At 33.6% G+C, this 288,358-nt stretch overlaps 1 protein-coding gene, 2 long non-coding RNA genes and 3 other non-coding genes across 6 annotated transcripts; all 6 read right to left on the bottom strand.

Annotated features, from left to right (window-relative positions):
* Positions 1-35,773: 35,773 nt before the first annotated feature.
* Positions 35,774-204,758, bottom strand: Arl4 (ADP ribosylation factor-like 4). Its single transcript, XM_089633844.1, has 4 exons — positions 204,105-204,758; positions 154,488-154,540; positions 99,308-99,378; positions 35,774-39,502 (listed from the first exon to the last, which is right to left on the bottom strand). The coding sequence occupies exon 4, from the start codon at positions 39,294-39,296 to the stop codon at positions 38,661-38,663; it is 636 nt and encodes a 211-aa protein (XP_089489970.1). The 5' UTR covers positions 39,297-39,502; positions 99,308-99,378; positions 154,488-154,540; positions 204,105-204,758; the 3' UTR covers positions 35,774-38,660.
* On the bottom strand, positions 120,317-122,689 carry LOC149422512 (uncharacterized). Its single transcript, XR_016302423.1, has 4 exons — positions 122,066-122,689; positions 121,148-121,274; positions 120,756-120,902; positions 120,317-120,571 (listed from the first exon to the last, which is right to left on the bottom strand). It is a non-coding gene; the product is annotated as an uncharacterized LOC149422512 (long non-coding RNA).
* Positions 204,759-248,231: 43,473 nt separating the features above from the next.
* Positions 248,232-252,227, bottom strand: LOC149422513 (uncharacterized). Its single transcript, XR_016302424.1, has 9 exons — positions 252,103-252,227; positions 251,622-251,807; positions 250,914-250,980; positions 250,536-250,604; positions 250,219-250,261; positions 249,913-250,023; positions 248,801-248,862; positions 248,536-248,612; positions 248,232-248,332 (listed from the first exon to the last, which is right to left on the bottom strand). It is a non-coding gene; the product is annotated as an uncharacterized LOC149422513 (long non-coding RNA).
* On the bottom strand, positions 250,332-250,404 carry LOC149422514 (small nucleolar RNA SNORD31). Its single transcript, XR_016302482.1, has one exon. It is a non-coding gene; the product is annotated as a small nucleolar RNA SNORD31 (small nucleolar RNA).
* LOC149422515 (small nucleolar RNA SNORD31) lies at positions 250,677-250,750 on the bottom strand. Its single transcript, XR_016302483.1, has one exon. It is a non-coding gene; the product is annotated as a small nucleolar RNA SNORD31 (small nucleolar RNA).
* LOC149422516 (small nucleolar RNA SNORD31) lies at positions 251,051-251,124 on the bottom strand. The gene has a single exon (XR_016302481.1). It is a non-coding gene; the product is annotated as a small nucleolar RNA SNORD31 (small nucleolar RNA).
* Positions 252,228-288,358: the final 36,131 nt, after the last annotated feature.

The raw sequence follows: 288,358 nt of genomic DNA on the forward strand, positions 1-288,358 counted from the left end.
ATGGTAATATTTTTATAGTCTGAGAATGCCAAATTCTTTTTATTTCATTTCCTAAATCTGTGTATTTTCTTATTTTTTCACTAACAGATTTTTGAATATTACAGGAATTTGGAATAGCAACATCAATGATATAAGTTATTTTTTTAATTTTGTCATGTAAAACTATATCGGGTCTATTATGACTAATCGCTCGGTCTGTTAGTATAGTTTTATCATAATATATTTTATAAAATTCGTTTTCTAAAAATGAATTTGGTTCGTATTCATAATATGGTACTACATTACGGCAGTCAATCAAGTTATGTTTAATTACCAAATTTTGGTGAATTATTTTTAAAACTTGATTGTGCCTAAATGTATACTCGGACGGTGCTAATATAGAACATCCCGATATAATATGTTCTATAGTTTCCGGAAAAGCCAAACATTTTCTACACAAATCATCAATTTGATTTGTATCTTTGATTATATGCTTTCTATAATTTTTAGTATTAATGACTCTATCCTGAATTGCAAGCATAAATCCTTCTATTTCTGCGCTCAACTCTCCAATACTCAACCATTTGTTTGACGAAATTTTGTCAACATACGTTTGGTTGAGATAATTGAAGTGTTTTGCGTGTAAAATTTTATTTGACCAGGAATCTAATAATTCCTGGTTGGGATTTATAAAAATGTTGGCATTCTCATCGTATAAATTTAAAGGTGTAATATTTCTATCTGCCTTGCAAATTATTTTGTGCATTTCTGAGCTATGAGCTTTCCTATGGAAAAAAGTTCTTAGCATTTCTACCTGATTATGTTTCAAAGAAGTTATTTTTACTATACCTCTACCTCCTAAATTTCTAGGTAAATTAACTCGTTCTATAGCTGAATTTGGATGATGGCAATTAAACTTTGTTAGCGTAGTTCTAATTAATCTTTCTAAGTTATCTAAATCTGTATTAGACCATTTAATTATGCCAAATGAGTACGTTAATAGAGGTATTGCCCAAGTATTTATTGCTTTTACTAAATTTTTAGCAGATAGATTGCATTTTAAAATTTTCCTTATCCTAGTTTGAAATTTAATCCTAATATCATTTTTAATACTACTATGGTCTAATCTATTTGATTGTGGGTATCCTAAATACTTATAAACCTCATCCCTTTTCATACTAGTAATTTGGAAATTTCTAAATATACTCTCGTCCCCATCTACAATTTTGCCTTTCTCTATATGGATCGTTCTACATTTATCTAAACCAAATGTCATTTTGATATCATCTGAAAAGTTTTTAACTACCTCGATCATTTTCTCTAAATTTTGTTCAGAATTCGAAAATAATTTTATATCATCCATAAATAATAAATGCGAAATTGTACTACTCTCCCTTGTATTACCCTTAACTTTTATTCCAAACTTGCTTTTAATTAACATTTTAGATAGAGGATTCAATGCTAAGCAAAACCAAAGAGGACTCAATGAGTCTCCTTGAAAAATCCCTCTTTTAATTGAAATGCCCGGTATTACTATTTTCTTACCTTTTAAATTGATAAGTAAATTGGTATTCCAAAAGGACATAATATTTTCCAAAAAGCTAATAATAATGGGGTTAATTTTATATATTTTTAATACTTTGATCAGCCACGAGTGCGGGACACTATCGAAAGCCTTTTGGTAGTCTATATAGCAAGTATGTAAATTACGTTTTCGAGTTTGAATCTGTTTTAGAATTACAGAATCGATAACTAATTGTTCTTTACATCCCATATGTTTTCTGCGACAACCTTTTTGTTGTTCAGATAAAATATTTTTTTCATCTAAATGAGTATATATTAAATCTGTTAAACAAGAGGTTAAAATTTTGTATATTGTCGGTAAACATGTAATGGGTCTGTACTGAGAAGGATTATTAATATTTTCGCTTTTGGGTAACATATAAGTAATACCCTTAGTTAGAAAATTTGGAAAATTTTGAGGTTGACTGACAAATTTTGAAAGATTTTTTGCCAAAAGAGGATGTAAAGTAGTTAGACGTTTGTACCAAAAATTATGTATCCAATCGCAACCCGTGGCTTTCCAATTATGAGTATTTTTAATAATTTTGGTTAACAATTCAACCGATATATTAGAAAAACTCATTTGTTCAATACCTGAAAAATTGAGTTCTTCATTTTCTATCCATGGAGTTGACTCGTTATGTTTTATATCTTTACTCCAAATTTTAGTCCAAAAATCGCGCATATCTGATTCAGATGGTAACGGAATATTATTATTCGAAATAATATTTTGTTTATCGTCAAGTTTGGAATAAAATATTTTTTCATTTTTCTGAAATAATCTATTATTATTTTTTTTATTATACGTATAATTATATCTTTTTAATCTACTAGCTTTTACGCCTAATTTTTGTTTTAATAAATCCAATAAATCATTGATTATATTTTCATTATTATGACTATCAATGTTATAACCAAATTTTCTACCAATTTCATCTACATGTCTCAAAATTTTCCTACTTCTATTTCCATTTTTATATTCTATTACTCTAGCTATGTTACTTCTTAAAAATACTACATCATTTTCTAATCTGATCTGCCATTCTGGTTTACTATAACTATATGATCTATCGTCAGAGGATGATAATTTAATTCCTAACTTATTACAAACAGTAATCGCACTAGCGTATACTATTGTATGAAGATCTAAAAAACTAATTTCGTCAAATATGATTTTTGGTAAAATTATGTTATTTAATTCAAAAATTAATTTAGATAATTTCTTTGACGTATGCAATTTCGGTAATTTTGGTCTAACTGTTGGCTCTACATCTATATATCTGTTTATATTATTATGAAGTAAGTTAGCTAATTCTACTACATTTTCATCAACAAAGTTTAAATTTGCAATGTTGATTTCCCTAATATTATAAATAACGGCTAAGTTATTTGAATCTACTGTAATATCATTGGACATTTCGACTAGAATATTATCCAAACTATCTACATTCAATGCATCTGATATGACATTGTTACTTGTGTTAATTTGTTCTAAATTATTTCCCCTTTGCAATCTATCTGCTACTTCTCTTTTAATCTGTTCTAATGTGACTACAGAAATTAAATTATTTTTGAAAATAGCTCGCTTTTGGTCTGCTAATCTTTGTTCGCTTACTTGGGCAATCGTATAATTTTGTGAGAAAAGTAAATGTAATTTTTTCCTATATAACAACATATCTGTTTCTACTTTGGTTACATAAAAATATGAACAAACAATGAACATATTGACATCGTTCGTCCATTTCATACGCTGTCTAGGAATACCTGCTTTTGTTTTTTGGGGTCTTAGACTATCCATGTTCATCTGTACAGATGACATAATAATCCCCTGTTCATCTACGTTGGTTGCAAATGACATTGTTGTCATTTTACAAAACAACTTGGAGATGATTGTATCTTTACTACTACATTCCAGTAACCAAATCAATAAATAATTTTCAATGTGACCAAATTAAATATTCTAATCAAACTACCTTTCGACATAACAAATCTATAATTTCTAATTCAACTACCTTTCAACATTACGAATCTATGATATATTATATTCCAGAAAAACGTTATCAACATAAAAATATATTTTTATTTTTTCAAATGAATGTCAAATATTGTTGTTTACCTTGGTTACTGGGGTCCTCAAATAATTTTTTTTTTAAATCCTATTTATTTACCTAAATATCCTATGGCTTACTGGCAGTTTATTTAATGCGTTATCTGATATACTCTTCTTTAAATATTTATATTTTTTGGGATCAAAGCTAATTCTTTTCTATCTGATATTACAAAAAATAATCAGAGAGCAAATGCAAAGTATATGCCTAAACTAGCGTTGCTAAGCAATTTTTCTGATTATAATTATCGTACTAACCGTGTCTAATTTTCTTTTTTTTTTCATCAATATTGATTTAAATTTTTTTTTTTTTTTAATTTAATTTAGATTAAATTTGATAATATTATTATTAAGTTCTGCAAGTGTTTTAGTTTTTTATTATTGTGACAGCTGTTTCGGCTTACAAGGCCATTTTCAAACTGTGGTTAGTCCACATTAAGACGACGTATTTATACTATTTCAAATGTAAATTTTGAAGGTGCATACATTGATTTATTACTGGTTAAACCGATGACATGATCTATTGTTGGTTAAACCAATCTATGTTTTCCCCTCAGTAAATGGTAATGAGTTCTTAATTATTTACTAATGACTTTATTGCTATGAATTATTTGGGTGCATTATACTGCTTGGGTTTTGTGAAAATACTGGTCTGTATGTCTGGTAAGACGGCCGTGGCCAACGTCGCGCGTCGCCCGGCGTGACGTCAACGCTGCTGAATTCTCGAATACAATCGAACACGTCGATTTGGCGGCAAATCGAAAATGTCACATTTTAAAACGTTGTAGAAAATTTATCAGCCGACAGAAAAATTAAATTAATATAACTTCATTTTCGTATTTTTTTTCGACAGTATCTAAAGAAAAACAGTGACAAAACCCTATTATCTCAATCCAAGATTAGAACTTATCCGCAAACGTCTATGTGAGGTGTCAGCGCTTTATTAGCAGCAGACACATACCTGGACGGATGACGAACCTCGTGCTGGCACTGTTGGTGGACTCTCTCGCTGCAGCAGCTGGTCCAGTTTCTTCACGACCTAGGATTCTTGCTGCAGAGTCTCCGTCCTATCTTCGTGTCACCTGTTCCTGTACTTCATTTTACTTACCTTAACTTCACTTTATTTTTGTAATATATATATTTTTGTAATACCTGCATCAACTGTAAAGCGCCTCTGAGGCGATATCTCACAAAACGGGGCGATACAAATTGTCCAATAAATAAATAATAAATAAATGTCTACGATTATTCTTATTCCATGAAAGCAGAGTTATTTCTAAAGAAAGGTCACTTATGACATTACCCCCTAGACATTCCACATTTCGTCATAAAATACATTTGGGATTTAGTTGAGTGTGATAAGTACGATTCCTTTTCGCAAATGGGTAATAGTTACCAGGAGCAGATGAGTGGGAGGATCTATTCATTATGGACAGCTTAATCTAAAGTGATCTGTTCGGGTATTGATTGGACGGGGATCGTATAAAGAAAAACTCGACAGTTGTAGAACTTTCATGCTGAGAGTTATGTAAAGAATAAAATAATATTTATGTAATGCGTAGCTGTAACTGAGAATACTGAAAGACGCTGAAATTTTATTTAATCAAATTATAGCGAGTTTTAATTTATAAAATATAGGCCATTATTAGGCAATTAAAAAAAAATATCCTGCCCAACCAATCGCGTTATTTTTATAATGAAATATAAAAATGCTTTTTTCCAAATAAATACTAAAAACAAAAAAGCATATATCATAATATTTTCATAAATTGTACCAAGTATCTACATTTTAAAAATAATTTCATTAATTAAATCATGAAAAGGCGAAATAATTCTCCCTTTGGCCTATTTCATAATTTAAAAATATGAAATAAAATACGACACTTGCTATAACTTTTAATTTAAAAAAATTTCAGTCTGGTAGTGTTTTTTTTTCTAAAATCCAAATTTAAGTTTTGTATGAAAAAGGCTGTTGCAGCCGTTATTCTTACGAACGGATTTTTTAAGTGTGATTATATACAAGATTTCCAATTGGTATTTATTATCTGTCCGTATCTAGTGGAACCATGACATCCCCAATTCAACAATTTTATGAGGCTGAAGGAAGAGCGGAGGAGAAGGAGATGGACAAGAGAAAGGTTGGAAAGTACCTGGCCATTCAGATCTTAAATTCGTAACGACTGAGCTCAAACAAACTAATTTTATAGAATATACTTGCACCTTTGGTATCACCAAGTCGTTAATGATTACGTGATGACGAAAAGAAACTTCATGTAATATCCTTGATGCATCAGGTGAAGTAATTAATTTATGACTTGTATTTGTAACTGAACACTTTGTTGTTAACTTAATAGACGACAAACACCAGACTTGTCACTCATAACCCTAAATTAGCAATGGAATTTTTAAACTTGCATTCATTCTCTCATTCTTGCATCACCTATCTCAGTCATCCATACTCACGTGTACTACACAAAAAATAAATAATTCGTCGTGTCTAAATTCTAAATCCCATACGGAAATATCTTAAGCTCGTTGAACAGCGTGGGCAATGACTTAATGACTGTATAATTTATATAATTTTTGACCCGTTGATCCTCTGCGCCACACAGAATACTGTTATAACTTATAACTAAGCACGTAGGTTTAATAGATGAATAATCACTTGCCATAAAAATCTGAGTCCGCATTACGTGCATAAAAAGCTGTGAGTTGTGAGTCCGCATTATATGCATGCATGGTGTCCGGAAACTCATCTACATCACATTATTCTTCTTATTTCGTGTGATGGGGGTTAGAGGGAAACATCTTGGTCTGCGAGTCTAGGACCTTAGGAGACGCCCTGTGGCATTCGTTGACAACACGTATGGTGTTCTGCACCACACCGAATTCACACTCTCTGATATCAAATATTGCTAATTTATTTAAAATCTCTTCAAGTTATCCGTATTCCTGTTAAAAACGGGACTGCAGGCCTTTAACCAAATGAATTGACAGATTTCCTAAAAAATTCAGATGACAGATTTTCAGTAAAACCCGTGTTGATAAAAATTCTATTATTTTCGCATTTCTGCATTATATAATAACAGTATAAACGCAGTTGCATGAACCACGTTCTGTAATGTGTTCCGAAATATTATGAAAGTACTAATAGTTTATTAGGAAATGGACTGCTATCACCTTTTTGACAGGATAATAAATAATAGTTAATAAATCAATAATATCCATCTTTCTCCGTGTGTGGGCACAGCAGCTGTGGGAGTACATTATACTATCGATGGCGGACAAGAGTTTATAAGGCAGTGAGAACTAAGGCTGTCTATCAGTGGGATCGTGTACGAGATGGGCATTTTTCACGAATGCCGATTTTTTATTGTTTTTTTTTTACTTTAAAATTTTTAACCTCACTAGGACAAGCCTGTGTTTAGGTTAATAATTTTACAAAATAATAAAAATAACACAAAAATTATATATTAAGAGAACAATTTTGTTACATTCACGTTTCTACGAATTGGGTATTAATCTAATTCCAGCCAATTACATTATATGGTAAACATGTAAGTTGATATTTGATTGCAAAAAAATATAATGATGAATAAATATACATATTAAACATATTACGCCATAATTTAAAAGGAGAAAGATGAAAATATTGTCACTCGAGTTTCCACCTATCTTCTTGAGTGGGGACTTTCCCGTGGAGCCACCCTCCTTCCATCTAGAAGGCTTTTTAGGGACTTTTATCACATAGATTTGGTGCTCTTTCGTCTTCGAGTAATTCGAGTTTGAAGTTGAAATTTCTTGTTTCATATTAAAAATATTCAGTCGCTATGGGGTTACTATTTGCTGTTGGCTGTTTTTTTGTCTTTTTCGTAGACCCGGCTCCAATAGCTTTTTTAACCTTAAATAATTTTAAAATCTAAATGCTCAGAGCGAAAAATAAGTTTTTAGGGTTCTTCACATGATATAGTTTCCCGCTTGCACCACTGGTTTAAGGACACCGTGTAATAAACCAATGAATCTGAACATGCATACAGAGCTGCGAGTCCGTATTATATGAGCGCACTCTGAGCCGAGGTCTGGTGGACCAGTTAGTTTACTAGTGCCGGTGAATCCAATATAGGTCAGACTGATGTTGGATCATTTGGCAAATGAATCATCCGCTCGCCCCAGTTGCCTACTCGAAAATCACTACAGGTAATTGGCAATCTCTATTCAAATCGATGTTTTAATTGGATCGATTGGCTGAGATCATTGTTCATGTTGGAGAGGTTTCAAGTGTTGTGACAGTTTTTTTTTTGTATTTGTATTCTCATAATGTGTAAACCTAACCTAACGTAACCTATCCAGTTTTTACCTGAAAGAATTTGTACTCGTTATAAACCTCGCGTCCACAAAAGGGTTTTTATAATTGTCTCTTATTGAATTAATTTATAAGAACAAAAACAAAATATTTCAAAATTAAAGAAAGATAGTTTTTATTTATTAATCAAAACTATAAAAATAAAAATAAAAAACAAAACTAGAAGTGCCTTCCATACAAATTTGAATGGAAACAAAATTTCTATTTAACCCTTTTAGCACGCGCTTTGTCTCACTTCGTTAATGTCTCACACTCGCCTGACATTAAAGATCTCCATCCCATTTGAATTTCGTAATCATGGTGAAACACAGTCTTAATTTAGGGTCCGATTGGCCAAATACACGAAATACGTCCACAAGGCATTTTTGGGTTCTTCTTTATTCTACCACCAAAACCGAAATTTCATTTGAAATCAAATGATTTGTAAGTAGGTAATTAAATTCCCACCCACTTAATTGAATATCGTATATTTTATGTAACTTTTTTTTTCAAATAGGGAATTATACAATTTACCCAAAGAAACCTCACTATCTCAATGGAAATTTATTTTCTCAACTTTTTTCAGCAGGTAGGTAATACTGAGAGAACCATAATATTGAGAAAAAAATGCGAATAATAAAATCACAAACAAATTTACATTCAGACAAATGCAAAACGGTGTCAATAATTATATTTACTTACTAATTATTTTTTAACCTTTTACTAGATTGCGGTGCAATAGTCAGTGGGACTATGGTATCCCCAATTTCGGGGAGTGTTGAGAAGCTGTAACGTAGGGAAGTAGATAGGGAAGAGGAAGGTTGGGAAGTTCCAAGCTGTTCAGATCTAGTCAATAAATACGGCTAAAGCAACTTTAAGCATCATTTCGGAACAGTCATATAAAACACAAATCCTCCTTACTAATAAACGTGTTTTATTTTACACAGCCGATAAACAACCAATTACGTTACATTAATAATTGTTTGTCGGTTGTGTAAAATTTTAAACAAGTTTATTAGTAAGGCCCTTTGTTTTTTTTTTAAACTTCCGATTTTATTGTCCGGGTTAAATCTTCCCCATAGGAAAAAATAAACCCTTCCACACACTTTTCCACAAATGATCATCTAGTCAATCAACATTATGTAATTGTATTATACACGGTGTCCGGAAACTCGTAGTACAAGCGGGAAACTGGAGAATCTACACCACATGTCCACATGGGGAACCCAAAAAAACATAAAGTTTTTTGATTTGAGCATTTTCAAAAAAAAAAAAATATATATATATATATTTTTCGGCTATTTTAGGGTTAAAGTTTTTTCTGGTGTTTAGGGTTGAATAACAGATGTTTTAACCCTGCAGAGCAGAAATATTTTATGATTACACCGGGTTAAATGAAGGGTGATTTCAAAATAATGCTTCAAATCAGAGTTTCTTCATTTGTTTTACTTTCAAATAGTTTTAATTAGTTGGGAACTTTGATCTTCAGTAATAATTTATAAGAATTTGATTAAAAAAAATTAAAAAAAAAAAAAAAAAAAATCAACTTCAAACTCGATTTACTCGATAACGAAAGCTCAAATAAAAAAAAAAATATACTTCAAAATCGACTCCAAATGTGATGTAGATTCACCAGTTTCCCGCTTGTACTACGAGTTTCCGGACACCCTGTATAAACAAAATAAATACAAAACAATACAAGAACAACACGTCAACTCACCAGAGATCAAATGGGAAAATAATTCACCGACTCCAGATATTTTCATATCAGAGGTTTCGGCTCGGTAGAACTTCTAACGGGGCCTATAAATCCTACTGATCCCTAAACATAAATATTTAAAAAATCTTTTGTTATCCTACATGTATTCAAAATGACCGACTTTAATCCACCTATTTTGAAAGAGGTTAGTTTATAAGTGCCTAACAAGTACACTTGTGGAAGATTCCATGAACTTTTCGCATGGTTATTTATTATGCAAAAAAAATTATTACAATAATTATAATTATTCTTCTTCCTGTGCCTTTCCTACTGGAAGTTGGATGCCATTGCGAAAATATTAATAAAGAAGCAGTCACTCCGTACAACAACGATGTCTTTTTTATAATGTCGGTATTGTAAGTACGTTTTTCAAAGTTTCTTCAGTAGGTAAAGTTATATGACGGCCACAGTAAAACTAAAGGCAGAAAACTAATTGAAAAAAGACGATTAGCACTTGCAATACGCTATCACTTCACTTCTACACACATAAACACACAATCTACACAACTCACAACTGCCCTGACGATGGACTCTGTGACGCTGTCCGAAACGATGTCTAAAAAAACCCAAAAATTATTCACGTAACTTAATAGATCCCTTTGGCCGTGAAAATCGCATATTTTCTTAGCACCGGCTACCAGCAAATCGTTTTTTCTGTCGTTTTACCAGCTCTGTGTAGGTATTTTCCCCAATAACAATTAATTATTTATTAATTTTATTTATTTATTTCGCCATGTTCTCCATAAAGCGGTTATACGCCAATATATTACGGAGAAGATTCGTAATGGAAAAGATTACAAATTGTAGGTACCTGTAAGAATAAAAAGATTTTGGGGGCAGTTTTACTATTTTGCGACATTAGTCAAAAGATAGTTACTATAAACTGTCTGTAAGTGATGTTCAAAGTGTCAAATACTGTCTGTAAGTGATGTTCAAAGTGTGGTTAATGCAGAATCGTTAAGCAGTTGAGTTGCTCGGCTGATTGGCGCGTAACCATGCGAAAAGTCCATGGAACTTCCACAAGTGTACTTGTTAGGCACTTATAAACTAACCTCTTTCAAAATAGGTGGATTAAGTCGGGTTGTTTCAGAGAATATGAACAATTCATACAATTTCACAGTTCATTTTCAAGGACTGTGAAAGTTTTATTCAAGTTTTATTATTATTTCAGTTCTGTGAAGCAACTGGCCCATGTTGATATAAAAACAGAACTTCAATATGACTTTCACAAAACTTTAAAATTAAGTTTTTTTAATTTGATGAGTTGTTGAAATTTTCAGATACAACACGTCCTAAGTGTAGTTCTAGAGATTAAACGAATAACTTAAAAATATTTTTCGGTTGGCCTCTATGATTTTATATCAAAAAGGTTCCGCATTCCGATTTCTACCAATTTATAACATATTTATTTTAACTCTGTAAATTTTTGAGTTCCTAAAAAATATATGTTATTTTTTAAGAAAATATCTATACATTTGTAAAGCCAAAACGGCAATTATATGAAATTCCCTCGATAGAAAAAAAATCGTAAAGTAAGCTCCAAAAATTATTAAAAACACGTTTTGTTCTGTTATTAAATAGGTTATAGGCATGAAAAAATTCACAGTGTATCTTTAAATGCAACTTAATCGTTTTTCACGAGATTTTTGCTCTATTTCAAATGAGTTATGTTTTATTAAGCATTTTCAACATTCTCGCTTAATTATTATGTTTTTTTTTGTATTTAAATTTTTCCCTTTCAAATCATGTTTGAACGATTAGTTAGTCCAAATTTAATCTTTTTTGGTGAGTTTAGTTTTTTTTATGACTTTATATCAGTTTTAAATAGTTTTATGTTTTGCCGCACAGAATATTACAAATAAATAAATTACTTCAACCTGAGTACCTACCCATATTACTGTAACCTCAATGTATGGGACCGTAGGAAAGTCATCGTATATGGAATCTGTAATAGAATAAAATTAAGTTTAACACAGTGTTTGATCCATTCAAAATTAACTGAATCAATCAAGTACTTTCTAGAAATATGTTTTTCAATTATGCACATCACCAATGTGAAAGCATGCCGAATTAATAGCAACAAAAAATCACTACATCTCAAACTGCGTACAGGAAACCCATATTAGGCCAAACATTCGTCGTATTTGGTTCTTGCGAATAATATATGCACTGACATTTAATTTTAGTCTCGGCGCTGCATTAGATTCACCTCATTAATCTGTAGCAGTTCATCTTAGACATTTATAAATGTTCTCCATTTCATTGATCCAACGTTGCATCGTCTAACTTTCTTTAGAATGTTGCGAAGGTGGTGTGCATGTACCGATGTACCTGTTGGTAGGTATTTACAAGTTACCTGTCGAGCACACCTGTGCAGTTCTGTGTGTTGTTGTTCTCGGTAACTTGGATCGCGCTTTCTCCAGCGTGAACCTTCGCCTTAAATCACGTGGAAGAGCATCTCTCCGGAAGATGGAAGACACCTTCCTCGTCAGCATGTAAGTGTGTTGTGTGAATGCAGTGCTTTCTAAAGTTGCAAGTGAATTATTACAGTTCAGGCTATAACCTCAATAGGAAATAACAACGATTAATTCAAATCACTATAAGCAAGTACTTACTCGCATCTTGAGAGCTGAGATTTAATTAGAAATAGAAATATTTGACCATAGGATCACTATTTTATACGTCTTTTGGCGCACCTTGGGGGGAAAACGGACTTTTTTGTAGCAAGCGTGGCAAGAGAGGACGACGGTCTTTTGGCCAGACTCGTGACTTGTCGGCTCTTTCCGACCGGCCGCCAAAACTCTGTGCGGTATATTTCCTTCTATTCATACTAAAATTGGCAATGGATCTATTCTAAATGTTGATGAATTTTTAATTTGTAATATACGTATTTTAATAATATTAAAATAATGTTTTTTTTCAATTTTTTCGATGTTTCACGTCTTCCTGTGACTGCTATTTTTTGTTTGTTTTGTAATTCCATCATTATAAGCGGAAAATATTGTTTGAGCAATGATGGAGCATGTAGCCAACATAAAATTGAACCCGCAACGCCTGGGCGGGACACAGCGCATTTGTTCACTCTGCTGCTAACCCAGTTACATTTAATTACATATACCCATATTTACAATTATGTTTAGAAGGTCACACACAACATTAAGTTTAAATTAGTTCGAAATGTCGCCTAAAATCAAAGAGCTATTCCTAAAGTGGGTATGGTATATGTATTTATAATTATCTATGAAGGGCATTCTTCCGAAAACTTTTGTGGGTGGTAATTTATAAACTTGTTACTTGTTGTTTATGAAAAGTTATTCGCTATTAATTAATTAATGTGACAACATAATATATCTACATATATAAATAGCACCGTATTGAGTTGTTTTATAGTATAACCAACTGGTTTATATTAAAAATATTAACTTAACCAAACAGTAGACAAACATTATGCGCTTCCTGAATGTTGACCTTGTTTTTGAGTTGAAAATATTTTTTATTTCATATTTTTATAGTGGAATTACTTATTGAGTAAAACCTCAAATTAAACATTTTTAATTAGTAAACTTTCATTAATCTTGTTTATTGCCGCGTTCATGTTTATAATATAAATAAATCATGTAAAACACGCGGGTTCAAGTATAAGAGCTATATACAGGGTGTCCGGAAACTCGTAGTACAAGCGGGAAAATGGTGAATCTACATCACATTTGGAATCGATTTTGTAGTATATTTTTTTTTTATTTGAGCTTTCGTTATCGAGTAAATCGAGTTTGAAGTTGATTTTTTTTTTTTTTTTTAATCAAATTCTTATAAATTATTACTGAAGATCAAAGTACCCAACTAATTAAAACTATTTGAAAGTAAAACAAATGAAGAAACTCGGATTTGAAGCATTATTTTGAAATCACCCTTCATTTAACCCGGTGTAATCATAAAATATTTCTGCTCTGCAGGGTTAAAACATCTGTTATTCAACCCTAAACACCAGAAAAAACTTTAACCCTAAAATAGCCGAAAAATATTTTTTTTTGGTTTTTTTTTTTTTGAAAATGCTCAAATCAAAAAACTTTATGTTTTTTTGGGTTCCCCATGTGGTGTAGATTCTCCAGTTTCCCGCTTGTACTACGAGTTTCCGGACACCGTGTATTTAATTATAACTAAAATAGAAAAATGTGATCGATTAATTTTCATGTCGATAAAACAAAAAATGTATAATTGCAATATTTATCAACTTGTCATTTTCATGACAACTAATTTATTTTTCGCGTTTGTACGTACATTATTATTTAGTCATTGGTTGTTACCAGGGAATTAGATATACATAAATATATTATTAATGTGTACATTTTCAAGAATATTTCAACATTAAAATTTTTGTATACATCCCTGGTTCGTAGTCAAGTCGAATATAACTCCTCGATCTGGTCCCCCCACTACAAATTACATTCAGATTCAATCGAAAAAATTCAACATAAATTCCTAAGACACATTAATTTTAAACTCGGTATTCCCATTGAAAATATAAATTATAATTACTTGATGAAAAATCTAAATTTATTAAAACTCTCAGATCGAAGAATTATATCCGACTTAATATTTATGTTCAAAATTGTAAATGGTAGTATAGACAGTCCTGATTTAATTAACCTCATTGAATTTCATATACCCACGAGAGCTACTCGTTCTAAAATTTTGTTTAAATGCAACAATATCAGGACTGAGTATTCCAAACACTCGCTTGTACCTAGGTTGCATGAAGTTAGTAATAGATACGCAGATGTGGCAGATCTATTTAACTGCACGCAAGGTAGGTACAAGAGGGCTATGCTATCAAATATTTTCAATCAATATTAATTAAATCTAATTCTACCTTATTTGCACTATAGAAACTTATGTACTTGTATCTCTTGTTTACTTACTCTCTAATGTCATTTCACATTCAAATGCCACATATATTTGTAATTCTTTTTTAAAAATATTTCTACGATTTTAACTGTGACATGTTATCATTGTTTATGGTATATTTATACCGTTGATATTAAATAAATAAATTTAAAAGTCCCAACTATTCCCAACCGTTTGGAGCCAATGAGACTATGGCATCCCTAATATGGGTGTGTTGTGAGGCTGAAGATTGTGGGGATGGAAAGGAAATGGGGAAGAGGGAGGTCGGGAAGTATCTGACTATTCAGATCTGGTCGTCAAACAGCCAAAGCCATTTCCAGTTACATTTCATTTCTGAATGGTAGTATTACACCAGGGCGATACTGAGAGTATCTTCCACTGTGAAACGTGCTTCATATGGACTATATATTATTTTTCACACCACAGCCGGGATTTGAACCCACGACCTTCAGCTTGATAGTCGAGAGCCTTACCCCTCGACCACGGAGGCCCTGCATATTAGGTAAGTGTATTTTTGTTTGCGGTTTGTGTTCATTTATTTTTTCAGCCCCACAAAATATCTCAAATTGGGGTGGGCTGTTGTCATAGTGGCTTTCTGTTTTTGTTGTTATTTTAGCCCTTTGTAGGTTTACAAATATCTATTTTGTTATTATTTACATATCACATTTTCTTTTTATTGATATGGCTCCTACAATCCAGCTTGAATCTACCAATTGGTGCAGACTTTATGGTTTCCGGCAGCTCGTTAAAATATTGTATTCCTTTGTATATTACATTATGTTGTGTATTGGCTTTGTCCTTTTTTGGTATTTTTTAATGAAAAGTACTTCGAGGTTGTTAATTATTTTATGTATAAATATCAACGTGTTTGTTCCTTTGACTGCAACTTTTATTTATTTATGCGTTGTAAACCATCTTTATAAATTCATATTTAACTGTGGTAGGGAGGTTATATCATTGACGAATAGAACGACGGCATTTAAAATTGAAGTCCAAAATAAAACATAAAAATTATAACAATTTAATATTGTATTAAAGTTCCATTAAATTGCTATTACTTAAAGTTACAAAAAGAGTAATTATGAAATACTATCTACGTTTACAACAACTATATATGGCTAATTATGAAATACTATCGAGGTTTACGACATCTATATACGAATATTTATGAAATATTATCTAGGTTTACAATAACTATATGTGACTAATTATTAAATACACCTAGGTTAACAGCAACCCTCTAGGACTAATTATAAAATTCTATCTAGGTTTACAACACCTATATATGATTATTTATCTAATACTATCTAGGCATAAATTTAAACATAATAACAATAAGATAAAGTGAATTTATTCAATTCAAACTACTGAAAGAATTAAAGGAAGGAACGAGGATGATAAAATAAAATAACGTGCTAAATTTTCTATTGCTACATAATATATTCGATCTAATTTTTTTAAGATTATGAATAATCTATTGTATAGAGCTACAGCTTCTTCGTACAAATACATTTTTAAGATAATTAGTGTTGATCTTTGAAATGTAAAATGGATCCTGAAATGAATATAACTGTTGAGTTTACACATGACGCAACCTTTCCCAAAACATTCCTCGCGACAACACGAGTTAGCCCAGAGTTGACCCCCTCCCAAGGAATAAAACAGCCTTGAACTATATCCGCTGTGAACTTTGACCGGAACCTTGTTTCACGGCCAGAACGGGATATTTATTCAATTATTATTGTAAATTGACCTTTTGACGTTTGCGGCAGATTTCAGTGAGGTTTGAGTAATGATCACACCGTTGTATTCTAATCGTTCTAATAAACAAATAAAATATTATATTATGTACAGAAATCGACAATTGGCAAACAAATCGTTTTTTTTCAATTTAACGATATATTTCATTAGAAACTGAACGTTAATGGAACACATAACGCGAACATATTTTCATTACTATTATGCAATACATACACTATCAGACACACTCACTGACCAATAGGATGCATGATCTGGGCAACAAGTATAAGGGTATTATTGATTTATTTATTGACTCCATTTATAGAATTAAGCATAATCTGTACCGACATTTTGTCGAATCCTACAAATTAGAGTAGCGTTGGTAAATTAGTTTTAATGATTTGTCTTATATGTAGTGTTGTTGTAATTTCTTTTTTACTTTATGTTACTCTTACATTTTACTAATATTGCTTCATATTTAGTTTTCTTTTTTTTTAATCATTTCTTAATATTTTTTCATTATACTTGTAATCACAATTTTACAACTGTGTATTTGTACCTACTTTACAATGGATTTCATCGATTTACTGTCAGTATCTCCTGTATAATACATATATTCTCCTATGTACACTGCATCATGTTCCACTTTAATTTAAAAGCCTTTTTAGGCGTATATATACATAAATAAAATTAAAAAATTGTTGGTTAAAATGATCTTTGTACTTGGGGTTATTTCTAACTGAAATAAATAACTTGGTCCAGATACATATTGTACCGTTTTTTCTACTTCTCCCGCCTAATAATGCGATTGCATAAGTTTATTTGATTTTTTTTTAAATATGACAACCGCGCAAAAGACCGACCTGTCCGGAGGCAGAAAGAGGAGAGATGAGCTATAGCATCCCTAATTATTGGGGTATGTTGTGAGTCTGAAGGGAATGGGAAGAAGAAGGTTGGGAAGTATCATTGGCCACCAGGGCTCTACAATTCTGAAAAAAAAACTTTTTTTATGTATAACTCTCGGAATCGCAATATCGTATGCGAATCAATTTGTGGTTCCATTGTGGACTGCAATCAATATTTATTTTATTTTATTTATTTATTTATTAATCTTAAGTTAGCTCACATCTTCGTGTGTGCTAATAGTTTTATAAACATATAAACATGTACATTGTTTGGCAAACATAATCTTTCTTTAAATATTTCAATAAAGTCACAAAAAAGAAACATTAATAATTGAGATAGACATATTTTCTTAATTCATTTTGAACTTATTAATATTTTCTATCACAGCAATTTCCTTCGGGATTTTGTTATAGAGTTGAACGGCCTGGTACATCAGAGATTTTTGAGTGCTTGTTTTTTTTCTTGTTGGCAATCTAATTTGCTTAGAATTTCTCGTCCCGTGTCCGTGTATCTCGTTATTGTAATTTATTTTTCTTTTCAGTTCCTTAGACATCATCCCTATGTTAATTTTATGTATAAAAATAAGTACATTAAAATACACAGTTTGCTTCACCGTCAAAATATTCAGCTCCTTTAACATGTCTCTTATCCGTGTGTATATGTTGCGCTTAAGTATTATTCGCATTGCTTTATTTTGCAGTATTTGCATTTTTTTTTCATTTTCTCTTTATTGCAGAGAAAAAGAATACTTGAACAGTAATTAAAGTGTGGTGATATAATTGTATTGTATATTATCTGGCATGTTTCTTTATTTACTTTGTTTCTGATTCTACCAAGAAATGATATTTTTTTTGCAATTTTTTTAATTGTATAGTCTGCATTTTTTGAGAAGTTCAATTTTGAGTCTATAATAACACCTAGATATTTAATTTCTTCCACTTTTTTTATGATTTCTCCATTTATAGAAACCTTTGGTTCCTCATGCGTATTTGTTCTGCCTATATGCATGTATTTTGTCTTATTTACATTTAGTTTTAATTTATTTAGTTTGAGCCATTTTGACAATGTTTCTAAGTCACTATTTATCTTTTTGATTGCTTTCTCATAATTATCTTCTGCAATATAAATTAGTGCGTCGTCTGCAAACAGTCTTATTTTGCAATGTTTTAATATGTTTACCATATCATTTATGTAGAGTATAAACAATATCGGACCCAATACAGATCCTTGCGGTACACCCAGCTTATTTTCAATCGGATTTGATATATTGTTTCTTATCTTTGTTGTTTGTTGTCTGTTGCTTAAGTAGTTTTTAAACCATTCCAGTTCTTTCCCTTTTATTCCATATTTTTTTAATTTTTTTAATGACTCTTTTTCTATCTATTGTTTCAAAAGCTCTCTGAAAATCTAAAAACACCGCAACAATATGCAAGTTTTTATCTATATCTTCCTTCTAATCATCAATTACTAAATTTAACGCTGTTTCACATGAATTATTGACATAACTATTGGGGCAGCTGTGGCTAACAGTTAGCATTGGAAAGGATTCTGACTTACAATTAGTCTTTTCGATGTATATCATGGACGTGAGGGACACTACTTGGTCATCACTGCACCGGTATTCTTAACAGACTGGTAATGTTTAATACATTGTTGCAAATGTTACTGATGTAAGTACTCCACACTGTCCGACAGGGACAAGTAATTGGATAACATGTTGGGTGGAGGATTGCAGGAACATATGTTAGAGGTAGATGCATATAGATGCGTCAACACCTCCATTAAGATGTCATAACAGTTTCCTTCCATAAACTTATACGTATTATATTAAGTGATAATAAATAATAAATGTACCTACAACGTTTATTATGAAATTTGAATGCCCAAAAAGTTTATTTATTAAAATAGGCAATTATAATGTTATATACGAAAGTATGTTTTTTTTTAATAAAAATACAATAACACAAAAAAGAAAAGACCCATTCACAAACCAGACAAAAGTATAAACATGAACACAGCAAATCCTTTGACCTATTTCGCACGCCTGTTAGCTGTCAAACGAGCCCATGTCAAGTGGGGTCACTGCGACCACAAATAAATTTTGACTTTCGGTTAGAATTTAATACTGTTTATTTTTTTATATTCTACAACTCACAACCTCTCGTATGTGCACACCGAGAGTGACATTTTAAATTTGAATAACCGCACAAGTGTCCCAACAATCCATGAGACTTTGGCATCTCTGCTGGAGTTAGTGGGGAGGGGAAGGAGATGGGAAGGGGAATTTAAGGAAGTACCTCGCTTTTCAGATCTGGTCACAAACACGAACAGTTACGAATAAACTGACAACATATGAATTCGCCTTACTCCCATCATCAAAATCGGAATTAGTTGCTTGTGCAATGATGGGGACTTAATTGAGCAGAGGAGAACTATGCCATTAGGAGGGTAAAATAAAACGCCACTTATTAAAAAATACAAATTTACAACTATATTTTCCTTTGCTTATAAAGACATTATTAATAATACGAAATTATACAATGGAAAAAATCAAACAAAAAAATAACGGAAATGATTATATTTAAAACAAAAGTAAAAACATGTCTGAGAGAACAAAGTGATATTCAACTTACAACAATTATTAAGACGATGTAAAGACAACTTGAAACTAAATACAAAAGTTTAAAAACTACAGGCTGCCTCAGAACAGGAAACCCTAGTGAGGAGGACTGTGGAAAAAAATTATACTTTATACCTGCATCATGTAGCAACTTTGCAATTGCAACTATTAAAAAAGAAGGAATAGAACAAACAACTATGAGAGCTGTATGTCTTTTTTAATACTATATATATTTTTTTTTTCAGGTTACTTTTATTTACACAATATTAATATAATATTTTTAAATGTGTTAATTTTAGCGACATCCTGCCATTACGAATTGACAGATTCGACTTCTGTACTTCCCGTTGAAAGAAGAAAAAAACAACAATTGATAAAATCATTTGTAAGTAATCTTTCGCAAGAGATCCAATGTAAAAAAGCTTAAGAATTTATTTCTTTCTCAAAATGACTCCCATACCTTAGAATCAAATAAAACATTGATAGGAAGCGAAGGCTTACTTAAGACATTGTTTAACAAAAAAATGGTTTCACAGGTATTTTTTATATCAATTCTACCATCAGCATAATTACAGCAAACCAAAATAATAAAATTATCGTATGTACCTTCACTGTACACCTGTACTGGAATCGTGCCAAAAATGCGCGTCCATAGCACGAATTAAAGTAAAAAATCTCATAAAACAAACTCCATCGCACGTTATTCCCAAGCCTTATAATTGTTAACTCTTCCGCGGGTCATTTAAATTTAACCTGAATACACACTTCACTTAACTGAGAATAAGATTCGCAAGGTTGTTCTTGTTTACTTGTGACCTTACAGCATGGAGTTATCGTCCTGCGACACTTTCATCTCGGAACAGAGGGCACAGGTGCGAAGCATCACTATTGAGATAACGGTGAATGGAAGTTGCAACATTGGTCCATATATTTATAATGGATCGATACATAAGTCTTCGTTAGACTGTCATCAGTAGCACAACGAATACCCATGCTGTCTGAGCCATCTCTTGGGGTCCAAGCCACGAAGCCAGCTTCAAAATCTTTTATAGGATTGAATTCAACTACTGGTGCATTTATGTGTATTTTTGCTTTCCATAAAGTTTTCTTCTTTTTGTCTGTTTGTTGTTAAAAAAATATTATCATTATTGGATAATACATAATTAAATTACGCATTTTTGTTGAAAGCTAACATTCGTGTGACAAGCATTTATTAAAATTTCTAATACAATAGGTAGAAATCATTAAATAAATCACGGAGAAGTACAACCACAATAATTCTTCCATTTCACATGATTTTGAAGTTATTTAACACAACATAATCCAGTTTTTTAGCTGCGGTATTACGCGTCACCTGTCAAGTCTCAAGGAATCTCGAATCGAACAGTAGTGGACGCATTATTTGCTTGGATACTTCAAAACATTGTTTGCAATACGAAATATCAAGTTTTTCGCATTGCCTGGGGGCATGGGAATTGGTTAATACGCCACTGAATGTGTTACAAGTAGATCACATTGTCTAGTACAGTGAATAGATGGCTACTAGTGTTACTGTTTTTGTTCCACAAGAGGATAGTGCCTTCAAATTAGTGACTATACTAAATACTTCCATTAGGTAAATTTAGCCAACTTATCTCCTTCCAATACAAATTTATACTCGTGAAGATTGCGAAATTATTCCATTTGACTCATCTTAAATAATTTTGCATAACTTGTAGTAGACCTATGCGCGCTTTTATCTTTTTGCTAGGAGATAGCTGTTTCATTACCGGTAGAAGAGACAGAAGAAACATTCGGTCATCATCTCCATTTGTATCATTCCGATCAGAGAGTAACTCCATCATTATATTATCTGGATTAAATAATGACTGTTTGGTTACATTTTGAATAATTTCGGGGTCTTCACTAATGGCATGTTTTCTTTTTGAAGTCTTCTTCTTTGAGGAACTTGTTTGGGGTTCGAGTGGATTAGTGGTTTCATCGTATCCTGAGTTTTGAAGGACAACTACTTCGAAGGACGAGCTGGCTCTTGAAGCGGAACTATTTAAAGTTGGCAACAGGAATGACAGATTGTCGTAATGCCTGTATTTGCCCTTCTTCTCATTGTCGTCTGGCAGATTATGCTCCTTCACGAAACGATCTCTGAGGTTCTTCCATCGCTTCTGAAACTCCTTTACTGAAAAATTAACAAAAAATATTAATAAATAATTTCAATGAACAATATTATGAGCATCGATAATAATATTTAGAAAAGGGAGAACAATATCCATCCGTAAATATACAGAAAATAGGGAAACGGTTAATTCTCACTTTTAATAGAAATTTTTTTTAAAGATAATAATGAGTATTAGGTATTTCGAAATTAAAAATAATGATTTGTAAAAGTTATTTTTAAAAGTTTTTTGATAAAATAAATTTTTCACATAGCGTCCATTGGTATCAATGTTAAATTATTAATACAAAATATGATCCTAAAATAGGTTCTTAGTTTGGGTTTAATTAAAAAATAAATAGAATAAATATATTACTATGTCAAAACATAGCGTGAAGAAAAGACGTTAAAGTATTCGATTTTTAACGAAACAGCTTTTAAAATGCATTATTTTCCATTCCCGGAAACCGAAATACATATTTACTTCTCAATGTTTTTTTTTCTATTAAAAGTGTCCATATTTTCTGTAATTCAAAAGCTTGGTCGATAAATATATAATATAAAATAGGAACAGTAGATAATCATTGTATTAGAACAATATTTAAAAAAAAAAACATTATTACGCGACCGGGATTTGATTCAGTTATTCGGATATAACACGTGACCCTACCTGAAAGTTATGTATTACCGACTTGCTCGCCGTTTGCATAATGACTAGTCGACTTTCCGATTAATATCACTTTGAACGTCTTTGCTATAAATCCAGTCATTGAAGCATCAATAAATAATTAGTTAATTTATAAATGGGTTGGGGTAAAGTTTTGAGGTTGTGAATTCTAGAGTCCCTACAACTGGGTGCATTTTTAATACTAAATATTATTGTATTCTAATAAGTATTTGTTTCACTTGATCGTGCCATGTCTTCCTCTACACCTTCGACCATTCACTTCCAAGTCATACATTCTCCTTACACCTCTTTCTTCGCTCGGCAGGGTAGGCAGAGAGGACTGACCGCCAAACAACTCGGTCGTTCACACACTCTTTGCCTCATAAACATTCATACATCGTATCATAAATGCTCTTCTATTAATCTGGTTCAGAGATAATGCGTTAAGACTTTCTCGGGCGTCTCTTACTTATTATACCATTTAAACCATTCTCTAAGCACTAATAAGAACAAACTTTGAAATTTTCAGTTAAATCGGATGAATGGTGTAGGAACGCGTACGGGGCAAACTATAGACACGAGAAAACGGAAACAAAGAAACTTTAATTTTTATATATAGGTAAGGAAGATTAAATAAACTCTGTAATTTCATACATTATTTAGAATGTCGATTTAGCCGCGGATAAATGAAACACGATTCGTGTCACTGCAAAAGAGAAGTGCGTCGCTTGAAACCTGCAGTTTATCTAAAGGTCATGTTACCTGTAGTGGCTGCAGTACCTGTACTTTGAAGGTGGGTACATTTAGTGTGAGTGCATTGAATGTTCCCATCTTCAAGTAGATTGTATCTCTTTAAGGCTTGTAGCATTGGGTCCTAGGAGCAATACTTGAATTATATACAATATTAAACATAATCTATTATTTTGGCTGTCGGTGTATGCACGAATGATGTGAAATATTCCCGCGTAATGCGTAAAATAATTTTCTTGAGGAAGCTACAAGCAAAAAATGTGTACATTCTTTGTATACCCTATATCGTAGGTAATAGGCATTCAAATCTCTTGACAAACGGAGTCTAGAAACGATCGATTTCAAGCAAAAAACTGGTTTTTATTTATTTTGTAAATAATTTTATGAGAAAGCAAAAAAGTTTATCAAGTTAAACTGTCACAGATAACCTAAGCTGTAATACTGCATTTTTTAAAAGTTGTTTCCTTTATGCGTTCATACATTTCTATCGAAAAAAAATTTTTTTAGTAGTTTGCATTTATATTTTTTATTGAGTAAATCATTAATTTATCTAAAGCATATTTTTGGTTCCTGTGAATTTTCACGGATTTATGCTTATTATTATATAATGCTATATGAAAGTATGATTTAAGATTTTCACGGCCAAAAGTATTTCGGTTATTGTTTTTGGGGTGTTATTTGCCGAATTGCGCTAACTCCTTATTTAGCCAACGTTTCGGACAACGTTACAGTGTCCATCATCAGGGCAGCTGTGCACATTTGCCCTGATCTTAGCGCAATACGGCATAACACCCCAAAAACAAATAACAAAAATATATGAAAGTACTTTTTTCTAAATATTTCTAGGAAACTAAACGAAATTTACGTAAATGAGATAAACTGACGGGTCAACCGAGTCCAGCGTCAAATGCTAATACGTAGGTACCTTACTTATTACTGTCAGTGACGGTCCGTGACTTTTCCTTTGAGATTGAAAATACGACATAATCGATGTTGTTCTAGATGAAAAAAACTTTTTTTTATTTAAATTTTTAGTGGGAAGATTTTCAGTTTAGGGATGCTACGCTTCTCCAAACTGAAAGGATCCTGAAAATCTTCGTATGCAAAATAATGTCGTATTTTTCAATCTTACCACTGCTGCCTATGTTTATGAGTGTTATGAGTGTATCTGTTAAAATACGACAATTTATATTCTTGAAGTAAAAATATCCAAGATAGAAAAGGTTAGAAACATAATCAATTATTGCATATTAAATACCTACCTATTATAAAAAACAATATCAAAAATATTAAAATTATATCCAAACAAAATAAAATTATAGATATATGTACTAAAACTATATTTATTTAATTTAATTTATAATAATTATAATTTTACTGGTCTTCCATTAAAAGCCTTAGCTTGTGGATGGAAGAAGAGTTAACATTTCACATATTATGTACAAATAAAGTCACGTGTACAGTTAATACAATGCAGTTGATACAGTTAATACATTTCATATAATTACAATTACTATTTACTATAATCATGTATTTCAATATATATGTATGTGTAGGTAATATAGACACATGGCAATCAGACCCGTTAACTAAAATATGTAAACATATATGTATTCAGTAAGAAGAAAAACAAGTAAGATTTTTAGTGTGACATTCTCTAAAATACTTTTTGATGGAGTTCAACAATTGAATTTTGTTCCTAATGCTTCTGATTTCTATTGGTAGGTTATTGAAAAAGAATTTTCCTTGGTGAGTATAATGGTGTTGTGCAAAAGAAGTGTTTAATTTGGGGCACACAAATACATGTTTAAGTCTAGTACGATTTTCAGTTATGAATGCGTATTTATCTTTTTCTTTTATAATTTGTATAATTGAATTTTTTATAAATAAGTTTTTAAATGTTGGAACTTTGAATTCTTCGAATATGCTGTCAGTTGGGAAGTCTGGAGGTTTTTTTAGTATAATTTTTATTATTAGTTTTTGAACAATTTCTATGGGGGTCAGATTAGTTTTGTAAGCTGCTCCCCAACTGATAATGGCATACTGAAGAATAGACTGTACTAATGCGTAGTATATTGAGTATAGGTTTTTCGTTGATAAAAAGTTTCGTATCCGTAAGAATATATGAATTAACTTCCTAACTCTTTTTAGTGTATGGTCGATGTGATCTTTCCATTTTAGGTTTTTATCTATGATTATTCCAAGATATGTAATTTTATCCGCTATTTTCAGAAGTGAACATTTTTGTTGGCAGTGATTAGTATTATTAGAAGTATTAAATTATGTATGCTTATTCAAACGATAAGAATTTAATTTGAACTATCTGATAGTATTAATACGCTTGCGTCTGGACGATGTAGGTCCTCTGATTGGTCAAATTAAAATTGTGTGATTCTGATAAATTCTGCATAGGGGGTCTGCAGGCAAAAAAATACCAATCTGCCCCTCAATTTTAAGCGACCGTAAGGTTCATTTCGGTTTGCAGGCGACTGGATACAAAAAAAATAAGACATTAAAAATTAAGACACGATTTCATACTGAAAAAGAATCGCCACATGTAATACGATATTTCTTCAAAAATATCGTTTCTGCTCATACAATTTTTGGATAATATCGAAGAAAATATGTTTTAGAAAGTTCATAATCCATTGGATTATGAAAAAAAAAAAACATTACAGTGAAAATTATCCACAATTACGTGATTACGTTTGACGTTTGACGAAAAACGCACGCGTTCATTCAATATGGCCGCGACAATAGCTGGCCGACAGAGCGCACCTCTGGCGGTGTAAGAACTAACCAAATAACTGGCGCGAATATTTAAATATGCAAAAATACTTGAACATTAAGCGTTTCATAAGAAGATTTCTTCTGGAAGTTTATTTAAACTTTGCAATGGCATTTTTTATTATTATTTATAATTTTTTTTTGCTTATTAATTATATCTGATTGTATATTGACATGTTTTCTAATTTCTAAAATTTAAAAATTATTTATTTGCGATGCTTTAATCCTGATTGTTTATTTATATCTTAAGAAATAGGGTAAAAATACCGTTTGAAGAGAATATGTTTAATTTTTTTATTTAGTATTTCAACTATCAATTTATTAGAATAACCGTTATTAAATGTTATTTGTCTTATGAATATATTGTTTTATGGTTACATGCTATTTTTTTCAGGTCTTAAAATACTTCACACAGGATATAAAGCATCGCAAATAAATAATTTAGAAATTTTAGAAATAAGAGAACATGTTTATAAAAGCAGATATAATTAACGAGAATTTTATTTAAAAAATATCTTTTAAATATTTTCCCACTTAACTGGTCTTTCATATTATAATTCCTAATTCTTATAAACCCAGCCTACTCTTACCCCTCCCCTCCTCCTTTCAATTATTTTTTCCAATTGTAATCTATATTTAATTTTTGACTTCGGTGTATACTTCGTTCATGAAACATGTATTGGTTGTATATAATAAAGTGATTTTAAAAAAGTTATTTGTTTTTTAATAAAATAAAGTTTAATCGGATAAAATTATTTTATCTATTTCCGTTGTATATCAATGCGTACGTACATAATAAAATGTAAACATTATATTTATTTATTAATCGGACAATTTTCATAGCGACGCTTTTGTGAGATATCACCTCAGGGGTCCTATATTGTAATAGTCTACCTTTATATATATAGATTTTTACTCTCCTGATGAAGGTGTGTATATAATCTAACTTTAAACTTTATTAGATACAGTAACAGTTGTAGGTAAAGAATTACCACCAGTTGGAGTAAAATTTACACCTTTTAATTAAACCGCCTGCTAATCTCATCGCACAATTAATCTACTTTTATTCATAAACACGGGTACAATTAATCAATATGTAATAATCTATTATTTAAGTCAACTTTGTTATAACTATCTTTAATTGTGACAAACTAAATGATATTGATTCAACTTATAGACATTGACGGTTGTAACACATATTTAAGCACTGCAAGTCTCCTATGAGCTAATTATATTAGGTACGGTAACAGTTAATAATATCAGTTGTAGACATGTAGTCAATAATAGTGTTTCATTTGAAATAATTGATCACAAATACGTAAAATTTCATTTATTCAAACAACTTTCAGTCTTATTATGCGTAAATTTAGCATGTTATTATTAATTAACTCCTTCCTGTTCCGTGTTTTAACTATATATACCGACCCTCTCTCTGTGAATGACCTGATATCTATCTATTATGTAACTGTTGTTAATATCACTTAAAATACGCGAACTCTATGCAAGTGCCGCCCGCAGGGCCTAGCAGAAAAAAACCCGCGGAGCGGGTTTTTAACTGCTAGTTATAATGATTAGTAAATATGCTGAAAATATGGACACGCATTAGCAATTTTTTATTAAAAACAAAACACTTAGATATATTAGAATAGTTAGATAATAATGAGAAGTAAATATTTCAGTTTCCAGAAATTAAACGCAAATGGAAAATAATGCATTAAAATAATTATATCGTTAAAATTAAAATCGATTCTTCAGTTGGCGGCCACTATTATCGATGCGAACGTTTTAAGGTTAGTTTTTTTCTTCTTTTTTTAATCCAAAACATGAATCTACGATTTCAAAATAGGTTCTTAGTTAGCGATTAATTAAGAAAAAAGTACTAAAAACTTTTTAAATATTATTATCTCAAAACATGGCGTGAATACAAGGCGTCAAATTATACGTTTTTAAAAAAGAAATAGCTTCTAAAATGCATTACTTTTCATTTCTGGAAACTGAAATAAATTAAAAATATAATTAAAAATAAAAACCTACCAACTACACGCATTAAGCGCGTCCCTATTTTCTGAAAATTTATCATTTAATCCCTGGTATGCCCTTTTATTGCATTCAAAAGAAGAAATTTATATTCAAACAATAAAACTAAGTTAGTTCACAATCAAAACAACATTAGCAAAAGTGGGTAGTACCTACCGACCTACCTGCACAATGACTAAATAAAATACCTAATAGTAGGTAACTGCCGCCAAAAAAGTTTACAAAGTGGCAAGCCGGTTTGACAACAACAAACTGAGCTTTGCGGATTCCGTACGCCGCCAAACAAACGCTTCACAAAAACCTGTGTTTATAAACTCGTACTTAGTCCATAAAAGAATTTAAAACTACAAAATAAACCCAATAATAACTATAAACGAGATAGTTAATTGCAATAATAAGTTAAGTGTGTAATACTAACCTCTTTCCAACCTAACATTGAGCGGTATTGCATCCCAATGCGGCACAAGCGTAGCTCCAATATCATGCCAATCACGATTTTTCGTATCTCTATCTTTATACGATTCGCAGTAGATATTCCATAAAGACGGTCGATTGGCAACCTCCAGAATTAACAACTCTGGGTTAATCATGAACATTAACATAGCCATCAGAATAATAATGTAATTATATTGCAGAATAAACGATAAACAAGAACTTAGTGCTCAAAATTCTAACACACAAGAATCAAGATGGCCGTTGTGCCGCCAGAACGCGCGGTTCACTGCTCGGTCAATGGCAGACTAGGAATTCGGCGTGCGGTGCTGCCGCGCCGCCAAACCGCGCCTCCCTGCGGCAACACGGCGCGCCGCGCGCTTCGAGCGGTTTTATTTCAAACTATGCATGTAGGCAGGTACCTACCTATTAATAATAATATTTGGATGATTTGTGTAGCGCCGTTTTTGTTCAAATTCATTCATTTCTTAAGGGCGCTATACAAATTGGGTAAATGTTGCGTTTATTGTCGATTATTTGTGACAACCGCGAAGAAAAAATTGTTAAATCCATTCATTGTATTGATTAAAACTGCAGAATTTGTAAGCTTTTTTAGGTGAATTCATAAAAATTCTCCTGTCTTTTAAAATAATTATCAACTCTACTTTGTCACTAATCTTCTTAAAATGAGATTTCAATAGTAATGAAGGTTAAAATATCAAATTTAAAATCTTGTTATGTCCCGTGTTTTTACTATAGTGTCGAAGTGCGAAGTTGTAAACTTAACAAAGGGTGTTTATCTGAAGAGACCAGGTAAGTATGTTTTTTCTGTATTTGTTTTTAAATAACAAAATTGAATAAAGCCTAGTTACTCAAATTAAATTGTACAGCGCCCTTGAGATGATTTTTCACAAAAACTGCACTATACAAACAATTATTATTATTTTTATTATTGTTAACAGATAAAAATGCGTAGACTTCCAGGGCATTACCAATAAACGCATTCCAAATTTTACACACCTGTTAAACAGCCATTAATGTATTGTTACTGGTTGTTTATCAGCTGTGAAAATTTTAAAACACGTTTATCAGTAAGGCTCTTAGTAGGTGCTTAACCAACGGATCTTTGAATTCATCTGACGGCCGGCATAGTCCAGTGGTAACGCATTGGACTGCCATTCCGAAGGTCGCGGGTTCGAACCCGGCGTGCGCAAATAAATTTTATGTGATTAATTTGTGTTATTTCACAATTAATTAATTAAAAATTAATTAAAATAATATATAGTATATTTGCGGCACGTTCCAGAGTGGAAGATACTACCAGTATCGCCCTGGTGTAAGACCACCATTCAGAATTGAAACGTTGCTCCAAATGGCTTTAGCCGTGTTTAGTGACTAGATCTGAATAGCCAGGTACTTCCCCACCTTCCTCTTTCCCTTCCCCACTTACCTTCAGCCTCACAACATCCCCCAATTGGGGATGCCATAGTCTCACTGGCTCCAGACGGGAGCAGTTGGGACTCTTGTGAGGTATTCACTATAAAAAAAAAAACTTTTTAAAGTAAGACAAACATTTCAGGGATACGAATAACGTAATATTATTTGAAAAACTGCTACTAAATACCAACATTATAAGCGGAAAATGTTACCTGTGTAATGATGGAGGACTTAGCTATCAGAGGAATTGAACCCACGACGCCTGGCTGGGAACACGACAACTTTGTCCAATCAGCCATTAACCGATCTTTACTATTCTCTAGTGAACTATCGACAAACGGCTACGAATTAATGCCCCATAGTAATCGTTGTAAAATGGTTTTAAAGAGGATATTTAAATATGATGTTAAAGAGAGCGCGCAAATATTAAAAAAAAACTATAATAATCAAGAGAAAATATTTAATAAAACACGACTCGTTTGAAACAGAGCAAAAATCTCTCTACGAATAATTTAGTTGCATTTAAAGCTTCACTGTGAATTATTTATGCGTATAACATATTTAATAACAGAACAAAACGTGTTTTAATATTATTTTCGGAGCTTACTTTGCGTTTTTTTTCTATGGAGGGAATTTCATATAATTAACGTTTCGGCTTAACAAATGTTTAGATATTATCTTAAAAAATAACATTTTTTTGGAATTAAAAACTTAAAGAGTTCACGAGAAACTTGTTATAAATCGGTGGAAATCGGTTATGCGGGGGCTTAAAGTCAATTGATAATAAGTTCTGAAATATTGTAATTTTATGTATTCTTTTTAGTTTGATATAAAACAAAGTATAATGTTTCTTCGAGAGGGATGTTTTCGGTCAACGAAGTTATCCTTAGCCACGACTGCATGCAAACAATACTGCAATAAGGGGGCTCGAATAGCATTGTATGTACATTGTACAATGCACATTGTACTGGTAGGTAGGTACTTGTAGTTTGTAGGATAAAACAATTGCTTTTATTCGGTAGAATGTATGGGAAAATAAAATGAACATTTCTATTTAGTGCCTACTAATTAGTTTTGAAGTGGAAAACTGTTCGGACCAGAGATTTTTATAAATTACTTTAGTTTTTTTTATCTGCACGTAGTTATTTTGTAAATTTACAATACAGTCTGTTAGTACTGTAAGTAAGTACCTACATATACGTAGGTGTTTAGTTCCTAATTTATTTTATTAAATTAAACCTTAACTTATTAAAATCTGTGCGTATGAATCAGAAATAAAACTCTAAAAATGAACGTTGGTATCATGAAGGATTTCAAGATTATGTATTTTTGGTTTCTAAATAGACGCGTAGTTGCATTTCCACTCGAGCGATTGGTGTCATATACGAGTACACACAGGATGTTAAGATAAGTACTTGACTTAATTTAACCAGTGATTCCCGACATTATTTGGAGTAAAAAATGTAAATTAAATTTTGGTCTCCGGTGACTTTTAGGTGTTTATTTTAAGTAGCCGAGTAACCGCCCAGCCTGACATGTACCCTAGTTGTCCAATTCCTATTGATTTTTTAAGTTTTTGTAAAAAAAAATGTCACTGGAGATGAAAAGTTCATTACAATTTTTACTCAAAATAACATCAGAAATCACTGGTAAGTAAGTAAGTCAAGTACGTTCCTTAACATCCTGTATACATTTATCATATTATTTAATCAATATCATTCCTCAAAATGTTCAGTGCATGAAAGCCAATGAATCTAGATTTCAACTCTTTTCCCATATTTTTAGATTGTATAAATTTGGCACATTATGGCACGCGATCGCTTCTGTTTTTGCAAACTTGTCATATTATGCAGAAAATCGCTTGAGTGGATGTCCTAATACTGTCCTTACATTATATATTTAAATATATAAAATTATTGTTATTCTTAATATAATTGATAAATTCTTTTTATTAATCACATATTTTCGAAATTAAAATTTTAATTTGTTTATATTTTCATCCAATTTAATTTCCTCTGGTAATTCGCCAAACGTCTTCATTGGTCCGACATCGACTTTTGACAATGGTTTTTTTTTTCTAAAATGGAGTCTAGGCAAATATGGTGAGATCGCATGTCTTTCAACATGTGCTATGGAGCTTTAAATCCTTTTGAATGTCAAATGTATGACAAGACTCTACATATTGTTTATTCCACTCGTTAAAAATTTATGAAATTTCTGTGATTCAAGATGATACCTTGGTGAATTCAAAATTAACGATATATACCTAGCGACTGTGTTATGGCAAAACCTTGTATTTTTAATGTTACTTTTCAGTGGTTTTTAGAATAGTCGTCATAGTACAACATGGTAAAGTAATTATTGCTGATTAAGGCATTTTTAGTATTTAAAATGAAATATTTAGGTTATTATGAGAAAACCGAAGATGAAAATACTCAATACTTGATTCTCAAATCTTTCATATTTATAAATAAAAACCACAATATTTTACAAAAAAAAATTGAACATCAAATAACCACTTTTATATTATAAACTTCAACATTTTAAAATCGTTTTACTAATTTGTAAATGTTCGTTTTTGTTGACTCCTGTAAAGTTTTAATTTTGTTGTTTGAAGCGTTTTACCATACCACAGTGTATTTGACACATTCAGGACGCCAAAGCTTACCGTTTAAAATTTTTTGCTACTCCAAACAAACGGATTCATCTTTACTTCTTACATCTTGAAATATTTCATTCGTTGGTAGGTACCCTAAAGTTCATCACTATATCGATACGTATTGAGATCATTATTTTATTGATTCATGCGATTTTTTAAAAATTATATTTTTATAATATACAGGGTTTTCCAATAAGAGGTGTTATTTTGAATAGCCCGCTATTTCGGTAGATGTTAATTTTGAAGCAGTCATTTTTTGACATTCGACAAGTAGAAACTACGCCATTAATAAAAATGGAACGATACACGCTTCAACAACGCATTGAAATTATTAAAATTCACTTGAGTGAATCAAATGCAAATCATCTTGAGTGATGAGGCCCATTTCCACCTCGGTGGCTTCGTCAACAAGAAAAATTGTCGCATCTGGGGCTCGGAAAACCCAAGAGTTATTGTTGAAAAGCTTCTCTATCCTCAACGTATGACTGTTTGGTGCGGTTTATGGTCCGGCGGAGTCATTGGACCTTACTTTTTTCAAAAATGAGGCTGGAGAAACAGTTACGGTGAATGGATTGCGCTATCGAGAGATGATTAATGATTTTTTATGGCCGGAATTGGATGGTATTGATCTGGACAACGTTTACTTTAAACAAGAAGGCGCTACGTGCCATACAAGCAACGAAACCATTGATCTTTTGCGATTGAATATCAAAATAACACCTCTTATTGGAAAACCCTGTACTTCTAGTCCTTGGAAGAGAGCTCAACGCCCCATCTAAATCTCCTGCAAAAGCACTTTAATTTCCATTAGAGAAAGCAGCATTAATGAATGAAAAGCCATGAAGGATATATCATAGGCAGTTGCATTCCCTACAACAGCCTTCATATAGTGTACTAACACGAACGGGAATAAGAACTCGACACCGGAAGCCCCCTGTCCAGTGTCCGTGTCCGGTGACTGGTGGTCGTGTGTCGTGGCACGCGCGCCCACTGACTAGAACCGCCCCCAGTCCCGGCACGGTACAGTGCGCGATCAGTCGATAAAGCCACTCTACCAACTACTTGAAGATTGGATGATGATACATGCAATTTTAGTAGGGTTTTTAGGTAACAAATTTTTTCCCTACCGAGAAAATACAAGGCCTCTAAGTCTATAGAAGCCAGGTAATATTTGAATAAACCCATATGAGGTAAAAATTGTGAGGCGCATATGACGCCGTTCTATTTGTATAAAGAACATTAACTTTAAATTCAGTAAATTTAAATGATTCACCACTTCATGGAATATAAGAATCTAGAAAATGAAAAAAAAAAAAAAAACTACTTGAAGATTGCTACATGCCACATAATAATAATGTACTTACGGCAGAAAATCAGGAAAATTAAGCGTTATTATACTACGTTTACAACCTTGTAATGAGTCATTTCACTTCAATAATAATTTATGGAAATTTGACATACCTACAAATCATTGAAGTTGATCGAAGCCTATAAATACTATAATTATTTAAGTTTCCAGTTATTTTTTTCTAGCCATATTATTGATATACTGCACACTGAGGGGGTTTTTCACCATCCTCTTGATAGTTTGTTTATCCATTGGATAAGGTATAATACATAAACAAGTGAATACTTGTATTGTCCGAAATATAGCCACTATTCGTACGTTAGAATACCGAATACTAAAATAAGTATTCGTTACACTATGGATAAGCTATCAAGAGAATGGTGAAATACCCCCTGAATATCTTATTAAGGTAAACATTGATTATTATCATCGTATTTACACAGTAGGTAGACTAAGTAGGACAATTTAAAAAAAAAATGTCATCGACTTAATAATAGTTGCCTTTAAAGGCAACGAAAAAACTTTAATGGCCAATATGTTAGGTATAATTTAAAACACAAATAAATAAACCTCTAATTTGATTAATTTAATAGCATACTGTCTTCCTGAGGCGTCCCTGACTGCTTTTCCATCCACTTGTGCGTGATACGCTTTGACACGGTTATCCCTCCACTTACTCTAGATGTACGAAGTACTTTCTTAAGCTTGATTTATTTTCAAATTGTTATAAACAATTGACATGCTTTGGTTCTGTTTGCAGGTGAAGTAAAATATCAAAGAGGGGTTCAAACATTGCGTAATTGAAAGATTTACTTGAAAAATGAAACATTTATTTAATGACAGGTTCAATCATATAATAATAAAAACAATTAGGTATAATAATTACAGGTATGTTTGGTAAGATTGGTTTTAAATATACACATTTATTTACACAACGGTTTACAACTAAGGGACAGAAATATTATATTTAAAGGCGAAAATCTATGAAAAACAATAACACAGGTTCACTCTTCTTTTTGCCTATATAAATTCGCATCCACACTTAAATATTTAATAATATACAATAAGATTTCATTAAAAAAATCTCGGCGAAACTGGCTATGTATCTATTCAACTTGAAAAAAAATGCTTTCGAATTAGATTTTATGATGCACATTTAACACGCTGAAATATTTAATAGTTTGGTAACAAAGAATTTCGAAACATTTCATTAGTTGTTTATATTAGTTTATCAAACTAAGATAAAACGTATTGTTTTTTTCTTATTTTCAATAAAACAAAGCAACGTAATACACCTTATAGGCAGAATTCTACATATTGTATTATATATGTATGTATATTTAAAAAAAGGCAATAAATATCAGTTTTTCATTTTAGACATAACTTCCACTAAAATGCATAAGTTTATTAAAATTATTTAGCTAGTTTAATCATTGTTATTGAATGGGTATAACGCATTACAATTGATTGATTTAATTACACATAACTTCAGTCACTTAAAAAAGCTATTTATTAACTGCATACATTATTTTAAATTGTACAATTTGTCTGGGGTTTCTTTGAACGTTTTCTTTTACAAGTGCCTTGTAAAAGCTTCTAAAGCAATCAATGCAATAAAATTTTAACAAACACATTTCTTAGCCGCAAAATTACTTAAAATATTAAGAGCTTTTGAATTAGGACACTCAATAAAACAGAAATAAATATATTATGTCTTATTTTGAAACCGTTAATAAAATTTATGGTGGAATTCAATTTTAATGTGACTTTTTAATAAATTAAAGTACATACACAACTTCATTCCGCTTGTTTTTTATACTTAACAAGCGGAAGAATGTTTGAAAGCAGAATGTTTAATACAAAAAAACTTTAAAATATTACGTTTTTTAAATGGTTAAAATAAAGTTTTAGTTCAATTTAATTTAGGCCACAAGAAGAAAACTGTTTCTATTTTTAAGTGTCGACCAATATTAATGATACTTCAATGTGGCTTTCTTTTAGTCTCAGATCGTTATTAAATGAAATTATTTATCCATGTGCATTCTTCAAATCCCAGACATAATAACGCAATTCCCTTTTATAAATCAATTTTTGTAAGGACCTTCATACAAAATGTGAACAAAAACTGTAAAATTAAATCTACCTATATTTTACTATTTTAAAATAACATGTACTATTATTTTTTCAAATTCTATAAATTAATAACTATGAGTTCGTAGAAATTTTGACCTATGTTGATAATATTGGCAAAAAAAAGTTGATTTCGGAAATTTAAGCAAAATAAAACATTATTTTATTACAAACTCGTTACAAAATGGTCATTTTTAATTCCGATTTACGATTCGTTAAAGCCATCGAATTTATTCTAAATTGGTGTGTCCTCTTAGAATCTAGCTTCTTTAAATTGCCTTACAAGTTATTATAATAAGTGGACGCAAATACCGAATGTGAGAATAATAATATATTCAACGTTTTTTTTGGAATTTGTTGAATAATCAGAACTCATCTTGACCAACATTGGCAATTTGTAAAACTATAGTCCTGTTTAAGAAGTCGAATTTTGAGTTTTTTTTTAAAAACCCTACTGAACGGACTATAGTATTTGGGCAATATATAATTATTTATTTAATATGTAAGGCGTAAAATCACCAACTGAAATCTGGTGGTAGGCTTTTGGAAATTAAATTAATATCTACAAATATTGCACATTGTTTTAAGCTTAGTTAATCCCACAAACATAGAATAGGAAAGAAAAATAGTCAATAAAAATGTCAAAAATTGATTTACGAATGAATGATGGATTATATTTTGATTTAATACATTTTTAAAAACGAATTAAAAAGTTTTTCGAAATACAAAAATGATGCGGGTTAGGTACCCATCGAAAACTAAATTGCAAAATTTTCTCGTATAATTTATTAGTGGGTCAACATAAATAATATATATTTTTAATAAATTTTAAATGTTACCACTAATAATTTACAGCCGTTAAATAAAAATTGTATGATTTTGAATGACGTTAAAATAATATGTTCTACAAAGTAACAACAATTCAATACACATGTTAAAATATTTTTATACGGCAAAGAACAATTTTCCATTCTAATAAGGAACATCTATATTCAACAATAAAGCCGCATTCAGACGCGAGTAATATAATAAAAAAGCAGCCGTTACCAGGCTGATTTATCACTCCCGTCTGAATCCTGCTCGAACATCTGTTTGCAGGTAATCTACATAATAATATTATAACGCAATAATAATTTATAATGATATAAATAATTAATTTAATACCAACGAATGACAAATTGCTATCGATTTGAGAAAAAAAGTCATTTTGAGGAGTACCTGTAAAACTTGGGTGCTTTGAAATATAGTGTAGCTTTATGTTTCCGATCGAAAAATGAATGCTGAAAGTAATTAATTTTCAAAGCAATCAATTCGGTGATAACTATTATTTTATAAAAAAAATAATAAGAGGGAAGAGATGAATACTATTCATATAAAAAAATCGTTATAATTGTGACAAAGTACCTTTGAAAGATATGACATTAAAAATCAACATACAATTCCCACATTCAGTAATAAAATATTATCTGTAAACCGTTTTCAATATAGATTATGGACACTCAACTATATATCATTTACAATCATAAAGTTCATTCGATTAAAATATCACATTCATAATGGATAATTTAAAAATGCATGGGATATTTCATATTTACATTGCAGGCAAAATCAACAGTTAGTGCTTTACTACATTTGAGTACACTGACGGAGATACTAAAGCAAACAAATAATATATTTCACTACGTCAGCTGACTATGCATACGAAATAATATTTTGTGGAAGGTACTACTTAAAACAAAAACAAAATAATCAGTACCTATTCTCACTGCTAAATATTTAAGCCTCATGCACCAAAGTCTTTAAACGCGAAGAAATTTTCGCCAGCAAAAATGCGTACATCGTTTTTCTGTAGTTGGTATCTACAGACAGAATATGCAGCTAAATGATTCAACTTCAATGATTCTTCTAAATCAAATTTCATCTGTAATCAACAGCTAACACGGAACTGCAAATTAACAACTTATTGATAGCAGCACGGTTGTGGCAGAAAAAACTCCTGAAACTCGAAGCGTCAAAAAGCCTCGGCGCCGAAAAAGTAACTTCCATGTGAATGAGGCTTTGAATAAAAAGGGTTGCATTACGAATAGAAGCATTGAAAACTTTTTTGTGCATGAAATTGCGTTTTTAAAGTACGAGGACTTCAAGTGCATCGAACAAATTTAATAACAAAAAACGCCTTCTCAAAATGTCAAAATGAATAACAATCACAAAATCACTGATTTATACTAATATAATTATGACGACGATGGCAAAACAATGTCCTCTCAAACCGATAATTTAACAAGCAATTTTGACTGTTGTGGAAAAGCGCGCAATATAATGAAAAGAGTATTGATTGATTTATCTAATCTTTTTCTTGTTCATTTTGGCTAGCTTTCGTCTTTTCTGGATCATGTCGTATAGAGCTTCCATGCCTTCGTGGAGACCGTCCCCGGTGATGGCACACGCTGGCTGCACGTGCCAGCAGTGGGCGGTTCCTTCTTTAGACCCGTGGGCACCCCCTCCGAGCTCATGCAGCCCTAGCAGCTTCTCCAGCTCTTTGGGTTCCCTAGCATCAGGGAGGTCTTGTTTATTAGCCAAAACCAAAATGGGTACCCCAGAATTATCAGGAGATTTTGCTGTTCTAATCAGCTCCATTTTGGCTTCTTCCATTCTTTCCACGTCGACGGAATCCAGTACAAAAACTATACCATCTGTACATCTCGTGTAAGACTTCCATAAAGGTCTTAGTTTCTCTTGTCCCCCCACATCCCACACGAGGAAATTGATACCTTTCGCTTTCCCTACAGTTCCCTTGATCTTCTCGCAGTTGAAGCCTATGGTGGGTACCGTGTTCAGGTACTGATCAAACTTGAGTCTGTAAAGCGCGGTGGTTTTGCCGGCTGAATCTAGGCCCAGCATGACGATGTGGAGCGTGCCCTGCGTGGAAGGCAGGGCGTCGAGCAAACTGGAGTTTTTGCCCATGTTAGCACCCATTATTTAACAGTTTGCCACTGTCCTGACCTCGCACTGACACTAGCACTAGCGTGGATAGTTCCGGTTCAGCTGCACTTCATGTCGAGGATACTTCACCCGAGTATAGCGGGGAGAAGCACTCTATCGGATGTTGCCCATCTGTTTGCACTTGTCTCTGGACCGGCGGAGCGCTGGTTCCGGCAGTCGAACAGAAGGGAGCCACATATCTGAAACAAAAATACATGCTTTATTATTTTTGCGTATTTTCTAATAACGGTGAGACTTTGGTAAAACTAAGACAGAATACAAAACGGGCTCAGCAAGAAGTGAAGATCAAATATCTGCAAATAATAATTACATTATAATCACTAACGAGTTAAATATAACTATAGCCAACTATGCGTTGCCCAGGATTTGCAATTAGTTTTTCGAAATCTAATGTAGACAGTGATCTCCCTCTTGTTTTGAAGGTCAAGTGCGAAAAAATTCATCAGTCTCGGAATAAAACTATAGATCTACGCCGCCCACCCGTTGTCCGCCCGCTACAGACACTCTTCGTTACATCAGATTCCCGGTACAACGCTTTGTTTTCCCACACACTATTATATGTCCCCTGTGTTATTTCACCTTCAAAACCTAACGATAACTTTTTTTAATTAGCTCAACTTTTATCCTGACGAAAGGAAGATTTCTCCTAGAACCGGTGCACAGTTTATAAATTAGGGTTTTTTTATTGAACCTAATTATAGCAAGCCACAATACAACTATATGCGCAGATGATTCAATGGCAGTTATAAAGTCTCTTAGTACCCTTAAAAGGCATACAAAATGGTCATATCTACAATTACTTTTATCCCATGACCTCAGACGAATGATTTGTGAGCTTTAGATCATCAAGGGCAATATCAAGAGCAGCTATTCATGGCTTGCGTGTTGATGCTCACAAATAATTACATAAGATTTAACCTTGAGGCGCCCAGAATCGGGATGCTTCGGCCAAGTCATAATCATCATAATGATAGAGACATCACGTATTGTCCTACCGACGAGAAGTCCGTTGTAACCTCCCTTTTTTTACCCGCCTCGTTTATGAGAGAGGGGGAGAGGTTACGAGGTAGCTATCAGCTGTATGCCTTTATCATCTCTTCTAATAATACAGATGTGTGACGAAGAGTGTTGACAAAAAGTGTTCGGACCTATATTTAAGATTAATTTAATAAATTGAGGATATGATCCATTGTTCTAAGTGAGAGTAAACGTCAGAACTACACGGGGAGAAAACAAAATACACGGAGATATAATAGTCCAGTCAGTGGGGAGTTTTACCTTGCAAAAGGTTAGGTAGTAGCGATTTTGATATATGTTGTTAAGATTGGGACTCTAAGGAAAAAAAAAAAGTTTTCGACCTTGGGAGGGTCGAGCTCGACCCGCCATCTTGGATTGAAGGTGCCAAAATTTGTTTTTTTCAAAATGATTGTGAAGTGGTCGTTTTTACAACCAAATTGTTGAAGGCAAACTTAAAGACAACTAAATTACCTACATTTTTTGTAGGAAGTTTTTTTTTGTAAGTCTAATAGATAACGAGTTACAGTGGCGGAAATGTGAATATTTTTCTAAAAAATGATGAAATTCCCAACTTTGTAATTTTTTCGGGTTATTCATTACTTAATTATTTTTTTTCAATTCAATTCAATTTGTTTATTCCTTTAAAAACATTACAAAATTACATTTTATTTCGTTTTTAAGTACATTTGTAAAATGGTATTACATAATAGTTAGCGGTGTATAAACTATACCAGCATCAATAGAGCTTGCTTTTTAAAGGCAGCTTCACCGATGCTAAATATGTCGATATCCGAATTAATTCTGTTCAACAGCAAGACTGCTCTCCCCACCGGCATGACCATTGGCAAGTTAGTCCTGCAGGCCGGGAGATGGCACAGTCTATGCTGTCGGTGACGGAGATAACCATCAGGAACATAGAGACTAATACTCTCCATGATAGTCGGATTTTCAAACCATCCACGATTCAGTTTGAAGAAGTGTGATACAATATGCACATCTCTTCTGACCCGTAGATGGTTCATACCGAGCATGCCCAAGAGAAAGTCAGTAGGATAGAGCCACGGGTAGTAGCCATACTCCCTCAGGTATTATAATAATTTTGTTAACTCATTTCCACACCACCATGAGGTAGAGAACATTTATTGTGGTATCCCCAGTAGGTCTACTCCACAGATATACCAGCGATGGAAGATTTCGAAATTATGTTACATTACTATGAATTATGTTACTATAAATTATGTAACTTAATAACAGTCTTCGTCATCAATGTCATCATCTAACTCATTGCCTGTGATACTGAGATTCTGGGCTTCCATTGACAAAATCTCTTCTTCTTCGTCCTCGACATCGATGTGAACCTCTGGCGAATTTCGGCATGTTTGACCATTACAGCACCCACATACAATAGAACACTTCAATCCAGCTTTCCTGCAGCTACATGCAACGCCGCATCCTTTTTTACAACTGCATGAAATAAATTTTAATAAAGTCTCGGGTGCTGTTTTTTTGTTATTTGTTTTTGGGGTGTTATGCCGTGTTGCGCTAACTCCTTCTTTAGCCAACGTTTCGGACAGCATTGCAGTGTCCATCATCAGGGCAGATGTGTATCTGCCCTTCCACACATCTGCCCTGATGATGGACACTGCAATGCTGTCCGAAACGTTGGCTAAAGAAGGAGTTAGCGCAACACGGCATAACACCCCAAAAACAAATAACAAAAATACTTTTGGCCGTGAAAATCTTAAATCATATTTCTCGGGTGCTGGTTTCTTTTTCATTCTTACTGGAACCCCGTTGGTGTCACGTTTCCAGCCCCAGTTTTCTGGATTTTTTTGGATTCCATACCTTTTTGATCTTGATGGTACGTTCTAAATGCATGGTACCGTGCAGCGTCGTTCGTTGGTGGCAAAGAGGCAAGATTGAATTTGCTTTTTGTTGTCGACTTTGCGAAACGTTTGTAGCGGACTTCTTCCAAGGTTTCCTTATCCATGTCACCCCCGTACAAAGCAACAAGAAAGCGTGTTCTTGCAACTGCTATGTCTTCTGGTGTTGCATCATGTTGTTTGAAGATTCCTATCATGGCATTGAGTCTTGTGTCGTTTTGCACAAGCGAACAAAATTTTGTTTTTCCTTGGTTGAAGAAGGACGATGTTGTATCGCAGCCGCTAAAGGCATGAAGAAACAGAATATTCTCAGCCGCCTCTTTGTATTTCACACTATTCGCGAAACACAGTCTTTCAAAAGTTTAGCCTCTCCCGGGTTTGCGAAGATATATACTACTTTTGGGTGGTGCTAATGCTGTCAGCAGAACTAGGAGATCAACGTCTTCGCCAATAATGAAAACAGCGTCATATGATGAACACAAGGAAATCTCAGTATTGACAATCAACTCATCAGCATCTTCTTCAGCCTGCTTAAGGCGATGCACTACGTCGTGTAATATTTTAAATTGAGCCGCTATCAATAACAACCCTTACGTAGATGGCGATAAGGTTTAAATTCGCGCTTAACACCATCCGCCTGTTTTGATTTATGCAAGAAAAAAACATGGCCAAAAAGTGCCTTTTATTTTATTTTGTGGATGTTCAGGCATAAATATTTAATTTTTTTTCGATCATTTTATAAATAATTTAATTTTCCACATTATACAATAAAATCATAACCTAAAATGGGTTCGTAAGTAGGAGATTTTGAACTTTAAAGCAGTTTTCATAGTATACATTATTTTTTCTTTAAGCTTATAAAAAGACTTATCTAAAAAATACTCGATTATTTCAAAGGCCAAGATGTATTCTATTCGCAGTATTTAATTCAAGCATCTGAAACATTTCTAGGCGACCAAATTTTCAAACCAAAAAAACATGATTTTGCATTACTACGTATGGCATCGCCTTAACTGTAAAATCATCCTGTATAAATTGCTTTGTAAGCATCGAAATCAGACGGATTTTGTTATTTTCATTGGATAAAAATCGTTCTTGTGAAACTTGAACTGGCATTGTTTCATCGAAAAGAACATCTGCAGACATGAGCATCCAGGCAACGTCCTGTAACCAGGACTCAATCAGTGTTGCCAAGTCAGCTGTAGACTAGGATCCCACTACAACAAATCAACGTCATCGAGCACACGGATGATGCTATATAAGTATATTGTAACGTAGAAATACGTTAAAATGATATTTTGTAATATGTTCATACAAAATTTATCAAAAAAACTGGAATTTTACAATTTTTTGTCAAAATTTTCTTCTTTCAACCGCTGTAACTCATTACCTATAAGACTTACAAAAAAAAACTATCTACAAAAAATGTAGGTAATTTAGTTGTATTTAAGTTTGCCTTCAACAATTTGGTTATAAAATCAACCACTTCATAATTATTTTGAAAAAACCAAATTTTGGCACCTTCAATCCAAGATGGCGGATCGAGCTCGACCCCCCCAAGGTCGAAAACTTTTTTTTTTCTTTAGAGTCCCAATCTTAACAACATATGTGAAAATCGCTACTACCTAACCTTTTGCAAGGTGGAGCCCTTTTTTATCCCCCACTGACTGGACTATAAAATGGTTGTGACGTTTTTAGAAAACGGATACCACGATCCAAAGTACCTGTCTGCCTGTCTAAAAGCTTTTAAGGAGCCTTTAAGGGGGTGTCTAAAGGTTGTATTCAGGGTTCACAAGCTATCAGTGATATAAGACCTGTTGAGAAATGGTACTAAGGAATGTCAGCAAAAGGTATTGGGTAATAATCAGAGTACAAGTGAAAACAATGATTCACAACTTTATAATTTTAAAATATCTATATGTGTATATACAAATTTATAATCCAGAATAATAAAAAAAAACAAAGCAATATCTTGCAAGATTATCATAAAACTTAATTTAAATGGTCGCGATTCCCGCCCGAAACTACGTAACTTTACTAAACTAAAGTTATTAAACAAACAGTTCAGTATTATTTGACACGAGGGGGATTTAACGGGCTGTGTCCTCGCGGTATTTGAAATTCACATACGAGTGCGTAAAGCAGTTTCGATGATTGTTTACGATCGAGAAAGAAACGCAAAAAAATGTACCCAAATTCCTAAAGGGACATCTCGGATTATCCCCGACCTGCGCACAAGGTTCCGCGCACTGAGGAATGCATGAAATGTATCTGACGATTTATCTGGGACATACCATCCCTGAGTTCTTCAGCTTCAAGACTTACTGTCTTCAGTCTACTTTTGACCATCCCCCTGTCAGTTCCACGTCTCACTTCAATATACAAGTGCTGGTATCAAAACTCAATTGATTCTGGTAGCTTCCTTTGTTAACTTTTTGCCAAGCGACTACATAAATCAGTCTTCCACTAATTGAATTTCCCGGAATACCCTTCTTTTCAACATCCTGATCAACCCTCCCGTCTCTCGCGAACACACTTCCTAAGCAAACAAACTCATTAACTTGCTGTAAGCATTTTGTATGTTGACTGGTAGTCAAATATTTCCAAAACAAATTTACATATTATATACATCTATCTAATAACTGCTTTCTTAAGAACCATCGATAAAAAAATTGAAGTAAAACAAAAGTAGCAATATATAATCTAAATCAAATTTTGTACAATCAAAAATGTTAAAAAATCAGGTAAAGAGGTCGATAAGCCCACGATCTTCGCCAAAGCATTAAAACATTATAGAAAAACTAAAAAAGTTTTCTTTAAAATTTGGTACAGTACTAATTACAGGGTAACCTCCTTTTTAATTACACAATGCGTTAAAGGTTAACAGATTAACACCGTTAACCACAAGTTGTGATACTAAACATATAAATATCTGTGTATTGTGTTAATCACCTCATAATAGTTCGTCGTAATATCTAATATCTTTCTGTACAAAAAATTAAGTTGGTTTAAAATACACAAGGTTGGTTTACCGGGGAAAAAGTAACTTTGTGATCGGTAACGTTGTTTAGATAAGCCATTATTTGTTTCATGCCTATTTGAAAGTGTTATAAAACTGGTAACTCTGTTGAAACTGATGTACGTGCTACAAGAAGTAATTCGATACAAAACACGGTTTAAAGGGTTTAATAATGTATTATAACTTTACAACATATTTATACATACATTAATATTTTACATATTTCAACATACTTTCTGCGTATTCATCAAACTAAGTCAAATCACAATGACACAAAAAATATTACAGGTCATAAAACCACATTCGGACAAAGAAATTATATTTATTTTGCGACGAAACTCTACAACATCCTTCCCCCTGATATAAAGTGAATAGAAAATTTGAATACTTAAAAATCAAGAGTAAAAATCTGGCTGGAAGAGATTAATGAAAAAACATTAAAAACGACAAAGAAAACAAATAAAAATTGAAATGAATAACTTTAGTTCGCCCCAGCACAGGTCACCCTAGTGAGAAGGACTAAGAAATACAATTTACTATACATATATTTTATATCATATTTTGTATGTACAATGTTTAAATAGTCGCTATAATAAAAAAAATAAAAAATAAAAAAAACGTACATAACTTTTCATTTATTTGTGTCAAAAAGCACAACGGTGGTTCAAATACCATTCAATTCAGTAATATATTGATTATTTTAAGTATCGAAGTATTATGATTCTCAATAGAGTGAACTACAATCAGTTGAATTACCCGAGTAATTCAGGAATTATTTAAAAAAAATAACCAATTCAATTAAAATATATATATTACATATTTACATCCTACAAATAATATTTGTCGAAATAATTGAATTATGATTTTCCTAATCGAATGTATCTTTTGGATACGATACTACCGATACACTTGTGACTAGTAACTGTCAGCATAGCTTTTTTATTACAGAAACAAAACAAAAATGTAACAACAAAACATTTATGTATTTTTTCATTGTTCGACGTCCATTGTATTTATTTATTTATTTGAGGAACATAAACAGTCTTAGTAATACAATATACATAAGAGGATAACTAAAAAACAGACCAATTATTAATGTTCACAGATATATATTCAGAAACATAAAACTAACCTGTAAACGATAAACCTATAATATGCCTACCATAAACAGCAATAAATAAAAGTGATTATAACTATACTTAAATAGACTTGGGTTGGAACTGGAAAGGGGAGGAGAGGGATAAGGAAAAGTTGCCACGCAAGTAATATTAAAATATTAGGTACAATCAATTCAACAGTCGTTAATATGAGTTAGAATGTGATACAATGAAATTCTGTAGTGATAGTAACTAGCAGTGAATATGTCAGCACGTGTGTCTATATTTGCAAATTTATTATTATAGTAGTTACATGTCCTTGGCATAAATTCATTTTGGTTGGAATTGGTATTGCATCTATCAATGTAGAAAAGGGTATTTTGTCTGTATTTATTGTATTTATTTATTGTATAACTAACTAACCATCGTGCCGTTTCCCCGCAGGGGTGGGCAGAGAGGACGGACCGCCAAACAACTCGGTCTTGGCAGACACTTCTTGCCTCATTCACATTCATACATCGTATCATACATACTCTTCTCGAAACGTCATCCGATTATTGAAAAAGCTGAATTTAGATTATGCCAAAAGCTCTCCTGTTGTATTTTATATCTATGACCATTGCCATTATGGCATGCATCGGGCCAAAGAGCTATTTCATCATGGCGTATTTTTTATAAGTTTGCCGGAATGATTGAGCGCTGTTTAATCACGATAGAAATGTAATTAACGCCTCGTTTCTGGCACATAAATTAGCTTTACTGCAATGGAGCATATCTACCTAATAACAGGCTACAGGGGGAGCTCAGAGAAGCTTTGATGAACTCCGTTGAGTAAATATTTATTGAATGAGGAATGAATCGGACAGTTTTCAACGTCAAATAATATAAACGTAAAATATATTCACAAAAAGGTTTTGATCGATTCACTTTTTTTATTTTATTAATTTAAAATGCAAATTTGCAGAAAAATTAAAAAAACAAAACAATATTAATATTAGACCTACAACAAATTCACATTATATACGAAATGAGATTGTCGCATAAATCATTACAAATAGAAGAAAGATTCTAGAGAGTGAAAAATACCTGGGCCTACATATTGACAAACATCTAACCTTTGAACAGCACATAGAAAAATGATTTCACTAATAATTGGAGTATTGGTGTAATAACAGAGTAAAGTATTCAATCGAAACCCAGTTATCCCCACGAAAACACTACACAAAGAATTTATAGAACTTATTGAAAATTAAAAAATGTACGAATATAGGTAATTTTATAAATGTCCACGAACACTATACAAGACAGCATAATCAATTGTACACTAATACAGACAAAAGGAATTTCAAGCAAAATTAAGTTTCTGTATTGTGGCCTCTCATCAGGACGATACTAAGAACATCTTCTACTCTGAGATTTTGAATGTCATCTTTTTAAAAATGTTTGAAAGGGGGATTGGAATCTGGGGTCAGTGTGTCCTGGAGTGACGTATGAATCCATCCCTCCCACTGCGGTGCAAGGCGATGGGCCGATGGTTCGGCTGGAGAGGTCAAAGGGTCTCCCTCAATTAGCCTTTCCCGATCCGGTCCGCCACAGATGGGCAGATGCATCCGCCAAATGCATGGACAAATCACACTCCATGAACACGGGCACCCGTGCTAAGTCACCAAACGTAGTGAAGTAAGCAGAGGTGTTAACAATCAAATGAATGGTTCCCGGGTCGGAAGTAACCATACCCACATCCCAAATCGAAACGTAAAAAAACATTTGAAGGTTGATCTATCTATGGGTCGTGTTGGAATGATCTTTTTAATACCTTCTTGGGATATATTTAATTGAAGTTCGTAGAAGTTCTGACGTCCGAATGTATTTTATCGAGAACTTCGATCGGAGTACTATCACGCGAGCATCGCACTCATTCGGCGAAACATATTGTGGAATTCATGCTATGCGATAGCCCGAGGGCTAAACTAACTGTATGTCTTATATTGTATTATGTAGGTTCACCTGTGAAGTACCTGTGGCACTACTGTACGCGAGGAATGTATGGAGCGACCCCGAAACAACAAGTCAAGCGAAAGCTCGCCACTATAACAGAGACACGATGTAGAAAATGATGCAGAAAGACCAAGCAATGATTTTAAGTCGGTTTAAATGATGTGTACTTTTAATGAATTGTTTAGGAATATCGCCCGAGGGGAGGTCGAAAGACTAGGTCATCCATTGAAGCGCAATTCAGAAAATTATAAGATATTTATCAACGTTTTCGGCACGTAATAAAAAAATCTCAACGACCCTGATGTGAATTTTGATGCTGAAGGGATAGAAACAATCCTTTTGGAGAGACTTTTAAGATGTTTTTGAGAAAAAACGTTGGACCCGATTTATTAAATAACTGACCTAAAAACCTTGTTTTATTACGCAACGGAAGAAATTAATAAAGCCTTATTGAAGGAATTACAAAACTTCGAGACTATTAATCAATTTGGTGAAAAATGTAGGCACTTCTATAATATTGTTATTGGGAATGCTGCGGTCGATGGTAAATTATAATTAATTATTAAAGTAAAGGGGAAAATAGGCGGTGTTGTGCTTTGAACAGTCTTGCATCACTTCCTTGAAGCTGCCAGTGTTGGGAGTGAACCCTTGACCTGCGATTAAGCAAAGGAAAATTCTAACCAATCAGCCACATTCAATGCTGTTGAAGAACACAAAGAAAGTATAATGTTTAGTGTATTTATGATCACTAATCACCGCTTGAAGAAGATAAAACCATGTTTGACAATATTGAGAGCAAATTAAATTAAGATTTCTCTCAGAAAACAGTTCACGCCATAAAAGGGCAAAAATATGCTTTTTTGACTTTTTCACCCTTTTCAAGTATGAAAATATATTACAATCTTTTGAATCGAAATACTATTATCTATAACACGAGGATTGATATCGGACAAAAGGTAAAAAAAATGTCCGGTAAAAAGAATATTCGAGTTATTTTAATAAATTCATTTACCGGAAAACCTTATTATTACGCCTATTCTTGTGTGGTGTATACATTTTCCTAAAATAATACAACAAATAAGGCTAAATTATATGTAATCAAAGAAGTTCCTACCTAAATTGCCCTTTTAATTTAACTTTTCTTCAAATCAACATCTAAATAGTTATAAGTTGACTGAGCGTTTTAACTCAACCGTTTTGCATTTCGTCTGTCTATAAAATTGTTTATGCGCTTCGTTTAAGTTTGATAATGATTAAGTAAAGATATTTTTCAAATGTGAAATCGTCATGTTTGTTCGGACTTCCTTATTCGCAATTACTCAACATTATGGTACCTTCCCACCCGAAGAAAGTTAGAAAAAAGAATTGTCATTGAGATAGTGACGATTCTTTGGACAGATTGTATAATTCACCAAATGAAATTTAAAAAAAAGTTACATAAAATACCTATTTGGTGCATAATTAAGCAGGTAGGTATTTAAGTACCTACTTACAAAGCATTATAAATTTTGGTTTTGATTGATTAAATAAGAGAAAATAAGAAACATCCTTTGTTTGGATTAAACTCATTATTCATTACTTGAAATCAGTTATTACGAAGACTTTATAATTATTACACATTTATGGAAACTGGTATGTTTAAATGTGGCCTGTACTGACGTACCTACAATCACGTATCAAGACGTACCTACGTAGTCTTTTTTATTTAAAGATAACACAGAAACATGCTTAATTTTACAGGATATTACAAGTTAATACTTAGTTTTAAATTGTATTTATCTGACACACAACAATGTAGCTTGAAGCATTAAATATTGACCCTAATTACTCGAGAGAGGAATGCAGCCGATTATTCACACAACAGAATTCTCGAAGTGTCCACTGCCAGACTTGAATTCCTAGTTCCCACCTCCGCCGGCTGAGGTCCATTGTGCGCAGGAGTGGAGTCGGCAATTACCGTTGCATTATTGATTACCCGCTAGGAAGGTGATTACCTCTCCAGAGTCCTGAAGCCGATTCTAATTACTTATTACTGGCCGGCGTTGGGCAATGCTCGAACTGTGTTGTTCTGTTAGCGAGGCCACGGCATTCGACGATATATCTCGATGAATTAGTCACACTGTCATAGGTTAAAGAATAATACATACAACTACTATGGAAGTGTATTATGTAATTATGTTTTTTGAAGGGGTGACTGACAAGAGAATAGATGAATGATCTGAGTAGTTAATATACGAAATACTATTTTGTAAGAACATATTATATTATATTATGTACCTTTCTTCTACGGTCACTGAAATAGTAATTGGATAATTTGTATCTCGCCATTTTTGTGAAAAATCACATTAAGGGCTCTGTAAAGCTGTGTTTCAATCGCTCTTTTTGTTATTATACCTATCTTATAATAATAACAATCTTTTTTGAAATATTCTTTACACCAATAATTTAATAAATGTAGGAATAATTTATAATCTATATAAATACAATGTTAATGTTTCTTTTGTTCAAAATCTTAAAGTTCTTCACGGATTGCTTTGAAATTTTGACTCAACGTTGCATTCGAATACGCGTGTGTTTGTACATACCCATATTATATAGATGTCACCTGTGACAGGTAAAAACATGTTTTATTTTTCACAAAACGCGATCTGTTGGACAAAAGTTGGTAAAGATTGTATAAGATAATATAAAAAATGATAAAATTAACAATTAATCAGTAAATTATTATTGGAGGTTTTGCATTGCAATTTGTATACTAAAAATTAATTATGTCTATATGCACCGTTTATGGGTAAGTTAAGGAGAGCTTACAAAGAATCCATCAGTGGTAGGTATGCTTTTACTTCGGAGTGATGGTAGCTACTCTTTGTCTCATAGAAGAACAAACTAACTGTGCCATCGGGAATTCGTATATTACGGCAACTTCCATACTGTTGTTGTAAAATGATAAAAAAATTAAATCACCAAAAGTGAAAGACACTCTAAACCATTCTGCTATTTTAATACTGTTTATTTAAGTTTTTTTTTTAATTCACTCACAAGCATTACATTTATATTTGAAAATATGACGCGTAAATGTCTTTTTTTTTGTAAAATCACTTTAACGGTTCTTTACTTGCAGTCCTAATTCATTCGAATGAATATTAATGGATTTTAAAAGTTTCTAATTGCGAAATCAACATCTCCATAATATTCATCACAACATACCTACTGCATTGTAAATTTGATGATGAGACAATTACATTTAATAACCAAAGATCATAATGTGTTATGACATAATGCACTTTTATTAGCGTCTGTGTGTGGTCAATACTCTGTGTATTCTGAGAATTCAATTGATATGCTTTATCGTCAAATAACAAATTAATGGCGCAACATCTCGAGGAGAATATTAATGTAAGATAATTATAATTGAAGTATTTTTTTTTTTGAAATCTACAATTAGCATACATCTTTTCATGTCTTGAGGCCACTTGGGGTAAATGCGTCATGTGGCGCAATTGCGTCAATTTACGCTCCTTTGTTGATTAAAAAAATTCAACACAGTATATGGAAGGTAGAACCCTTTACAATTATTTTAAAGGTTGAATGAAGGAGTTTGATATTGACGCACATGCCCCATGGAAGGTATTTACCCCAATTGACGTTGTCGTTTTCAGCATACATAAAAAACATTATATACACATTGGACAGATAGGTAGTTACTCTACGTAATGCCTTGGTTAGATAGACCATTCAGAATAGAAATGTTGCTTGAAATGGCGATAGCCGTATACGAGTATAATGGTGACCCATCGATATATAATAACAACAGATTAGCCCTCTTATGGCCAATTTCAATCTAAAAATAACACAACCTAAGAGTAATTTCAAAATTAATTAATAATGTCTCGCTTCAAAAGACTAGATATAAATGCAAGTTCCCTGCAATATAAAACAGAGCACGAAGATGTCACTCAGATCCCATGATATAATTTGTTTATTTATCGGCCAATAGCCAGCCTGAAAAGCACCGCATCGCAAGATGCAAAGATGAACTTAACAACCCAACACGATGAAAACTTGTTTTACTAAAATTAATTATGAAACAACCTAATATTACAGAACTTACTTCTTCTGCTGGCGCTAGTAAAATTGGAAAGAGTATTTATCGATGTTTTTTTAAAATGTAAGTATGTTAGTTGTAAGTTTCTACATATGTAAATATGGTGACACAATGATAATTCATCACATCTTTAAAAAGTTATATAAAGTCATGAAAAGTGATGAAACAAAAACTTTATTAACTGGGTTAAGTAGGTTAAAATTTTTTTTTCATCGTTTCTAATGACTTTATATCACTTTTTAAAGGTGTGTTGAATTGTCACTGTGTTGAGTTATCATGGAACCGTAAACATACAGGTGTATCGGCACGTACCCGACAAACTTTAACCAGCTTTTCCTTAGCACATTTGGAGTAAAAAATGTTATGGGCACTTTGCTGTCCGGTAACATTTTTTTAAAATTAAAAACAAAAAATTATAAAAAAATCCACACTCCGTCACTGTCACTTTGCATTGTTTCTCGTGTTCAACAGCTTTTATTAGCAAGTGTATCAAAAAGCATCTTCGCTCTTTCATACACACTAAATAATAATAGTTAAAAATGAGACGAATGGTGCCATACCATTTCGTTGTGATTGTAAAAGCGCGCCAATGTAGGTACGTACGTACATTATTCAACGAAACTCGAATAAAATATTGCCAGATGGGTTTTCAAACTTTGACAAGGGATAAAACAGTGGTGACATGTGGTGAAAATATGAATGAAAAAAATTTTATTAAAAAAAATGTTACCGGACAGCAAAGTGCCCACAACATTTTTTACTCCAAATGTGCTAAGGAATAGCTGGTTAAAGTTTGTCGGGTACGTGCCGATACACCCTGTATACGTCATTAATCAGTAGTTATAGGCCTTAGACGCAAGTCACTAGAAATAAGTCTTAGATATATAAGTCACTAGTTATTATGAATCCTAGTCAGCTGTATTTATTATTTAATAAATATATTTGTACAGCGCCCACAGGGTGATTTTTCACGAAATTTTTTCGGTGCAATATAGATCTGAATAGCCATGTAGGTACTTCCCAAATTTACTGTACACTATTTATATCCCTCCCCACTTCCTTCATTCTCACAATATATTCCAAATCGGAGATGCCACACCTGGTTGTTTTTTCTGTCAGGAGTTTTCTCAAATCTTCGCATTATATCAAGAATATGAAATGATTTTAGTTTGTGTAGTTTTCGAAAACTACATTCATCGTCAAGAATGTGAAATATTTTCTGTGTTTCAGTTTATGTACGAGTATTTTGCACGAACCTTCACGAATACGAAATGTTCTGAAATTAAAGGTCCGGCTTGTTTCAAAAGATCTACATAAAAAAATATTGCTTAATTTGGAAACACGTCACGTATCTGGCCTAGCATGACGGATAAATTGCTAGTTTTTGCAATGTGACTGCACCATGTTATTTTAGTGAGAAAGGTCACATTTGACTTCTGAGAATTTTTAATTTTTATTTACAATTCTTAGCGCCGAACAGTGATAAAGCTGTGGACGGCGAGTCATTAATCTCGAAATAAGGATGATGGCATTTATTTTATTAAAAACTCTGTTTGATTTCATTCACGGAAGGTTGTTTTGAAACGTAGTATTCCATTAATAAATGCTTATCGAAACATTAAGTGCTGAACGATGCGATGCATATTTAATAGTACCTACCTACCTACCTACCTATAATTTCGAAATTGTGTTATCATGTCCATGAACGAGTTACAGGAACAAATGTCAAGCTTCTACAGACAAAATTTAAATTTTGTAAAAATATTTGCAATGAAAAAAAAGCTGGGTAACTAATTACTTATTCTCGATTTAACCAATTTTACGCAAGAAAGTATTAAAAATAAAAATATTTTTTTTTTGTTTTATTATACTATCCTTAAGAAGGTTGAGCTAAGTAAAAAAAATTGAACTGGTTGACAAAATGTATAAATTTTAATAAAGTGATTAAAAACTAAATTAATTTTTATTTATTTTTTAAACACTACGTTTAATCAAAAATATTCAGAAAAGCATAATCAATTTTTACCAATATATAAGTGGGTAAGTATCTTCTTGTAAGTTCCTATCTTGGCTTTGTGCTTATGTGTATACCTGTATGTTTCCTTTTTTATTTCTTCTTGTTTGTTCTACTTAACCTCCCTTTTTATACTGTTTGTATGTGAAACTTATACTTTCGATTATTTTTCTATTTTTGTACTGTTTTCTATGTGAAACTTACAACTTATAATTTTGATATAAAAATGTACCTATTAACTCCCACATATGTATTGTAAGTTTCTCTCATCCTACAATGAGTTTTGTAACTCATCGGTATGCTCTAGCAAGAAATAAATATAATAATAAATACATATTATTTTGTAACTCGTTTGAAAAACTTAAATTGTGTCTAATCTATTGATAAGAATTACCTTCTGTTTATTTACCTTTGACATGAATCTATTATTTCGGTCGATGTTTATTCGTGAAATCTTTAACTTTTTCGAATTCTGTACCAAAATGGAGACATATTTCAATGTACTATTTACTAAGTAACATATACTAAAAGATTGCCCTGGAGCCAGTGAGTACATCACTGCGTCACTGAACATGAACCCATATAGTAATGATTATAACAGCGGATGTATCAGCTAATTTCAATATAAACGTTTTCCTCTCATTAACCTCATATTTTTAGTGTTTTAACAAACGTTTTATCTAATCTCGGTTACGCCTGTACTATCAACTAGCCTCGGACTGCGGGTAGATACAGTTACGTTTGAGTTTAATACTTCATAATTAATTACAATAATGGATATTGAAGAAATCATGTTCAAAATGTAAAATTTCTATCCTCTCATTATTATGTAAAATAATATATTATAATTTTATGGTCAGATATCACGAGTTAAGAAGCTCCTTTGTCACAATGTTTTGTCGTGAGATATTAATTAATATTGACATTAAAGTAATTGATTCTGTGAGAACAGAGTTGGTCGGGAACGGTTGGTTCATTGGCATTAATGAGACTGTCAAAAGCAATAAAGTGATCGGTCTTTGTTAAGGACGCATGTGGCAGAAACATACATAACTAGGAGATAAAGAAAACAAGTCAACGAAAATGTGATGATAATCGTCAATAACCAGAAGCAATAAGACTGTTATACGAAATAATAAAAAGGCTTTTACGGTGCTTTGGAAAAAGGACCAAAAGTAATTTTATAAATGGTCATGGTTCGAAGGCCCCCGAAAACGCTACAACTAGGTCAGTTACATAGGTATGTCTGGAATTTTAGAAGTGTGTGTATTTTACGACGAGCACAGGAAATGTTATTTCGTTCATAAGATCTAGGCAATGCATTAAATAACGTTAAGAGGAACGGCTGCGCGGCCTTTTTCATGCAAAATTTAATTTTGGATTGTCGCCAAAGTAGCCTCTAGAATCATGAAAATAGGAATTATTTAATGGCCTATATTGTATAATTTAAAATGAAAATAAATACTCGCAGTCGTACAAGTTATTTGTTGTTATTATATTTAAATTTAATTTGGTTGTTTTAGCCTCAAATATAAATTTAATTTTTGTAAGAAAAATGCCGCGCAGACTTTCCTTTTAAAATATGGCAGTTTCCTTTCCAAAAACTAATTTAGGTGTTTGCAACCAAAATGCTTTTTATGAGAGACTTTGTCTACTAATAGAGATAATATGCTACGATCAAGAGAACCAAACCGGTTAGTGGCTGAGTGATCTTTTGCGTCGGGTTCCCATCCCGGCGTGTTGGGTTCAATTCCTCTGCATGCTCAAGCAACACTTTCCGCTTATAATGACGGTAGTTCGATAAATTCAAATACTGTCAGGTTATTCGTAACTCTTTGGAAGTTTTGTCTTTCTTTAAAAATAAAATCCATGAAATTAACAATAACATTTCTTATATATTAATTTTAGCACTGGCATCGAAATATTTCCTAGATCAAATCAGAGATACATATAATACATTTCAGTTAATTCTTCAGAGTAGGTACTGTGAACATTGTAACAATGTTCTAACGGAGCCAACAATCATCTTAAATCTAAACAAGGCTGATATTTTGAATAAAAGTGTGTCATAGACCGTCAATATCGAATAGATATCTGTTATTAATTCCTGTGCAGATAATTCAAGACAGTAATAACATCTTTGCTGCAATATTTTCTGATTTATTCTCCTAAGACAATAAAGTATTAATGTGGTTATCTCAGGCTTGCGGCGAACTTTCTATAATATTTAAAAATCTTAGATTATTATTCATGTGCAATAAGACAATGACGCAAATTACCGTCAGTTTTTGACTGGAATCTACAATCTATAGTGTTATGGCTTCACGAGACTGAGATTAATAGATTACCATCCATCAATTTCCTTAGCAAGAGAAACTCGCAAGATCAATAATTTATACTATTTCTTGCCATTATTTCCGAACCTAGTAGTAAACTTAAATTAGTAGTACGAGTAATTGGTCAATTTCTAAGGTACAAAAAGGTATGTCTAAGGTTAATCAAAGTCTGGTAAACATCTGATAGGCAAGGTTGGTAGTAAAGTGAACATTGTGTTAATACAGATCAGTGGCTGAGTGGGCATCGCGTTTGGTTTCCACCCAAGCGTCGTGTGTTCAACTTCTCGGCTGGCTAAGCCCTCCATCACAACACAAGCAACATTTTCCGCTTAGCTCGATGGTAGTAGGAGATTTTAAAATATTGTCATTCGTTTTTATTCACAACCCGGGAATGTTATCTTAACTATCTTTAAAAAAATAATAATAACAAAAAATATATATCATTTTGGGGGAAAGACATCAAAGCATCCGTTACAGAGGTGAAAGAATTTTACAGAATTGTAACATCATGGTCCATCATTTTATTCTATCGTAGAGAGAATCTAGCAATAACGCGCAATATAAAAATACAGGTAAAAATATTATGTTCAACCTGGGGATACAACAACCCTTTTCAGTTTCCTTATTTCAGAAATATGAGCTTCAAGAACGATCTTATTACGTTGTATTTTTAGATACATGAGTCCAGGAACGTTCTTCTTACGTCGACTTTTACATAATATAAGAGATTCATTAACATTTTTACTGAGTAGCGTTTTAGATCAGGTAGATTCAAGTTTCTGAATACGTCATGTTTTTAAACATGCAGAAATATTCTTATTACAGGAACGTAATAATATAACGTAATAATGATATAACTGTGTTGTTTCAGATACCTGAATTAAGATCGTAAAGGTTCTGGAACTGATCAAAATCTGACCCAACTGACAGTAATTTCATGGATAAAGAGAATCCTGACATATACAATACCATAACCAAAGTTCCGGCCCGTGTAATCACACGGTTCTTTGTATAATTACAGCCCATTGTCGAACTGCAATGCTCTTTAATTTTCTATAAACGAATCGTGGTAGTTGCAAAACCGTTTTGTTGGTCTGCCCAAGGCCAGTGCTAGCAGTAATATCGACAATTTGAAAACAAATTATAACCGCGCAAAAACACTTTACAGAGCGATGATTGTGGATAATGAATGTTAAAGGTTCGATATAAACGCTAATTGGATTTGTTAATTGGTTTGAGAAAATTGTTTTGGTTTTCATTTATTTCTTAACTACCTCACGTGTACCCGGTGTTACTCGACTTTTCTCTACTTTCTATAAATATAATATTCCTGTATTATATATATAAACCTTCCGGAAGAAATTATCTAAATGATAGTGTAAACCCTATCAAAATCCGTTGCGTAGTTTAGAATAACTAAGCGCACAAACAGAAAGACGCGGGTAGCGACTTTGGTGTGTTTTTATACTATTTTGAGATTAAAAGTATTAAAACAATACATTACATTATATTTTAAATGTGTTAATTCTATCGTTATGATTGTGGGTAACATAAGGTGATAAAAACTTGTAACATAGCATAAAGCAAGTGTATGTTAACCCTTCGGATCCGACCAACTACAATAGCAGTTCAGCGAAATCATGACTAACTTCAGGTGCACTGCAATGTATAGTGTGTATATTATTATTATTTATTTTATTTAAGTTTTAATCCAGCAGGACTGGGAGGATAGTGCAATCCCAGCCTGCCATATTACATGAAATGCAGTAAAACAGGGAAACAATAAAATAAAGTAAAACAATTATAAAAATGGAAATAAGATAAAACAAAGAGGAATAAAAATATTAGGCAGGTAATACAATAAAAAAATTAGATTAAATTAAATCGTCCATCAGGGAGGTCGCCGCATCATCTGCATCCATCGCTCATTGAGTGGGGAACTGAGCCACTCGGATGCAGCCACAACGATGATGTTGGTTGACTTCCGAGTCCTACCCCAGAAGCTGGCTAGTCGGTGGCGAAGTAAGTATGGCTAAGTTTTAGAAGTTTTGCACGCATTTCAATACTGTCCATGAAAATTCCTAAGTAAAACCTTTGACATTGTAGTCTCACTTATTTCAATTATAATTTTTATATTATATTTGGCTTTGAGATATTTACAAAATATTACCCGTATTCTTAGGGTTAAGCAGTAATGTGTGTAACGGCGTCACACATTTGCTCGATTATCTGTAGCCTTATCTGAGAGTTTTCTTATCGGCCATGTCAATGTTTAACTCCGATATGACGCATGGCTATTCCAAGCAGAAATATACAAATAATACTTGATAGCGATATAAGGCTGGTAAAAATAAACAAAATATTAAATATTCGTCATCTTCATATTAAGATTTTCAGAAGAAAAAACGATCCGTACCAGTCTGAAGATGGAAGTGACAGATTGAAACCGGTACAGACTAATAATTAAAGGCGGATAAAAGTTGAATTTTATTTGTTTTAACGAAATTATAACAATGGATTTCTACCAGGAATTAAATAGTTTCAAAATAGATAGTAATATTAATAACGTAAACAACTAACTATACAGCAGATAATCTGTGTGATTGCTCTCGAACGGTGAGCTCTGGTGTCATGAAAATTGAACACCTTTTCATGAATTGAATTTCTAGCCCAGCGCAAAATATCCATCATTGACGGCCTCCGTGGTCGAGGGGTAAGGCTCTAACAAGTGGGAGGTCGCGGGTTCAAATACCGGCGTGAGCAGTAAAATGATTTATATGATTATTTTGTGTCATTTCATAATTTACTCATTTTAAATAAGATACAGTAAATTTGCGACACGTTCCAGTGTGGAAGATACTTTCAGTACCGCCCTTGTAGTAAGAACACCATTCAGAATTGAAACGTTGCTTGAAATGGATTTGGCCGTGTTTGTTAACCATATGTGAATAGCTTGGTACTTCTCACTACCTTCAGCCTCACAACGTACCCTAATTGAGTATGCCATAGTCTCACTGGCTACAGACGGTTGGAAGCAGTTAGGACTCTTGTGCGGTTTCACATGAAAAAACCTATGATATATGATATTACAAAAGTTCTGGAGCTTTGAAATATCTATTAATTTGTTGGCTATAAGAAAACACGTCATATTTTTTTTTTATATTATTCAATTTAGTGTGTTGAATCACCGGCGAATCGGGAAATAGCTAATCTATAAGAAAAACAAACAATAAATTCTTAAAAGTAGCTACCTAATAAGTTTACGATTTAAATGGAATTAAACAGATTATAATAAAAATGCACCCATTTAGTAAAAACATAATCAGTTTAATTAGAATAAATTCTTTACTTATCTTTCACTGTAATATACGAATGCATTAAAAATAATGACGAAATACAAAAAAAAGGCATTGTCAAAATCCCAATCAAAATAATCAGATAATTCTGTAGCTTTTGTATTTCTTGCGATGAATGAATTCCGAGTTTGAAATCCAATCATATTTCATTGATTAGAATCGTGTTGCAATACTATTCTTACCTTAACAATACTTATTATACCTTTAAAAAGTAGGTAACTACTTACAGTGATACAACTCTTGAAGTTGTCTCTGTAAATATTGCAACAGTCCTACTGTTAAGATTAAAAGCCACCCTGAGGTGAAGTCTGGAAGCTCAAAATTATGTGGGTAATCAGTGTGAATGCTTTGTTGGTTCTACGAGTATTTCAGTGAAAGGTGCCCCGAAAACTAGCAGCATTGATCTCCTTGGAACCGCTTCGCAAGCGGGAGGGAAAACAAAAGCGAGATGTGCTTTATTTCAGACAAAATTTTGATTATTTCTAAATCAGGGAAAACGGCGTGGTTAAAGTTTTATCTATATCTATCTATAGAGGAACAGCGATAATAAAGTTTACTTTGTTTGATAAAAAGATAAAAATAGCAGTACAAATATTTGCGAAGTTATAGAACGGAAACCTAAATAAAAAATACTACAGATGTCTACGAAATACAAGAAAATAAGAAAGACACCATTCAAAAGTTACCTATTATTCAACACAAACAAAACGTTCAAAAACGTTAATAATTATGTATGGTAGTGTTCCCGAAATCCTTCCATGTTTACAACTCAATAATCCCTCCCTAAACACGAGTTATTCTCAATTAGGGGGGTATTAATGGATATCAAGAAACATATAGGTATTATATAAAAAAAACATTGGTTGAAAATAAATAAATTAAGCGAAAATTGTGAAAACATTTAATAAAACACGACTCGTTTAAAATGAAACAAAAATCTCTCGACAAATGCCTAAGTTGTATTTAAAGATACACTGATTATTTTCATACCTACAACATGTTAAATAACCGACCAAAGTGTGTTTTTAATTTCATATAAATACCGTTTCGGCTCTACACATGTTCAAAAACAACATAAATTTTTTTAGGAACTTAAAAATATAAAGTTGTTTGAGAAATATATAATAAATCGTTAGAAATTCGTAATGCGGGGGCTTAACGCAAATTCATATTACGGTTCACAAACCAAATATTTACAACACCATAAAACAGATTTTTTTAAATTCGTCCAAACCAACTGAGTAGAACGTAATACGATACGAGCAGGTAAAATTATTTTAAAAGGATAAATAAAATTGAAAAGTATAAGTTCTACCCGAAGCACGAAGGAGACGCATGCCTCCTAATTGCTGGGGCGAAATATTAGAGTGAAATTGAGACGGACACGCTTGCCTCAGTCCAGTTCCTTTGTAGCTAGAATATTCATAATTACAGACACGCGAGGGCTCGCTTTTCAGAAAGACGCATCATTATACCTAGGAGCTTTCCTGCTCTCCTGGCAAAGAGGCATTTATTTTGTGACAAAGCGAACAAATTATTTAAAGTATAAGGGAAACAGCCTCCGTGAAGGACGCTTAGCTCCCTGGTTCCGGACTTTAGAGGCAGCAGGAATAAAAAAAATTGTTGAAGATACTTTTAGTAGCACTGCCGATAAACCACCATTCAGAATCAAAACGTTGCATTGTTTTAAATGGTTCTTTATGAGTTCAGATCAGAAAGATGAGGTACTTCCCAGCCTTTTCTTCATCTTCTCCTTATCTTCCCAAAAAATTAAGCTAGTAAATAGTCTTGCAGTTTTTCGAGGGTTATGGTCTCAGTGTCGTGAAATCCTAATTTTAGTAGGTCCATGAGATATATATTTCTGTGGTAGGTTTTTAAAAAATCATCCCGTAATAAAAACAAAGATTTTTTTTACTATAATACAATTACTAATTCTAATTTTTGGACCATCTCTTGGACCGTCTAGTAGCCAATTTCAGAGAAATATATGTGTGTATGTGAGGGCCATTAATCGTATAAAATGTATCGCCATCAACAACGAGTCTATCTGTCGAGTTTCAGCTCGATCGGATGTCGGGAAGTTAGTTAATTTCCGCTACTAAGATTTGCATCCATTCATTACCGAAAACAAAAGTGAAAATTATTTATGATAAGTATTTTAAAAAGTAAAAAAAGGCAACGATCAAAATTAGTACAACCGCCTATTAACAAACGTAAATAAAAAAAAAATGTATAAAAAACGTAACAACTACTTCCGACACCTGGTTCAAACAACTTGTTTAGGTCATCTCTACTAAACAGTTGTTTGAACTAATTGAAGTCTCGTTCACTGAAGCGAAGCATGTCCTTAAATAAACAAGGAAATTTAATCAAGTCGCTGATTAAAAAACTGACCTAGGGCGGAAATTCCGACAGCTGCCGGTCGGAGATTCAATTAAAAGCTGCAGAGAGCAAAACTACCGCGTTAATAAATGGTAAATATAATATGTAGTTACTCCTGGTAGGCCGAACCAAATTTTTGAGACAGAAATCTCGGAATATAAATAAATCTTATCTTATTATTCTTATGTTATTGTTTTTACCAACCTAGGCGCTAGGTGGCTGAATTCTTTGCGAACTTCTTGGTTATTAGATATTGCAGTCAGTTCAATATAGTTGATAACACCTAACCTATCATTAAACATATTCATTTAGACTGTGGTGTGCGTTTTTCCCACGTGAAATTAACTTAAATTTGTTTCAATTTAAGTGTCATTTTTTTTAAATTGAACCTGCTTGTGTGAAGAATAATTCGGACAAGCGATAAAGTAGGTACCATAAAAAATTCTAATTTCAGTTATGTGTCGGTCTTGCGTAACTCTGGTTCAATGAACTCTAAAACTCGGATTTGCTGTGAATTCGAGTGTCATTTTCAAAATTGGAACTGTTTGTTTGAAAAATTTAGACAATAAAAGTACCTACCTACAATATTTTTAACAGAAAATAATTTTAATTGCAATTAAAAAAAAATTGTCGAGAATTCAGACTATCCCGTGATTTTCACGGGTTTGCGCTAGTTATTTAATATTTTAGTTGTCTTTTTAAAAACTGTTATCATAATATCCCATGATTATTCACGGATCTGCGCTAGTTCTTCGATAAATGAAAGTTGTAATTTGCATGAAAGGAAAATGATTTTACAAGGAGCGACGAAAGATGTTTTAAATGGAAATCTAGCTTGTAAATTATAACACAGGTGTGTAAAAACCTGTTTACTTATTTAAGGGTCTGTTTCAATTATTTTAGGCACCAGTCGTGGCCTTGCCCGGTTTACTGCCGAATTTTAAAGCTTAAAGCTCGGGTCAAACTATCCAAAGTTCCAAGTTCGTAGGGTCAACCGCACCAATCAAGCAAATGGATTGGACTTTCGAGAAGCCTCAACGAATGAAAAGTTTTCCAGTTAACCATCTAAGATACTAAGCAATATACTTACCCACTAAATAGCGTTTTTAGCTGACGAGGATGATAGGGACTACCGCATGAATAGGTAAGACTTAATAGTGCAAAGATAACAATTTAAAATAATGAGAATTCTCCTTGTATAACACAATAGCCGCCACGCGACGTCTGGCAGACGTGAAGCATTGAAATTGATTTATATTGAAGAAAGTTAGCATGAAAGTAAACAAGACTACATATATATTTTTTTGTATTATTATCAAAATATAACCCAATAAACATATTACAAATTTAAAATATGCATACAGTGCGGTTAAGTTGTTTCGTAAATGTAACATTTTGCAATAAAGAAATAGCACAGTTAGTTCAAGAAAATATTTATTATTTTGTAGAAAACATTAATATTTAAGAAAGTCAAACAACAAACTTTACATGAATTAATTGAATGAAGAAAATTGATTGAGATTAGCTCCAAGACAATAAAACATCCAGGCCGGGCGAAAAGCCGACGAGTCACGAGGCTGGTCGAATGAAAAGTCGTACCATGCAAAAGCGTCGTCCCATCTTGCCACGCAAGAGTCGGTTTTATACCCCTAGGCCCGTCAAAACATGATTTGAAAAGACACCATAACATTTGGGAGGATTGTAATTCTCTGTTAACATAAATTTGGGAAAAATCTTAACAAGAAGAAATTGGTTTGTCTACAGCTGTTAAGATGGTGATCTCTGGCCACATGAAATTTGCACACTTTTCTCTCTGGAATTTCACAACAACTATTTGTAACTACCAACGTTATTTTCACCGTGAATTATGGAGCTTTGAAAGATCAAATAAATGGTAAAAAAAGAAGACAAAATGTCATATTTTTGATACATTATATAAAAAAAATCAATAATCAAATAATCTCAGGCGAAACCGGGTTGGAAAGGTTATAAGCAATAACGTAACATTCTTTAGAGCTAGAGTTACTCTAAACTGGAATCTGACCAGTGAACTAATTAAGACCACCAAATAATTAAGCCGTCAAAGGGGGCAAAAATAAGTGTATGAAATCATTTGTGATGACTACAATAATATATTATGGCCTGTACATTAATGTACTAATGCGTAATACTTCGTACTTTTGTGGCTAATGCGTCGCACGCCCCTCGGAATCTGGACTACTCTAATAATAATAATATCTAATCAAGGGCGCTGTAGAAGTATATTTATTAAATAATAAATACAGCTGGCTTACAACTAAGATTCATAATAACTAGTGACTTACATATAAGACTTATATATAGTGACTTGCGACTAAGGCCTAATAAATAATCTTTTAAATAATATTAGATATCCTTTTTTCTGCTTTCTTCTTTTTTTCTCTCCTCCTTTTTTCTATTATTTCTATTAACAATTGTGTTACTTTACTCTTTCTGATATTAAAAAAAAAAACAACTTTGTAATATGTATACATTATAACTGTACCTATTTAAACCAATAAAGAGAAGAAAAAAAAATACATTTAAAAATACATCGATAAATACTCTTTCTAATTTTACTAGCGTCAGAAGAGGAAGGAAGTTCTATAATATTAGGGTGTCATAATTAATTTTCGAACACGGGTTCCAAATGCGCCCAACGACTGTATTTATAGAAAAGTATACATATATATCTTAGATTAATGAAATGAAGGAATGAAATTACCGCTCTCTTTACCGCTTTTAGATGATTCATCTGCCCACAATTAAACCGGACGAGGCTTTACGTTCCCGCTGATATTATCCATTAGTAAGAAAATGCAAGAAAAAGCGCCAAATCCTCGATTATTATTATTATCACATAGTTCCACTAAAAAAGATTGCATAAAAATATTTATTTTCTCGGGAGAGAATAATAAAACGCGGGCTTAAAAATAAAGCTTGCATTTTAAGGGTGTTTTAAAACCGAAGCAACAAAAGAAGATGTCTTTTCAACAATCTTTTGTTTGGCTGTTGCTTTTTAAGTGGAATCTGTTGTGGTCGGGAAGGCATAATGGGTTTCCATGGTGACGCGGGGGTGGTGGGTGGAGATGGAATCGTTAAGGGCACCTCCACCACCCCGAGTCAACAAAGTTTCAGAGCTGTCACGTCCCCGACATTAAAATGAATAAGCGCGCGGCTTAGGTGTCCTTGGGTTCAATTCCCAAAGGACGAACTAAATGTATTCTTCATTCAGAATATGTGCTGAAATGTGTTATGCTTTATTATAAGTTGTACATTTATTTTTTATCTCACATAGTTAAAAGTGTTAAAGCTCATTTATATGAAAGATATTACTATCAATTAATTTTTTTCTTTCTTAAAATGAATTATTATTTACAATAATCTCAATGTAATATTTATATAATTAGAACCTTTATATCACATCTAAAGGTTGAGGAAAGCAAAGTGCACTAAGATAAAATAGTACAGCTTGGAATAAGCTTCCAAAAGAATATTTACTCGTAAAATTTTAAAACTTATTTACAAACAATCTATATAAATTCATAATTCCATAAAATATGATTTACTTTCTATTTGCCCTATTGGGGAAATTTCGAAATTCAGTTTCTTATTATTTTCCATTCTTGACAGTAGTTTATCTCATAAATCTGAACTCTTTCACATCCCACGACTCTGTAAATAACTAAAATTACGAACTGTAGAGATTTTTCCCGTGGGAGTAAAAATAGGGAATAAAATTGCTTTGCAGACTCCTTGATTCATACGCATTGTTATAACACAAAACTAGACATAACCCATCCCAAGTATTTGATTCACTTGATCGAGATTTCAACAAACAAAAACAAAACATAAAAACTCAGTCGATAAACACAAGCTTTGGACAGACACCTTAAATACCAGGCAATAAAAACATTCAACAATCTGACACTCGACACAAAAATGAGAGAAACAAAAAACATTTCACAAAGGACAAAAAAGGCTATATAACAAAATAAATTTATCTTAAAAGAATAAAAAATATACCTACATATACTATATATTTCTTAGTTTTTATAACTGCCTTAATTATTTTATTTTTATTACGTTACCTTTTACCGTTTTATTTTACTACTTTTAGTTTTTAATATTTCATTTAAATTCATTTAACTAGCATAATTTCAAAAAAGTATATTTTTATTATCGTACATAATTTGTCACATAAAATTTTACAATGGGGGCCTCAGCACGGGTAAAGCACCCAGTGTGACTCACATTACCAAATCATAAAAACAAAAGCAGCTGCTTTATTAGGAGAGTGATTGAATTATTGGTGTTTATATTGTTATTAAATTGTAACCTTGTTTATACGATTCAATAAAAAAAATAAAAAAAATATATTTAATTAAAAAAAAATTATAATATATTGATAAAAATTAAATTAATAATAAAAAAAACGATAAAAAGAGACCCAACTGTACGGAGCCAGTGGGACTATGGCATCCTCGACTCGGGTATGCTGTGAGGCTGAAGAGAGTGGGGAAGAGACAGAGGAAGTTTTGTAAATATTTAGCTATTCGGATCAGGTCACCACGTCGTATCAAGCAACGTTTGAATTCCTTGAGAGGTACCTATCTAGTATCTACCACTGTACATATTATATCATCGTATTTTAAAGTTTTGTAAAGCAACCCTGTTTTACGTGCCAAAATATGTCTCTTCATGGATTTTCTTATTTTGATCTTTACCACAGACAGTTTGACGAATTATCTACAATAAACGTTGTTATATGGATAATAACTACAACGTTTTTACATAAAATCCACAACAAAATGACAGAATACTTGCATAAACACGCCATGGTAATAAAACAACGTGTAAGCATATAAATCATAAAAAGGAAAATCAACCTCGAATAAAACAGTAAATAAAATGAGGTGGGAACATGAAATCAAATGGCTTCTGTCAATCAGTTCAGAGATGGATCAAAAGACGACAATTGTGTTTTGGTAGAATAAATGTGCGTCAAGTGTGGGAACTTGAAGGGTGTTATGTACGATTTGGAAACCGATTTCAACGGGATCAAGTTATTTGAAGCGAGAAGGAATGTAAGGTTGATAACATAGAATAAAGACGAAAACTAGAAGTGCCTTCCATATAAATTTGAAAGGAAAAAAATGTGCAACTGACCTAGTTGTATATCGCTGAAATTCATAACGCCATCCCCTTTAAATTTCGCAATCATAGTGTTTTTAAAGAGTCTGCTCAGAAAATTCTCATTTCTGAGCACAAACTGCCTCCTGTTTTATATTATTTTTTAGTTTTAATATTCTTGTTTTGTCCTGTCTTGCTGTTATTGTCTAAGTTGTTATTTTTTAATTCAATTTGCTGTTATTTGTTCTAAGTTTTGTCATCACTTTGTATAAACAGTGTATTTAGTGTTATAATATTAGATCTGTATTGGGTAAGGCACACTGTATGAATAATTTTAAGAACCACTAATACTGAATTACAATTTTTTTAAGTTTGTTATACGAGTAGTTAAGCGCATTTGAAGTGAAATGACACTAAACTGCGCTATATAAATGCCATGTTATTATATTATTATTATTAAGCACAGTTTTGAATGGAAATATAGACATAACCTGGGCTTATAATTGAATAACGAAACACGCCCACAAGGCGATTCTTCTATTATTCTTCATTCTATGGTTGATACCAACAACAAAATCACACCGCCAAATGTCATTTTGTTCACAAGTTGGTACCGCTTTGTTTTTAAAATTTGTAAAACATCATAAAACGCTTAAAATAATAATGTCTCATTTGGGGGAACTAGAAAATACTTAAACATCATATAACCGTGCTATTATTTAACGTAACATGTAGCCTCTTTCTAAGAGCAAGATAAATAAATTAGGTTAAAAAATAATGAAGCTCGAAAAAAATTTCAGCATTTTTAACAAAATATGATAAAACAATAACGTTAAATAAATCAAAGTTAAAAAATAATCCTTTTTGAAATTAGAAGTAATAAATTTTCGACTTTCAAAAACACACAGTATCAACATTAAATTGCTGCGAAATATTTTCTATTTTTGCACTAGCCAAAAAAACTTGTGTTGGCGTGCGTTAAAAAATGAAAACAGAACACAATAAAATTATTTTTCATTGCTCATAAAAACCGATGTAGAAACTACTAGCAAAAACCATTTCAAACAGCATCTTTTATATTTTGTTCTCAATTCCGATCGTGTTATAAACGAGGTCTGTAGCATACTTTACTTTTTTAACTGATTGCATAAAATTGATTAGAATCTTCAGTTGAACACCTCAGTCGCAGAACGGTAAGATCCTTGGTTCTGGACCAAAATGTGGTTCATTTGTTCTACGTGGGATAGCAACGTACACAACAGTCATGTAGTTTGAGAATACCGCCTAAGAGTTTCAACTACCCGGAGTTAGTGGGATCCCCAGCAGCAGGAAGGTTAGGATACCTAAACTAGGCTATTCGGATCTGGCCACTACATAAGACAAACGTCATTACAAGCAGCGAAATTATAAATAAAACTAGACGAATAATCGATAGGAGGTACTTCCATATTGACACAAAAATATTTTATTTTTGACACGTTAAATATTGGTTGGTTGAAAATTAACTATCTAGAATTTCAAAATAAGATTTATTCAATACAGCGTGGTTTCCACCATTCTTAGTCCAGCATGGATTGATTTTGAATCATCATAAAAATCAGCAGGCAAAAGCCTGATAATATTAAAAATTCGAATAGGCCACCAAACTGAAGTAAATATGCCTTTAGAAGCCATATTTAAATGCAAATCCACCACGAATTAAACGTTTCAAAATAACAATCAGCAGATAGTTGATAAAAATGTGTAAGGTACAAAACGTGGGAAACATTTAAAAAAAATCAACTCGCAAAAGCTTCATCATAGGTGTAAAAATCTAACTAGGCAACCAACCTGTAGTCAACAGATGTGCAAAGTACAAGACGTATAGTGCAAAGTACGTGTAGCGACTCCACAAGTGACAGATTGTCGACAAGACCGCCACTCCGGCCTTCCGACTGACAGTGACAGAGGACTGGGGACAGAGCCGATAGCGCGGGAGATGAACTATCACAGATTACCTCCTAGATCTGATGACTATTTGATGATGCCGGACCGGTTCGAGGAACGCGGAATTCCTACGGAACCGGTTCGCAAACGGCAACCGGCGGTAACGGTGCGGCGACCCACTGCGCTAGCATAGTTCCGAGGAGATTTTTTGCGCCATTCAGAAGGCCGGTGAAAAACAAACCATCCGTCATGGGTGATTATTCTGATTATTGACTTGAACGGTGCGAAGGTGAAGTCTATTGATTAAAAAAATGCTGGACGAGGACAAGTATTATAGCAGTTGCCATAGATTTTGTTCATATAATGTCTAAGATTTTTGATTGGCGACTATCATAATATAGATATAGGCTCATTTGCCCTTGACAAAGGCCCAAAGGTAGCAGGTTGAAAGCCCGGTGAGCATATCAAAATTTATAAAATTATACAGTTTTTCACACAAATGTAAAAAAATGTATATTTATGCACTCGTTTCAGAGTGTAAGAAACTCTTGGAAATGTTTTGGTGAGAATTCAGAATCGACATGTCGGTTATTTGAAATGGATTTAGCTAGTCAGTGGCCAGCTCTGAATAGCCAAGTAGGTGCTTCTTAAAGATCTTCCCATCTTCACCTCGTTTCCCACCATATTCAGTCTCAAAATAATATCAAAAATACCTACCATAGTTTCAGGCATTTTCAACAAAATTGCAAGAGATATGAAGGATGAACGGCAAAATTCTTTCTGAGGCACATTGTGAATAAAAATACTAATTTTGATTGTGGTTTAATGAACTCAAGAACCTTTAAAAAACATAATTTCGTTGGCAGGTAAAAAGTCCACTATAAAGACATTAAATAAGAATATAGTTTTATTACTTGCACAAAAGACTGGCGCTGTTTTTGTGCAGAAGTGCAATAAGTGATTGGCGAAGTTTGAAATGAAAAGTGCATGCTGAGCACCGCGCATTATTTGTGCAACCGTAACGTCATTCAAACAATGATTTGTTTTTATACTTTCGCAATGTAATTGCACAAAAATTTTTTTTTAACGCATTCAATAAAACTGCTGCGACTTGCGAAACATTAAACCAGAGATTCATAAACTTTTCAGGTTCACCGCCTCCTTCATAAAGAAAGTTTACTCCCCAATTCAGAAAAAAAATGTCGCTTTTACTCATTGGAAATTAAATTTAAAATTTAATTTTTAGGGGCGATGTCGTCCACTTTATGAATCACTGCACTAAACGACAAAATAAAAACTGATAAAAATATTCACTTTTACAAATCAAGAAAAATCTCGCTTTTTCGCATTGGAAATAAAATTTATAATAAATTATTAATTTTCTAATATGTAGGTATATCCCGGCGAAGAAACAATTTGAAACATGTCGATTATTTTGATTAAATAGTGGTGAATACAAAGTTATTTATTTAATTTAAATTAAAATGACGCCATAAAGTGAATCGAATTATTGATTATTAAGGACGGGTTGTTTCGGAGAATTTGAACAATTCATCAAATTTCAACGTTCATTTTCGGGTTCTATGAAAGACTTATTCAAGTTCTGTTTTTATATCATTGTAGGCTAGTTGCTTGACAAAACTGAAATAAAAACAGAACTTGAAAAAATCTTTCACAGAACTTGAAAATGAACGTTGAAATTTGATGAATTGTTCAGATTCTCCGAAACAACCCGTCCTAAGTGTTGACGCAAGTATATGCATCTCGCTTTAACATAATTATTCCTGCATTTCTCCACACAATTACCTGTCCCTGTCTGACAGTGTGGAGTACATATCTTCATCAGTGACATTGCAACAATTTATTATACATTACCCGACTGTTAAGAAAACCTGTGCAGTGAACATATTTCCTCAGTGCGTTTAATTCGAGTCTATTACGGATTTTTGTGTAGTGATCAATCACCCTCAGGCCATAATATCGATTCACAACATGACATATACCAAAGACCAGGGGGAAGTCAGAATCCCTTTCAAATTTCCTAACCTAACCTAACCTAACCGTCATCACAGATACCCCAATAGTTTTGTCAAATAATATTTACAGTCCACAATAAAAACCACAAATTCATTCGCACACACGATAATTATATTTTTAAGAGCGTTTTCGCCCACTTTGAGAATAATTGCACTAAACGAGAAAATAAAAACTGAAAAAATATTCACTTCTACAAACAATAAGAAAGAATAATGAAATACTTTTAACCGTGCGAAATATTTATACAGTCATTCACTACGTAATGCAATACTGAATATAATAATATTCGAATTAATTCTTTATGGACTTGGCCCATTATAATAGTAATGTGTTCAAAACATATGGCGGCCAGACAGTATGACGCTGGTGCAATGTTCAGTTCACGCTGGGATAAGAATGAGCAAGATGGTCCAATTACGAAATAAAATTATTGGTATAAGGAAGCGGATATCTTGTAAAGAGTGAGCAAAAAATAATCTGTTAGTTCTATGTAAATCAATTAATATTAAAGCGTTCTGACATCATTTAAATTAACTGTTAGTGATATATGGTTCCAGTTTTTAATTTACAGCAGATTTTTTTAAACGTTTTTCAATGTGTAACGCTGAAGTACTACATTCTAAGGTTTACCAAAATATCCAAAGAGTTAATAAATATAACATTTTATTTAAGTCTAGAAATAATTGAAATTATTAACTTCGGTTGTGTCTGTAACTCCGGTTAAATGAACTCCATATCTTGGAATTGCTTCGATTTTCAACATTAATTATTCAAAATTACAAAACTGATTCAGTAGTTATACGAAACAATATTCGGACAGGCGATGTAAGTAACACAAACATTTAATTATTATAAGCAATTAGCCAGGAATTTTCTTCCGAGAAAAAATAAATGCTGCCGACGGGAATTGAACCCACACCTTCTGATTGCCGGTCAGGTGCACGGAACCACTGTGCTACGCCGGCTTATTTGTAGCCGCCAAATAATTCAATTAATATTTCTGTTTCAGGCTTTGCATAAAAACCTTGTCTTGTAAAAATATAATTTTACCTTTAGTATAAAAAAAAACATTTTATTTTAATTAAATATTTTTATTATTTTCTATGGCAAACTTTGTATGGGATGTAATTATAAGCATAATACAGGCACAATTTTTATACGGTTTCCTGTTCTGAATTAGTAATTCTATTTCTAAAGTTCTTTTAGTTTACTAATAGTGTTCATTCTAAAGGTCGATAAATTTCTGAACGTCTATAAAAATGAAAATATGTATTTTAAGACCCGAGTCCTGAGGTAAATATATTTTTATAAATACTTTCAGCTTCACAAGTTCTACAATTTTAATAGCTTGTCTTTTTTAATAAAATAAAAGCCCAGATATGAGTGTAAGTCTGGATTTTTGGTAAGCTAATATAATAAAATACTAAATAAATTAATATATTGTAACCTGTTCGTTCTGAAGAATTTAAATAGCTAGAAAAATTCTGATGGTTGTAAGGGTCAATACTAATAGGAATAAAGTTTTGTTTTGAATAAATGTATCGAGAATATATGAAATGTAAGTAGGAGGAAGAACTTAAGCAGATAACGCAAGGAACCTGTATTAGGAAAGATTTGTGTGGCGTACAATCCTCATTGCATACTCTTGGTGAAAATTGCGTGATGTTAGCTCTACCACTACTTAAACGAAGACGGTAAGCATCGACCATTGTCGTCTGAAAAGAAGCCTATATAACTGTAACTATACTACCCATCGTTGTAATATAATAACTCGGTTGATGATACTACCCCATTTTACATTGTATTGTCAGATAACTGGTAATCCAGAAATGCCAGTAATGTTAGTAATTTACCTATCGTCAATCAATCAATCCCACGCTATCGATCAACTTCTAACTAACTTCAACAAAAGGGCTGCGACTACCAAACGAGGCATATAGACCGGAAACTTCAAGAAGTGGTGTCTCTCTCCATGTCACCGGACCAGTTAACTGTCAACAGTGAAGCCGGTTCCACCATTAACCATTATCCATAAACCATTACCTATTGCAGTCACCATCGGCGATCAATGGAAAATGATAAGGCCGACGTTTTGCCTATTATGGGGAGCGACCGACACAACAAGTAATGATTATATTACAGTTAAAGACAACTTTGATCGCGGGGTACTTGATAGGTTTTCCTGTAACGACACTATCAGCACCTCGTTTACTGCAAAATTGTTCACCGCACGGTTGGTGGATGAATTATGCGTACATCGATAAAGAGAAACGAAATTGATGACAGGGAAATGAAATGAAATGAAATTTTGAGATATTTGCCTATTACCTAAATACTAAAGATTTCCCAAGTAAAGGTTTTTAGTACAATATGTCGTACACTTATTAATACATCGATCTTGTTAAAAAGAATCAATACTAAACGCTCGAGATCGGCTCTGATGTCATAGATAACTTCCTGGGGTGCGGTACACGATTTTTTTGTAATTATCTAAAACTATACAGGTTGTAACAGCACTTACCCGAAGGATTTTAACTAGCAATTCGATTTTGGGGTTAACGTAGATGTCATTCTGCTGTTCGATATATCTTTTTCAATTAAAACAAAAAAAATATTTTTTTCCATCACACCTCGCCACTGGGTAGTTGGGTACAGACTAGCGGGTCACGTGATACGTACTACGTCTCGTTCCAGCAGCACGGTAGCGGACGAGACGGGTGTATATCACGTGATCTGTTGCGACGTGCGATAGAAAAATATATTTTACATCACACCTCGCCACTGGGTAGTTGGGTACAGACTAGCGGGTCAAAATATATTTTTGGTTAATAATTAAAAAATATATATCTATCATCGGACAGCATTACTCAATCTACATATTTTAACTCCAAATATGCTCAGGAATATCTGATTAAAATCCTTCGGGTGCGCGCTGTTACAAATGTTACAACCTGTATAAAAGCAGAAAAAGATCACCCAAAATCGTAAAATTTGTACAGAAAAGCCATGCCGTGATTAATTTTAATCGTGAACTGTTTTGCAGTGTGCATATTTTAGTAAATAGACGTACTTCATATCTTGCGCGGTAGATTTTTCTGCGCGTTCTACAAAAAAGCGTTTTCGTGAGTTAATAAATATGGAAAACTTGGCGTTATGTTCCGAACGCACCCAGTTACGAACAAGCCGCGGAAATGCTCATTCGGGGGAGTTTAAAATTAATTTGCCTGCTTATAACCGTGAGTGACATTGACAAATTGAACATTTGACTGACGCCTGTTGTTACGTATCGTTGGAGCCATTTTCAAGGCTATTTACAATCAAAATTGGCATGTCGGGAAAACGGAACAACGGAAAAGAAAACTTTCAGGAGGGAGGGTTTTTTGAATGACGCGAAAGCTAATTTGAAAATGCGTATTAAAGAAAGTTAGGTACCCCACAGTAAACGCTTTTTCATATCTTTTAACGGATTTTAGAGGGCGATTTTAAAACTGTGAAAAAAGAATTGTATTTTGAAGTATCCATGGCCTACTAAGTAAGTCAGATTTAAGAAAACTACAAAGTAAAAATGTCTTAGCGGCTGTCCTAATAGATTGTAAAGAATCCAGCTTTATTAATTTCTTAATCGTTCGATTTGCGTGATAGTAAAAATATTGAATTTTCAAAACTCACGTTAACTTTGAGAATGCGTGTAGATAAAACTGGAAGCTCGTGAAATAGTTTTATTTTTTGTGAATACCACCAAACAAAGAAAAACATACTAAAATTGGTTTTACATGTACTACGTGGAAGTTGATAGTTATTAGGTTTCAAGACTTAATATTATATGCAAAATGCGTGTGATGCAAACTAAACAAATATTTAGATAAAATATACAGGAATCTAGCATAGATATAGATATAATAAATATAACTATTTTAAATACCTACCTAATAATTAGTTAAAGTTTATGAAGGGTTTTTAAAAAACAAAAGTATGCCCATGTTCGTGAGGCTGATTGATGTTTCATTGACCTTACAAAATAGTTCTTAGAATGTTAATGGAATAAATTAATTGTTGATACCCGTAACAATTTTCAAGACCTCCACGGAGCGAATCCACGGTCAAAAAGTCACCAACAAAGCCGAGGTTCCGCAAGCAATAAAAATAGGCACTTGAAATGCAGTTTAAATCAAACAGAGATACACACTTACTTATAAATAGATATTCAAATTTATTATGTGCCCTGAAAGTTGAATAAGCATTCATGCAGATGCCAAGAAAGGCAACAACTGATTTGCATTCGCCTCAGAACTGCAGCAGAGCAGAATTTGCATGTCGAGACGGTGTGGGTAGCAAGTTGCATTATTTCAGAACGCTCGTGGTTCATCTCATCTCCTTGCGTCCATCGCAGGCTTTTGATTCTTCCTAGGTGCAGAACTAACTTACCAATGGTGATGCCCTTGGGAAGAATCACTAGGTTAATTAACTGCCTCGCAGGAAATGTGGATATTTTCCACATGTCCTACAACGTATTTAAACGTGAAATATTATTATTCAATACTTAAAATTGTAAATCTAAATTTGAAACTTTTTTCTTTGTCCCACTTGTAAATGTACCTATTTGTTATTCACTTTTTTGTAAATGTTAATTATCGATATTGCAATGTTCTGGTTCATACTGTTTTTGCAAATAAACAATAAATAAATAAATAAATAAATCTGCAGACAAAACCCATTACAAGATGCTGCAGGATGCAAATAAGAACAGAACTGACGTGATGCAATTATTACTCGCGGAAACAAGAGAAAATACAAGACCGATGCACATTACACTTGTTGCAAATAGCCAACATAAGGTAAGCTTAAACAGAATTAATGCGGACAGATTATTGATTATACGCGTTGATTATTATTGAGGAATAAGCAGGAGACCCTCCACAAAGATGTGGCACGATCAATGAATCAAATACGAGTATAGACAATTTTGTGACTGCGAAATAATTGTGCGTTGGAACTTATGTTTACACCAAGAAAATTGAGCACGCAAATAAAAACGTAATGGCAGGCCATTTCCTAACAAAATATTAGTAGGTACATTTAGAATATATCGGAAAAATTGTTCATGCAGCTCAGATTATCCTAATAAATATAATTACAAAATGCGAAAATATTAGATTTTTATTGGACACGTGTTCAGACATCTTCATAACATAATTCGGGTTTTCAACAGGAATACGAATAATTTGACCAGATTTTTAATAAATTATCAATATTTTATATCGGTAAGTTTTCTCTGGGTAGGTTAGCGATCGCTCAATTTGATTGGCGAAAGCGGTATTTATTCGTTTTGGGCAATAATAAAAAAAAATGGAATATATAACAAGAATGGGTAATTTCAAGAGTCAGAAAAACAGAAGTTTATATATGAAAGTCTACATCAATGATGAAAGTGGATGAAGTGAGAAGTGCGTGTCAGAGCAGAAAATTAAAACACATAGCTTAAACCAGCGCGGTTGGAAGGTACCTCCTGAGAAGCTTCATAAATAGACTTATTTACGAATTTATATTTTCAAAGCCGAACAATTGTACGTAAAATTATTATTCATGAATAAAAAATAGCAATCACAGGAGAGCAGAGGTCGGTAAGAATTGTATACATTTTTGATAAAGCATAAGAAAGCAATCCACTAATGGAACATTCTGTGAAAATTTTGTTTTGAACAATTGGTGGACTACAATAAAATATTGAGAGTGGCTAAAAATAAAAATAAAATGCTATAAATGATGAACTAAAACAATATGAAGCATATTGTTTATGTAAATATCTCCGCAAGAGATTTTCTTTCTAGTTGTAACGAGGGTTAAAAATGTTGACAAGACCTAATATATTCACACCAAGCCAATCTAACCCAACAGAAGACAAAATAGAGTTTAAATCTTTAAAATTCACATCTTATATAGAATATTACATATATAATGCCAATAACTCATACATAAATACTAACACAGTTAAGTTTACCTTTCAGGTATTCCAAAGAGATCTACAGCACATGTCGCACTGCACATGTAACATTAATAGACGCGTACTAACGCGCGGCGAAAACACGTCTGACGCCCACCGTGTCTCGCGCCAAACTGCCAAAGAAATAGCAAAATAACGAAAATTGAAATTGAAATGAATTGACAAATGATGTGAAACGTGGTTTTGAACTTGAGTTCTGGATCGCCGGATCGCGAGCTTTCCAAGTATCAATTATAGGAACGTGATCAAGGAGCTGTCTGAGAGATTGGAACATTTAATGGTGAATTTATTCATACGTACCAATTACCTAGAAACAATGTAAAAATAGATAACTAATTTCTGTGCGCGTGTGCTATTTAATATTTAACTATAAAAAGTTTATTAATTTATATAATTCGATACCCTTTTGACTGTCTATCACCAGTGTTGATGTGCAGCTTATTTTAGAAATATATTTATGGAAGCTCCGTTCATTAAATAAGCAATAGGTAAATGAACATCAAAAAACCCTTTCAACCTTTCTGTCAGAGCCTGGCAACAAAACACCTGAAAGGTAAAGGTACGCCCTTAACCGAAACACGCACAAATAGAATTATTGGAAATTCCAAGGACGAGCTAAATTTTAAGCGTGGATTAAATTAGTATTCGTTTAATTTCAGTTATTCCCGTAAGGGTTCAGAAAATTCAGCACAGAATAAAATGGAAATAATAATAGTATAGAACTCGTTAGGAGGGTAAATACCAGAATGTATCTATTTTTTATCCATATTGATATACATATAATTTCAATATAGTAGGGAACCGATTAATTAACAGTAAGCTTTTACCATTCAAGTTTAAGATAAATGTAGCCTGCGGAAAACTGACTTTATTATTTCACCAACATGAATTGACTGAGCGACCAGTCAATATTGTCCAGTAATAATGTCGTGATAATTTGTAAAACGCCGTTTTTTGTGAAAAATCGCCTCAAGGGCGCCAAGTAAACGCTTTAAAAATAAAAATTGAACACAGTCACAGGACAGTATTTTAATTTAATGTTACACAGTCGAATGAAGAAAAACAATATTGCTTCCATTGCTATCGCAAATTGGTACCTAAATTAATAATAATTTTGACTCTGCTGTCAGTGCGGTCATTCGGCGTTTACGTCACGTGTCATTCGGCCTATTTTTAACTTATCGATCACTGAGATGAATTTGTGAAAGGGGCTCTCAGAATTCGTAATAACTCCGTGCAATCCACATTAGCTTAAATATAAATTAATGTTATTATTACTATAACGTACGTATGTTTATTATCATGGGGAAAGCATCTGAAATTGAGTACTGTTGTAGACCATCGGTCTCTGTGCGTCACGTACACTTAAATAAATTAATAATTTACAATTGAAATAAATTGCCTCCTTAACTCGATCAATTCCTACTTGGGTCTCTCTCATTACAAGTCCGTGGGTAGGTAGATATCACACAGCAACTGAACTACAAATATACAGCGTTCTATAATCTCAGAGTTCTCTTATACAGACCACGAAGTCCAGAGGTTGCGGGCTTAAAACCCAACGAAGTTTTTTATTTAAATGTGAATACCCCACAAGAGTCCCAACTGCTCTCTACCGCCTGAAGCCAGTGAGCTATGACACCCCCAATTGTGATATATATAGTTGTGAGGCTGAAGGTAGTACGGAGGGGAAGGAGATGGGGAAGAGGAATAGGGAGGAGGGGGAGTACCTGGCAATTCAGATCTGGTCACCAAACACGGCTAAAGCCATTTCAAGCAACGTTTCAATTTCGAATGGTGGTCTTACACCGGGGCGATACTGAGAGTATCTGAAAAAATAAATGGTGAAATAACAAAAATCAATCAAATAAAATTAAAAAATTTAACCATTATTTTGAATTTTAACCATCACGGAGGTCGTCAAATATAAAAGAAAAACTTATTTTCACTTTGTTCTACTGTCCCTCACCCGGGCGTTACTAAAGGCAAAAAGTTGGGAATTATCTGGCTCATCAGATCTAGTTACTAAGCATAGTTAGTTACATAATTTATAGCCATTTCGAGCAAGGTTTGATGCTGAACGGTTTTCTTTCACAAGTCGTTAGTATAAGGCCATACGAAGATAAGTGGTAAATGCCACAGCAGAGACGCTAATAAAAGTCAGAAAAGATAAATGTCAATCCACTAGTACTACTAAAAGGTAAGGAATTCCACATAGTATCATATTTATTTATCTATAAGTTGTTATCGCTTTCACAATTCGATAGCGATGGTAATAATAAGAGTTTATTCCAGAACGTATGCAGGGGTAGTGCAGCGCAGTGCAATGCAATACATTCCATATTTAAAATAATAAGAGTTTATGCCAAAATGTATGCAGGGGTAGTGCAGTACAATGCAATACATTCCATATTTCAAAATAATAAGAGTTTATTCCAGAATGTATGCAGGGGTAGTGCAGTGCAATGAAATACATTCCATATTGTAAAATAACAGACAAATAAAAATAACAGATAGACAATGCCGAATAGAAGTGAAAAATGTGTTCAAGCAGCCGTTTATGGAGGATATTTGAACATCTCCCGTGTCCAGAGGGCCATCAGGGGGGACTCGATCCTGGCAACCATGGCAGTGATGATAGTGTCATTTGATTGGCGTAGTCTTCGCCATAAGCTTCCAATGTGGTGGCGGAGAAGCGCTTTGAAAGAGTGCACTCGTCCCTCTAGGAACATTTTCGTAGCGCTGCAGTATCTCGGTAGGCAGAATGCTTAAATGCAAGCTGTTCTGACGTTACAGCGAAGTGCCGTATGCGTTGATAATAAAAGTTTTATTTTATCGAGCACAGAATTAGATAAAGTTATTACGTCGTTACATTACGATCATTATTTGTATTACTAACGCAGACCCGTGAAAAAATCACAGGATATGATGTTAATAAATATAGTAAATATAAATAATAAAAAACGCTTTGTTGAAAGTGGAAAAGCGTATAGCCTTGAAAAATCACGAAATCTGACTTAACTTGTCAAGATTAATTTTACGACATTTAAACAAAAGAAATACACATTTCAAATACAAAATTAATATAATTTCCTTGCAAAAATATTATATTTTAGGTAAGTTTAAATTTCTATTTTTTTTTATTACAGTTCTGTACTTTATCGCTTGTCTGAAGTATTGCCATAATCAGTTCCCGTTTTGAAAATAATAATTCAAAACAAATCCGAGTTCATTAAACTAGAGGTAACAATCACTCACCGGCAAACCCAAAACCGAAATTAGTATGTTTGATTATAATGATTACATTAATACTACATAAAATTCACACATTACAAGATATAAACTTGAAATATTGGTATGTAACCGTTTTATGGAAAAAATTATGTGTTCGAAAATCTAACTTTTATAAAAAGTCGATGTAATGTGTAGGTACATATATTTTTTTTAATTCATAAGATAAGCTAGCTTTAAAATATATATTTATACACTAGCTGTACCCCACTACGCGTTCAGTCTGTCTGTGCAGATAGATAAACAATAGCGCCTGTTGCTTTTACCTCCAACAGACTGTCAAAAGTGACATCTATAGTATAAAAACACACAAGTATTCGAAGGCAACGTTGTGTCAAAATTTCAAAGCAATCGGTGAAAAATTTCGGAGATTGAAGGTTTTGAACAACCGAACATTTACATTTTATTTATATGGATTTCTTTTAACACCTCTCACTTTGGAACTTTTGAACCCGAGCTTTGAACGAAAATAGAACTTTGGGTACCCGAACGTATTAAATCCACCCCAAATAATATATTTGGGTATCACCCCTGCATTTTCACACCTTCAACAGGAATAGTCACAAGCCAAAGCGTATTTATATAAAGCAACATAATGATGACATTGCACAGAACAATTCGAGAGGAGAAATAAATCCATTATTGAATGATAAAGTTACACGAAAAGTAAAACCAGTGTTGCTATGCATTGTGTAGTTTTCGTCCCGTTTCCGTTAAGATTTTTAAAGTCGACGCATATTTGGTATATCTTTATGTATCAAATATGCGTCGTATATTTGATACATGGAGATGTACCAAATATGCGTCGTATATTTGATACATGGAGGTGTACCAAATATGGGTCGAATATTTGATACATGGAGGTGTACCAAATATGGGTCGTATATTTGAAACATGGAGATGTACCAAATATGCGTCGTATATGGTCTCTAAAACTAAGGCAAGACGCCATGCCATATTGCCATTTCTGTTTTTTTAACAGATTTATTTGAATTACCATTTTGTTTTCTCGATTGAATGAATGAAGTGGAAATTAACCCACTTCCTGGCATCCGATCGAGCTGAAACTCGACAGATAGACTCGTTGTCGATTAAATTAGAATTTGGTTTAGGTTTTAGCGTTAAAGATTTCAGCCCTGGGGAGGAGAGTTTAATCCTCAGTCGAAACAACTTTTTTTTTAAGTTTTAAAAAGCATTTTAAAAGTTCACAGCAGTTAAGAGCCAGTATCTGGGGAGAAAGCTTGAATTATAGCAAAAAAAATGTTTTTTAAAGAGTGTATTTTCTTATTTAATCACTTATAAAAGAGTGTTAAAATCACGGGCGAGGCCGGGCAGTAAAGTAAAGCCAGTAATACTAAGTATATAGTAAATCATAATAATCATCATTAAGAATAATGAATTCCTACATTTTACAGCGCCTTTAATTCATCCTTTGTAGAAGATTACGCAGATTAAAATACAACGTAATGCTACGTATAAACTCGACAAAATTTCCGCGTGCCATGCCGCGAATTATGGAAAAGGAACGAAGTAACCGCAAAGGCGCGATACGCCCGATTGAGGTTGCTTTGTTCCTTTCCCGCAATTCGCGGGTCGGCTCGCGGAAATTTTGTCCTGATTATTCACACCCCAAGGCTAATACTTTAGAAGCCGGAGCTTCCTTATAAAATATCTTGTTTCTTTGAAGCATCTTCTGTTAGTTAGTTTCATTGATTATAAGCGGAGAAACCTACCTGCAAACGCATTACAAAATCAATTTAAATTACCTACATAATTATTCGTACGCTTCTGAAGTATCGAATCGATATCTAGGTAGACGGGTATCTGCTCCGTTTATGAATATATAATTTGTTTTGTGTTAAACGAGACTTTTTAGGGCGGTCCAAATGTGTTATTATTGTTGAGAAGTATTTTCATAGTTATATTGTACTATACGTAATACGTAAAATTATGTTTTAGGACGATACTGACGGAATATATCACTCTGGAACGATTTAATAATAAACCCACCCTAATAATAATCTAATTAATCATGTGTATCAGAAACTTACAGAAGTAGGTAATCTATTTTTTTTTTAATATCAATTCTGTACGATTTCATAAAAAAATATATCACAACTGAAGACCAATTTTCTGTAATGCTTCATAAATATGACAAGTAGATTTTATCCATAGACATCCAACTTGATAGACTTGCCCTAATATGTAATCTAGGTATCATTTCGACGAGCTGGAGACAAAACACGTGACCATATTTTGGCACCAGGAGGGTTCGAGAATGCTTTGAATAAACTATGAAGTCAGTCGTACACTGACCGCCGAAGAGCGAACATTGAAATAACCAGATTCTGGCAAAAGTTTGCAGTGCAGTGGACCTTTCTCCGCAGGATCTGGATGTTCGTTTTTAAACGAACCGCCTGGCGTAGCGACGTTAAAAGTAAGTGTGATGGTTAAATTACAACACATTTGTAAGAATGTATAATCAAATATGTGTATGAAGCTCATACACCTATAAATAGACTACATCATTTTGGAAATAAATTTGAGAATATTGTAGACATGCTTAAAGATTCCGTATCAGTTATAAAACGAAATCTTTTTAATCATTTTACTGAGATGTATGAATTCACAACTCCGTAGTGAATACACTTTTGTTTTTATATGTATATGTTCCTTAATACATATTTAGCTTTCCGTAATCCACAGTATTAATTTGAATTTACCTTAATTTAATCAAAAATCATAATTTATTGTAAACTATGTAACACAACTGTATTACTTGTTAACTACTTTTGTAAAAGCCCATTAGGGCGTAAATAAATAAATAAATAAATAATGAAACAAAATATTCAATTTTGGAAACAAGCCCGAACTTTTGTTTGCCCTATTTGAGATATATGTAGTTAAGTTTTACGCAGCCAGCAATTTGAACGCCATTGTAAAAAGGACTAGTAATTCGTAAGCAGATTTTATTTTGGAGGACTGAATAGTGTTTTACAATACGAGTTGCCTACTATCATATTAGTTTATTGACAAATCACAGGGAGGGAGACGGTCACGCCGCCTTCCGTGCAACATTTCAATATGAATGAATATGCGAGTCTAGAAGAAGACAACTTTAGACTGATTTAAACCTTTCAGACACACAATTTGAAACTCGTAGATTTCCACGATGCGACACGCCTCAAATCCAAAAATAATAGTTAGCAAAACCTAATACAATTACATAACATCACCTTCATACGTTACATACTGTTGCGTTCATCTCCGCAAGCATGAGTCTTCAAATTATATTTTGTAACACGTATAAAAAACTACGGTAACTCTGCCACGTTTGACCCCGTTAGAATTACTGAAAAGTCGGACGCACCTAACAGTTGCCGGCAGAGGATGATTGATGTATAAAAAAAAACATTATATTAATGTTATTATTTTAGTGGAGTTTAAAACATTTGGTTCCCGCTGGTTTCGGACACTGCGACCGAGGCCCCAACTGAGTTTAATTGACCACGGGGAATCTAATACATATCGGGTTAGTCGTTAGTCGATTGGTCGCTACACGCTGCGGAGCTGTTAATGGCAGATAATGTTACTTGTATATTAACCGCTTGATTAAGTTTGTAATGGGATTTTATAGAAATTTAAACCAGCCGAAACCCGACCAGATTGTAACGTTTTAAAAAATGTTTAAATACATCTATTTGAATTTAGATTTTGTTTTCTAGATTCAATGAAAGAATTAAGTTGAATATTGGAAGTGAAAAATGTTCAAATTTGAACGCAAACACATACAAAGTAACTTACCGATAATTGTATCGTGTAATTCCCATTTAATTAGACTAATTTATTATAAAAGTTAACGTTACATCATTTTCTTTAGTTTTATTTAAAAAAAAAAATCTTTTTCAAATATTTTTAAAATATTGTTATTAAATTATTCCAAATTTTTCGGGAGCGTCTATGGTAAACTTTAAAATCAAAATACAAAGCGTAGTGTTCTCTCTTTCTAACATTGATTAAACATCATATATCTCACTGTAATACAAACATGTTTTCTATGAGTCCGCGTCAGTTTGGAGAAATATCACCTAAAATTGCTTCAGGGGTGAGCTCTTTAAAAAAAATCAAAATCTAACATCACATCATAACACAAACAGAAAAGTGAAGATTGTTATGTGTCGTATAAGGTTATTGGGATTCCCAACCAATAGTAACTTGACGAACTAAATATCTCTTAAGCCGATCATAAAAACGTAACTAAAATACCGGCCCTAATAATCTTAAGTAAATTTGTATATGGTATTGGTTTTCAAGTAGTTAAGATTAAATTGTAAGAAATAACTGAATAAGCTAGCTATGAAGTTGGAAACATAATAATAATAATAATTTAATTCCTTCTAAAGCGCGGCATGCGAGTACCATTACTATCCTTGGAGGGGTGAGCACTCTGCAAGGAGATGTCTGGGTAATTTTGCGAGATCATTAGATGCGATACTCAGGCTAAGTGACGAGATGCTGCGAGGGTATCTGAATACGGTATTCTAAAACTTACATCATAATATTGTCATTAAAATAGAACGTAAAAATATAAATAAAAACTTAAGTTTTGATGTGAAACGCCTTCTGGCGCGTCCAGAGGGTAAAACCGACTATCAATACTAAAAAAATCTCAAAATTACATAAGAAAACATTAATATCCAGGACGAAATTTTCCTTTCTAAATAACTAAAATATTCGGTAAATCTGGAGGGAAGACGTCAAAGTCATGGCAGGATCGAATGAATGAATGTATGAATGTGAACGAAGGAAGAAGAGTGTGCCAAGCGTGTCGTTGCATCTTGGTACGCCTGCAGAAAAATGATGGTTAGTTAATAAGTTAGGTAAAACGTCGAAGAAGTTTAAATGAGATAAAGCTGTAATAGACCGATGGATGATGCGTGAGAATAGACTGGGATCAAAATGGACCCGAAAGTCAATGAAAAAGTTTATGATTGGGACACATTAAAACGATTCATGAATCCCTGACCTTACAAGAAAAGGTAAAATAATATTGACATAAAAAATATCCTTGTTTATAACCAAGGATTTTATTAAATTTATTAAAACTTACCGGTTTCGCTTAACACAAGCATCATTAGGGTACAAATCAAAAAATATGTGTCTGTATCTATCTCACTCTATATATGTTTACAGGGTGTGCTTGGGACGTAGGTACTTGACTCTGTGAAAAAACGGGCGGTCCGTTTGATAGATTCCCCAATCTTAACAAACGGACTGCAATCTTTAGAGCACAGGCGTCAGGTAGGTATGCTGTCCTTTTTCTATCGGTATTACAATGGAAGATGCTCTGAGGAACTAGCGTCATTGATCCCTTCGGCACCGGTGCGTAGTCGGGATACACGCCAAACGCGCGCCCAACATTTGTACACGGTTGACATTTGTCACATGAGAACGGGTCGCTTCTACGATTCGTTCTTAAGTTCAACAGCTCGGCTGTGGAACGAACTGCCGGCCTCTGTGTTTCCTCCCTCCTACAACATGGGACTCTTCAAGATCCATGTTCACTCCTTCCTCTCCACAAAAAGACCCTCCACACAGCATCCCCAAAGATGACATAGGCCCTGAGGGAAATTATTTTCTTCAGGGCCTCCTGTTTGGAGTTAATATAAAAAAAATACTTTAACCAGTAAATCCTGACATTATTTGGAGTAAAAAATGGGAAACTTTCGTCTCCGGTGACTTCTTAACACAGACATAGGAAATAATAGACGAGAAGATAATGGCGAGGGGTAAAATCAACTGTTGAAGAACGAAGGGAGTGAAGCTGACTGTGATTCGTCAATAAATCAATCTGACAGTAAATAGGCATCTCGCATTTTAATATCACCATTTTTTTCTTAAAAGTAAAATCTGCTTTTGAATGAATAGACATTTTTACACGGGAGCGCAAATTACTCGCCACGTTATGAACAAATTTGCGAAGTCCAAATTCGGCAAAAAAATTCGGTTCTATTTTCAGAGTCGAATATTTCGTTTAAGTATTTAGTTAAGACACTTTTATAAATGTTCATAATTTACTTCCCAGCAACCAACCAGCTTTGTGTTTCGCGTCCAGACGTTTCTCGATGTGATAGTAACAACTGATTCATATTATACGATGTGAATATGCTTAAAATAAAGTAAAATAATGCTTATATATGGAATGTAATACGACAATTGGGTTTATTCTCTTTTTCACATCTATTTTTACAAGTTTTCATAGTACAAGTCAACATTTTACCGTGTTATTTCGTAAAATGAACCGATGATGCCTCGACCATAGTTCGCACAAGAATGATGACGTCACGTTTTCAAATTTCACTTGAGGCCATACGCGAGCACAGCCGGCTCCAATGGAACCGGTATGGGGAGTGGGGATAATACGCTTTTAATCACTTGGGGCAGGTCTACTAATATTCATATGTCTATGCTTCTTAATGTTTTTTTTTTTCAATTTCATATATTATTTTTGGAACACATTTTTTTTTAAATACTCTAACATGACGTCATTGTTAACTCAGACGAGTAACCGCCAAAATTTTCACATCGACCCTTGCTGTCCAATTCTTACTGATTTTATGTGTTTTTTGTTGAGACCAAAATTCCGTTTTAATTTTTTATTCCAAATAATGACAGGAATCACTGGTTGTAAGTAAAGTAAGTCCCTAAATACCCTGTAGGTATATAAGCACACACTGTAGAATAACACAAGAAGTGCCTTGTGGGTGTATGTTTTGTGATCCAAATATTTGCCTGATCGAGGCTTTAATTTCCAACACAAAATTGTGTTTACGAAATTCAAATGGGATGGAGATCTACGATGTCAATCAAGTATAAGTGAGACGGAGCGCTGGGCTATTGGGCTAAATAGAACATTTGTTTTCATTCAAAAAGTATGGAAGGAACTTCCAGGGTTATTCATTATCCTATGGAACATACAATGCAATTTTTGATTAGTTTAAATTTTACCCTGATGTTAAGCCAAATCGGTCAGTCTTAATAAAATAAATAAATTTCGTGGGTTATAAACAAAGTTATTGTTGTATTTAAATAAAATTTCAAACCACAAAGTGACTGCTTTCTACGAAACTATAAAATATTATTAAGTTTGAGAATGCATTTGAGTGTAAACGAGCACAATCTCTTTACCCGCTGCATCCCGCCTTGGAGCACAATACTGGAATACTGCGGCACATTGCAGCTCTCAAGATGGAGTGTGCGAGGTATACTATTATAGCTGGTATCATAAGATATCCATTATATCCACCGGCACTGCCAACTACCAACTACATCACTGTACATGGAGTGGTGCAAGTTCCATTCCTCCAGGAAACATCTGCTAAGTGGAACAACAAAGAAGTTGAGAATAATGAGTAGATGGAACTCATTCCACAAATGCAGGAAAACTTGTTAACGTCAAATGAGACACTCAAAATACTGGAATTTATTTAATATACAAATGTTCGTCGTAAGTCGTAATACTGAGGTTTTGAATTATATCGCAAATTAAAATGGGATTCTAACTGAAAATTCTCAAGAAAAATTTAATGAAAAATACTTTTCTTTCAAGTACATTAATTATTTATTTTATTTGTGATTTTTATTTTTAAAAACAACTTTCAGTATGAATCATTTATTTAAGTTTAAATTTGTTTATTATCTTCTAATTTTTTTTTTTTTTATTTTTTTTTTAATTTATTTATCAAAAGAAAGTACATATTACATATTGGATGCTTTTCCTGTCCAACTAGGAAAGTTTCCCGTTCTAGGACAGACAAATTGACATGTTTAGTTCATATTATTACTGAAATGTACATAATTACATAACAAAAACCAAAAAAAAGTTTCATTTTTCTCTGAAATTAAGTTGTGTAATAAAGAAAATGTATATAATAAATATAAGTACACATACATTGTTTTGTGAGAAGTAGAAAAAATTAATCTGGTAGCATATATTATAATCGGATTTACCGAATTAACCTGGTAACATAAAATATTAAAATTTACAGAGTATGAGGTAAGCGTTGTAACTAGAATGTGTAATAAATTATGTGCATGATTGTTTTCACTGAATTAAAACATGAATTCAGAACAAATTATATTATACGGCAATACGAATATATACCGCGCTCATTTCTTGAACTACTGCTAAAATGTAAAAACAATAACTATATATATAGATAGAAATATAAACTATGAAACATAAACTATGAATATAAATACATAGTACCTGATTTAGTGCTACTTTGGTGAAATTGGTGCATTACTTCGTACGCCATATTGTGTTATGTATTTATTATAAATCATTTTACTTTGGTAATTTGCAAAATATCTTTACACTTAATAAATAATTCATTCTACTTTTAAATTAGCTTTTTTAGGACGGGTTGTTCCACAGAATTTAAACAATTCGTCAAATTTCAATGTTGATTTCCAAGTTCTGTGAAAGTTCTATTCAAGTTCTGTGAAGGTTATATCTAAGTTCTGTTGTGATTTTAGTTTTTTGAAGCAACTGTCAAATAATGTATTAAAAATAGAACTTGAATAGAACCTTCACAGAACTTGCAAATCAACTTTGAAATTTGATGAATTGTTTGAATTCCACGAAACAACCTGTTCTTAGGACGGGTTGTTTCGGAGAATTTGAACAATTCATCAAATTTCAACGTTAATTTTCGATTTCTGTGAAAGACCTATTCAAGTTCTGATATTATATCATTATAGGCTAGTTGCTTGTCATAATTAAAATAATAACAGAACTAGAAAATATCTTTCACAGGACTCGCAAATCAACGTTGAAATTTGATGAATTGTTCAGATTCTCCGAAACAACCCGTCCTAGAAACTTAGTTACATATGTTGAATTATGGTACCTATAGATACTAAAGGTGCCTATGTAAGAGATTTGGATAATTAGAGTTCATCACAAAGAATTATAATACATTTAATTTTATTGTATGCCCCTTATTTTAATGCCAATAATAATTATTGTTAGAGATCCATTATTATTGTCTGAGCGAATTCTTATATCGAATCGATCACTTTGCATTTCTTCTGTCATAAATATAAATTTGTGTATTCCGGGTCCAGTCGATTCTGTTAAGATGGTAGCCGTGTTCGATAGTATCTTTTTATTCCGCCAGAGCGCGCACATACGCCCTAGCGCACGAGCTGCCAAATCGGAATAATAAAAATTACGCGCAGTCTTCTGTTCACAGAACTACTAGTTCAAAGCTTATTTAAGTTTTTTTATAGCTCTGGTAAGGTGATTTGTCGGTGTAATAAATATCAATGAACAAAGTTTACAAACGTTCTCCTAAAAATGATTTAATTTACCAAGTTACATATTTCTTCACGGTTGGTGCAGATATATACCATGTGTCGTGTGGTAAGCCTACTCGTATGTGAAAACGTTTCAAAAAAGACTTCAAATAATACTATCTGTTCCTCTTACAAATACCAGACGTGATTAAAACCGGTACCTACCGAATGGAACTAATTAAAGCCCCTTTGTAATGTTCGTAGTACAACACTTCTAAGACAATGAAGGAATGCTAAATTAAATGCTTACGGCTGATAATTTAGTGTTCTTTGAAATAGTTAAAAGGTTATTTCGGAATCACTTGTTTTACAACACGGAATATATTGTAGATGGAAAATTATTTAAATTTTCGTGTCAAAAGCAGGTAGGTACTTCCATTGATTTAATAATAAAATTATTACCACTATGGTTTAGATAGGTGTACGAAAAAAGTGGTTATAAATTTGGTATGCGTAGAAGACAAGAAACATTATTTGACTTTTTTAAAGAATAAGGGATTAAAAATGAAAAACGTTTTCGAACATAGTAAAAAAAAATCCTACATTATAATAATAATCTGTATCTGTCAAATTAAAATTATACTAACAACCATGTTAAAGCCCTCTGGGCGTTAAATAAATAATTAAAAATAAATACCGTATAAATAAAAATGTTCGTTTTTTCAAAATCTTAAATCTCTGAAAGTTCTTCGCCGATTGCTTTGAAATTTTGACACAATGGTGCATTCGAATACGCATGTGTTTTTATATACATATATTATGTAGATGTCAACAATAACAACACTACAGAGGAGATCCAGAAGCGCATCGTCAATGCAAACCGCTGCTATTTCCGCCTACAAAAACAAATAAAATCCAGACTGCTTTCCAGGACCACCAAGGTATTAGTGTACAAAACACTAATTAGACCAGTGCTTACGTACGCAGCCGAGACGTGGGTTCTAACTAAGAAGAATGAGCGAACACTGGATGTTTTTGAAAGGAAAATTTTGAGGCGCATCTTCGGACCGGTTCTAGAAAATGGATTTTGGCGCAGACGTTATAACAATGAGCTCTATACTCTGTTTAAGGAGCTAAACGTCACAAAGTTCATAAAACTGGGAAGACTTCGGTGGCTAGGTCATGTGGAGAGAATGACCGAGCATCAAGAACCAAAGTCCCTGCTGAGCTCAAGACCGATAGGGAGAAGGAGCCTGGGAGGGCCAAGGTTAAGATGGAGCGACAACGTCCTCAAAGATTTGTCTGCCTTGGAGCTTCGAAACTGGAGAGCTGGCGCGGGACCGAGATGAGTGGAGGAAGACTCTTGAGGAGGCCAAGACCCACCAGGGGTTGTAGAGCCAAAAGTGATGATGATGATGATTATGTAGATGTCAACTGTGACGTGTTTTTTTTAAATAGCGCCATCTTTAGGACGTAAAAGCAGCAAGCGCGATTGTTTTGCTATCCGCGCAGACAGACTGAGCCACAGCAAAGTGGCGGGGTACAGCTAGTAGATAAAGTAAATAACTTTTACGTACGTAGATACGATGGAACGCCAAACAAATCTGTCGTAAAGTTCTCATTTTATTCCAATTCATTCATAGTGTTTCATACACTACACACTATTCCGTTAATCCGACTCGAATCGAATCGAAATTCTCACGAATCATGACCCGACTCAAGTACCCATTCAATCCAAGTGATCATTGAATGTCTTTTTAGGACATCTTCTACTTCTTGTAAATTCCTTTCCCCACACATCTGCTCTACATATCCAATCAATCTAATCGTCACTTTCAGTCTCGTTGATATCGCTTAATCCACCGCGCATTAAATAATGCACGAAATTCGGTCATACATTTTTTTAAAGAAAGATATACATTCCAGGGAGTACTCGTATTTGAAAATCTCATACTTTTTTTTTTTTTTTTTAATATTTTTATTTATTTTATAAAATACAGTATAATGTTTAAATTTACATAGTAAGAACATATTTCAATAAAAATTAACATGTTTACCTTTACAAGAGTCTAAAACTCGTGTGTATACTACCTGCATAGTAAGCGGAAAACATTGTTTGTGTCAAGATGGAGGATTTAGCCAGCCAAATAATTGAACCCACGACGCCTGGGCTTCGCCAACTCAGAAACTCAACTCTTAAATTGCTTAAAACGTTGATCTGACGATTAATGCCCCAATTACACGGAAAGCTATCTCGGAAAGTAACTAGAACCCGAGAATGGGATTAACTAGAGAAGGTGCAGGCTAACTAACATCTTGAAATTATTCTAGAACCTAGTTAACTTTATTAATTAGCATGGGACGGAAGAGGTGGGAGAGATTTATTAACAGGTAATTATTTGTAGAACGTGGGAAGCGGTAGACCAGGCTGTAGATGTAAACGATTAGTAAGTCATGACCAGAATCAAAACATTGCTTGAAATGGCTTTAGCCGTGATGGTGACCAGATATGAACATCCATGTAATTCCAATATTCCTCTTCCCTCTATCTGCCATCTCTTTCCCTTCCCCACTCCGTTCAACCACTGCCTACAGAAATTTGTAGCAGTTGAGGCTCTAATGAGGTATTCATATAAAAAAAAATACATAAATGCCTGAAATTGACAGCCAAGATGGCCGCCGATCTTATTCAAACTTAATGTGTTACATGGTTGATGTTTATTTATTTTTATGTCAAGTAGCAATATAAAATTTTATATTGTAGATAGGTATCTACTTTTAGTTCTTATACAATGCAGTTAACGCGAATAATAAAATTCAAATTGTATAAAAGTACCTACTTACTTAAATAACAGTATAAAGTTAACGATGGTTTATCTTTAATGGCGAAGTAATAACAATTATTATTTAGTGTAAACAACTATGAAATGTTAAGTTCAATACATTATTTATGAGCACTCTTACCAAAGAAAACACTTAAACCCCTAGTTGGATGCCTAAATATAATTTCGCTATCATTAATTATAATCACATAATATTGCGTCTTCAAAATATATAAAGATCAAGACATTACAGGCTGCTGTTGTCAATTGAAACTAAGCGAAATTTACCCTTGCAGAAGGTTTATGAATTACGCACCTTTTATTATACCCTTCCGCTGCACTGACATCCTCCTACCTACTTGAATTTATAAACCATGATAGAATTAATTTTCGATTGAACGTTTGCAAAACACAGTCAATTATTTCGATTCAGATGTCAATGCGGCACTCATCCAGTAGATAACTCTAGGAAAAAAAGCATGGGTGAGCAGCGCAGGTAGGCCAGCATAGCTGAGAAGCATAGGTTGGCCAGCATAGGTGAGCATCATAATTAAGCCCGCATGCTGACCAGCTTAGGTGGGCCAGCATAGATGATTATAATAGCTGAACCAGCAGAGTTGAGCACACATTAGCTGAGCAACAATTTCCGTGCATTACCTCTGCATTTGAGTTTATATGAAATCGGAATCGCGATAAAAATTCCGCCTCCGAATGAAGCTTTGCAGTGAGACTTTGATATTATATTTACACATCACCACCCACCCCAACTACATATAAAAAAGATAAAATAACAATTCGGATAAAGTGGGGATCACAAATAATAGAATGCAATACGAGACTGGGGACCGAAAGCTCAACGGGGGCCGGCAAAGCAAAGAGCCTTTTCATGCATACTTAATAAATACAGTGCTTTATGTATACCACCGAAAGCTTCGTTGAAACCTCTCCCTCTTTCTCATAGACGACACGTGTATCAAAAAGACACAGTGTCAGGACCGTATATGGGTCATGTGAAAAATACAGGCGGCTTTGTTCCTGGGCGATGTGCACACGCTCCACGATATCAATTAATGGATTAGTACCTTTACGTGGATAACATTGATGACGTGTGCACGCTCCTCTGGGATTTGAGCAGTGTGAGAATTTTGGGATCGGGGTGATTTATCAGGCCAAGGAAATAATAATTACATACGAAGGGGGGAGAGCTGTGTAATACAGTTTAAATTGGATGTCTAATCATAAATCAACGTCATTTGGATTAGCTTATCAAGTTTGAGTGAAAATATAAACTACATAATTAAATTACGATTTGCATTAGTCAGTTATGTGGTAATTGAAATATAAGATTTCCAAACATTTGAATAATCGATTGCCTTTCGAATTAATCACTCGGATACGGATGATGTGGTGACGATGAACACACATTGAATCTCGCTAAACCGTTATAATTTATAAATTTCAAGTTTGAATCACTTGATAAAAATGATTTAACGTATAGAAATATTTTGTAATAGTGTGATTTAGAGATGTTTCATTTTAATACATGAAAATATGAATTCTCTCAAGTAGGGTTTCGTTCCTAAATCAGTTTCGCCAAAAAGTGTAGATACCATATGTACGTGCTTTAAATAATCTTGACATGAATATGACAACATTAAATAATATGAAAAAACATTTTTTACCTGCAAAAAACTAAATGAAAAATTTATGTTGTTCACATAGTCAAAAAAAAACCCACGTGAAATTCAAAAGCTTAGATATAAGAGCCCATACAAAATACCCACCTTCAATCGATTTTAAAATGTGCTCAACATAAAATATTCCCATCCAGTGTCGTAACGACAGCTTAAGTGAGCTGGGCAGTCGTTCGGGGTTCGGGCCTCGTGAACGGCGCGGGGGCCGGGGACATCGAAAGCAAAAAATAATCTTAAACGGTGGATAGAGAAGTTATTCCAACACAATTTCATGAAAGTAAAACAAAATATTTATCGGAAAATAGTAAAAAAAAAACACCCAAAGTTCAAGAATTTAGTTAATACTTTAGCCAGTAGCGGTTTTTTCTAAGGTGCGTTTGTACAGTGAACTCCCATAAAGCAGATAAGAAAATAATACACCTGTACTTTGATTTATTTTACCACACTTTCAACAGCGTGCGTTCAAATTACGTGTTAAAAATCCACCGTGCGAATTATACCGCCCAAGAGCGAGTCCGAAAATAATACCATTATTGTGCGCTATGAATGTCAGCGACTACGGGACTTCTGGTATACGAAATAAAGATTATAGAGATAATTTACTTAATACCAAATTTATTCGGAATAGAATTTTGCAAGAATCAACAGATTTTTTTCCCGTGATTATCGTTTTATGTGGAAGTTAATAATACTGAAGACGTTACTTTTTTATATAATATGTATGTTACTTTTATATAAAATGTTACTTTTATATAATATGTTACTTTTTTAAAACAATTTTTGTCACCTACGACATTATATACTTTAGTCACAGACGTTAAATCGCCGAATTGTGTTTTATTGGTAGGTCGCGTATCTCTGGTGCATTGATGTAACGAGATTCTTGTAGATGTAGGTAAAAAAAATGTATATCATCGAAAAGACCAACAAAGGATTTTTCATATATCTGAGGGAATACCTTTTTCTCTCTTTTAATCTCATATTGAACTAAAATTGAACTGATTAGAGCACATAATCATAGTTAGTGACAAAAAAGTAACTTTTCCAACTGTGACGCTAATCTATTTATAAATTTGTTCATTCTTTGAACCAGTCGATAAAAATGTACTAAATAAAGCATAAAAATGGGTGGGTCCGGTTGGGATATGCTCCTCGGGGGCTTGAAAGTTTATCGTTGGGCCACTGAGGCGCATCCCGGAAAAAAATATGACCCATAATAAGTCAGCAAAGCTATAAATATTCACGTCAGATAAATTTGGGAAGAAAGCACATGATAAATGGGCTCAATATAACATGTTAGTGGCTACATCGAAAAACTTTCCGGCGTAAGTCGAAAAGTTGCCTCGGCGTGATATCCTGAAAGTTCCTGAGAGTCTGTGGACGTATTATTTATAATATTGCACATGTGTCATATTATGGGTAATAGAAAATAATGATAAATAAAATTTGACGCATGTTCAAAGTTGTACCGTTACAATAGAATCAAAATATTATTATTGTTTTGAGCGAATTATCAGTTTTATTAAAACGTTTTATTTAAAAAGCAATCCTTTTGAGGAATAAGTTTCCCATTAAGTCGTTAAACATACTTACAGAATTTGAAGTAACTGTAGCACAAAACTGATCAACCCGCAGACTTTTGTGGCTGTGAGATATTTCAATTTTCGGTCCTTTAAATAGTTTCTTCGACGTCTCACCACCACATGAAGGTAAGATACAACTCATATAAAATGCCTAGTTTTTACATTAACTACACACAGGAGGCCCCGAGGAAAATAATTTCCCTTCAGGGCCTATGTCATCTTTGGGGATGCTGTGTGGAGGGTTTTTTATGTTAAGGAAGGAGATAATGTTCTGGGAATGAAAAAGGTTAGAAGGATGGGTAGGAATCTAGGGATCAGTGTTTTCAGGAGTGACAGGCGTATGATATATCCTTCCCGCTGCAGCGCAAGGCGATGGGTCAAGAGGAGATCAAAGATTGGAGAGGACACACCACACACCACGTAGCTGGTAGGCCATACTAAACTACGCATACTAAACACATCTCATCCGATGAACCCGGCACCCCTGCTTGGTCACTAAACATAGCGAACCACTCGGGGTGACCTATGAGTTAGTTATCCAATAAATGGTCCCCGGGGCAGCGGTTCCTAAACCCGCCTCCCAAATTGTAGAAAAATTATGCTTCTTAAATAGACTTTATACTTTTGAACAAGCCGATATACCAAAACATATATTAAACGCAGACTATAAAGATCATAATCAATGTTTACTAAAAATATATACCATACTTATAATACAAGCCATTTGTCATAGAAATAAGGCTGTTAAAATATACCTACCAAATACAAAGGACAAAATATAATCGTGTTAAAAATTATGGTGTATTTCAACCCTTATAAAAATAATATTGTTAACGGCCTGCACGCCATATATTCATACGAGTTTTCGCAAAACACGAAGGCAAATGGGGATTGGGGTAGTTTTATCCGGATAAAGGGTGGCTACAGCGGCACGCTACGGCGTAGCACCGTAGGCGGCGTAGCAGCGGCGGGATGTTCGCGAAAAATTCTGTTTGCATTGAAAATAAAACAGAAAACTAATAACGAAGTAATTCGGAAAACATCAACGAAAGAAAAAAAAATTCGTATCCATTTAAAAAAGACCACGTATCACATTATTTACGACAGAATTTATATAGTTCTATTCAGATCTTTCAGCTTAAAAAAGTAGCATAAAGATGATTGAATTTAAAAATAAATAGGTATTCTTTTCAGTATACAAGTCACCAATTTGTGTTTTTCGATATCTAATATAAAAATTCTAATGCCATTATGTACATCGATTTTTGGAAACTTTATGTAGGTAGGCCACTCGTTGAAGAGTGTCAAAGAATTTATACAATATAATGTAAATGTATCTGGCTTCTCTAGTACACGACTATGTATTATAACAACGTGCACATTTCACAATATATGTATTCATATTATTTTGTTTAATATTTTCCCTAAGTAAGGAATTTTTACGCCAGGCAATATTAAATTTTGAGACTCCAATAACGTGGTGGTTAAAAAAGTTTTTTTTTTTCATTTTTAATAATGAAGGCAACACAAAGTTCTAACTTTACAACTTATAGATTATAATTTACATACATATACACGGAGTACGGAAACTCGTGGTGCCTACAAGTGGTGAATACACATCACATTTGGAGTCGATTTCGTAGTATATGTATAACTTTCTTGATTTGAGCTTTAGTTTTCGAGTAAATCAGGTTAAATTTGAAAAAAATCGTTCGATAGGAGGTATCACATAAGCTGTTTAATGTCTATTCAGGCCTATTCAGAGTATTTCAGCTTTGCAATAAAATCCAAATAAATAGAATATTTTTTAACAACTGTTTTTGAAAATTGATAAAATACGCTTTTAAATTGTATTATTATAATTAAACTTATGTTTTTTAAATGTTAAAAATTTGGAGGCAAACATAATAATAAAATAAATGGTTTATTCTCCTTTTTTGTAACTAAAACACATTTATTTAATCTACGATAAGTATACTTTTTCGAATTGCGGTCGGAACCTTTATAAAATAGTGGTACATTTTATCTTAATGTGGCTAACTTCTATATTTTGATAGAAAGTGTGGCGTTTTTATAATTCTAACGCCGTTTAGATCATATTTCTCACCTCAACAGTAAGGGAGATACGACGATTTCAGTGAGATCGTCAGTTGTTCCCAAAAGCGAACAAATTAGCTCGAAGGGTTAAAATGTGTCGAAGCGTTGACCCGGATCCAAAAGTGTTTTAACCGTTTAGTTGCCGAAAGAAATGGAAAAAAAAGTTTAAAAAAAATAAATGGTTCTCTATGTTGTGTAGATTCACCAGTTTCCCCCTTATACTACAAGTTCCCTGACATCGTGCTCAGACGTCATAATAGACAGAATATAGAGAAATAACCTTATTTAGTATGAAACTTTCTATCAGTTTTTTTTCACCAAGGGGATTATTCAAAGGATTTTTTTCCTTGTTTTAACAAATAATTAACAAAATAAAGTTTTTGGATACATAAATTGAAATTGAAACCAGAAAATGGGAAACACGGTTTGAATTTTGAAAAAAAAACTTAGACAAATCTGCTCCTCGGTGTGGCGGAGGGAAGGGAAATTAATTATAGCAAGGTAGACAGAAAGGCAAGAAAATTTGAAAAGTTTACCTCCCCATGGAGAAATCCTCTGGCGAACGTGGACTGGCAAGGAAATGAGATGGGAAACCATGTATATTGAGTAGCTGTAAGGCTCTATAGGAGATTGCCCCGGACTTGTTGAGTCAAAGTAGTGAACAAACTACCAACAAGTCGAGTTGCGGGGATGTAAATAAAGCCTACAATACAAGGGTTGGAAAAGTTGGACCAAAAGAAATGCGTGAAATTATTCGTTTCGCCTTTATGGCGATTTTCGCAAAAAGATCGCCGAAGTAATTTGAAGTCATTAAATTATCATTGAAAATATTATTCAAACCAACTATTTAACTGAGAGTAAAGCATGTAACAAACCTGTAGTTTTTGTGCTCTTTTGTCTGAGTATTCACAGTTCAGCATTCCAATAAAAGTATCCACCACTATTCCTGAAACAATGAATTATAAATATTTAGTAAGAATGCATAGTAGAAACAATAATGATTAAAGATACATGGAAAGGTAATAATTAAGAGGTTTATTTGTTGTTTTTTTACGCCCAGTCGGGCTTTTAGATGTTTATTTTTACAAAGAACATCTAAATGTCCACAACACCATGAAAACAAAATACTTTATAAGGCAAGATGGAAAAAAAAGTAGAAAGGGAATAAAAACATTAATTTTATGTTTTATATGAAACATTACTAGAAACGGTGACCGGGTATGTCATCAAAATGACAATTCAACACACCTCCATAAAGTGATAAAATCATGAAAAGTGATGAATCAAAAACTAGGTTAAATAGGTTACATATGTAACTATTAAACTTAGTTTTTGTTTCATCACTTTTAATTACTCTTTTGTTTTTATTTATTTAGTAAAAGATTATACCTTATAGGAGGATTCCCGTTTTAGGACAATCAAATTAGGATGAGTATTAACATTTTGATAAGTTGTTTGATAAGTATAGTATTAAAATAATAATGAAATAATAGGTATATGTACTTTTAACTGGTGCTTTAGCCTACTAACATATTTTTTATAAACATGAATAACAAAGAGAAGAAATAGAATAAAATAAAATATCCAATTAAACATAAGATTAACTGCTGCTTGGGTAGCATTCTATTTTAAAAGTACTAGGCAGGTACATATATACACATAATGATAAAGATTAGAACATAAAGATCTTTTACATGGTTTATTTTTTGTTGGAGTTTTTGTTGTTGTTTTCACTCTCCTTTCTACCTAATTGATGAAACCAATTAGTGGTCAATTTACCTTATCCTATCCCTTTTTAAAGGTGTGTTGAATTTTCATTTTGATGAAATATCATGGAATTACTAGAAACACCACTTAAAGCCCCGTAGTAAGCGTTCAAAGACGGTTTGAAAGGGAGATATGTAAATACGAATGTTAGAGGGAGCACGCTAATATAAAAAAAAACGATAATAATTAAGCGAAAATGGTGAAAATATTTAATAAAACACGACTCGTTTAAAATAGAGCAAAAATCTCTCGACAAATGCATTAGTTGCATTTAAAGATACACTGATATTTTTTCATGCCTATAACATATTAAATAACAGAACAAAACGTGTTTTTAATAATTTTCGGAGCTAAATTTACGATTTTTTTTCTATCGAGTGAATTTCATATAATTAACGTTTCAGCGTAACAAATGTATAGATATTATCTTCAAAAATAACCCTTTTTACTTAAAAACTTAAAGAGTTAACGAGAAACTTTTATATAAATCGGTAGAAAATGGGTATGCGGGGGCTTAAGAGATAAGCCGATGGAAATGTTTTGCTGGTTTGCCCGAAGTAAGGTCAAATACGCGTCGCACAAAAAATATATAAAATAAGTCGAAACACAGCTCACAGTTTGCTCAATTAGATTTGTTTTCTGCTTGGCGAAATAAATTCTACTGAGGATGGGTTGTTTCATAGAATTTGAACAATTCATCAAATTTAGAAGTTAATTTTCAAGTTCTGTGTTCAATCAAAGTTCTGTTATTATATGATGATGGAAAAATTGCCTCACAGAACTGAACTAATAACAGAACTTGAATATAGGATGAAATAATTCGAATCAGAATGGTTCATTGTACCATTCCTTGATAAGACTAATATATTGGAGTTATCCTATTCTTAGAGCTAGTTAGTCTCTCGGTTCTATTACAAGGAACGACAAATAAAGATTATACAATTGATAATCTAGAAGACGAAACACATAAGACGTAGCAGACGTAAACGCGGCGAAATCTATGTGACAGGTACTAGTGCAGTTAAGCAGAGTTGTTGGGCTGTAGTCCACATGGTGAAGTTTGCCCTGAAGATAGCCAATCTTCGATATAAGAAGGCACCAGAATTTCCAGTCCAGAACTAGAAATGATATATTCTCTGTTTATTTTCGTACTATATCAACATAGATTTTTGACGCATATTAATCCGCTCCCTACTGCAAAGCATCGGTTTGAATTATTCACTGTGGCGGCAATAAACATATTGTTAAACACAATTTGATAATGATATAAATGTGAAGAAAACAACATAATATCCCCATCACATTCTCGTCACGAAATAATAACAACGCTATTATTAGAGCAGAAAACGAAGGGTGGCTGGAAAAAACAAACAATAGAATAAAATAACAATTATTTCCAGAAATATGTGACACAAATGTACGTTCTCGTGTTTGTTTTATTCCGTATTGTCGAAGCGGAAAGCCCTTTAGGGGAAAACTCCGTTTATTCTCGTATAAACCAGGATAAACTACAGCAACTGTGAGGAAATTATGAATTAATGATCGAACAAAACGATATTGCCTATAGAGGGGATAGGATGAAAGAGGGATGTTTTGATTAACGATTGTGTGGCACAGAATGAGTTATCGGAGAGATTAAAGGCAAAATGGAGTGTTGGATGAAACGAAAAATATAATATATAATACACGCATTCTTCGAATGGTAAAAGTGTGATTAATTATTGTGAGTTGTTTCCGTGTTTTGTTTTTTTTTAAGGAAGAGTAATATTTTTTTTGTTATGTGTAAATAATTAATTGCATATAAAAATACCTTATAATGTGCATCAGACCAGTGGCAATGGCTAGAAGTAATGGAATATGGAACCTCACAAAGAATACCGAAAGGGTATTGAATATTTTTAAAGGACGATTCTCAGACGAAAGATTATTTTTTAAAATTTAATTTAGCTTTATTTTAACAGTTTACCAAATGATTATAAAGGCCGTATATACAAAATTCAGATAAGAGACGGTAACAAAGGTAGCAGAAATAGAGGGTGATGTGGCAAGGAAGCGTGTCGACTGTTGCCGAGCCACGACCAAAATGCACGGACCATCAAGGGGCGGAGCCAATGAACGTTGCGTGTTTAGTGTGTAGGTAGAAACAAAGCCAGGGTACCGCTGTTCGTAAATACGGGATATGCAGACTACTGCATAACTTATAATGGCTAAAGGATATAAACTAATAACGATTTATGACCCATCTCCCTTGATTCTGCTATATTTTCGACGGTACGATTGTATTTTTTCAAAGAATTGTTTTGGTAACAAGAAACTTTACCTCGTAAGCATTGAAACAATTAAGTGCTCAAATATTTTTAATGTTACCATACGGTGGAACCACTTAAAATGTGTTCAAGATGGTGAATTAAATAAACACGTTTATTTATATGGACTGATAAAATGATGACGTTACTATGTATGCATTGTTGCAACAAGGGTCGAAAACTCATGTCGCCATGCATTTTATATGTTCCCCCTTTGGGAGGAAGGGTATTGATGGCCCATAAGAGGAATCCCATCATGCCCCTACAGAATGTTTCGGGGATGACTCACCAATCTCGTCATATCAATCAATCGGGACCTGGGACTAGTCGGAAGATAAAAAAAAACATGACACTGGGCCTAGCCAACCTTTGGTGATGCCAAATGAAATAGTCTAAAATGTTTTAATGTATTGGTGTACAACGATAGTATCGAAAGTATCAAAAAAGTTTTTCAAACTATTTTGATCTTACCCCGAATCTTACCCCGCAAATGGATATAGTGAGTAAAACGTTTATAAATTCCATGTAATTTTAGATTCAAATCAAGAATGTTGTTTTTTTATGTTTTTTGATTAATACTTCAGCTTTTTTCACTGCGAAAAAAAGGGTGTCTTTGAATGATTTACCTGAATAAGTTTAATGCTCTAAATCGGAAACGAAGGTAAAAAAAACTGAATTGAAATAACCGACATAAATCAAGGAGAAAGGAAAAGAAAATTAATTTGAAGTGAAATAGAATTCTGCTTAGTGATGTTTCGCCATCGAAGGCACTGACGGACAGTATGTAGGTACATGCCAGGATATTAAAAAAAAATATATGCTCTAGAAAAAATATTGTAAAAACGATAAATGTTTACAAATAAAAACATGCGTGTGTTTCATGAAACCAAATCCAGTTTAATTATGTATTTTAATGAATACCTGATTTTAATGAAGACCTGATTTTAACAAAGTCATTTATCTCGCATACGACATTCTCGATGACCTTCGTAAAGTCCACGTAATTGATTTTGAGTGGGGAGGTAAACTAGTTCAATTACCACAACAAAGTAAAATATTAATTGACATTGACTTTATATGGACGAATAATTAAAGGCGCCATGATAGTGAACCTGACAAACATGGTGATAATAGCATGCGCCATTTTAGCAGGATAAATAAACATATTAAAATGAGACAATTATGCCTGTAGAAAATAGAAGCCGTGAAGAAAAGCTATATACACCATACACCACCGATTTCCCAGCCCTTGCCGCCCTTCACCCGCCTGCCAGGGCGTTCTAGAATGATAAACGGGCGGGGGGAGGACGTAGAACCTTCGAATGTTTTCTTTTCTCGTGACCCACATAAAGATAAGGGTTCAAGCCACGAACACGGAGACCATGAATACATACCAATATTTTGGTTATTCGGTGAAAATGTTTCACTGTCATCTCTCTCTACATTTCCAACTTTCCTAGTAAAGAAGCGAATCAACTGAGTGTTTTTCATTTCCACGAAAAAGCGTAAACTTTCAATATCAAAGGAAAATTCACGCGTACACTGATATGCCTATTTGTGGAATTTTCGGAGAAAACAAACATTTTGAAACTGAAAATCTAGCCGTTTCATATATTCGCGTTTCGCTGATTTTGCAAATAAGATTTCATACTGATATCATCTAATACTGTTCAGGATTTTCAGGAATTCAATTTGAGCAGTCATTTTCATACACCGTGCAAACTTTTTAGCAAGGATAATTTTTAAAAATACTAAAATATTGGCTACGCTCGTCTACTCTAAGCTTTTGATAAAATTCATTATTTCACGTTCACGCACACAAGTTTCAAAGCAATTCAGTTAGCGGCATGGCTCGATTTTGAAACATTAAGGACGAGTTGTTTCGGAGAATTTGAACAATTCTTCAAATTTCAACGTTAATTTGCGAGTTCTGTGAAATATATTTTCTAGTTCTGTTATTATTTCAGTTTCATCAAGCAACTAGCCTATAATTACATAATATCAGAACTTGAATAGGACTTTCACAGAACTCGAAAATTAACGTTGAAATTTGAAGAATTCTTCAAGTTCTTCGAAACAACCCGTCCTAAGGCATTTTGCGTCCAAATTTGAATATTCAACCAGCCACGTGCCCGGAGAGCAAATGGACCCCAGTGGAGTGCCCTTAATCTAGTAGAAACCGCCCGAAACGTATGGTCAAATAAATTGCATTTAGGGGAATTTGTCTCACACATATTCTCCCCAAATTGTATCACTTTGCAGGAACAAATTGAATGCACAACATTTCCATAATACAGTGGGTGGCCAAATTATTAGTTAAACGTGAAAAAATTACATTATTATCAGTTTGAAGCTGTACATATAATATTTTTAAATGGAGGTATTTTATACTTTTTAGGTAAATTAGGTATTTCTTGTACAATTAAAAATAAATTATTTTATTTTAAAATCTGAGAAATAGCAAAATACAAAATATTTAGAAAAATCTCTTGGCGTGAGTTACAGTTACCTTATTTCTACAGCACAAAGCTTGTTCAAGAGAAAGTAGTAACTCCTACGTAATTTGACGATCATTTCGAGGCATGGGTAATTTTCTAAAAAGTCTATTAATAAAATTAGCAATAATAATGATTTGGCCACCCACTGTATATGGATGAAAGGAATGTAGTGTGATAAATTTTCACATTTAGGAGCAATTTTGTGTGAAATAGTTTGGGACAATTTCGAGCCAAAAATAGGGTTGAACTAAGTTTGTATTATTTATATATACTTCGCACAGGAGACTCATAAGTGCCCCTCTGGATGACTAGTATATATTAGGGGATGTTTTCGGCAGGTTTAAAGTCAGAAGGCGTATATTATGTATGTGTTTCAATACAAATGGTTTTATAGAAATAGAATAGAGCTGATATATATAGCAAATAATAACACAAACGGGATAACTTTTCAAGTAGTATCTGGGTCTCATAGTACTATTAAATAAATAATATTAAAGCCAACCAGGGAATCGCTGCGAATCAAGGGCCACGAGGGCTTGAATTTGTATAAGGGAGGAATACAAAATAATTTAAAAAAATCATAGTTTAAATTTTAATATGATTAATATTTGAGTTTAAATAAATCGTAAAAGGTGGTGTAAAAATCTGATTTTATTTGTTAAATTGTTTTTATAATTCCATACCACAAAGAGGCGTGATTAAATTAGTTACGGAAATAACCGAACCTGAAAAAATATTGAACCGAAAAATCCGGATTAATTAATGTACTCCCTTGGTAGCGGGCAAAAAACCTTCGTGACAAAAAGACAAAATAGGTTAATTTTCTATTTTATCCATGGCTTATAGCGAACTTATGCAAATTCCAGTGATAGAGGCGATATCGCCGATCCGCCGTAAAACTAAACCATTAATAGCATGTTTCTTTCCAATTTACCAGAAAACAAAGCATCGGTGGTATTGAGTGATTTGGATGTTCCATTTGATGTCATTTTTCGGTTTTATGACTTTTGAGTTGTCATGCCGCGGATCGATTTACCGAAAATAGTAAAACAAAGACGTTTTATTCTGCAGCAATAGGAGACAAACGATGCTATAAGGAACATTCCCGCTGTACGGAATCATTGGATTTTGGCGTTCAATTTATTTATTTATTTCACATATACGGCACAACATGTGCCATTCACATACTAATTTACAGAGAACAGTACATCAACATAAGGAATGCAACAATATAAATGTAAGTATAATGGTATAATCAGTAAATAGTAAGTGAGGTTAAAAGTATGAAAAAACAAAGAGATATAAATATAATTTAAGTAGAAATCTGTAGTATAGTTAGAAGTCAAAATAATAAATTATATGTAATAATATACAATAAAGTAGTATAAGGAAGAATGAAGTGCTTATAAAATGTCTAAAAGGCATTAAGAGTTTGTAAAAAATAAAATAAAAGATATTAGAAAGGTATATACTATTAGAAAATGAAAATGAATTTGAAGTCATATCGATATAATTTTTCGGGTTATCATGCTATAGATCGATTTGTCGATATTTTTACATTAGCTCCACACCAGAGGCCCTCAGGAAAATAATTTCCATCACAATCTATGTCATGAGGATGTTGTGTAGAGATTCTTTTTAAGGAAATATAGAAAGGAAACAGGTATGAGGGGTGGGTAGGAATCTGGGGGTCAGTGTATCCAGGAGAGACGGACGTATGAATCCATTTCTCACTGCGGTGCAAGGAGATGGGTCTATAGAGTCCTGTTGGATAGGTCGAAGGGTCTTCCTCAACCAGTTTTTTCCCGATCCGACCCGCCACACAGTAGGTAGTAGCCCCATCCGCCGCCAAGATCTGCAAACCACTTGGGGTGACATGACAGAGGTTGGTTGGTTATAAAATAAATGATTCTCGGGGCGGCGGTACCCAAACCCGCCTCCCAAATATTACAACAAATACTTTATCCCGAAGCACTATAGGGTAAAGGATGCTATATCGAACAATCCCGCTGTATGAATAGCATGGATTTGGACGCTGAATTTGATGTCATTTCAGTATAATTTTCTGGGTTTGTGACTTCTGGATTGTCATACCGAAGATCGATTCACCAATATAACAGAGCATTTTATCTCGAAGCACTACGGGCTAAATGGTGCTATAAAGAACATTCCCGCTGTATGTAAAGCGCGCTATCTGTGTGAAGATCTAAGATAACGCATAAATAGCTGTCTCGGATGAATTTCGCGTGGGCCTAGCGCCAGAGAGAGCAATGTGTTTATCTCGATCGGGTCGTTATTCCAAATAAAAATAAGATTAAAGAGGAATAAGCGTATTCACTCTGTTGTCAACAAAGAAATCAAATCAAATTACACGTAACCTTTCGATTCACCAGGCCCACCAAGCACAAGCATATCGGATAAAGATTTTATCGATAATGTCGGTAACATTGTTCCCGTGCCTGAAAACAAATCGCCGAAGAACAAAAAAAAGTTGAAGACGCCTAAATCAGGCATATTTAGTTGACGTGAACTGACATTTTCAATAAAACCTTTTCGATGAGTTTGTACTAGAGAGCCTGAACTCAAGTTTTAATTTTCTGAACAAAATCATGTTATAATGACAATTTTACTTGCAATTATCATTAGACATTAATATATTCTTACTCGTTTATACAGGGTGTCCGGAAACTCGTAGTACAAGCGGGAAACTGGTGAATCTACATCACATTTGGAGTCGATTTTGTAGTATATTTTTTTTTATTTGAGCTTTCGTTATCGAGTAAATCGAGTTTGAAGTTGATTTTTTATTTTTATTTTTTTTTTTTAATAAAATTCTTATAAATTATTACTGAAGATCAAAGTACCCAACTAATTAAAACTATTTGAAAGTAAAACAAATGAAGAAACTCGGATTTGAAGCATTATTTTGAAATCACCCTTCATTTAACCCGGTGTAATCATAAAATATTTCTGCTCTGCAGGGTTAAAACATCTGTTATTCAACCCTTAACACCAGAAAAAACTTTAACCCTAAAATAGCCGAAAAATATTTTTTTTTGGTTTTTTTTTTTTTTTGAAAATGCTCAAATCAAAAAACTTTATGTTTTTTTGGGTTCCCCATGTGGTGTAGATTCTCCAGTTTCCCGCTTGTACTACGAGTTTCCGGACACCGTGTATAATGTTATTTATCTCCATACCACCTATTAAATATTTTTCATATTCTAGAAAACACGTATCAAAATTTTAACCTTCTTTCTAAGAATCGGATAATCTCAACTTAAAGTATTTGGATTAGGTACTACTTCCAGATGTATTTAATGGCTCCTCGTAAAAACAACGTAACAACAATTTCACAAGTACGTGCCGTGATTAGCAAGAACGTTTAACTCCATTTTTGCGAATACCGTCCCGAGACTCGTAAGCTCGTAACGACCGACAAAACTTGGACTTAATTGCTCCGGGCCAAGTGAGGAGGCACCTGAACGAAGATTAAAATTAAATAAAGGAGCAATCCAGAGCTTTATCGAGCAGGTAGAGATAATTAACATACATTATAGTATCAATTGAGTTTTAGTAGGACGAGCTTTTAACAGATTAAAATAATAAATCCTTAAAGTGGAGCATATCTAATATGGAAATAAAGCTTTTGCTACGAAACAAAAACTACATAACCTAATTACTTTATTACGTGTTTAACACTTTTAGGAGTTCAATTGGTTTCCGAAACTATGTCAGACAATGGATTTTAATGGGACTGTTATTGATGATAAGTCACCGCTAAAATTAACACATTCTAATTTGCTGTTTACATTGGTTCAATATCGATAATTCGCGATGGTTCAAGCTATGTGTGAATTATTGACTGATACCATCTTGCATGGCAACAAATTTGAGGAATGTTGTGAAAAGGGTGGTGATCGGGAAGGGAAGGTTGGGAATGACCTGACTCTTCAGATCTAGTTACAAAACCCTAGGCCTGGGCCAACAAAGGGCTACTTCTAGACTTATGAAACGTTGACTCCAGGGTCAGGATTCAAGAACATTTCCCCCAGAAAGAAAAGAATACGAAAAGAGATAATGGCAACTTTATCGTCTTAACGTGGTGTATTATTTTACATTTATTTTTCAAATTAGAAATCTTTTAGATTGCACCCCTAATCTAACTAAATCGTCGCCATGGGTGACGAAGTGGTGCAAAGTACTTAAATAATCGCGGGGTTATTTTCACAATTTATGGAAAAAGTAAGACGAAAGAAAAGTTCGCCTTGCAGAGCGTTTATGGCTATCGCTCGAGTACTTAACAATAGGGATTAAAATAATGACAAAAGGTCCGGCGATTTTCTACTTTGCAAAGGAAAAATAAAATAATAAGAACACAGAGGTGAAATTCTCGGAACAATGGACCAGAAATAGAACGCATTACGGCGTGGCGTAACTAAGAATGAGAGCATAATTTATTTTTTCACAATAGTTAAACTCAGAAACAAAAGTCGAGTTCCAACTTGAAATTCTATAAGGTACAAAAACTTTAATAATTTTGTTTTTTTTTGTACAATATGGCAGAACTGTTTTCACATAACGATGCAAGCGGCTTATTAGTCTTCGCTAAATTTATAAGATTTTTGCTTTAGCAATTAGTAAAAATGCAACTTGAGCCAACGTAGAAATATTGTAATTATTTTAACTTTATTTAATTTATTTATTTATTTACATGCTACGTGAAACGCATTAAGTCGGGGACACCCGAGGAAGACATGGCATGATGAAGTGAATATCATATCATGAGTCAGAATAATACGTATGTCCGAGCCAATGCAGGAATGTAAATGAAGCAAGGAGTGTTTGTCTGTACATAGTTTTGTGGCAGTCCATCATCAGCCAGATACCAGGTACGTAAGTTACTTATTCATTTCAAAGATCGAAAGAGAATTAGTAAGAGTATTTAGAACTGATCATATATTTATAATACTCTATATCAAAGAACATTATTCAAAGCTGCATCATTAATAACAATTATTATTACAATCTGTCAAAGAAAAACCTCTTCAAATAAAGATTTTAGCTAAACTTTGAAAACATGAAGTCATTGAGAACCCGTAGTTTCCAAAACACCGAACCAGGAGCTCAGAAGTATTCAGGAGGAAAATAAAGATAAAATCAGTCATCAATCTTCCATTGAGCCCTCATTCCGAAGGCCAGGTAAATAACCGTCAGCCCTACGGAATATCAGGACGGAGGTTCGGGCCAGCATGAATACCAATTTGCTGACGGTACGGAATCCTTTCACATAGCGAACACACATCACGAAAATATTTCAACAATGTCACATTATTCTGTGAGAGAGTAGGCAACGGAAATCGATTGAGATTTAACCACAGAATTATGGCTTTTCAAGATTACAAAGCAATTTTATTTTACGACGGTAGAAGTAAAACTAAGACGAATATCGTGTTCAGGGGAAGGCGGTGATAAAATAACTACGTTCTAGGAATGTATTATGTACTGATGTCGAATTTATCGAATAGAGAAGCTTTTGCCGTAAAAAAGCTTTGAGACTTGCTGGCTTTTCTAAGCGAAATTTGAATTTTGGCCACTTTGAAAAATTATTACTATTATCGCTTCGGAGACAGGTGCTTATGTTACCATATATATGTGCTCCCTTATGCACCGCCTTATTCCTTTGACAGTAGCAATCACTAATAAAATTTATCAGGGTTGTCACTGGGTATTTCATGATTATTCTTGGCAAGTTAAAACATCCTCACAAAAGATCTTCACTTTGTTATAGCTGCTTCCCAACCGACAACTGCATAGTTCTCTCGGTGCGGCAGTTTCCTGTTAATAGTCCTATTAGGTCTCTCGTGGTTTTTATCCATATTGAGTAGCTGCCTGGCTCGCTTCGAGTATAGACTGTAATAAGCTAGTCTCCATGGAAATTCAATAAATTTCCCTTAAAGTTAGGTAGGTTAAAGTAAAGTATGTTTACACAAAAGGTGCAACGTAAGTTATACTAAGCTAACAGTAAGACAGTTATGATTAATGACCAACAGAGTGCAGTCACTTGTCTCGTTGAGAGTATTACAGTGCAGAAGTACAGTGTTTGCATCATTATGCACGCGCCAACCGTTGCAACAGTCAACGGGCGACAGATTGATAGTTTAATGCGAGACGACACCGTTTTATGAAACTGTGGTGATTGCAGATTAGATTCTTCACTATACAATAGCCTTCAACTGGGATTTTCTCACTAAGCCAGAGCAAATAAAATATTTATTTCCATTTAAGGTCCCATAAGGATATTTTGACCTTTTGGCAATTATGCAGAGACCGTTCTCCTCGTAGCTATTGGGTCGCCTATATCCTAAAATATTCTATTGTTATTAGGTATTGAAACAATATTAAAAGTCAAATTTTAAATCAAAAACCAAACGAGTAAAATATTATCATCACAATCGAGATTTGAATGCAGGATCTTCTATTGATCCCATTAAGTCCTAGCGTCAACCTTCAGATCCACACTTTTTTAAAAACATATTTAAAATAGCTTTATTTCAAGCTTAGTCCGCACGAAGTTTCCACCTTTTCCTAAAGCGTTTATATAACCGCTTTGTGGTAGATTAAAGACATTTTTCCCCGACGTTTTCGCCAAACTTCTAACAAATGAATAATTCATCAGCTTGCTAAATACTGTAATAATTTACAAGTAAGCTTTCAACTTTGAACAGACTGATTGGACGTATTCAGATGTAGATTAATACCAAATTAGTACTAGTAAGAGACCACCCGAGTTAATTACCATGGCAAGGGAAGTCTCAAAGGTCGCCGACCGGAGAATTAAGTCCCATTTGTGTCCACATTGCTCCGGGGAACTTGGAGACGGATGGTGGGGGTAGGATTGTCAACAATAAAGGCATAAAGAAGAAGAAGAATTACAGTAAAGAAAAAAAAATATTTGTTGATCCAACGGCATTGACAGGGGTCATTTTAGGCAGTCGAAGATGCCGACAGAAGCTTACGGTAAGAAAGGAGCATCATTTGTGGCGTTCCACTATCTTAACCTACTTCTGCGAATAATAGACAGAGAAGACTCTTAGTAACTAGTTATTATGAAACCTAGTCGTAAGCCAGCTGTATTCATTATTCAATACTTATATTTGTACAACGCCCTTGAGGTGATTTTTCACGAAAAAGGCGCAAAAAATCAAGATAAATTATATATCCTGGCACAGGTTTTTCGATCTAGGAGTAATAAAACATATTCGGTACTATTCACACTGAACGACAAATACTCACTTATTATTCTAACATTAAAGTAGAGCATATATATTAAGTAGAGCATAATTATCGTTTCATACCTTCACCGTTGGGTAATTTTGACTCGAATCTGACATAAACCCGACTAAAAAAGGCACATCATTTGCTACAAGTTCACTCATAGGAGATCTCATGCACTTTTTATACTCCGAAAGCGACGATTTCTGCCTATTAATTCTCGGGCCTCGATTCTTGACGAAGTCATTCCACTCGAACAGCGACTGGTTTAACCCAATTGTTGTTTGAGTGGAATGACTTTTGACGTTTGACGTATGTAGGTGTGTCCTTCGACGAGACTCAAAAATAAGAACGTCGACCAATTTTGTACTTTCGACGACGATTACGATTAGCCTGGATTGGAGAAGCGATACCCAGAACGCGCAATCAGAGCGATTTAACTGCTTAACGATTCTGCATTGAATATCGACATTTTTAACGTCGCTTACAGACAGCTCAGCAACCATCTTGTGACGCATGTCACAAAATAGTGAAACTGCCCCCATGATCTTTTTACACCTTGTTTATAACCACGAACTTATTTAATTTATTACAACCGACCGGTTTCGCTAAACACAAGCATCATCGGGGTACAAATTAAAATAATCAAAAATACATTGTGTGTGCTTATACAGGGTGTCCGGAAACTCGTAGTACAAGCGGGAAACTGGTGAATCTACATCACATTTGGAGTCGATTTTGTAGTATATATTTTTTTTTATTTGAGCTTTCGTTATCGAGTAAATCGAGTTTGAAGTTGATTTTTTTTTTTTTTTTATCAAATTCTTATAAATTATTACTGAAGATCAAAGTACCCAACTAATTAAAACTATTTGAAAGTAAAACAAATGAAGAAACTCGGATTTGTAGCATTATTTTGAAATCACCCTTCATTTAATCCGGTGTAATCATAAAATATTTCTGCTCTGCAGGGTTAAAACATCTGTTATTCAACCCTAAACACCAGAAAAAACTTTAACCCTAAAATAGCCGAAAAATATTTTTTTTTGGTTTTTTTTTTTTTTTGAAAATGCTCAAATCAAAAAACTTTATGTTTTTTTGGGTTCCCCATGTGGTGTAGATTCTCCAGTTTCCCGCTTGTACTACGAGTTTCCGGACACCGTGTATATACAGATAATTTGCGTAAAAATAAAACATGAAATAGTGAGAGCATAAAATTAAAAAAAAAATACATAGTAACAGAGAGGAAGAGACAGATAATCTGTACATAATGGGTTATTTCAAAAGAGACAAAGCATCAACTAATGTGATTAAGTTATATTTTGTTTCACTCAGTATGTATATGTAAGCACGGTTCCATGATAACTCAACACAGTGACAATTCAACACACTTTTAAAAAGTGATATAAAGTCATTAGAACCGATGAAATTTTTTTTAACCTAACGTAACCTAACCTACTTAACCCAGTTAATAAAGTTTTTTGTTTCATCACTTTCCATGACTTTATATTACTTTTTAAAGATGTGATGAATTATCATTGTGATGATTTATCCGGTCACCGTAAGCACAGATATTATATTCGAACGACACCATTTACAGCCTGTTAAATTCCTACATAAGACTAACAAAATGACATAAATATAAAAGGTAAATCTTTGGATATAATCTTATAAGCACTTAAAGCAGGTTGTTTGGTCCAAGATCACACAGAAATACATTGAATCCTGAATCCGAGTTCAATGGAAGTCATGACGTTACACGTTACATAGTCAGGGTGACAGAACACAAAGGTTGAGTATCGCATGAACATGAAGATGAACAAGGGACAAACGGGAGACTGCATTAATCAAGATGAAACTTCAAAGCGCCGGGGAACAGGAGACAGGAGGAGATGGGAGAGGGGCATAGAGAAAAGGGAGAGTGGATGCTGTACGAGTGCGGAGTTGGTATTCTGTCTTTGTTGCCAATTGCGGTTTTATCAATTGGACTCCTGTTTGCGTGTGCTGGGATGTAAGTAAGGAGGCATCATTATTTTTAACAGATACACAAACAGGAAGACTTTTATTGCGAAGGGTCATTTTTTAAGAGCAGGGATCGGGAAACTGAGTTAAATGGGCAAAAGTAGTTATGGATAAACTAACAAAAAAGGGGAAAAAATAAATATTTGGAGGACAAACGACTGCTTGGCTTTTATCATACAACACTTAAATTTGGATTTGATTTCTGCCTCTAAAATCGTGAAAAATTGAATTCTTTAGTGGCCTATATTTTATAATTTGAAACACAAATAAATATTATTCATGTTGGTCAAATTTTTGGTCTCAAATCCAAATCTAAAATTTGTATGAAAAATGTCGCGCAGCCGTTCCAGATGCGTGGCAGATTACTTAAGACATAATTTGTACGGAAAAACTTTTTTTACTTACATAATTATACTGTCATTTGATTATTTTTTGTCACTCCCTATTTTTTCGGCTTTTAATGATTTTGAGCTTCGATTGTTTTGTGTAATAAAATATCGTACCCATACATCATCGATACTAAACTATATTGATAGCATAAATACGCAACCATTTTAATAGTAAGTGGTTAGTTTTACATATTTTGTAGGGGACATACAAAAATACATAAAAATATACATATCATGCTAGGGAAATTCATAAAGCGGATCAAATGGGACGAGGCAAAAATATTTTGTGACAATAATATTCTAATTCAATAATATACGTGAAATAGGCTTAAATATTTTTATTTTAATACAACGGGTATTGGGAATACGTATTCAATTGGAGCATAGACTCTCAATTCTAAAGACCTTCCATGAATTGAAGTAGATTTTGCTACATTAGCCAAATAGAAAAGGTTTATTTGCGTCGCAAAGTTTGCTAAAAATAGTTTTTCATAATATATAATCCTTAAAAGTTTCTGGCGACGCGACATCTCGATCCGAATAATCCAAAAGCAATCTGCTCAGTGGTTTATTAGCCTCCGGACAAAATTTGGCCGTGTTTTGTGACCTTCAATACTGTGAAAACATTTCTAGTATTAATAATACTTCCACGAGGAATTCTTTGTCATCTTGGCACCGTCTCAAGAGGAGTATTTTTCCACAGATGAGCGGAGACTTTCACGGTCGCCGGACCAAACGGCGTCGATGGTATAAAGGCCCGCATACCGCTGATAGCTCCGTTGTAACCTCCCTCCCTTTTTCTCATAAACGACACGTGTAAAAGAAAGAGAGATTAGAACAGAGTTCCCAGAAGCAGAGAAAGATATTTTATGGCAACCGAAATGTTCTAGTATTCCATTATCACGTAATTCAGCGAAAAATTCCTAAAATAATGGCAATTCTCGTAAACATAAATATTTTTGTCTCCAGCAATCTGAGAAATTGCAAATGGGTTTTGGGAGAGATCCAGCTTTCCTCGGACCCACAAATGCCGACATACTTTGTTCACTATTCACAAGAAATACTGACAAATAATCACTTAGCCGTTGTTTACTGTGAAAACATGACGAATAGAACAAAAGGAGTGTGATGGATTGAGAAGAGCGTCCCTGGCATAAATTGACCTTTATAGCGGGCAATTGCGAATAATAATACATAATATTCATTCCTAGAGAGGGAGAAATTAATCAAATGAATAATATTGTTATAATTCTCATTTACATGAAGTCAAATAGAACCCAATAATGCTTTTGTCCGGCTAATACACTGCAATTTTCATTCAAAGGTTATTGAAAAGGTTGAAAATAAATTTCTTTACTTTGTGTACCAACATGAAAAATAAATTTGTAAGTAACCGTAGAAGGCTTTTTTGTGACCATGTTTTGTTGAATAAACCCGAATGGCACATAATAAATAGATTGGAATGACTTCCATTGATAAATCTTAGAATACAAATGCGTCATACAAGGCAACAATTTTTTTTATTAAAAAGTGTTCTAAGAATACCAGAATATATTATTATGTATTTTGACATTCTAAGATTATTTATTATTTATGTATTGGTGGCTAATTTTGAAAATGTTTTAGAATTGCGGAAAAATATACATAAAAAAGTTTTAATTTTGAATATAATGTGTGAAAACTTCAATAATTCTTCCTGGGGCCGACTATTCCCCGAATACTTCTTTCATTTACTTGCACGTAGTATGAACACAGTCTCCCGACATATTTTCTCTGTTCAGCCACTCTACATTTCAAAATCATCTAGTGCATAGTTCGTCGGAGAGCAAGGAATTAATCCTAAATAACTTCATTTGTTAAATCTAGTTAGGAATACGTACTAATTATTTATGTAGGTACCTATAACACTCTATTTCTGTGTAAGACTTAGGGCAGACTTCTGTATCTGACTTAAGGTAATAAAGTTTGACTGAGATAAACATAAGAAAACTGTCAGTCAAAGATCTATATTTGAACTTTGAAGAAGGGTGTGAGATTCCTCGAACGGCGCTTACGAGGCAAAAGTAACAAGTCTTTTGTGACTTGCTTTTTACTACTGCAAAAGCTCAAAGTGGGAGATAAACTTCCCACCTTCCCCAGTAGACAGCTATCACAAACGAGAAAGCAATAGGGATATAAAGGTTATCCACTGAAAATGTAAATAATGTTGTGCAAATGTTTCCTGGAATTCCCATTCATACACTGGATAGATCACAGCATTTGATATGCCGTTCCTTAGTACCCCTTCTACCCTATACAAAACGGGTATGCAAATATGCAGAACTTATCTCGTGCCTTGCCTATAAGCCCAACACACGTAGTGGGTGTTATTGCTCTTACATACGAAAGGCGGGATTACAGAATGGAGAAGATGCTTCACTAATTCTTCTATAAGTACACTTTCAGTGTAGGGCGGTTACCCACCGAATAGTTGATGGCAATTATTAATGAGAGTACTGTTAACAAACGTGGAGTCTAACCTAGAACGTTGTGACAAAAAAAATGCCAGCAAACAAAAGAACAATCTGGTTGCGAAAGACAAGCGGATTAAGAGTCAGGGTATCTAGCACGGTTAATCAATAATGTTGGAAACTTGTCATCGTTTCCGAGTATGACTGCAGATCGCCAAAGAACAAACAACAGCTCACAAAGACTAAGTGTTTTTAATTTATTCGACGTGAACTTTGTACGTTACTGATCTGCGATCGTGCTAGATATAATAACTAAGTTAAATGTACTACTTTACCGTCACAATATTTAAATTAAGTGGGATTATATTGGGCAAATTGAACGGATTGGAATTTCAATATCATCGAACATCGGTTTCGAACTTGTGAGATCCGATGACTTATCCGCTCGATCGATTTTTGGCATATTATGGAAATTTTGCACAAATATCTCGAGCGATCGTTTAGCATAATTCGCCAAATTTGTAGAACCTAAAAATATGGGATAAACGGTATAATCTAATGCTACGTATACATTTGCGAGCCGAACTGACAGAAATGAACCTCAACTTATGAGAAAGAAACGAAGCAACCGCAAGTGGCGCGAAACACCACGGTGGTAAGGTTCGCGTTTCGGTTCGTAAATGTATACGTACCCTAAGTGGATTCAACCGCAGTAAGCTTATGTTACCAAGTTAACATTTTGAGGAATGATATTAATTAAATCGAACGGGAAAATCGAAAACCGAACATCGACAGCTCGAGTGGCTAAACACACATTTGAGGGAGGTTTATGTTATACTAGCTATTCCCCGCCACGCGTTGCTGTGGATCAGTCTGTCTGTGCAGGTGGAGAAAAATAGCGCCATATTAGATTAAGAATGTGAAAATAAATATAATTATTTCTAAAACTTGAGCTATAACACTACACATTCAAAAAGCTCAAAACTGGGAGGAAACCCTGGGAGCTTTATTGAAATGTTCAAGCTTTATAGTAAAGTTTTACTTGTAAAGTTAGTAGGTACACGTTTATTTTCCTCACTTGAAAATTTGTAGAACTATAGGGGGATTTAGCTTTAAATAGGTACACTTAAATTGAGTGTTTTTTTTTTAGCGAATAACCGTTTCGTTTTTAGCAGGTAATTTGACCCTTCTTTCCATCATGACCAAAAATTTCCACCCTGTATAAATTGATGTTGCTTCACACCCCCGGGGCCGTACATTTTCTTCACAGCAAACCCAAAGATGACGCAGGATCTGAGGGAAAGTATTTTCCTTAGTCCCTTTTCGTGGAGTTTGTATAAAAATAAAGGTGACCGGGTATCTCATTAAAACTACAGTTCAACACACATACAAAAAGTGATATAAAGTCATGAAATAAAAATAGGTTAAACAGGTTACATAGGTAACTATTTAACCTAGTTTTTGTTTCATCACTTTTAATGACTTTATATCTTTTATTTATTTTGGTACAGTATTTTACATTTCTTAGTAAAATTTAGTAATGTTAGCCTCACTGGGTGGCTTACCCACCCGTGCTGAGGCCTATCACTTTTTAAAGGTGTGTTTAATTGTCATTTCGATGAAATATCATGGAACTAATAATAAAATAATCTCCTGGGGTGGCAGTTTATTTATTAACTATTTTTTATTTTAACATTTGTTTACAGATTATTATTATTCAATAATACACGGATAAAAATGAGTATTACTAATATATTAAGAATCTCTTCGAATTATTGGTAATCCGGTTAAAAACGGGATTGCAGGCCTCTAACGAATGAATTTATAGGTTTCTATAAACTTTTATTATATTTCAAATACTTTATCACCATATAGAAACACGTGTTCCATATATTCGAAATGTACTAAATGAAATAAAGGAAAACTGGTTATTCATTCGGTAAATCTGCAATCCACTTTTTTACTAAATTGCCAATTATTTGAAAAAATTCTTAATAAATTATCAATACTCTTATTTCTCCGTGTAACACCAACGTAATATACAAGGTTTTCCAACAAGAGGTGTTATTTTGAATAGCCCGCACTGAAAGAAATGTTTAGGTACGATTTACCAAATTTTCAGTAATTATCTACTAAACAGTTTAGTTGCTGTGGTGACTGCCGAACTTTTAGCTACTGTTTGCTAAACAGCAGTTTATTTATGACAGCTTAGCGATTCAGATATTCTAGCTAAACTAATCGGTTGAGACAGCTTTCTGTGTTTAGTTGTGTTACCTAAACTGTATTTATGACAGCTTAACGATTAAGATATTCTAGCTAAACTAATCGGTTGAGACAGCTTTGTGTTTAGTTGTGTTACCTAAACTGTATTTATGACAGCTTAACAATTCAGATATTCTAGCTAAACTAATCGGTTGAGACAGCTTTGTGTTTAGTTGTGTTACCTAAACTGTATTTATGACAGCTTAACGATTCAGGTATTCTAGCTAAACTAATCGGCTGAGACAGCTTTGTGTTTAGTTGTGTTACCTAAACTAAAAATTATATACCTAAACCATTTTGTAGTGTTCGGTTAGAAAAACTGAACTGTTTAGATGTAGTAACCTTATTATTTAGTTAATATTACAAAATGGTTAGGTTGATTAACTAAACTTCGGTTGGAATAGCCCTACCGATATAGGTGTTTTAGCTCTCTACTGCTAGCTAGCTTTAGGTACTGTAGCTTAGCTTTTTGGTTAGATTATCTAAATTAAATAGGAAGTGCAGCTTTGCAGTTTAGCTGAAAACAATACAGGGTGTAAATGTTACCACCATCAACTCGAAGGATTATACCCATAATTCAGAATCATGGGTTAAATACTTTGAGTTGCAGGTAGTTTATTACAACCCTTTTGAGAGATGAAACCTAAATAAATAAATATTATGTTTTGTAAGACTAGAAAGTACTTATTAAAAACCTCATTCATATAAAAGTTATTTTGTTAAGAATCGTCTCTCAAAATATTGTTTCCAGCTACCAGCAAAGCCTCAAAAAAGAAAACACGTTTGATCATACACACATTTATATTATCATTTTTTATTATAATTTTTTTTTAAATATAGTAAAAGATGTTTGTGTCCTGATTTGGCAAATTCTTTTCGGCGCTGCCTGTATGTTTCTAGTAATTTACCTTTAGCAGCAATTTTTTGGGTAGGCCCAAAACACACATATGGGGTGAAATATACAGCTGCGCTTTCTTTATTAAAGACTTTGGTGATTTGAAAAGCAAATTCATAAAATCTCTTGCTTGTAATGGATCTATCTGGATTACCCTGCAATTCCTTACTTATAATAGTACTGCACAGTCTGGCAGAATTGTCCAACAGACCCTTTGACTCAAACTGCATTAAAAGTGCTTGCCGTTCATTGATTGATAGGAGATGATTGCGTAAGTCCTGGAAAACAAAATTAAATTGCATATTGATTACATAACTAATAACCACTTCTATAATCATCATAATATCAGTCACAGGATGGCTTTTCTACGCTGCCACTACTAAAATACATATATCGGAATGTATAAAACAATTAACCTAAGTTACTTAGGTATCTGAAACTTACTAAAATTATTTAACTTACATTCGAAATTTGCTCTTCAAAAGCTTCTTGCGTTATTCTTTGTGATTTGTTTTTATTTTCCAACAAGGAAATGTCATTTACAAGGAAGTCATCGTGTTGATAATATATGGGCGTTGTTTGTTTGGAAGTTGAAGGTATATCTTCAATCTGAAAAAAAAAGCGGGTATGTACACAAAGGGGAAAGAAAGGGTGAAGAGGTCAAGCTTTGTTTTTATCCCTTTGGAATTGCTTGACCCCCCCGGCAGTCGATTTATTCATTAATTACAGGAATTATTATTTTAAATACTATTATTTTTGTATCAAAATCGCGTCCGGTACAACTATTTCCAAATGGTTAGCCAAAAAAGGCCTAGGTAAACAATATGTCATCATTACTGCTTTTAAAAACTTACACTTATGACAGGTGGATTAATAACATCCTTGAGCGCATTAATGTGTGCTGTAGGCAGTGCCCGGTGCCCTACAGTCGGAATCAATTCTTTAATATCATCTTGAGATATTATCAGGAGTGGCTTGAGTCTGAAATAAAGAAAAAAAACGACGAGATAATACAAAAAATTTCAAAACAAGAAAATAAAAATTTATTTTTCAAAGGAATGAAAATTATTCATTAAAAAAATGTATATTTATACAACAGCAGATACCGAACACCCTGTATCATGAATCAAGCGGAGATAAAATAGTTTTAATAATGAAATTATTTCATTTATATGAAAATTTCAAATGTAAACATTAACAATGGGTGGTAAACCCTGTATTTAAAAAAAAATATCCGTCCCAAAAAAAAAACAACAGAATTCAATGTTCAAAATGTTATGTCCGAATCAATAATTTGCAATACACATTTATTAAAATATAATATATACGATTTCAAAGCTAGTTTGGTTGGTTCTAGTTTCTGGCTAGGGTAAAATTGTAACTTAGAAAATACTACAGTTTCAAACAACATTCGTTCAAGACAAAATAATACTGGCGGAAACAAACAAAGAAATAAAGGCGCCCTTGAGTTGATTTTGTACAAAAACGGCGCTATACAAGTGATCCAATTATTATTTTTTTTTATATACCACTCTCTGTAACTTGTGTCATGACTCCTGACACAATCTTGGTTGTAGCGTCAACACGCACTCTTCAAACTAGGTACATAATAAATACAAATCTTCTAAATCTATTGCGTAGGTACTTGAGTCATGGAATAATGAAGGTGCCAGTTTCTAAATCAAATAGAATGGATATTATCATAATATATAATATCATAGTTCCATGATCTAAATTCCAAATCAATAAAAAAATGAAAAAAGAAAACTCACCTTTAAATGTTTCTATGTAAGCCTCCAGATTCCAAGAAATTAAATAATCCTCCACGGTTTTGTCTGCCATTATCACTAGGAACTAGGAACAGCGGTTAACATAAATTCAATTCAATTCAAAAATAAATTCGCAACGCGCGCAACGAACGTCAATTCACGTATGGTGCGAACTGTGGCGATCTGATAACTGCGTCGTAAATGAACACCTGCGCGATAAACAGATCTACCAAAGTTCGGGAGATTTTAACTAAAGTTTTGTTGCACTTTGCCTAAGTTTGTGCAAAGCAACTAATTGTTATGTAAAAATACCAAATTTAGATATTCCAACCTCAGTTTTGCTATATGAACAAAACATTTAACCAAACTAGATGTTTAGTTAAATTTAGCTAAATACTTTGGGAAGTAACACATAAACTTAAGTTACTAAAGTGAAATAGGTTTAGTAAATTACTTTAGCTTGATTAACCAAACCGATTATTTTGTTTAGGTAAGTATGCTTTTAGTGTGCTATTATTAAAGTTTAGTTGTATTAGCTCAAGCACATTTTACTAAACAACGACGGTATCTGCACATAAAGTATTTTAGGTAAAGTAGCTGAACTTTAGGCGATGGTTACACAACTTCAATTAGCTTAACACTTTAGCTAACTCATTTTTTTCAGTGCGCTATTTCGGTAGATGTTACTTTTGAAGCTGTCATTTTTTAACATTTGACAAGTAGAAACTACGCCATTAATAAAAATGGAACGATACACGCTTCAACAACGCATTGAAATTATTAAAATTCACTTGAGTGAATCAAATGCAAATCATCTTGAGTGATGAGGCCCATTTCCATTGAGATTAGAAGAAATAAAATCAGAAGAAAACATAAAAACATTTAAAATTAAATTAAGAAAATATGTGATTGATTTATTTTAAATATGTTACCATAATTATACGTATATGTATATAAGGATTGTATTAGGACATAGATAACTATGTACCTACTTAAAATACCACAATAAATAAATAAATAAATAAATTTCCACCTCGGTGGCTTCGTCAACAAGCAAAATTGTCGCATCGGGGGCTCGGAAAACCCAAGAGTTATTGTTGAAAAGCCTCTCTATCCTCAAAGTGTGACTGTTTGGTGCGGTTTATGGTCCGGCGGAGTCATTGGACCTTACTTTTTCGAAAATGAGGCTGGAGCAACAGTTAAGGTGAATGGATTGCGCTATCGAGAGATTATTAATAATTTTTTATGGCCGGAATTGGATGGATTGATCTGGACAACGTTTAATTTCAACAAGACGGCGATACGTGCCACACAAGCAACGAAACCATTGATATTTTACGATTGAATATCAAAATAACACTTCTTATTGGAAAACCCTGTAAATAACACTTCTTATTGGAAAACCCTGTATATAACAAGTACTGAGAAACAACAGAAATTGAACAAGGGAATGGTATGAACCTACAACTGAATAAAGCAACGACAAATTGCATCAAAAATTATATCAGATTAGGAAGATAATTTCTGAAAGAAGAGAGATGGAATACGTTAATGATTTAAGAAATATCAGTTTTTCAATTTATATTGTAGATTATGGTAAGTATGACAGTATCACACCATCTTCCACAGAACATTAAACCTTTTAAAAAAACCTCCTTAGAATGAAAACTGTAATATTTTCACACTATTTAATTAAGTTGAGGGTATATGTTTAAAAAATGAAGGCGTGAAACTGAGTCACTTTGAAGGAGGGAGGAAACGTCATTCCACGGACTGGCTGAGACGTAAAAATGGCCCTTCACAACACTAAGTTGATAGCATTATTTATTAAATCTAACAATGTTCATGTTCATTCAATACACAGCATCTTAGATATATTTGAAAGAAATCCGGAAGTACGTGGGTGTACGAGAGTCGCCCGGGCGGTCGGGAGATTCGATCTCCATAGAAAGGTTTGAGTGAATGGAGTCGGGTTGTGAATCGAGCCATATAAGGCCGGGGACCAGATAAATACAACATACTTCTTCATACTTTTACCTCCTCCGGCTATTTGGCTGGAACGAGTACCCAATACTGGCGAGCAGGTACCTACACCTGCCTACGGAGTTCATGAAAGCGAACCCAGCGTAGTAAATATTCGAATCCCATGAGTACCTACAAGATAGAAACAAATTAGAAGGGCCGTGCACCATTATTATTACGAAATCGCACGCACATAAGTGTCACCAACATCAAATCGCATCAACGACACGTCTTTGTTTCTACCCTCACACAAAACGAAAAAAATTGTTTAACTTTCATAGTGCAATTTATTCGTAGCTCTTCGACAGTCGGTACGCTTCCATGCCATATCTCGCATTGTTTCTATTGTCTATTGTAGCAACCTGCCAATGGTGATTTTGAATATTTTGAAATGCTACTCGAGACTGGAATACTTAACTTAGGTATCTTAAAGAAATAGAATTGAGTAAAATTCATCATCACCATCTCACCTCCCACCTATGGCGACACATGAAATTTCCACATGTGTTTCTGTCCAATTGATTGCAACTAGTTTTAGCTCGAAACATGAGCTAAATGGCTATGAAAAATTCATGTACCTAACTCTAAAAACACAGGACGCTTAATTATTAAAGAACTGGGTAGCCACCAAAAATAAAACATTACCTTTACAAAGTGTAAACCAGGATTTGCCAAAGTCATCATTAAATAATTTGCGTGATCTTATTAGGAGTCAAAAAGCTCGCAGCATCTTTCCTAGGTAATAACAACTCCAAAGGAGTCATTTTCGCTACTAAAAACAGGACCTTCGAGGAAAGAATTATGGTTGATTTTGTTTGCTTGAATAGCAAATCCACAAAAACGCGTACTGATGATACAAGATGTTTACGTTTTCACTGTTCTACACTGAGCGCACATTGATAAAACCATATCATAACAGATTGAGAAGAAGAAACAATATCTAAAACGGGAATATTATGATCATTTTTATAAGAGGGTTGAGGTTTACTCATAACATTTCATGAATTTAAATACAGGGTGCCCACGATAGATCGTATTCCTGGTGAAATATCAGTATCAACAATTGAAACGTTTATTGAAATGGCTTTAGCAGTGTTTAGTGATCAGATTAGAATAACCAATGTTCTCACAACCTTCCTCTATACTCTCTCCCTTTCTACTCCTGAAGAATATTGCCTCATAGCTTTCCTTTAAGTTGCATGACTTAATAATGACAGAGTTTTAACCACAGGCTGTTAAACTATGTACCTACACAGTTTCCAATGCATAAAACAAAAATGTGAACGAATCGTTTCAAAATCCGTTTTGATTTCTAAATGAACCATAAAATATTCAAGTCGGGTATTGGACGAGCGTACTATTCTACTCGTAAATATTATAAGAAGGTGAAATAATGTAAAGTAAGGAGTGTGTGCAAAAACCAAGTTGGTGGCATTTCATCATATCTGTCTAACCCGCGGAGAAATGGCGTGATGATTAGTTAGTTAGGGGAGTTGAGCTAAATTAATATGTAGTTGTAATGGCTGACAGGTGAATTCGGCAAAGGTCGATAGCTACCTACTCAATAATCAATTCTTAATCAAAGAAAGCGCCGCTACACGAAGAAAGGTACCTACGATTCAATTATTTAGAGCGGTTGCTTGGAAATAAAAATAACAATGATGCCACCGACATATGAAAGCCGGCGAGAAGAATAAAGAGATTTAAACGAGTTGCTTCATCAGAATGCCTTAAACATCGTTCTCCGATTTCCACATTGGCAGCTGCATACATTTTTTAACATAAATTAACAAAGATATTTTCCGAGACGACTGTACTCGGTGTACAGTAGCTCATGAACGACGTGGCTCGCACGTGTTCCGGTGATAAATAAACACATATACTCGTATACCCCGCGGTGCATCCACTGCATCCTGCATGCATCCTGGTGCATCATCGAACACGCGAGATCGTAATAATAACCATACTGATCGTTGATCATACTGGTGTGTTCGTAAATGCAATGCAACACGCAGTGGACGTGCTCGGATGGTACAAACAGGAGCCCAAAAGATGCGAGGAGATACAAGAAGATGGTATAAGAGATACAATACGATGGGATGTAAGAATGTGGGATACGAGCGCTGTGACAGATGGGCCGTGGTTAGATGTTAAATTAACGACGACTTTCTCACGTTTTGGGCGTGCCTAATTGCCACAAAATTTAATTGGTTGTAAATCGTAGCTGTTAAAGCTTACATAGGAAGGTAAAAATAAAAATAAAAAGTAGTTAGATTTACTCTACGCAAGCCTACGTCAGACAGCTGTAATAATGGACACAACTTGGGATTTAAGAACAAAAGGAATATCTATACTATATTGTTGTTATTATACAGATCTGGTGTCGAAGTAGATACAGTGCCCTTCATACGATACGGATGTACCACTCCAGCCAGGAGCACTCCTGTCCCAGCGGGATCGGTACACCAGGGACAGTGATTTCTTACGACTTAAAACAAGTGATCTAAGGATAGGAAGGATGTTGGAGTTCAATCGACCGGTATACATGGTAACCTAATAAGCCAAGAATGGAATTTAGGATGGGCAGGAATAAAGGAATTGATTGAGCATCGTTTTTTTCCCTTTGTCCTTCTTCTTTTCGCCCTTCTTTTCTCTACTTGGGTCTTTGGGTCTCAGAATTTTCAGAATTGAAAGCTATAAATCATATCGGGTATGCTACACAAATCATATAAATACTAGTATTTAACTGAAATAAAGATAATAAGAATAAAATATTGGTATAAATTACACTATTTGTGTAATTTTATGATCCATTTAGAGGTACCAAATGCCAAAATACGAAATAGTGGTTTAATAAAGACTGGTGCAAATAATCACCATTGTAAATAATTACCATCAAGACATAGAAGGTTGAAGGAACTAAAGTGCAGTCCAGAAAAGTAGGTCTGAGATTAAACTTTGAAAAAAAAAACGGATTTCGTCAATCTACACCTTCGGGCCCTAAAACCCCTATACCCCAGACAGATTAAATTTGATCATTTTAAAATTTGGAAATGTTTGATCAATTTCACCAGAAGTAAGCCGAATTTTAGCTAACTTCGGATTCACCGACATGCCCACAACACACTAGTATCGTTATCGTTATTATCGTGGAAATAAGAGATATCGAATATAATTCTAAATCTTTCATTCCGTTGGATGAGCTTGTCATAAAAACATCAACATAACATTCCAATGAGGAGATAAGGCCAACGGAACGGAGGCATTTCTTCTAATCTTCTTTAAAAAAAACTTGTAAGAGCCTGATCTGATAAATATATAACTGTCTCTAGTGGGTTTACTGAGGATGGCTTCTGTATTGATTTGTATGTCAACGTAGCTGTCAACAAAGTAAACAATGTTGTTAAAAGAGGCGATATGTGAGAACCGGACACGTCAAAACTTTCCTATCAGTTCACTGAAATAACATACGGGATATTTTACTCATTTGTGTCAGCAGAGATATAAATACCGTTTAAAAATAAAGTGAGCATTGTATTCAATCTTTATTTGAAACGGGCGTTTAATGTATTCTACAAAAGCACTTGTTTTCTAGTTAATAATTTCCTATTTTCGTGGTTAGCAATCACTTCTGAAGAGCCCAAATATAATAATTGAAATATTTGTCGCCACCTACTGGTTTGCCGTCTATCGGTTCTCACAATGCATTGATAATGCTAGAAAGTTCGTTCATACAGGGTGCAGCAAAACAGACAGTGCAGTTTTGGAGGGCCGGTATATTGGTCTCATTGTCGGAAGGGTCGTGCCGTTTTCAGTCGTTACCATGGTTTGGTCCGGACAACACCGGGGCTTCGCCGTCCGCACGTTTCTTGAAAATTGCCGTTCTTTCGACGCCACCCAGCGGGCCTTCCGGCTGCAACTTGCGACTTCTTCCTGTGGTGCACCTTAAGTAAAATGTTTTTAAACATCGGCCACCTTGGAAGAACTCAAGGATCGAATTCGGGAGTAAATCGCCCCTGTACCCGTCGATATGTGCCAAAATGTGGCAGAAAACTTCAAAAATCGTCTTCATCAATATATCGCTGCAGGGGGCCATCATCTTTCTGATGTCATCTTCAAGTCTTGACGTATAAAACGGCATGATGTACCGAATAAAATAAAATAAACCCCATTTCTGTAAGTTGCGCCGTTCTTTTTAATATCCCTTCTAAACAGCACTGTCAGTGCCGCACCCTGTAGATAGGTTTATATACCACTTTAATAACTTAAGTCACAAATATAGGGTAAAACTAATCGTACTGGAAAACTAAACATAGGTATGAAACACGACTTTCCGAGTACATTTGCAACTCATATCTTTCCAGAGAAAGATTAATTAGATAAATCTAAATATTACTTTAAGTTGATTTTGCTATGAGTATCGACTATACCTCTGTGGATGGGTTGTTTTAAAAAATTTTAACAATTCATCAAATTTCCATGTTGATTTTAAAGTTCTATGAAGGCTCTACAGAACTTGCTGTTATTATATCATTACTGACCAGTTGTTTCGCAGAGTTTGAAAATTGATGAATTGTTCAAATTCTGTGAAACAACCCGTCTTTTATCCGATGCAAGATAATCCTCTCTCTTCTATGTCCCTCAATTCAGTTAACCTCGCAAAATTCTCGCGACGTACAATTTATTTCATTGATAACTCTTGCGCGATATCACATAAAAAATATACACGAATAAATCGAATTTCTCAAAATACCGTTGTTTTTCGAAAGCAGTCATTAAGATCACAATTTCGAATCTCTCACATGACATTTAGTAATTTTTGCACTAATTATAGAAAGAAATTTTTTCTTGTATGCTTGTCAATATGGAAATCTCCGAACTGCAAGTACTGAATTGATTTTATCGTCTTTAATTGGTTTTCTTTCATCAATAAGAACGTACCAGATGAAAACTTTTTGATGGATTCCATTGCCTCAGGCGTCAAAATAACGAATTACTTTCGGAATGAAATTGACAGTTCTCATGGGAAGCAGCGAGATCTACCTAGTTTTTTCAATCGTGTTTTCATTGACAATGAACCTACTTTTTAATATTCTAGATGATACTTTATTTATTTTCAGACAATGATGATAATCATTCTCGCTTACTTTGAACTGTCTGCGTTGATTTAAACCAGTAGACAATGCCAACTTTCTTTGCCTTATCTGAATACAAAATAGTAGAGTTTTTTTTTTATTATTTATTACTATCTCTTAATCTAAAATTGGTCTGTCGAAAGGACTCATTTAAAAATTGGCAGTGAGAATAAGCATTTGGTATCTTTACTCTTAACCCAGAAAGTAACCAGTAGGTTAGGCGGTTATGGTAGTATACAGGATGTCCGGGGTTAAAGAGCTCTAACATTGGGAGGTCGTTCTAAATGTTGGTAGAAGTAAAAAAGATGAAAACTTTTTTCGAAATTCCAATGTGTATTTTTTCATAGAAGAATATTTATTTTTCCATGTAAACAAATCAACGTTTATTTACTTAAAAACCACCTTAAAACATTGTAATTTCGAAAAAAGTTATTCGTTTTTTTAATTGTATTATTATTTATTTAAATAATTTTCGGGAAATCGACAGTTTACATTTAATCAGTTTGTAAATAATTATTATGTAGTAAAATAAAAGCAATTATGGATTTCCTCCTTGTGACTTTACCTCTACTGAGACGGCATATTATGGAATAAGTAAATTAAATTTGTGAGAAAAAATATGAATTAAAAAATTTTTAGAAAACAAATTATATAAAACGAAAAATTTATAAAACAATACATTTACAGCCACGTAGAGAGGTTGTAGATATAAATCAAATCATTATAGAGATATAAACAATAGGGACGTAAACATTATTCACAAACCATCAGAGAAATATTCTTTTAGGGACCTCTTGTATTTGGTAAGTTCGCAACTGAAAATATCAACCTTGGATAATAAGCTATTGTAATTATTGCAGTCTGTTCAGGCAAGAATTCTGCTTAGAGTTCTATTATGTAGAATCACCCCAAAAAGTTAGCGAACTTTACACCCTGGACACCACGTATACAGTTTTTTTTGAAAACTTGTGAAAAATTACTGGGAATTATGGGGCTGGCAGATTACACTATACGCATCATGGCTTGGCATAGAGTCTCAATGGTAATGTATGGCAAGTGGTAAGCTGAAATAGGCCAAGCCACGAGAATATAGCATGGTCTGTCACTGGCTTAACAAGTTTATTCATCTGGCAGAGCTGGACAACCTTAAAAAAACATTTTTAATTTATTTCTTTAAATTGATTCATAATCATTGCAAGACTTACTTGTTGTTTTATTCTAGTTGGTTTTACGCCCAGCTAGGTTTTTTTTATATATATATTTAATATCAGAACATAATATACCCAATAAGCTACTGTCAATATGTACAAAGACTACACATTAATTAGTATAACTTCGACATTATTCGTCAATCTAAAAAACATTTTTACTGTTTAATATCTAGTAACAAACTAAGTAGATAGGGAATGTTTAAACAGATGAGCGTAAAATCAAATCAAATACGTAGGTATTTAGAGATCTACTATCAGTGCAGTCGCTGGCGTCAGTTATATTTAAAATTGGAACAGTTGTAAATACAGGGTGATATAAAATGAAAAAAAAAACGGAAATGAAAATACAATGAAATATAAAAAATACGTGTAATCCAAAAATCCCACAAAGGCAAAGCTTGTGCGTGGGTATTATAGTATATTTTCAACATATGTAATATTTAAAAATTATACATAAAATATTAAGTATTACATAAATTCTTAGTTTTCTAGTAAACATTACATAAAAGGTTAAAGGAGTAACTACTATACGAGAAAAGATAATGACTGTTAAGATTTATAAGAAAATTATATCAAGAGAGTTCACTTTGTTAGTCGGCGTACGTGAAACTGTAATTCGAGATTATAATGTCGAAGTCTGCTTTCGAAAAACTGTGGTATTTCGAGAAATTCGACATGATTATGTTGCTGCTTTCGACAATCGGTCGTATTTCGAGAAAGCCAGAGTACATATGAAGCGTACGTATTGTTTATACTTGCGGGATAATTTTCCAATCGGTGGTCCTCACTTCTCACACGCGCCGCCAAGGGGAAAGTAGAACGAAATTTAGCCCCAAGTAAACAGCGTCAGCCATTGCCGCCTTTAGGTGTAAACATTATTTTATGGCCGCAATCGGCGTCGCTGTGATAATGGTACACGGAAAATAACACACAAGTTTGAATGACGCCGTTTCGATAACTACAACTACTATCGCTTTATTTATAACGTAGATTCTGATTGAGAAGTTTGACTGAGAAAGGTATCGGGAGGCATGAGTCGATGGAAATTTGGTGGAAGGCTTAGTAGTAGCTAGTAGTTAGTAGCCCCGTAGTAAGCGTTCAAAGATAGTTTGAAAGGGAGGGTGACCGGATAAATCATCAAAATGATAATTCATCATATATTTAAAAAGTTATATAAAGTTATAAAGTCATGGAAAGTGATGAAAAAAAAACCTTTATTTTATTTTCCATGACTTTATATATGGGAAGTGATACTTTTTCATCACTTTCCATATATAAAGTCATGGAAAGTGATGAAAAAGTCATGGAAAGTGATGAAACAAAAAGCTTTATTTTATTGATACATGATTTAGAGAGTGGTTTTTTGTGATATTTCACCCTCCATGCTAGGGATGACCCTGTGTAATGGCGGGTGAATTTTACAGTTTGCGGACATAAAATCTATACATTACTATAATTTAAAAAAGAAAAATGATGTATAGCTAGTTCGGGTTGAATTTTTTTTATTAACTGGGTTAAGTAGGTTAGGTTAGGTAAGGTTTAATTTTTTTAAATCTTTTCTAATGACTTTATATCACTTTTTAAAGGTGTTTTGATTTATCATGGAACCGAAAGGGAGATATGTAAATACGAATGTTAGAGGGAGCGCGATTATATTTTTAAAAAAAAAACGATAATAATTAAGCGTAAATGGTGAAAATATTTAATAAAACATGACTCGTTTGAAATAGACCAACAATCTCTCGACAAATGCTTTAGTTAAATGTGAAATTTTTCATGCCTACAACATATTAAATAACAGAACAAAGTGTGTTTTTAATAATTTTCGGAGCTTACTTTGCGTTTTTTTTATCGAAGGAATTTCAAATAATGAACGTTTAGGCATAACAAATGTATAGATATTATGGAAATACGGGGGCTTAAGACGAGGCAATTTGTTTTATAAAGTGGAATTTCGATATAATGCGCGGGATCCGGAAATACGAGGTATGAACGATTGAGAAATGAGAATAATAAGATAAAAAACACAATGAGAACATGGGAAAATTAAATTGAAGAAGAGATGAACAGAAAAAAAACTTTTATACAATTTCTTTTCCCGCAAACGAAGTTCTTTTGATGCATTTGCAAAAGTAGTACACAACAGGAAAGCAATCAATACGTACATATTCTATTGCTATTTAATTTAATTCTCTTTTCAATACAGTATATTTTCAATTTTACTCTCACTTACTTCGCACCCACACTACCAGCGGCTCCTGTCACCTGGTAAAGGAAATTTTAAGCAATAAGAATTTACCCACGCCAATTGCAAGAGGCAAAATCAAAAAAAAAAAATAAAAAAGTAAAACAGTAACTTTTAAATTCATATTATTTAAAATACATTTCCTTCGTTCGGACACACAATACGACGCACGTGAGTCGTTCCCAACTAGCTAAATAAATAATTAAGCAGTCAAAAATACATTAAGAACTCTGTTATTCGTCACCCCAGGTAGTTCGCTACTTTTGATGAATTAGCAGGGGTGCCCGGGTACGCGGGGTGAGGTTTGTTCGGGTGTTGGCGGTGGATTTGTCTGCCCATCTTCTGCGGGCGAGCCGGATCGGGAGACAGGTTGATGGAGGTATTTTGTCCTTTCCAGCAGGATTCTCTTGGAACATCGCACAGTGGGGGATGGATTCATACGTCCGTCACTCCTGGACACACTGCCCCTAACTCCTACCCACTCCCCATATCATTTTCCTTAGCGGAACGTCCTCTGCTTCCTTTCCTAAAAGAAAAACCACCACACAGAATCCGCATGTAAAAAAAGGACAAAACAAAGTGTATGAAATCAATTGTGACGGGCCTTTCATCAATCTTCGTGTAGTTATTAACTTACTTGCTAGCTGGGAACGGCTCACGTTCGTAAAGTGTCCGGAAGGAGATATTGAAAAAAAAGTTCACTTAATAATCTTTATTTCACTTAGTTATCGGCTATATATCAGATAATCTGGGTCCATCAAAATAGCTTTAAAACCGAAACAAAATAAGTGAAAATGTTGTTATTAGTGGAACCAATTCTCTTTGCTCGTTCCCAAATTCCTGGATACAGAACAACTAGATGGCGGGCTATAAATCTCCTCAGTAACAAGTACAGACAAGAAGAAGCTGTGGTTATTAATAGTATCGAGGTTCTGGGATGGGCGGGTGATCAGAGAGAGAGATGGTGCGCGGCAACTCCCACCCATGGAGATAACCGTCCGCCCACAGCAAGGTGAAGGTAATACGATATTTCTTACATCAGAGTGGGCGGTGGGTGATAAACAGGTACCTGATGGCATGGGGAATTGATCTCTCGTCAGACTGGAGAATGTATCAATAGCAAATTTATGTGGGTGTTATAAATAGATGAAGGTGGATCAATGAACAATTTTAAACTGTAACTATTTTAATGGATAATATTGCCTTTATCAACGAAAAACTTGCCAACTAACGATCACACCATTGTCTCGCATTGCAAAGAAGACACAAGAACTCGGTCTCGGCGCGGACTTCTTGCCTCAATCACATTCATACATCCTATAATTCACTATCCTTTGTTTTTTTAGTGTGAATACCGCACTGATCCCTTTCAAGGTGCCTGTGATGGTATGGCAATTGGAGTATGTTGTGAGGCTGAAGGATACAGGAAGGAGATGGGGAGGAGGAAGGTGAGGAAGTATCTGGATATTCAGATCTGGTCACCAAACATGACTAAACCCATTTCAAGGAAAGTTTAGATTCTGAATGGTGGTCTTTCACCAGGGCAATAATCAAAATATATACCATATATCTTTTTCTTGTTAATACTAGACCCAACTGCTTCCAGCCTCCTGGAATTTGTGAGACTATCCCATAAGGGGTAGGTTGCGAGGGTAAGGATTGCGGGGAGGAGAAGGATAAGGGTTCGTACACGCTAATCTCCGAAACCGCCCAACCAATTTCAATAAAAAATTGTGAATGTGTATGGTTGGTTCCAGATTAAAATATTCGAAACCTGTTGTCGAATTCTTAAAAAAAAAACTTTCTTTTTCAACGAATTTTTAATTTCAGATTTCTCATCCAAAAAAAAACAACCCCAAATTTTTATTTTCTACATAGAAGGCGGTCTGTGGCAGGACAGCGTCTGCCCGGGCCCACTAGTTTTATATAAATTTGACTAACCGCCAAACAACACGGTCTTGGCACACTCTCCTTGCCTCATTCACATTCATACATACACTTCTATTATTCCGACTCCTGACATGGCCCGACTCAAGTAACTGGTTCACTTGATCGTGCCATTTCTTCCTCGGACGTCCTCCACTTTAATTCAATTTAATTAAATAAAATTTACTTGCGCACACCGCAACCTACGGATTCGTAGTCGAGGGCATTACCCCTCGATCACAACGATTAAAAAATGCGAATACAATACGTAAACATTGAAAAATCAATGCATAAAACTCGCAACTAATCACCATTATTAGACTACCTTTTCACACGAAAAAACATACCCAGATTCTCACATAGAGAAGAAAGCGCTTTGATCTATTCTAAAATCCACCAACAAAACAACTTTATTTCGTTTGTCGGGAACTTAGAATGAGACAAGTAAGAAGATTTGAAAGGTACGTAATTGGATAAATTAAAACGAATAAAATAAAAGTTTAAAGCACTCGGCCTGACATGATTCAAATAACCTAATGAAAGAAAGACCCCATTCACCGAATTGATGAAAGGGGAACTGCTCGTTAAGTCGATTCCTAAACTCTATTGAAAAAATAGACGTGATTAGAAAGTGTTACATAGAAAAAATACCCTTTTAAAGATGATTAAAGATAACACTTAGTAACCATGTACATTCAATTTTGTGGGGGTTTAAAAAAAAGTTTCTCAAAGGCATGAAATGTCCTTTTAAGTGGGTAGAAAAATCTAGCAAACAGGTAGGTACGTAAGGTTTATCAGATTTGGGTTTGGATTGAAAAAAAAGGGAAAAGGGCGGTTGGGTGTTTACTCGAGTGATTGAAGAACATGTTTCGAGATCGAGGAATACAAAAGATAAAGGTTCTTTGGATGGAGCCATCAAGCAAAGTAGAAAATTGTATAATGCTGCGCAGAAAGCTCTTGGAATGAGTGGTACAAAAAACCAAAACACAAAAAACACCGAACTCCGAGTTTTTCCAAACTTTCAACGAGTCAGACATTTAACCGTGAATATAAAACTGTAAGACAGAATAATACAAGCTTGTGAGAACTATTTTAAATCAACTGAAAAGCTATTTAAATTTTAAATCACTTCATGTTGTATACTTTTCTTAACACTAAATTGTTACTACATTATGTCTATGTAATATTATGTTGTACTTTAACTGCAACAAACCAAATATATCATTCTGCCGCCATATGTGGAACCACAGAATCCTCTATGTGAATCTCAAGGAAGATGCTGTGTTTTTTACTTATGACAAATCATGCGAACACCTCAACACAGGTTCTTCTAGCGAGGTGTTCACAAAACACTACTAATCCCTACACAATATTTTTGTATAACTGGTCCATATTATGTAAACTGTATGTAAGAGAATATATGTATGTTTTAGATTCTTTTGTTTTACCTAAAAATTGTTTTATTCAAATAATTACTGTTTTTATTTATGAATCTTTAACCATTAGCAACTTAATTGACAGTCCTGCAATCGTTGCCACTATTAAATTCCATGTGCCGACTAGGAATACAAGACAATATATAACATTCTCCTGCAATACTTACACAACCAACTATCAGACACACTCACTGACCAATAGGATGCGTGATCTGGGCAAAAAGTATGGGGGTACTATTGATATATTTATTGACTCCATTTATAGAACTAATCTATACCAGCACTTTGTTGAATTCTGCAAATCAGAGTAGCGTTGGTAATGTAGTTTTGGTAATTTGTCTTATATGTAGTATTGTTCTAGTTTAAGGTAAAAGGTTTCATGTAAAAGCCAGACTGGGCGTAAAACAAAATAAAATAAAATCTACATACTTATACGGGACGTGTGAGATTGCACTAACCTCGCCACATCCTGGAATAAATATTATTATTATATTGTTAAAGCAGGCATTAAGAAAAATTATGACACCATCAAAAACATGGAACCGCATCCAATGCGTTTTATTTCTTACTCAACATCTCACAAAAATGTCTGCACTGCATACAAACATATTTCTAACCTGTGGAGCTAAGTTGTGAGGCAGGTTGAGGAAGGGATTGAAAATATGAGGTTTGAATAGCTTTTACCACATGGGTGCCGTTTAAATAAGTACTAATCGGGGAACAATCATTCTTGTGCTGTGCTGCCAGCATCAACTTTGAACGGATGTTCCGCTTTCGTCTGTCGGTTTTGAGTTTCTCATTGGTGAGATTTATGATGCAAGACAGTAGATATCAATCTGATATTTATGTAACATTTCTTTTTCAATTATCCCCATAAAATATATCGATCACTAATGACAGGCTTTAACAAAAGAAAGTTTAGTAACCAAACACAGGGCAATCGAAACATTGTGACCGCACTGGGAAGAAAGTAACTTTGAAACAACTCTTTATGGCTATGTAGGCTTTATACATAATAATGTATCTCAAACAAAAGGCCTGGGGTGATATTACTATGAAACTTTCTCCTTTTCAATATGCATTATTGTAGGTTACATATATACCTAATGCCTTAAGAATACAATTGATACAGTAATGACATGCATGCATAACTTGAATGCATTTCAGTTCAGTTATTATAATGTCTCAATTACAGTAGTAGTGGACGCTAAAGAAGGTTAAAATATGGCGATAATTCTATAAAAGATAATACCCGGAGAGATAAAAGCAACAATAGCGCAAAATGTAAGTAGCCAACTAACCATCACATTTCACAGCAGTGATTGGCAGAGGATGGAACCCCATACACATACCGAGTACCCAGTCTTTGCTTCATACGACCCTTTGGTTTTTACACGACGTAACTCAAAATTTGACTTCCCAGGTCATCCCATGTCTTTCTCGGTTATCCCTGACTTATTTTGTCATCCCCTTTCATACTCCTGAAACATTTAGATACCCACTCTTCGTGTCCAAACCAAGTAAGCGCCAATTACTTAATACTGTTGAATACGCTCACATCAGCTTTGTATCATTTATAGATCTCAACATTCGTAATAGGGTCATAGCAGTTGGCTGCTTCCAGACAAACTCGGTGTTTGTAGATCTCATTTAGCCAGCTCGAGTCACTATTGTAATTCGCGGAAGTATTGAATAAATCCCTAATTTAACACAAAGAACTTATTCTTTAAAATCTCCCTTCACGACGAGTTGGAGAACTGTTTGTGGGAACACAACACATGTTATCAATTCACATTCACAATCACACGCATGCAACAAAGTTCTCATTTGTACCTCATCATTTTCACTGTTGGCCTTCCTCCGCCAGTTATTCCACTTCCATACATTAGGATTGGCACCAGAATTCTAATGAAGACGGCTAGTCCGACTTCCTTACCTAAAACGTCCTCCTGAGCTCTTGGTTTGAAAATTTGTCGTTTAGAAATATTTAAGATGCTTTAATTAAATACTGCGAGTAGAACACATACTGGCCTTTGAAACGATTGGTGATTTTTTGTCTTTTTATAAGACCAGAAAAATATAAAGTATCAGGCCTACAAAAACTGTTTTAAAGTTCAAAATTTTCAACTCTCAGAAAACCATTTTCGCTCATGTGTTTATTGTATAAGGGGCCGTTCAAGTATTACGTAAGCAGATTTATTACAATTATTTACCCCCTCTTCCCCCTTGTCACCAAAAGTAAGCAAAGCTCTTTAACCCCCCCCCCCTCCCATGCTTACGTAAAAATTGGTACCTATAAGCATTTTTCTGTTAATGTATTCTGTTTTTTAAGCGAGTACGTAAACGTATTAATTATTTGTGGGAATCCCCGAATATGTATTCGGTTTTCAAACATAGACAATGTGTGGGTTGCCAATGCGTAAAAAAAAATAACTACTGCTGAGCAGTGCTGACGTAATCACTATCTCGACCCCCCACACCCCCCCATGTCATCAAAAATAAGCAAAGCAAAGACCCCCCTGCCCCCCTATAGTGCTTACATAATACTTGAACGGCCCCTAATGTGGCAAATTAAGTTCTTTGGAAAATGATTTAAATATTTGCCTTGAGCTTCGAAAAATAAAACACACTTTTTAGTGATTTTTTTCTTGCATAGCATCTTGTTAAGCGGGAATTTAAACCTTACCGCCATTAACATAAATAATGTTATTGTGCGCAGCCCGATTCCAAATGTTACACGACGTGGTGGATCGCCTTTCTGTATTCATCTATCTAGCAAAGTCCTTTCAGCCCTCCCGTCTCTCGCGAACATACTTCCAAGTAAACTAATTCATACACTTAATCCAAGTAGTAAAAAAGAGATTCAAATTAAAAAACGATGCCAATAAAGAAACTCAAATAAAGTATAGACTTCTCCAAACATGAACACATAACTTTTATATTCTTGCATCGTTAAACGATTTATAGACCGATTCTCGAATTTAATTTACGGCATCATGAACACACAATTAAACTGTAAAGTAAATTAAGCAATTACAAAATCAAAACCGTTTCAAAGCATACTGAACAAAATAGACAAAACGCTTTGTAAAAGCAATATATTTTTAAATACTTATCAACAATTTTATCGCTTATGCATTCAATTTCACTTTTGCCAATATCGATAAACATAGGCTACCGAAATCAGCAATTTACAATACCCTGTAATTATTATTTTTCTCCCCGCTTTCATTCGATTACAAAAATAATATTATAAATCTATCTGGTTAATGATCAGTACCACTTTAGTTTTCACCGCACGCTTGAAAAAATAATAAACTTATGCAGATATCTGAGACATTTTTTATAGAAGGGGAAATTGTTACAATAAGGCCTTTTTTGAAAAAAACAACAGTTTTAGTATTTACAATGTATATAGAAATATGTTATTAAACAAGTAAGAGGTTTTTACTGATGTATCATATATTTTTTGTGATAAACAAGACAGAGTTACTCTAGCCTATGGGGTTGGGATGATGAGAGGGAGGAAAATGGTAAAAAGGGGAGTATTTATTACTAGGTAAGCAAATAAGAAAAACATGATAAACTGTTGAAAATTTGTACGTGTGAGTTACAGTGACATATATGGATACATTATTAGCTTCTCCAATCCTGGCTGTTCGCAATCGCCGTCGAAAGTACATACATTGGTCGACATTCTTATTCTTGAGTCCCGTCGAAGGTACATAATTACATACGCCAAACGTCACAAGTCATTCCGTTCGAACAACGAGTGGTTCGATCCTTTTGACGTTTGGCGTATGTAAGTCTGTATTGAAGAATCGATACCCAGGACCACAACGCAAGGAAGTTGGATTCATTTTCAGTGGTCAGGAAATATATCAATCGTTCGCGGAGCCAGTGGGACTATGGCATCCCCAATTAGAGGATTTGACCAATAAACACGGCTAAAGCCAATTCAATCAACGTTTCGATTGTGAATGGTGTACTATCACTCTAAGACGTGCCGCAAACGTACATACATAATATCTATATATACTGTTTACATTACCTCCGCAAGGAGAAAAATTAGAATGGCTAATTTATTAAGAAATTCTTCATATTATTGGTAGTAAATTTCGATTACATTATCACGATGTCAGAGCACGTCGAACCTGGTAATTCATTCGTTAAAAGCCTGCAATCCCGCTTTTGACCCGATTAACAATAATGTGAAGAGATTCTTATATTTCTTAATTATAAATTAATAATTTTTCTCCGTGTACATAGGTGGTGGCTCTGAGGAAAATCACTTCCCTTAGGGCCTACGTCCTTTTTGGGGATGCTGTGGGAAGTTTTATTTTAAGGAAAGGAAGGAGAGAAAGTTATGAAAAGGAAAAAGGTAATTTAAAAAGATAATGTTAAATATATACCTACCTCCAAAAAAATTATATGAAAAAAAAAACAAATTAAATAAAATATTTTGTTTGAACCCGCGATCTCTGGATTCGCAGCCGAGGATCTTGAAAACTCGGGCACGGAGGTTGTATACCTCGTTTCTAACAAAATTATCCATTAAAGAAAAACATGTTTAAAACTATCGAATTTTATTTTTCCCATAAAACTGCAGACCATTGTATTCTGCCTGGATGAACAAGGAGTGTGTTGCCATTATTCTTGGAATATTTCCATACAAAATTTCGTGTGCAAGTGCTGTGTTAATTATTTAGTAATTTTCCCGGAATGGCGGTGATTGCATTTTATACGCCATTAAACGTTCCGAGAAAAAAGAATTTATTCGACGTATGGACGAGTTAAACGGCGAGCTTGCGCGTTACAAGCTACAACGACGCGAACAAAACACTGCAATTAATTAGAATATGTTTTGAGATGAAACACAAGGGCGCTGGGAAGCTGTTAAAAAACATGCAAAAAAATGTTATATTGCAAAACAGCTCTGCTAATGGCAGGGAAAAATGTGAATGGCCTATTTATATTGCATGAGGAAAACAAAGAAACTTGTAACATCCTACCGGCTGCGCCAATGTTATTTTAAGACGAGGTTTTAGGATTAATAATGATTCTCTGTAGGTTCACAATGCTTGGTTTATTAATTGTAATGAATATAGATATGACTGAGACGAGCGATTAATAAAAAGCCTTAGAAAAATTGATTTCCAGCACTACCCTTTCAACCTTAGTACGTTAAATAAGTTATAGAGCCCCTAAAACATTTCGTTATAAAACAGAGTGCGAACTTCCATAGTGACAAAACGATAATCTAATAAAACCGCTATCACACTGGGGTACAAACGCAGCGGGGAGAATTCAACTTCAAAGTACAAGTTTAATGATAATAGTGACAATAAACCCCGAAGCCGTAAATCAAAATTCACATCAAGTCATTTAGCGGCCGTTCGCTGTTTCCAAAAAAGCGACAACTCGTTTTCTTAGTACATTCTTATCCGTTCTGGCTCATTGGTAGTTCAATGGCTTGGTACACAAAACCTGGTCCTCAGACTAAGGCAGACTGTAAGACTTAAGTACCAAGGAATGTGGTTCCCAAACATTAATGTAGTAGTAGTAATCGCTGGGCGTGGACACAAACTAAACCAAACCGACCACCTGGTCTTGGAGAGACTAGGATTCTATGGACTAATGCGTCGCTTTATGCTACCTTCATTCCAATAATTATCAATTTTCGTAATATTTGTACATAAAGGCATCAACATTTAAAAAAACTCTTTATTGTACTCATCCAAATTCTAAAATGTGGATTGATATGTAGAGAGTGACTTTCTAATGAAACAGAAATCTGTTAACTTATTCACCTTTAGCAGTAAAAACTATCGTAGGGTGAAATTTTAACAGCTACTACTAACGTCTAAAATTTATACGTGAACGCAACTATTTTCAGTATGAGAAGCTCTGAAATATTGATTTTAATGTTGATAAGTTACTCGAGGCACCATATCGTTCATTAAGTATATTTTTCAACTGTTTAATTATAAATTAATATCAATATTGAGTAGGTGTTCAGGTGAAGCGTATCCACAGAGATATATTTAGGCGATGTTGTTGATTACGAGAATTTAATGACGCGACAAAAAATCATTTCAAATTCTTTTATACACGATATAATTTTATAGACCATAAAAAATATTTATTGACTGACAAAAAGAGTAAAAGAAATGGATAGTATAAGCACAAGTTCATCGTAGGCACATCATGCGAGAGGTTCTGTGTCGGAAATTGAATAAATACCTACCACAATAATAATAAGATAAAAGGTGTAGGAACACCGGAATTAATCGGGAACCGCCGAAAAAAGGTATGAAAACAGATATCACATATCGTAAATGTTCAAACAACACATAAAAGGAAAATGAAAGTTTATATTGAACAAGTTTTAGAAAGGGAAGCTTAGACGGTTTGGAGATGTAAAATAGGATGAATCGAGAAAGGATCATCGGGAGGAATCAAAACAATGGAAGAAGTCTAGGACACCAACGATCAAGTTTATAAAACATTTAAGTTGGAAAATTTGATCGACTGGAAATATTATAGATGCGATTATAGAAAATGCAGTATCAGGCCAATAAAAAAAACACCTTTTCGGATATGGTTTTATTGTATAATTAGCTGATGTGTACCAGGCGTTGTTGGGGGGTTATCCTTAGGAGATAGACATATACGATCGCTGACTTTTCTGTGGGCTTTTTTAAGATGTACAATTCCGTAGTACATTTTTTGACGTGTCTCATACGGTTTAGCCAGTGTTAGCAATGAAAACACCCGAAAATATTTTTTTACGACTTGATTACAAAACATCGACTTTTCTCTAAATATAATATGGAAGGATTATATATATAAACCTTCCGGAAGAAATTCTATAAACGATAGCGAAAACCCAATCTAAATCCGTTGAGTAGTTTAGAAGAACTAAGCGCACAAACAGACATACGCAGATAACGATTTTGTCTTACACTATTTAGAGATGTTTGCAAATAATACTTTAGATAATGATCAGAAAACCTATTTGAGAAATAATGCATTTATATTTTTGGCAAGCGGTCGCAGTTTTTGGGAATTTCAGCCGTATCGCCATTTGCCCATGGAGTGTGTGATTTCACCCGATTCCAAATGTTACACGTCTTGGTGGATCGTCTTAAGTGGGGTCATGCCAAGAAATATAAGGCGGTATAACAGAATATAAATATAAGTTGAGAAGCAAGGAGCGTGTGTCAAGGTCAAGACAAAGCTGTGTGGTGGTCCACCCTCCCTGCCCTACATACTACCGCTGTGGAGAAATGGCATTATGGGGAGTTATTTGGAATTTGAAACTCATTACTTGTATTGTTTCAAAGGTTTGTGTTGGAACAAATACTCGTATTTGATATTATACAAGTATTTTATCCTTAGCTGTTGGTTGAAAATTGTAAGAACACATTGGCAGGGGGCGGCTTAAAATAAATATACCCTTTCCAACACTTGCAAATCCCAAAAATAAAAGCCTGTCGGTGAAAGCCTTTTCCAAGCCCTTGGAATAAAATTGAAGTTTGGTAAAATGTCGTCCCTTACATCAGCCTCGAGGGCGAGTAAAGAAGAAAAGCCAGACCTTATTAGGCCTTTATAAAAGATAAGGGTCTTCGACATGAATCAAATTATTGATTCATGAAATTTTCCAGAAGATTCTTACTAAAGTTCTTTCAAAAATATCTATTTTAAGAGGGCAAACTTCAGACATTTATCATGAAAAAGGTAATGAAGGGAAGAAAGGTGGCAACTAGGTAGGCAAGTACGTACTTTAAAAATAAATAAAGATTTCCTTGCTATTTTGCTAACTGTAAAACTGTTCCTAACTACCCAGAACTAGTGAGAATGTGGTAGCCTCAATTGAAAAGATTGTAAGGCTGGATAAGTTGGGAAGAAGATGTGTAAGATAACTATTGCGAAGTAGGTAGGTACCTGACTATTGAGATCAGGTCACTTAAACGACGAAAGCCATTTAAATCAACTTTTCGAATGTAAATGGTGACCTCTCACAAGGCCGTACGGAGGGTATCTACCACGTTGCAGAAAATTAACACATACAAAGGAAAGAACATCCCTTCGTTAAAAACAACACCTTTTGGAACAATAATTATTGATGATTAACCCTCGGAATGCCAGGGCTAAAATGCCAAGACTAAAATGACAATCGCCCGACACACGCCAGCTGTCACTGTAAATTATGTTTTGTTAATTGTACCGTATTACCAGATTGTGTGTACATATAGAAAAAAATATAAACATCAATTCTGTGTGGTTTCCCATAGCTACTTATATGTAGTGAAGTGTTTTTTATTTCTCTCTAATGTTATAAAAAATATTATATAATAAAGACATACGAAAATAATCTTGAGATTTATTATATTTTCAAGCTAAATAAACGTTTTTCACGATAAAAAATAAGTCATAAAATAATAATAGTAATATTTGGATGATATGTATAGCGCCATTTTTGCGCGAAATCACCTCAGGGGCACTGTACAAACATATAAATATTATAGATTTGTCAATATTATATTATTATTAGTCAATTCAACCATTCTAAATTTGACCATAAGCCACGGAAAAGCCTATCCCACTCACCGATCAGTATAAAACGTAAAATAAAGAGACCCGCCGAAAGTTGTGGATAAATTGATGGATGGGTCGTCCTCTAGCCGGAATTAATCCGCAGAAAACTTTGACGTAAATAAATCATTGTTCGTGGTAATCTTTTTATGTGTGGGTGAATTTTATATTTTCAGTAATAATTATTATTAGTGAGCGTTGGAAATGGTTGAGCGATGATTTTGAAACTCAATTTTATCGATTTTATTGAAATAAAATTAAACGAAAAACCACCGAGATTTCGCACGTAAAATCATTTTAAATACGGTGTTACGATTATATAATCAAAACAACAATTTTTACCAATGTGTACAATATTATTTTCAGCTGACTAAACGATTTAAAAAAGTAAAATTATTTGCTGACTTCAAATACCGAGAGGTAAACCGATATAAGTGTGTTGAGCTTGAATCAGAGTGCCCGAATTCATCTCAATGTTTTCTTCCTTCTGCTGAAATTGATCAAACATTTTCATTTCTCGAACAAATATAATCTATTTCACTGGCTTGCCTGGGGCCAGGAGTCGAAAACCTTAAGTTAACTAGCGACATCAGTTTTCTTTTAAATCGAGTAAAATTACACTTCTAGGGATTATCTGTTCAAAGCTGTTAAAATATTAGTTTCCTACTTGTACAAACAGAAAAATCATTTCCGCCCCCGATTTTCAATTTCTCCATGTGTACTGCATTTCTAGAGGAAACCGAAAACTATTAATCCTCTTCTGAACTCTCGGCAGTAGGACCGGGCCACAGGTATGATATTGTAATAACTTACATTCAAATTAAGAACCCTTAAGGTGACACAATACCCTGATAACGGGGATTTGCCCCGACGCTCACATTTTAATTATTTCTGATGAGCTTATTACTAAAATGTTAAATGTTTCTAGAGGGATTCGAAGGGATGCAAGTTATTTATATTTAAGATTAATAAAAACAGGACCTTATCATTAAATATACTATGTAAAAAGGTATGTACATTTTATTAATTGTAAAATGTTGTAAGATAAGCGGCAAGCACCAGATTTTATTTTTGTAGACGATGAATTAGTAACTTCCCGACGAATCCCTCTAGAAACATTAGAGATTTTATTAATGTATTCATAAGAATTAATTAAAATATAACACTCTGAAATTTCCAATTTCTATACCGCTAAAGGAAACACAGCCGTAAGTACTTTAATACTGTAACGCACGCAACTGTATTCGTGTGCAGGTGCTGAAGTACTTAGACCGTTCCAGCTCAGTGTCGGTCAGAGCTCAAGCCGGAAAGGTCGCCTCTGTTCCGGCCCGAATGTACGGTGATTTCTTTTACGTATTTATTTATTAAATCAAACGATTACTTTTAAATCTATTAGTGAAATTTTCTGTTTTTTATAATTTAACTCCTTCCTCAAGTGAGTAAAGGTTTTTTTTATGTTTCACCAATATAAAAGAAAACATTATTTTTTTTCAATTGTTTATACTTAAAATGTGCACAGTGGTCCATGTTTCAGATAAATTTGGACATTGTTAAAAAAATATGAAAACAGTTTATTTGGTAGAAGTTTTTTTAATTCTTAAGTTTCTTTATTTTAATAGTTAAATATTACCTTAAATATTTTTTTGAATAAAAAGTTCCGCTGTTATGTGCGATTTTTATTTGTAATTGTCACACCTAAAAATGATTTTCAAGTAAAACTTATTTCATATAAAAAGTATTTCAAATATAATAATTATAAACAATGTAGTTTCTTTTTACATATAAATTATATTATTTGGGTTTCAGTCACACCAATTTTTGGGCACAGAACTGATTGTGAAGAACTCAGACATGCCATAAATACCTAATATAATATTTTAACCAAAAATTGCTTTACTTTAAAATGCAAACAGATTTTTCAAGAATTAACTGGGTCTCCCCTAGTATAAGGTATTATACAAAGTGACCGGTATAAAATTTTGGAAATTCGAAAGTTTTTTTTCCATAAAACAAATACTCTACATCGAAAGTTTTTCTCCATACAGACAATTAGACATATGTTACCTATAAAGTACCTAAAGTCATTCGAATATTAAAAAGAGTTATTCATCTTTTAAGTTTAGATTGTTAGATCATTTGTTGTAGATAGAATTGTACAATTATCTCCCCAAGTTACTGCACTTACTTACGTTGAAATGATTTTCAAATTTAAGGTAAAATTGAACCAATTTATAATAAATCTCTTGGCTAATATATACGTACGTTTCAGTTAAATATGGGAAAACAGAAGACAAAATGAGTTTTATCCCGAACAAAATGACGGCACCAAGGAAAATGCTTAACGGAATTGAGACGGTACTACATAAATGAACACTTAAAAGTAAATTTTTGGGCTAAATTTTCTACAGAACATAATTGTAAAATGACAGCTTAATTAATTTTATATATCTATAAATATGTAGGTATATACATGTATACGCACTCGATAAACTTCCAGCGATTCCTGAGCTTATTCAATTTGGAGTATAAGAAGTACATTTATTTTGGTTTCCGATGACATATTTTTTCCACTTCAAAAGAAAAACAAAGCATTGGACGGTGAAGGTTTTTTGATATCGAAATACTGACATAAAATTTTACCCATTAAATCCCACCTATGTATTGTAAATTCCTCTCGTCCTACAATGAGTTCTGTAACTCATCGGGATTGCTCTAGCAAGAAATAAAATCTAAAATCTGAGATGTAAAAAAACTGTAATGTACGAACTATTTTCTATGTCAAAGTTTTATTAGTAAAAATATTTTATTTTTCTATTTTTGTACTGTTTCGTATGTGAAACTTATAATTTTGATATCAAAATACCAATGTAAAATTGTACCTAATTACTCCCATCTATGTATTGTAAGTTCCTCCCGTCCTACAGTGAGTTTTTTAACTCATCGGGATTGTTCTATCAAGAAAAAAAATAATAACAAAAAAGTATTTGTGATTTATGATTATTTGGGATGCCTTGCATACTGCAGATGATTATATACTGTATGTAGATACCACGATTTTCAAAACACCATGCAAATTATGCAATTCATTAACTAATGCCAACAATAATGAAAATTATTATTATCATTTTAAATTTATAATTATAAAACTTGTCCGTGTGAAATCAAACTATGTCACACTGTGCGAAATTTTGACCAACGCGGGGCGTAAACGAAATGTTTTGGGCTATAGTATTACTCTAAGGGCTATAGCCGCGCCCACTAAAAACGCCCATAACTGATATTATTTTGACGTCTTATGTCCTCTTATGAGTGCACAGCTTATCGGTAAGTTGAACAGAAATATCGCTAACAATACTCTAGCTATATATTATTTGTGTATATTCATAGGAAACCCATAACATTTCTAGTTCTACGTTTTACGAGCAGTAAAACTGGTAAAGTATCCGTAAATGCTACCCAGCACGACACTAAAACACCATTCCAGACCGCGAATGTGAGAACGATCGTTGTGCTTTTCGAACAAGACTTTTTGTAAAAATGTATGCATGACATTTCCTTTTATTTTACCATAAAAATTAACAATTACCACTGTAAAATAAGCTGGTTGGAAGAATGGCATAGTTTTAACAATTATTAATAACTAAAATCAGTAATTATGATTTCGGAGAGTAAAATAGTTGTTAAAATATGCAGGATTTTACGACAAACTAACTGCAATGCCACTTATGTATGATTCACATAATTTGACGATCAAAATACTAGCCCAGTTATCCTAATATTCGAGACGGAAGTAAGTGGGAATATATTTGAAACTAGACAGACATAATGCTCCGGCATTTTGATCAATAAATTACAATTTTTCAGGACCTTAAGGAATCTTCGTCATCTATGAAAAATAACATATGACATTTTGAGTCCCAAGTGCTCCCAATCTTCTGGAGCCAGCGGGACTATAGCATCCCCAATCGGGAAGTTGAGAGACTGAAGAGAGTGAGAAATTAAAGAGGAAAGTTGGAATATATCTTGCTATTCAGCTCTGGCCATTCATTTTCTGCGGAGAAGCTGGTATTGCAAACTCCTTCGAAGTTTCACTGATCAATCATGCATTAATAAGTCATCTCTTATATCAAACTCGAGTCTCAAATTTAAGTTTAAACTCAGAAAGCGTTAGTTTATTTTTGTGAAATACAAAAAAAAATGGATACATAAATATAATGGTGCAGTGTTCACATGTGAATCTTTGCTCTATGGCATCGTTCAAATGTATCGCATTACCTACAAGTATAGTGGACGTTTGATGCTTCTCTTTTCCAGTTTCCACGTGGGACGTCTTTTCATGGGACATCATTCGGGAAGAAACAAACGACATGTTCTATTTTGATACCGATTTTCATACAGTTTAAGAAGGTGGACATTATTTGACACCTTTATTTTTTTATCATTTATTTTAACTATATTTTGTGGAAATTTTGCATGTTTATTTTCTTTTTATTAAAAAACTGTAATAATTTGAATTAATGAATTAATCCGTGATTTTTTTGGTGTAAACCTAAATGATTTTTGTCAGTCATTACGCAAGTAATATTTTGTATTGATGTGGCGTAAGTCGTGAAAACCATCAAAGTCTTGTTCCTGTTTTGACTTGATATTATCTTTATTGTATCTGTGCCCTATTTTTTTGTCACAGTTGTAATTTTTAATTATCCTGTACTGTAACACTTATCTTTGTATTACCTTCGTGTAATATGTAATGCGTTGTAATTGGACATTGTCCGTTAGTAAATAAATAAATTAATTATCCAGTATTATTACTATTACTGTTGCGCGTATGTTTGATGATTTTCTTGACGGCAACATATTCTTTTGTGGTCTATCGTTATGTTCGAGGTGTTTTGACATTTTTGACGATTTAGTACGATCCCAAATTATTAATTCTTCTCTATTGGCAACTATCTGTATGCAATTTAAGTATAAAAATGATTCTACAATTGGTACAAAGAAAAAAATTTTCATATGGGTCCCAACATAGTTTACGTAAGGTAATCGGTATGAAAAAGAGCATCATGTAAAACGCCCATAAAAAATTGGCCACCCTGTATCTAATCTCCGAAACACGTGCGAGGGGCCGATTGAAGTATTTATAGGCTGGCATTGCTGCCAATCAATGGGAAGGTAGCATCAAAGTTAATATCATCTTGTAATAAATAATATTGAGTTTGTTCCGCGCCCAGATTTTTTTTGTATTTTCTCAAATAAAATAGCCTTGAGTCATGCTGTGACCGTGATTCTCAGCATTCCAATGATGAAATAACTTTAATGAAGGACGCGTTGAATTTATTCAAAGTCTTTTCGCATATTTTTAAAGATGGCCGCTTTTTAATACTAAATAATGAACGTAAGCAATTTTCACATCGTGTCAAGAACCGGGTCAAATTTAATGGTACCTTTTGATTAAATGAAACTATATACAAGAGACAAAGATGGTTTTAGAGCAATCAGCTGAAAAGCGGAAGATCTCTGCGTACAAATTTCGAATATAACAATAACCAATTTCTGGTGCGTTTTCTTTCCTAAAGCAAATGATTTGATGATTATTAATATTGTTTAAACCGATATTATTTTCCACGCATATATTTTTTAATAATTTTCAGAATAACAGAAAAGCAAATGTGTACGAGAAGGTGGATGGTCCAAATGAAAAAAAGCGTATGCCAAAACAGCATTGGGTGGCGGTCTATCCTCTCTGCATACCACTGTGGGAAGGAAACGGTGGGAAGTATACTTCATTTTCAGAAATACCTAACAACTAGGTAAAAATAGGTCGTCAAAGATGACTCTAATTCAATATCTTCGGTAGTGAAGAAAGCAGCTAAACGCAAAACTCTGCATTAGATGAGGATTGGACCAGCCCAACACAAAAGTCATGTTACTGTTGTGTATCCGGAGTTCACTGACAAACTCTCTTATTCAATAAAACTCCGGCTTCAAAAAAACACTTTTACTTTTATTGCGATAGATTGACAATGGGCTGTGATCATTGATGTATTATACTAGATTAGCCCTGTCTAGTTAAATTCATTTTAAAAATAACGCCACGTAGCGTACGTCACAAATATGGAGATGAACTTAACAACCTAACTCTGTTTAAACTCCTTGTACAAGAGTTCAAACTCGTAAGCGAAACCACGGAGAATTTGTTGGTGTTGTAATATGGACATAATTCAAATTTAAATATTTGGAACTGGGTTATTTTTGTGATTGAAAAAATGAACTTGCCCAGCATAGCTGAGAAGCACAATAGTTTACTCTTGACCAACAAAAGGTAAAACGTAATGCACAGTGCCCATTTCGCATTGCGACACAATGCGTGGGCCTTTTCATAAATGTGCACGTGAACCAAACCAAAATTGTGTTGGGGTTATTTTTAAATGAATATGCCGTGTCAAGTCTAATTTAGTCTATGGCTGTGATAATTAGCTGGCGGTTGGAATAATCTGGACCCCGACCTTGAGGTTCTCACCTTCTTTATTATCATATTATTCTCAAAAGCTAACGCCATCTATGGGTGAGCTCATACACTAATATCAAGGATATATATACAGTTACCTTAATATTTTTAGGTTTATCATTTATCTGCATCCCGTCTAGTTACACAATCCAAATACCAATCTTCGATTTCGATACAAAAGAGAAAGTAGTACCTACCATTACATTATTGCCATCGATCAGGTAATTGGTGTCGGTATTCCCTCAACCTACCATCAAGGGCGATACTGACAGTACCTACGAGACGGGCAGGCACCGCATCGAATTGCACTGAATCATGGCGCCCACTGCACGCTATTACGAAACATCATTGTTATCGACAGTAGATAAGTACCTACCTACAAAAAGTATAAAAGCCCCTATGATTTTTTATCTGAGAATCAACTTAAACTTTAAAATATATATATATATATATATATACTTAATGTAATATAAATAATAGGTTGTGTGAAGTCCTAAGTGATAAAAATCTCTCGAACGGTGACCTCTAGAGTCATGAAATTTGCACCGATGTTTCTGTCTAGAATTTCAATCTTCACTACTTAGCCGAACGCTTAGTGAACTATGGATCTTTTAAATATCCATTTAAGGTACGATAATGACAAAACGTCATATTCTTGGTACCATATTTATCAAATGATCAATAAGAATGTTTTTTAAGTATTGCAACTAATAGCGAAGAGGGGGTAGGTACCTACTAACTAATAGCTTTAAAGAGACAGGAGACAATAAAAACTGTCTCTAGAAGACTTTAAAAGCAATCATCCTGTGCCTGGGAACATAAAAATAATGGTGAATCATTATAAAGACCATACTGAAAGTACCCATAAAAACGCCTTCGATTGAAATTTTCAATAGTTTTGATGTGTCAAATGTACAGTAAATATATGCTAAAATATACTATTGAAACTATTCAAAAATACTGAAACAAGGTCAAATCAAAATGACAAAAAATATTCCAGGTCATAAAACCGTATTCGGACAAAGAAATTATATTTATTTTGCGACGAAACTCCACAACATCCTTCCCCCTGAAATAAAGCGAATAGAAAATTTGAATGATTACAAATCAGGAATTCTGGCTGAAAGAGATTAACCTTTTCAGGAGTAAGTTATGTAATGCTGGCCGTGCTCTGGGGAGTGAGTTTTTTTTACAAAATTAAAAATATATATTTTTTGATTAAATTTTATGATAGTATGCAAAATAAATAACAGCCAATATCTCTGTCGATAATGATGTAAAATGTTTAAAATTGGTATAAAGTAACAGTAATATGCCCATAGATAGAAATACGATGCATATTTACAGAATATGCATCGAATATGAATATGCAACCCCTGTCGTCCATAGCCGTCCATACTCCTTTGGCGAAAGTGTGTACCGTCGTCCATTAGTGTCCATACTCCCGGAAAGGTTAATGTAAAAAAACATTAAAAACGACATAGAAAACTAATAAAACTTTAGTCTGCCTCAGCACAGGTCACCCTAGTGAGAAGGACTAAGATATACAATTTACTATAAATATATTTGGGTTCCATGATAACTCAACACAGTGACAATTCAACACACTTTTAAAAAGTGATATAAAGTCATTAGAGACGATGAAAAAAAATTTAAACCTAACCTAACCTACTTAACCCAGTTAATAAAGTTTTTGTTTCATCACTTGCCATGACTTTATATAACTTTTTAAAGATGTGATGAATTATCATTGTGATGATTTATCCGGTCACCATATATTTGATAACACATTTTGTATGTAAAAGGTTTAAATAGTCGCTATAATAAAAAATAAATAAAAATATTTTGGTACAAGATAAAATTACAAGCATACGCAGAGAAGAGATAACAAACACAGCCATTGTGCAATTGAGATGAGGAAAGGAATTCCAATGAACAATATTTAGATATGATCGGTTAGTGGTCGACATGACAAATGCGGTGGGTTACCTCGAGGCGCTTGAGAGATTAGCTTGACTCTAGAACAATGAGTAAAGTAATAATTGTAAAGTAACATGGGCCGCATCACTACTGGTATGACGAAAAAAATCATGAACCCCCCCCCCCCCCGTTTTTTTTACATAACATTTTTGAGATTTTGAAAATTATAAACTAAAACAAAATAATAATACTCAATTATCTTATTTGTTTTCCCATTTACATATATATTCGTCAAAAATTACAAAAGTGAAAAAAGTCATTTGTATGCAAGCGTTTATTTCAAAATTAATGTAATTTTTGTCATTGAGATAAATTTTAGGGTTTATAATTGCTGTATGCTACCCTCGATATGTCATCAAGGAGAGAATCACTAAGTCGATTCCTGTATACGTTTTTTGCATATTTCATTTTGCAATACGATGATTCATAAAGATATGTTGATGCAAACAATGTGAGGTACTCAAGGTAACAATTTTGTCTTATATTTTTCAGGAACTAATTTAAAAAAATCGATCTTACTCCTTTCCTTCTCTTTTTTCTTCAAAAATTGGTTTCAGATTAGTATAGTTCTTAAATTCATCAAAAAGCTCTGCATAATCATATCCCAATGCAGCTAATTGTGTTAAAGTTGCTGTTTCTAGGTACCGGGGATTTTCTATGAGTAACAAACAATTCTTGATGAAACGCAAGTCCTGAAATCTGGTCTTAAATTCCTTAGCTAAGGCAGCTAAATAATTTTAAAATATCGTACAGTTTTCTTCAGAAACATATATTCCATCTTGTTTAGCTTTTATTACAGTTGGAAAGTTATTTAATACTTGGATCTCTATTTCTTCGTGCAAGATGTTTAATTTCTCTTCAAAAGCAAATACTTTATTCGCTGTTTTATCAGTTGTTATATCTGCTTTTACTTTACAGACTTCGGGTGTTGGGAATTCTATAAAATAGTGGAAGGTTCTTAATAGAATTGCGTTTACTTACGTTACAATAACCTGTCTGGCTAAACTTCACTGTTCGTTACCCGAGGGTAGGTAAATCTCTGAGCCTCCAGACGCTTGCAAATTCCGATAATATCTCTCGCAAGTACCTGCTATACTAGCGACATCTGGCTGGGCCCTGGAGAAAGCTTTATGTCTACCGCCATCTATTGATTAAGTACTTAAACTAATTACCATACATCACAATGCGAAATGATTTATTCGAATATATTATGACGAAATTTAGAATGCAAGATTTTTTTAAATCATGTTCCTGGTAATAAATTTATTTAGGGCTGCACATAAAAAAAGCTTGACGGGCCGCAGGTTGAGTATGGTTGGACTCTAACCCCAAATTTACAAGAATTATGATAAGAAAATACTCACTCGATATTCACTGCGTAGTTGTTTTCGCTATGTTCGCTCCAGACATCAGTTTACTGTGAAAACAAAAACAAAGCTAAGTTAATAAGCTGAAGATTTGCGAAAACATCGTTATCAAAATACAAACAATATAAACAGAGTGTAAAAAAGATTATTAGACTCAAGAGCAGACACAAGATAATTTAATATTGTTTTGGTTATTGTTGTAATTATTGTTCATCGGCATTCATTGAATTGTTCATACAGGGAGAAAAATGAGATTTATTAAAACCCTGTTAAAAAAGGGAGTTCATGCCCTTTCCGAACACATTTTTAGTACATTCACTATATATCGTCACATACGTTCATGTACCTGCGTTTGTCCTGATATTCTATAATAATAATTTAAAGAGATTCTTAATAAATTAGTAATATTTTATACCAGTAAGTTTTCTACGTGTAACCATAATATAATATTTATTATACTGATTTTCGTGAAGTTATCATTTCCACATTCGGGAGATCTATCGATCGTCGTCCCCTAAAGTAATAAGAGTGGTAGATACTTCCGGTATACTTTCTGAATCTATACGTCGCTTGAAATGGTTTTAGCCGTGTTTGGTGACCAGATCTGAATATTCAGGTAATTCCAAACCATCCCCTTACCCATCCCATTAAATTCAGCCTCACAACACACACCAGTCGGGAATGCCATAGTCCCATTGACTCCTTTAAATCTTTAAAGATGTGTATTTTTCATCGATTTATTGATTGTACAAAATACACGTTGCACGTTATCAACTGCACGTTATCAACTGCACGTTATCAACTGCACGTTATCAACTGCACGTTATCAACTGCACGTTATCAACTGCTCGTTATCAACGACACGTTTGCATTCCTACTCCAAAGATAAAGTGAACCAGTACTACGTGCCTACCTAGATAAAGATAACCCACTTGTTAAGTTGCCAGTGTTATCACATTAGGTCATATTATTTCATGGACATGTCTCGAGATGACCTCTAATGTGATAATGGATTTTTTCACAAATTGATGTCCCGAACGTTCCAGACTATTCCCGAACATTCCAGAATGTTTCGGGATGTTCTGGAAGATTGTGGAATGCTCTCGAATACTCTGTTCTGGACTGTTCTAGAAATTTTCTAGAGGGCAAAACTTCCAGCCTTCCAAATCTTCAAAAGCACCCCCTTCACATTGCAAACTTGTAAACACATTGTAAACTTACTTTTTTAATATATTTTGTTTTCCTTACCTTTGAAAAAAATATGTTAAATTTTCGTTAAAATATTGTTTTTTCGACAAATTAGAAAAACAATCATAAATTTTCCCTTCGAAAGAACACCTTAGGTGTAGCTAAATAATTAAGTAATAAAGCTTTCTTAAACGTGGCAAAACTCAGACCCTTGAAAAATTAGAAAATTTGATGTTACCTGAACATACCTTCACATTTCAAATAGAGAATTATAAAAACTTTTGGGTAGAAATATTATTATAGGTAGATACTTAATCGCTAACTGCATTATTGACACATTAGTTCCAATTTTTTAAATGACATTTAAATTAAAAACCATTCAGAATTAATTGAACCAATCACAGGCCGACAGACACAACAGTATTTTTGATTATTTGCAAGTCGTCGGGTATTGCGTTTGTTATTACCAGTTACCACTATACCATATCGTTGAGGTCGTGTCTCATTAGTCATTCATCATTTTGTCTGAAACGTATTTAAGAAATAATACTACAGAAATCTAGCAGTAGTCAGTTGACTTGAAAACGGCGAACATAATTCTGTTAGCGTCAATCCCGTGTCAACAGTCAACCGCGGTCAACGCATCGTCAGTTAATCACGGAACACCTGTCATATTATTATATTGACCGCTAACCGACCAATGTGAAAACCAGGCCTCGATTAGAACTCGGAACCGTAAGATCATTTACCGTTCTATAAAACTTTTAAAATCATAAACTCCAGTGGCGTAGCCATAACATCTCCAATTTATAAATTTGCCAACATTTTTATTTTTTATTGATACACTAAAAGTATATTGCTTTTATAAAATATTATTGAGTAATGTGAGCCTCATTGAGAGGTTACCCTTGCGGAGGCCCCGTAAATAAAATTAATTCTAATGAAATTAAGTTAAATTAGACAAATTTAAATGAAAATTAAGAAAAAATAAAATACAGTAATATAAAATATTAATACATTTATAATAGTTATAAAAACTGATCAATATGTATGTAATTATTAGTGCGGCTGTGTCACATATCAAATATCATATAGGTGTGCCATGTAGGTATTTTTTTTAATCCTATAGGATTAGTTTTTTCTAATACATCCTTATTCATGTTATGATAAAATCAATATAAATACTAAATGCTGCGTATAAACACGATAAAAACTTCCGCGAGCCGAACCACGAATTATGGACGCGAAACGCCGCTTTGTGGTTGCTTTATTCCTTTCCTATAATTTGTGGTTCGGCGCGCGTAAATTTGATCCTGTTTATATGTAGCATAAGATTTCATTCATCTAGGAAAGCTTCGTTTTCGGTTTCAATCAAAGTAATATTATATATATTTTGTTATGGTAATTTATTCACACAAAATATAAATATGATTGATAACAGATTAATAATTCATAGGTTTAATATGTGGTAACATTTCATTAATAAAATTATGTATCCATATTTGTAACATGTTTTTATTTAGGATAAGATAAGATTAGATTAGATAAGATTTAAGATAATATATGACCCCATAAAAAGAAATGTTTTTTTTTTGTATTAGGCAATTCACCCTAAATAGAGTGCTATGTGAAAAGAAATGTTTGTGTGCATTTTTTTTAACTAATTATGATGATTTTTAATATCGTTGTTTTTTAATTTTAATGCCGATAAGTTTTAACAGTTTTTTGTTTGAAGAATAATAACATAAAATTTATATAGCGCAATTTATCGACATCCCCAAGTGCGCTTAACTCGACTAGGAGTGATTTTCTCACCAACAAATTCCCCACATATCGGTTTATAAATAATAAATAACTGCTATGTTGTTAACATTTATTAAAAGTAACGAAGAAAGCGTCGCAGGCGGAATTTTGAAGTCACGAGCCCATAAAAAATTAAACATTAAAATATATCTCATAAAATAAATGTAGATTAATAGCGCAAAATATGTGTATCCCGTCACATACATACCTTAATTATTATTTTGGGTGCATTTGAATACACTGGCATTGGTATGGTCCCATTTTAGATCCGGACCATGGGCGTTTGTAAATGCCCAGTGCCAATGAGATTGGTGCGCCACTGATACAACCATAGATATTTTCTACATAAACAAACTCATCATTTTAAATGGATTTGTGTTTCGCGAATTTATCACGTAAATAGCAAAGTTGTAAAAGCACACGTCCAAAAGTAGCAGGTTTTACAGTAAAGTGAAACTAATTTATGACATTTATTATCTCGAAAACAAGATTGTAAACTATTACTACAAAAGATGTCAGAAATGACAAACTGAAGATGTTATCTAAAAAATAAGAGGCAAGTTAAGCATTTTTAATAGTCTATCCTCATGTAGGTGGTAGGTATGTTTAAGAGGAAGCTACAAGCCAAAATTGTGTTTATTCTTGGTATACCTTATATCGTGGGTAATAGGCATTAAAATCGCTTGACAAACGGAGTCTAGAAACGTTCGAGCACAAAACTGGTTTTTATTTAATTTCTAAATCATTTTATAAGAAAGCAAAAAATTTAATCAAGTGAAACTGTCACAGAAAATCTTAGCTATAATCCTGTATTTTTAAAAAGTTGTTTCCTTTACGCGTTCATACACTTCTATTGAAAAAGAAAAATTTTTAGTAGTTTACATTTATATTTTTTATTGAGTAATTTATTATTTTATTTGTATTCTACTCAAGCGAAACGATAGGAAAACCTTCAATTTATCTAAAGCATATTTTTGGTATTCATATTGTCCACCAATTATGAAGATTAATCAAAATAGTCATTTAGCATTAAGCTTCGCCTTAACAAGTATAACAAGGATGATTGTAAGTAACACGATAATAAACGCTAAAAAGTAGACAAACGAAACGCATTCCAAATTAATTCTCGTGGGAACATTTAAAGATTAATGCAGTGTTATTTCTCCACTTGCGAGCTGTTAATCTTTCTGAACAAACTATATAAGGTAGTTGAGGCTAAATATAGAAAGAATTATTGTCCATGCTTGAAAGAACACTTTGATAAATTATACGGTGTTGAAAAATTATTTTATTGTAAGATGGTGTGGGCGATAAGAAAATGGTCGCTTATACGGGTCAGAACACGTAGAGAAAAATGTTTATATTTTTGTAAATCTTAACAGTAAAGCAGAATATCCGTGTATAGTAAAAACATTCAAATGGTGAGTTTTGAAATCATGAAATTTGCAGTTTGTGAAATTTGTTCTAGGTCGACGCAACTATTCTCAGCTCGCACCGTCATATTCGCCACAAGCTACGGAAATTTGAAATATAATTTTTTTTAAAACGACTTCATATTTATTTTTAAGTAATATTATCATTAATGCATATAATTTAAGTAAAGTTAAATCAAGTAACAGAAACATTTGAAAGAATGTGTAAAATAAAAATAAATATTTATGGTTCCATGATAACTCATCAAAATGACAATTCAACACACATATAAAAAGTGCTATCAAGTTATGAAAAGTGATGAAACCAAAACTAGGTTAAATAGTTACATATGTAACCTATTATATATGAAACAAAAACTAGGTTAAATACCTAACTTTTTAACCTAGTTTTCGTTTCATCACTTTTCATAACTTTATAGCACTTTTTATAGGTGTGTTGAATTGTCATTTTGACGAGTTATCCGGTCACCAATATTCATATTCATGTTAAGCGCCCTTAAGGTAACTAAATAATTAAACGGCGCTGTAGTATTAAAATTAAAACAAACCACGATTTTATTCATCTTCTCCCTTAATAATAAACGTGTTTTAGATTTTACACAACTGATAAACAATCATTAATCCTACATTGATGGTTGTTTATCAGTTGTGTAAAATTTAAAACACGTTCATTAGTACGGCCTTGTAAATAAGTCCAAATTATTTGCAACCAAAAAAGAATTTTTGATGTATGATTAGTTTATGTGAGCTAAAATAGTGCAGGTAATATATAATAATAATTCAAAACAATTATATATATTAATAATTAAAAAACCTTATATATATTAATAATTTAAAAAAAATATATAATAATTCAAAACAATTATATATAATAATAACTTTTAGCTATTTCCTGAAGGTAATTTTGTAAAATAGACCACGTTCTGGCACCTCGATGCGGCCGTACGTGAAACTAGTGTTAATATTTTGGACAGTTATCGGAATGTGGGCACAAAAAATGAATATACCGATAGAAGAAGAGGCGGTGAATATTGATTTGCTTATTAAAATGAGACACATCGTGTGATAACTCAGAGTCAAAGCGCGGAACGGTAAAAACGGCTCCCTACCACAAAATACTAGCGAATTCACTATCATCACTTGCTTATTTAGATCACTGATCTGCACAAGATCCTTGATGAAATCATATTTTTCAAATGTATTATCTCTAAATAGTTTTAAATAAAGTATTTATCCGCGACTGTCTGTTTGTATGCTTAGTTCTTCTAAACTACACAACCAATTTGGTAGGGTTTTCACCACAGACATAGGAATTAATAGACGAGAAGATTATGGCGAGGGGTAAAATCAACTGTTAAAGAACGAAGGGGGTAAGGCTGACTGTGATTCGTCAATAAATCAATCTGACAGTAAATAGGCATCTCGCATTATAATATCACCATTTAGTTCTTAAAAGTAAAATCTGCTTTTGAATGAATAGACATTTTTACATGGGAGCGCAAATTACTCGCCACGTTATGAACTAATTTCCGAAGTCCAAATTCGGCAAAGTAAGGCAGCTTCTATTTTCAGAGTCGTAGTTAGTTTCAGAGTATTTAGTTAAGACACTTTTACAAATGTTTCATAATTTACTTACCCCAGTAAACAACGATGAGCACACTTGAGAATCGCTACATTGTGATGTGATAGTATATGTTTCTAAAACTGATCCATATAATACGGTGTGAATAAGCTTAAAATAAAGTAAAATAATGCTTATATATGGAATGTAATACGACAATTGGGTTTATTCTCTTTTTCACATCTATTTTTACAAGTTTTCATATCACAAGTCAACATTTTGCAGTGTTATTTCGTAAAATGAACCGATGATGCCTCGACCATAGTTCGCACAAGAATGATGACGTCACGTTTTCAAATTTCACTTGAGGCCATACGCGAGCACAGCCGGCTCCAATGGAACCGGTATGGGGAGTGGGGATAATACGCTTTTAATCACTTAGGGCAGGTCTACTAATATTCATATGTCTATGGTTTTCACTATAATTTAGAGAATTTCTGGAAGGTTTATGTATATAAAACATGCATATTTTATTTATAGAAAATAGAGAAAAGTCTAGCAACGCCCGGTACACGCCAGATAGTTTTAAATATTTACTGAAAAAAAGAGCGAAAATCACAACATCTCTCTTCAGAAAATTAAAACGATAACTACAGTGCAGTTAAACCTATCAATAATTCGACATACAATATTTTTGGCAAATACACACTCTTAGCTAGGTATCTACTATTATCTACGTAAGCAAATTTAGATTTTTTTACACAAATCCGAACCAGTGACTGTACAGTAAAGCTGTAAATACAATATTTTTGAAATCTATGTGAAAAAAAACTGAAATTCAATTAACATGAACAAGAATGAAAGATAGATGAATCTTCACAATCGTGCAATCGAGGAAATAAAATAATGCAGCAGTATATTATCTTTAATGCTACCAAATATTAGTGGCAGAGTTCTCGAGGTACCATAAAAAATCATTTAATTTTTTTTTTTTAAATAATAACTAATTGCCATAGAAAATTAATCAAAATTGCGCCTTTAAGGCGATGCACTACGTAATGCAAAATCATGTGTTTTTGGTTTGAAAATTTGGTCGCCTTGAAATATTACAGATGCTTTAATTAAATACTGCGAGTAGAATACATCTTGGCCTTTGAAATAATCGAGTATTTTTTTAGATAAGTCTTTTTATAAGCCCAGAAAAAAATAATGTATAAGGCCTATGAAAACTACTTTAAAGTTCAAAATCTCCTACTTACGAACCCATTTTCGGTTATGATTTTATTGTATAATGTGGCAAATTTAGTTATTTATAAAATGATCGTAAAAAATATTAAATATTTATTCCTGAACATCCACAAAATAAAATAAAAGGCACTTTTTGGCCATGTTTTTTTCTTGCATAAATCAAAACAGGCGGATGGTGTTAAGCGGGAATTTAAACCTTATCGCCATCTACGTAAGGGCTGTTATTGATAGCGGCTCGATTTAAAATATTACACGATGTAGTGCATCGCCTTAAAACCCATTTCATTTCGATAAAAAAAAAAAAAAAAAAAATTGTGTACATGAAATCGACGAATGAAACACATTCCCAATAAGCCATTCTTTCGTCTTTCGTAGTAGAAAAAAGATCTGTTATTTTTCCCGTTCCGAATCAATAATAATTACAATAATAATGCATCATATCAATACGTACACATATTGCCAGAAACCAGGCCAAATCGATGAACTCTTAACACGAATATTCAATGAACTTTGCAGTGAATCTACAGAAAAGTTATGCTTATTTTCGAGTTTAACACAAAATTTAATAAACCCGAGGCATAGAATCAGGGGAATCACATAAAAATCCAAATAGGAAATATTAATTATGGATTGGTATAGGATATTCTATGCTCGAGTTTGACAAAAAAAATATTTTTGTGAGATAATTATCATTCATTTATTTTTAAGGGTTTGCCAGAAATTGCATATTTCTGAGATTTAAACCGAATCAAAATGAGGTCAAAGAGTAGTAAATGGGACAATTTGTCTATCAAGCTTTGATTCAAGCTAGATTTATAAATACAGGTAATTAAGATAATTGGACAAACAGGGAAATTTGTGTAGATTGTGGATTTAGTTCTAAACTGAATTATATGGTGTGAGAAAAATAGAAAAACGCCAAATACTTAAATTGGAAACAAAGTATTGAGAGCAGCATTTTGGTATGAAACACATTTTTTTACTTGGCAAATTTAAGAACAAAACGGTTATATGGCAGTGTTGTCCGCTATAATTGAACGCCTTGCTTGTTCGTACTAAAAACATAAGAAGATATTGTGTTCAGCTGACACAGGGTACCAATTAAAAAGCTAAAAGTACATACTGTAATGTATTGACAATAATGGTTTTCTTTTAATGTACCATATACACACAAACCTATATAATATGTTATTGTTTATATTTCGTTCAACGTTAGTGCATTTACAAATACTCCACGTGACGAATTGAACGGTTAGAGTAAAGCAGTTTATTTTAAATTATTATTATTTAACAATTTGACCAACTTTACTACCCCGCTTTACCAGAGACTGGGAATGAAACAAACAATATTGTTCCCGTCTTATTTTTGATAGTTTAATGGCTAATTTCGAAGCTCCAAAAGATAAGGCAAAAACAATAGAAGCTGAAAAGAGTTGTGACCTAGAAAATCCCGAAAGAAATTTTATTAGGCCAGAATTCGGGAGTTTTGCCAGTTTTATAATTAAGATAAGAAAAACGACACGGCAACGTCAATACCGAATTAATGCTAAAGGGATCCTTTACATTCTTAAATCCGTGTTTTACATTAACCGTCTTGATGATTTTGATCGGTAATGGTACGATTAAATGCGTCACAAATGGATTCTTGCGAAATCAAAGTGTTACCAATATTACAGTGTTCAATTACGAGTACAATGTCGATTTTTTCTCGGTTAAGTCGGAGTTTATTGAATTTGAAATAAGAAAAAAATATGACTGCAAATTAGTTTGATGTTGAGTCTTAAATAAGAAAAAAAAGTGGAAGATATTATAAGTATCGCTCTGGTGAACGATTCACAGAAACTACCATTAAGAAATGAAAATATGTTTCAAATATGTACATAGTTTCAGCTCATGTTTTTATGGAGTTGGCGTGAACACGTTTCAAGAAGAGTTAGCTCTCAAAACTGATGAAAACTCATATTGATTCCACTTGTTTACAATCCAAAAGATATATAGGAAATTAGGCTGGCTATAAGGCCCTACACACCTCTCTGCAATCGGAGGCAATATCGGGGCAGTGGTGGGGAGCACGCGAACCTAGATCGCTTGCTTGATCACCGCGTGAGACAAATCATAGACAAATCGGCCCTAACTCAGAAATCGGGACGGGCGACCCCACGACTTCAGTTATAATGTAATAAAGCGATTCATCAACCAGTTCTTCGTTTTCCTTTTTTACACAATTGCATGCAAGAAAACGTCAGAGCCCTTCCTATTTTTCTGATGTTTGGAAAGTGTTAGCGCCATCTTGAGCGACGAGCGCTTTGCTGCACGATCAGTTTCACACTACGGCAGGGGTGGGTGTGTAGAGAAGACGCCAATTTTACCCTGCACGACCACTCTCCCTAAATCGTCTCCGATTTCATGGAGGTGTGTAAGGCCTTTTGACTTATATGTAACCATTTTTTGACTTCATAAATCCAGATTGATCTTAAATAAATTGTATAATTTTCTCAAACGTTCAGAAGTCAAGCTGATAAAATTAAATAAACGAAACCATTAAAAATATTTAAGAAAAATGATTCACTTTTACAGAGCAGATAATGTGGAAAAGACGTTAAAATTATTGTTTTAAATTATTTTCAATGGGAGATCTTGACACCCAATGGAAAAGAGGTTACTTTCCTTGCATTTAAACAAAAATAACGAAGTCAAGTACAAATAAAGTACCTACTTATATTATAATCTATGAGGTTATGAAATGAATTAAATTAGAAAACGAAATAGGCCCTTGAGAAGTTCGGACGCGGTTTCCAGCACATAAAACCTTGATGATAGGTTATGCAATAATTGTGAAACGTACTCTGAATAGGAGAAATAAAGAGAACAAGACATAGACACTTTGTTTCCCCACCTTCCTCTTCCCATCTCCTTCCGCCGCACTCACCTTCATACCCCATACCCCAATTTACAACATACCCCAATTGGTGATGCCATAGTCTCACTGGCTCCACACGGTTGGGAAATGTTGGGACTAATGTGAGGTATTCAAATAAAAAATAAGAAGGTACATATACGTAATTCTGAAATATCTGACAGTAGTACAGTATTTTGCACGTTAACAGCATTTTGTCGGCAGAAAGAAAAAAATATATTTTTGATTTTTTATTTTTATATTTTGTACCTACAATATGTCAAATTCAACAATATTTTTTTTATATATGTGTTTTAGACAGTCATTTCCTGCACTATTTATGAGTATAATTTCTTAGTTATATATGTATGTAAAAGCCTTAATAGGCGTAAATAAATAAGTAATTCAAGTATTATTGCTACATAGTTTAAATACTGGAACTCTATTGAAATAATCTATGGAATCAAACATCTATAGACATTTTGAAATGACCTAGAATGTTCAAAGAATTCAACAATATAAAATCGTAGATATTTATCATTTATTCAAGTTTCGAAAGAAGTTATACTACTATAAACATTCCTTTGAAACATAGACAAGACTGACAAGGTAGACATTCCCCAACGGATCGAATTCAATGGAACTAAACCGGGGCTATTTGTACAATTTGTGGAGCTGTTAAAATAACAAGTGAGTTAGTACCTACTTTCAACTAGACTGAAACTTTCCCATCAACGTTTTGGTTGGGAACCTAAAGCAAACAATCATAAATGGGTAAAACACACTGTTCTCTGCGTGTTAAGATCGTGTTAAAATATTACCTATTTCGTTATAGGTGTTGTTAGCTTTTCACTTGTAATGTTCGGTTTGTGAGTTAATATGGACCAACTGAAAATAAACAAATAGTTTTAAGGCGATGCACTACGTCGTGTAATATTTTAAATTTAGCCGCTATCAATAACAACCCTTACGTAGATGGCGATAAGGTTTAAATTCCCGCTTAACACCATCCGCCTGTTTTGATTTATGCAAGAAAAAAACATGGTAAAAAAGTGCATTTTATTTTATTTTGTGGATGTTCAGGCATAAATATTCAATTTTTTTTCGATCATTTTATAAATAACTTAAAGCAGTTTTCATAGGCCTTTAGATTTTTTTTTCTGGGCTTATAAAAAGACTTATCTAAAAAATACTCGATTATTTCAAAAGCCAGGATGTATTCTACTCGCAGTATTTAATTAAAGCATCTGAAACATTTCTAGGCGACCAAATTTTCAAACCAAAAACACATGATTTTAAATTACTACGTAGTGCATCGCCTTAATGGCAAGGTAGTGTTTATATTATTTTAAATATAAATAACTTCCACCCGTGGGTGTCGGTCTGAAAAAATGGTATTATAGATACGGAATTAATTAAAAGGTGAGCCTAGAGGAAACACCCCTTATTAGAGTCTTTTGTCGCTTTAAGGGAGAGAACAGAAAAACAAAACAAATAAAAGAAAAAAACAAATTACAGAATAATTTAAGTGGACGAATGAATCAGAATAGAAATCTAATACGCTTATTTTATTTTTCTAGTACTTTCTCCTCTCGATCACAAACTAAAACAGAAAACAAATATGATAAAGCAGACAGCGCAATGAAACGTGTAACCAAATCAACAAACGCATTAGTTTCTTGAGCGTGTTTGACGTTCAAAAATATATACATTATAGTAAATAGAAGAAAGATGTCAAGTACCAAATAAATAAAAATTAACTTTCGAGTAGAGCACCAAGAACTAACTCAACTGTAAAAGTGAATTCAAAGAAGTTGGTTAGTAGATTTTAGTAATCAACACGTATACCATAAAATATACATTATTTTTCATACTTACAGCCATTTCCATTATATTCGCGATAGGGTCACACAACGTCCCACAAACAACACATTTTTAAGTGGTATTTGCTCGGCGTAGAATAATAATTATTTGTGTTATTTGTACGGGAAATTACCGTTAAAATATGTTTGTATCGGAACCAAACAACACGACGCGGCTGTTTCGAACGGTCATTGAATTAACAGAATTCCTGGTACGTGCAGGCGATCATGGATCGAGCCAGTAGGAATGTAGGAGAATGTAGAATCATATTGAAACTCTAACCTCACCTATCCTAAACTTCAAAATTATTTAGGATATCACACAATAAATTGAAACACCTGAAATAAATTCAAAGCTCTTTTTGGATGTTCAGCCGAAATTTGGCTCAAATAATATTTTTGTATCAAATATGTTTTATGATTCGAACCACAGATATTGTATCAATTTATTTATTTATTCCTAAGAAACACCTGTCAAATGTGAAGTATTACAACTCCTGATAATTAATTCGTTAAAATAAAGGAACACAGAGCAAAGATGACCAAAACAAAAACTTTAATTTAAATACCTTCCACATGATTCGACTTGCAGAAACCAACACGTTGAACCGCCTACCGAATTATGATTATTATTCCGTCAATAGTAATAATTCGGTTGGAGGTTTAGCCTATACACTATCTGACCCGACTTGTCGGGTTCTGCAAGTCGGATCGTGTCATCGTGTGTAGGGCCTATTAAAGCAACACGAAAACTTACGAAGTCGAAACACAGAAAGTTACGAACCTATGTTAGAAATTGTTTAGGGGGATCAGAGATGTATGTGGAGGTGATAAACAAGGCGTTCAAAGTGAAATTTTGTAACTCAAAATAACAGAAAAAACACATCAAAACTTTGGAAGTTTTTGGTAGACGAACGAGAGGTGGGAATGTTAAATTTAGGTTTGGTTATATTTGCCCTCTTCTAGAGTCATCTATATATTATAGTCTTAGAAAGACATAACAAGATTAAGAGAGCTAAAATTGGAATGTTTGACTAGAAAGGAAACAATCGTCAAGACTCCAAGCATTCCAGGAATTCAAGAATTATTGAATATAATTCATAATGTGACCGATCGGTGGCTTAGTTGACATCGCGTTTGGGTCCCACTCAGGCGGTGTGTGTTTAATTTCTCGGCTGGCTAAACCCTCCATCACAACACAAACAACATTTTCCGTTTACTGTGGTGGTAGTAGGAGATTTTCTAACATTGTCAGGTTATTCGTAACACGGGAATGTTTGTATTTCTTTAAAAGAGATATATATATATAAATTTAAGAAAAACACAAAAAGATAACGAACAAACTGAACGAGCTAAGAAAAAGCCAGGAGGAGAAAAATATATTTTTGCTCTCACGATAAATTAACAAGCATTATTAATAAAACATCAATTTAATAATAGTTTTAACAAATTGCTTTTAATATATCACGACGATACAAAGAAAAATACATCAACATTATGCAATCATGATACGATCGAATGTACCACCCTAACCAGGAGCACTCATGTCCCGGTGAGACTGGTACATACGTGGGCATTGATTTGTTAGGACTTGTTGCCTCTAAAATCGTGAAAAACTAATTTCTTTAAAGGCCTATATTTTATAATTTTGAACACAAATAAATAAATTAGTACATGAAAGTTCTGTTGTGAAATTAATGTTTGCATGAAAAGGGCGGCGCAGCAGTTTCTCTTAACCTCTCGAAGCGAAGAAACTGTAGGGATACCGGTTCCATGATAACTCAACCCAGTGACTATTCAACACACCTTTAAAAAGTGATATAAAGTCATTAATAACTATGGAAAAAAAATTAAATCTAACCTAACCTACTAAACCCAGTTAATAAAGTTTTTCTTTCATCACTTTCCATGACTTTATATAAATTTTTAAAGATGTGATGAATAATTATCATTTTGATGATTTATCCGGTCACCAGGGATACCTACTTTGCTGCTTTCAAGGCCGCCATACCCGGCATACCTTTACGATACAAGCTGAGTTTCCTCATTGACAGGTTTCGTAATGGAATACATGAAGATTCGCTGTGAATATAGTATTTAGACTGTACTAGATTGTATGGAGCTGATATACTGACTATCAGTTCGTGGAGATCATGTAAGAACACATTAAAAAGCACATAGATTAACTAATAAGAATAAAAGGTATCATCAGTGACCTGAATACAGAGACACGAATAATTGAAGACCTGTAATGGATTAGATGATCAAAAGGGTGTATCTGGGTGATGAAAGAACTGGAAAAAAAATTAAGTTACATAGATTTTACTACAAGCACCATAGCATCTGCATTATATATGGATTTCTTCCCTCTCAAAACCGCGTAACGCTGAACCGAACACCTTTCCATCCTACTTCTAAAAAATAATCTATTTTAATAAAAGGCAATGTCCGTATGTGTGTGCTCTATAATCAAAAACTACTTGACCAATTTCGCTGAAAATTTCGATGTTTGTCTTTATTAGTAGGTATCGTGAAGTCCACGAATCGTAGAAAAAGTCGGGGATGCCCGGGGAAGACATGAATGAAATAATTATTTGTCGTAAACTGAGGCATACGTGATGAACGAAGAAGGAGGTGTAAGGATGATGTGTGACGTGGAAGAGGATGGAAGAAGAAGTCGGGGACACTCGAGGAAGACATGACACGATCAAGTGAATCAAAATTATATTTTGTACACAACATATTACAATATTCAACCGAAGTAAGAATAATCCTTATCAGGCACAAGATTATACATGACTAATATCTTAAATATAATATATTTTTTAATTTATTATACAGTATATCTGAAATTATTTATATAACAATAAAATCATAAATACTTAACAGTTAACTTTTCGGATCTTTGCAATTACGAGTATATTATTTCCACGTTTAAATGTTTTCAGGTACACTAGAATTCACAACCACAAACTCGACCCCGAACCATTCATAACCCCGAGCAACGCCGGGTAACGTCAGCTAGTAGGGTGTAGGTAATTTAAAAAGGCATAGTTCTTAAACACGATTAGATTGTCACTTTATGTTAAGGCGATGCACTACGTAATGCAAAATCATGTGTTTTTGGTTTGAAAATTTGGTCGCCTAAAAATATTTCAGATGCTTTAATTAAATATTTCGAGTAGAATACATCCTGACCTTTGAATTAATCGAGTATTTTTTAGATAAGTCTTTTTATAAGCCAAGAAAAAACAATGTATAGGCCTATGAAAACTGCTTTAAAGTTCAAAATCTCCTACTTTCGAACCCATGTTCGGTTATGGTTTTATTGTATAATGTGAACACTGAATTAGCACACTGAATTCGCCCACATAACACATACAACTACACACAGACACACATGCACACGTACACACACACACACAAACACTCACACACACCTCTCTCCTTCCCCAGCACACTAATTTAACTTAACTTAAAAATGTAACTTAACCGTAAAATGTATAATATACCTCATATGCATATATGTAAGCAACATGTCATTGGTACCAATTATTGTACTAACTTTTATAATTTTGTAACTACTGTCATCTATGTAATTATGTACTGTTTGTTTCTGCAATAAACAAAAATAAAAATAAAATAAAATAAAATGTGGCGAATTAAGTTATTTATAAAATGATCGACAAACATTTAAATATTTGTGCCTGAACATCCACAAAATAAAGTAAAAGACACTTTTTGGCCATGTTTTTTTCTTGCATAAATCAAAACAGGTGGATGGTTTTAAGCGGGAATTTAAACCTTATCGCCATCTACGTAAGGTGTGTTATTGATAACGGCTCGATTCAAAATATTACATGACGTAGTGCATCGCCTAAAACTCCCTAATCCCGCCTTCCTGTGTGACGTATTTTATCGTTGGATTCACCGATTGATGATATAAAACCGACACGATTATATCTATTTACCATGAGGAATCATTAATGTATTTTATTATGTATTCTTTACCTTATCGAAAGCCTTATCTATTCAATAGTCAGTAGCTTCGCACTAATCAATAATCCGTATTGTGAAAATGCAATTCAACCTTACTACTAATGAACAATTATATTTTTACTACTAATGAACATTTACAATTACAATTTACTACTAATGACCAATTAGATTTACATATAAAAATTACATGTAATGATTACAAAAATTCATTTAAAAGAGATACATAAATTTAAAGGCAGGTAGTGTGATTCATCCACAAGGTCCAGGTCAATGGATGACTACACAGGATATTCCCGCAGCAGGAGAATTCGTAATATACTTTTAAGGTTTACCTGCTTCTCTCCTTGCCAATTTGTCATCGATACTTTTACTGTATTTTTAAGGCATCGAAAGAAGGTTTTTAAGTTGGTAGGTTCCTACCTAGAAACATTCTTTGGTGAATCATACATTACCTGCCTTTTCAAATACGACATTTTAAAAATTAAACTGGCTAAATAACTTACAGTTTTGTAAACTTCCATGGAAACTATTATTTGAAGTAAACCTTTATGTAATGATTATAATATTGCATTCGTGGTTGATTGGAATTGTGTTGGAAACAAAGGCGGAATTTATATAAAATTTTGAAAACTAATAACATACGACAAGTTGCCAGTAAAATCAACAGCATTTCGTCAAAAAAATTCGTGGGAGCAAAGTCGGAGTAGGTAATTGACAAAATTTGAATTGGACACAATTCATGGCTATCAGCGATGAAGTACTGGATGAAGTAGGTACCTAATCCCCAAGCTGCTTCCACCATTACCTTCGGTAACAAGATACTAAAATCCAAGATGGCCGCCGATCTTGATAATACAATACACATAATATTATATAATTAAATATCACGGTTTCTCGCTTACTTTAATTCTAATGAATAATAATATTATCAGCAGAATTATATGAAAATTCAGAAAAAGAATTCTTTGTTGTTAAATAAACTGTGAACGAACTTTCAAACGAAAACAAACTGCCCCAGCCGGAAAGTTCTCTACAACAACAAAACACACGTGTTGGAAGAAAAAACTGGAGTATTTTCATGTGCTCTGACGCGTTCCACAAGCAAAAGGTAAAGACAAAAGGCCATTTTTAAAAACAGCTATTCATTATCATTATTCCTTTGTTCTCCTCCACAACAGTTGGAAATACTCTTTCTTTCCGCGCCCCGCTAGAACAGGCGTTTCCATTTGGCCGGGTATAATGGGGCCCTTTGTCCTACAAATATTCAGTGGGCCGTGTTTATTATATTATTCATAATTTCCGTTCTGTTCAATACCGATTTGATATTGAGGGTCTGGAGAATAAAATTACAATTAACATTATACTCAACCAGTATAAAGATGTCTATTACTGATAGTGATATCACAATGGATTGTTCACTTTTTATAAAACTAGCTATCAGTCCATTTTAGAAGGGGTAGGATGGAATGCCACAAAACACGTTACGAAAAAACTAAATGCTTCAAAATTTAAGAGTTCTTCGAATACATACTTATTTTAATAATAGTTTATGTAATGTGCCGAATAGTTACGCAAATTAATCAAGTGGACCAAAGTAAATGTTTCAATAAGAGTGAAGAATTACCAATATTATGCATATATTTATTTTTACCGTAGTAGAATATTTCGCATTCCATTGTATTTCAGGGCATCGCAAACGCATTTTGTTCAAAGCTCTTCTACCAATTAATCTTGTTTTTAGTAGCCCTTTGATTTCTCAATACAGACCTAGATAAAGTTTAAATATGTGTATTCATGTGTAATAGACATAAATTTAGGTATAGGTACCCTTAACCTTGAACCCTTGAAAACTAATGACAAAAGTAAGTTTGCATGTATCTGAAAATTCGGACACATATCATTACGGCCAATACGGTGTTTAATAATAATAATAATAATAATAATAATTGGATAATTTGTATAGCGCCGTTTTTGTGAAAAATCACCTCAAGGGCGCTGTACAATTTATTTCCTAGGATCTACATTTGTTATTTAGACCAACTGTGCCAGCACGAGGTTCGTCATCCGTTCAGGCATGTGTCTGCCGCCAATATAGCGCTGACATGTATCTGCTGCCAATAAAGAGCGCTGACACAACATCCTCACATAGACAACAAACCTTGGCAGCACCGCTGTGACGCTCGACGAAGACAGAAGATGGAGACTCTGCTGCAAGAGTCCTAGGTAGCGAAGGAACTGTACCAGCTGCTGCAGGGAGAGAGACTACCCCGTCCACCAACTGTGCCAGCACGAGGCTCGTCATCCGTTCAGGCATGTGTCCGCCGCTAATATAGCGCTGACATGTGTCTGCTGCCAATAAAGAGCGCCGACACAATATCCTCACATAGATAACAGACCTTGGCAGCACCGCTGTGCAAAATCACCTCATCCTAGTTTACCTTAGTCTCTCCAGTCACCTCCCAGCCTTTCATGCCACCTAGTGCATCTTCTCGACCCTTTCAGACTCCTTCCTGGCTCCAATACATTCTTTCTATTGTCGTGATCCGACGATTTCACACCTCTGTCTCAGACCCTTAGGGCTCGCTTATCGCAGGCTATCATAAGCAAAATCTTGAACCAAAGTCAAAGTGAAGTTTATGAGTGTCATCTGTAACAAAATACATAAACAAAAACAGAAAATAAAAACAGATACCATAGAAAACCATAGATTTACCATAGAAAACAATTAGATGCTCCACAACAAACGTATTTATATCATTGTTAATCTCATAATGCAAGGTTTTAATACCCAAACAGCCGAAGACCTACACTAGTAAGGCTTTAGCTACCGTTACAAATAAGCGAGGCTAAACCCACGACCCTGTGGTATTCCCTACTTTACCCAAGTTTTTAGCTTAGCATTAAGCCTTATAATACTCGGCACCTTTGAACTTGAACTAGTCCGAGATTCTTCCAAACTCGATGAACCTGAAAATCGGACGTTCAGGGTAAATAAACCAAACAAACTAAATAGCATGAGCGCAATTAAATAGTTTAAAGCTGTGTCAATTTTACGCTACTCGAATACCAATTCGGAATATAATAACAACGCCAATTCAAAAAATAGATTGAATCTAGATTCGTGATAATATCACAGTGTTGTACCAGCTACACAAAATGCTGGAAATCTATTTCGTGAATATGAAAAAACTTCATACAAACCATTATACAGCGATTGAACATTATTTCGATTCTTACACATTCTATGCCTAAACTGACTGGGCGAAATATATTTTCGTTTTGACATAATGACAAGAATATTTAATGTAAAAACATCGACAGGATTCAGTGTTACGAATCCATTCAATTTTTATTTATTATTTAATCGAATTGAGCTTAGGTACCGTTAGGTACCTAGTACTTTTTATTACGTGAACCTTTTGCATGCATTATCTTAGGCCTTTAATAAAATAACGTAATCATCTTTCTGAGAAAACTACTAACTTCGAATCGTTAATCAATGATTGTTTTATGATTTGTTTGAAGGTAAGCATTATGTGTGTTCATACAGACCCTCAGACGTAAATTATATTGTTTTAGTAATTACCGAAGCGGGGAATATTAAAAATGAGAATCAATTTCCGTATACAATCACAATACGTAATTGCAACATACTTAATACATAATATTTATAATCTCTACAAGGCTTATGGGAGTTAAACATTACAAATCATATTATTGAAAATTGAATGGAAAACATTTTTTAATTCTGTATGTGGTAGGCTTTTAGGCATAACAACGTGGTGAATTCTTTCAAATATTTATTGCAATGTATTCTTAAGGAATAGGTTATAAAACAATAATGAATATGTGTTTTTTGAATACCTTTAATTGCATTTTTGATATACGCATTAACAAAAATATAATAAAACACGAAAAATTCATGATTCTGTAAGTAAGGACTAATTTTCTTATCTGCCTAACGTCAGAATGGTAGATACTCTGGTACCAAAAAACAGCTATAATAAGAATGGATTTAGGTGTGTTTAGTGACCACATATATAAGCAAGGTACTTCCTAATCCTCTTCTTTAATATTTCACAACACTCCCACCTCTACACCCTCACAAAATAGCCCAACTAGGGATGTCATAGACCCACCGGCTCCTGTAAAAATAAAACGTTTTGTAGGACGTAAAAGATACATAAAACAATCTGTACCCATTATTTTTTCATTATTGTGTGGTTCGATGCCCTTGGGTGCACTCTGATTGTGCGTTTATGAAGGGTTTCTTGGGATGTGGATGACTAGTTTAGGGTACAAACATGCCTTCTTCAGGGCGAATATTTTAAATGCTCGCCAAAGAACATTTCTCAATCACAACTTCCCATACATTTTTTTCTCGAGGCGTTTCGATTTTATTTCAACACTTAATATTTTTAACGATTTTACCTACGAAGAAAGTTACATAATTATACGCCGAGAAGTGTGGGTTAAAGATAGTGATTAGTGATTACGTAGGCTTAGTTTGTTTCTTCTCGCTCCGTTTAAAAATAATGACCTCTTCATTGAACTCGAGTTCATAGGCATGATCTGTAAGGAAGGTACTCGCTTAATAAGAGATAATGAAGATCTCGCATTTCACGTCAGGTTGTGCAATGGATTGCGCCATTAAAGGTGCCCATTACAAGATATTATTTCAAAGCTAAGCCTTTAATCATCTCATCGTATTAATAATATCCGATTATCCTATATTTTTGTCGACTGAGGAAGAACGAATGCACGTCAAAATGGTAGCATAAATGGAAAAAAAATAGTGAAATACTCGTATCAACTGTGGTTTGGATTATCGAAAGGAAAAAATACACCATCTTTAAATGTAAAAGCAACAAAATTTACAACGAAATTCAAACACCACGGACTGAATGACTTTTACGTTGATATTTACAGTCTGTATGTACAAAGATGTATACATTATTGAGACGTATTGATTTTATAGTACGTGCGTTGCTACAAACTCTGATATTGATATGTTAAGACCATTGGTGTTAACATATCAATATCAGAGTTTGCAGCAAATTTGTGCCCGGGCATTCTTGTCATCGTTGAATTCGAATATTAAACATAATCATATTTTTATAGAGTAATTTTAAGTATAAATTAACTGTAGGTACTGAACGAACAGAGTGGAAGATACTCTCAGTATCGACCTGGTGTAAGACCGCGATTCAGTATTGAAATGGCTTTAGCCGTGTTTGGTGACCAGATCCGAATAGCCAGGTACTTTTCCATCTACCTTCCCTCCCCACTACCTTCAGCCTCACAATATACCCAATTGGGTTTGCCATAGTCTCACTGGCTCCATACGGTTGGGAGCAGTTGGGACTCTTGTATTAAAAAAATTCAGCTTTCGTTTACATATTAAATAATTAATGTGTATCTAACCAACAATTATAATGACCATCAACACAAAGAGACATCTCCTTTCCACCTTATTTCCTTTCGTATTGCCATGTCTTTTCGAAATATAAATACTTCTGTGTATTCGTAGCAAGATAAATGGCGGACTCACCCGGGAGGGACTATACTGGGCACATTGCATGGCTAAGGGTGCGTATAAACAGGACGAAATTTGAGTGAGGGAAAGAAACCGGAACGAAACGAAAATTGTGTTATTTCACATTTAATTAAAATAAAAGAACACACAGTATTCATCCATACCCCAGTATCGTCGTGGTGAAAAATCTCAATTCAGGACCAAAACGTTGCCTGAAATGGCTCTAATAGTGTTTGGTGACCAGATCTGAACAGCCAGGTACTTCCTCATCTCCTTCCCTTTCTCATAGTCTTATTTTTCACAACATATCCCAATAGTGGGTGTCATAGTCGTTAGCAAGGAGCAGTTTGGACTTTTGGGCGGTACTCACATAAATTATTAAATTAAAAAAAGAGAGACCTCCAATCAAAACCTGACTACTGAAGGTTTACGAAGGAGAAAAAGAAGCACCGAGCAGAAATATGGTAGAACTCTTCATATTTTTACATATTCAGCTCAGGGCCCCCTGGCAAATGCCCAAGCTGCCCAGGCAGTCGCTACTCCACTGGTTCACGCAATAAATCTTGATTGCAATCGAAAGTGTGTCTTTGATCTTATATTTTATGAGTTTGCATCAGACTTTCCCACGGAGATTCTCTTGGGGAAATTACAAATAATAATAATACACATGATATGTTTACATCATGACGTATGAAAAGTAAGAGTTTTATATTAATATTATGAAGTGTGGGAAGATTATGTTATTACTTCCATTATTATTGTTATGATTGTTGTAAAATAATTTTGCATTACTTCCAAGCGAAAAACATAAATATAAGTGACACAAGTTGATAATAAAAAAAATGTAACATTAAATTTTTTCACACAAGATCATAAGGAAACGAATTAAATGCGCGGACTTCAAATGTAAACATTTTATCGCAAATCCATCAAGGTAATATTCTCTTTCCGTCCTTCCGTCATGCCGGAAATTCATAGTAAAAAGATATGCAACTTTTCCTGTCAGTCAACTTTCCCAAGAACTATTTCCGCTACGCATTATGTATCAGTTTTAATTTCAAAATAGAAATTGAATTAGTAACACGACAATCAATGCCAACCAATAAAAATGTAAGTAATTAGAACATCTTACAATTCCAATGACAGATTTGGTTGCAAAATTTTCAGGACCCGTACTTTCCTGTAAAATTAAAAGCAATTACAGTTTACAGTAATGACTGGCTGGGATGCAATACAAATCATTGATCAACAAATCGACAAATCAGTATGGTCCTGCCGCTAAGAGCTCTGTTATAATCTCTCTTTCTGTTAAATGTGTCGTTTGTTTGAAAGAGGAAGAGTTCAAGAGCATAGTAGCTAATATATGGGTATGGTCCTGAGAACTGAGAACTGAGAGAATCCTGTTGTAACTTATCTTTCTTCTGGATGCGTAGTTTATGAGAAAGAGGGAGATATTGCAACAGGAAAAAGGAAAAAGGTATGAGTGGTGGGTAGGAATTTGGGGATCAGTATGTACAGGAGTGAATAACGAATGAATCCATCCCTCCCACTGCGGTGCAAGGTCATGTCCAGAGAGAGTCCTGCTGGAGAGGTCAAAGGGTTTCCTTCAACCAGTCTCTCTTGATCCGATCCTTGGTGAGCAGAGGCATCTGTCGCCAAGATCCGGACAAACCTCACAAAATATTTTGATCAATACTTCAAATCAGAAGCAGGTAGTGTTTGAAAAAAAACTCAACGCCAGAAGAAAGTTAAAACCGCAAGCGAACGACTCGTTTCACCGTTTGCGCAATGAGGTTTCAGCTTAGGCAGTAGTTTCAGACGTCCGTCTGACGTACCACTTATGTACAGATGTCTGTATAACGTAGCAGTTATATATACTGTACAGATAACTGTGTAATTTATAATGCACCATCAATGTGTAACTAGTCAGTGCTAATAGAATTACAGATGTATCGGATGACGTCACTGTCAGTCAGCGGAAAAACAAATCGTTCTCATTTATCAAACACAAGTGCTTGCTTATGAAATGTTACCAAATCATAACACCGCAGTTCTTTGAAATTTCAATTGAAACGGTGATTAGTTATATTAAGCGATGAACAATTTATACCAATCTGATAAAAAGAAATAATGTATTTTATTAATTTAAGGCTAAGCTTAATGCTAAAACACTATTTTGATTAATCTTTATAACGAATTGGTTTACATTATGAATACCAAAAAATATGCTCAAGATAAATTGAGGGTTTTCCTATCGTTTCGCTTGAGTAGAATACCAATGAAATAAAAAAATTACTCAATATTTTTTTTTTTTTTTTTTCATTTGAAATGTATGAACGCGTAAAGGAAACAACTTCAAAAAAATACAGTCCAATAGCTAAGATTATCTGTGACAGTAGAACTTGATTATATTTTTTGCTTTCTTATAAAAATATTTATAAAATAAATAAAAACCAGTTTTGTGCTTGAAATCGAACGTTTCTAGACTCAAGTTTTGTCAAGCTATTTTAATGCCTATTACCTACAATATAAGGTATACCAAGAATATACACATTTTTGGCTTGTAGCTTCCTCTTAATACAATATTATTTATAACTAGCTGTACCCTGCCACGCGTTGCTGTGGCTCAGTCTGTCTGTACAGACAGAGAAACAATAGCGCGTTTTGCTTTTACGTCCAACAGATGGAGATGTTTTTCAAAAAAGCATATTTTACCTGTCACAGGTGATTTATATTCGAATGTAATGTCGTGTCAATTTCAAAGCAATCGGTAAAAAAACTTTAGATTATTTAAGATTTTGAACAAACGTACACTTACGTTTTTAATTTATATAGATAGATATATAGGTGTAACCCTTAAATTTATCATGAATACGATTACGATAAGATGGTCTTTTGACCACAATCACCTCAAATAACAAACTATTTTCGTTATAACGTGATGGATATCGCACAAATGGCAAGGGTATCAAATCATTGTGAGGTAAACTAGTCAACATAATAATAAACGTAAAATGAGGAATCAGTTGCAATGTAATAAAATGCTAATTTATGGGCATAAAATGTATCGTTTAATGACTAATTCCAACAAACTTTACTTACAATTATAATTTTACAAGATATGTATCGATAATATTATATACAGTTGATCAATCGATACGATGCGCGATGATTTAATTTTAAAAAAAAATCTACAAAAAGTACTAAATACCATCATAAAAATTTAAGAATAAGAATACTGGAGAATAAAAACGACCTGGAACGGCTAGCTCTGGCGTCATGCAATTTGCACATCTCTTTATATCTAGAATTCAATTCAACGCAGCAATTTTCGGCATCTAACGTATTTTCTATCCCACTCAATGGATCTATGAAATATCCAAATAAATGTATAAAAAAGACGAGACACCATATAAATTTATCCGCTTGTTTCAAATTTCTAAATTTTTAAATAAAAAAATAATAAAAATTAGAATCCAAAATTTTTTGATGTTTCTGGTACCCGGAATAACTCAGGGTGTTAATATTATTGGTGCCGAAGAAAAAACACAAACTATAAGTAAAATATATTTTGGACAGTAAAATTATTGAAAAGGTAATCGTAGGTAATAATTACCAAGGTTGTACAGTCTTCTTGGCGCCATAGTAAAGCTAGGGGAGGGTATGTAAACGGATGGGAAACCTTTAAAAAGGACAATGACAGTTATTGATTTCTACTGCTCACCATTCAAACCTGAAGGGTGTCGTGTCGATATTCGAAACACGCGAAGTTTAACACCATACTTACTATAAAATTATGTATGTATATTGCATTGCATAGTTCGCCCCTCACGTGAAAATCATTACGACCAAGTTGGAACATGTAAAAGCTTTCGAGTTCGGAATTTGGGAAACATTCGCAGTGACAGGGTTTAGCCGTATCGATCTGTGATTGGTCGGCAACCAACAAAGCATTCTATTGGTCGGGCGACAACAAAGGATTTGATTGGTCCATAAAAAGCTATGCATTGCAATACTTTTTATTACCGCTTTCAGACTTGCGATGGAGGTATAAAGTAATTATAAATCGAAGTAGAAGAAGACTATATCATTGTGACATTAAATTATGTAATTTACATACTATGCCTGCCGCAGCAGGCCCAGTCAAAAATATGCGATAAGAAAATTAAAATAATACTGGTCGAAGATACAGTTTATTTAAATGTGAAACCGCACAAGCATCCCTGTTCTGTTCCCAACCGTCTCCACTCTGACCTCACTCTGTAAAATGACCGACGAGGAAAGGGTCGGATTAACTCAGTGGTATATTATAGCAAAGCTCCGGCAATTCCGAGGTCCTGGGTTCAATTCCTAGATGCGATAGAATCTTTTTCTGATTTATCAGTGGAACATACTCTTTGTATCGCCCTTGTGTAAGACCACCATAATTGAAACGTTGCTTTCATAATTGAAACGTTGCTTGAAATGGCTTTGGCCGTGTTTGGTGACCAGATCTGAATAGCCAGGTACTTTCCCACCTTCCTCTACCTCATCTCCTTCCCCTCCCCACTACATTCAGCCTCAGAACATACCCCAATTAGGGTTGCCATAGTCTCACTGGCTCCAGACGGTTGCGAGTAGTTGGGACTCTTGTACAAAAATAAAAAATTTCATTCGAGAGTTGCTCAGTAGAATTTAGACCCCTGAGAATGGTGTAATCGTGTAAGACCGTTTTACGAATTATTAGATTTGAACATAATGCATGACTTATATTAGCGTAATAAACAAGATTCTGAAAAGGACGCTAAGATGTAAAGCGTATGAACAGAGAAAGGAGTATTAGAATCATAAATGAGGCGCAAGTGTAAGGAAAGAATGCCCAAAAAGACTCCATTATAATAAATCAAATATTTAAGTCATGCCATGTTAAATAAGGGTGGTAAGAGACTGATTAATTTGCAAACCCCTGCGGGGAAAATGCATGATAGTGTTGGTTAGTAAGTTTACACCACTTCTGCCAACTTAACTCCGCCAAACTCTGTTCTCCTGGTAGAAATTTCTATATCATTCTATTTCTTGCACTATTTGTTGGTGAATTGATAGCATTTGAACACGACTTGGCATGCTCAGTTTTAGTTTTCAAGAGATACAAACTTATAACGCGAACAAAGCTTGCTCTGGCCTTAGTATAAAATAACACACATAATATTACTACGTACGAGAAATATCGTACTGGGAAAACATCTGCAATGGACTACTTATTTTAGCTGCGGTATTTCAAAATATTAATCCCATAAATCTATGCACTATGCGGCGGAAATTTGCGGGCGGAATCACAATTAATTGTATTCGGAAACGGCCAATTATTACTGACGACTGGTTCCAGGAATGAATTACTTGGCTTTGTCCATTTAGTGGCATTTTCTATTTTTGAGTTAGTTTGAAATGATAAATTATTTTTTGCACAATATTAGGTACTGGCTCGAAACATCCAAACTGAAAATTGGCTTGGTACTAAAACTTTTCAATAGTGTAGGCTGAATTGAGATATCGCTCTATTGAACCAAAAAAGGTTAGATTCCAGGAGAACATACTTAGACTTAGTGGTAGGAATTGTCCTTAATCTTACACCTCTCATTCCCCTCCTTTACTCTAACAATATATCCCATTTTGGGATGCCGTAGTGCTGTATTCATAAAAACAACAAACGAATGAGATGGGATTATCGTGGTATTGCAAAAAATAGTAATCCAAATTATTTTTAATTATTCTACAGTGAAAAAAAACAACAAAAGAATGGTTAATGATCTATCCAAGATCCAACGGAGATCTCTACTTCAATGATAAAGTCGGACCATCGAGATGTGTAGTTAATCTGTTCTTGCTCATTCCGGAACGCTGGCCTCGTGTCCGGTGCGATGAACTAATAATAAATAATATGGAGAATAGCTAGTGCTAGGGCCATATCGCACCTGACTCCCCACGTGTGAACGGCCCGAGTGCGTGTAACGACTGTAATGGATGATTCTAATCGTCCTCTCTGTACATTCTGTGCTCCGGGCACGCGCAGAGCGTGAAGGAGCTCGTTATTACGTTTTAATTATTGTTTAATTGTAATGGCCATTATTGTGATGTAAGTATAATTATTGGAATACTCATTATTATATCTTATTATACTTTTCACGGCTAACGCCATTTACAAAATCCAACGAAATGTGAAACGGTACAAATGTCTGAATTCATGGTTCTAACTAACTATTGTAAAGTGTTTTAAAAGAAAAAGTTTTCATACTATTTATTTTTCCATCAGATATATATTAAGGTGGATGATTTCGAAAAATCACCCCAAGGGCGAAGTACAATTATTTTTTCTAAGCTACTTATCATACTACTAACAATCTTTTGTAACAACTTATCAATTCACTGGGCTTAAGCCAATAACAAAAACTAAATGTACAATATGAGCGTGATGCTGCGTAAAAATGTACAACAGGACCATATTTACCTTGCAAGTCAAATTAGTGTTTATTACTAACGAGGATTTGGTTAGAATTTATCTACGTAAATGTGATTTGTCGCTCAATAAGGAACAGATTGTGGTGAAAAGCTTCGAACAGGTACTATTATATTAATCCAATAGTTAACAATATATAAACAATACAAGAAAGGTACACTCATGTATCGGTTTTGATTTAGGATAGGAAAATTAGTAAATAGATATCTAATACACAAAAAACAGAAAATTTTCTTTAAAGAAGTAATGATGAATCACAACAAACAAATTATGCAATGGAAATCAGTAGGTACTAGATTCTCACGTGTTGCCGTACAAAAGTCCCAAATGCCCGGAGCTAGTGGAAATATGGGTAAACGGAGAGTGATAATACAAAGTGGTATAGAGTCATGAAAAGTGATGAAACAAAGGCTAGGTTAAATAGGATACGTAGGTTAAAGGTTGTTTAGTCGCTTTTGACTGTATTTCACCTTGTAAAGGTGTGTTGAATTGCCACTGTGTAAAGTTATCGTGGAGCCGGAAATATGGAATACCCAATTTGAGGGATCTTGTGATGCTGGGGAGAAATAAGTGTAAAAGGGGGATTGAGACGTGCTTGGGTATTCTTAAGTAAACGTAATAGGTATCCAAATACATCATGGTCTCTCACCAGGAATGATAAAAATGACACGACGAAGGCTAAAATGAAACAGAGTGTATAATTTACCCTAATTAGGTACAAATCAGACTATTTTTTGTCTACGTTATAAGAGTTATACGTTCCTTTGGCCATTTCACGGTCAGCTATAAAATTAAGTAGAGCTCGAATAACGCAAAAGGCAAAAGATAAGGCGACGTTTACAAGCTAAATACTGACGTCTGCGCGCTCAGCTGCGACTGCGAGACGTGATGTAATTCGCCCATTAATTTCGAACCAAAAATAATAATGCTTTTGATTAAAGAGCCGACTGACGAAACTAGTTCACGGCTGTTCTGTGTAATGTCCATGCACAGTATTTTATTTAACGCAACAAATAATATCTCAAAAATAGTGATAAAAAAGTATCGAGAACGTGTTGGAAGATAACTTTAATCTTTTTACAAACGATTTCCTCAGTCGTAACTTGAAATGCTGTTTGCAGGGTCTTTTTAAGAAAAGCAAGGAATAGTCAGGTCTCGAAGTGATCCACTTGCTAGGATGGAAGAAGCTCAAAACCTGACTAACATTGACCAAATATATCCGGCAAATCAGTTGAAAAGATGATCACATATATAAATGTGTAACTTAAATGCAAGAGGCCGCCATCTTGGTTTGTAACATTGTATGAAGATTATATTGAATTCTTTCATCACGTATCTGAATTATTTCATCACGTATCTACATCCTTTTCAATATTAACACCATCAAAGCACACAACATACCGGGCATTGTTTCGGAGTTACGGGCATTACGACATGAATGGCTTGCATCAATTTCATAGCAATTTATCTCAACAATACAATAAGTGTACAGGTTCATTACGACCATGTCCGCGAGTGATTCCAGCTGGTAAGCATACCACAGATAGTAAGATTATAATACGGATTACCCGTCATACACTTGACGGGTAATGCATTGAAATCAATAAGTCACGTTTCTCGATTGTTCGTAGCTACTTAGAAAAGCTGCCTACCTGTTATATAATAATATAAGCTTTTTTATTCCAGAATGGTTGTGTGGTGTATGCAATACTATAATCTGCTATAAAGCTATAAACTATTAATTCTGTGAACAGTAGACCCCGCGTTTGAAAAGACACGTTTCTAATTTTCTTTAATTTTAAAACCAAATTTAACTGTGAAATCATAAGATTTGTAAGTATGTACTTTAATTCTTACCGACTTAATTATAAACCACATAATAATTTACATAAGTTTAAAAAATTTAATAAGGATTTATACAATTTGTCCAAAGAAACGTCAATATCTCAATGACAACTATTAATCAAACTTTATTCAGGCAGGTAGGTATTGGTGAGACAAAATACTAAATGACTATTATAATCGATGATTATTAATTATTATAGTCGATAAAAAGGGTGAAGAGAAGTGGACCCAAAACTGTTCCCTGGGGTACCCCTGAAGAAAGTGTTACGAAGCTAGACAGTTCAAAATTCAACACACTTTTGAAAAGTGATATTAAGTCATCGTAGGTACCATAATATTTTAAAGCTTAATCAAAATTAGCCACCTTGTCAAAATAAGGCTCAGTTGAAAAATAAAGTGGTAACAGCAGTTTTTCGAAACCCGGAACGTAAAAACAAATTGCAAACATATGAATTGCCAAACGGTCGATTTAAACCAGAAATCAGTCACTATACATAATATTAAAAATTAAATTTAAAAAACGTGATATAAAATTCAAATATCTCGTTAAAACAGGAGGAATAAACAGTGCGGAAAACCTGGCCGAGATTCGTGGCCAAAGGGGCGTTGATTGTAGGTGAATTATTTGTTATAGATGTCCAGCAATTAGGATGATGGGTGTATATTTTGACGGTCATACGTACTGTTATAATACCAACAAATGCTGGAATTACCAGACGATGCTCGAATTATCGAGTTGTTGCACGCTTTTAGCCTTTCTTTGAGATCAGCGACGAGGGAGGCAAAGCTGTGTACGTGGCCTTCAGCGAAAAATCTTCGAAGCACTGCAATAGCGCGGGAGCATAAATAATATCGCGTAGGTATATTTTGCTTTAATAGATAACAGGGGCAGGCGTCAAATGCTTTGTTAGTACCTATTTTGGCCATCTGTAAGTTAATTGTGTTAAGCTGTAATGATACAGACTATTTTTACAAGTGTCTTGTAAAAATAGTCATGAATTTACAAAAGTATTCACCTTCATGTTCTAAGAATTTGAAATTAGAGGGATTTTAATCTTAAATTACATGAATTTGAGACTCAAGAAGATAAGGTACGCAAACAATACGACACTGGCAACAATAAACACCGACATCTGAGAAGGTAGACTAAATAAGTATACAGGCGCTTATGTTTTTATTAATGAGATAACAGCATTCTTAGGAAAATTTATATTATTTTCCATGAAGTAGATATGAGAATCAAGTTTTAGAAGACCTGTAAGCAAAAAATTAAATGGAATTTTATGTATTAAACACTGTAACAACAAAGAAATTAATTGAGTTGAATTAAAAAAATCAACTCGTAAAAAAACGAAGCTTTTTACTACAATACATCTATTCCTATTCCACTTAATTCACTTTTTATTTACTAATTCATTCAAGAAAACAAATTCGAAATTCGAATAGACGTATGTATATATTAAAAAGACAAAAAGGTTGAATGCATGAATAATAAATTAATTGCATTATTATAAACTAAAAATAATATTGTAGGTATCTATTAAAATATTTTGTTCAAAATATAATAAATTCTAAAATACATCAATAGTTTTGAGCAACAAATAAATATATTATGTACGTATACAAGAAAAGCGGAAATCTAAATTAATAAGTATTTTTTGTAAGGTGAAAGAGAGAGAAGAAACAGCAGAATGGAGATGGGTAAAGGAGGGGAAAGAAGAGTTGCACGGGATCCTATCGGGAACGGGTTATTTTTTTATTACATTTGTTTACACACTATTATCCAAGAATAACACAACATATAACAAGATTAACAAGAGCTGAGAAACAATATAAATGAAAGAAGATATTTGTAGGTACCTACAAAACCAACTGCATCTGAATATAACAATGACAAATTGCACATAGTGGTTGCGAGTTATGCACAAAGATACATTCGAATTGTTTTACGACAAAATATTTTGTTTATTACCAAGAATCTGAAATTTTACATTACTGAACAAACATTTTTTCGTTCGGCTGTTCTTGACAGTGGAATAGTCTATTTTAATTTTTTTATCAATATCTTGTTAAATGATAATTTCCGTTATCTCGAGCCGTGTTTACAAGGGCCTGTTTTAAATGTTTCAGAATTGATAAGGCGATTATTTCAAACACATTATCCCAGAATGTTTATCAAAAGCTGACGCCATATTGGTTAATCTAACACGTGGCAGGAATAGTTTCCAAGAACACTTACTCAAATAAGATAGGAATATTACATATTATTAGTTGCGTCCTAAATCATGAATAAATCTAAATAAAATGAATAATAATCTAAATAAAATAAATAATAATCTAAATAATAATCTAATAAATAAAATAATGTATATAATAATCAACGCAACTTTTCCGCTAGCAACGTAATTTTCATCACGAGCTGTTGAACTAAGATACATATTTATACATATAATAATTGACTGTCAAAAAGGACAAGCTTCCACGTTGTTTTTTCATGTTGTTGATTTGTAAGATTTTTTAATGTGAACATCCCACAAGAGTCCCAACTGCCCCCAGCTGTCTGGTCAGTGGGACTATGGCATCTGAGACGAATGGGATGCGTAAGAGAAAATTGAAGTATCGAAGGAAGCAAACACTTTGTGGCTTGACCGGTTTCGGTTGAACTCAACCTTCATCAGGACAGTACAAATATAAACTGACAACAGTTGACAACAGCTGACAACTGACAAACAGTTTATATTTGTACTGTCCTGATGAAGGTTGAGTTCAACCGAAACCGGTCGACGTATATAAATTTAATAAAGTGGTTTAAAACAAAGATATTCTTTCATTTGTGTAGAAAAATGAAGGTTGCGAAGTGGATACCTATTCAGATGTGAACTAAACGCGGTTACACCATTTCAAGCAACGTTTTTGATCCGTGAAGGGCGATACTTAGATCGTCTACCGCTAGATGTACAGAAATGAAACACTGGCGATTCCGGGAAATAAAATAGGATGGCGTTTAAAATTAGATCAGGGGAGCGGCAAGGGCGGGGCAGTCGGGCGTCTGCCCCAGGGCGCAATTGTTGTGCTTTTGTCAGGCGTTAAATTGCACCTGGACGCCGATGTAAGGGTTAATCAGGGGCGCAGCAGGAGTAGGCCTATAATCGTATTTTTGCTGTCAGTGTTGTAAAACACGTGAATTGCCCCCGGGCGCCACATACCGCCACAGTGGCTCTAAATAACACGCTAACACGGTTGGGGCTATTAAATCTTGCAACAAATGTGCATTTTACAGTAGAGGAAAGATTTATTCCCTTCTTGCAGGTACAATGCAGTTACACAATTACAATACACTTTTCAGGTTTTTTTCAATTGAATAATTGGAATATATGGTATATCTACGTCCTATTTTCTGACTATTTATTTTTTAGTTTATATTAATTCAATTACATTATGTTATGTTTATATTTATTTCATTATGTAATCATAGATTGAGTATAATATTACACATTGCAAAGAAATAGCATTCAAGCATTCACAAGCTCGCTAATATTAAAAGTTGCATATAAAGATACACTGAATTTTTTAATGCCTATAACATTAAATAACAGAACAACGCGTGTTTTTATTAATTTTCGGAGCTTACTTTGCGATTTTTTCTATCGAGAGAATTTCATATAATTAACGTTTCGGCATAACAAATGTATAGATATTATCTTCAAAAGTTTTTTTTAAACTTAAAAACTTAAAGAGTTGACGAGAAATTTGCTATAAATCGGTAGAAATTGGATATGCTTAAGATGAAATCAAATCGAAAAGCGATATCTTGACTCAAATTCATCAACGTCTAAGGTTATTACAACTTCTTCCCCTTTAGGGCATAAAAATCCTTCATTCTATTTCTCAAACGTCAAATCAAATTATATATGCTTTCAGATATCCAGTAGATACTGCGTAAAGAGACGCCAGCATATTAATTTAATGTCTAATAATAAAATGGATAATACCGTCCCTTCGGACCTCATTATACCAAACGATCCTCCTTCAGAACTGGGTGTCATATTTTGAGAGGCATACATAAAAAGAATGATGTCCGTAGATAAATAGAACGATGTCCATAGAGATCTGCCTGGTATTCATAGAAAAGGGTGTAGTCATTTATGAGCGCTTGTCAATCACCCGGAGAGATAATATTTATGGGAGTTTCAAAAAAAGAATTCCATAGAAATGTGAATAACGCATCGGAAAGGAATGCATTCAAATTTATAATTCTAAGATAGGAAAGGTACCTACTTTTAGGTTATGGAATTATTGAAAAAGGAACGTAATTCGATTGAATAGATAAATAGACCTATTTTTCTCTTTTGAAAGAAGGATGGTAATTTTAGGCGCTTTGGAAATGAAAAGAAAGTTGGTACATGATTACTATAATATCTTAATCATTTGCAAGAAACGTCTTGATTGTGAAAAGTGATCTGACCAGGTTGATACTAAGAGCATTGCCATAAAACAAACATACATTGAAAATACCGACATCAATTGAATAACTTTAATACAGTTTTCGACCCCTTTTCACACTTGACATGTCACCAACTCGACTATCTACACCAGAGGTCCCCAAACTGTTTTGTCCCGTAGAACAGTTAATTCCGTAGTTACCAGTTAGTTTACCGATTTTTTTTTGTTTTGTGAAGAACCCCTGCTTTCCTAATTTTGAATTTTCAAACTTATATTTCATAATTGGTTTGCACGTATTATGTATTTTCGATTGCTCAATACTAGTTCCCAACAACATTTTGGAATTCACTAATTCGATAATTTGAATGTTTCGAAATTTTCACTAGAATATTTGAGATTTCCCAAGATTTTGAGGTTTTCATCAATATTTCAGAATTTCAATCACATCATTGTTTTAAAAAACTATTTACATTCCCAGAAAATGTAGCCTAAATTGGTATAAATGGGATCCACTCTAGTGGACCCCCCATTTATATCTTATGCAGCACTTTTTTTTTTTCATTCACATGGACAAAATATGTAGGTCAAAATAGTAGGTCAAAATCGACCGCTGGGGTTGGTTTATACACCACTTTGCTAATGACTGATCTATACCATTTAGTATTCTTTTATTTGCAACTTTTAAGAACGGTCTCCTCTTGGCCTGTCAAAATTTGGTAAAAATATTTTTTTTCGCCGGCGTTAATTTTTGACGCTCGTTCAGACAATCCGGCCTAAAATTTGGCTCAAAGCTGGCGGGCCGGGAATTTTTAAGAGAACAATCATAATAGTATTGTTAAATAAGGCCTGCAAACAAGTAGAATACATACAATCAGAAGAATAGTGCAACCAGGAACACTGCTAAGGCTACATTTTTATTATTTAAAAAAAAATTCATAGCATTACGTGCGATTGACAAAATCTGCAATGCATACATGATAGTGAGAAAGATGAGATCAATTCTTCCCAACCTTCTTCCTCCCCATTTTCTTCCCTTCCCCACTCCCTTCGGCTTCAGGACATACCTACGTTACCTACCCCTCCTCACATAAAAAAATATTAACATATAGGTATATAAAAAAAAGCTATTAATTTTCAGGAGGCGCGTATTCCAGGGGTATTAAAAATCTCCTCTAGACCGTTTTAGAGTCGATTTGAATACAAGTCACATTAAATAAATTGGTACCCACCCAGAACTTATATGCAGAGAAATGGGGTCACATTGTTGTTCGGTGGTCGTTTGTTTATAAGACTTAAAGTACTCAATCACTTAAAAAAACACCATCATTAAATATATTTTTACTTTAGAGGTTAATAATATAATTATACAAAACTGGTGATTTATCTTGTTTAAATAGCAGATTGCAGACTGTATGTTTCGTTTATATCCAACAAAAATGATCAAAAACCACACTAAAGATATACACCGAAAGGTGTGTGTTCGTGTGCCGAAACTAGGCTCATTTTGACTGAACAGATGGTCAATTTCACTGGCTTGTCCGGGGCCTAGGAGTCGAAAGATTTGATGTTAACTTGAAACATCATTTTCTTTTAAACCAGATCACACCTCTATCACAAAACTAACAAACTTATTTTTGTATTTTTGGAAAAATATAAATAAGTCAAACAAGTCACAAGTATCTATGAGTGTAAATAAGTATAATGTATAGACTTATAAAATGATGACTTAAGTTTTCACCTAGACCTAGAATCGTACATTACGTCGGATAAATTACACGGGAAACGATATCGCTTGATCAGGACGATAAGAAAAGAAGATAATACACTGCGAATCTTAAGATTGATAGTCAAATCATCGAATTTGATGGAGAATAATAATTATGTATATTATGTCAGATTGTGTTAAGTTAAGAGGTACCGATTTCCAGCTATTTGGGAAATACAAATACTAATGAGTAGATTAGGATTACGTTGGAATTCCAACATCATCAAAGAGAAACACAGATCGCATACAGATTACATGGGTTAATAAAATAAAGGAATTGACAGATTGGTGACAGCCTACAAGAAAACTTGTTGACATATCTGATAGAGGTCTATGTCCAAAACTGGACGGGAGAAGGTTAAAATATCTGAGGGAAGTCTATGTCCAAAACTGGACGCCAGAAGGGTAACATATCTAAGGGAGGTCGATGTCCAAAACTGGACGCCAGAAGGTTAACATATCTGAGGGACGTCTATGTCCAAAACTGGACGCCAAAAGGTTACCACATCTGAGGGTGGTCCATGTTCAAAACTGAACGAAGGTTAACATGTCTGAGGGAGGTCTATGTCCAAAACTAGACGCCGGAAGGTTCATTAACAAGAACACGTGCATTAAGTATGTGGAAACGTTCCTTATTTATCTGTTAGGAAGCTTACAGAAAGTAAGTATCGCACCAAGGACTGATTAATTAACGACATATTAAACGATATAATAAACTGGAGGCTGTTAGGATTTTATGCAGTTCCTGGGTGTGGTTAGGACACTTCAAGGGCGGGATCGACGATGAAGATAATGATGGTGGAAACATTGATAATTCGTGGTAAAAGCAAATAAGGAAAATAATTAAATTGATAGATTATGGACAGGTGTGAGTAGAAACGAATTTACATGAAATGAAATCGAATACGTTTTATTTGAATGTGTCAATGAACCACGAATTCGTAAAATATTGAAATTCACTATCGGATTTGTCACTTACGGTGAGTACATTAAAATGATAAGATAACAAACAACAATACTGTAACCGGGAAAATTAGAACACTTTTGGAAAAGTGGTATAAAGTCATAAAAAAATTGATGAAAAAAATAAACTAGGTTAACTCAGGTTAAGTTAGGTTTTAGGCTATTTTTTCACTTATATCACTTTCCAAAAGTGTTCTGATTTGTCAACCAACAAGACAAACATAATCATTTTTAAGTTCATGTACATAATATATTACCCTTAGTAATGTAGGCGTGTACTGAATATGTATAGGTTAAAAGAGTATTATCATTAATTTTATATCTAACATGGTTTCTATAATATGCATTTTTAAAATTTTTGTTTTGCCTTAACAATTTCATTTTCGTTATTATTATTTTAATCACCACCATAATACGGGCATGAGCCTAGTATGGCAGTTGAGAAAATCACTAAAATTGCAATTTTTAAAAATTTATAAAATAAAAAAAGGGTTATTCATTAGACGGTTTATTCGTTAGTCGGGCTTTATTCTGTTTTAAGGGGTGGGAGAAGGGGATGTGGATGGTTTTCAGATATCTCGTGTAAAAAGTGACCTTCCTCTTGTTTTGAAGGTGAAATGTGCAAAAACTCATAAATCTCTGAATAAAATCGTAGATTTGTATTAAAAACAAACCCACGGACACTCTTCTTCGAAGTACAAATTACACAGTTAAACCTAAAACTACATTCATATAAAAACTATAGCATTGAAACCCAACCAAAATAAAAATAATACAATTTTAGAACAAAGCAGCTAGACTAAATTATCTATGTTGATATGTTGTACATTTTTGTTCCAAGTCCGATGACAATGAAATGTATGATTGAATTATAACAGACCTCATAAAATATGTAAATATAGAATCAATTCAATAGAAATTTATATTACTAGACATGGTTTAACATCGCCATTATTCTAAATTCAATGAACCTTTCTAAAAGGTTTACAAATACATGATAAATATTAAATCACATATTTGCTCCATCCTAATATCGACAGCGTATGAAACTGAATATGAACGGAAAATATTATAATAATGGAATTTATGAATACAATAGAATTTTCCAGCTGAAGATATTTTAACAGAGCGAAATATAATGAACTGTACAGTACAATATAGTAATATACCTAGTGGTTAGGACAGTAATTTACAATGGGATCGGGAGTTGCTATCTAAAATTACACGTTATTAGTTATTTAATAGCATTATTTTTTCTGTGGTGGACGAACACGCACATAGATATGATCAATTTGGTTCATTACACATATTACAAATGATCGATATAGATTACACTAGGTGAGATCTACTTGAATTCTAAATGAAATATTTTTAAGCCAGTATTGAATTAAATTTTGGTTCTAAAGATCCATGAGGCATATATGTGGTAAAACCATATAGATTCGGAAAGAATACGTAGGTTTAGAAAGTGACGGTTAGATCTTTTGGGCATGTAGAGCGGATTAACGAGGAAAGGCTAATGGTAGGTAGGTACCGAAACGCGAGCCGGGCCACGAATTACGGGAAAAGAACGAAGCAATTGCAAGCGGCATTTCCCGCCATTTGCGGTTGCTTCGTTCCTTTCCCATATGTTGAGGTTCAGTTCGACAGTTCAGCTCGCGTATGTATACGTAGCGCAATATCGGAAGGGAACGCGTATGGTAGAAGAAGTCAGGGACGCCCGAGGAGGTGAGCTTTGGCATCATGAAAATTGTACAGAGGAAATTCTAGGTCAACGTTAACTGCTTTCACATTGTTACTTCATTTTCATCATGAGCTGTATTAAAAAAGGATTAAATTGTCTGATAAATAAGTTTCAAAAGTATTTGAAAAAAAATCCACCTTTGATCGAGAGGTTCCCTCAATATTCAGGGACAATATTTTTAATTGTTCCCCGATATTTTTTGACTCCCCTTGGCCGGGAGACCTATCGGTCTTCGGCCCCTTAAATAGCGGCATAGTTTGTAGTTGGAGGCCCACTTAATTTGGTATCCGCTTCACTCACTGCACTACCTGCACGCGCCTGGGTTCTCACTGCCTCGCAAAACCTGGTCCGCCATCAATAGGTTAAGGTGCTCCCATAGCCGCTGTGCCCACATGATGCACAGATGGGGCCTTAAAGAGTCGGCGATGTGTGAATGTGGTGCGGTGCAGACTACCGAACATGTGGTCAACGAATGCCCGCTCCATTCATTCCCTGGCGGGATTGATGAGGTCCACATGGCGACGCCTGAGGCCCTAAAATGGCTCGCAGATCTAGATGTCCCCCTCTGACCCCCCACCATACGAAAGAAGAAGAAGAAAAGTATTTGAAAGAGGGATGAAAAAAGTCTCATTTTCACTAGACTAGTTCACATAGATCCGGTATATCAGTAAGTTCGTATCCTCGTGATGCGCGACATATAAGCAGGCTAAACCGGCCGCTTAAGCTTTGGTAAGCCGCAGAATGGTTCCCTCTTTAGACACCTGCTTTTACATAAGTAATTACGTACTCCAATCCCACCGAAATATACGTAAATTGCATAATTTTATCAGTATGGACTGTTACATTCATTGAGCGATGGGGGATGTTGATGTCAATGATTGATAATCAATCTAAAATAGACGAATAGTCTGGTAAGGTATTATACAAGAAATTTTTAGAAGAAGATTTTTACGAGAAGTTTGTCATAATTTCATGAATGGTGCATTGACTCCCGAAAAAAAAAACAGTTAAAAATTAATATCCTCGCGTATAGCACAATGTTGATTGAAATAGAGAACTTTATCAAAGAATCAACTCGAAAATTATCCCGCCAAAAATATTTGACATTTCGAAAGCTCTCGAACTCCCGATGACGTATCAGCATAGATACACCACTCACGTAACATAGTAAATCAAGTACTTTCCTCTAATAAAAACATAGACTATACGTGTAATATTGATGATATCTAGGCTTCCGGCAGATATACGGATTACGATCCAAGTCGCGCTAAGCTCCACATTCCAACCAAGCCGAGCTTTAAATCATCCGATATACCGGGCCATAGGTAATTTAAATGCGTAGTGCACAATCTTGTGTGTAACCTGACCTTAAATAATAAAATTTATTCATATAAACCACAGACATACGAAGCCATTACATAAAAAAAAACCGTAGCGCCAAAGCATCGAAGAAAACGATGTAAACTAACTAACTAACTAACCATCACGCCGTTTCCCCGCAGGGGTAGGCAGAGAGGACGGACCGCCAAACAACTCGGTCTTGGCACACACTCCTTGCCTCATTCACATTCATACATCGTCTCATACATACTCTTCTATTATTCTGACTCTTGACATGGCCCGACTCGAGTATCTGATTCACTTGATCGTGCCATGTCTTCCTCGGGCGTCCCCGACTTCTGCTACCATTCACATTTGCATCAAAACGATGTAAATTCTAATTATAATTGAACATCAATTACTTTAAAAAATATCGTGTTAAAAATTACAATAGCCGTTTTGAAAAAGCGGCGTTGATTTCGGTATCAAAACGCAAGACGTTGCTCTCAACATCTGAGTAGAATAATAATGGAATAGTAGCCCAAAGCTATATTGGACCGAAGCCAGCTTCCCGGGATGCTAATTAGTTTTAAAACATCTCTTTATCCCAGTAAAAGAAGCAATATTCGAGTACCTAATTATGTTTCAATGTTGTCTCGATTAAAAGGTACCTAACAACATAAATACAAAATAAAGAATGTGAAGAAATAAAATAATCTTTGTTGTAAGATACGAAAACATATTTTTAAAAGGAGACTTTCAAATATTGTCAGGTTATTCGTAACCCGGGAATGTTTGTCTTTCTTTTTAAAATTGAAAAAAAAAAATGTTTCCGCTAAGAAAATTAAACTATTTATTTATTATAAATTAAATTGATTTTGCTTTTTTGGAGGCAGTATAGAAACCATTTATTGGCTAACCTCTGCTTTAGGTCATCCCAAATGGGTCGCTACGTTTGGTGACTTATCAGGGGTGGCCGGGTTCATGGTGTCTGTGACTTGGCGTCTGCTCACCTACTGCGTGGCGGGCCCGATCGGGAGAGGTCGGTTGAGGGTACCTTTCGCAGTGGGAGGGATGGATACATACAAAACTTCCTGATAAAAATTATGTTAATTTAAAGAATCTCTCCAAAATTATTCGTATTTCTGTCAAAAAACGGGGTTGGAGGCCACTAATCAATTATTACGATGAATTTACTTTACTATAACACTTTATGAGGAAGCTGCATGTAGTCCCTTTTTTAACAGGATTACCAATAATTTAAAGAGATATTAATAAATCAGCATTACTCCCTTTTCTCAGACTCCTACCGACGCCTCATACCTTTTCCTTCCAAGAACTTCCTCTTTCCTTAAAAATACCCTCCAGACAGCATCCCCAAGGATGACATGGGTCTTGAGGGAAATTGTTTTCATCAGTGCATGAGTGCGTGAGCTCAAGTAAAAAATAATAATTAATAAATATTACATAAAACCGGGATATAACGGCCTTGGTGATGTATCACAAAAAATGTAGGTACTTATAAAACAGCGAAAGAAATGTGCAGAAAGTTAAGTACTAGAGATAAAACTGGTTTTATTGCTAATCTGGCTTCATGAATTGGCCGCATTCTTCATTCTAATAATACGTTGAATTGGCTGTGAATATTTTTTGTAAACGGAAAACTGAGTCTGTCAGATTTTATCTGGAATATGGAACTATCCATTGGAAAGCAGAAGACATTACTTATGTTGTTATTACATTTGGGCGTTGTGTAATGTTTCATTTTGTTACGAGTTTCATTGGTAAGACAATTACAAAAAAAAATGAGATTTAACAACAAAAAACAACTTATTTCTAAGAAACATAAAATAAACAAATTGCCAACTAAAACCAATCACATCGCGTAGAGTGACAAATATAAGTTCACACAATTGAGTGGCAGATACTCTCAGTATCGCCCTGGAGAAAACCACAGTTCAGTATCGAAATGTTGCTTCAATTGAATTTAGCCGTGTTTAAGACCAGATCTGAATACCCAGATACTTCCCAACCTTCCACCTCCTCCTCCCATTCGCTTCAGCCGCACAACATACCTACTTCAATTTGGGATGACATAGTTCCACTAGCTCAGAGTAGTTGGGAATCTTGTGATTCACATAAAAAAAACATACTTATAAAAACACTTAAGGCGATGCCATACATAGTAATGCAAAATCATGTGTTTTTGGTTTGAAAATTTGGTCGCCTAGAAATGTTTCAGATGCTTTATTTAAATACTGCGAGTAGAATACATCTTGACCTTTGAAATAATCGAGTATTTTTTATATGTCTTTTTATAAGCCCAGAAAAAAAATAATGTATAGGCCTATGAAAACTGCTTTAAAGTTCAAAATCTCCTACTTACGAACCCATTTTCGGTTATGATTTTATTGTATAATGTGGCAATTTAAGTTATTTATAAAATGATCGGAAAAAAATTTAATATTTATGCCTGAACATCGACCAAATAAAATATAAGGCACTTTTTGGCCATGTTTTTTTCTTGCATAAATGAAAACAGGCGGATGGTGTTAAGCGGGAATTTAAACCTTATCGCCATCTACGTAAGGGTTGTTATTGATAGCAGCTCAATTTAAAATATTACACGAAGTAGTGCATCGCCTAAATATTAAATCTTTTTAAACTAGTGGACCCCGAAATGCTTCGCTATTGCTAAGGTCTATCTCGGGCGATTCCGACTCCTTCTACCATTCACTACTGTATACCACAATGTTACTGTTACATCGACTGAAAAACTATATTACATCGACTGGGCGTCTACGACTTCTTTTACGATTCAAACCACTCTCTAAACACTCCTGGCACTAATAAGAACAAACTGTGACTACTTTTTGAGTTTCGCGAGCACAAATGAGAATACTTGGCTGAATTTTTACATGTATAAAGAAGATAACATTAAAATTTCGTGCATTATATTTTTCTAAGAAGATCTCTTCTCTGCTGGTAGTTGACCGACTGATAAATGTAACGATCAGATCAAAAACCAGTGCGAAATGAGATGTTAGAGTTAGATCTATTATTAAATCGAAAAAAAGCGGTTTTGCAATTCCGGCTAGTCATCGCTAGTCACCGTCTGGATTAGACGGGCTTATAACACTGGAGTGACCGGTGCCCACTCAAGCCTGACCTGTTACAGGCAGGTATAACGGATAAGAGATAGAAACAAGTGCGCCGTGAACGCAGCACGTGCGGGAGGTCCGGTGGCCAGTGATGCGATTATTGAGGTCAGATTGTAATTTTGCGACAGATATTTTTTTTTTTTGTTCTTATTTTGCATTTCGAAAAAAACGTACAAGTAAATAATTTTAACCCCTTGGGCAATTTTGGGAGATATTCTTTACAGACAAGAAACGACCGTAGAGTCTTTTGGGAGATACATATTATATATCCAGCCTGACACGTTCTAATAAAAGTTATGCTCATTTTTTATTATGGAGAGAAATACGATTTAAACATTGTTAGAAAGAGAATACCGCGCTTTCAGTTGGCATTTAAAAAATATTTGTCAAGTTTTGCATATTTTTAAATAAATATGTTTTTAGCTCTTGTAAAGTAATTATAATTACAGTTTACAGGGTAAATAAATATGCTTTTAGTTTCGTGTAAAGTAATAATAATTACAGTTTACAGGATAAATAAACATGCTTTTAGTTTCGTGTAAAGTAATAATAATTACAGTTTACAGGATAAATAAATATGTTTTTAGTTTCGTGTAAAGTAATAATAATTACAGTTTACAGGATAAATAAATATGTTTTTAGTTTCGTGTAAAGTAATAATAATTACAGTTTACAGGATAAATAAATATGTTTTTAGTTTCGTGTAAAGTAATAATAATAAAGGTTTAGAGGATAAATAAATATGTTGTTAGTTTCGTGTAAAGTAATAATAATTAAAGTTTACAGGGTAAATAAACATGCTTTAAGTTTCGTGTAAAGTAATAATAATTACATTTTACAGGATTAATAAACATGCTTTTAGTTTCGTGTAAAGTAATAATAATTACAGTTTACAGGATAAATAAACATGTTTTTAGTTTCGTAAAGTAATAATAATTACAGTTTACAGGATAAATAAATATGTTTTAAGTTTCGTGTACAGTAATAATAATTAAGGTTTACAGGATAAATAAACATGTTTTTAGTTTCGTTTAAAGTAATAATAATTACAGTTTACAGGATAAATAAATATGTTTTTAGTTTCTTGTAAAGTATAATAATTACAGTTTACGGGATAAATAAATATGTTGTTAGTTTCGTGTAAAGTAATAATAATGACAGTTTACAGGATAAAAAAATCGGTAAACGACTTTAAAAAAATTATTTTTGTTGCTTTCAAAATCAAAATCAAATTCATCTGCTTTCAAGAACAGTATTTTATTTTTAGTTCAGAAATAGCGAATTTATCTGGATTCAAATTTAATGTGAAAATATTTTCCAAAATCTGTATTCTAACAGAACGATGATTAAAGAAATTGTAGTTTAACATTATTTGACTTCTCAATGTTATGATATATTAAAACAAATAGAAAATATTTTAACTCAACATCATAAAATTGGCATAGCTTTTGCTTATAAAAAACGTACGTATGAATTGAGCATCGCTGTCTCTATTTTCATAAGAAGTCTGAAGCAGAAAAAACTCAAACGGTGAACTCTAGCGTCATGAAATTAACAGGGCATTTGTTTCTCAAAATTTACAGGCACTACTATTGACAGCTAGCAACGTCGTTTCCATTATGAACTAAGGAGCGTTGAAAGGTTTATTATTAAAATGTTCAAAACGAAAAGAAAATTTGTTACTACAAGTAAGAATAAATACAGATGTTACTGAAATAAGGAATCGTGAAGCCGAATCCTACAGTTAATAGACATACATAGAAAAATATTGATGTTCGTAATAAATGCTAAGCTATACAAAAACCAGAACGCAGCAGAAAAAATAGGCGTTAGATACATCAATTGTTTTATTTACCACAATAATAACGAAGATGGAAGATAAAAAGAACAAAATTAAGCTCAATCAAGTATTTAAATTTTTAAGTAATATTGATTGCCTAAATGCTCAAGTCGTCTGGCGGCTAGCACCAAAAGTAGGCTTAGCCCGAAATATGTGTGTCACAAAACAGGCACTGCCTACTTTTTGTAAGATTTTTTTGAGCTCAGTGTCACGAAATATAAGTTAGTATAATTTTTATTTCGTGACACTGAAACATAATAATATGACACGCACCGTTCGAAATTCTAATAAAATTAATCGTCTGGAAAAAAATATACACTTGGTTGAGTACTAGCAAAATATTTTAAGACTTTTTAGAAAATTTTATGATTATTATTTTATAGTTTGAAATCGACGTATAAAAGCCTGGTTCAGGTTTTGATTTTTTTTATGAGAATACCGTACAAGAGTCCCAACTGTCCGGATTCAGTCGGACTTTTACTCCCCAATTATTATTATTATTTTAATTAGTTTTATAAAATTACATTTTTATATCTAGTATAATCCTTTATCAACATGTAAATCTTTTTCTTTGCAGCATTTAGGCATAACCCACGAAAAGCTTTTAGCTTCTTTAAAATCGTCTGTAGATCATGAATATGTTGAATCCTATAAAATAGATATTATTATTGGGGGTTCCATGATATTTCATCAAAACGAAAATTCAACACACCTTTAAAAAGTGATATAGAGTTATTAAAAGTGATGAAAGAAAGACTAGGTTTAATAGTTACCTATGTAACCTATTTAACGTAGTTTTTATTTCATCATTTTTCATGACTTATCATATAATATGTATATCACTTTTTGAGGGTGTGTTAATTGTCATTTTGATGACATACCCGGTCACCTTTATTGGGGTATGTTGTGAGGCTGAAAGGAAGGAGATGGGAAGAGGAAGGTTGAGATACTCCTGTATATGCAGATCTGGTCACCTAACACAGCTGAAGCTAATTCTAATTTGGCAAGGCGATGTACCATTTTCGGAATAGTTTATCTTTATTGAAAGTTATAACGAATGAAGTATTATGGTTGGGAGAGATGGGTTCAGGAACAAAAAAAAAGGTTTTTTGAGGTTACACAACTGTGATGAGAACATTATTCACCCAGCGCCCTTAAGGTGATTTTGCACAAAAACGGCGCTATACAAATATATACAGGGTTTTCAAAATATTCAACATTGAAAACGTGCTGAAAAGAATTACAAAAGAAAGAAAGAAAGAAAGAAAAACATAACATAATAACGTGTTGAAAGGTGAATATTCTTCTCTTATCAATATTTGGACAGTGCACAACTCTATGTGAAGTTGAGCAGGTGGGTAGGCAGATGAAAAAAAACCAATGTAAATATGTGTTCAAATGTTCAAGGATGTGATATAAACTGGCAGCAAAACGCTGACAAAACCAAGTACGATACTTTGTTATGCACAAAAGCACCTACAGCTTGACACATTTAACTTTGCATGGGGTCCTTACGACGCCCCCTATTTACCAAAAGGCTTGCGATCGAATCAACCCTACAGTAAATAACTAATTTTGAAGCAGGAAAACCGAAGGTGGATCTGCAAATAATACCTATCTTGTAATCTTATTATTATTTATTAAACAACTATTACTTGAATGTACAACAACTCTTACTTGAATGTACAACAACTATTACTTGAATGTACAACAACTCTCAACGATAACTAGTATTGTACCTGCTTATATTATCCGTACTCGGTCTATTATGCAATGTAATATACTCTCATTATTGTACTCCTGATCAGCTTACCTTAAACATTGTATACATGTAAAAGCCTTCAAGGGGTGAATAAATATATATTTATATTAATAACTACTATTAAGGCACCAAATAAATAAAAATAAATGGAATCACCTCTTAATTTTCCTGTTTATTTTCAGTTTGCCTGCAAAAATTGCGACATTTCACTCTCCTGCAAATTTTTCACATCTCAGCGACGATAGTTTACGTGCAGCTAATAGCCAAGCAATAAAACACACAATAAATTAATTAGGGTCCTGCCAATAATACCTCTGTCGTTAGTTGTAACTGTTTTGTTACATGATTCGTTTATGAAAAAGATGAATGCGATAACTCTGTATGCCTCTTGGTACAAATCAAGCCCAACTTTGTACCTAGTCGGTGGTGTACAAAAAAAATCATTCGTTCGTTAGTTCCTCCGCCTCCAAATTTTCTCGTTTTTCATGTAAAGATGTACCTACTCTTCTGGCCTGAATACAAAATGGAAATATTCAAAATATCAGTCTTTTATTATGCACATAAACGCAGTTACAAATTTGGGTTTACTTAAGGAGTTCAAAACGTTAGCTTTGTTAGAAAGTTGTCAAGGAATCAGGATAATAAATGATTCAGAGAGCCTTATGCAGGGTGTAACAGATTGTATTCGAATGACATTAACCAGCGCTTCCTGAGCACATTTGGAGTTAAAAAGTAGACGTCATTTTGCTCTGCGATGATTTTTTTTCAATAAAAAATATATTCTTTTATCACACGGCGCCACTGATCACGCTGTTACGCGTCGCGACGGGATCACATGATATGCGGTCTCTCTCCTCTGTTACCGTGCTACTGGAACGAGACGGACTGCGTATCACGTGACCTGCTAGGCAGAACCCAGCGACGTGTGATGGATTAATACATATTTGTTTTTGATTGAAAAAAATTTGTCATCGGATAGCAAACGACATTTACATTTTTTACTCCAAATTATGCTCCAAATCGAATACGTGTGTGTTTTTATATACCTATATAATACAGGGTTTTCCAATAAGAGGTGTTATTTTGAATAGCCCGCTATTTCGGTAGATGTTACTTTTGAAGCTGTCATTGTTACTAAGTCACTGTTAGTGCGCTTAGTTTTTCTAAAGTATGCAAGGGAGTTTAATAGGGTTTTCACTATAATTTAGAGAATTTCTTCCGGAAGGTTTATATATATATATATATTTAGTCGATCAACGCCTGGTACACGTCACCTAATATACCTATATTATAAAGATGTCACCTGTGACAGTTAAAAAATGTTTTTTGAAAAACAGCGCCATCTGTTGCAACGTAAAAGCAACACGCGCTATTGTTTCTCTATCTGCACAGACAAACTGAGCCACAGCAATGAGTGGTGGGGTACAGTTAGTAAGTCACAAATTAACATTAATTCACTAAAAACGCTGAGAAAGGTTTATCATGACGGAATGGAAACAGATTATCCACCGAATGTGTTTTTGAGAACTTGGCAGTATAATAAAAATGTGAAGCACATAATAATGATTTCAAGGTGGTGAGTAGAAATCTAACCGCGTACGAATGATACCTTGAATAAAGAAAAACATGAAAAAAGGTAAGCGTTCATAAATCCGAGTAGAAATTCGGTCAAAGTCAGAGAAAAATAAGAAATTTACTCGCTAAAAAGGCAAACTTCAAAACTAAACTACATAGGTAGGAATTATTTCGAAATTTAAAAAAAGTTCTTGACTGATTTATAAAGGGTGTTGGATTTTATTAGGCGAATTATTTAATTAATCTTCAATAGTTTTACATCTTCTCAAAAACCTGTTAAAATCTGATTTCTAACCACAAAACAGTGATTGAAATGAAAGCAAATAAAAACACCGTTCGAGATGTTTATGTTTAATTGAGTGGTAGATACTCTCAGCAACGCCCCGGTAAAAGAACACCATTCCGACTCGAAACGGTGCTTGAACTGGCTTTAACCGTGTCTAGTGAACAGATCTGAGTAGTCAGGTACATCCCAAAATGTTCCTCATCGCCTTCCCTTCCCCCCTCCCTTCAGCCTAACAACTCACAGCATACCCTAGTCCCAACGAATCGGGTCAGTTAAAACCCTAGTACCTACCTCATTTAGTAACCTACTCACATTTCCAAAAAAATGCCTAATAGTCTAAATCCATTGTTGTGCGGTGCATAAAAAATACATAAAAAGGCTACAGTTAATACGAAACAATGATTTCGTATATACAAAAATGAGATACTTATTCTGGGGTCGCCACAACTGTCGTCGAACATAATATTTTTCAAATTAATAAAAAAAATAAACAACCCGTACGATATGGCGTGGTGTAAAAAAAAACAAACAAAAAACATTTGACAAAATTTGTTACACAACAGCTGTTATTATCGTAAACACATTTTCCACATGAATAACAAATAAACCCGTTGGTGTTGGTATAATAAGCAAAATAAACATAACCTAACATTGAAAAATATACCCATTAGATTAACTGAAATATCTCATAAATGTCGGAATCATAAGGAATATAAAACTAAATCAATACGTATTATTTATTTCGGGCAGCATCATGGGATGATGGCCAATGAGCATTGAATTTGACAGTAGTTGTTCTGCCGACAGAAAAAATAAATAAATAAAAAACATAAGTTTATGAAAATAACATGAAATATTACATGTAATAATAATTAAAATAAATTTTCTTACCTTATTTTCGGTGGGGTCTAAGATGAGTTAAAATAATTCGACAATCATCTTGATCTCAATCGTTTCATTCCATGATAGAGTTGCACATAACTGTTATTGCCAAAAACATATAGCAAAATCTTCCACTCAAAATTGAACACTTTTCACAAATCACTCAAAATAACCAAGCAAATTCAATCAAATAAAATCCGAAGCTCGTCACTTTTGTTACTATTTCACCAAGAGATCGGGTAAAAATAGATGGCTGGCAATGTTGATAGCAACCGAGGTCAGTTATTGATTTAAGTAACAAGTTCACAAACCACGTACTTTTCAAAACAATAATAACGTCAGAAACAGTAAAAACACCACACGATCGTTCAGTAAATCAAAACCAACGTTACGTCATTTCAAATCAAACACCTTCTTTTATTTTGGTTTCGTCGGATCCGTCCGCTGAGCCCGTAATAATATTTGGCACCACACAATTTCGGTCACAATGTAATCCAAAGGATTCACACAATATTACGGATCGATACACTCGAGTTAGGTTAGGATATCGGTATAACACAATAGATTATTCGGACAAACAGTTGCAAAATCAAAAAAACGGGCATTGAATAGTCATGTTTTGAAAAACAAACTGACGTGAACAGTAGACACCACACCTTGACGGCGGCCGAAACCGGACTGAGAAGATCGTTCGTTTCTCGTCGCAGCTTCGCTCGGGCTGCGTTCGACGAGTCAAGCGTTAAGTAAACAGCAACTCACCAAAAAAAATTACATAATACGGAGTGCTATTTTAAGCATTTCAAATAAATTAAAATCTTTTTGATTTGGTAGTGTGTATTTTAACATCCGTTTTATATAGCGCACCCGCTAGTCATTTCATTCGGTCCTTTATTTGAAATGAAAGCTTTCTCCGGCGGCCGCGCACATGGCGCTACCTGTCACATGCATTGTTTATCTCTTTTCAACCCGTGTATTTCTGCATTTGGCGTATCGTGCGTTCCTTTCGCATTCGGGGTTTTGTTATAATTGATTTGGAAATAGACTTCTATGTGAAATGGGAAAATGCACTGCGAGGGAAATTATTTATGGCTGCCCCAATTTGAAGGGAGATTTACTACGGTCAATAAATAATAAGGAACTTTATATTTTAAATGATAAGTTCGTATATCCAATGAAGGGTATTAGGGTTAGGATTGCAATCGAAAAAACGTTCAGCATAAATACTAATTTCTTGTATAAAAATGTAAATTATTATTTCTACCAATTTTTTTCATTTTTTTTTAAATCACTATCGGAAGAATTTTTTTAAGGAACACTAGCTAAAAGATTTTGCTTTTTGATGGGATTTTTTTTTAATTTTAACAATTTGTAAATATGTATTGAATAATCTTCTAGTTGAAGACGATTGGATTTATCCTTGAGAAATGAAAATGATTATATATATATATATATATATTTTTTTTTTATTGCGAGGTGTTGTTTTATTTAACGCCGTTTCGCTGCTGAATTGGATAGAAAAATAAATTGTTTAAAAAAAATTTAATAAAAAAATAATAAACAACTTATTTCAATGCAGAAAAAAAAACAGAAATTGGATTGAGAAATCCTTCAGTAAAGGGTATTTTTTTAACTTAGCGTTAGATCGTGGATTCAGAAGACGATTCTTTGTCGGAAATATTTCAAAAGTAGTGTCAAAGACGATAATCGTATTTAGAATTCAAAGGGTTAAATAGACTTAACTAAAATTTGGAAGCATAAAGGCATAATGTATGGATGTATTAGGCATTCCTTACACGACCCACTGTGGAATTCGGTAGCCCAACTAATCTGTAAATCAGTAAACACAATAACTGAACAGGTAAGCTTACAAAGGGTGGTGGGTTTTCTAAGAGTGTTTTGGACGATACGAAATTTGGTCAAAATCTATTGTCGTGTAATATTTGGGTCGTGATCTAACCTACACGAATTCCTGACTTTTGTTAACAGATTAGTTTAGAGGCAAAGTTCAGTCTACAATGGAGTGATGATACCATCTCTGATTTATGGAAGTCAGGCAAGGAACTGGTAGAGAAAGGATGAAATCTGACTGAGTGTTCTAGAAATAAGAACTTTGGTGGTAAAACTGCTGGACCATATTATTATATATTAAAAGTGTGGACATCGATAAAGAATGCAAAGGCTGATTAATGCGCAATGAACAAGATACAGAAGGGACGCTTAAAGAAAGGACATATGATACGCACATCACATCAACGGATACGCAAGTGAGTGGATGAAGACTTTGGGGACGCCGCAGAAAGACAAAACGCGATCAAATTTGAAACACCTAAACCATTAAAACCAGAATAGGCAATGGTAACCACATGACCACGCAATGAGCCCATAAAAACATTTGATTATGAAATATTCAAAGAAAACAGTAAAAATGATATAGTCAAATAAAATCGTAAAAAGGATACTGCGTGTGTTACAAAAAACGTTCAAATTGTTAGTGCCTAAATTGGCAACCATTCGTTGTTTGTCTATTCGTATTTGAAGAAGTTTTTTTTTGTTTTGTACTCAGTATATTTTATTTAGTTATAAAAATTTGACATTTTGTATCTTGTATTAACAATTTATAGTGTGCTTATTTTTTGGGATTGCTGTCAATGATTCCAAAGACGTATATAGTCTTAATTGCGGAATAATAACTAATTAATAACAGTAATAAATAATTTCAAACATACTAATTTTGGTTGTCTGTGATGAGGTGAAATATTCTTATGCAATTTGATTTTGTAATGCGTAAAATTATTGACATTAAATCAACTTTAGATAATTAAAAGTGAAACTGATTATAGGGACCAAGCATAGACTAGTTACTTCATCAACGGAACCAAGCGAAAAAGTAGGTTGCAACCAAAAAATATTTTAATCGATTTTCGATCAATATTTCTTTATTTGAAATGTCATTTTTTTATGTAATATGTCTTTCTAATATTTTTTGGTCGACAATGATCCTGAGGCAAATATTTTATAAACACAATCAGCTTCACAAATCCTACAATTATAATATAGTACCATGATTTTTCACGGGTGCGAAAGATAAACATTCCTGGGTTACGAATAACCTGACATGCTTTAAAAACTCCTACTAATTATTATTATTATGTTACTTGTGCAATGACGGAGGACTTTGCTAGCAGAGGAAATAAACCCACTACGCCTGGGTGGCAAACCGAGGCATTTGTCCTCGCATGTACTAACCGGTCAAAAGAACACTTTAGTCAAACAAATAATTCAAAGTGGAAATACTCAAAGTAATAAAGAGGATAGATTTTATTATTACATATTCTTAATGATAATAAAAATAATAGATCCCAATGACGGGGCATCATAAACTCTTATATTTAATACAGCTTGTATTAATGCCACCATACAAAAAAACAACAACAAAAAGGGACCTTCTTAAAAGACAAGGAATGAAACCCTACCATTAGAAAGGATACAGTATTTTTTATTACTTTTTTTATTAATGTTTTTTCCCTTTACTCTTTTTTATATTTCGGATTATGTAAGCATTTTAGGTGTATTTTGAATGCACGCTAATATTAAAAGCAAAATGGCTGAACTGTGAAAATAAGGTGCTGAAGGAAGGAATTGTGTTAAAGCGGGTCTAAAAGACACGGATTAATCTCTGGATCTTTATAATCATTCCAAAACAACCTGCTAATTGCGTTCCAGAGAAGATAAAATATCTACCTTCCAAGTTCCAACCATCGACAATGGATTTCGATGTTCCAAAACTTAAAAATCAAAACAATTTGTTCCAAGTTACAACCACCAAATTTGGTACCTACCTCAATATATCGATGTTACAAACCCTAAAAATAAAATCAGAAATCCATAGATCAAAGATAATTGGTAACTCCCCCCCTAGGTTCCTCGAGGAGAACTAATACTTGTTTGTATAAATTAGTTCTATTAATTTAATATCAGGTTCAGTCGTAACACAGTAGTGGCCCACGATATTATAACATGTTATTCCAGCGTTCCTTTCATCTTTACTTTTTTTCTTCTCGGCCATTGATTTTAATAGCGTTTCCAACCCTATGCCAGCATCGTAAATGTCGATAAATTATAATTAATGCTTCTCATATCGATACTAAATTCCCTACTTACGAAGTCGTTAAAGTTTTATGCGAGACTCGAATGTTGTAAATCTTTAATTGGGTATTTTAAGAATATTTAGCCTGTTTTTGACTATAAACAAATAAGCGATCAAAGAGATTTATTTTAGCAATTCATTTTGTTTAATTGAATGGTATTGTTATTGCGTAATTTACCTAAGAACCCGGGAGATAGAGCAGACGGTGAATGGAAACATATCTAAGGTGGAACTGTAAAAAAATAATTTTTTGTTTTTGTCTGACAGTTCCATTTTAGATATGTTACCATTCACCGTTCCTTATATCCCCCCCCACTCTTCACTACATGCCTCCACCCCCACTTCAAAGCAATAATGTATGTTCGCCCATTTATTTTGTAACGTTGTGTTAGTCTATATATTTTGCCCTAGGTTGGGAATGGTTGTGCCGAAACCGGTCGGCTTTGTTATAAAAAATATATAATGATTCAAACGAAGTAATATTGTTTTATTTATTATTAAATTAAATATTCTACGAATATATTCTACTGTTATGAAACTACCTTCAATAAAATGTTTTTTCAGTGCTTTTTACTAAATTATTCATGTATTGAATTATCGTTTGTGATAATTTTAATTTTAAAAACTTATGATTTAAGTAAAAAGTTTTAGCAAAACTACGGCGAATAAAAATACATTTTTAAAGTAGCTTTTTCATATTTTTAAGTAAACATTTTATGTTTTAAATCTGTGCCGAAAAATGAGCAACAAATTCTTCCATTCAAAGTAATTTAAAACTTTTAAGAATAATATGAAGTTGCCGAAAAGTTACAACTTCTAAATTATCTTCGAGATTTCTTTGAAAGAAAAATAATAATATTCCATGAATATTTATAGAAGGTGCCAAGATACATTACGACGGGACATTCTTTTTCATACTTCTATTGAAAACCTTAAAACTTTTCATGCTCATAATTACTTTATAATTTTTTCCGCGAAATAACTCAAAGACATTATTATTAGAAGTAAATTTCAGGATCAGTAAGTAGGTACTACTTTATTATCAGAATTTTAAAACTTTCTTCTCATTGAACGATTGAAAAAATATAATATTTAATAATGTGATATCTTGTCTAATAAACTCGTTTTTTTTAAAGTTTCATATATTGTGATGGATATAAATTTCGAAGAAAATGTTAGGTTGATGCTGACATTCCATAGAAAAAACTATGCAAATTTCAATTCATTCAGAGCTCACCATTAGAGAGTTTTTGCTGCACTATACCACATATGTCCTACTTTATAGTTAAGATAAATCTTAAGAATCATTATGGTTTGAAAGAATGTAAAATTAAATCCGAAGCTCCTTGTTCGCGGGCCATTGCCCATTCTGCCAATTGGTCACTACGCCTCTCCACGTCAGCGACGCGATGCGACGTGACGCTCGCCCTTACAATAAAATGATCATATTATTTATTTTGTGAAAGGAACCTAAATCTTCGACTTGTCTAGTCCCCTGCATACCTCGGATGAAAGGATATTCTGTTTGAACGTATTATTTTACTATGTTAATAAACTAGGATGACATACTTACATAATTTTACATAGGTGCACTTTTGGAAAAGAAAAAAAACATTTTTGCGTTACGAATAACCTGACAATGACAATATTGAAAAAAAAAACGTTATATTGATTAAGGCCATGCACTAGGTCGTGTAATATTTTAAATTGAGCTGCTATCAATAACAACCCTTACGTAGATGGCGATAAGGTTTAAATTCCCGCTTAACACCATCCGCCTGTTTTTATTTATGCAAGAAAAAACATGGCCAAAAAGTGCCTTTTATTTTATTTTGTGTATGTTCAGGGATAATTTTTTTTCGATTTTTGTATAAATAACTTAATTTGCCACATTATACAATAAAATCATAATCGAAAACGGGTTCGTAAGTAGGAGATTTTGAACTTTAAAGTAGTTTTCATAGGACTTATACATTATTTTCTGGGCTTATAAAAGATTTATCTAAAAAATACTAGATGATTTCAAAGGCCAAGATGTATTCTACTCGCAGTATTTAATTAAAACATCTGAAACATTTCTAGGCTACCAAATTTTCAAACCAAAAACACATGATTTTTAGTTGCTAGTACTTTATTTAGGCAATTACTAATTTAACATAAATTTTATTTAAATACAACTAACTCGCTTTAAATTTTACACAAACAACCGTTCACGACACAAATTCAATGGTTGTTTAAATTTAAAACGCGTTTGTTAGTAAGGCAATTAATGTTTTACCTCCTACCTCCCATTCTCAATTTGCTTGTATAAAAAGTTATATGGTTTATTTTAAACTTTTATGGATACTTTTACTTTGGTATTTGACTTCTTAGATTTGCGTATGAGGTACAAACCTACAATAATAATAACAGAACATGTGTATAGCTTAGTTTTATGTCACCCCTGCATGTTTCGTAAATATGGGGGTGTTTTGCGCACCCCGCACAATGAAATGAAGTGAAAACAAAATTATTATTCATATTCTACGATGTGATGAAGTTAATTCTTTAAAACGTAGCAGAATCTTTGAAGCACCCTTGAAAACGAAAAACCTTATATTTGAAACGGTGACCGGAAAAATCATAAAATGATAATTCATCACATCTTTAAAAAGTCATGGAAAGTGATGAAACAAAAACTTTATTAACTGGGTTAAATAGGTTAGGTTTAAATTATTTATTTTTCATCGTCTCTAATGACTTTATATCACTTTTCAAAAGTGTGTTGAACTGCCACTGTGTTGAGTTATCATGGAAACATTTGAAACAACTTGATTGTGATTCAAACGAATTAAATTTACTTGCGCACGCCAGGATTTGAACCCACGACCCAAGGACGTCTCAAAACAGTAAACCAAAAAACCGCAAAAAACAAAACACATCAATTTAAAAAAAAACATTTATAATAATATTATACTATTTTGCTTTTGTTGCCAAATGACTAATATAAACAGTATCCTAAATTTAAAAAAAACAATTAACATTTCTAAATATTCCCCTAAGTCCTTTATAAATAATTTTAGCAGCTTGCGAATTAAATTCAACACGAGACCTGTTTAAAATATCTTCGCGTGCCACTTCAAATAGGCTGTTTAAATAAAGGCAGGGACTGAAGGTGTGACCTTTTGTCCTTAAGCGTTGACCTTTCGATTGAGTAGACGAAATCGATATCGCTTATAGTTTAGAATTTAAATCTGAATAAGTCAGAATTTGTGAGGCGAATGTTTGTTTTCAAAAATAATTGGAGAGTAGGAATCATGTTACAAAAGTGAGTAGGTAGTAGGAATCACTTTATAAAAGTGAGTAGGTAGTAGGAATCAGTTTACAAAAGTGAGTAGGTAGTAGGAATCAGATTAAACAAGTGAGTGCGTAGTAGGAATCAGATTACAAAAGTGAAAATGTAGTAGGAATCAGGTTACAAAAGTGAGCAGGTAGTAGGAATCTGTTTACAAAAAACACTTTTCTATTTAACTTTAATTATACTACCTATGACGTTGGATTTAAAGCAGTTTTCAGGAGAACTCTTTTTTCTCATCGAACAAAGAAAAATATGGAAAAAACAGTATTATGTTTATATTTTGACAGTAAAATGGATAATGCACAGCTCATAGAATTGATATGCCATTGCGAGGTTATAAAAGATGTGCGTTGACCCAGAAATTCCAGACACCAAATTGGATCGGTCGTACGACACCATCGAGCTCCTTGTTTGATAGTTCATCCTGCTTTGTCAGAGTTCATAAATGATAAGAAAACAAATTGGAGACTAAAGGCGGGTCTCCTCCGACGCGTTTTCACAAACATAACTCCAAAAATTGAACTAATTGTTTATGTAAATATGAAGCATTGGGGCAGGGGCTACAATGTTTTTGTTTTCCTTGGCCGATGAAAAATAAAAAAAATTGTTATGGCCCCCACCCAATGCTATTATTTTTGTCCGATGTTTTGAAAACATTTGGTCTCTGGAGACTCGACTTAAAGGCGGGTCTTCAGCGACAATATAGAAGGCATTGGGGCAGGACCACAGTGTATTTGTTTTCCGTAGCCGGTGGAAAACAAAAAACGCTGTGGCCCCGACTGAATGTTTTTGTTTTTGTACGATGTGTTGAAAACATTTGGTCGCTGGAGACCCGGCTTTAGAAATTAAAGAAAAACTATAATGGGTACATTATAATATACGCATTTTTGTAAAGAATTTAAATTCAATTATTAATAGTTGATTTTTAAAAATAATTATGAATTTAGGTGTACTGCTATGTTTCACGGACAACAAGTCGTTAATTTAAGTGATCGTGACCATCGATTAAAAGTTCGGAAAAAGGGAAGGCGACTTAATATTATTCAAATGATTATAGATATATATATATTTTAATCGGACATATTGATTTGAAATTGTGCCAAGTTACGGGTATACATTATACTTGATTAGGGTTGGAAATTTTAGATGTAGCTTGATTGAAGTCGGACATTAAAATGTGATTTAAAGATACCACAGTTGTGGCAATACGAACAATGTGGAGATACCCCATTAATGAAAATTAAAGCAGTTAGGTTTGCGAACCTCCACCCGATTTCCAACCCCTAATGAAATACGCTTGAACTACTCCTCTATAACTCTCAGACATACGTCAAACGTGTGTTTGTAAATCTGATAAGTCCAGTTGCATTAAAAAAGGTTAGGAGGTACCCTCCAAGGAGAAGCCGCCACGCGGTAAATTGGTTCTCCAAATCAGATAGCGTTTGCAGCCCCATATTGTCGGTTCCGTTTGAAGGTAACAACAACAACAGCCCCATTGAATTTATACCATCCAACTAACCCCTCTGATGCCGTGATTGTGAATTGCATGTTGCATTTAGCGATATAGGACGCACTAGGCTGGACATTGCAACAGTAAAATAAACTGACGTCATTGGGCAGAAAGGAGATTATATGAATATGTATAAAATATGTCGTATGTAATTATTTTATATGAAAACATTAATTCCTAGGTTCTCTCTTATTACTTACTGTAGATAATCACTTTCAACAGCCACCATCCCCAAGAAAGTCCTGTCAAAGTATTTATTTAAATTGAATAAATTGCTCGTGATATTGTGAATATGTGAATGTTTGCGATATTGATGAAGATGGTTTGATTTCTCTCAAATTTAATTTTATGCCCCATTTTAAGAATTACTGAGTAATAATTAAACCTATATTATTAGAACGAATTATCCAATTTTCTTAGCAATCATCGAACAACTTTTTACATTGCTCCAATTGAATCGTAGGGTCATCAGTCTTATATGTTGAAGAAATTACGCATTAATTAAAATAAAACTGAAATAAAAAAATGATCTATTTAATTTTAATTTATGATTGAATTTCTTTGATTTTTATTTTATTTTTTATAGTGGGCCGACTTAACCTCAAATTATTTATTTATTTTTTTATAAGAGCTTTTAGAAACATTTGATAAAATGAACATAAAAATTCAGTGAAACAGTAATCAATATTAAAATTTGCATTTAAAATTATACAGAAGAATGGTATTATGCTAAACTTAATAGTTATTATTACTGCGGTTTGTCATTATAGCCTTCTTGTATCTATATTCCGTTCAGTTGAACACATCCACAGTTTCTGAGAAAACATTGCCAACTGCATGCAATCTAGGTTCAAGCGAGTATTTAAATGACTTAGTCCTGATATTTTGATTGAAATTAAAAAGAGTTTTGGATCAACTAGTTCTTATAGGTATATGGAAGGTAATTAGACTTAATAAATCAGGGCTGTCTATAATACCAATAAATTGTAATATTTAATCATTGAAGACAATATTAACCACTCTTAAACGAAAGACGTGAAATAGGATAATATCAAATAAATATAATTAATCACTTTTAACTATTCGGAGAGTTACAATGCAGAGGTGTTGTTGATAAGCGTTGATAGAGTCCAACTCTAATTTGTTCAATATAATTAGCATGGAATTAATCTAGTTTATTCTATCTCTGTGTGAAGCTTGCAGTATAGGGCGGTCTATGCCAGGGGTCACAAATACATTTCCGTGGCGGGTCACAAAAAATAAAATATAATAGCATTAAACAAAGATCGAGAATATAAGTGCAAAGTTATTTACCTACATATGTAAACAAAAGTGCATGCATCAATAATTGTTGTCTGACAATGATACCTGTCTATACAATGACGAATCATGACCGAAAGCACGGGTTGATACTTTCAGACTAGTTACTTCCAGACAGGCCAATCAACTGGCCATATTAGGTAAAGTGAGTAAATCTATAACTCACAAAGCATTGTTTGTCACCTCTGTTGGAAGAATTCATCATTGAAATAATGAAGTCGATTAAAATAACAAATGTACCATTACATGAAAATCCAAGATGCCAGAGTTAAGGCGAAGCTAAATGCCAAATCACTATTTTGATTAATCTTTATAACGAATTGGTATACATTATGAATACCATGATATGATTTAGATAAATTGAAGGTTTTCATATCGTTTCGCTTTGAGTAGAATACAAATAAAAAAATAAAAATTACAACTAAAATAAATAAAAAATATTAATGTAAACTACAATTTTTTTTAATAGAAATGTAAGAACGCATAAAGGAAACACCTTTAAAAAATACAGTATTATAGCTAAGATTATCTGTTACAGTTTCACTTGATTAATTTTTTGCTTTCATATAAAATTATTTACAAAATTAATAAAAATCAGTTTTGTGTTTGAAATCGAACGTTTCTAGACTCCGTTTGTCAAGCGATTTTAATGCATATTAACTACAATATAAGGTATACCAAGAATATACACATTTTTGGCTTGTAGCTTTCTCTTAAGGTGATCGTTCACATATATGAAAAATTTATTGAATTTACTATTGTTATTACTAAATTAAAGAAGAATTGGTTTTGACGAATAGGCGGGTACTGTTTAGTCCTCAAAAATCAACAAATTGACGAATCACAGCCGTTTCCTCCTTGAGCAGATTTTATGGGTTTCCTTCATCACTGGGCGAATACGAAGAAAGTCAAATAAATACTTAAAATAAATAATTGAATAAATACCTCTGCCTTGAACTTTATACGCAACCCAAATTTTTTTTTATTTATTTTAAAATAGACCCACCAGACTAGGCGTGTGACTGTGTTATGGATGGTAAAATAATAAAAAAATCAACCGTTAGAAAACAGTTTTGTTTACTATGTACGTCTATTTACATGGATACTATGTACGTCTATTTACGTATTTAAAAAATACCGACATATATATGTTTTTTCTTTGACTGAGGATTGAACCTTCCTCCCCAGGAACAAGTCGGCAACTCTACCAACTTCGCCAAACGCCGATCGGGTATGACCGATCGGTATTCGATCGGAAAGTGGGTTAATTTCCGCTACCACGATTTGCATTCATTCATCACCGAAAGAAAAAGTGACATTCAAATAGACGTATTTAATATTGAATAAAATAATGGCAACACTAATAATAGGTTACTGGGAGATAAAAACTAAACATTGTTTTTTGTTGCTAGCCCTGCAGGCGGCTTTTTGATGGGCTTGGCCCAATTTAGTCAAGTTCCCTGATAGTACAGTGTTGCCCATTTGTATGTACAACAGCAATTATTAAAATGTGTCCAAAAATTTACTTGTATTCATTTTTCGACCCAAATAAAAACATTTGTGAATGCCTACACAAATTTGTTTAACTTCGTTCATTTGAAATTCACTGGACGAATGTAAACTAATTTCTACTAAGCCCATTATCCCACTAGTCCAGTCAGCCTGTGTCGTAGAACACCATTTAGACCAACTAAATAGTATAAAGCTAATTTTTTCCCCATCGACTACTACCATTTAGAAAAGTGTTTAGAAAAAAGTCCCCGCCCCTACCCCCCTTGCTTCCCCCCCTGTGCCCCCCCAAACATGAAAAGTGTAAGGGTTTCGTAAATCGCGTCTATCTCAATTATTAAACAACATATCGGATTGAAATTTTTTTTATTCTCTTTGCTGTAACATTTTCTACAAAAAAAATTCAGTTAACTTTCGTCGTAACTTTTACCGTTTGTTTGTAATTCGTATGATAAGGTAAAAATTTGTATATTTTTTGGCACATAATTTTATATTTTGTCACAGAACTTTTCAGGCCGACATTTTATGAAAAAATATTTCCTACAAAAGTTGTAGTCCCTGTTATTACCTTTAAAATGATATATTTTAATGTGTACTTTATGGCTAGGAAACGCCAAATATCAACCGTGAAAGTCGGGATGTGACATCAGAGTGTACTGGCCTTGAGGAGGGGGTTTCGGGTTGTTGCATGCAGAGTGACTGATGTCAAGGCCATAAATAGGTCAGTTACGGAAACCCGCCAGACAGAAAGGGTCGCGTCGCGAGAGTCCGTGTTTCGCAGTGATTGTGTTTTATGGTTTGTGTTTTACGGTTTGTGTTTGTTTTTGTGAACCAAAATGGAGGGCGAGTCATGTGTTATTTGCAATGAACCTTTATCTGTAAGTCAAAATGTTACAGTTACTTCTAAGGGGATTAAAACTTTAATCGAATCTAGCCTTCAAAGGAAGGACGGCCTACAGTGTAAATTCGAAACTCTTCCGACAGTCAGTATACACAAAGAATGCCGTAAAGTGTATACCCGTAATAGTTCAATAAAAGCTTACATAGCGAGATCCAAAAACGTTGAAGATTTTGAATCAAACAGTGCGCCTATAAAACGTAGGTCTAATTCTCAGAAGTTTAATTTAAAAGTGAATTGCTTATTTGGTGGAATGGATGCGGTGGTAAATATAAAGACTCCAACAGAATATAGGAAACCGGTCCATTTAGTTCATACTTTAACTATAAAACAAACTATATCTAAATATATTGAAAATAGGAATGATGATTGGGGTGATTTGGTTAGGTCCAGGCTAGAAGGAGTTGTAGACCTCGTAGCTGCTGAGGGGCGTTATCATTCCGACTGTTATGCTAGGTTTTCGAAACAACCCACTCAATCATCCAGTACGTACGCAGGTCGTGGTAGACCAGTTGACGATTTATTAAAAGAATCATTCATAAAAGTTTGTGATTTCATTGAGGAAAACGATGATTGCCAGCATAGTATTTCTGACCTTTTGCAATTGATGAAAAGTGTGTCAGGCAGAGACCAGGTTTATGAAATTAACTACTTCAAAACTCTATTACTTAGGCACTTTGGTGAAAGACTTCTTATTACACACATAAAACATTAATCCTCCATCGTTTTTTTAAGAGATGGGGCGGGCAAGGTTTTGTCTGAAACTTGGTACTCTCAAAAGAAAAGCAATAAAGATGATGAGATTAGGAGAATCGTTTCTACAGCAGCAGCTTTGATAAGACAAGAAATTCAAAATCAAGTGTATGATGACTCGACTTACCCCAGTGTTGAAGATATAAGGTCAGGCGGGAAAGATGTTGTTCCACAACTTCTAGATTTGTTTTTAAACGATCTAACGAAGAGAAGAAGGCAAACTTCAGACGAAAGTATGGACGTAAAACGAAAGAGGACTACCATAAATCACATGATATTAAAACTGTGTAGGCCTAGGTCTTTTCAATCACCTGTCCAGTCTGCTTTTGGATTATACTTATCTAGACGGTATGGCTCTAAACATTTAATAGACATTTGTTCATCTCTGGGATGTTCAACGTCATACTATGAGACAGAAATGTACTTACAATCGCTGTTAAAAGCAGGCGGGCCCCAAATTGAGGAAAGGATTTTTTTCCAATTTGTATTTGACAATATTGATATCAACTTAAGAACTCTTGACGGTAAAGACACATTTCACGCTCTCGGAGGCATACAGTGCGTAACTCCAAAAACAGCTGTGTCGAGTGATGTCCGAGTTCCACGTGTTAAGACATGCGACTTTGAAGGTAAATTCAATGTCCCAGTTTTAATGTATACTAAAAAGGCGAAAAGTGGCTTAAAGTCCTTAACAATAGAAAACATTTCTGAAAATATGCCCACTCAATGCTTAGTCTCAGCTCGTAACATGCTTTGGTTATGTAGTTTTGCTTTTGTGAAAAGTTTCACTACCTGGATGGTCTGCATACATGCGAAACTGTTACGATGGTAGACAAAACTTTGAACCATCTTATGTACTGGCTTTGACTTTTATAAACATAGATCCAGGAAATCCGACTGCTATTTATTCTGCCCTTAGTTACGCTTCTAAAGAGAGCAAGTTAGCTGGCCAGCCGTGTATTTTCACTTTTGACCAACCACTTTTCCTGAAAGCAGTAGACATTGTTGCAAGTTCTTCTACAGAAAGTGAAATATCTGGAGTAATCGTCAGACTAGGCGGATTCCATCTTCTAATGAGTTTCCTTGGTTGCTTAGGAAAGTTTATGGAAGGTAGTGGAATTGAAGAAATGTGGACCTCTGTTTATGGAAAATCAACGATTCCTCACCTTATGTCAGGACATGCTTACGCAAGGTCTTATAGAGCTCACATGATGACCCAGGCAGCTTTGATGTTACTGCTATTCGAGGAATGTTCATCTCTTAAAGAAATGATTACAAACGACTTTAATGATATTCATATCCAAACAATTAACAAACAAACAACTGTTGAAGACGCCATGAGAGAGTGTAAAACAAATGAAATAATGACAAGACTAGAAGAAGTGTATGAAGATTTGGTTAAAACTAGTAGAACTTCAAAACTGTGGCTACAAGAGTTTAAATTGGTGAATTTGGCTCTAGACTTTATTCTGGCAGAGAGAATCGGCGATTGGAATTTGCACATTAATACAGTCAAGCAAATGATACCGTATTTCCATGCTGCTGGACATTTGCTCTACGAAAAATCCTACTGCAAAAAGGCTTGCAAAAATAATTGTAGCTGCTTTAAAGCATCACTTGATTGCACAGAAATGTGCGGGAGCTGTGGTGGATCATGCAGCAATGTAACTTTGGTTGAAGTCGAGGAAAATGAAGAACCTCTCATGGAAGTTTAGGATATGATCAAATTAAGATACCGCAATTATTTTGTTCTAAAATAACATCTTTAAAAAATATCACATGCATTTTCAAACCAAAAACTATTTAAAATACCTATTTTCGCTGTATACAAGGACTTATTATTATTTTAAACAAATTTAAAAAGTGGGGAATTTAGGTTTCACCGAGACTCGATTAGTTTTATTTATGGAAAATGCAATAGTGTACCTTGAAGATAAAAAACACTATCACTATACAACAATATCTGCATTGCAACGCCGCGCCGGCCGGCCCCACCTCGACCGAACCCGCCATGATAATCTCGCTGGATCTCCAACAAAGTAAGTACTATTTTATATCATTTTAAAGGTAATAATAGGGACTACAACTTTTGTAGGAAATATTTTTTCATAAAATGTCGGCCTGAAAAGTTCTGTGACAAAATGTAAAATTATGTGCCAAAAAATATACAAATTTTTACCTTATCATACGAATTACAAACAAACGGTAAAAGTTACGACGAAAGTTAACTGAACGTTTTTTGTAGAAAACGTTACAGCAAAGAGAATAAAAAAAATTGCAATCCGATATATTATTTAGTAATTGAGATAGACGCGATTTACGAAACCCTTACACTTTTCATGTTTGGGGGGGCACAGGGGGGGAGGCAAGAGGGGTAGGGGCGGGGACTTTTTGCTAAACACTTGTCTAGATGATAGTAGTCGATGGGGAAAAAATTAGCTTTATACTATTTAGTTACATATAAAAACACAGGCTGACTGGACTACACGGGTCGGTAAGAAATCGACCTAAACCGAGTACTGCAAGACCCTGAGCAGAAAATTAAGTTCGTTATACTAAGGTAACGGTCTTACAGCATTAGGTTTATGTCGGTTGCTTACAGAAATTGTGCGCTTTGACAGTAATTCTTAACCTATTACTATTTACACATAAAACAACATTTTTTATATATTTTTGGTTCACAGGCACAGATCAAATTTTTGAATTCTATAAAAACTGAAAGGAATCGATTCCAAAAAAATAATATCGAGCGATCCACTGGCATTAACTCACCGGGACAAAAGATTTTGTAATTCGATGTTTGATGTTTTTGATCGGGCCAGGAAATTTTTTAATGACACATTTTTGATGTTATGTGAAGTTGGGAAATTTCCATCTCGGGTAATTTATTTTTTCTAAAAAAAAATCAGGAAAATTCAAAAATATGAAACCTTAAGCTCGGAGAATGGGACGGGAAATTATTATGAAAACATTTATTTTTTGATATAATTAGTTTAGGAATTTTTCATGTTTCAAATTTTAATAAAAACATTCATCTTTTTGGTAGTATGTGAAGTTTGGAAATTATTATTTACATTTTTATAAATAAAATTGATCGGAAAATTGTACGGAAAATTTGTCGTTTCTTTTACTGAAAACATTTTCCAAAAAAAAATGTGTAAAAGTTCTGAGACTGAGAAATTCGAAATGCTTGCCAATTTTCTTTTTGACATTTTCAATGCAGTTTGAAAACGGTTCTTTTTGAAAAAAACAGATGCCGCCACTTCCGTCTACAACCGTCAAAAATGTTCAAGCATTGAAATACTACTACTCAGACAACAGCAACGACGAAGTTAATAATTATTAGAATATAGGTAAATATTAAAATATTTATTATGCTATATCTCCATTTCATTATTTGGGCAGTTGTTAAATTATTATTGGTTGATGGATTTGGGTGCTGGTAAGGCAAGTCCGGAGATATCAAGTTGAATAACAGCAAAATCCAAGTTATCTGTTTCTGCAAGTCCAGTCCTCTTCGGTTTGTGTTCCTAAATTTTTTTCAAGTGAATATATTATTAGCAAATCAATGTGAAAGTTATTCTTCTAGTAGTGTAAATTAATCAAATAAACTATGCTTGTATTCGTAAAATCGCTCCTCCGGACCTGGGGGACTCCGGGTGGACTGGGGGCCGGGGGTTGGGCAGATTGGGCAGCCCTGGTCCAGGCTGTCGGCCCTATAGAAAGCCAACAGCAGTAAAGTATTCACGAGTCATGAATAGCAAATGCGACAGAGCGATGTGTAATTTACCCCACGGAGGTATATTGCCACGGGTGACGCTTGTAATAAACACTATTCAAAATCCTTATTCACAATGTCTCCAGATAAGGCTATGGATGATATGAATGATTTCCCGGCCAAAAATGCAGTGATCTGGGACCAGATTCCAGCCAGAGTAACTCAATGGACCACCATTCGCAAAGAAGACTCAAAGAGTAGGTACTGTACTTTATTGGGGTTATGATTGACATTTGAATATTTATAATATTTGTCGTACTCGAAATCACTTATTTTATGCAGCATTTTATCACTTTTCTTCAGCGCTATCTGACATGCTAATTTTCGTTAAATATTTGTTGAACTAGACACCCAAAATTTAATTTTAATTTTAGACAAAAAATCGATAGTAGTAATTAATTTTCGATACATAGTCTCGAAAGCATGCGCATAGACTGAATGTCCAGAAGATAGAAAGTAGGTTTATTCGTAAAGAATTATTAGTTATTTGCAGTAACTTAATGAGTAAAACCACAAATTGCAATATTTGATTATTGAAGACAATATTAGCGAATCTTGCGATCATACACAAAGAAAGCTATCTTTATGTATGATCGCCAGTAAAAATATGCGGTGAGAAAAAAAAAACAATGTTGGTAGTTCTTATTCGAAGTATGATACAGTTAAATATGACCGAAGGAGATAGGGTCCCATTAGCTCAGTTGGTGGAGCGGCGCCCCGGCAAGGCAAGGGTCGTTCGAGTCCTAGATGTGACCGTATATTTTTCAGATTTTTCTGTTTCAAATGTTCGTTTGGGACTCGCTAATATTGTCTTTAATAAATAATTATTAGCTGACCCAAGGTGCAACTTCGATAAATTCATGAAATTGATAAAGGTCAAGTTTCATTATTACGCATTATCTTGGCGCTGGAATGAGATACAGAGTCGAATTAAATTCGATTAAATGTAGTTTTTAACAGTAAAAATGCGGTATACTTCATGATAGCATGAGGTGAATCGGAGGAAGACATGGAACGATCGAGTGAAACAAGTAAACTTTCAAATTAAAACTATATCCAGTTTCCACTAGAATTCACAACATCAAAACTTTATTCCAAAACATTCATAACCACGAGTAAAGCCGGGTAGTAAGTTGTATCAGCAAGTAAGTTATAAAGGCGAAAAATAGATCTCGATTATAGAGCATTTTTGAATCATTTTTATTTATCTTCTGAGTAATTAAGGCGATGCACTACATAGTAATGCAAAATTATGTGTTTTTGGTTTGAAAATTTGGTCGCCTAGAAATGTTTCAGATGCTTTAAATAAATACCGCAAGTATAATACGTCTTCGCCTTTGAAATAATCGAGTATTTTTAACATAAGTATTTTTATAAGCCCAGAAAAAAATAATTTATAAGGCCTATGAAAACTGCTTTAAAGTTCAAAATTTCCTACTCACGAACCCATTTTCGGTTTTGGTTTTATTGTATAATGTGACAAATTAAGTTATTTATAAAATGATCGAAAAAATAAATTATCCCTGAACATCCACAAAATAAAATAAAAGGCACTTTTTGGCCATGTTTTTTTCTTGCGTAAATCAAAACAGCTGGATGGTGTTAAGCGGGAATTTAAGCCTTATCCTCATCTACGTAAGGAGTGTATTGATGGCGGATAGATTCAAAATATTACACGACGTAGTGCATCGCCTTAAATAATAATTGACAACCTCTCAGAATTCAGTCATCTTCTGTCAGAAGGTCCGAGTATTTCAGCCTTGCAATAAAATCCAAATAAATGAAATATTTCTGAACAAATCCAAAAACTAAAAGCTGCTTTTGAAGGGTGATGAAATAAGCTTTCAAATTTTAGTATTAAAAAATATATTTATTTTTTTAAATACAATCATTAAAAAGTTTCAAAAGTTTCGCTTTACTGAAATGAAAACGAAAAAAGCATGTTTTATTAGACACGTATATTACAAACGGTAACCGGATAAATCATCACACTGATAGTTCGTCACATCTTTAAAAAGTTATATAAAGTCATGGAAAGTGATGAAACAAAAACTTTATTAACTGGGTTATCTAGGTTAGGATAGGTTAGGTTAATTTTTTTTGTAAATGACTTTATGCATAGACTTAATACATCAATGACTTTATATCACTTTTTAAAAGTGTGTTGAATTGTCACTGTGTTGAGTTATCATGGAACCATTACAAACATTACCTAAGTTTTTGTCATTTCATAAGAAAATATAATATCTAAAAAATAACTAAGCTTCATAACTTTTTCTCAAATTGCAGTCGGAACTTTTAGCTTCGTAGATTTGTATATTTTGATTTTAATTTAAACCGTGCTTTCTCTGTTTATGATTTATATTTCTCACCATAATAGTGAGGCAGACACAAAAGCGAACAAATTAGCCTGAGATTACGAAATAGAGAGGTGTTTCGAAAAATAGGTCACATAACATTTACAAATTAGTTGATCAACACGTGATGTGATTCCACTGTCTGGAACGGTAGCTTCGTTACGAAACTAAAACAAGTCTGTGACCTGAATAATTTATGTCTTCCAATATCTTTCAAACTTCCGTGAATTTATCCCTACTAGCCACCAGCTATTATATTAGATACCTATATGATAAGCAGCGTAGTACGGACATATTCGAAAACTTATTTGAAGCTATTTTGGTCGAATACAATATGGTTGTAAACTTTTATACAATGTAACTGTTGTGAAAAGTTAGTAGAATCAACAAATTTTCATCCCTCAAGTTTATCACTTTTTTTGCGTTGACGTTAGAACGTAGGTAAGTTCCATTTGGTCCCATTATAATGATGGCGTGTAAAGTAGGAGGCCTCACGCACGCACGTTTAACTTGTGGATTAAAATTAGATGTCGGGGATGTCTCGGGAAGATATGGCACGATCAAGTGAAACAACTACATCGTCGAGTCGTTTCACGCAGAAGCATATTTAGGAAACGATATATGAAAGTCCTTCAACTGAGTTCTTTCCAAGAATCATAAAAGTTGTTAGGTCATGTAAATTGGAAAATATTAAAGTGATTTAATTAGGTTATTTTTAAAGAATATTGGACCTAACAAATAACAATGACAACATATTTAATTTAATTTAAAAACGGAGGAGGCAAAAATGATAACATTATGTGTGTAATACGTAAAATAATAACAAATAAGTCAAGGAGTCATACACACTCTGTATACTATAGTTTCTATTTATTTATTAGATACGAAAAATACAATAACGGAATAATGACTGTCTTGACTTGACTGTCCTACCTGGGAAGGTTTCCGGTTTCGGGACAGTCAAATTGATAGGTTTAGTTCATATTAAGTAGGTAATTTAGCACAAATACATTAAAATAAGTTTATATCATTGGAGAAATTAATTTTTACATAACATTGAGGAAATTACAATACAATATAAGTGATAAGTTAGGTAAGCATCTTTTTTTTCACTCTTTTTATGATGTGTAAGAATTATTATTTTATCTAATTTAAGACGTGTTTATATTACATATTATTTGAGTTTGTGAATTGTGGTAGGAATTTTAGGGCTAAAGGCAAAACATATTAAATAATTATATGAACGTACTGAACATTTGTTGTTTATCTGTAAATTAGCGTATGTTCTCTCTCGACTCTCCCTAAGTCCAGAATCCAATTGTTAACCAACTTACACAGAATGCGTGCACTTTTAGATTTCCATGTATCGGGTATGAGGTTAAACTGAACACCCGTTCACGGTTGACGTTGGCTTCATGAGAACGGGCCGTTTTTACGACTCGTTTTTGTGTAAGTCGGCTCGTATGTGGAACGAGCTACCGGCATCTGTTTTTCCTCCCTCCTATAATCCGAGCCTCTTCAAGGCCCGCATTAACAAATCCCTTCCTACAGCCCCTACCTTACTCCGCCTCACAACGCCGCCCAACCGGGTGGTGACATAGTTCCCCTGTCTGTGCACTGCACAGGCAGGGACACTCTTGTGAGGTGTCACATAAAAAAAATAAATAAAAAAAAACATGTTTGGACCAAACTGAAAGCATTGTCTTTGACCAAGGGATGTCTTAGTAGTAGGTGAAACTACTGGATTCCTCCCTGCATGACGGGTTTCTTGAAGATTAAGATCTTGGAAGGAAGTGACGATGTTTATGTGTATGTAATATAATTTTTATCATGTACCTATAGTTGCCTTATATCAAGATCTCGGATCTCTTTGAATAATACATCACTGGGGTACCTAAATGGTTTTTTAATGATGACCCTTAGAAGTGATTTTTGCTAAGGGATCTAGCATTGTTTTGGTACATCCGCCCTAACCCAAGGTTGTATGTATAACTCAATTTTTCTTCATTTTTTCCCACTTTGCTGCCCAATTAAGAAATCATAAGATCTTTATTAAAAAATAGTTAATTTCTGCTTATCTCAATTAATAAATCCACGAACCGGCGAACAATTGACGAATTGAAACAACGATCCAATGCTTTCCAGTTGAATTCGGACACTGAATAACTTCGATAGCTGCAAATTAACACTATCAACAAACCCTAAGTTACCATAGAATCAATATCTACCGTGAAAATTTCACGGGGATGGGATTTCACGGTGAAATCGAGACGGCATTGTTCTTGGTGAATCGGTAATCCTCTAGGCCCGGTGATAGGCACAAGGGACTTGAAGCGAAACACTGTTTTATTTATTTATTTTATTTATTTTTTATTTATTTATTGTTTGTTTGTAAATATTACATAATAAAATTAATGAACTTAAAATGTCCAACTAGGCGATTGCCCGTTTTAGGACATTCCAATATGATAATGTTTTTACATGTAAATTATGGTACATTATAGTGTTGACTATTCTGTTGTTAAAAAAAAATACATATGTATATTCATATTCTAGAATACTTCCAGTTATATCACGACATATTTTACTATTATTTAGTTGACATAATAACTGAATTAACATAACATAAGCTGAATTAATAGATAAAAACAAGAAAATGAATTTGAAAATGAAACTGAATTGAAGAAATTCTGTTGGTAAAGTAATACAAATGTATGTTCTTTTTTTTTTTTTTTTTACTATTGTTTAGCTGATATATTAAAATAAAGAAATATTAATATATAAAAAAAAGGAAATGAAAAATAACAAAAAATAAAAAATGAAAGTAAAGAAGGAACTTTTCCTTTAAGGAGAAATATCACGAAGAATTGAACAATTTTCGAACTTTCTTTATGTAAAAATACAGTTCCTGTAATGCTAATATAATACCAATATAAGTTAAAATGTAAAGAAGAATGTAAAGAAAAACAAAATTTACAATTTAATTACTGTTTTTTAGCATATTCTCGCATTCAACTCTCCCCAAGACCAGAAGCCAATTGTTTACCTGCATACGCAGAATATTAGTACTCTTTGCCTTCCATGCATCAGGTATGAGATTGAGCAGTTTAGGGCCTAAGTATGATTAACTAGGTATAATGAATAATGAACACAATGAACAGTGTCAACTTGTATGACGTACCTATGCATGATGTTCCCAAACTTTTGCAGTACAGCGACCCACACTGAGAATAGCAAACGTTATTAAATAATAACCCTTACATATTTTAAAATTTTATTTTGGAGTCGGGTTTGGGTACCGCCGCCCTGCATACCGTTTATTGAATAGCAAACCCCTCTGCCGAGGGTCACATCAAGTGGTTCGCTACGTTTGGTGATTTAGCAGGGGTGCCCGAGTTCATCGGGTGAGGTGTGTTCAGGATGTGCTTGATTTCAACAGCTGCGTGACGTGCCGGATCAGGAGTGGCTTTGGGAGACCCTTTGACCTCTCCAACTGTTCTCTCTTGATCCATCGCCTTGCGCCGCAACGGGACACACTAATCACGGGATTCTACCCACCAATTGACCAGAAGTTTCTCTCCTTCCTTTCCTTAAAAAGAACCTCAACACAGCATTCCCAAATATGACATAGGCCTTGAGGGAAATTATTATCTTTATAGCCTCCTGTGTGGGGTTATTGTAAAAAAATCATTGTCTTAGACAATGTGACGATAGTACAAAAGAAAATTTTGTTTTTAAACTATAAATACATCTACATATTTTATAATAAAAACACATAAATTTGTTTTTGACCACGATAGTTTTATTTTCACTCTACCGGTTTCGGAAGATCCCTTCCTTCGTCAGGAGAATATTTAAAACTAATCTACTACACAAAATATTGACACATAAATACAAAAATGTTAAGTGTTTGAGAGAGATGTCGACAAAGTGGAAGGGGTAATTACGGATTTATGTGTCAATATTTTGTGTAGTAGATTAGTTTTAAATATTCTCCTGACGAAGGAAGGGATCTTCCGAAACCGGTAGAGTGAAAATAAAACTATCGTGGTCAAAAACAAATTTATGTGTTTTTATTATAAATTATGATGAGCCACAAAGTGAATGCTTTTTACAATTACATCTACATATATTTATTTTTTGCTGTGACTGTGGATTGAACCTTCCTCCCCAGGGACTGACTAAAATGAGTGAACCGCACGAAGAAAACTTACTGATATAAAATATTGATAATTAAGAACCTCTTCAAATTATTACCAATTCGGTTAAACGGGATTGCAGGCCTTTCACGATTGAATTGATCGGTTTCCTAATAATCAGTAAAACACGAATGCGTTATCGCGATGTCAGAACACGTGTTCATAAAAAAACAAAATTTCATGCATTTCATCATTGTATATTATCAGGACAAATGCAAATGTACTCAAAGTATAATAGGAAACTGAATGAAATCCCGTTTTTAGCCGGATAATAAATCAGTACCTACTACTCATTTTTCTACGTGCATAGCGTTACTTAAGCCCCTGCGTACCCAATTTCTACTTATTTATAACATGTTTCTCTTTAACTATAAGTTTTTAAGTTACAAAAAATAAATATATGTTATTTTTTAAGATCTATACATTAAACGGAGTATGTGCAAACTATTTCTACTACTCTACAAAATACGTTTAAATAAATAAATATTATAATACTTAGTTTAATATTATAATACTTAGTTTAATATTATAGTACTTAACTTAATATTATAGTACTTTGTTTAATATTATAATACTTAACTTAATATTGTAATACTTAGTTTAATATTATAATGCTTGGTTTAATATTGTGATACTTGACTTAATATTGTGATACTTGGTTTAATATTGTAATACTTAACTAAATGTTTTTCTATTAGACTTTTTGTCGATTCTTATCCTAATCTTGCGTAATAGGGATTGTTAATTAGAGTTACATAGTTTATAGGCTAATGTGAACAACAATTTCATCCTTTCTTATTCAATTGATTTGGAGGATATTGGCAAATCATATATTTTTATTTCATTTACTTAAATTTCATGTTACCTAAGTTTCGTAAACTCTTGTTTCATGTTACCTATATTTTGTTAACCTATGCATTGTTAAATCTTATATTTTATGTAATCTGTATATTCTTATATATTATGTAAACTCTTTACTGTTATTGTATTTAAAAAACATAATTGCATTGTATGTAAAAGCCCTATGGGCGTTTAAATGAAATAAATAAATAAATAAATAATTCGCTATGCCGAAACGTTAATTATATGAAATTCCCTCGATAGAAGAAAATCGCAAAGTACGCTCATAAAATTATTGAAAACACGTCTTCTTCTGTTATTTAATAGGCATGAAAATATTTACGGTGTTTATTTAAATGCAATTTAAGCATTTTTCGAGTGATTTTTGCTCTATTTCAAACGAGTCGTGTTTTATTAAATATTTTCACCACTATCGCTTAATTATTATCGTTTTTTTAATATTAGCGCTCTCTCTCTAACATTCGTATTTATATATATCTCCATTTCAATCCATTTTTGATCGCTGACTACGGGGCCTTAAGCCAAATCCTATTTGGATGGTACAGTGATTTATTTCGTTTATTAACTGCTGTAAATTTTTACAATGTCATCAAATTTCAGTGAAATGTATGTGTGTGCGAATGTGTGCCACTAAAAGTTAATAGAATGCATTGTCATCGGCAATCTGTCTATCTGCCGACTTTTATCGCAATATAACATTTAATTTATTCTTGTATTTATTCATTCATTTAAGAAAAAAAACCAAATCCTCTAACCTTACCGGGATAGTCCCAAATCTGTCGAATCCCGACGTAAAATACGAAACGAATTATTAATTAATTTAAAAAAAGCTAACAATTTAATACGCTTATTTCCAAAATCACCTAACAAGGCGGACACGACCTACAGTTTGAGTATCTTTAACCACTTTTATGTATACTGTTCCAGGACCGAACTAGCTTTAGACGAGAAAATACCCTAAAATAAAGTCAGAATCGACGTACCGGGCACAAAAATATACGACCCGTGGCCCTCGTGTATTGGATAGACCTGCGGTTGAATTTCCCCTATCAAATATGTAAAATAAAGTGGGAATCTTAACGACATAAGTGATGAAGTCGGGTAAAAACAATATTCGGCGTGCGGCCCGGCGTAATGGGACCTACGGTCGACTTTGCCTTAGCAGGACTAGAAAATCGATCTCTCCGTGGGGTTTAATTTAAATATTTCTGATGAACGTATTACTAAAATCACAAATTTTCAAACCGTTTTATATAAAACATTTGAATGGTAAGCTCGTGTTTTTATTAATATTACATATTGATAACTTACATCCGTAGGGACCCCTCTAGAAACATTTGAGTATCGATAAAATCTGTGGATGGTTTAAAAGGAGCATTTCCTAAATTCTTCACAGACACTTTTCAAGTTCACCCCTGTAACCTTTCCATACATGTCTTGATCACACGCCACAATATATAATATATTATGAGAGGTAGGATACTAACGCTAACCAACACCAAGCGCTGATAATGATAAACATAGACGCCAATCAATTCAATCGTTGTTTATTGTTTTCACAAGAATCGCGCTTCGTTTGTCGTTTGATTGAAGCTCTACAAATTCAGATTTTGACATCACAGTTAGTAATAGAATTAGATAACTAATTTAGAACTTGTATGTCATCGTTTATTGGATTTTAATGCTTCTACGAGTCTCGGCATTTATTTTATCATTAAATGGTAATTCCTAGTACCTAGTTAAAAAAGGATGTCACTAAAAAATGCAAAAAAAGGTTATTGCCATAACCGGGAGGTGTATTCGGAGAACTTCAGCCAACAAGGAGACTGCTCTAAACATTTTCGTTACCGAGGAGATCTTTACAGGCAATTAATTAAGAGACAAAGCTCCAATGTCAAACGGGCTTTATGGCGGATAGATATAATAGAAAGAGGATATAATAGATATAAGAGGATATAATAGAAAAAAATGAGATTTGAAACTCGGGCGAAATTGTGTCGTAATTATTGTAAGATAATAAATAAAATAAAACTCGTTTATAGGTCGAGAATTTCCAAAGTTTAAAAAAAATCACTTTTAATGAATTTTTCACGTTTGCAAACTGAATAGGTGTGACCGCTTCTAATGCCAATTTTACCCGTGTATAATTTTACCCGTGTATAATTTTACCCGTGTATAATTTTACCCTTGTATAATTTTACCTGTGTATAATTTTCACCTGCGTTTTCCCAACGGTCCGGAAAATGGGTCTGTTCACACGGCTCTTGCGAAAATTAAACGGCATTTAAACGTATCTATTTTGTACTTATTTGAATTAACTGATTGTGAAATTTTCACATACGTAATAAGCGCCGACGGTTTCACTTAAAAATCATTTCACAATACAAAAATAATTAGTCTAATTTATTTGTATCACTAAAGAGGTAAACTGATATGTGTCTTGTGAGCGTGTCTGTGTGTTCGAAGTAAGGTCCATTTTATCTTACTTTGTTTAAAAATCATTAAACATTTTCTAATATCGAAATTATGTCTTGAACAGAAAATTTGTTTCATTGGTCTGTATCCGAGGAATCAAACGGTTTGATGTAAATTGGCGACATTGGTTTTCACTGAAGTCTGTATAGATTGCGCTCTTAGGGATTAGAAATCTGATGATACAAAGTAATTATTATTTTCTACAAAGTCGACTTGTCAATTTGGTAGTCACCTCTGGGCTGGATCGCAAAAATAGTGAGCATCGCACAAGAGTCCCGACTGCTCCCAACCTTCTGTAATATCTAAAGCTAATGAAACTATGGCATCCCCTATTGGGGTAAGATGGAAGGCTGACGGTAGTGGGGAGGTGAAGGATATGGGTAAGAGGAAGGTACCTGGCTATTCAGATATGGTCACCAAACACGGCTAAAGCTATTTCAATTAACGTTTTAATTCTGAATGGTGGTCCATCACGAGGGTGATACTGAAACTATCTTCCACTCTGAAATATGCATCATTTTAAATTAATAAATTGTGAAATAACAAAAAATAATCAAATAAAATTTACTTGCGCATGCCAGGATTCGTAGCCGTGACGGATCGGATCGGATTGTAAGCACTCAACAAAGTGGGTCCAGTATTTTGGCCTAGAATACAAATTAATTAATAATATTCAATTAAATGCGGTCACCAATATTAGAGATCTAGGAATCACTCTTGATTCAAAATTTATGTTTGATGTACATATCAGTGTTATCACGAGTAAATCCTTGAAAATGGTGGGATTTATACATAGAATATCGAAACCATTCAAAAATTCCCAATTCACTATAACATTGTACCACTCATTGGTCAAAAGCAAATTGGAATGTGGTAGTGTTATCTGGAACCCACACTACTTGAAATAATATCCAAAAACTATTGAATCTGTACCAAAAATAAATTTCTAAGATTGTTATCATTTAAACTTGGACTAAATGCCATACTGCAGTCTTACGAGGAACGACTCCAATACTAACTTTACGACCCTGGATAAAAGAAGACAATTTGTTGACTTAATATGTCTACGCAAAATTATTCATGATAAGCTTGAAACAACTCATTGTCAGCAATATTCCCATTAAAGTTCCTAATAGACGTAATCTAAGGATCTAAGGGACAGAATATATTCCATCTAGAATTATTTAAGAACAATATTGCAAACTTCAATCCATTGTCTCTAATGTGTCTATATAGATATATATGCAATAGTCTCTCTTATTTTAAAAGGCAAATTAGCAATGGATTGTGAATGTTTGTTTGTTTTTTTTATTTACTCTATTTGTTTTCTGTTTTTATTGCTCATGTTTTTTGGATCATCTGTATATAAAGATCATATCTGTGTGTTTTGTTTTTGATATCTCTTTTTTTGCCTTTGTTCACGTTTTGCTGTTTATATTTTTTGTTAATACATAGTGTATAATGATACTTAAACTGTGCATGATGTGTACATTCTAAAGTGGACTGTTGACATCTACGCTTTTTGCAGTGCTTAACTAATGACTTTTTCATATTAATAGTCTGTAAATATTCGTAAACAATAAAAAATAAATTATGTTTTGAATGAAAAGGGCTACCCAACCGTTCAACCACAGAGGCTAGTCAGTAGCTAGTATTAATAATAATAATATATTACATAAGTCATGTGTATTTGAGGAATGATTATACATTACACAAGAAACTATTGTTTTTATAATTCTAAGAACAATTATTTACCTTGTAAACTGTGACCACAATACCTAGATACCAACTAAAACCACATATTAAATAAATTATATCACATTCCCAACAATAATTAATACGTAATATTTCTTTAACAAATTAGATACCTATTGTTGTCATATAGATACAATTGATTAACGCAAACCCGTGATAAATCACTGGATATAATAATTATGGGAATTAAAGCTGAAAAAAAAAACAGTTTCGCAGGAGGCGGCGCGATCGTCTAACTCCTTTTATGTGATTTTTCGATAAATGAGTCTGACAGTATACAGGCAACTCGCATTGTAATATCACCCTTCAGTCCTCAGAAATAAAATCTGCTTACGATTAAATCAGATTTCTTTTTAGGGCACGTTTATCAATTTGGATGACTTTGTATTTGTTATAAAAAACCTCTTTCATGTGAAATAACACTTACATTTGAAATTACATGTGAAATAACACTTATAAATAATTAATAATTGAATAAGAAGATAATATAATGTGAGAACTGACGTAAATGATGGCGATTACGAGAGCGTTTCCTGCTTATCCAACCATATATCAGTATTGTCGCATGTCTTGCGGCGAGCGGTCGCTTAACGAGACGGACTCTGTAAAACTGTCTACAAATATAAAATTAACACCTTCGGGACCATGTTCCAACATGGAACTCAAAATTCATATTGAAAAAATACTGTCAGAACTCAACAAAATTGGCAGTACAAAAGCTGCCAAAGAAGCTAAAACTGAAATTGAAGCTATATTAATCAACATCGAAGATTCATGGAAGCTTGAGATAAAGTCACTACAAGACACAATAATTTGTCTACAAAATAAAGTGATTCAAGATCAAGACGATTATATCATAAAATTAGAAAAATTGATAAAAAAAGGAACAAATGAAGAAAATAAAAATGAAGTTAAAAGCTATGCAATGGTGGTAAGGGAAAAATTTCACCCAATACCGAAAGCAAATTTTGCTTTACTAATTACATCAAAGGAAGACAAACCTGCAGATGAAATCGAAAAAATATTAAAAGACAAAATAAATCTATCCAAACTAGGAATAGGAATTTCTGGACTAAAAAAAAACATATCAAAACAAAATAATACTAACATGTGAGAAACAAAATGAAACCGAAAAAATAATAAACGAAATCAACAAAAACCCGGATATTGGAATACACGCTAATGAAATAAAGAAAAAAAAACCATGCATTATCATTAAGGGTGTTGATGCTGGCTACAAAGAAGAAGAACTCCTAACAGATTTGATAAATCAAAATGAACACCTAAAAAATGCCATGACCTCAGAAACAGACAATGAACCAATCGTTGTTAAAAAAAAGCTGAAGAATAAAAAATCGGAAAAATTTGCAAATTTCATCATCCAAACAACTGCAAAACTGAGAAAAATAATAATATCTAAAGAAAGAATTAATATTGGATATACAAGAGCACACGTAGAAGACTGTGATCCACTGATGCAGTGCTATCATTGCCTTGGATACGGACACACCTCACTGAGATGCCTCGACAACATGAAGAATCCCAGATGCCTCCACTGTGCAGAAGAGCACAAAATACAAAACTGCACCAAAAAACAAGATTCTGCCAAATGCCACAACTGCACTAACAGAAAGGCGTATCAAAATGATCACGCTGCCAACAGTCACTTATGTGAATTCCGCAAAAAAATGATACAAAATGCCCAAATGCGAATTGAATATGAGTGAGTTGTATTTCGTATATTTATTTCTTTAAAAATGAATGATTTCTTCACTGAGGAATTAGATAAAACTCTTAATATTTCGGAATATATTTGTCACACTTTAAATGATTGTAATAAAATCGTGGATAAAATATCAAATTCATTCTCAGTACTCCATTTGAATATCAGATCGATGAAACAAAATTTCAATGAATTTTTACTCTCAATTAATTTACTAAATCATAAACCGGACGTCATAGTGTTAACTGAAGCATTCACCAACGAATACAATAAATTTTGCATTCCAGAATATAGCTACTTCGTAACATCTTGTGCTATTAATAGAAATAGTGGTATTGTTGTATTTGTTAAATCTTGTTATTCAAACATCGCAGTGGAAGAAGTACCTATGCAGCGAGTTAATTGCTTAGATATTAATCTAAATGTAAATAAAATATGTTTTAATATTATTGCAATTTACCGAACACACGGATCAAACGAGTATACATTTATGGATGAATTAAGAAGCATTATATTATCAAAAAAAATAAACAGAACATAACAATAATCGGCGATTTCAACATAGATGTTTCAAACGAAAATAGTAACAAAATAAAAACTGAATTTATCAATTTTATGTCGGAAATGAATTTTATATTATGTATAAAAAAATATACTAGAGAAATTACGGGTCAACGTCCATCTTGTATCGATCACATATGGAGTAACACTAAAGATACCGACAAATTACACACGATAATATTAAAAAAATAATATTACTGATCATCACACTTGCATCTATATACAAAAACTTAATATTAATAATCATATTGATTCAAAATGCAATACTTTTACAAAAAAGTCACTAAACCATCATAAATTAAGCCTAAAAATAAAAACAGAAACATGGCGTTCCGTATTAGAATCAACCTGTGCTGAAACATGCGCAAATATTTTTGATAATATTCTATGCAATTATATTACAGCATCAACAGATGTTAAAACTATAAAAATTAAATCAAAATTCAAAAAAATAAAACCATGGATTTCACATGGCTTAATCGTGTCTATTAGAAAAAAAGAAGAGCTATATCGCTTGACAAAGAAATTTCCCTTAGATAAAAAAATATACACATATTATAAAAAATTTAGGAACAAATTAACCTGTTTACTAAAAACCACTAAAGAAAACTTTTACAGAAATGAAATTGATGTGGCTAAACAAAATGTAAAACATATATGGAAAACAATAAATGAAATAAATAGTAGAAAAAACAAAAAAACTCAAATTAAAAAAATTAATATCGGAAAAAATTCTATTAATGCCTTAAAGGAACCGACAAAATGTGCTAATGCCTTCAATAAATATTTCGCTAACGTCGGTCAAAATTTAGCTACACGGATCGATGCAAATTATAAAATAGATAATTTCGAAAAGGACTGCCTTAAACAAAATAATCTGTCAGTTTTCAAACCGGTAACAACAGATGACATAAAAAATATTATTAGTGAATTAAAAGGTGCATCCGCACCAGGGTTTGATGGAGTCACAGTAGAAATATTGAAAAATTATAATGAATTATTAAGCATTCCAATTACACACATTGTAAATATTAGTTTAAATAGTGGAATATTCCCCTCCGTTTATAAAAAATCTATTGTAACACCTGTTTTTAAATCTGGCAACCCTGAAGAAATATCAAATTATCGACCAATATCTCTTGTCTCAAACATTGCAAAAATTTTTGAAAAGATCGTAAAAAAGCAACTTTTGTACTATATTGAAAATAATAAAATAATTAGTCCTAGCCAATTTGGATTTAGAGAGAAACTAGGCACTCATGATGCCATTGCAGAACTAACTTCAACTATATACCGTGCATTAGATAAAAAAATAAATGCCTTGGCATTTTCATTGATTTACGTAACTCTTTTGATAGTATCTCCCATACAAAACTAATAAATAAATTAAATGATATCGGTATTATTGGTAAGGTAAGGTATTGGCTGAAAAGCTATCTAACTCAAAGAAACCAAAAAGTAAAATTAAATAACTCACCAAGCGTGGATGAAACTTTAGAATTTGGAATTCCCCAAGGGACTGTTATTGGACCAATTTTATTTATAATTTACGTTAACCATATGTTTAAATTATCACTTAATGGTAAACTTATATCCTTTGCTGACGACACTGCAATAATTATCGAAAAAAAGACATGGAACGAAATTACCAATGCAGCCAATCAAGATATGAAGGTTATAAAAAATTGGTTCGATGGCAATTTATTATCACTCAACACAGAAAAAACATATTGTATTCCTTTCACTCTACAAGAAGATGTGCCAAATAACCAAATTAACATAACAATTCATTCTAAAAATTGTGTAAATAACGGTACATGTAATACGGACTGCGCGAAACTAAATCATAAATCTAATATAAAATATCTTGGTATCTTAATAGATAAAAATGTTAAATGGAAAGACCACATTAATCTCACTGTAGAAAGAATAAGAAAACTTATCTATATTTTCTATAATATACGAAATATTTTAAATAAGAAAACTATCAAAATTGTCTATTATGCATTAATTCAGTCCATATTGCAGTACGGGATTATCGGGTGGGGAGGGGCTTTTAAGGCTTCTTTACAGCCCATAATTACAATTCAAAGAATAATTATAAAAATCATCCTTAGGAAACCATATGACTCCCCTACTTTAGAGATATTTCGGGAATTTAATGTACCATCTATCACAGAATTGTATAAGAGAATCGCCTTATATCAAATTTATAAAGAATATTTTATTTATAAAATTCACCCCTCAGATAGCATAAGCAATAGATTCAAAACTAATGGCTTAATAGCCATTCCTATGCTTAGAACGACCACGGCTCAGCACCACTATTCGTATTTAGGTGTAAGATGGTACAATATATTATTGTCCAAAAATAAAATTAGTGTAACCGAAACTGTGAATTATGAACAATTCAAAAAGTTAATTAAGTCCCTAAAATTGGATACTGATATATTGTACCCCTAATTTTCTTACACTTACTCAATTTGTACAAAAATATATATTAATTTAATTGTCTTTAAAAAATTATTTTTCTAATTTGTTTACCTGATATATTGTACCCTTAATTTCCTCACGCTTTCTTAATCTGTAAGAAGATATATTATTTTAATTATCCTTAAAAAGACACTTTTCTAATTTGTATACCTATGTTAATATTATGTTTGTATTTATATCAAAAGTTTTTATTATTATTTAAAAAATCATTTGAACTAAATGTAAATACTCCTCCCATAAACACGAGCTCCTGGAGCTCAACTTATGGAGTAGTAGAATAAAAAACGAAAAAATTATATATCTTTCTGCATATTGTTATCATTTATAATGTTAAATAATTTACAAGTAATAAATAAATAAAAAATAAAAAAAAAAAAAAATATATTGAAAAATAATGTTTACAAATACAAGTAGGAATAAACTATAGTTTCGTTTCCTTTGGCAGCATTTTTTTGCAAATTTCTATTTTTAAACCCTGAAGGAAAAATAAAATCTTTAAAATACAAAATAATAAAAAATAAATTTTAACTAACGTAGAATTTTGTTTAATTTTAGAAGTAAAGGAACTTGTGGAAAATTTGTATTGTGGGTATTTTAGTATATAATGCATTATTGGTAACCCTGGTTATATATCTGGTAAATTTCTATGATTTTCTACGGCTTATAATATAATGCCTAGTAAAAAAGCTTAGGAAATACGCACAAATCATTCAAATAACCCAAACTAAACCCTAAAAACCTACATAGTGCATGTTTACTAACCCCCAACTAAAATAGTTGTGTCCATTCGATAATTAAATTGAAATCAAGTAATGTTTTTTTAACGAGTCTTCGCATGCAGCGGAATTCGACAAAACCATCATAATTACTACAAGAAATAACTATTTATGAGGTGGAAAATGGTAAAAGATGCATTACTGTTCCATTTTTTTCTCATGTTAAGTTTGGAGGTTAGGAAATACGCACACACTATTAAAATAACCCAAACTAAACCCAAAAACCTATTTTGTGCGTGTTTACTCAAACCCCCGACTTAAACGACGGTAAACACTACCTTTGGACAAAGACACCATAAATACCACGCTATTAAAGCATTCAACAGTCTTCCACTTGAAACAAAAATTGAGGAAAATAAAAATAAATTCAAACACAAAATAAAAAAATGGATTAAAGAACAAAAAAGACAATATTACCAAAATTCTATAACATAAAAGAATAAAACATATACACGCAACACAAAAAAATATATAAAACACGCAACACGCACAAACACATAAATCATTATAAATGCCGATTTCCATTCTCTTTTAATATTTTTCTTTTAGTGTGATAATTATATTTTAATTTGTAATCTTTATTTTTAGTTTAAATTTATCTTGATTTTAATGTTGTTTTATTTTTAAATGTATAAATTCTTATATTATAAAATGGAGGCCTCAGCACGGGTAAACAACCCAGTGAGGCCAACATTACTGAATTAGAATATAAATATTGTAAAATAATGTAGCAACAATAAAAAAAATAAAAAATAAATAGTTATCTCCGTTAAATATTTAAATTGAAATCAAATGTTGTTTTCTTGAGCCTTTGTATGCAGCGGAATTCGACAATGTTGAGAACTGCTGAACTGAACCACAACTTATGGGAAATGAACAAAACAACCCTTAATTATTTTCTCGTAATTCGTGGCTCGGTTCGCGTTTAAGTTCGCAAATGTATACGTACCATAATCGGGAGAAATACATTGGATACCTAAATGGCGAAATAAATAATATGCCGTTTTATTAACATTTCCATACTATTACTATTTAGATATACAGAATAAAAAAAACTTATGGGCGTCCATAAATTACTATCCTTAAATGTAATGTATTCGCAAGTTAGTCTGCGACTGCCGCGACAGTTCGTGACACATGTTTTGGCGGTAAATGTAACGTCATCTCTGGACGATCAAATCTTCTAATTTCAGCCATTTTTCAAAGAGTACTTCATAATTTCTCAAAACAACGCTTGCACAAGTGAAGTAAATAAGGTCATCATAAACAAACTAATCACGATGTCATGCATAAATATATTACCATAAACAAACCAATCACTATATCACTACATGTCAAATACATTTACGAAGATGTCAAAAACAACAGAATACAGTGTTGCCATATATAAAAATAAAATGGTGTGGAATTTTATAAAAAATATATATCGATGACGGATCATTCTTTCGTAGTGACGTCACAAGTTTAGAAAATGGATTAATTTATTTTATTATTAAAAAATATATACATTTCTATTTTTTTAGTAAAGTTGTCGTAATCTCGGTAGGAACGTCTATCCACAAGATTTTAAGTCATTACAAAATGCGTGCAAGTGGCCTATTAGGTAGTTATACCTTTACATATTGTCAAACATCGATTATACAAAAAGTTACCGACCGCCATTGCTATGTACCTATTTCTTTTCTTTCATTTGTCGATAGTACCAGGTAGGAAAGTCTACCAAATTAACTACTATAGTCATCAGATACCTTCCGAAAAATGAGGAAATCAGAACTGTGTGATTAGAGGAAAAGTTATATAATTTTATTCAAGTTTTATAACATCATTATGAAACGAGTAAAAGTATACAAAAGTAATGAGCGATCGTATTTAATTAAATAGCTAACCTTATCAAAGTAAATCAAACATACAAAACATTTATTCAGGTACATATTCCGCAGATGTTAATAAAACAGAACAATTCACAGCTTTCCCTTTCAAACGACGAGATTTTTCCCACATTAAAATACGCAAAACCCATTGTACGTTTTTGTGTAGTTCGCAAAATCTAGATTACATTCAAATTGCATTACAGCATCCGCGGTTTCAAAACGATTGTAAATAATATGACGGGAGTTGATATTATCTAGGTACTTCCGATCCCGCGTTCTCGAGAGCAGGCTGCGAATTTATTTAATTGACGGTTTGCTTATTATTGAATTGTTGACAGGCATTATTTTTTTTAATTCGGTGAGATTAGCCGAAAATGAGGAAGCTACAACATGACTGTAGGTATGCATGAATCAAATTAATGTTTTTTTATTTTTTTATTGTGATGTGGAAGAATTTTTTGTTAATTTTTGTAAAATAAGAAAACATTAAAAAGTCACCGGAGACCAAAAATTCATTTTTTAAAACAAATAATGTCAGAAATCACTGGTTAAAGTAAGTCAAGCCAGTCCTCTAACACCTTTATATTAGTATAAGTAAGTTAGTATTTCAGTTCGGATTTCGATATAAAACCGTTGGAAGTTAAGCCTATCAACCCGAAATGCTAAGTTATCAATTTGTGCGGGCTAGAGACCCCCTGGGCCTGATTAAACTATGTTTGTTTTCCTCATTGATATAAATACAAAGACGCGTCATGTTCATACTAATCGAACAAAAAATATGGCACGTTCCTATTTCTGGATTGAAAAGAATAGCCACAACGAATTTGTCGGAATGAATGATATGGCTACAAATAACATCATACAGCTAAATGAACGGAACGCACTAGAAAGAGATTGAGCCATTCAAAGAATATGTGTACGGGTGAAACGACGATAATATTATGAACGTCCCTTGTTTCTCTTTCCTCCTCGCAACACCAGTTGCGAGCTCAAAGCGGCCCACTGACGGGAAAGTGTGTTCGCTGCAAGCATGACGTCACAGGCAAGCGACGAGCATTTTTGTATCGACGTCTTTCTCAGACTGCTCGCCGCGAATATGCTCGCCCGTTAGTGGGCCGCTTTTACCCTCTTTCTTGGCTAACCAACGAGCGAGCAGAGTAGAAGAATATTTCGTACTGTCACTACTAGGTTGTCCTCAAACTCTTATGTGTTTCTGCGTTCGCTGTCTAACTTTATTTTATTCGAAAAGTATCATGAATTATTGTATTTATTGAAATAATAAGTGATTTTTATGTGCATGTGAATGGAAAGAAAGTCCATCAGATTTGGTTTTTGCTCTAGAATGATTTGTGCACATCTCAAAATCACAGGAAGGCATTTTTTTCACAAAAAAGAGCCTTGAGCTTGTCTGACCATCGGGCTTATGTGCGATACTAACGCAGTAAATCACAAGCTTGTCCACTAGACCCAGTTCAGTGGACAAGCTTGTAACCTATCTTCCCTTTTAATTCATCTAAGGTTTTCGACTCTTTTATGAAAAAAAAATTGTAACCTATTCATTCAGAACCAAGATTATTTGTTTAGACATTTTCTCATAGCTGCAGTTTGAGTTGAATTTGACAAGAGACATGAGAATGAATAGACAAGGCACTCTTGCTCGCGTGTCGATAAATGCCGTTAGTTCTAATGAGTCAATTGTCGTCGTGACAATAATCGTGATCTGTATGGTGTGAAAAGCGAGGAAACCGTGTGACGTGTGACGCCATTCAAACTATACACAGAACATGTGTATAATATTGCTGGTTGCATTCAGGGCCGGCCCTGAATCAAACGGCGACTGGTACTAGTAAAAACCTTGCCCCCGCATTCCGAAATTCTGCCGATTTATAACACATTTCTCTTTATTTATTTTATTGATACATGATTTAGAGAGTGGTTTTTTGTGATATTTCACCCTCCATGCTAGGGATGACCCTGTGTTATGGCGGGTGAATTTTACAGTTTGCGGATATAGAATCTATATATTACTATAATATGAAATAAGAAAAATGATGGATAGCTAGTTTGGGTTGCAAGAAGAGAATGGAGAAGTTAGAGAATTATAAGAAGATGAAAATTTTGAGAAATTATTAGTAAATAGATCACACTAATTAATTATGGACATACTATACCGCTGTAAGTTAGGGAATAATGATATATTATGTTTTGTCTGAAAGGTGATTAAATTGATAGAGTGTAGAATGAATGGGTATTGTAGTTGTAATGTATTCCGTGTGTAAGGATCCATTTCGTAATTTGTTTTTTAAAGGAATGGGGTTGACTCACGGTTTTTAGGTTTTCAGGGATAAGGTTAAAGATTTTCGGAGATAGGAAGAAAAATTGTCTTTGAGCTGACGTGGTATGTAGTGAAGGTACTTTGTAGTGACCGTTGGTTATTGTTCTGATGGTTAACACTACACATTTGTAATGCCGAAAGGGTAATTACATGAGATTCCCTCGATAGAAAAAAATCGCTGAGTAAACTCCGAAAAATATTAAAAACACATTTTGTTCTGTTATTTAATATGTTGTAGGTTGAAAAAAATCACAGTATATCTATAAATGCAACTAAAGCTTTTTTTGAGAGATTTTTGATCTATTTCAAACGAGTCGTGTTTTATTTAATATTTTCACCATTTCGCTAATTATTGTCGTTTTTTTTATTACTAGCATGGTCCCTCTAACATTCATATTTATATAACCCTTTCAAGGGGCCTCAAGGGCGCTGTGTCGGCACCCGGAGCGGAGTGCTCCAATTGCACTTGCACAGGCCCAGCCCTGCTTGCGTTATTACGACAAACGTAAAACGAAAAGCCACACGAATTATGAAATTACATATTTCGTTATTTCACACAGACTTGTGTGAAAAAATGTATTTGCATTGTTTTTCTAGAACATAGTGGTTAGTTTAAAAAAATATATATATCGCAAGAGTCCCAAATGCTCCCTACTATGGTATCCCGTTTGGGGTATGTGTTATGTTGTTGCTGAAGATAGTGTGGGGAGGGAAAGGAATTTTTTTTATGTTAGCTCCACACAGGAGACCATGAGGAAAATGATTTCCCTCAGTGGGTAGGATTCTGTAGGTCAGTTATCCAGTTCTCGGGGCTGCGGTACAAATTATGGGAAGAGTAAGGTAAGAAGTACCTGGCTATTCAGATTTGGTCACTAAACATGGCCAAAGCTATTTCAAGTAACGTTTCGATTCTGAATGGTAGTCTTTATGAAGGCAATATCGAACATTCTGGAATTTGCCTCAAATATACTACATACATATTATTTTAATAAATTTAAATAATAACACACATTAATCGCTTAAAATTTACTTGCCGGTTTGGAACCCGCGACCTCCGGTTTGGTAGTCAATGATCGTAACACTCAACTGACCCAACAAGCCGTCAAATTTTTATAAAAAAGGAAATAAATTAAGAATATTTTAGTCACCGGTGTTGCCAGTCAAAACTTTATTTTTATCTACTGCAAAGACAGGAGAAATTAATAGATTACTACCTAGAATATTCAACACAAATATTACTTTCGAATGAAATGGACGGAGAAAAATGATTATTGCTAATTTATTAAGTAAGAATCACTTCAAATTATTGGTAGTATATGCGGTAAAAAATAAATTAGGTTTCCTGATAAATTTTAGTAAATTCCTAATATATCGGAACACGTGCTCATGCATCTGTATTTGCCTTGATAATATATAACTAGCAGATAAAAACCCGAATGGGTGGACAACTTTGCATGGAAAACTTCAACAGTTCTGTTTGAATGTTAGAGATGGTAGCACTTCCGTTTGTAGCTAGCATGTGGAGCAGGCGTATACGATGGACCTCGGCGTAATAATGACGAAATGCGAAAATATTAGGATTTTATATTCGTATTTTACTAAAAGCTTTATAGGAAACCTATTAAATTATACGTTTAGGGCCTGCAATCCCGTTTTTAATCAAATTACCAAATAATTTTTATTCTTGTGTCACAATTGATTACGTTTTTCAGTTCGGTGATATTTGGAACACTTAGATGATTTTTCACGAAAAACAACGCTGATTGAAATTTGGGCCCTCGAGGTGAATTACCAATCTGATTATTATTACGCTAGCGTCTGGACGGTCTAGGCCCTCTGATTGGTCGAATTCAAATCGTATGTTTCGGGTAAATCCGCATTGGGGGTCTGCAGACAAAAACGATCACTCTGTCCATAATTAACCAACCGTAAGGTTCATTTCTTTAATTTTTTTAAGGATCCAAAAAAATAAGACTTTAATTTTAATTAAGACCAGATTTCAAACAGAAATAGGATCGCCTTATGTAATACGAGATTTCTTAAAAAACATCTTTTCTACTCATAAATTTTTTTGATAATATCGAAGAAAATATGTTTCAGAAAGTTCATAATCCATTGGATTGATTACATCCAAATGAAAATTATCCACAGTTACGCGATTATGTTTGTAGTTTATAAAAAAATCACGCGTTCCTTGAATATGGCCGATAAATACTTCACACAGGATATAAAGCATCGCAAATAAATAATTTTGAAATTTTAGAAATTAGAAAACATGAATTAGAAAACATTATAAAAGCAGATATAATTAACAAGATTTTTTGATAAACTCTCTTTTAAATATTTTCCCACTTAACTGGTCTTTCATATTGTAATTCCTAATTCTTATAAACCCTGCCTACTCTTACCCCTTCCCCCTCCATCCACTTCTTCTTTCCAATTGGAATCTATATTTCATTTTTGATTTCGGAGTATACTCACTCCTGATGAGGTGAACTTCGTTCTGAAACATGTATTGGTTGTATATGATAAAGTTATGTAAACAAAGTTATTTGTTTTTTAATAAAATAAAGTTTAATAAGATTACATTATTTTATCTATTTCATATATATGTAAATATATCTGTGAACCACTGTAAACATAAATCATGTATATTGTAAAAGCCTTTTACGGCGTCTAAATAAATAAATAAATAAATATATACATAATTAAATGTAAACATTATATTTATTTATTTATTGGACAATTTACATAGCGCCGCTTTTGTGAGATATCACCTCAGGGGCGCTATATTGTAATACTCTACCTTTATATATAGATTTTTACTCTCCTGATGAAGGTGTAGGTATATATATATATAGGTCCTATATACCTATATATATATATATATATATATATATATACATATATAATCTAACTTTAAACTTTATTAGATACAGTAACAGTTGTAGGTAAAGAATTACTTGGAATCAGTTGGAGTAAAATTAATACCTTTTAATTAAACCGACTGCTAATATCATCGCACAATTACCCTCCTTTTATTCATAAACACGGGTACAATCAATCAATATGTAATAATCTATTATTTCAGTCAACTTTGTTATAACTCTTTAATTGTTGTGACAAACTATACGATATTGATTCAACTTATAGACATTGACGGTTGTAATACATAAAGCACTCATGAGCAAATTATATTAGATACGATAACAGTTAATATCAGTTGTAGACATGTAGTCAATAACAGTGTTTCATTTGAAATAATCCATCACAAATACGTAAAATTTCATTTATTCAAACAACTGTCATTCTTATTATAGGTACCTAAATTTAGTATTTTTCATTAACTCCGTCCTGTTCCGTGTTTTAAACAATATTTACTCACCCTCTCTCTGTGAATGACCTAATATCTACCTATTAAATGTAACTGTTGCTAGTATCACTTAAACTGGGCGAAGCCCAACCAAGTGCCGCCCTCGGGGCCTAGCAGCAAAAACTCGCGGGAGCGGGTTTTTAACTGCTAGTTATTAATTACTTGCTTTCATGGGCGTCAGCAGGGAGGGGGGGTCTCCCGCTTACGCCCGAGAGGTGCCGGCCTAGAGCCCCAATTTCGGGGTGGGGGGTCCCTGCCAGGGGGCCTGATGGGAAATAAGTTCCTTAAGGGGTGATATGTCGTCTGTGGGGAAGCTAGTTGATATACATTGAGGACACAGGACTCTGAAAATAATATATCAAATTTTCCGTATGGCCTCAACGTCAGAGGGGACCCCGGCTAGTTCGGCAGAACTCAGAAAAAAATCACATTATTTTGTAAGTGGAAAATTTTGCTTGTGCAATGATGGAGGACTCAGCTAGCAGTGGTTTGAAGTCGCGACATATTCCTGGGTGGGAATTCGGTGCATTTGTCTACTCGGCTACTGGCCGGTTAAGCTGATACGTTTTAAAGGTTTTAAGTAATACTAAAATATTTCCGTTAAAGAAAATACTAAAGAATTTTCGTCTAGATATGGAGGGGGTCTTTATTGGTCTGCGCTTCGACCTACAAAAATTGCCGCCTGCGGCACTTTTTCCAGGTCTTCATCCACAACACATGTCTACCCTAAGGGGATATCATGGTAATTTAGACATAAAAAAATAATTGATCTTCTAACGGTGTTCATTAGAACGGCTAATTTCTGATCGTCTCTTTAATTATTTTTTTGCTGGACATTGATCGAGAGGAAAGGTTTTATAAATACTATCAGCTTCTCTAATCATGTAATTTTAAAAGCCCAAAATTTTTATATAAATATTAATAGTGATGACATCTATCAAAATTTACAATAATCGCTAAGGGCGCCAAGCAAAACCAGAATGGTTTGATTCTGCACTAATTTGAATTTAATGTTTGCGTTAGTGCATAGATGTCTCTTTCCGCAGAACCAGGAAATAAAGTTATCTTATTATACCTCCATACGATTGTCCTTTTTCCTTACCACCTGTCGAGATAGGTGTCTCACTTATAAGGAAAATACTAATACATATTAATAATATGCCCAACTCCAGGGAAATAGTGGCAAAATGTCCTGAAAAGTAGGTTGTTTATGTGCAGTTTAAGGACATAATAATTACAAACAACAAAACAGTCTAAGAGGTTTTATGGGATGCCAAAAAACTTTGACAGATTGGTGGGTGAAATATAATAACAATAAAATATTATTGATTGCGTAAAAAGTGGATTATTCCTTGAAAAATATTTGAAGATAAATTCAGCAATTTAACATTCTGTGTTCATGTTATAGATCATAATTTATTATACATTGATAGAATATATTTTTACGTATTAAAATTGTTTCGTAAAATTTCTCACTTTTTTTTTTTTTTTTTTAACCAATAAATTAACATACATTTTTTGTTTTGGTATAATCCACCTCACTAGGCTGAGCCTAATAACATAATAAATTAGCGAGAACAGAAGAGAAAAATTCAGGCGTGGAGTGTATTACAAAAGTATTTCATTACCCTTCTGAACCATCAGTCAGAAATATTTTTAATGTGAAAAGGCAGGATGTATGCAGTGGTATCCTACAGGGCTTCTTTTTTCGACTTCTACGTAAAATATAGAACACATTTCACATAAAATGTATTAGGCTCACGACTCATGCCATCCGACACTTATTTTAGGGTATTTCTAACCCCCCCTCTCCATTGAAGAATAATCACCGTAATATTGTGTGCTCTGATGCATTTCTATTTTTTTTGATGCTTAAAAACTCCCCTAGACTTGTAAGTAGTGAAGTCGAAGCAAGAGGCCACTCAAATTTAGTCACCAAACATGACAACATTAATCTTATGTAGCTTTTCAATATCCCAAGGTAGGGACAAATAAACATTTTTATGTGACTATCACAAACCAATTCCATTTGTAATCAGACTTCTCGTTGATAACATTATTCTTAAAATAAGGGTAGAGGGGTTGTATTTTGTAAAAAGAAATTATATTTTAAAATATTTATTGGATACATAAATACTGAACAGTATCAAGAATATAACTCCTTGTTCATCTATTGGTTTCTGCAGCTGCACATAAACTCACCAATCTGTAAACAAAAGAACAATCTTTTAGAACGAGGCAAAGAAATAGTTTCGAGGAAACCAAAATGAATGGATTTTCTTCAGTTGGTTACCATAGTTGTTTCATCCCCACGGTTTTGTGAGACAGGGATAACTATCGATCATCATTTTATTTACTTGGACATTAGTGAAGGTCCACTATATTGTATCAGAAAGTCTGTATTATTACCTGCATTCTTCAGGAAATGAAGTAGGGTTGTCCACATTCCCATACATAGGGATGATGTTCCAGTGTTAACTGCATTCCTGTAATTAAACAAAGATAATTAGAACTGGTTCATATTGCCGTGACAAATAATGGAAAGTTGGGTAAGCTTCAGTTGGTTACCATAGTTGTTTTTTCCCCACGGTTTTGTGAGACAGGGATAACTATTGATCATCATTTAAAATTATAATTTATAAATAATTTAAATCACTATCTGAAATGTAATTACCTTTATAACTTGAACCCCAGTTACCACGACGTCCAACAAGATCTGAACACACCCCCCAACTCCTGTGAAATAATAAAAAAATTATGATTAGTTGGATGATTATAGGCTATGTTGCGAGATGCATTATTTCCTAGTGAAATAAATTTGTTTCTGAAACCCTTAGATATCCGAAGTGGATCTCTGATATCTTACATTTCCAGGGTTAATGTTCCCACTGTATAGCCACCCTCGTAGTCATCTATAGGCACTACGAAGGCCGGCTTATGTCAGTGGGGTAGTCTAACTCAATACAGTTAAATCAATTACGAAGACAAAGTCATGAATAAAAAAAAAAATACTGGGCATCAGATGAAATGTACTTTTAACCCTCCCGACAAACTACAACAGCAGTTTCCGTGAAATCATGACTACTTCTTCTGCATTGCGTATAGCTGGTTTTAGAAGTCTTGAAAACATATCAATATTGTCCACGAAACTATGTAAAATGAACATTGTTGATAATATTTGGCTAATTTATATAGCGCCGTTTTCGTGAGAAATCACCTCAAGGGCACTGAAATGCCAGTTTATTTCAAATATAATTTGAATTATATTTGGCTTTGCGATATTTACAAATTAAAATGCCTAAAAGACTAAGGATGGGTTGTTTCAGAGAATTTTTTTTATTCTTTATATTGGCTTTCACCCAAGAGTGATCTTTTCGGAGAATTTAAACAATTCATCAAATTTCAACATTCATTTTCGGGTTCTGTGAGTCATTTTCAAGTTGTTATTTTATCATTATAGGCTAGTTTGCTTGATAGAACTTGAAAAAATCTTTCGGGAACTTAAAAATGAACATTGAAATTTTAACAATTCATCAAATTTCAACGTTGATTTTCAGGTTCTGTGAAAATCCTAATCAAGTTCAGTTATTTTATCATTATAGGCGAGACGCTGCATGACATAACTGAAATAATCTTTCCCAGAACTTGAAAATTAACAATGAAATTTAAAGAATTATTGAAATTTAGCGAAAGCCGTCCCAAGGGTTAATGCAATTTAAAAAACAATAACATTAAATTGAACAATCTTTTAAAGTCTTAAGTAGTGTAGTATCGTGCGAAGCTTACCTTATTGTATCAAAGGGTCACACGCTTATCCAAGTCTTATAGACCGATGTATGCAGCAATAAAATCCACAAGAGCACATTATGTTGATGGGTGCATGAATCCACAGATGACCTGCGAAGCAATAACTAGTTTAGAATATTGAATGTACGTGCTTGAGAATAATATACACTGGAATATTTATTTATTTTATCAGTTTGAGGTTGACAACATGAGACAGTTCAGGCATATGCTTGTTAAAAATTGATCATCATTTAAAAGTTAAGACATTAAAACAATGGCAATAATTGATAATAAAAAATGTATTACCTTTGGATTCAATTTTCTTGTGGTTGTTTTACATTATGGGCCTCTGTAAGAAAAATAATTATCGTTAGCATTTGTGTTAACACAGATTGCATTGAGTGGTAATGATGATTGGAAGTTGTTCAGATATTATTGAAACCGATCGTCATTATCTTCAGACTGGGGCGGTATTTCCTTCATCATGGAAAGTTTATTAAAAATTCTCAAGTACTGCATCATTGCAGGCACACGTGTGACAACCAATGTATGGCAATTCATCCACAGCGAGGGAAAATATTTAGATATTATAAACATTAGCAAACATTCCTAATAGTAATTACCTGAATGTATGTATCCATGAAGATCCACAGTGTTGCTTCAAGGCACGGGTCATTTCACCAGAAAGATATCTATTGAAAAGAAAACGAATAAGGATTAAAGTGTGTACATTATTTTTGTTGGCAATATTCATAAAACTCTAAAATAGTTCAGATATTATTGAAACCACTCGTCATTATCTTCAGACTGGGGCGGTATTTCTCTCATCATGGAAAATAGAGTTTTAGAATTATCTACATACATAGCATTAGGTTGTATGTCCAGGTGCATGGTTATTAAACCATAATATTAAAATCTAAACGCTACGTGGGCATTTATTATCGTAGGAATTAGATTGTTTCCAAAGCATTCTATTCTAAATGTTAATAATGATATCTTACCTTTTTATCTTTGAATGTAGGCAGTTTCTACCGCTTTTCAACTGCATTGTGCTGAACGTTTACAAATCTGGGAAAAGAGGAAACCAAACATTAGTATTGGGTTCATAGCATCTTATTAACATTGAAGAAATCATTGAAGTTGTTCAGATATTATTGAAACCGATCGTCATTATCTTCAGACTGGGGCGGTATTTCTTTCATCATGGAAAATTGCTTTAGTAAAAGCTGTTTAGGTTGGAATAGGATTCAGTAAAACGAAACGGTATTTATTAAACTAGCATAACAGCTAGATTGCCAACATGTGCTTTGTGCTAGTCACATGCGAGATCTACCTATTTTGTAACTGACAAATTGGCCTGTTTCACCATACAGTGATAATAACAGCACTCGTGGAAGACCGGCGTTAAAATAATATTAAATGCTAATATGTAAATACATACTACTAAATAATAGCTCCCCTTTATAAACATAACCTCAAGAGCGAGATTGACATTAGAAATGTCGTTATGGATAAAATTGATAGATAGCTAAGAAATTGGCTGGCTTTGAAATAATCTTAAATCTAACCTCAAAATGATGTGCTTCAGTTTACTAGGTACATTGCGGTGAGAGCATGCCACTAAAATCACGATATTTAGCCGTTTTGGACAGCGTGTTCGATTGCAATTGGAGAATAACTAAAGGTTTAGATGGGCGGTATGTACTCACTTTGAATTCCATTAAATGTTCAGTAGGACACGTCACACGCCGAATTGTGATGTGATATCATCCATAGGTGTAATAGTATCCAGCAGAGGCCCCATGGGACCAGGCACTGTGAAGTTTTTTCTCCGCAATTTGGCTCCGCGACTAAGATTCTGTCTTGCGATGCTGATATTCATCTTGGTTAGACCACTGGAAATAAATAACGTACATTATTAGTTAGCTATCACATAATACACAACAAGTATCAGAATATAACAATCTATCATATAAACTCAGACGTGGGCGGTATTTCTCACATAATTTTAAACAATTAACCCTGGGAAGGTGGGGATTGGTAATATTGCAAGGCGTGGTGAATTGCCACAATCCCGGCATGGGCTCGCCATGCTTTCCATTCAAAATTAGAATCGGTATAAATATCTATCACACAACAAACACATAGATCTCAGGAATATAAACTGGTTATAAAATAATGGATATTCACCTCGATAAGGAAGATGGACGAGGATTACAAATATATTTAATATTTATAAACGAACCGATCCGGAGCAGAAGTTGAAGTGAAATGAAAGTTTGCAAACTTGTACGCCGGAATCTGGACATTTTTCTGACAGCCTGGCGGAGAAATTATGAACTATTCAGGAATTGACGACATTGCTGCCAACAGATAAATAATTATTTAACTCGTAGGTAGGTACTGGTTATTTATTTCAAGAACTTGCTGAACAATGTAGGAATTTTTAGTATTTTTTTACAGCTTTAAAATGTTTCATTGATTATATGCTTCTTATGAGGAATAAGAAAGGATAAAGTTTTTGTTTAATCGGAAATTTGTGAATACGCTGTATAAAAGATCGGGTATTTTGAGATTTTAGATTCACAATAGGATCATAAGATGACATTCATTTTAAAATAGATTCGCTGTTTTTTTTTTTAATTAATTACCAACACGAAATACTGTTTTTGTAAGCAAATGATTCTCTTAGATTTACAAACGGTTATAATCCTTAAAAAGCATTATTCGGATTTAAAAAATTGAGATTTTTGTTACGTTTGCTCTATCGCGTGCCGATTGTTTTTTTCGTTAACTGTAGAAATACCGCTTTATCGGAAACATAAAATTATATTTTATTACAGATTTCAATTCTACCTACTGAGTCTAGTGTTGACATATTCTTACGTCTGCTATAATTTAATAAAAATCAATATAAAACTGAAGTGTACTAAACTCAAAGATCTAAACTATTAGAAATCAAAGACCGCGCTTCAAATCAGTGCATTTATATCTTGTGAAGTGCTATTTTTTCATGTTTTTTTGTCTTCACAAAGAAATTGCATGTTAACTGTCAAAAAAAAAACCAAATAATAAAAATAAATCTGTCATTCTGTACTAAAACGAGCCAGCTGTTAAAAAATACAAAAGTGCCTAAACTGTGTTGAAACTATCAATATTAAACATCATTCAATCAATTTTATTCACAGCGAAATCACTTTTTATAAATTTATTTCAACATGAATACACTATGCATCGTTTGCGACAAAAATATTGACAGTCCAGCCGAATTCATATCTTGTGTTGTCTGTGATAATGGCTATCATCTTGTTTGTGCAGAGATTGGTGAAAACATACGTGGTGCTCGTAATTCTCAGTGGAAATGTAAAAAATGCTCTAAAGCTTTTACTAAAAAAAAGACCAGGAATATGAATTATTGTGATGAAAAAATCGATCAAGAACCATCTACCGGCAAACCTACCAAACATCTAACTCAACAGTCAACAGACGCAGAGAAATTTCCTTCATCAACCGCAGATGGCGCAAGCGGTATACTTACGTCAGATAAGTTTATTTTAGAATTAAACAATTTCAAAAAAACAATAATGGATTTTGTGGAACAAAAATATGATTCGATTATCGCACAAAACAAAGAAATCCTTGATTCATTTAAATTTTTAGCGGATCAGCAAGACCTTCTAAAAAAACGAATAACTGACATTGAATCCTCGCAAGAAAGGGTCATTACTGATATGCTAGAATTAAAAAAACAAAACGCTGTATTAGAAAATACTACTTCTCATCAGGACGACAAAATTGACCGGCTGGAGTACATTACACAGATGTGCAATATCGACATCAGAGGCATCCCTGAAGCAAACAATGAAAATATTATGGAAACTCTTAAAAAAATATCAAAAATCATAAATTACGGAGATACCACGATACCTTTACAATCTGAAATCAATAAAATGTACAGACTAGGACCAAAACTGTCCGAAAAAAATCCCAGATCTGTAATAGTGTCGTTCAATAGTATTAAATCTCGAGATGACTTCCTACTCAAAATCAAAGACTATAAAAAATCCTCTACCTCCAGTTCAAGCAAACTCAATACAGCAGATCTAGGGCTATCTCAAGAAGCAAAACGGATTTACGTGTCAGATCATCTAACGCAAAAAGGAAAATTCTTACTCTCCCAAAATAAAAAAATCGCCAGAGAAAATAACTACAAATACTCTTGGTCATCATCGGGGCGCATTCTGCTAAGACATACGGATACATCCAAAATTATTACGATTAAAAACATCACTGATCTTGATCGAGAAAAACGCCAACAACTGTGACAGATGATAAAAAGTACCTCAACATTTACTGCACTGCTAAACAAAAATAATCCGGATAAAATCATATTCATCGCAAGTTTTCTCATGAGTTTTTTCTTTGTCTTTAAAAATAATAATGTTTTAATTGAAAATAATGCATTCTTACTCTTTTTAGGAGTTCTTTCATGTAGCAACAATATCAGTGTGAAAATTGTTTATATCAGTATTCACTATTTTTATTATAATTTACCTCCTTTGACTGTAACTCACGTTTCTTTAGCTCTCTCTAAAAAAAAATTATATATCTCCATAAATAATACTTTCACTACAAGTTTTTATTTGAATATTACCGCTATATACTTTTCACACACCCTAAGCATAATACCTAATATTTATCAAAATAATTCATTCTTACTTTCATTAGTAGCTTTCCCTAGTAACATCAAAATTATTATAAAAATTGCGAATCTTACAATTAAAAATTCTAACCATACTCTTCCTCTAAGCAACAAAAACCACGCTGTTTTAGTATTCTTTAAAATATCTGTTTACTGTGTAAATATTATTCTTCCTGCATGTTCTCGTAGGAATCAGAGTAGTAATATCTTATTTACTCACTATATGATGCTCTTATTTTCTTCAATAATCTTTTTATTTTGACTAAATTTTATTATATTCACTTGTATTTACAGAATTTACATTAACTACAAATGCTCGAGCTCTGTCAAAATAATGTTTTTGTATTTCTCAAAAACCTTTACTACTGTTTTATTTACATATTTTATTCACACATTTTTAATCATACTTTTGCATTTTTCACATGTTACTAAATTTAATTATTGTCCTTTATCACACCTAACAATTACAATCAGAAGCATTATACACTATAGTATGCACTTTACGGTTAAAATATATTTTAAGTTGGAATACTATGTATCAACATTATCATTCATGTTATATACCTAATGTTCTCTCATTATCTCATAATAATGCACTCTCTCTATTCTCTCTCTCTGTGCTTCAATCAAACTCATATGTACGTATCACAAGCAGCGAGAATCTTTGTAAGATTATGTTCCCAACAAATCTATGTAAATCTGGAAAAAATCTTAATTTACATAAATATGTCCTAGTATTGGTTCTTCTTTGCATTTTTCGCATGTTATGGTATTTAATTATTGTTTTTTGGCATTTTTTTCGCATCAACTCCTCTACAGAATCAGCACATACTTTACATTTGGCCATTTTATTGATTTTATTGTTTTCATATTTATTGTATTTGCAGCCTTCATGACAGATATCTATATAATCATCAACTGCTTAGATTGCTCTATACGAAACATACCAACACCATCATCTTTTATAACATCTTTTATATCTAATATAATTAGTGGAATCAACTTTCATCTCGAAGTAAAATACGCATCATACTCGAATTATCAGAACTCACAATCTACTATACAATATATCAATAAAACACTGATTAACAACACAGTAATTTACACTTTCGTTTTTAAATTTTTGTTTGCAGACTTTTCGCAAAAGAACTACGGGTTCACCACCACACATCATAGTAAATTTAATCATAATTATGTTTCAGTTACCTTCGGATAATTACAATGATTCTGTAATTAGCATTAATATGAATATAATTCGAGATCTGGAGAATTTAAACAACTATAACTGGGACTCATATAGTCTAAAAATCATACACCAGAATATTAGAGGCATATCAAATCTCGATGACTTTACAATTTTTCTGGATCAATTTAATTCATCTTTCGATGTTATAATATTAACCGAATGCTGGTTAAATAAATACTACACCGTAAAATCAATCCACAATTACTCTGAATATCACACCTCAACCAACCTCAACAAATCCAGTGGAATTGTTATCTACATCAAGGACGGAATCAAAGCTCATGTAGAGGAAATTACTTTAGCACAATCAAACTGTATGAAAATAGTATTGAATAATAACATATGCATATTTGCCATTTACAGATCTCCTTCCTTCATCAATATTGACCCCTTCCTTTCTTCATTGCAAGCAATTTTAAACAATGCGAAAAAATTTGAACAGCAAATTATAATGGGAGATTTAAACATTAACACTATCCCTGACTACCACCGTCAATCAATCGATTATCTATGTCTACTCACGGAAAATGGTTTCACACAGACTATTAACAGCTTTACTCGTGAACAGGGCTCGAGTAAATCCTGTCTTGATCACATCAATGTAAAAAATATTAACTTTATTGACACTTTTGTTATACACTCAACTATTTCAGACCACTATACAACATCTCTTTGTCTTAAAAACAAGCCTCCCACTTCTTCGAAAATTAAATACGTTGCTAAAACTAATTTCAACAAGTTAATTGAGGACTTGAGCGCAGAAAACTGGCTAAATGTTCTAGATAAATCAGATACTGACTTAGCAATGAAAGAATTTATTATCAAACTACACGAGTATATATCAAAACACACAAGTAATATAACCGTATCTAATAAACAAATTAAATTCAAACCATGGATCACCCTGGGGCTAGTTAAATCGATTCACAGAATAAATCATCTTCATGAAAAGGCAAAAACATATCCTGAGAATTTGATATTACCATGTTATTATAAAAAATATAGGAATTTGTGTAAGAAATTAATTACATCGGCGAAAGAAAATTATTATAAAAAACTCATTTACGAAAACAACTGCAATCCAAAACGTTTTTGGGATACCTTTCGCAACATAACCAAATCCAAAATCAATAAATCTTCTGAAATAAAATCGCTATACATTAACAACATCAAACTCTGAAGTCCCCAAAGATATGGCAAACTTTGCAAACAGTTACTTTTCATCTGTAGGTGACACACTTGCGAAAAAAATTCTCGATAAGTGTAAGAAATCAGAAACCGCTCTCGCCAATTTAACTATCCCTAGGATCGGTCACAAAATAGACTCAATCACAACTTCAACTAACGAAGTCATGAAGATAATTGTCGACATTAAGTCATCAAAAGCATGTGGTCCCGATAAGATTTCATCAAATCTTCTAAAAATCATTAAAGTATACATAGCCATACCGATTGCGTTCATTGCGAATCTAAGCTTTAAATCAGGGAAATTCCCTAACCATTTAAAGCAGTCAATCGTCATTTTACTGCATAAAAGTGGGGACAAATCACTGATACATAATTACCGGCCTGTTTCCTTGCTCAACTCTGTCTCTAAAATTATGGAGAAAATTGTAAAGAACCGTCTCATCCTTTATCTCGAAAATAACAACATCCTTTCTAGTAGTCAATTCGGCTTTCGCAAAGGTTTAAGCACTGAAAACGCCATCGCTAATTTGACAAAAATCATCTCCAATAATCTAGATAAAGGTAGTAAATGCATTGCACTTTTTTTAGATCTGGCTAAAGCGTTCGACACTATCTCGCACAAAATTCTGCTGAATAAACTACAGCGAATTGGGATACAGGGTCAAATTTTCAAGTGGTTTGTTAGTTACCTAGAAAACAGGAGCCAAAGAGTGGATATTAACGGTACTCTAAGTGATCCAGCCAATATTAAATATGGCGTACCGCAAGGAAGTACACTAGGTCCCATATTGTTTAATGTTTATATAAATGACTTATGTAATACTTCATTTGCAGACCACATTATTACATTTGCTGACGATACAGTACTTTTATTCGAAGGCAAAACCTGGAATGAGTCTTGCATTAAAGCTGAATTTGGCATAAACAAAGTTAAACAGTGGCTAGATAGTAATCTCCTCACTCTAAACTCGGATAAAACGAAATTCATCTGCTTCAGTTCAACTCAAGCGGGTCAACCACAAGAAATTATTAACATTAGAATACACCATTGTTACGACACTATTACATGTAAATGCAATACCTTAGAATGTGTGGACAATATAAGATACCTAGGAATTATCATTGATAAATTTCTGAGATAGGACAAACACATAGCCTTTACTTCCACAAAGGTCAGGAAACGTACACATCTGTTTATAGCAATAAGAAATATTCTATGTCTAAATGATTTGAAACGAATTTACTTTGCAATGTGCAATTCCATACTAGACTATGCTTCCTTAGGTTGGGGAGGTTGTGCTAAAACCATACTCGATCCCTTAGCTAAATCCCAGAAATCTCTTATAAGAGTCATACTGAAAAAACCTTTCAGGTACCCCAGCGATTCATTGTTCGCAGAGTTTCGTGTTCTTGATGTAAGACAATTATATATGAGGAAAATCATATTACATACTCAAAAACAGAGGCACTACTTAGCTTCCGTAAACCACTGTCATAATACAAGACATGCAAAAAAAAACCCAACAGTTCCGCCCACCACTTCCCCATCTTTAGCACAGAGACAATTCTCATACTTAGGCCCTAAACTGCTCAATCTCATACCTGATGCATGGAAGGCAAAGAGTACTAATATTCTGCGTATGCAGGTAAACAATTGGCTTCTGGTCTTGGGGAGAGCTGAATGCGAGAATATGCTAAAAAACAGTAATTAAATTGTAAATTTTGTTTTCTTTACATTCTTCTTTACATTTTAACTTATATTGGTATTATATTAGCATTACAGGAACTGTATTTTTACATAAAGAAAGTTCGAAAATTGTTCAATTCTTCGTGATATTTTTCCTTAAAGGAAAAGTTCCTTCTTTACTTTCATTTTTTATTTTTTGTTATTTTTCATTTCCTTGTTTTATCTATTAATATTTCTTTAGTTTATTATATCAGCTAAACAATAGTAAAAAAAAAAAAAAAATGTCGTGGTATAATTGAAAGTATACTAGATTATGAATATACATTTGTATTACTTTACCAACAGAATTTCTTCAATTCAGTTTCATTTTCAAATTCATTTTCTTGTTTTTATCTATTAATATTTCTTTAGTTTATTATGTCAGCTAAACAATAGTAAAATATGTCGTGATATAACTGAAAGTATTATAGAATATGAATATACATATGTATTTTTTTTAACAACAGAATAGTCAACACTATAATTTACTATAATTTTACATGTAAAAACATTATCATATTGGAATGTCCTAAAACGGGCAATCGCCTAGTTGGACATTTTAAGTTCATTAATTGTATTATGTAATATTTACAAACAAACAATAAATAAACAATAAATAAATAAACAATAAATTACACAAATGAATTGTAAAGATTATTGTCACTTCACCCTTTTCCGTCTCATATGATACAATTAGTAAATAGTAAATATTGACAAACTTTGCAAATCTTTGGCAAACATGTAAAATTCTAGGGTCGATGACTTTTTGTAATTTTACAATTGTAGGAAGTGTATGGTAAACTTTTGGGTGCAAATACAAAGCGTGGTATTTCCTAATTCGAACGCTGCTTAAATCATATATTTCACTGTCATACAAAAGGAGATATAACGACTTTTATGAGTCGGTCTCAGTTTGAGCTGTAATGTACACAAAAATAGCAGAGGAGTTAGTACAATTCAAAAACGGTATTGGCGAGATGCTGACATTTTACTATCTATGTGTTCTTCAATTAAGAGCGGTTTTTTTTATTAGTAATAACTAGACATCGGATTATATGCACTAACAAAGTGCCAAAATATGCATGCAAATATGCACTAAAAAAGGCCGAAATATGCACGAAAAACTCTTGATTTGCCCAAAATATGCACAATGCAAAATCAAAAAACCATTTATATTTTAATTAAAGACCGTACAAAAACAGTGAAATATTCTTAAAATTATGCATAGTTTTTGTGACAATATACAACTAAGTATTTTTCCAAATTTTCGAGCTCAAATCTGTGACGTTTGTCACCCAGTATTAATTTGTACGCCGAAAACGACCTCTCTACGTCAACTGACGTCATTGGACAAAATTTAAAATTTGGCGCCATTTCTGGAGATATCTGTTTAGGCAGGGGACCTGTGCCGTTGATGTAGGCATTGATGTTCTTCATATCTTCAAGACTCGGGTTTTTAAGCAAAATAGAGTCTAACTTTTTACGAATCTTTTCTGATATTGAATTAGGAATTATCATTGTTTCCGTATTTCTATTGCTTTAATTAGAGGAAGGTTTTTTGTTTCAAAATTTTTATGGAATCTGTTAACTTGTGGAAATGTGTTGAGATGAGGGCGATATTCTGTTTAATGGATGCGTCTTCAAATGCTAGCTTACTTGAATGAATTGCAATGGCCTCAGAACTGTCAAATTGCCCAACTACTTGTTTTACGGCCTCAAAATTTTCAGCATAGAATAATACTGCCTTTAGCCAAGTACCCCATCGAGTAATTATGGGTTCTGGCGGCAATGCTAGATTTGGCAATTGCTCTTTATAAGACTGCACACGCGACGGTGCTTTTAAAAACCCTTTTTTTGTAGAGGAAATCAATTTATTAACATTCCCATACTCTTGCCGTATCTCTTCTGCAAGGCGATGAAACCTGTGAGCCAATCAGGTAATGTGTAGTAAATTTGGATAAAAAGTTTGCAAGGCTTGGCCAGCTTTCACCATGTATGGCGCAGCATCAGAAACAAACATGCAGATTTTTTCATCCACAGAACAATCGGGAAACAAAGATCTTATGGAATCATTTATGAAACGAGCAACAGTTGAATGATTTGTTTTTTCTAGGATTGTACAGGCAACCAAGTCACTTAGCTCCCTATACGTAGATGATACCTCCCGCTATTAAACGAAATATGCACGATTTGGGAAAAAAGGCTGAAATATGCATTAACGTCGTAATTAGAGAGTTATATGCATTTGCATATGTAAATATGCAAATGCATATAATCCGATGTCTAGTAATAACCATCGATCAAATGAACATCAATGGTAATAACTGTCCAAATAAAAGTAAGTTTCTTGTGACTGGTAACACAGACATTATACAGCTTTGGTGCGTTTCGTTGAGACTCGAAGAGTTAAAACATTGAAAATTATTTTAACTATTACAATAAAAAAATATACTGGTATTTATGTTAGAAGGTTATTGATAAAAATGGATCGGATTATTGTGACTTTATTGTTGCATATTGTTAATGGTACCTACCTAAACCATTTACAAGAGTTTTAGGAAAAAATACCCAATTCACCAATATAATATTTCGATTTTATATAATAACTTTAACAAGTTTAGCAAGTTTTACGTTTAGGTACATTTTCCGAATTATTTTCCCTCTTAGATACCTATATTATTATTATAAGTGGAAGATATTCTCAAATAACAAAAATGAATTCACCCAACATAATTTTTTTTTAAGAAAGACAAACAATCCCTGGTTACAAATAACCTGACAATATTTGAAAATCTCTCACTACCACTACAGTAAACTGAAAATGTTGCTTGTGTTGTGATGGAGGACTTAGTCAGCTGAGGAACTCTACACACTACGCCTGGGTGGGAAACGCGATGCCAACTCAGCCAGTGACCAGTATACAAATTTTAAATATTATTATTTACCATAAGATAAAAAATGGCATCTGGAGAACCCACCTATATAAACCAATATCTAAATAAATCAATCATGTTCTTTTCGATAAAACATTGATTACGTATACTAATAATGTTTCACTTTTTGAAGCTGCTAATTCCAATAAAACATATCAGGTTTTTATGCAAATCTGCAAGATTTCAGGTAGAATTTCTGACTACCGAAATACGCTTAAATGTATGCAATTTAATGTACAGCAATATTGAACTCAATATACTTGTAGCTCAAAATGTGACATACTCGAGGTTCTTCAGGTAACTTAATCAATTAGGTATAAGCAGACCAGTGTTTTTTTTAAAGTTACGTTATTTTAAGTTTCAACCACCTTAGCGCAGTACCCGTTAGTTTAGATGTGAAATCAAAAAAAAAAACGTTTACTACGCTAATATATTTCAGAAGTTAGTCTATTCAGTTTCTCCATCGTAAAAGGGAAGCGGTGTTGAGTACATCACGTGTCACGTCATCCAATTTACGTCGCGAATTTCCCTATCCCGTCCCGTCCCCACTTACTTACATAGAATCCTCCAAAATCTCGAGCCAAATCAAGTGCCTTCGGCTTAACAAGGGTGACGTGACTGGATGACTCAGAATGCAGAATGCAGTGAGCAAGTGCATCGTGCAAGTATGTGGAATATGCAGTATCTAAACAGAGACGGATTTAGCCAAACCCTGAACCGTATGCAAAATTTGGTATTCAATGCTTCAAGGCTTCTGCAGTAAAGCTATGCATTTTGCTAGTGATGGTTTCAATATTGAAGCTATCATTCCTGCAAGGTTTTCATGATTTCATTGCTTTAACAGTGAACCTATGAATTTTGCTAGGTATTGATGGTTTCAATAGTGAAGCTATCATTCCTGCAAGGTTTTCATGATTTCATTGCTTTAACAGTGAACCTATGAATTTTGCTAGGTATTGATGGTTTCAATATTGAAGCTATCATTCCTGCAAGGTTTTCATGATTTCATTGCTTTAACAGTGAACCTATGAATTTTGCTAGGTATTGATGGTTTCAATAGTGAAGCTATCATTCCTGCAAGGTTTTCATGATTTCATTGCTTTAACAGTGAACCTATGAATTTTGCTAGTTATTGATGGTTTCAATAGCGAAGCTATCATTCCTGCAAGGTTTTCATGATTTCATTGCTTTAACAGTGAACTTATGAACTATGCATTCTGCTGAAAGTGCTGAGCATTCGTGGTTTTATAGCCTCAAATGTGGACCAATGGAATTTTCTAGGAACGAGTATTCATGGTTTCTTGGACTCGTCCGTGAAGCCGTGAAGCTATGAATTCTAAGTTTTAGCACATATAAGTGGAGTTATGAAACCTGAATCCTAGGTATTCATGGTTTCTTGGCCTCGTCCGTGAAGCCATGAAGCTATGAATTCTAAGTTTTATCACATCTAAGTGAATCTATGAAACGTGAAACCTAGATATTCATTGTTTCTTGGTGTAATTTGCGAAGCCGACACTAATAAACCAGTAAGGTATTTTGCGGCCTTAAGCGAGGAACTACGAATCTTGAAATTAATTTTGTTCATAATAAATTCACAACTTTTCAAGAACAACTTTACTCTTTACCTTTGTTTTTTTTATAATTTTTATTTTTAAAACCTCTCGATATTCGTACATTTTTATATTTTAATTAGTTTTAAAGAGATTTCCTACAAACGCATTTTAACGGCACCTACATTACGAAGGTGACATACATTATGTACGTAGGTACGTTACATAATATATATCTAAAAATTATGTACCTACTTATTGAATAATTTAAATAAATAAATAAAAATTACAAATCTGGATTTTTTCATTTCACAACAGACGGTCTCCGTGGTCAAGGGGTAAGGTTCTCGACTAAGGTAGTCGCGGGTTCAAATCCCAGCGTGGGCAAGTACATTTTATTTGTGTTATTTTACAATTTATTCATTAAAAAAATGTGTAGTATACTTGCAGCACATTCCAGAGTGGAATATACTCTCAGTATCGCTCTGATGAATAACCACCATTCAGAATTGAAATGTTGCTTGAAATGGCTTTAGTCGTGTTTGGTGACCAGATCTGAATACCCAGGTATAGGTGACCCTACCTTCCTCTCCCTCATCTCCTTCTCCAACCTACTACCTTCAGTCTCACGACGTAATTCATATTCTTTCTGGCTCCAGATGGTTGGGAGCAGTTGAGATTCTTGTGCGATATTCACATACGGTACAAACCTCGGTTGATAAAATAAGTAAATAAGACAGAGTGAGTAGGTATTTATAGATGTAGAAGTATCGGTCTCGTTTAAAAAAAAAGGTATAGAGAGATGTGTGATTACGAGTTCTCATAATATAATCATTTTTCCATGGGTAAGTTGGTACCTACTAAGTTTTTTCGATAGAGGGGGAGATAAGCCAATAAGTCGAAAGTAAAAAGTGCTTTTTCGTAGGTTGATATCTGATGGAATTCCGAGAGTGAAAGATTATTCCCTAAAATTGTTTGCTCAAATTACCTGCTGCGGATGACAAAACTAAACAACTATAAAACGGTTAATTTAATTTTCCGTAATTTCTAAGTAGGTACCTACTATACTAGGAAAGTGACTGTGTATAGACGGCTTAATCTGTTTATTGTGAATTACTATTTATCGTTTTCAAATCAAATTTATAGAACTCCGTCTTATTATTGTGTTATCCCTTTATAAATTCAATTATATTATAACCCAATTTATAAAAAAATATTACGCTGTGCGTAATTACTATTACGGGTGTTTCGCCTTCTGAAGGCATTATCAAACATAAGGCGAAATAGCTGTCCAGCGTAGTAATAATTATAAAGCGGAAATTATTTAAAAATACACAGTTGTTTATTTTTTGCAAAATGAATAAAAATATTATTGAATACATAATGGAAAACTATATAAAAAATACATGAATCACGTTAATAATAAATTATATAATAGGAAGTTTCACGTCCTTATTTTGGTACCTACCACATTTTAAAATCGAACAATTTATTTGAAAAACAACACTCCGCGTATTTAGCAAACAAAGGAAGAAGTACGCATCTTTATTTGTGTGCAGAACTTTTTATATCGAACCACAGTCTTAACTGTTCGGAGTCTATGAGATTGCGGCAACCCCAATTGAGGTATGTTATGAGGACGGAGAAAGAGCGTTCAAATTTATTTTCAATATTCTGTTGAATATTAAACTTTCAGTAGACATCCGAACGTTAATAATAAATTATTAACGTCCGGCCAAAGGAATAAATTACACGTAGTCGAAATAAGCAGACACTCATTCACAAGTCGTTTTTAGTGGTGTTTCAAAATTGGCTTTAAAAGCAAATTGTCATTGCACGCCGTTCTTGTAAAGTCATTTATACACCTGTGTATGTAACATTCAATTTTGTTTATTATATTTTTGCTTATTGTGTCTCAATCCATTAAAAAGTCATCAAAATGAAATTCCACCATGAATTATTAAAGGTTTTAAAAATCTTAACAATCATGTAAAGAAGAGTGTCTGTGAGTGCGGGCGGGCAGCTTGGCTTTAATTTTTATAGAAATCTACAGTTTTATTTCGAGATTGATGAAAATTTTGTACACTTAACCTTCCAAACAGGAGTAACTGTCTACATGAGATTAAGAAAACCACCCCATCCCCTAGAGCATGATTTTGATGAAATTTTGCACACTTGACGTTTTAAGAGAAAAATTATTGACTCCATCGGGGAGACAGCTAGTCTGAAAATGAAAAGTAAGTTTTACAATAAAATGGCCTCCACGATTTTTTCACATATGATGTTCGATGGCGTTTTCAATGCTATACATATAAAAAATAATGTGTAGGTATCAATATATATATATGAACAATAACCGGGTTTTTAGGCTTGATAAATGAAAAGTGAACATTCCGAGATTGATAAAAATTTTGCACACTTGACTGTCTGCATGAGATTTCGAAAAACTACCCTATCCCTTTTTCCCACCCCCTAAAGCAGGATTTTGATTATTTTTAATGAAATTTTGCACACTTGACGTTGAAAATAAGAGGAAAATTAATAACTCCATCGGGGAGAAAGCTAGTCTGAAAATGAATAGAAAGTTTTACAATAAAATTGCTTCTACAATTTTTTCAGATATGATGTTTGATGGCGTTCTCTTCGAGTCTCAATACTTCGCATATAAAGAATAATGTTTAGGTATCATAATATAACAACAATAACAGGGTATTAAGGCTTAATAAATGAAAAGTGAACATTCGAGAACCAGCTCCCATACTCAACTTTTCCCAGGAACATTTCAGCAGCAATAATGAACAAAGATATTTTATAAACATGTTTCCGGGAACATTTACAAAGTGGTTTCCAGAAATCACAGTATGTAGACAGCACTATGCCTAAAACATACGACCACGTCCCGGTTCAGCCTGGTGGCTAATAATGCTAATATATAACTGCAGCAGTAGGTAGGTACCCCTTACGTGTGTGTGTGTGCACCAGGAAACGTGTTCATCTTCCATAGATTATCCAGGTTAAGTGACATCTTCGGATGCATGCCCGGATATTTGGAACAACTTAAGTGATGTGTCACTCTTGTCGTGTGCAGCCTGCGATTTCTACTCTCATTTCCATAATAGGAAGTTTCACGTCCTTATTTTGGTACCTACCACATTTCAAAATCGAAAAATTTATTTGAATCACAACGCTCCGCGTATTTAGCAAACAGAACTTTTTGTATAGAATCAGAGTCATAACTGTTCGGAGTCTGTGGGATTACGACAACCCCAATTGAGGTATGTTATGAGGGCGGGGAAAGATCATTGAACTATTTTCAATATTCTGTTAAACATCAAGCTTTCATTAGACATCCACTCCACCCTTCAAATCCACACCTACTTCGCAAACAAAAAGGGTTAAGAAATTAACAATTCCAAAGTGGCGGATGCTGCAAAAGGAGCTCCGAGATGGGATCTGTACCTATCTGCATCTAACTAGTCTGAGAACAGTTGTAACCAAATATTATTTGCATCTCAAATGAGGCGCATTTTCCCCATGCAAATGATGCCAAGCCGAGGGCCGCGGCCGAGACGGGGACCGGCGCCGAACGACTTAATATTCATGCTATTCTACGGCTGATAATTTGATTTTGCGAAGAAGGGTTAGGATTACTTTTACGTAAGATGTATTTTAAGGATTACTTAGATTTTGTACCTTTGTCTCAGGGTGATTTAATTGGGCGAAATAACAATGAGATATTACAATAGAATAATACCAAATATCATGATATTATTATTTTAACTGGTATTTTTAGGAAAGGAAGGATTGGATGTTCCGGGAAGGTAAAAAGGTACGAGGGTTGGGTAGGAATCTGGAGGTCAGTTGGTCCGGGAGTGACGGACGTATGAATCAATCCCTCCCACTGCGGGGTGAGGCGATATTCCGAGAGAGTCCTGTTGGAGGGTTCAAAAGGTCTCCCTCAAACAGTGTCTCCCGATCCGGCCACGCAGTTGGTGGACAGACGCATCCGCCGCCAATACCCGGATAAATCTTACCCCATGAACCTAGGCACCCCTGCTAAGTCACCAAACGTAGCGAACCACTTGGGGTGACCTATGGTTCCCGAGGTGGCGGTATCCATACCTGCCTCCCAAATTGGAAGAAAACTATGCTCACCATTATACTAGCACCTATTTTAAGAACTGAGGCATCAATTAATTATTCTTACTGAAAATGAGAATTAAGTATTTTTGAACTTTAATATAAAACAAAGTACAATTGTTAAATATTATATCGAGAAGGTGAATAATCTAAAAAAATGTCCGATCGGACATTCAGTACATTTCCAAGGTCCGATCGGACATTCCTTATATCTGACAGGACATTTCCAATGTCCGATCAAACATTCCTAATATCCGACAGGACATTTCCAATGTACGATCGGAGGTTCCTAATATCCGACAGGACATTCCAATGTCCGATCGGACATTCCTAATATCCGACAGGACATTTCCAATGTCCGATCGAGCATTCCTAATATCCGACAGGACATTTAGAACGTATAAAACATGATAGTGTTTCTTTTAGTGTTATTAAAATAAGTAGAAACACAAATAAATATTACACAGTAAAATACATCTTCATTTAGAATAGATTTATTGCCAATTTTAGTGAGAATAGAAGCAAATATACCGCACAGAGTTTTGGTGGCCAGGCGGAAAAAGCCAACTAGTCAATAGGCTGGCCGAATGAAACGTCGTTCCGTGTAAGAGCGTCGTCCCGTCTTACCACGCTTGCTACGCAAGAGTCGGTTTAACCTCCTTAGGCGCGCCTTAAGATATTCCACATCAAAAGTAACTAATTAATAATCACGCCGGTTAACCGTATGGGTAAGCAGAGAGGAATGACCGTGAAACGACTTTGTCTAGTAGGTACTCTGTTACAATGTTCTTGACGTAGTGCGACTCTTTCACGTCACTTATTACGCCATATCTTCCTGTGGCGTCCCCGATTTCTTCTACTGCTAACTTTCGCGTATTATATTCTCATTACAATCTTTTTTTTGTTCATCCGCTCACCATGCCCAAAAAATATACAAAAAAAAATTTTCAAACGATATCTACAATTGCACCTTCAAATGATTTAACGCTCGGTGAACAAATTGTTATTGAATTTGAGCATAAAAAAAATAATGGGAAACAACAAAAAAATTTCGTTTTTCGAAAAGTTGACCTGGCAACCCTAATTGGGTACCTACCTCCAACGTCCAGGGACTAAACTCCAATCCCGCGAGACTAGGACAATGGACACACGGGGATACAAATTCCCCCTTCATTGGGTTTCTTAATGAGCTTGTCGTTCGTGCGGTAATAGGAACGCTGAGCGAGCATTCGTGCGGGCCGAACCCAGAAGGGACAAAAAATATTGAGGGAGAGAGAGCGCGCGTGTACTTAGCGCGTACTCAGGTATATAGGGTATATTTTTGAAAAAGATTTGAAATACCTACGCGTATTTTAAAACGACCCAATAATAATTATATGTTCGACAACCTCGTAGGCGTGCGCAGATCGACGCACCTAAATTAATTCTTCTTTTTTCGTATGGTGGGGTGGGTCAGCGGGGAACATCTAGGTCAGTGAGTCAGTCCAGGGTCTCAGGCGTCGCCCAGCGAACCTCTCAATCCCGCCGGGGTATGAATGCAGCGTGCATTCGTTGACCACATGTTTGGTGGTTTGCATCGCACTGTATTCACACATCGCCGACTCTTTAAAGCCCCACCTGTGCATCATGTGAGCACAGCTGCTGTGGGAGGACCTTATTCTATTGATGGCGGACCAGACCCAACTAATTTAATTAATACGAGTTGTTTTCAATGAATAATAAGTAATATAATTAGTAAAAGAAAAATACATGTCATTTTTGATTAAGTTAAAAGAAATGTACTTTAGATTTGAGAGGCGGGTTCAGGTACTGTCGCCCCGTGAACCATGTTTTGGATATCTAACATCTCTGCCATAGGTCACCCCAAGTGAAATGCTACGTTTGGTGATTTAGTAGGGGTGCCTGGATTCATCGGGTGAGGTGTGTTCCTGCCACCTCTTGCGTGGCATGCCAGATCGGGAGGGGCTGGTTTGAGGAGACCCTTTGACCTCTCCAACTAGTCTTTCGAGTCATCGCCGTGCGCCGTAGTGAGAGAAAAATATATAGAACTTCCTCTGCTTTATACCCTTAACAATACCCTTCACTCAGCATCCCCGAAGATGACATAGACGCCGAGGGAAATTATTTTCCCCAGGGCCTTCTATGTGGGTTTAGTGCAAAAAATAATTTATTTGAATTTCACTCTTTTTTTCGGGAATTAATGAATGTACCTAAACCTTGAATCCAAAAATTAACCCACTTCCCGTCATCGGATCTATCTGAAACTCGGTAGATAAACTCGTTGTCAGTGAAAGTGCATTTTTTATAAACTTGTTGGCAATCACGTATTTACAAGTATGTCTCTGAAATAGGCTGACAGCAGTCAAAAAACGAAATAATTGTCGGTCCTACTCGATCGGTATTTGGAGAGGTTGGTATAACTATCGATTCCAGTTCCTGGGTAGGAAGATTTAATCCTCAGTCAATGCAATTTTTTAAATTATTTAAAAAAAAGTTTTATTGAATATAGAGCATAGTATATGCTGTTCATGTAAATGGCAAATGTTTATCGATATGAAGTCCCAGGTATTTTTGACTGTCTGAAATTTGTCGATTTTTTTCCTTCTAAATTTGTAATAGTTTATGAGACGGCGTTTTTCTTTTTGGTGAGCTTATGATCATGTACCAATTAATTAAAAAAAATTGTTAACATACTTTTAATTAGCCAGTTTAAGGCGATGCACTATGTCGTGTAATATTTTAAATTGAGCCGCTATCAATAACAACCCTTACGTGGATGGCGATAAGGTTTAAATTCCCGCTTAACACCATCCGCCTGTTTTGATTTATGCAAGAAAAAAACATGGGCAAAATGTACCTTTTATTTTATTTTGTGGATGTTCAGTCATAAATATTTAATTTTTTAAGATCATTTTATAAATAACTTAATTTGCCACATTATACAATAAAATCATAACCGAAAATGGGTTAGTAAGTAGGAGATTTTGAGCTTTAAAGCAGTTTTCATAGGCCTATACATTATTTTTTTCTGGGCTATAAAAAGACTTATATAAAAATACTCGATTATTTCAAAGGTCAAGATGTATTCTACTCGCAGTATTTAATTAAAGCATCTGAAACATTTCTAGGCGACCAAATTTTCAAACCAAAAACAAATGATTTTGCATTACTACGTATGGCATCGCCTTAATATGTCAAATATAAATATTGCAGTATCATCTGCGTATAAGAATTTCGCTATTAATAATATATTTTTCTATCATACGTCGCCACTGATCGCAATGCCACACGTAGCAACGGATAGCGTGATACGCTTACTGTCTTGTCTGTACAACGCTGTGGAACGCGACGGAGTGCTTATCACGTGATGTGCTAGGTTGTACCCAGTGGCGACGTGTGATGGAAACACATTTTATTTGTTTTTAATCACATGCTCAGGAATAGAATTTCGGGTACGTGCTGTTACGCCATGTGTAACATATTTGTGGAACGTTCCAGAACGGTAGATACCTACACTCTGTATCGCCTCATTGAAAGAAAACCATGATTATATCTTACGACATAAGATTCTGAAATCGGAACGTTGATTCAAATTATTAGTCGTGCTTAGTGACCAAATCAGAATATCTAGGAACTTACCCACCTCTTCACTTCTCCATCTCCTTCCCCTTCAGTCTCACAACCTACACTTAATTATGAATTCCATAGTCATACTGGCTCCGGGTAGGTACGGGAAAGTATTAACTTAAAAAAATTGTATGGTTGGTTGGTCTTTTAACCGTTTCTAGACTACTTTTATGTAGTGAGTTTGGAAGGATGATTAGGTTAATGAGGAGGATATATTTAGAATACTAATTTCAGGAAATAACTGAAGGGGAACTCGTTTTTTAGTTGACAGCGATGGGACATTTATGTTCTGTAATAACAAACTAACAATCTTTAGTGTACGTGTAGCAAGGTGTAAAGCAATTTTGCAAAGAAGTCGCTTCATCTTGACATATGTGAAAAAAAGTGGAAAATTATAAACCTGAAGGGACGTTGTGTCCCGCATCATAAGACTTACGGGTGACCCAGTGACACATTATGCATTCATTTCGCTACAAAATGACAAAGTAACATTCTGATAATGTCGATTTTTTTATTTAAAAACAGAATTCACTACAAATAACAAATCAAATGAAGTGATGAATAGAATAAAAGTTATTGACACAAAGCGCGGCAATTAAAGATTTTCGGGACGACATTTGGGCGCGGGACGGTAGATTTAGCAACAGCGCAGTAATAATGCCTGCCCCACACGGCGGACAAATTTAGAATCGCTTCCCGTAAGTAAGTGCACTTTACCCACGGACTGTATAAAATACAATAATATTATTATCATGTATTAAAAGAATAACATCTGTTTTTTTAATATCTAGGTAGGTATTATGCTGTGTGAACGTTTAACATCTACCGGGAAAACAAAACTTTATACAAAGTCGGTTAAACTGCAATCTCGGTTTAACCCTTACTAATGTTACGGTATAAACCGACCGCAGCGGTTGAATATAATCTAACTTTAAGCCATATGCTGGCTAAGGGAATGAGATAGAGTTGAATTTATTTTAATATTATGTTTAGTGAAGTTATATTAATAATAATAATAAAAATAAGTGTTTATTCCGGTATGTGGGGAGGTTAGTGCAGTCCCACACATTCCATATACAGATACAAAAAATATATAATCAAAAAAAAGATAGAACAGAAAAACAAAGAAAAAAAACCAGAATAAATTGAAAATAAAATAGAATAAAATGATAAAATAAATAGAATAATAGAAAGTTGAAGCCTTTAGGGAGCCGTGACTATATTAGGCGCTAGTATTTTTCTCCAGTGTGCGTCAATGCTGGAGGATGGAGTGAGGCGGGCTTCCATAGTGAGGATATTTCCAGAGCTTCTTATCCTTTCCCTCATTCCTGCCACCCTGGATCTAATAAGGGCTGCATATCCGGGAACTCGCCCCTCCGTGAACATACGGGAAGCGCTGCAGTATCTGGGGAGACAAAACATTGTGCGGAAGACGTTGTTGTATTGGACCCGTAGTCTTTCTATTACTTGCAAACATAACCCCGCCAAACATCAGGCGAGAAATTGCAACACTGAGGGAATACAAGAAGGCGCTGCAAAAAAGCGCAATACCTCTACACGAAGATGTCGTCTCCCACCCGGCATGCCGCTTGAAGTCCCGAAAGCCCTTCTGGGCGGAAGGAGAGAGGCTCCTCCGACTACCTCTCACCCCAGAAGATAGGTGGAAACTTGAGTGGCAAACGGCCAACGTGGGAAATGCCCATCTCATACAGGACCCCACCGAGAGACAGCCTGGGTTCTCACTGCCTCGCAAAACCTGGTCCGCCATCAATAGGTTAAGGTGCTCCCATAGCAGCTGTGCCCACATGATGCACAGATGGGGCCTTAAAGAGTCGGCGATGTGTGAATGTGGTGCGGTGCAGACTACCGAACATGTGGTCAACGAATGCCCGCTCCATTCATTCCCCGGCGGGATTGATGAGGTTCACATGGCGACGCCTGAGGCCCTAATATGGCTCGCAGATCTAGATGTCCTCCTCTGACCCCCCACCATACGAAAGAAGAAGAAGTCTTTCTATACTACTCTTTTTGTAGTTTGCCCATAGTTCGCACGTGTACAACGTTGCGCAGAAGGAAATGAAGAGCGTCCTTTTTACTGCGGTACTGCAAAGGCGAAATCTTCTACTGAGCATGTTTGCTTTAACGCTGAGAGCTCGTTTTTGTCTATCGATATCATCATCGTCCATCAGATTACTGGTGACTATGTGTCCAAGGTATTTAGTTCCTTCGGTCATCTTCTTTAACTGATTTAAGTTGCGTTGTGAATTTTCCAATTTCAGAATGCATCGTGAAAGCATATTTTGCAATACAATACTTATTATTACATCAAAGATTAGTCATAATGTAAATTATTTTGTTGACGTTTTTTTATCCATAGCCTCGTGACTGTGCGGCGGTTCCATATAATTATCCATTTTCCCAAAATCACCCTATTACACGATCCCTTACAATGCTGATACTGAAGGTAGACACCGGTCTTAATCCCTAATGATACCATCGGATATAAACGATGATAATAATGGCCATTTATTTTAATAAGGCGATTTAGAATTAGTTTGACTCCATTTAGCGCTCGATTTGGCAAGCTTTGAAAATATGTTAAAAGGTACATTTATTAATTTAATACTCTATGTAAACATGCAAAACTCTCCGTCTAGAATCACTATGTGAACTTATCCATTTTCAGCGGCAACGTTATTACAATAATTACCACCCTGATAGGTTATGGAGCTTTAATTTTTTTTCAAACTGTAAACCGGATTTTCTTTATTTATTGTAATAATTTACTTTATTTTAACATTATCATAATTGCCATACGAGTTCACTCTGGTTTTCTTTGTGAAATAAAGTGAACTATTGATCATGGAGGGTGCTAAGATACTCACCTGATTTACTTTAAACAGATATTTCTGAGGTTATTTGGAGAAAAAAATTGAGAACAAATTTCGGCGTCCGATGACTTTTTTCAGCTAGTTATAAAATAAATCCGTAGATATTGGACAGTTACTCAAACTTTTCAACTTCTAATAATTTCAGAAATTATACTAGGTAAAGTAAGTCAGGGATATTTCTTAACATTTATACCTTACAGATTGTTAGATAGGTAAAGTCTGTATCGCCCCTTTGAAAGTCCACCATTGGGAAATGGGTTTAGGCGCGGTTGGTGCTCAGATCTGAATAGCCAGGTTGTTCCAACTTTCATCTTACCTATATCCTTCCTTCCCCACTCCATTCAGCTCCACAACATACCCCTACTTCAGATAACATTGTTCCACTGGCTCCAACAAGTTAGGTGCAGTTAGTATTCTTGTTGCAGTATTCACATTTAAGCAATATGTACATACAATAACCACACAATATGCAAATATTGTGAAAATTACTTCAACATTCTAATAACTGCACTTTAATAAATAAATGTAAATATATAAAAATAAAGTGTGTAATAAATGTTGGTAGTAGAAAGGAAATGCTGAGATGGTTTAAATGCTTTTACAACTCTTTAGCTAAGTCCATAAGAAATAATACAAAAACACGAACAATCATTATTACAAGTTCTTCGAAACTCTCTCCAGAGAAATTCCTATCCTGATTTATTATCTGCGAATATTTTCTGGCATCCAATCAGTTATATAAATTACGTTCCATCTGCCCGGGACATGTTGTGTTGTGTGTCTTGGATAACAAAGAATAATATTTATCCAAGAACAAAACCCACACCAGTTACGCACTCGTATGTACTTAGCAACTAGGACAAAGGGTAAATATTAGGAGATTTGAACCGAGTGTTTGCACCACAGACATAGGAATTTTGCACCATTAAATCAATAGATTTCTTTCATTATATTCATCAAATTAACAGATTAACGAAGAAGTTAAAGAAATGTATTCACGATTTTTTAAGAATTAAATACGAGAATTATGGCATAATTCATTAGTTATTCAAAGCTCGGCGAGTGGAAATAAATTTTATTTGATTAATTCGGGTTAATTCACTATAATTTCGGGGTAAATTCAGGTTGTTAGTTAAAAGAATACATAGTATATTTGCGGCACGTTCCAGAGTGGTAGATACCTTTAGAATCGAATAGTTGCGTGTAATCGCTTTAGCTGTACTAAATTTTACTGTTTAAAATCGGAATATTTTTTTACCTTGTTCAAATTTAGAACCTCGAAACTTTTTATAGAAAACTCAGATCGGAAATATGATCATAAACATGATATGTATCTATGAGATTTGATCCCGTTTATGGACACGTGTCGAATCCGGAGAGTGGAAAATCGTGGATTTACTTTGCGCGTACGCACTTTGTGACGACCAGTCGCCACGAACGTGAAATTACTAAAACAAGCTTCCATTCTTCGTCAAAAATGACGGCATCATGTTTATTTCTGGCCGAGTTAATGAAATTTGAAATAACCCCGACAGAAACTGTTGCTCATTTGGATGCGATTACCTACCTTCTCACACCCGGCATTGATTTTGAAGAATCAAAAATCATCTTGTCGGTTACAACCTTTTTTCCAGTCACTATGCAGGGTCAAAATTATTAATTTTCATCAGTCTATAATCTCTCTTGTCTACCTAATTTTCCAATTCACCTCTTGTGTTCACAGTACATATCTATCTTATTCAATATGATTTAATTACAACCTTCGTTGGGTGGGACCGGGTGAGATCGAGATGTAATTCCGAGATATAGTCGTGCCAAACATTTCAAATTATTCCGAGGACAGTTTAATTTATGGTAATCCCCAGGATTAAGGCGTAAGATCGAGACTGGAAGTGTAGCGGGACTTACACAGTTGGATATAGCCAGACTGTGTATTATTCATGCAGAGAATGTTATCTGACGATGAAAATTTATTACACGCATTCCTGATTTTTGAACTGGATATTTCTGATCGGCTCTAATTATTTTTTGATCCTGATGCAAATAGTTCATAAATGCTTTTAGCCTCACAAATTCCACAATTACAATAACCTTTTTTTCACAGGTCTGCGCTTGTATTAAATTAAAAACTAGCAGAACCTGGTAATTAAAAAAACATTTTTAAGCATTTTTGGCTTACTTGGTCCTAAGGTAATGATTTTCTTAAATTTTTTGAAACACTGAATGTGAATAACCCACAAATTCCAAGAGATTTTGCATCTGGTGACATTATGTAGTTGTCAATCTGGTCCGTGATATCGTCCTTTGCGGTTGCAATGATGTCATGACCGAGACGCAGCGTTCAGAAAACAAGCCCACATTATTGTGGGTTTTTAAATCGTTTTACAAGATCGATTTACTAGTTATGCAAATAAACGTAAAATACTTATCAAAATTTACATATCCAGAATTTAAATATGTTCTTCTATGGATATGCCATATTTTTTGAGGAATCCCATTTTACATATAAATGTAAAAAAATGCGAATGGTGCTACCTGGAGTAATGACAAGTCATTATTGTATTAAATGTTCCCTAAATAAGACGTAAGTATACAGGGTGTATCGGCACGTACCCGACAAACTTTAACCAGCTATTCCTTAGCACATTTGGAGTAAAAATGTTATGGGCACTTTGCTGTCCGGTAACATTTTTTGTTATAAAAAATTTACTATTCATATTTTCACCACATGTCACCACTGTTTTATCCTTTGTCAAAGTTTGAAAACCCGTCTGGCAATATTTTGTTCGAGTTTCGTTGAATAATGTACGTACGTACCTACGTTGGCGCGCTTTTACAATCACAACGAAATGGCACGGCACCATTCGTCTCATTTTTAACTATTATTATTTAGTGTGTACGAAAGAGCGAGGACACTTTTTGACACACCTGCTAATAACAGCTGTTGAACACGAGAAACAATTCCAATGACAGTGACGGAGTGTGGATTTTTTATTTATTTTTTTGTTTTTAATTGAAAAACAATGTTACCGGACAGCAAAGCGCCCATAACATTTTTTACTCCAAATGTGCTAAGGAATAGCTGGTTAAAGTTTGTCGGGTATGTGCCGATACACCCTGTATAGCTCAAAAAACTTTTTTTCTGAGAACCATCGAAAATCGCTTTGTGCCATTGATACATCAAATAAAACTGGAATGATCATATTTTACGAAAGATTTCGGATGGTAGGATATTCTACAATCGGATTTTCATCATTTGCTGTGCATAAAAGCACTAAAAACATTTCATTATAACAAAACTTAGGCCCGGTATATAGGTTGATTTAAAGCTCGGCTTGGTTGGAATGTGGAGCATAAGCCTAGATATCAGCAATATTAAAAGTATTGTCTATAATTTTTGTAAGAGGAAAGTATTTGATTTTCGTATTGGATTAAGTCCATGGTCTATGAGTCTATTAAGGTATTATACGAGGAATTTTTCAACGTCAGGACAGTGTTTTCAGCTGTTTGTTTGTAATAATTTCGTGAAAAGTGCATTGACTACAGCAAAACAAATATTATTTAAAATTAGTATCCTCGCGTATAGCCATATGCTGACTGAAGTGGGTAACTTTAACAAAAAAATAACTTTCAAAACATTAGACATTTTGAAAGCTCTCGATCTTCTGATGACGTAGGACCATATATATACCACTCACGCATCATAGAAAATCAAGTACTTTCCCCTAAAAAAAATATTGATTTTTTATTATTTTGTAAACTGTATTGTATTATTTTATACTAACGAATAAGCGACTGAAGTCTTGTATAAGAAGGACAATATACTTGTTCATTCTATCTTCACCGTCTCCTGACATCATATAATACATTCGGTTTAAAAATATGTATTTTGACTATTATTCCGCCATCTCAACATCACATTAAAATCATTTATGTAAAAGGCCATGATACAATGGAAATGTCAATAGTCCTAATATAATAGAGTTGTTTCAAATTATAATTAAATTTAATAAACAATTGATTAAATTAAAATATTAACACATATAGAAACGTTATAAAATCTTTTTCTATGATGTGGTTCTTAACCAAGGTTCATTTACAAGATACGAAAAATTTCACAGTTTCATATTGCCCTTTGTATTATTTTGAAATTGTTTACTAAAAATTCTAATGGCAGACGAATGATAGGATATATTATTAAATTAGGTGCGGGAAAATACAAAAAGGCCTTGCGAACCCTTCTCCTGTGTCACACACTATTAGCCTTTCTAGGGAGTATACGAAATAAGCCAAAAAATTTCCACTTCATTTTTCATGAATGTTGTTTGGAGAAATGGAAGCATTAATATTTATTGCATTATTTGCAGAGAGTTTGAGTAGGGTGAGTTTGTAGGGCTTAAAATGAGTATATAAAGAGACTTGAGATAAAACGACTTCGGTTTAAAAAAATACAGTATTGAAGCCTTATAAGTTAACCCACTCATCGGGTAGAAAAAACCATCCCTCAGGTACTTACTTTACCTCAGTTCTCGATATATGGGGATTGAGTTCCCTGAAAATCGATTTTAATATAATATGATACTGACGACTTTCAGTTGAAACATTTTAGGTAGGAACTAAGAGCATATCGGTAGTTATCTATAGATCTTATCGATATTTTTATAATGATGCAAAGGAGCTTAATCAAATTTTTCATACATCTACGCCACACCAGCTGCTAGCCAAAAGAGTGTATCAAGTAAGAAGCATGGGTAAATCTTCACAGATTGAGAGATGGGGTCACGAGTATCAAACACAAGATTTCCATCATTATACTCTGTCTAAATTCACTGAAAACATGACAGCCGTTTTCAGTGAATTTAAACAGAACATTACAATTCGATTTTGAAAATTGTAGTTACACCGTCTTACTAATTAGATTCTTACACACCCGTTTAACGTTGGTGCGATAAAGTCTGCTTCGAGCTTGGTTTAAGACCGTTCTAACCAAACAAACGCCATGGTAATAAGTTTTTCAATGTTCTGAACTTATGTGGCGCGTAATATTTACACCACGTTTTTTAGTAAGGCTGTTAATTTTTTAGTTAAAACAACATAATATCACGATATTCCTGACTTTATTCTACCCCGTTCTTAGAATTCAGAGTAGCAATGTAGGAGATTGACAACTATTGTTGCCTCATCAAATTTTTAAAAATTGTTTTTCAAAAAAATAATGTTACACAATTTAAAAGATACAGTAATTATTTCTCCTAATTTTATACAGGCTTGTATGTATTGGGGATGAGTCATTTAGTTTGCTATTTTTTATGTACATGACAAAATATTCAGTTTATATTTTCAGTGTCTGTTTAAAAGTAAATTATAAAATCTTTGATGTTATTTATATTTCGGATACTTTCTGGTATAAATCGCATTAAATTTTTAATGATTCAGATCAGGCTTATTTTCACGAGGCAAAAAATCGAAGTTAAAATATGAAATATTTTCTAGAGGCGATTAAATACGCGTTGTAAAAGTAGTGTTTTTAAGTAGAGATTTTGTATTCGATGAATAAGGTACTCATTCTAATCGTAACACATCCTCCGAGTTCTTTCATCATCGACAGATCTTGGCCAAGTGTGAATTCCTGAGCAACTCGGATGAGATGCCAGAGATTTGGGATTAGATGGAATGCTGATTATCATTTCATTAGATTACAGCGAAGTTTATTGGATTGGATGGGACTCGTAAACAATTCGGGATGCTACCGAGGGTAAACTTGTCCCTGCTTCGAACTTGGTGTTTAGGTATAAATTATGTATGCGTACGTGATTGTAGGTGGTTATGGTGGAAAATTTTGTTTCATTTGCTGGTGTTGTTGGCGAGCTATAATCCACTCGAGCGATTTTTGGCAAAATTTTCCAAGTTTGCAAAAACGTTTTGAGTGATCACTTTCCATAATTTGCCAAATTTACAGAACCTAAAAATATGGGATACACAATGAAATTTTATATGGTTCCGCAATAATATTTTGAGGAATGGTATTAAGTAAATAATATGGTTAAAAAAAAAAGAAGAAGAACAAAAAAAAAATTCAATATTTAGGCGTATTAGGTCTGTCAAAGAATTTATATGTAAAAATGAAAAAAAATCATTCATTTTAAATACATGTAGGAAAACGAAAGATTTTTTAAATATTTATATTGAGCGATCAGTAGGATTTATAGGTCCAGTTAGGAGTTCTACCGAGCCGAACCCTCTGATATGAAAATATCTGGAGTCGGTGAATTATTTTCCCATTTGATCTCTGGTGATTTGACGTGTTGTTCTTGTATTGTTTTGTATTTCTTATGCTTATTTAATGCACTTGCATAAAGTGGATTGACTAGAACATTTTTTGTGGAAAAGTGTGTGGAAGGGTTTAGTTTTTTCTTGTGGGGAAGATTTAACCCGGACAGTCGAAAAAAAAAATACTATTTATTTATTCTTACTTATACAGGTACATTGGGTTTCATGGAGGTAATACAAATGGGTCGTGAATTATATTCATTCACGATATTCTAGAAATTTTCTACTGAATTTTTTCAAAGAATTTTATCAAAAGAAAAATGTTTACAAAATTGCCGAATACTAAACTTGTATAGTCGTATTATCTAGAAAAAAATATAGCCCCTCATAACCATAAATTAAATTCAGTACTGAACTAACTACGAAAAGAATACTCATACGTAATAATAATGTAATTTTCAACCATGTAAAATATTCACATCTTTAAAATACATCTAATGCCAAGTAAATACCAAGGGAAAGTAAAACATGTTTCTCAGACTTGTGGGAGATATGAACCATTGACGTAGAATAGGAAATAGGTCTCTGCCTAATCTTAAATGACCATTTATCCATCGTAATGACAGCAGTTCTGAAGTCCTTCCTACTGACATGGCCTGTCTATTGGTAAGGCAAGTATTGCTTTGATTAATGATATTTTTCGCATTAATTTAGCCATAAAGTAGAAATATTTTTTGCTGAAAATCTTTTGGCCACTGTTTCTTAATATATATAAAACTATAACTCTGCAGTCTTGTTATTGGTATCATGAGAGAGTTAATTTATCCGAAGAAAATGTGTGAATTTCATTGCCGCTTCAAAAACACACGGAGAAAACTAACTGATATGAAATAATACTAATTTAATAATCTCTTCAAATTATTTGTGATCCGGTTGGAAACAGCAATGCAGGCCTTCAACGAAAGAATTTTTAAACACGAATGTGTTTTCGCGATATCGGAACAAGTATTAAAAATAAATCTAATATTTTCGCATTTCGTTATTGTATATTATTCAAGAAACATGCAGGTGCATGAAAATGTGGTCCGATATATTAGGAATGTACTAAAAGTTTATTAGGAAACGGCCTGAAATCCCGTTCTTAACCGGATTTTAGAAATCACCAATACTACAATAGTCTTCAAGTACTTGCTGAACTATCACGACGTGATAGCTATACGAGTTTTGCTGTTAAAACGTTCGATTTACATATTGATTGCTCTGGATCAGTATTTTTTGATCCAGTTCGACTTAAACATAATCATCGCTCGTGTTGATCGTCGTGTATTTTTATTGTCGTCATTAGTGTTTGCAATGTGCCTTGTGATCAAAATCTATCTTCAAATTATCAGAGTGTGGGCCCCACTTAAATCAACATATCAAGATAACCAAAGCTGCTGGTGAGTTCTTGTTTTCATTCGGCAGAGAGAGGAACCATTCTTTTCCTGTGAGTCTCTACCAGCGAGGGACGCAAGCTACGCACATTAAAACACAACTTAAAAAAAAATTACGGAAATCTAAAATTTTAAAAAGAAATGCCACGAGTTATCCGCTCGCTGTCGTGAGGTTGATCGCTAGGGTTGCCAGGATTGAGAGAATATTGTGGCTAGAGAAGTAAATACTTATAGGTACGTAATCGCTACAATTATTGGATCGTCAGGGAATCAGGGATCGTCCCTGAAAAACATGCCAATTACATTAAAATTTCTGTTAATTTGGTGAGCTATTTAGTTGAGAGCCTTTCTAGGAAAGCCTTTACCAGTGCATGAATATACAAGCTGCCTTAAAGCTCGGCATAGTAAATAAAGTGGCTTTTTGCGTAAATATATTTAGTTCCGAGTCTTGGGCTAATATATTACCTTCATGGACTTAGGTAAATGCTCCTTGTTTATGTTCCCAGCAAATGGATTCATTAACGGTTGTGGATTTTTCATTCTTTGTGCTATAAAGGTTTTATTTTTATTACACTTTTCGCTTTAAGTGGCCAGTTATTCATTGACATAGCTTGTAACAGATGTGCTATCAAGTTTTTTTTGTGTTTTTTTACGTATTACCGCAGAATTTTTCCTGACCAATAAATTGCGGATGCAGCATACCCAAACCAAAAAATAATATTATGACAGAAATGCCTTCCATATCGATTTAAATTGAAACCAATTTTGCCAGTGTCTAAGTATTTTTTGGTTCTAGCCGATTTAGAACGCGATCTGTCTCTTATTTGAATTTCATAATGATGGTGAAATACAGTAATACACATTTTAAGCAATGAATGATCAGACTTTCGGATCAGGAGATACGGCCAAAATTCATTTTGTCTTTATTCTATGGGTAAAGTTGTAGTAGTAAGTAGAATATTAATTGATACGAGCGTAACAATTTTAAATCAGATGTTTCGATACAGGAGAAAAATTTGAAATTACTGCAGTAGATCATGTATTAGACGAAGGACGGTAATTATCTAGCTCTTCAGCCTCATTTCAAAGTAGCTCGTTCAATAATATTTATATATTTTTTAAATAATTTCTGTTAAGAATAATATTTCAAGCAACGCTGGCATTAGAAATCATAACTATGAGAATGGTGATACTAGGATTATATTAAAATTTTATTGATTTTTTTTAGTTTATATAACTTAATACCTCAACACAGGCTCGTCCTCGTGAGGTTCAAAATTCGAACGTAAAAAAGATACCATGTAAATAAACAATAAATACTAAACAATAAACAATAAGCAATAAACAATAAACAATAAACAATAAACAATAAACAATAAACAATAAACAATAAACAATAAACAATAAACAATAAACAATAAACAATAAACAATAAACAATAAACAATAAACAATAAACAATAAACAATAAACAATAAACAATAAACAATAAACAATAAACAATAAACAATAAACAATAAACAATAAACAATAAACAATAAACAATAAACAATAAACAATAAACAATAAACAATAAACAATAAACAATAAACAATAAACAATAAACAATAAACAATAAACAATAAACAATAAACAATAAACCATAAACAATAAACAATAAACAATAAACATCAACATAAACAATAACAATAAACAATACTCAATCAACAACAAAGAATAAAAAATAAGAATAAACAGTAAAAAAATAGTCAATAAACATTTGTCACTGATCAATATACAACAAACAACAAACAACAAACAACAAACAACAAACAACAAACAACAAACAACAAACAACAAACAACAAACAACAAACAACAAACAACAAACAACAAACAACAAACAACAAACAAAAAACAACAAACAACAAACAACAAACAACAAACAACAAACAACAAACAACAAACAACAAACAACAAACAACAAACAACAAACAATAAACAGTAAACATCAAACAATAAAGTGACCTCTGATCTTATCGCATCCTTTGCTATCCGCGTGTATTTTATGATAATGCACCCACAAAATGGATCCATTCAAAATGTTCATATATACAGTTACCCAACAATAAATCTTGTTTATTTTATGTCGATGCCTATTGCCGCAGTAACGCCAGTATAAATAACGTTCTCCTGGGTCAAAAATCATCCCCACGGGGGTTTTATAGAATAAACAATGTGAAATGTTACAACTTTTTATTTCCGCCTTGTGTCGCTGTCAAAAAGCTTTTTCTCATTTTGCATTATAGCAATCATTCTCATATTAAGTTGTTTTAATAATAAAGTCGTTTGAATACACGATAAATTAGTTTGGTTTACAAATTAATGAAGTGAACTTTTTAAACATAAATGTTTTGGTAGAATTTCGACAAAGAAAACTTAAATAATTTTGATATAGGCGTATGCAAAAGATACTTAAATACAACCGATAATTTTTCCCATCTCATTCATGTTCACATTACCTCAGCCTCACAACACACCCAAATGAATTGGGGATGAAATAGTCCCGCTGAATTCAGGCGGTTAACAGCAGTTGGAACCCTAGTGTGGTATTCACATAAAATAATTAAAAAAATGCTTCTTGTTACAAATTTTAGTATAATTTGTTAATCTTACAATAATAATAATATTTGTTGTTACCTATTGCCCGTAAAATAATTCTTGCGGGGCTGTTCCAGGGTAGGTTTTATTCCTTGGGCGCATGTCCGTGCATAACTCGCTCTAAGCTAAATCCCCGTCAGTGTAATTAATCCCGTTTCGGGGATGACGAGGTTTTTCTTAAACCACGAAGCTTAGAATTAATAATACAGGTTCTTAATTTAAAATAAAAAAGATATTAATGAATTCACTAATGAGCTTGCATAATTTTTGTTTTCGGCTGCCTCGAAATAGGTTTGGCTAACCTAAGTTGGACACAAATATATACTTATAAAGTGTTTTGAAATCAAATTTAACTAAATATATACACAATAAAATAAAATAAAATACTTTTTGTTTTAAAACCATGAGTTTTCAATAATTTTTAGAACCGACCGGTTTCGCTTTATTCAAGCATCTTCAGGGTACAAATTATTACTAGACAAGAAGTACAAAGTGTGAGCTTATAAATAAAAAAAATTCGAGGGAGAAAACATGATATAAATATAACAAACACAGAGAAATCATACAATACATTTACATAAGTACAAAACACATGGGAAAAACCGAAAGATAATCATGTAGACTTATGGATTATAATAATATATATGGAGAAACAACGCATCAACTGACATAGTGATAATTGTGTAAATGTATTGTATGATTTCTCTGTGTATGTTATATTTATATCATGTTGTATACCTCAATTTTTTTTATATATAAGCTTACATTTTATACTTCTTGTCTAGTAATAATTTGTACCCTAAAAATGCTTGAGTAAAGCGAAACCGGTCGGTTCTAAAAATTATTAAGAACTCGTGGTTTTAAAATAAAAAGTATTTTTAAATTTTTTATTTAATATGTCAAACCACAAATTGATTGCTTTTTGTATTAAATAATTGTGGATTTTAATTAAATTTAGCTTCCGATCTTTTCATTTCCTTGCTCTCAGATTTGTGCCTGAACGAGATTACTTTTAATTTAACGCTGACGGAGATCTCAATGTCTTCTTCTGCTTACCTGTTATAGAGGGCAGAATTATTTTTACGTGAGTATTATAAAAAAGTCTGCTTGTGAAATAATGTATGCCCTTTTTTTGTAAGCACGGCGGCATGTTTGACGATGATTAACCATGTTTTAGCATGTCGCGCGTCGATCACGGATTCGCATCTCGCCGTTTGTAAGTATTGTAAATGGTTCCTTACGGCATGACCCAAATAAGGTTGTACTCGGTGATATTGCGTTGGAACTATTTTACACTCCTGCGCGGCGCGGCCAGATCGGGAGAGGCTGGTTTAAGGAAACCTACTTACAAAATTTCGACTCTTTGACCGAGCTTAGCATTTAATTCATTATACATATGATGGTATATAATTTGCCCTGCAGAGATCAGACTTGAAGAAAATTATGTTTAAGGCGATGCCATACGTAGTAATGCAAAATCATGTGTTTTTTGTTTGAAAATTTGGTCGCCTAGAAATGTTTCAGATGCTTTAATTAAATAGTGCGAGTAGAAAACATCTTGGCCTTTGAAATGATCGAGTATTTTTTAGATAAGTATTTTTATAAGCCCAGAAAAAAATAATGTATAATGCCTATGAAAACTGCTTTAAAGTTCAAAATCTCCTACTTACGAACCCATTTTTGGTTATGATTTTATTGTATAATGTGGAAAATTAAGTTATTTATAAAATGATCGAAAAAATATTTAATATTTATGACTGAACATCCACAAAATAAAATAAAAGGCACTTTTTGGTCATGTTTTTTTCTTGTATAAATCAAAACAGGCGGATGGTGTTAAGCGGGAATTTAAACCTTATCGCCATCTACGTAAGGGTTGTTATTGATAGCGGCTCAATTTAAAATATTACACGACGTAGTGCATCGTCTTAATGAAAAATACGGTTTGTACATTTGTAGAGCCGAAATGGTAATTATACTCAGTTTTTTGTCACAGGTAAAACTGATTAGGGAAAAGTCTATAATTAAATATTTTCAGAGGGAGGTGGATTGAAAAATTCTCTATCAATTAATTAAAATTAATGACAATAAGGAAAATTTACTCATGTCTTTGTTGATGATTCTACTCTATTAATGATATCAATAGCAGAAGCGGGTTTGGGTAACGCCGACAACTGCCATAGGTCACCCCAAGTGGTTCGCAACGTTTGGTGATTTAGCAAGGGTGTTCGAGTTCATCGAGTGAGGTGTGTTTCGGATGTGCCTGCTCATCATCTGCATTTTTTCTTATCTTTAACTATTAACGTTTAGTGATATTTCGCCTTCTTGCTGCAAAGTTTTCTTTCTTTTACTTGAATTGCGAGACTGTAACAAATCGTATATGTGGCATTTCAAGCGTTAGGCATGGAAATAGGTATAGTATCTACGAGTACCTACATACATTACATCACATACACACCAACCCGCTTGGGCAGCTGGGTGCGTCAAAATCAACCCTCCCTACAGAAAGGTGTGAAAGCCTGGGAGGCCTTCACATAACCGTAGAATAGATAATTGTATTCCCGGTAATAACATGAACGTTGTGAGGACTCATATTGGTGAGATGAAATGAGTGAAGGGTTTCAACTAAGGTATGATAAAGGATTAGTATGTACATTCAATAATAGTGCTGGCACTACCCTGATGTATGGAAGTGAGGCATGGAACTGGCAAAAAAGGATGAAAGTAGATTGAATAGTGTTGAAATGAGATCCCTGAGGCGTATGTGTGATAAAACCACGTATAATCGTGTGAGGAATCTGGAGATCCGCAAAGAGTACAAGGCTGATTTAAGCGTAATGAGTAAGATTAAGAAAGGGGCGCTTAGATGGTTTGGGCATGTAGAGCGAAGTAGCGAAGAAAGGAGTGTAAGGAGGATATATGATGCAAATGCGAATGGTAGCAGGAGTCGCGGACGCCCGAGGAAGACAAGGCACGATCAAGTGAATCAGATACTAGAGTCGGGCCATGTCAAGAGTCAGAATAATAGAAGAGTATGTAATAGACGATGCATGAATGTGAATGAGTTCTCTGTGAATTCCCCCTTCGGGAAAACGGCGTGATGGTTAGTTATTTAGTTAGTTACAATTATTTCAATATTTATTATTGTTTGTATGTACAAAAAACCTACATATAATAATTGCGTTAATGTAAGAGATAGTTATTATACGGAGCACGTCGCATCGGTGCTGCAATAGCCAAGAAAAATGCTGTGAAGGTAAAATTCAATCTCATCGTGGTGTAATCCTTGATGTTAACGGATGAGATTTTTCTGTTTATTTTACAGCGATTCCGAGATTTCGCTACGTGAATAACAGCAAATACCTCACTAATTACTAGCCTGGTAACAACATAATATCACTACGAAAAATTAATACAATTATTTTTCATTAATCCTTTCTAAACTACAAAACAAATTTATAACATTTTTTAGCATGATATAAATTGTATTAAAACTATTCACACTCAACTTTTCATTAAACTTATATTTACAGTCAATTACAATTCGTGAGCACAGTATTCTTGATTTCATAATTTCTTAATTTATCTCTCCACACATTTTTTTAATTAGGTATTATTTTTCACATATTTCATACCACATTTATTAGTTAATATTAAGAACTGTTATCATTCGAAGCGAAATTACTAAGCTATTGTATGGACAAACGTAACCTAACCATGTACAATTAACTCTTGCGGCCTCTGCCATATTTTGATAGAAGACGGAGTATTTCCGCTTTGCAATAAAATCCAAATAAATGGAATATTTCTGAACGGATCCGAAAACTAAAAATAGCTTTTGAAAAGTGATAAAATAAGCCTGAAAATTTTATTATTATAAATTTATTTATTTTTTGGTACAATATTTTGCATTTCTTAGTACAATTTAGTAATGTTGGCCTCACTGGGTGGCATACCCTTGCTGAGGCCTGTACCCGTGCTATATAATTTTTCGTACATTAAAATTTGGAATGTGAACATAAAAAAATATTTAAAATAGACCATCTTACGTTTATTGTATTTAAAATTACTCTCACCAAATATTTAATAAATTATTTATTAA

The sequence above is a fragment of the Hesperophylax consimilis genome, chromosome 7 (assembly GCF_061612785.1).
Source record: "Hesperophylax consimilis isolate HC1 chromosome 7, BYU_Hcon_1.0, whole genome shotgun sequence".
Classification (NCBI taxonomy): Eukaryota; Metazoa; Arthropoda; class Insecta; order Trichoptera; family Limnephilidae; genus Hesperophylax; species Hesperophylax consimilis.

Excerpts from the sequence above, each read along its gene's own strand:
- Arl4 (XM_089633844.1), bottom strand. The coding sequence starts at position 39,296 with ATGGGTGCTAACATGGGCAAAAACTCCAGTTTGCTCGACGCCCTGCCT.